The 261,608-nt window shown below is 42.5% G+C and overlaps 5 protein-coding genes, 5 long non-coding RNA genes and 1 pseudogene across 27 annotated transcripts; 5 read left to right on the top strand and 6 right to left on the bottom strand.

Annotated features, from left to right (window-relative positions):
- Positions 1–2,265: 2,265 nt before the first annotated feature.
- Positions 2,266–22,475, bottom strand: Skp1 (S-phase kinase associated protein 1). 2 transcript variants are annotated; one of them, XM_087194964.1, is made up of 6 exons: positions 22,060–22,475; positions 17,920–18,016; positions 11,020–11,093; positions 5,147–5,290; positions 3,722–3,862; positions 2,266–2,984 (listed from the first exon to the last, which is right to left on the bottom strand). In XM_087194964.1, exons 2-6 carry the CDS (start codon positions 18,014–18,016, stop codon positions 2,949–2,951), a joined length of 492 nt encoding a protein of 163 aa, XP_087051090.1. In that variant the 5' UTR covers positions 22,060–22,475; the 3' UTR covers positions 2,266–2,948. The 2 variants fall into 2 exon arrangements, with proteins under 2 accessions (XP_087051090.1, XP_087051091.1); XM_087194965.1 differs by having other exon boundaries at positions 22,413–22,456.
- A 7,914-nt stretch (positions 22,476–30,389) lies between these two features.
- LOC147823007 (uncharacterized) lies at positions 30,390–40,496 on the top strand. The gene is made up of 2 exons (XR_015444857.1): positions 30,390–33,363; positions 35,404–40,496. It is a non-coding gene; the product is annotated as an uncharacterized LOC147823007 (long non-coding RNA).
- On the bottom strand, positions 39,781–61,128 carry Ppp2ca (protein phosphatase 2 catalytic subunit alpha). Its single transcript, XM_004836578.4, has 7 exons — positions 60,196–61,128; positions 46,645–46,854; positions 43,738–43,911; positions 42,833–42,922; positions 42,146–42,307; positions 41,061–41,179; positions 39,781–40,496 (listed from the first exon to the last, which is right to left on the bottom strand). Exons 1-7 carry the CDS (start codon positions 60,295–60,297, stop codon positions 40,424–40,426), a joined length of 930 nt encoding a protein of 309 aa, XP_004836635.1. The 5' UTR covers positions 60,298–61,128; the 3' UTR covers positions 39,781–40,423.
- A 4,066-nt stretch (positions 61,129–65,194) lies between these two features.
- LOC110345087 (uncharacterized) lies at positions 65,195–95,931 on the bottom strand. Of its 4 annotated transcripts, none has more exons than XR_015444855.1 (4): positions 73,112–95,931; positions 71,982–72,098; positions 69,747–70,140; positions 65,195–67,641 (listed from the first exon to the last, which is right to left on the bottom strand). It is a non-coding gene; the product is annotated as an uncharacterized LOC110345087 (long non-coding RNA). The 4 variants fall into 4 exon arrangements; XR_015444854.1 differs by having other exon boundaries at positions 71,982–81,726; positions 82,165–95,931; XR_015444856.1 differs by having other exon boundaries at positions 71,982–84,374; positions 85,332–95,931.
- A 4,815-nt stretch (positions 95,932–100,746) lies between these two features.
- On the bottom strand, positions 100,747–162,466 carry Cdkl3 (cyclin dependent kinase like 3). 2 transcript variants are annotated; one of them, XM_087194963.1, is made up of 12 exons: positions 161,504–161,987; positions 156,341–156,535; positions 148,225–148,403; positions 133,724–133,836; positions 116,792–116,945; positions 116,354–116,682; positions 114,771–114,864; positions 110,615–110,859; positions 108,089–109,978; positions 107,670–107,758; positions 107,005–107,131; positions 100,747–105,514 (listed from the first exon to the last, which is right to left on the bottom strand). In XM_087194963.1, exons 1-5 carry the CDS (start codon positions 161,666–161,668, stop codon positions 116,929–116,931), a joined length of 669 nt encoding a protein of 222 aa, XP_087051089.1. In that variant the 5' UTR covers positions 161,669–161,987; the 3' UTR covers positions 100,747–105,514; positions 107,005–107,131; positions 107,670–107,758; positions 108,089–109,978; positions 110,615–110,859; positions 114,771–114,864; positions 116,354–116,682; positions 116,792–116,928. The 2 variants fall into 2 exon arrangements, with proteins under 2 accessions (XP_087051089.1, XP_021098582.2); XM_021242923.2 differs by lacking the exons at positions 100,747–105,514; positions 107,005–107,131; positions 107,670–107,758; ... (4 more) ...; positions 116,792–116,945; positions 133,724–133,836 and adding an exon at positions 162,306–162,466 and having other exon boundaries at positions 135,090–148,403; positions 161,504–161,689.
- LOC101706299 (intraflagellar transport protein 20 homolog pseudogene) lies at positions 150,529–151,126 on the top strand (annotated as a pseudogene).
- An 11-nt stretch (positions 162,467–162,477) lies between the features above and the next one.
- LOC147823006 (uncharacterized) lies at positions 162,478–165,493 on the top strand. Its single transcript, XR_015444853.1, has 2 exons — positions 162,478–162,590; positions 164,477–165,493. It is a non-coding gene; the product is annotated as an uncharacterized LOC147823006 (long non-coding RNA).
- Positions 165,494–165,619: 126 nt separating this feature from the next.
- On the top strand, positions 165,620–183,155 carry Ube2b (ubiquitin conjugating enzyme E2 B). 3 transcript variants are annotated; one of them, XM_087194966.1, is made up of 6 exons: positions 165,620–165,659; positions 169,987–170,067; positions 173,185–173,205; positions 177,366–177,455; positions 180,386–180,474; positions 181,854–183,155. In XM_087194966.1, the coding sequence occupies exons 1-6, from the start codon at positions 165,635–165,637 to the stop codon at positions 181,980–181,982; spliced, it is 435 nt and encodes a 144-aa protein (XP_087051092.1). In that variant the 5' UTR covers positions 165,620–165,634; the 3' UTR covers positions 181,983–183,155. The 3 variants fall into 3 exon arrangements, with proteins under 3 accessions (XP_087051092.1, XP_021096807.1, XP_004836632.1); XM_021241148.2 differs by having other exon boundaries at positions 165,639–165,659; positions 173,180–173,205; XM_004836575.4 differs by lacking the exon at positions 165,620–165,659 and adding an exon at positions 167,224–167,607 and having other exon boundaries at positions 173,180–173,205.
- A 7,027-nt stretch (positions 183,156–190,182) lies between these two features.
- Xtbd1 (XRN2 binding domain containing 1) lies at positions 190,183–199,687 on the bottom strand. 4 transcript variants are annotated; one of them, XR_002388151.2, is made up of 5 exons: positions 199,373–199,687; positions 197,523–197,622; positions 197,321–197,424; positions 194,164–194,218; positions 190,183–193,063 (listed from the first exon to the last, which is right to left on the bottom strand). XR_002388151.2 is itself a non-coding variant. In XM_004836572.3 (4 exons), exons 1-4 carry the CDS (start codon positions 199,609–199,611, stop codon positions 192,993–192,995), a joined length of 465 nt encoding a protein of 154 aa, XP_004836629.1. In that variant the 5' UTR covers positions 199,612–199,687; the 3' UTR covers positions 190,183–192,992. The 4 variants fall into 4 exon arrangements, 2 of the variants coding, with proteins under 2 accessions (XP_004836629.1, XP_004836631.1); XR_002388152.2 differs by lacking the exon at positions 194,164–194,218; XM_004836572.3 differs by lacking the exon at positions 197,321–197,424.
- Positions 199,688–199,694: 7 nt separating this feature from the next.
- Positions 199,695–229,277, top strand: LOC106010630 (uncharacterized). Of its 5 annotated transcripts, XR_015444852.1 has the most exons (6): positions 209,111–214,502; positions 218,510–218,539; positions 222,541–226,155; positions 226,998–227,295; positions 227,605–227,737; positions 228,560–229,277. It is a non-coding gene; the product is annotated as an uncharacterized LOC106010630 (long non-coding RNA). The 5 variants fall into 5 exon arrangements; XR_015444848.1 differs by adding an exon at positions 199,695–200,540 and having other exon boundaries at positions 213,178–226,155; XR_015444849.1 differs by adding an exon at positions 199,696–200,540 and having other exon boundaries at positions 214,370–226,155.
- On the bottom strand, positions 222,388–250,938 carry LOC101705210 (uncharacterized). 4 transcript variants are annotated; one of them, XR_015444847.1, is made up of 5 exons: positions 250,420–250,938; positions 244,204–244,286; positions 226,075–233,140; positions 225,537–225,645; positions 222,388–225,279 (listed from the first exon to the last, which is right to left on the bottom strand). It is a non-coding gene; the product is annotated as an uncharacterized LOC101705210 (long non-coding RNA). The 4 variants fall into 4 exon arrangements; XR_015444846.1 differs by having other exon boundaries at positions 225,537–233,140; XR_015444845.1 differs by having other exon boundaries at positions 222,388–225,645.
- Positions 250,939–261,608: the final 10,670 nt, after the last annotated feature.

Here is a 261,608-nt window from a genome sequence, read left to right as displayed (position 1 = left end):
GGACTTATTTGGCTAAACAATAGCCGTATGTTGGGAGCAATGCTACATAATTTTAGGGAAAAATCATTTGATTAGGCCTAGTTCTCCTGCCTACAGGCCAGCTATGGCAATGAGACATAATTCCATTTTGGCCTCCAGTCACAACTGAGACCTCAAGATCCCAAGATGCTGTGATGCTCCAGGGGCAAGACCACACCTGAGGGAGACATCCCGGAAGGAAACAAATCTTCATCTGCATAGTTCCTCATTGATCTAGGAATTCCACCACTCCAGTGTCGTCTGTTACATCTGCTTCCCCCAATGTACTGAATAAAGTTTTGGGAAGCTGGGGGCTCTCATCTTTGCTGCCCAGAGAGGCACTGATCAGTCCCAAAGCTCAGCTTCTCTAAGTCTCATTTTTCTACCTTTCCTGTATAGTAAGTTAATTCGCCTTGTGCTGCCAGGGCTCACAGGAGACTAGGACTTACTGCAGAGGTTCTGGTAACATCCCCCTTCCCTGTTGCCTACAGCCATAATTTGCCTATTTTCTATTGGATGAGCTGTCAGATCTCTATTAATATGGGTTTAAAGATTATCAGGATGTTTTGTTTAAAGACTAAGATCCAGGCCTCCAGCATCCACCTACTCAGGAGGCAGGAGGATCTCTTTACCCAGAGTTCCAAACCAGCCCAGCTCCACTATGGCCTCAGGAGGGCCAGTCTACAAAAATCAAGAAGGAAACAAAAATATAAACCACCCTATGATCTGTCCAATCTTTCTGAAAGATCTCAGTATCCTTTAAATATGAGAAGTGGTACACTCCTGCCACTCTAACAACTCCTGAGTGTTATACACCCCTAAGCATAATAACAGTAATACGCTCCTGTTTCTTAGAAGTGGAAACTTCCTTTACAAACTCAACATGACATATGGATACCAGCAAAGATCCGAGTTTGTCATGACAGCATTACAGGTACTTGAGATGGATGTGCTTTTTGCAGGAGTCGATAATTATTAGCAGGATTTGGCAGCTAAGACACCCAGGTATGACTGGACTCTGCTGCCTTCCCCACTTAAGCAGGACAAATGGAGAACTTATTTCCTGAGAGTCATCACAGGGGTCAGCAAACTTTCTGTAAAATGCTAGGCAGTAAATATTTTAGGCTTTTTGGTCAAATGCAGTCTGCGGGTTTTTTATTTTCTTTTTTGCATTTTAAATGCCAAAGTAGACAAAACAGAATGATGAATTTCTACTCACCTTCAATAATTATCAATCCATGGGCAATCTTGTCTCTATCTATAATCCTACCCACTTTCTGCCCTCTCGTATTTTGAAACAAAGCCAGACATCATGTCATCTGAGGTATAAATATTTCATTAGGGATCTGGAAAACATAAGGTCTTCTGTTTTTATTTGAAAGAGCATAATCACAATACTATTTACCATACTTAAAATTAACAGTGTTGTATATATTTTTAAACGATGCTTCTCAAAGTAAAAACCATTTAAACTCAGACTGCAAATAGCTAGATATGACCCACACACTGTTGCAATTTGCTACCTCTGGTACAGAAAACAAGTGGGAATTTATGTTGAGACTGTGGACTTTACTAGGTTAAGGTGAATTTGGGACAAATGAGAAGTAAAAGCACTCTGCTATTCAATGATGATCTTAGCCAGAATGGCTCACTGTAAACATGAAGAGAATACAATAAAATTACACGAGTCCGATCCCCGGTACCAAAAAAAAAAAAAAAAAAAAATCACACATGAATACAGATGATGATAACTATGAAAGAAGAAAACACGGAGCACAAGTAGGGGAGAAAAAAGTCAAAATATCAGAGTCATCTCAAGCCATCAAAACTCATTCTATGGTAGAAGGGAAGTTACAAACAGTGGCAGTGCAGTTTTGCCTTCAGAACTGAAGCTCTGGGGCCTGTTAACCACATAAATGACAATTAGGAGAGCGAGCCTACCACTACCTTCTGATTCTGTCAGCTGCCATAGTGAGCTAGGACATGAACCTCCTAAGAATCTTTTAAAACTAAATAAATGTAATCAAATTTAAGAAATTTAAGAGACATATTTAAATCCACAAAAGCAAATTATTTACTACCTACTATATAACAAACTTTTTATTGAAAGTATCTTGCACTCACGATGAATGTTTTCTGAGTTTTGCCACATATTTTAATATTAAAGGTTAAATTACTTTTTACATGCAAGTAATGTGAAGCTTTCCCCACATGAAAACAGTGATTAGAGAACGATGACACAACACATGAATTAAGTGTCGTCTTTAATTGAAAAGCTAACAAACTGTCTAGTTACATTTCTCTCCCAAACCACAAACTTGGTAGTTACTGAGTCTCTAGGCAACATACTCAAGGCTGAGATTAAAAATTTAAAAACAAATAAAATAAGACCTCAGGTCCAACTAAGGGAGCTCTGCTACATACAGGTCTATCTATACCAGTGATTCTGCTTGACTCTGGAGGCTGGAAGACATCCTAAATAACCCCACTTGGAACAGTTATCTCAAGCAGCCTTTTTCCAGTTTCCAACTTCGGAATAAAGATAATATTTTGTTAATTCTATTTCAGAAAACTTTTTGCAAGTTGTTTTATTTACAATGCCAACTTTTAAAAGCTCACTAACGTCAAATGGACAATAAACTAGGGAGAAATCACTTTACAAAAAAGAGGGAAAGCTCAAAATGTCAACTTTCTACACAGAACCCACAGTTCCATTTTATTCAGAATATTTGCTCAGACTAGAAGAAATTCAGCCATTGGTTTGGAATCTGTACTGAAACTACACATGCAATGAGAACAATATTATGCTAGTACAACTGATTTGCTGCTGCATTTGTCTACTGTTTGTCTAATATTAACAATTATAAACAGAACAGTGCAACTAGTATTTGGAACAATCCTTATAGTGTTACAGTGTCAGGCACAACGTTTCACTTCTCTTCACACCACTGGTTCTCCTTGCGTACCTGGAAGAGACAGACAGAAGCGAGTATCTTAACTTGAACAGTCTTTTAAGACTTGTATGCATTACCAACAAATTCAAGAGCCTGCAAGGTAAGTCATACAGATCGAGTAGGAACACTTCCTGACTTCCTTTCTTTACTTTCTCACGTTTACTCTGCTCTGCTGAAATTACTGAAAAAGTAAAGCAAATGGGCAATGAGTTTGTCATCAAGGCTGACAAAGGAAATTCAATTACTTCATTCACATAATTTCAGTTCACAGCTATATCAACCCAACATTCTGATGTATTCATTTCTTTCCCATTCACTTAGCTGCTCTGAAATATGCCAGCATACACTCTTACTCTGGGTTTGCTTATGTGAAGTCAAATATTTATGGCTTATACAAAAGCCCTCATGTGCCAAAGCAAGAAAGCACTAATGAATTCATATGAAGGAGCTCCTCTGGATCAAACCCCATTTTCTTTTGCTTAAAGAAGAACAGTATCATCTAAGCATTTATACTGAGATGCAGACCAGTAACGATGTGAGCAGGATGACACAAAAGTACATATTATCTCTCAGGCATCAAGACTCCCTGATACAAGCATCTCTTTCCGTCTAATTAAAAAGCACGTGATCAAAGATAAACTATGTTGGGCTAGAGATTTAGCTCTGTGGTTTCGTTGCCTGCTGCGCAAGCACAAGGACCCAAGTTCGATCCCTGGTACCAAAAAAAAAAGATAAACTATGTTACCCACCTGGGCTTCCTCCTCTTCAGTAAAGTCATTTTTGATATTGAAGGTCTTACGAATCTCCTCAGGAGTTTTCCCCTTGATCATATTGGCAACAGTCTTGCATGTAACATCAAGCAAACCTTTGATGTCTAGGTAGTTTGCTGCCTATAAAATAATATTATTTTCATTAAAATATACTAGATATGTTGATCTAAATCCGAAGTTCGTTATTGATAATCTGTATCTAATTCAGTTTAAAATGCTAATTTTAAGAAATCTGTAATCCTCTTGCCTCAGTCAACCAGTGTGCCGGGATCACAGGTGTGTGCTACCATACCCAGCTCACTAGATACTTCTTTTCTAATATTGGTACTAAATGCTATCAATTTTCCTGGAAATACTGCATTAGCTGCATTCCACAGATTTGAAGTGTTTTATTTCGGTTTAATTGAAAACACTTTAATTCTGAAGATTTTTCTTTGACCTATAAGTTACTTGGAAATGTGTTAGTTCTCAAATATTTGCAGACTTTTCTAGCTCTCTTTTGGTTATCAATTTTTGTTTCGTTGTTTTGACAGGGCTCCACTCTGTACGCCAGGCTGGGCTTGAAATTGCAATTGATCTGCCTCAGCATCCAAGTGTAGAGATTGCAGGTATGCATAACTTGAATAAGACTAGTTTTATGGCTCAGAACATGGTTTATCTTGACAAGAATACGTATTCTGATGTCCTTAGAGGTAATGTTCTATAGCTATCAACTAAAACAATTTGGTTAATAGTGTTATTAAAGTCTTCTGTATCTTTATTGATTTTCTGTCTACTTTTAATTATCAAGAAACAAGTATTGAAATTTCTAACTATGCTTGCAGATTTATGTATTTCTACTTTTAACTTTCTTATCCCCCCTATTTTTTTTTGAAGTTCTGCTTCTGGGGAGATAAATGTTTATGATTATATCCTCTTTAAATAACCAATTCCCTTCTCATTATGAAATACCTCTCTTTAATCCTGTTAATATTCTTTGCTCCAAAATCTTTAATATAGTCACTTGGCCTTGTTTTTTTTTGACTAGAGTTACTTACCAGGTTCCATATTTTTCCATCCTTTAATTGTGCCTTTATACATAAAGTGGATTTCTTATGGACAGCACAGCTGAGGCTGGCTCTTTAAAAATATGATCTGACATCTCTGCCTTTTAACTGTTTTGGATCATTTGTTTGTTTGGTTTTTTTTCGGTACCGGGGATTGAACTTGGGTCCTTGCGCTTGCACAGCAGGCGGCGAAACCACTGAGCTAAATCCCCGGCCCTGTTTTGGATCATTTAATGTGGCTGCCACTATGTGGATTTCAATAAAAGTTCAGACAGAATTCAATTTCAATACCAATAAATTTTTCACATTAACTCTGTAAGAAGTGGCAAAGGAACAGAATTATACATCAAAAACATACCAGAATAAGTTCAAAAAGGGTTCCTTGGTCAACTTTCAGGAATTCTTGGTCCCAAACAGGGATATCATCTGTTCGCTTTTCTTTGTTCTCGTCATCCTCAGGAGGAGGAGGGTCATCCTTGTGGTGGGTGCACCACTGAATCACCTGTAACAAGACAGTTCAATTTCTACGTGGCGTTTGTTATACGGCACAGAGACAACATTAATCCTACACCAGGACAGGAACTGGCTGCAAAGTAAATTACAGCAGTGCCATGGTTAATGAACTTGATTCTTTCCACAATTCTGGGTGCAATCCAATTGCAAGCATATACATACTATGCTTGCAATTCAGTATAGCATTAAGCAATTTGCATACATACTATGCTTCCAATTTGGTTGTAACCAGAATCATGGAAAGAACTAAGTTCATGAACCAAGGTACCACTGTAAGCTTAATGAATCTTTATAATCCTAGAAGGTAGAAGAGCTTGTCAGATAAAAGCCAACCATGCAGTGTAATATATTTGACCATATTAAAATACTTCTGTGAAAAAGAAAAACATCGGAATGGAAGATACCTTCAATATATAAAACCAACAAATGATTAAGACTATAGAATATAAAATCTTAAAAATTACTACAGAGAGGGCCAGGGATTTAGCTCAGTGGCACTGTGCCTGCCTCACGAGCTCAAGGTTCTGAGTTTGATCCCCAATACCAAAAAAATTTACAACAGAGAAATGACTTAAAGGTATGTATAGGCAATTAACAAAAAACCCGAATAGACAAAAATGCTCAGGTTCACTAGATCAAAAACACATACAGTCAGATACTACTCTAGAGTCACAAATAAATCAATACTTTGATATTAACTAATTGCACTTGATCTTAGCCAAGCGATTGATATTAACTAATTGTTGGCACCAGTGTGAAGGAAACTCAAATTCTTCTAATGGAAAATATTACATTGGTATCTTTAAAAATGAACCTAAGAGGGCCGGGTATTTAGCTCAGTGGTTTCGCTGCCTACTGTGCAAGCGCAAGGACCCGAGTTCGATCCCCAGCACCAAAAAAGAAAAAAATCACTTAAAAGTGAACCTAGGGAGGCCAGGGATTTAGCTCAGTGGTTCCACCGCCTGCCTCGCAAGCACAAGGTCCCAAGTTCGATCCCTGGTACAAAAAAAAAAAAAAAAAAAAAGAACCCAGGATTCCTAATAAATCTAAACCCACATATATACTTTACATTATAACCAAGTAATTCCAAATACCTCAGACATGTACTTAAGACTACCTGGTATAGGAACAAGGCAAGAAAAGCCCATCTGCTTTCTAAGTAAGGGAATGACTATATCTTGAAGTTTGAAGAAATTGACTAGATTATACACAGCAGCATAAAGACCAAAATCAATACTGAAAATGTGTTAAAACTGTACAATCTAGGTGGTAGGTACATGGCTGTTTGCTGTGCAATTCTTTCAACTTTTCTATATTTTTACTCAGGAAAAAAATGGCACAACTGAAAAAATATACTGCCAGGATGCCAAAAGAAGTATTTCAATTACTGCCAGGCATGGTGGACATACCTGTCATCTCAGCACTCTGAGCTGCTGAGGTAGGAGGATCACAAATTGGAGCCCAGCCTGGGCAATTTAGACAGTGAGATCTCAAAAATAAAACAATGGCTATATAGCTCAATGTGAAGGCCCCAGATTCAATCCAGACAGACAGACAGACATAGCTGGGATATAGCTCAGGTATAGTCCTTGCCTACAACATGTGCAAGCCCCTAAATTCAATCCCCAGTATGGCAAAAAAAACAAACCAAAACAAAAAACTAACCTACCCCCAAAAGACAATGCTCGGAATTCAGAAAGAATGAGATCTAACTAATGAAATAAGTTTCTATACCATAAATTATATAAGACATGGTAGAAACTTTAAAGATCTTATGGATGAACCTTGAAAAGATTAGGCTAAGTGAAATACGCCACTAAGGTACCCAGATTAGTCAAATTCAGAAACAACACAACAAGGGTTACCAGAGGATGGAGGAGGTGGGGAAACAGGAAGTTATTTCAAAGGAACAGTGTTTCAGTTTGGGATGATGAAAAAGTTCTGGAGATGACGTGTGATGCTGGTCACACAACATTGACAATGTACTTCATATCACTAAATGGTACTTTAAGAGGTTCACCTGGATGTGGCGACACATACCTGCAATCCTAGCTACTTGGGAAGATGAGGGAAAGGATCACAGTCTGGGAAACCCAAGAAGACTGCCTCAAAAAACAAAAAAGTAGCCCAGCACTCCCAAAAAGCTGGGTGTGGTGGCCTACACCTGTAATCTGAGCACTCTGAAAGGCTGAGGCAGGAGAATTTTAAGCTTCAACCCAAGGGAGGCAACTTAGCTAGCGAGACCCTATCTCACATATAATCCCAGATGCGATGACACACTCCTGTAATCCCAGCACTCGGGGGCTGTCAGGAGGATAAGGTAGGAGGATCTTCAGATCTTCAGTCCAGTCTCGGAAACTTAGTAACTTAGTGAGACCCTGCTTCAAATTTTTAAAAATTCTGGGGTTTTGTGGGGGTTTTTTTGGTTTTGTTTGTTGAGACAGGGTCTCACTATGTAGTTCAGACTGGCCTTTAACTCCTGTGTAGCCTAGGCTGGCCTGAACTCACAGCGATCTTCCTGTCTCAGCCTTGAGTGCTGTAAAAAATTTTTTAAAGGGCCAGAGATGTAGCTCACTGCAACGGCCCTGGGTTCAATCCCCAGTGCCACAAAAATCAGTAAATAAATTATAATTTGAAAAGGCTGTCCTCCTGCCTGCCTCACAAGCACAAGGTCCCAAGTTCGATCCCTGGAACCAAAAAAAAAAAAAAGGCTGTACTCAAAGGACTAACACCTAGAATATATAAAGAACTCAAAAAAAATCAGACCCCCTGCCCCAAATTTGGATTGATTGATTGATTGTAGTACCAGGGGATCAAACTCAGGACCTTGCACTTTTGAGGCAGGAACGGTGCCACTGAGCTAAATCCCCGGCCCAGACCACCCAACTTTAAAGAATTTGGCATCTGAAATGAATAGACACTTCTCAGATGAAAAAGAAGCAAATAAATACATGAAAAAATGCTCAACATCATTAGTCATTTGAGAAATGCACATTAAAACAACACTGAGACTCCATCTCATTCCAGAAAGAATGGCTGTTATCAAGAAATCAACCAATAACAAATGGTGGAGGGGCTGTGGGAGAAAAGGAACCATTCTCCACTGTGGAAATCAGTATGGAGATTCCTTGAAAAAGTAAAAGTAGAGGTTCCATTTAACCTAGCTACTCCCCTTCTACGTAGCTTCCCGAAACAGTTAAAAGCATCATACCACAGTGATATACGCATACCCGTGTTTACAGCAGCACAATTTGTAATAGCTCAATCTTGGAAATAGCCCATATGCCCACTGAAAGATGAATGGATATACAGTGGAGTACTACTTTGCCTTTAAAGGATAAGCTTGAATCATTTGTAGGAAAATGGTGCACTTTGAGACCATAATCTTAAGTGAAATAAATCAGACACACAAATTAAAATATCCCATTGTTTCTACTGTGTGAGAAACTCAAAGGGTTAATAAGGAACATAATGGACGATACTACTAGGAAGTAAGGAGAACGGGGCAGGGAGAGGGGCAGTAGAAGAAGAGAATGGAAGGAGAAAAAAATATATATATATTTTGGTACCAGAGATCAAACTCAGGACCTTATGCTTGCAAGGCAAGCGGTGGGTGGAACCTCTGAGCTAAATCCCCAGCCCTGGAGAAAAATAGAAACAAAGCTTTTGCAGTGGGGATGGGAAGAAGGGCTGAAGGGAGGGGAGAATGGGAAAAAAAGAACTAAGATATATTATGTGCGGCAATAAATTCCCCATGATGAATGTTTTTGTTTATTTGTTTTTGGTACCTGACTGAACTTGGGACCTTGCACTTACAAGGCAGGCAGAGGAATCACTGAGCTAAATCCCCGGCCCTCTCCATGATGAATGTGATGAATACGTATGACAAATATGTACTAATAAAAAATAAAGTTTAAAAAATAAAAATAAAAAGAGCTGGGGATGTAGCTCAATGCAAAGGCCTTCAGTTTACTCCCCAATATTGCCAAAAAAAAAAAAGTTAAAGTAAATCTTACATTATGTATATCTCATTTTTTTTAAAGTTTGTTAGAAATATTGGCAAATGAAAACAGACAATACAAAGTATAAATGGCCAATAACACATGTAAAAAATGTTCAGGCTTTGAGAATCACTTTTAGGGAGACTGGTAATAGGCAATACTGGTAAGAGTATGAAAAAACAAGGCAACTGCAACTCAGCAGGAGTAAAATTCACAAGACAAAGCGTGAACTGAAACTACACAGGTAGTACTGTACTACCTGTAGGGCGAGGCCCACTGGAGCGGAAAGTCCCCATCTCTAGATCTGACCCAATCTTCCTTTGGAACAAGCATCCAATGAAACAGCTTGCTGTGTTAAAAAGCTATGTGCCCTGAACCACTAAACTCCTATTCAATGTGGGAAAAACTGTTTACGCTTAGACACAAAGTATGGCAACTGCAACAAAAATGTCACTGAGGGTACTTTTTATTCTCAACCTCCCACTGGAGGTTCATCCAATGGAAAATAAAAATTTTTTTCTTTTTGCTAATCATTTACTGTTGTGTTTCAGTAATTTAAATGCTAATACAAAAGACAACAACTCAAATATTCAAAACACATAACATTCACAAATAAACTACAACAAATATTTCCAGTCATAATCTTGCTACATAAGGGTTAAAAAGAGAATGCTATGTATTAAACTGAAAGATCACTGTTTTGTTATGAGGAAAACAATCACAAGGTTATAGTTTGCTACATTATGAACAAAGAATAATATACTTATTAATATTTGCATTAAAAAATACTGAAAGAATAAATGAAGGAGGGTAATTAGAATGAACTGGTACAGAAAGGGAATGAAGCATTACATGTTTTTACTTCAGCCATTTCAAAAATATAAATCTAAGAAGGTAGTCATGATTTAATCATGATCTTCTAAGGAGTGGTATGTTAATTTAAAGCTATTTAGCCAGATCAATAAAAATATCATAGCAAAGGACTTGCCGATGGACCCACTATAGAGATCTTTTTATCAGTGGTACAGTATATGCTAGCATGCACAAAGCCCCGGGGTTCAATCTCCAGCACACACAGAAAAGACCTTTCTGATGTCCGATCAGTGATAATGATCAACTGTAACAAAACAGACAAGACTGTTTTCTGTGTATTACTGTATTAAGAACATTCAAGTAAGTGCCGAAGAACACTAAAATGTCAGGCCGGGGATTTAAGTTCAGTGGTTCCACCGTCTGCCTTGCAAGCACAAGGACCCACGTTCGATCCCCGGTAGCAAAAAAAAAAAAAAGAACGCTAAAATGTTAAAGTTGCAATATAGACTGTCACTTGTATTTATTAGTGTTTGAGAACAGACTTAAGTGTCATCTGAAATACTGACATATATAGCCCAGTAAAATCTATACCATAATAAATTCAAATGTAGTTTGAGTCTACTTTCAGAAATTTTTGGTCTAAAATAGGCAGTCTATATTTTATTTCAGGATTAGAAGAATCACATGCTAGTTTCAGAAGTGCTCATTTACATAAAGGAACAATGGAAGCATTTAAAAGCATAAAAGCTAAATCTGTTAAGGCTAAGCATCCCAACTCTAAAAATAAATCCTTTAAACACCTTACCAGGGCCTGGGGTTGTAGCTCAATGATGGTGCATGTGTTTAGCATGCTCAAGGCCCTGGGTTCCATTCCCCACACCAAAAACAAATAAAAAGCCCTTACCTTTTTTAATATTGCTGCATTAACATTTGGTAGAGGAACTGGGTCATCATCTCCTTCATCATCCATTCCCAAATCTAAGAAAATCCAGAGCGACCATTACTTTGTTACTCCATTAGAATACACCAACTAGTCTATATTTAAGTTATTTGAAAGACATGTTGTCTGAAAGACTAAGTTATCTTAAGAGCATTTAAAATCAGTGTTTCCCAACAATGAGTCCATGAACCATCAAAAACTATGTCAAGTTGTGTGAGTAGGTAAATTCAAGAATATTACATAAAGAAAGGTCTTATTAGAAGGAAAAGGGATTTAACAAATTGGGCTAAATAACTGGGCAGCCTCCTGGAAAAAAATGAAAGCTACACCCTATTCTTAAGTCTTTATATCAAATTCTCTAGATGAACTGCATTTAGAAAATGAAACTAAGAAAAAAATTATAATAAAGTATCAAGCTACTCAAATCAGAAGGCCAAAGATGTATACATTCACATACAACAGGTTTATGCAGACACTGACAAAACAAGGCCAATAATTCCACTCCTACTTTTATCCGTACATAAAACTTAAGCGTTTTCAAGTTAGATATAGAAAGATAAATGTCATTTGAATAAAAGTGAGAAAATGCTTATATATTTGTCTAAAATATCGCCAGAGGGCCAGGTATTTAGCTCAGTGGTTCTGGCGCCGAGTTCGATCTCTGGTACCAAAAAAATAAAAAATTGCCGCCTGCCTAGCAAGCTCAAGGACCCAAGTTCGATCCCCGGTACCAAATAAACAAATAAAAATAAATAAAATATCGCCAGAAGGATACTTAAGGAACTGTTGACGATCTATCCAGGAAAGTTAAAAAAGTGTGTTGAGAGACTTCTTTCCCACCTATACTTTTGCTTGTTATGACACACTTATGACCTCATAAGTTTCCCCTAATAAAAGCAAGTGAATTTTATTTGGGGGGGGGGCGGGGTACCGGGGATTGAACTCAGGTCCTTGTGCTTGCGCACCAGGCGATGAAACCACTGAGCTAAATCCCCGGCCCAAAAGCAAGTGAATTTTAAAGAAAAACTTCAAATTAAGATTCATGTTAAAGATTGTGAATAAAAATATTTTTCAAAACCAAATGGGTCTAGGGCTGGGGATTTAACTCAGTGGTTCCAGCACCTGCCTCGCAAGCACAAGGTCCCAAGTTTGATCCCTGGTACCAAAAAAAACCCCCAAAACACCAAATAGGTCTATTCTTAAGAACTGCTTACAGTTGCCTAATAAAGTTACTTTAACATTTAACAAATACCAGAATTAGAAGCCAAAAGTTATTACAGGGCTGTATTCGTTGTAGCAGAGTACTAGGGCCCATGGCCAACTGGGAGTCAAATATTTAGGTCCCTAATATATACCAGGCACTGACCTAGGCATTAGGGGACTCAGCAATTAACATAAGAGCATGGGGTAACTGTAGCAATTTTATAATTTCTTCCTAAAAGAGGCAAGAACACTTACACAGAGGAAATGGCAAATGCAAGGGCCTTCTCATAGAAGTGGCTGGCATGCAAAAGACACAATGCATGCCTGTTATCTCAGGTACTCAAGAGTCTGAGGCAGGAGGATCCCTTGAGGCCAGGAGATAAGGCCAACCAGGGCAACACGAAAGACATGGTCTAAAATAAATTAACCACCCAGGCCAGTCCAATTATTTGAATACAAGATGACCAAAAATCCTTTTTTGGTTAATTTTTATAACAGGAAATATAAAAATAACAATTTTATCAAATGTATTCAAGGAAAGATAGCCTATTTAATAAGTGGTGTTGGAAAAACTGGATTTCAACCTGTCAGAGATTAAAACTAGACCTATATCTATCACCATGCACTACACTAAGATCTAAGTGGATTGAAGATCTAAATATTAAGAAACACTAAACTTTCTGGAAGATAAGTTAGGTAGAACTCTTGAAGACACTGGCATAGGAAAGGACTTTATGAACAAAACCTCAGTAGCACGGGAAATAGCACAAAGAATCAACAACCGGGATTTCATCTTATTAAAAAGCTTCTGCACTGCAAGAGAAACCACCAACAGAGCTCAGAGACAACTTACAATGTGGGAAAAATTTTTAGCAGCTGTACCTCAGACAAAGGTCTACTATCGAGAATATATAACGAACTTAAAAAAAAATCAGACCCCGCCAAATTCAAAGACCCAATTCAAAAATGGGCATCTGAAATGAACAGACATTTCTCAGACAAAGAAGGCAGCAAATAAACATATGAAAAAATGTTCAACATCACTGGTCATTCGAGAGATGCAGATGAAAAGAACACTGAGATTCCACGTCAGCCCAGAAAGAATGGCTGCTATCAAGAAATAGCAGGCGGGGCTGTGGGGAGAAAGGAACCCTTCTCCATTGCTGGTGGGAGTGCAGACTGGTGCAACCACTGTGGAAATCAGTATGGAGATACCTCAAAGAACTAGGGCTGGAAGTCCCATTTGACCCAGCTATTCCCCTGCTGGGTATCTTCCCAAAAGAATTAAAAGAATCATACCACAGAGATATATGTGCACCCATATTTACAGCGGCACAGTTTGTAATAGCTAAAGCTTGGAAGCAGCCCAATTGCCCATCAACTGGAGACTGGATAAAGAAAATGTGGTTTTTTTATAAAATGGAGTACTACTCAGCCATAAAGAACGAGAAACTAGAGACATTTACAGCTAAATGGATGCATATTGAGGCCATACTCTTAAGTGAAATAAACAAGACACACATGTGTAAATACTGAAGTTTCTCTAGTGTGAGAAACTGAGAGTGTAAATAAAGATTAAAAAGATTAATAACTAATAATTGATACTTTGAAATAGGAAAAGGTCCAAAGGGGTATGGGTGGTGGGAAGAGATGGGGAAAGGAAAGAATGGAAAGGAAAAATTATGAGAAAAGGAAAAAAAAAAAAAATGGAAACAAAGTATGTATAAATAGGGAAGGGTGGAGGGGTGAAGGGCACACAGGTAATGAGGAAAAAATAAGAACCAAGATACATCATGTACACGTACAAGCACCCAATGATAAATATAAGCATATCATATACCTAAAATGTACCAATAAAAGAATTTAAGAAAAAAAAAAAAAGTATTCAATACAAGAATCAACTGGTTGAAATGACACCTGCCGGAGTGATGCTCACCATTAACTGTTCAGTGGTTAAAACACTAAGGAATGTAGTATTACTAGACCAGGGTTAGCAAGGAGGACACAGAAAAAGAACAGCAAATGACCGGGGGGGGGGGGGGCCAGTTCTAGGACACAGCGTTTTGAGCACACTGAGCAAGAAGACAGGGAAGCCAAGCCAACTATGGGTTTGACATTAATCCATGAACAAGGTGATGGCCTGACAAGCTTTGTAATTAGGGAGGAGTTAAGAAATTAACTAATTTTGTATGCATTTTGAAGGCAAAGTCAATAGTTTGCCAACAAAAGGGAAGTAGAGTGTAAAAGGAATCAGGGGAGACCAAGGTTTACAGCAGAAAAAAGTATAGAATTGTCCCTGGCAACTGATAAGGGGAAGACTGTCAGCCAAACTATTATTTTTAGGAAGAGGGGATCAAGGGCTCTACTTTCATAAATCTGAAGTATCTATTAGATATCCAAGTGTAGATATGAAGAGAAGAGATCGGTTCCAGTTTAGATCTGCAACGCCCCAACCCAAGGCTGGTGTTTGGAAGGTGACTGGATTATGGGGGTGTTATAGCGGCTTGCTGTTAGGAGGGAGGGTCTGGTCGGAAGGGGTGGGTCACTGTGGGGCATCCTGGAAGGATGCACCTCCCTTCCCCACTCCTACCTCCACACACTGCTTCCTGTCCACCTTGCCCCGAGCAACTCTCCTCCAACACACCCCTCTGGCATACTATCCTGCCTTGGAGCCAGCTGACTATAGACTAAAACAAGAGAAAATAAACCTCTCCTGCCTTAAGTTGTGGGTGCCAGGTACTGTGTCTCAGCAACAAAACCGTAGTAAGGGGCTGGGGATCTAGCTCAGTGGTTTCGCCACCTGCCTCGCAAGCGGAAGGACCTGAGTTCGATCCCCGGTACCCAAAAAAAAAAACAAAACACAAAAACAAACTGTAATAAGTTTGAGAACTGGTATAGAGACGGTTTTATAATGAATGAGTACAAACATAAGGAAAAGGTCAAAGGATTCAGCCCTGGGGGACTACAGGCTTTACAGATGGGAAACAAGGCTGTGCGTAAATAAAGTACTCTGAAAGTCGAGTGAGGAAGTGAACGATCCTGGTACCAAATGCTGTCAATAGGTCTTGGTAAGAACCAAAAACAATGCACATGACAACACAAAGGTCGCTGAGCTTAACAAGCAGTTCTAGGAAAATGGTAAAGAGTAAATTCAAAAGTAATTTAATTCAATTTATCCTGTATGAATGGATTCACTCATCTTCCTTCTTCCCACCAATGCTTACCCCCATCTCAACCCAGCTTAGAGTAAACCTTAGAGTAAATGGGTTATATAAAATGACAATGTCTCTCATTTGCATCAAGTCACTTATGTTTTTCCTGAACAAGTGTGAAATAGTTTTAATCAAAAGAGATAAAGAACACACATTATATAAAATACTCGTGTTGTTGAATTAAGATGTTGGGAAAACAACACAGAAGACTAGATTTCATTCAAAGGTTATTTGGGGGCCAGGGATTTAGCTCAGTGGTTCTGCCGCTTGCCCTGCAAGCACAAGAACCCAAGTTCGATCCCTGGTACCAAAACAAAAACAAAAACAAAAACAAAAACAAAGGTTATTTGGAAGAAGACTTAAAAGTCACATTAAAATGAAGGTTCTGGTGACTGTAAATGATTACTTCTCTAGCATTTAGACATGCAATGTTTTCTTGCTTTTAGACCAAACACACAAGGATCCAGGGTCATTCCTTTAAGCTATTTAGTTTCAAGGACTTCAGAAAGACTGTGACCCGATACTGCACCCTAGACCTGAACAAATAACCCAATCCATGTGTACACATGCCAAGATTTCCATTTCTGATTGTCCTGTGACCAGAAAGTTTTGTTTTCTAAGTCACATGCAACTCTAACCAGAAAACACTGTAGATGCAAAAAAGAAAAGCAGTAAGCCGCCAAACTCACAAAACTCCAGACTTCAAGTGGCTAGAACCCTATCTACGGCACTGGTACTTAAGATAAAGCCATTCATTCACCTCTGATTCCCAAAGGAATCATTTAACTGTTGCTGTCTATCAGTCCACTTGCTTCAGTGATCAAAGCCTGCATAGAAAACTTTCAAGGAGTCTTATGTTCTTAATACTGGCAAATGTTCTCTGAAGCAGCACAGGACAGGTTAGTGTGTCAGGTAAAATGAAATAACACATTCACTGCCAAAGCAAGTGCTCAGGCAACAATTTTACTATCAGTTTCTACATCTTTTAGATAAAGCCTTCCTTTAGAAGTGCCTTTAGACACTTGGATTGCTTTCATACTCTAATTAGTGACCATACCGTACTACTTCACTCAATGGGTACTTAATGAACAGTGACTGTGGGATGTACCAAGGGGTTTATAATCTTAATAGTCACGACCTAAATAAGTTAGTAGGATTTGGGACTGCAAGTGCCACGTGATATACCAATCACCAAAAAAGAATCAGCTTTTATCAGAAAACAGAAATTATTCATTTAGAAAATTGAAGACAAATCCCCTGCAATTCAGCTTCTGCCTCTACCACACCTAAGTATCTGTTAGAAGTCCTCTAACTTATCAAATACGAAATCCCTCCCAAGTGACAGGTATACAGTACATGAATCTGGCACTCTAGCTACCTAGAAATGTTCCCCCTTCCCTTGGCTTTCCTGAATCCTACTCCACTGATTCTCCATTTATGGAGAATTTCTCACCACCTCAGCCCTGCATAACCACACCTCTTCTTTCACAAAGCCATACTCTCATAACTTATCCTAGAAAGCAAGTCTATCTCCAGCAGTCTACAACTCAGGCGCCAATAGTCACATACTCAACTGTCAGGGAGATCTTTTGAAGACACTGCACAGTTTAAACTCAGTCATTTTCTTCTCTATTCTTCTCAAGTTCATTCACAGCTCTACCAACCAAAGTATCACAAACCCACCCCACCCCAATAAACCTCAGCTAAAAACCCCAATTTTACTTTTCCCTATTTTTTGTCTACTTTACCTCAGAATGATCTCCCCGAATATCCTAATTGTAATAATTTGAAGTATGTGAAGAATCTAGCACTACATACTATACACTGCAATCTTTCCAAAAGTCTAAGAATCCCAGTTAAGATGTTCCCATAGCACCACTTGGCATATAACTTCATTAACGTACTAATTACAGGGCCGCGGATTTAGCTCAGTGGTTCCGGCGCCTGTCTCACAAGCGCAAGGTCCCAAGTTTGATCCCCCGTACCAAAAAAAAAAAAAAAAGTACTAATTAGACAAAATGACAGTAAGATTTGTTTACTGTCTGGTTCCCCTCCTAGTTATACATTTTTCAAGGGCAAAGATCATGTCTCACCTTCTTATAGCTAGTGCTTGGCACATAACCATTCTCTTCATTTAAGTATTTATAAGCTTCAGATCTTCCCTATGTAAGAATTGGTGACATCTGAGGACTAAAGAACATTCTTATTCTTACCCCATCAATTTTAGGCAGCTCCCCAATTTTAGCCTCTCAAGTGCTAGGCATGCACCAGCACACCTGGCAGTTCTAACCATTTCATAAGGAAAAAGAAAAGAATACTCTTACTAATATAGACAATACAAGATGACCTCAGTCACAACAAAGTTTATACTTTAAAAAAACATATTCACAACTATCTCAAAATACAATTTCTTCTCCTTTCCTCCCACCCCGTTTTCTAATAAACGTACCTTCCAACATGGTCTTGATTGTCACAGACTGTTTGGCAATTTCAACATCAACTTCAAATATCTCTCCGTCAGAACTCTGCAACTTAATTGAAGGCATCTAAAAAAGGTACATCGAATGTGAAATTTAAGAGACTACTTCAACAAGACATTTCATCAGCTATAGTCTGTCAGAAAAGCCTCTGACTTATTAAATATAAAATCCTGAAGACCTATTATAGTATACGAAAACACTGTGTTTCCTTTACAGGCTAGCCTACAAGTATTTCCTAAAATTTTTTCAAAATAAATTTCTAGGAATAGAATTTTTATGTTTGCCCTACTGAGTCCACTGCAAGTATAAATTTAAGTTACATGCTATACTTTTGATGAAAAATATGTTTAAAATGAAAATGAGACTACCAAAATATACAATAAATGGTTTTTTCTTGGGGGGGGGGTACTGTGGATGGAACTCAGGACCTTGTGGTTACAAGGTAGGTGTGGTGCCACTGAGCTAAATTCCCAGCCCTATACAATGTTTAAATTAAAAACAATTTATTACAGTAAAAAACACATTGCCATTCATCCCCCTCTATTTGAACACACCCCACTGTTGCCATTTTCTGAAGCACTTTTGTAAATTCAATTTCAAGTCTTTTAAAATGTGTAACAATGGTCCAGGGATTTAGTTCAGTGGTTTTGCCACCTTCTGGGCAAGTGCAAGGACCCAAGTTCAATCCCCAGTACCAAAACAAAACAAAACAAAACAAAATGTATAATAAAAAATATGGTGACTGCTGCTGCCAAGTGCCATCCAACAGAAAGGCAGGCTTGTAAAAACACTGCAGTTTAGCCGGGCATGGGGGCGCATGTCTATAATCTCAGCACTAGGGAAGCTGAGACAAGAGAATGATTGAGTTCAAGGCTATCCTGGGCTACATACTGAGTCCAAGGCCAGCCCGGGACACCCCATCTTCAAAATAACTAAACAAAACAAAACACCGAAAACCAAAAAAAAGGACAAAAAAACCCAAAAACAAAACAAATCTGTGGCTTGTCCTCATCCACTGGATTTGGCACCATGTGACTTCTAGCTCTTCCCTGAAATGAAAATGACCATGAAAGGTAAACATTTTGAATCAATTCAGGACATGGAGGTAGCCTTGACAGGAAGGAGAGATAGATACTCGCAAAAGACAACTTCCAGAACTGCTTCAGAAAGTGGCAAGTACAGTGAGATTAAGTGTGTTCTAAGGAAGGGAGAGTATTTTGAGGCAGATTAATGGCAATGTGTCTTTTACTGTAGTTAACATTTTTTTTTTTTGGTATCAGGGATCGAACTTGGGACTTTGCACTTGTGAAGCAGGCGGCAGAACCCTGAGCTAAATCCCTGGCCCCTGTAGTAAACATTTTTTAAGTTGAGCGTTCACTACTTTTTTTATTATACTTTTTGCCTGCCTTTCTGTTCCCACCAAATTCTAACTACCCATTTGAATATTTAACTGCCACAATTAATCACCTGCAAACCTCAGTGAGGTTAGTCCAAAATAAACAAAGCTACCCAACAAAACAGTCATTACTCCACTGAGTGAAGATCCAGAATAAACCACGATATGCTCATTTATGTCTGAACCAATTCAAGTATTTAAGGAAAAAAAAATTAAAGTACTTAAGGAAAGGCAGAGGTCAATACAATTCCTTAAACCTCATAAGGAACTTAATTTCAGGTCTTTTTATCTTTCATTACTTACTCTCCAGGTGTCCAAATTTGAGATCTCCTGGCAAAATACCAGTAATGATAAATTATTACTTGCTTCCAATATGCATTTATTAACTCAAACAAATTAGGACTCATTAGAAAAAAATGTATCTTTTACATAAAGTTAAACAATTCAAAGGACTTCAGTTTTGGCAAAAAAAAAATTTAAAACCACTAAAATTAAAAGCTCTAGGGGCCCGGGGATTTAGCTCAGTGGTTCTGGTGCCTGCCTCGAAAACGCAAGGTCCCGAGTTCGAGCCCTAGTACCAAAAAAAAAAACAAAAAAAAGTTCTAACCCAATAGTGTTTTACCAGCCTCAGATTCTTCTCCCAAACCCCAAAAAGAGCAGCAATATGTGAGTGTAATAATTCAAGAAGGGGCCGGGGATTTAGCTCAGTGGTGCTGCCACCTGGCTCGAAAGAGCAACGTCCCAAGATCGATCCCCAGTACCAAATAATTAATTAATTAATTAATTAATTCAGGACTACTTTAAAACTCACCTAAAGCTCTTACATTGCCCGTACTTCGGTAATCCAATGATGTCAGTATTTACTTACAACACCTCTGACCCCTTACAGGTGGCTTGTATTTGACAATACTATCAATTTTCACAGAAGTGTAGAGCTAGGCATTGAAAACATTTATTGCACCCATTTTAGATTTCAGGGACTTAACACCCACTAAATCACTTAAAATATTCATTTAGCTTTTCTGAGACAATTGTTCCTCTCCCCCAAGCAAACAAGCTGCTAGAAGGAAGCAAAATGGTAAAGCATGTTTTATAAGAAGCCACTGAAGTGTCCAACTCTCACTCATCTATAGTTGGCAAGAATCAGATCTCTTTTCTGCTCACAAACATGTCTGCTTCTCCACGTTACCTAGTCCCTGCAATAATGCGGTTACCCTTCTCAATGGAGAAAGTCTCATAGCAGTGGACCCTCCCCGTGACAAGGCAATAACAAAGGCATCCTTAAAAGAAAAAAGGGACTCCGATTTGTATGTACAAAATACTTTATGTTCTTACATTCCACAGCAATGAAGTTTCTATAATTACAAGTCTATCAACGCAGTTCGATTACTTTAAATCAAGACAATCTTTTCACTTTTTCAAATAATTTACAATTAAGATGTGCTTAGTCATACCCAAACTCGGGCATTAGGTTATTCTTAAGGGAGCCGAGACCTTATTAAATAACAGAGAAGTAATCGGTTAATCTGTAATCCGATGCGCTTTGTAATCCTAGACTCAAAAGGCAATTTTACTGCTATATTGAAAGTGCAAAATTTTTAAGTTATAATGGATGAGATTTTGATCTGACATTTTTTCAAAACCATTTCTTCAATTCTTTAGTCCTGTTCTTGAAAATCACCCCTTCACGGCTGGCATAAATGACTCTATCACATCAGAGAAAAAAAAAATTAAAACCCATTTGAGTGACCCGAAGTTCTGACACTACTTCTTTTTTTTTTTTTTTTTTTTTTGCGGTACTGGGGATCAAACTCAGGGCCTTGTGCTTAGGAAGCAGGCGCGGGGCCACTGAGCTAAAGCCCCAGCCTCTGACACTACTTTTTAAACTACAGGAGATGGCGTGGTCCTGTGACACAGAAACACTGATGGAAGAAAAAAAAAAAAGCCCCCAACCTTAAATTTCTCCTGAAAAGTGAACGAAAAAAAATGAACGTTCGCTCACTTTAAAAAGCCAGACACCTCGAGCCTTAAACTTAGGGCTCCTAAAAGTCACACCACCACCACGACGATATTTGTTATTACAATGGGTATTTCAGCGGCTCCAGGCCAGTGCAAAATAATGCAGAAAATTCCTCAGAAAGAGCCGGCTGTTATTTGCAAAAACTCGCCGGCAGCACAGGTAGGACGTGAAGCTAGCGACTCCAGACAGCGGAGAGAAAGAAAAGCGCCGAGATCCAGCGGACCACTACCACCACCACTCTCCCTCCCGACAAAAAGCAGCAGACACGCCCACGCTTCCTTCCCACGCCGGGACCCCGACTCACGGCCCGGCCGCCGCCACCCCCGCCCCGGGGCCCGGAGCAGCCAGTCCGACGCCGCACAGGCCCGGGCCGCGGCCTGCGCCCTGGAACCGAGCTCCGCGCCGAGACACCCGCCCGCCGCAAAGCAGGCCCAGCCCTGGGCTCGGCCCACTCTCCCCGGGCGCCGCGAGGACGCACGGCCCAAGAGGCCCGGCCGAGGGGCGCGCAGAGATGGTGACCAGGGTCCAGTGGCGCTTCCTGGAGGACGGCAGCGGCCCCTGGCTGCCCCCGGGCCTGAAACCAGGGCAGGCCCAGTCGCCGCCCGCCTCGCGCAGGCCGAAGCCGGCCAGCGCCGCCGCCCAGCCCAAAATCCGGGGACCACGGCCCCTTCCAGCTCGTGGGTGGCTACTCACGGTGCTGGGTCTCTAGAGCACGGCGGGCCCGAGGGAGATGAGAGAAGGTAGCCGAGCCCACAGACCACACGAACGAGAACGAGGGCGGACGAAGCCACTACAGCGGCGCCGCGCGGCGTCGGCCTTTATAGGAGCGGGCGCAGGCGCCGAGGACCCCGGCGCCCGTGGCGTCACACAGCCGGAGGGGCTGGCTGCCGAGATCGCCTGATGGCAGTCCAGCACGGCGGGCTGGGATTAGGGCGCCGGCCGGGAGGCAGCGGGACCGGCGGGCCGGGGAAGGGGTTTCCCTTCACTCCCACCCTCGAAAGCACGGTGCTTCCTCCCAAACCGGAGCCTGGGACCGGCTGGGTTACCTCTGCGGCTCGGAAGGGCCTTTCAGGCAGGGACTGTCTTAAGCTCAGTGAAGGACCCTAGGAGGAGCCTGGAAACAACAAACAAAACAGGGCGGGGATTGGGGGTGGGGTGGGTGGGTGTCTCAAATGACACTTCCTGGCCTGCCCTCACTCCCCACAGTACCCCCTCCCAGGTGAAACGTTACCTTTCCCCCCCTTTCACCAACGATCGGACAGGCCCCAAACCGTTAAGTAGAGAGCAGGATTTGAACCTTGTTCCACAGTTTGGTATTAGTCACACTTTTTTCTCCCTACTTTTGACTGCTGTGAGGTTTCCAAGGCCAAAATAGAGCACGTTGTTGGGAAATCCCAAGCCTAGGGAAAAGATGCTACCCGGCAGCCATTCTTTCAGTGAACACTCGCTGAGCCCCTGAAGTGTTAGCCCCCATGCACACACCCAACCCGTGCTGGGCATCCGGCTGTGAACCACGCTGCCAGGCCCAGCCTGGACAGACCTCTGTTGTACGGCCTGCTCCCAGGAGGCTGTGATAAGGTCGACAGGATGAAGCAGCTTTAATGGAAAGGGAGAAGTCTGAAAGCCCCTACCGGGCTTCACCCCAGTCAGGGATTGTGCAACTCCTTGGCCTTGCCCTGCTCTGCCTGAGGAACAGCGCCATCCCCGCCCCAGGAGGCCAGGGCGCCTGGCTCGCTTAGCAAACAGGCACGTGATAGTATTCCTGACACCAGGAAGACAAAAGACGCTTCCACGAGGGGCCCCTAGAGAAACCAGAGACCTACAGCTCCTCTGGACGGGACTGTGCGAGCCGCTCCTTGGGTTACCCGGTCTTTGTCTGCAAGCTGTGGGATCCAGTGTCTGCCAGGTGCCACCGCCGATGACAGAGATGAAAAGCCCACGGCGCTCCACTTTCTCCCAGCACCCCACCCCACCCCACCCCACCAGTGTCAGGCCGCCCAGGCAGAGGCTCCCTGCCGCGCCTTACAAGCTTGTAGGCATCCTAACCAGGACCAGGCAGTGCCAGGTCGAACAACCACCTGAGGACCCACACAGAGCCTGGCACAAAGTAGATACCGTGTTTTTTCAAATGTCTGAGAATCTCTAAGAGATGCTCGTTTTAAAAAGGGAGGTTTGGGGCTGGGGGTGTAGCTCAGTGGTAGAGCACATGCTTAGATGCACAAGGACTTGGGTTCAATACTCAGCACCACTCCCCAAAATAGCGATTTCCTTTAACTTGTATGTGCCATTTAAGGTACAGATTACAAAAGAAATTGGTTGCCTTAGGGGAAGGAAACTAGGTGGCTGAGGGGCAGGGATTAGGGTGATTTTTCATTTTATACCCTTTTCTGCCTCTTAGATATTGATCTATAAGAATGTATTACATATTATTTTTAAATTTTTTCTGGGATAACATTTTTCTTTTACATATTAAACATTTTTACCTTTAAGAAATAAATTGGAGGGCCGGGGATTTAGCTCAGTGGTTTTGCCACCTGCTGTGCAGGTGCAAGGTCCCGAGTTCCATCCCTGGTACCAAAAACAAAACAAACAAGCAAAGAAATAAATTGGAGCCAGGCATGGTGGCTCACGCCTGTAATCCCAGCACTTGGGAGGCTGAGGCAGGAGCTTGGGTTGAAGGCCCTGTTTTGGAAAGGGAAAAAAGAAAGAAGGAAGAAGTTAGGACTTGGTAGAACAGTTCTCTTGCTGCAGCCTATTGAAAGTTAGTCTCGGGCCTGGGATTTAGCTCAGTGGTTCTGCCTCCTGCCTCGAAAGCGTGAGGACCCAAGTTCGATCCCCAGTACCAAAAAAAAAAAAGTCTCAACCAGGTGAAGTGGAACACACCTGTAATCCCAGCTACTCAGGAGCCTAAAGCAGTGGGATCACAAATTCGACACCACCTTGGAAAGACAGTTAGATACTGTCTCAAAAAAAAAGGCTAAGGGATGTACCTCAGTGGTAGAATGCCCCTCGGTTCAATCCTTAGTACCACAGCGGGGGAAAAACCCTTCTAAAGGTTTGTAAAAATAAAGAAAATACAAAGAAACAAACAATAAATGGACCTCAAGTCAAGGAAAAGGCAGATTCTTGAGTCCACACTCGATCTAATGACTCTAAATGGGGGGGAAGGTTGTATCTGTCTTTTAAAAAAAGCCAATCCCCGGTACCAAAAAAAAAAGCCAGTTCTCCAGGTGACTCTTACACCCAGAGTGAGGCGAGACACCCGTTAGTGGGAGCTCAGTGATTATGCCCTGGCCAGAGGAGCCAGCAGGGTTTATCAGAGGTGACTGGTTTGGCTCCACGCTCTCTGGAATCACTCTACACTTCCTTGAACCCTCCATTCAAGAGGACCAAGGTGCTGGCAGGATTCTGGGGGACCGAGAGGTGGAGGTGACTCATCCCCACTCATTTATTCACAATCACTAGCCCAGGTGAGACAGGACTGGCCCGAGTCCCCTTGGCAGACATGGATGTGTGAGGTATGAGAGCAGAATGCCCCGACTCCAAGCTGTTCCTGACTTCAACTGCCACGCACACCATATAATCAGAACCTCTTCTGCTACAGCTTTTGTACACAGGGAGAAGAGGGGAGGAATGGGATAAAATAAAATTTAGATTAAAAAAAAAACAAACTTCTTGTTCTAGAGAGGAAGGAAGCAAAACCCAGTAAAGAGCCCAGCTGCAGCTCTGGCCACAGCCACACTCCTGCCGTCACAGCCTAGACTTTGATTTGGGCCCCACTCCTCAAGTATCAGGAACGTTTTGTTTTACAGCTGTTCCCAGCATACTACCTCCATGGTAACTGAAGGCCCGGAATTCACACAGTCTGCCGGACAGAATCGGGCCCGGAGCGGATTTCCCTGTATAAATGCAGTCTTCACTGCTAGCAAGCATTCACAGGATTCCTAGGAGGAGCCGTGTGTCTAAAATGGCACCTTGCAGCCCCAAGTTCAGTTCACATTCCCTTTCTCAGACAGCTGCTCATTTGTGGGTCAGTCAGTGGACTCTGGGCATGGGTTCCAGCCCCTTCGACCGCATGTAAGAGGAAGCCAGTGGGGGCCGGGGATTTAGCTCGGTGGTTTCGCCGCCTGCTGTGCAAGCGCAAGGACCCAAGTTCAATCCCCGGTACCAAAAAAAAAAAAGAGGAAGCCAGTCTGCCTGGTCAGAGATGTCCCGGCTGCTGCCTGCTGCTGTCATCTGTCTCTTTCCCCTCATAGCCACGCTAGAGTCGCCCGCCTGCCCGGGTTATGTGATCTTCTGTGGAGAGCGAAAGGTTGAAATAACCTTGAGAGACCTCCGAGTCTCTTGAGAACATAATGAATCCTGGATATGCAGCTGGCACAAAAACAAGGATGGTTACTTGTAACGAGAGTGGTTAAATAGAAAGAGTTCCAATGTCTGTAATGCGAGGGAACGTTATTGCCGGAGTTGTAAAGATACATTTGACCTTTTCCCTGGAAAATAATTAGTCGCCCGAATTATGTGCTGAGGAGGGGTTGGGGGTTATGGAAAAGGTATATAAAGGGCAATAAAGTGGGAAGAGGGGTCTCTCCTCCGCCTCTGTCTCCTTTTTCTTTTCCTCAGAGGTTTTTTCTTTCATCCTTTCCCCTCCTCTCAGGTACTGTTCGACTAGTGATGGCTGGCACCGTCACAATCTTCGCTGAGTTGCTTCACCTCTGAGCCGTGCCTCTCTCTGTTGGGAATTAGTGTGATGATGTCAGAGCCACTTTTCCAAAAGGCTGGAGGAGGAAGAATATGGAAAGAACACTGGGAAGAACAGAGGGGAGCATCGCCGTCAGTCACTGTTTGAGAAGAGGTTCTCTCCCTTCGCTCCCCAATCCACTCAACACAGCCATGGGGGGATACAAGGCCCTGCACATAGTTTTATGACTCTGACAGTGGAGAAAACTGTCCACTGGTCTGTGGAAAAGTCTGAATCATCTTCCATGGTGAAAAAGTATGGTGTGGTCAAGGAGAAATGGCGGGTAAGAGGGCCTAGGCAGGGGCCTGGAGCGTCTCTGGCTCACGCTTCACGTATGAGGGTGTAGGGGCCAGCCTACAAGCTCGAACCTGACCAAGCGGTGATGAAAATGAAAAATGAGACACATGATTCCACTGCCTGCCTCGCAAGCACAAGGTCCCGAGTTCAATCCCCGGTACTAAAAAAAAGAGACACAGAAACAGGTTAAAATCAGGGGGCTCATGTCTCCCTTCCACATAGAGCCTCAAGTGCCTGGTGCATGTTGGCTTTATTCGCTCAGACTCGGGCAGGAGCCATTAGAGTTCCACAGGCCTCATCTGTCTGTCTCCGCCCTCCACGGTGCTTCTCCGGGTGAACACCTCAACCTCAGGTGTTCTTACTTCCCCTGCAGCGTGTGAGCACGCTCACATGCCCTCTCTCTCCTCAGGGATCTCCGAGCAGGCCAGTTAGGCCTCCTTCTTCCCATCTGGTCGCCACATGAGGCCCCCAGGGAGCCTCATGATCCTGTAAGTCCCGAGGACCTGCTCTGAGAGAGAGTGGAGATGGGCAGGAAGGGCCACTGAAGCAATGACACCCCCCCACCCCCGTCTGAGCCAGCGACCTGCCACAGATGCAGACCCCTGTGAACACAGCGGGAAGGATGGAAGGAAGGATGTTATGGTTTATTTTTAGATGCCACCCAGAGCCTCGTGTGCTCCGAGGTAGGGCTTTTGTAAGGTGGCTGGATTATGGCGGCGCCATAGCAGGGTTGCTGTCAGAAGGTGGGGATCTGGTCGGAAAAGACAGAGCACTGTGAGCATGACCTGGAAGGGCTTTTCACCCTCCCAGCTCCTTCCTTCACTGTCTTCTTCCGGCCCAGTGGAAGTGAGCAGCTTAGCTGAGAGCCCCTTCTGCCATACTGTTTCTGCCACGGACTGTTTCAGCTGACTATGGACTGAAACATCTAAAACACATGAACCAAAATAAATCTGTCCCCCTTTAACTAGTTGGTGTCAGGCACTGTGTCCCAGCAATGAGAAAGTGACTGAGGAGGTGATGAGTTCTACTGGCAGGGTGAGGGCTGTGTGAGTCCCTAACGGCCACAGACCCGACAGCCTTCATCCCCTGCCCTCCCACTCCATGCCATGACCACATAAGTACCGAAGAATCTTTGTGCCTGTGACATGGGGTAGATGTGGAGGGTCAACTTGACGGCATGGACCCCTCAAATGACCGATCCTGCACTGACTTAACTGAATTCACCAGGAAGTGACCTGGCTATGGTTCTGCTACCAATGGAAGTACATGCTGTGGAAAGCAGAAAAAAAGAGCTACTATCTTGGTACACCCAAGTCCAAGCATTCTGACTTTAAATTTCCTACAAGCTGTGCCTGGTGGCACATTCCCGTAACCCCAGCATTCTGGGAGGCTGAGGCAGAAGGATTGTCTGAGCCCAGTCTGGGCAATTTAAAAATAAAAAGGGGGCTGGGGATGCAGCTCAGTGCAAAGGCCCTTGGTTCAATCCCCAGTACCAGAAAAAATACCCCTAACCCTCCTTGATGCCAGCATCTCATGTTATCTGGAATAGGCGGCTTCTCCTTGCTGAGCCTCAGTCTTCTTGTAAGTTGGAGCTTTATAACAATGAGACATCACAGGAATTTTATGACAATTATTTTTAGTCACCATATGGCTAAATTTAAATGCATGACAATATCAAATGTTGGCAAGAATATGGAAAGGGAACATTCATACTTTTTTTTTGAGTACCAGGATCTAACTCGGGACCTTGCGCTTGCCAGGCAGGTGCAGCACCACTGAGCTACATCCCCAGCCCTCATACATTGTTTATGGGAGTATAACTTGGCACACTTCAGAAAATTGGCAGTATCTACTAAGCTAAACATACACAATGGTTCAACAAGTGCAATTCTGGATGTATACCCAGCAGAAACAACTGCTGAGCCAGGTGTAGTGGTGCATGCCTGTAATCCCAGCACTCCAGGAGGCTGAGGCAGGAGGATCTCAAGCTCAAACTCAGCCCTGGCAACTTAGTGAAACCCTATCTCAAAATAAAAAATAAAGGACTGGGGATCTAACTCAGTGCAAAGGCTCTGGGTTCAGTTCTCAGTAACTAACACACACACACACACACACACACACACACACACACGCGCGCGCACACGCAAGGAAGGAAGGAAGGAAGGAAGGAAGCCAAGGAGGGAAGGAAGAGAGAAGTGTTTATGTCCACCAAGAGATAATTTTAAGAATATTTGTGGCAGCTCTATTAGCCCATTTTTCTTGCTATAACAAAACGCCCATAGGCCTGGGGATTTAGCTCAGTGGTTTCACCGCCTGCTGTGCAAGCGCAAGGACCCGAGTTCGATCCCCGGTACCAACACAAACAAACAAAATGCCTGTGGTTGGGTACTTTATAATGTAAAGCCGTTTACTTGGGTCATGACTGTGATCCCTGGAGAACACAAAGAGCATGGTGCTATGGTCTCGGTAAGGGTCTCCTTTGCTGCATCACAGCATGGCAGAGAAATGGTAAGGGAACAGGCCAGGTGGAGAAGGGCCACACCTTTGAGGGGTCCTTGCTTTATAACAAGCTTCTCCTTCCCAGGAACTAACTCCCTCTCCTGTGGATGAGTTCCTCAATCCCATCCAAGGCCAGTGCCTCCCTGACCTAGTCACCTTGCACCTAGGCAACGTTAAGAGGTAAGGAGCCCCAGGAAGTATCTACCACCTGCCACCACCAAACTTCCAGGGCACGAACTCTTGGCGGGACACACTCGAGTCACATCCAAGCCCCACAGCAGCAGCTGGGTACGGAGACATGTGCCTGTGCTCCCAGTTACTTGGGAGGCAGAGGCAGGACGTTTGTGAGTTTGAGGTCAGCCTGGGCAGCAGAGAGATCCTATCTAAAAAAAAAAAAGTTTAACATCCTTACAGTGAAAATTAGAAATAACAAATCCATCAACAGTAAAAATAAAGACTCTGTTATGGTATACTACACAACAGTGAAAAAAGAAATTACTGATATAAACTCTAATGTGGGAGTCTCACAATGTTGAACGAAAGCAGCTGCATACAAGAGTACTTAAGTGAATCCACTTAAAGCTCCCCCGCAAACCCCAGGCAATGACTAATTCAGGGTGAGGGAAGACAATAATGGTTACCTTTAACAAGTGGCAATGACGCCTCAAGTCTCTGAGATGCTGGACACTATCTTGATAGCATATGCGCATATAAAATTCACTAAGCTACAATTATTTGCATCCTGCATGCAAATCACAACTCATGAACAGAGGACAAAGTGACGTGGTAATGCACATCACATGCTGATCTTAGCGTGGTCCCAGTGGCAATTCCTGAGGGAACTTGGGGCCCCTGCAGCCTGTCCTTCTTGTGGCTGCGACCACGCACAGCAGTGCTGGTGAAACGGTGGGAAGTGTTTCAAGGGAAGGCAGGAACTCCTGCAAGCTCCCTGCACCAGAGAGGACGCTTCTGCCCACAGTCCGAGTTGCCATCCTTGGGACTCTGACCCCAGACAAAGCTACAGAATCTTACCACCAGGGAGCCTGCCAGGGCAATGCCCGCGGGGCCTGATCCCATCCTCGGAAAGCTGCTGTGGCGGTTCAAGGTGGAAATAGTGTCCACACGCAAGTGGTGGAGGAGAAAGCTCCCTGACCCACATGTGCACCCCACTCCACCAGAGGCCAGGCTCCCCTGGGGCCCAGGCTGGATTGGAGGGGTCAAGCCCAGGGGGGAGATGGGATTTGAACCTAGGGCTGGCTAACTCACTGCAGATTAAGTCAGAGAACGGCCCTCATTCTTTTCCACCCCTCCCCCAAAGTGAAAGACTATGGGGAGGTGTGGGCACCCCCACGTGCTCGGAGCGGCCACGCCGGGTATAGGTAAAGACCGTGTTCTTGGATCGTCCCGGCCAAGCTCTAAGAGCTACTGGCACTGACTGGCTCTAGCCAGCAGGTGGTGCCAGAGGGCCAGGGTGCGGTTAGGAATGCGTCTCCCGAAGCCTGCCCTCTTCCGGGCTTGTGCTCCTGGCCTGGCCTGGCCTGGCCTCGCACCGACCGGACTCTGAGGTCGCCACAAGAGGTCGAATCCCCGTGCAGCTTGGCCTGAAGGCCGCGGTGTGGCCTGGGAACCGGCTCCAGCCCTCTAGAGGGCCGGCGGCTCTGAAAAGTGGCCCGAGTTTCTCCAGGAGAACCTCAAGTCCAGGCCCAGCGAGCTGCCGGCGCGGACTACACCAATCGTGGTGTCCACCTAGCACCTTCTCCCTGCCACTCTGTAGACTGTGGTAAACGAGAGAGGGGAAGAGCAGAGCAGAGCTGAACCTGAGACGTGAGGATGTTAGCGGGGAAAATACTAAGAAGAAAATCGGTGTGGAAGTTGAGAGGAGGGCAGTTCATTAAGCAGAGGCCGGGGAAGGGAGACACTGGCCTCGGAGACACGAAACGCGCAAGGCTGTGTCCGAAGCCTGGAAGAATGAGGCCGGCACATCGAGACTAGCCAGACCACCATCGCTGGTGCTCCAGGGGGAGAGGGAAGGGCTGGAGGCAGAGAAGCAGGTGCACAAATCGTGAAGAGCCTCGTGGCCTGTGGGGAAGGAGGTCAGCGGACCGGCAGTCGCCTACGGTGTACAGTCACGTGACCGCGTGAAGACTGGGCTGCGGGGAAAGGGACAGCGGAGATGCCAAGAAGCTGTACTGCGGTGCAGCTGCTGCACCGCATGCGAAGGATGGAGCTGCTGCCGAGGCAAAGTGGGCGAGCGGTGTAAGCTCCTGATCGGAAACACCAGGAGGTTCATGGGAGATCGGGAACCCGGACGGACACGCCAGACCCAGGTGCCACATTAGCAGCTCCATACGGAGCTCGAGCTCGGGGAGAAGCTGGCCTAGGGATATAAACTGGAGCTCTTCAGTGGATACAGGATGGGGCGAGATCACGGACGCAGAGGAGCTGCAGTCATGAAGATAGGTAGTACAGTGGCACTCAAGAAAAGAAACTATTCCCAGGAACTTGTTCTGGCGCTGCTCGTATCTTAGCCAAGGCCAAGAAGGGTTGGGCAGTCATTTCAAATGCTATCTCTAATTTCAAGCCAAAAAATTTACTTGGCAATGTGACAGTCACCTTGATACCAACGAAACAGAGTTGAGGAAAGAATGCAGTATGAGAAAATGGACAGAATACATATATTCTTTTGAGTTTGCTAAGAGGAGCAAAGAAAAAGCGGCACACACACTCAGGTGTTTCTAGAACTGAAGATACAGTGCAGTTAGTATGCTGATAGGACTAAACTCACAGCAGTCCTCCTGCCTCAGCCTCCCAAGTGCCGGGATTCCAGGTGTGCAGCACCATGCCTGACTCACTTTGAAGTACTAACAGGTGAGGTCTTCAGTGTCCAGTGTACAGAGGGGAGGTGTTGGGAATTTGAGAAAAGACTGTGACACAATCAGTCCTTCTGAAGCCCGAGAAGGAATTTTAGAAGTGTAGGGGACTGTCTGATAGAACCCATGGTCCCTCTGGCATTTGTGAGTCCAAATTCGTACAGTTGTGTCCATCTCCCTAGCCAGGTTCTACTGTTCAAGTGTAGGCAACAGGCTCTGGTCAAGGAATCTCTGCCTAGACCAGGACAAGCTCTTCCCCAACAGCTTCTGGCACTGCACAAGAACTCCCACCCCCGGCAGCTGGCGACAGGTATCTCTAGGGACATTAGGTCAGTCAGCACTGTCCTACAAAGCACACGTTTTCTCTCGACCTCCTTGCCTCCTATCCTGTTTTCCTTCATGGCCTATTAGTCCCTCTTTTGTGCTTATCTCCCATGCATGTAAGCTTCACAAGGACGCTGCCTTACGCACATGCTCGGAACTGAACGCCACCTGGTACCTAACAGGCACTGAGTAGCTGTTGCATGTTTGAATCCAGTTCCTTCTTTTTGCTGTTTTAAAGGCTGTTACTTTTTTTTTGTAAGACTCCTGGCTGACAGAGATGCAAATGAAGAAACCACAAAGCTGAAATGACTTGAGGTCAACGTGCCTGGGGCCAGGAGCAATACTCTTTCTTCATGGCAACATGTGCTCTTGCCAGACTCACTTGCTGTGGCCCCCCCGCCAGGTGGCAGCAGCTCCTTGTTAGGCCCTGGCCCAGAGAACTAAGTCCTCTTCCTAGAATCCCATATCCCTCACCCTGCAACACATACCCTTGCTTTTCTCCTTCCTGTATGTCACTTTATTCCTGCCTCTGACTCTCCTTTAGACCAACATTTTCTATCCTTTGCATTGATTTGAAAAGCCTTGAAATGCTCAGAAAAACAAGAGTGTACAAGACTTGGAATGTTAGGAATCAAGAGCTTCCAGTCATAGACTTTAGTGCTGACTCCCCTACCTGACCCCAACTCAGAGCCAAAGCAGAGCCTGCATTCTATCAGGTTAGTGAGGGTGGGAAAGACTTCCTGCACCTGTGAGGTACCAGGGTGATCAGCCATCCTGGTGTGAGAATTCAGAGTTCTGCTTCCTGGGAAACCCCAAAGTCCTTGCCAAACAAGCCAACTGGCCAGCCTATGTTGAAGCAGCACCTGTTCACGGCCTCACAGGGACAAACTGGTGAATTAACTTAGTTGGGCCTCACTTAACAAATGACTTAATAACCTCAGAGATCCAGTATATTTTTACCAATTCACTGCTATTACTTGTGAAAAGCTTAAGCACAAACTGGCTGACACAATAAGCTTAAGATGTTAAGCTAAAAGGAAAAAAAAAAAAAGCAAAAGCATGTGCAGAAGTGTCTGCAGCAACGTGAGCCATAGTCTACACACACGGTACTCACACGTCGGTACAGGAGCTGCTCCCAGGGGCAGTGTACACAGCGCTCCTGAGGGGACTCCATGGCCCAAGCCACCCAACAGCCACACTTGTTTGTGCTGCCCGAACTGTGAGGTATCCACAACCACTGAGATTCTCACAGGAGTGAGCCAGAAGGTAGGTAACCTTTTTTTAAAAATCTGAACCTCTATTGCTTGATTTTACTATAAGTATGTACTTTAAAAGTAGAAAAAGCTAAATTTCCCAAAGGCTGAGCACATGTACAGATCAGAGATGGGCATCTGTGGGGTCGTCTCTATCAGAATTAGGGAGTGGTTAACTTGGCACCAAAAACAAGTCAAGGCTTCCGACTCCTCCTGAAGATCCCAAAGTAGAGATCTTCAGAGGGAGGGTAATGAAGGGTAACCATGAGATTTTACTACTATCTTTGTCAGCATAAGCAGCTAACTAATTGCCAAGAATCTTGTAAAAAATCAAGTTTATCAGAAACTAAAAATTCAAGTCATTCTTCAGCTACAAGAGTACTGTATTCCCAAACTGGGTTTTCAGGAGGAAAAGGGACGATTTCACTTAGATATAAAGTTGGAGAAGGGGTACCCCATTCTATAAATACCTCTCCTAGAGATACCACAGGTTTTCCTTTCCAATGTCAACCTAGGTCCACTGTAAACATTCTATTATTATTACTATTTTTTTGTTTTGGTACCCCGATCAAACCTGGGACCTTGCGCTTTCGAGGCAGGCGGTGGAACCACTGAGCTAAATCCCCAGCCCAACATTCTATTATTTTTGGAAACAAAAGTTCGGCAATGGTAGCAAGGCTGAGTCATTTTCCTACTCAGACTCAGCAATTATTTTTACAATCTGACTGAAGTAACAAAGACACAGGTCACAGCATGAATTCTAAGAACAAGATACTTGACTTAGGCCAACACTTTAAAAGGCCCAGCATGCAAACCTCCACACCCCCCTTCCCAAAGGGCCAGCCACCCTTGGCTTCCTGAAGCAGCCATCACTAACACAGGTCACTTTCTCTAGACCCAAGAGGATCATAACATCAAGTTTACGTATTTCCAGAAGCCACAAATCACTTTACTTTTACTGTGTATTTGTGTTCGTGGGGATTGAGCCCTGGGCCTTGCACATCCTAGGCAAGTGAACTACTACTGACCTATTATCTCCATCCCTTTTTTCTTTTTTTGGTACCAGGGATTGCACTCAGGACCTTGAGCTTGGGAGACAGGCGGTGGCACCACTGAGCTAAATCCCCAGCCCCTCCACCCCTTTTAAAAACTCTTAACCCCAGAGGTGGCGAATCTATGGCACATGTATTTTAAGATAAAAGATGTTCATCTATGCATTATTTTTTCTAAACTAAGAATTCAGTGTTCAAGTTTAATTGCAGCATTGGCACTTTGCAGTAAGAAAGTGGGTTTGGGGTTGCAGTTTGGGCACTCATCTCCAAAAGGTTTGCCATCACTGCCCTAAGACAAAGTCTGGCTGAGTTGCCTAGGCTAGGCTCAAAGTTGCAGCAAAACCCCTGAGCTAAATCCCCGGCCCTCTGCACATTTTTAACATACCACATGTTGTAGGCTATCAGCCACTCAGGCTGACAGTGGAAATGCCAACTTGGAAATCCACAAATCAATTAAAAATTAGAAATAAGTACGTACCTCAACAGATAAAATCCACAAATCACCTGCTCATATTCCCAGCTCTACTTCCAATAAAAACTCCAGCTTCTGATTTCTAGACTACTTGGAAAGGCAGGCTGGACTCAACAGCATGTTCGATTCTTCATGTGGTATATTTCACCAGTTAATAACCCTAGGTTCTAGGGTGGAGTTAGAAAAACTAAGGCCTACAAAGCAGCAACTAAAATCTGTTCTAAAGAAACCCAAAGCCACTAAAATTAAGGGCCAAATACAGTGCTGTTAGTAGGCAAAGGGGCCCTATGAGGTCTCACAGCACCTTGACCTTTCTAGAGGTCATAGGAGCCACCAACAGTGCCATCCCCAAAATTCTGACCTGTATTTCAATTATCTACCTTTCTTCGGCCTTTATTCTACCATCAAATTCCAGTATAGCTTTCAGGAAGTAGACTAGGTATTAGATTTGCCTTTAGTCAGATCACAGAAAGGATGAAATTAAAATATTTATCCAAAGAATGCTGAGGACCAAATGTATTTATTACAGAGCTTCTCCTCCCCTCACCTCTGCCGGCTGCATCTAACATACAGATCCCACTGCTGCGGGAAAGACTACTGCCAGAAGGGCAGGCTGAACTCAAAGCATACCCTCCAGATTCCACAGGTGAATTCCACGATCCCTTAAAACCCAGCTTTTTCCTGAGAAACCTGGACGTACCTGATCTTAAGGCTCACATGTGACCAAGGCTACAAAGCCTGACTACCGGGCCTCATGTCTGATCCCCAGGTTCCACTGTGAACATTACAACAGTTCTGGAAGCTCTGAAAAGCCTGAAACCCAATCAGCCCAGTGTCCCTGAAGATCAGGTTATCAACGCTACAAGCAGAGGCACGTAAGGCTGTATTTCCAACTGCTTTAGATCTTTCACTTTGGTCTTCCTAGTGTGCTTCAGAGCAAGAAGCACTCCAATTCTCTATCACCTCTGACTTTCATCAACGGGAATTTCAGTTGCTGGAAGCTGTAGCTTATCATTTTAAGTCCAGCAGTAAAGAAAGATCTGCTAGGACTAGGTCATAACGGAGTGGTGGAGGGCTTACACAGCATGAGTGAGGCCCTAGGTCCAATCCCTAGCACAAGAAAAGACACAAAAAACATAAATCTGCTAGATCATCTCTTGAAAGAATGTATATGATAGAGACCACGTGTTTCTACTGGCAATACTCTGGATGGCTGGTTGAGGAGACTGTACACAATGGTGGATGCTATTTCAAGAAATTCTAAGAACAGTAAAAATAAGCGTCAAGCAGTGGTTGGTTGCATTCAGCACGGTAGGCAGAGAAGCGCCCAGCTGCTTTTCCCAAGCCTTGTGAGAACACGAACCATTCAAGATTCAGCTCCAGCCATGAGCTCCGGGTTTGTGTTTTTCATTAAAAACAAAAGTATGGCCACTTTTCAGCACTGGATCATTGACTATAATCACTTCCTCTTTTACCTCTTATCTTTTTATGTTCAACTTTTAAACTCAAACATAGCCCTCATTTTCCCCCTCAAGTTTACACACCAGATGATAAACATTTTAACCTATTTACCAGGGTAGCAATGCCTGCAAGCCAACTGTGCTGTTATAGTGACCACCATTTGTATAGATAGGAATATTTGTGGAATTAACATATGTGACAAAAAGCATAAGCAACACAGTCCTAAGACATGAAGCTTAAACTATAATTGAAACAAATATGGGACCATCAGGTATGCCCAAATACATCAAGTCTGACAAAGGTTATTCAGTAAAATAAAGGTGCAACTATGAAGAAAAAAAACAAAACTCAAGTTAAAAAAAATTATATACAGGCTGGAAATGGTCAATTATGTGAGAACAAATTAAGGCTTTAATGAAAAGCAGCTTTGGTTCATGGGACCAGAAACCACCTCAAAACAGTGCATTACTAAATTTCAACCCACTTCTAGAACACACTTGTAACACATTCCTGCTGGCTTGAACCACTGAACCACTAGTGATTCAAGACATCCGGCAGCGAAATGCACAAATTATGGCCCCATCCTGAAGGTGATAACCCTTCAATGCCTGTATTCCATTTCTGAAGTGCCCGTAACAACATTTTCTCTTCAAAAATTTTTTTTCTCTTCAAATTTTTGTCCCTTAAATTTTTCTAAGCAACATGTATGAATTTCATGCAAAAAATTAAAAACTGCCAGGCGTGGCGGTACACACCTATAATCCCAGCTTTTGGGGACAGGGGGATCGCTTCAAGTTCGAAGCCAGCCTGGGCTAGTGATTTTAAGGCCAGCCTGAAATACACAGTGAGACCCAACTAAAAAAAAAGAAAACCCAAAAAACAAAACTGCAATCTTCAGCATAAACGGGTTGAAGTCAGGCCTCACACAGGATAGTCAGTACTAAACAACAAAGTTAAGAGCCATATAATACATTTTCATTTACTGAAGCCTACAAACTACCACTCATTACCATGTAACTCAGTTCCCTTAAATCTACATGTGGGCAACAAGGAGTGCTTCTTAACCCGAGATATGAATTGGAATAATCTGCCTAGATGCCTACACCTGGGTCTTCCTCCAAATAATTTAGATTAGGATCTCTAAAAGGATGAAGACTAAGAACCAAAGAAATAACTGTCGTTTTTCTAAGCCAACTCACTGTGAAAAATACTGGCATGCTAAACTTCCACCTAAAGCACATCTTCTACAATCAACAAATGTTTTAATATTTAAATATTTAATATTTAAATCATTTGTGCTGGGGAGGCATGGGAAAAGGTTGGCCAACGGCTACTAAGTTATGGTTAGATAGAAGGAAGAAGTTCTGGTGCACTACTGCACAGTAAGGTAATTGTGGGCAACCATGTATTCTGTATTTCAAAAAAGCCAGAAGGAAGGATTTTGGAAGTTTTTGTCATAGAGAGGTGATAAATGCTTGAGGCAAGATTTGGGGGGGAAGGTAGCAGGGATCGAACTCAGGACCTTGTGCTTGCTAGGCACGTGAAGCGCCACTGAGCTACATCCCTGGCCCCAGGGAAGATATGCTTAACCTGATTTAAACATTACACAATGTATACATGTACTGAAACATTACAAGGCACCTCATGAATACATACAATTTTTATGTGTTAAAAAATAAACACAATGTAAAAAACCAGTTGCTTAAAATACTCAACACAAGAAATAAGCACATCACTCTAAAAATTCATTCAGTTACAAAGCAAACTTCTGCAAGCCCTTAGTCTAAAGTACTCAGAGTGCTGTGTGTGTGTGTGATGCTAGGCAAACATTCTAAGCTAAACCTCCAGCCCAGCGCACTTTGTGACTACCCTGTGTCCTTAGAGCAAGCAGCTTTTAAAGTGAAAATTCCATTTCTTTTTTTTACTAAATGAGAAATCAACATCACTTAACTTAGTGGTTTCAATCATAATTATACATTTTTACAGGAAATTACCACACTTATCATTTTCCTTACTCATTTTATATACAGATAAGGTACTAAACACAAAACCATGCGATTCCTGCCACAAGTCCCATTCTAGTACCCACAAGATACAAGGATTTACACCTGGATGACAGCATCTCATGTCAGTTACAAAGTATGAATTTCTTTAGAGTCAAATGTAGTATCACAAGAACTGAAAAACAGCTGTTTGGTGTCTAGACTACCTGGGCACTGGATTAAAACTACTGCACACAAATACGCTATTTGTTCACTCAGAAGAAAGTGCATAAAGTGGCAAGGCAAGGAGAGTGAATGTGTGTGTGTGTGTGTGTGCGCGCGCGCGTGCGCGCGTACTGGGGCTTGAATTTGGAACCTTGCGCTTGCAAGGCAGGTGGCAGAACCACTGAGCTAAATTCCCAGTCCGTGCATATATATTTCTTATAAAAGCAGAAAAGAATAAAATAGAGAAAGGGAGATACGGAGAAAAACAAAAGGTGTTTTGCTTTAGACAATTATCTCCATAAGCACAATGCTATCAATTAGACTGAAGAGAAAGTGGACCATTCAAGAAAATTTACTTCAACTATATACACACACACTTCAAAATTGTGTATATGTACATTTTCCTCATGCTTCTTAAAAAAAAGAAATGTAATTTCTCTATTGGCTCCAAATTCAACACAATATAAAGCAAGGAAATGTTTATTAACTATACTCACACAAGTAATGATTAGTGCTCTGAGTGTACCCTGACAGCTTAAAAAAATCAAGGATTAGTTCACACAGAACTTCTAATCCTATTTAAAGAGTAAGGGGAAAAATTCATTAAATGTCGAGCCCTGGCACTTCAAATGCCACTTACCTTTGGGTAAATGTACACAACACTAAATGATGATCCAACAACCGCTTTCTATTTGCTTTCACCGATTATCACTTAAAGAGTTAACACAGGCTAACACTTTAACAGCTTTCTAAGACATCAAGATCACATGACTCCACAGGCAATGTACAAATATTTGTTAAGAACTTATCAATGTGTCACCTATTTTTAAAAGTTCATGTAACTCTTAAATATACATAACAATATAGTATTTATAACCAGGAACTACACTAAGTAGACACATTTAAGCTCTACCTGAAAACATGCCACTTTAAACAAATCCTAAAACCTTAACTCTGATGTTACATAGTTTAACAATTAGATCTCGCCGAAGCAACAGATTTCCTTTCTTAGAGGCAAGTTCAAAGCACACCAGCAATGTGACAAACGGTACTACAGGTTATACAAATAAATCCTGAAGCTCATTTGGACAATGTCAAAAAGTTACCAGAGAGGTTGTGCAGTGGCCTTGAGTTTTATTTTTGTTTACTTACAATTCTACAAATTCTAAAGTTTATTAATTTATCTTTGAACAGCACCAGTCTTGCCCACTGATACAATTAAAATGTGACATTCTCAGTTCTTAGTTCGTAAGTTTATTATGAAAAACACTGCAGTGTTCCTGTGCAGTAACATCGTCTTACAGGAGGGGAACATTTCTGTTCAGAACTCACCAGGTTCCGACAATAACAAAGAACAACATGGGGCTGAGATTTGAGAAGGGAATAAACTGAGTGCAGACAAATCATACAATTAAATTAAACAGTATCCCTGAAAATAAACAAAACAATTTCAAAACTCACAAGTAGAGGGAAGGCTTGGTACCTATTTTTAAAAATGTTCATTAAGCGCCAATGATTGTTTGCTGCTATCCTTATCTACAGTCATGCTGAGTAAAGCTATCGCTAAATGGAAGTTAAATCGTATTCACGAGGTGTTAATGTTTACATCTTATTATCTGCAGTCTCTCAGAGAAAGCAAAAAGTAACTACAAATAGCGCTATGCCAGAAACTGGCTTCTTGACCAACAGTGTCGCTTCAGCATGCAATGGTGTTGGTGACAAGAGGCTTTGCATTTTTATATGGCACATCTTTTGGTCCGTGTGAAAACAAGTTTTTTGAATGTTAACTATTTTCTGACACTCTGGAGTTACTGTTGCTCTTCCCGTTTCCATTAGGTCAATAAATGGTTCATGGCAATACTGTACAAGTTTAAAATTTCATTACAGGAAGTAGTCTGGGGTACGACGAGTGACATGTGGCTCACCTCTACGAGGTGCTGGATCAAACTGCAAGCTGAAAAACAAGACGAGGTTCATTGTTTATACTCAAAGACATCCACGTACTGACACTCAGAAGTAAGAACTACAGTCTATCAAACTTTATAGAACTTTTTCCTATCCAATTTTAACTTGGATAGGAGAACAGAACTTTAACTGCAACTGAATCATACATTTAAGGTCTTTCAGCTGCATTCCCCTGATAAGAAGTAAGCCAACTTCAGGTAGAAAAGCTAGGGTTTTATTATACAATGGGGTTCCCTGTAAGATCATTTGAATGAAAGTCTCTACCAAATAAGTAAAATTTAAAGCATCTAAGTACTGTATCTGATTTCTCATCTTCAGAATATACTTAATTATTAAGTCCATAATAAAAACACAGGTTTAAAAACTGAACACCTAGTAATCAATAATAGGGTCTATACTGGGTTAGTTTCTGTTGATGTATTCCAATATATCATAGGTCTACTTCAAAGAAAACTTAAAAATCAACTTGGAATTAGCATGAATTCATGAACACTTATACTGCCCAGTAAGACTATTCAGTAATGCAACCAAATGGTCAGGTATAAATACTTACAAAGAATATTTTAGAGTATCATCAAGTTCCATGATTGCAGCCTGGTTACCACATCGATAACAATAGTTTGGAGCACTGAAAATTGTTACGACATTCCGGTCATGGCACCAGTTATAGCCCTACAAAGGGAAAAAAAGAAAAAGTTCTTTTCTCCAGAATTTACGTATTACTACTACAACCACCCCCCAAAAGGCTTAATTTCCTGTATTTTGCACAAACGACTTACTTTTCCAAAATTAACAAAACTAGTCTTTTATTATAGAAAGAAAAAAAGTTTGGCATGGGGTCACACCTGTAATCTCAGCTACTTGGGAGGCCAAGGCAGGGGGACCACAAATTCAAAGACATCCTGGGCAATTACCTAAACCTGGTCTCAAAAGTAACAACAAAAGGTTCGTGGGGTGGGGTGAGGGCTGTCACTCAGTAGTAGTAGAGTGCTGGCTTACCGTGCAGGAGACCTTGGGTCCAACACCCCCCACCACCTTAAAAAATACCTAACATCAATAAACTATATAAAGCTGGCCCTCTGTGGGTGCCTATGTCTCATCAGCCTCTTAATAAAGTCACGTAAACATGACTAAGAATGAAGCACTCCCATAATCCCAGCACTCAGGAGGCTGAGGCAGGAGGATCACAAGTTTCAAACCAGCCTGGGCTACATAGTGAGTTCAAGGCCAACCCGAACTTCAAAGGAGACCCTGTCTCAAAAAACAAAACAAAAGAACGAAGAGGATATGATTGAAGATATAAGACCATCTGGCCATCCCTGTAGAAGTAAATACATCCTGCTATAGTTTGAACGTTACGCGTCCCCCAAAGGCACATGTTGTGGTGAAGGCTTCATCCCCACAGCAGTGATTCTGGGAGGAGATGGGACCCAGGGGCAGGCCCTTGAGCCACTGGGATATGAAAAACTTGGTTTTAATTCTAGTGTGCAGCTACCAAAAGGCTCAAGCTACAGTGGCAAACTCAGAGAAGGAATATATGGAATGACTTGGTAAAAAAGCATTACAGTAAAACTCCCCAAAATCTTCTCTCCTTCGGTTTACTAAAAAGCAAGTCTTGTTTCAAAGAACAGAACATACCTCCATCACTAGCTGGTGAGCTCTAGACACCAACGTGAGGCCATTGGCATGATTAAATGTCTCAGAAATATCTTGGCCAAAGGTGTAACCAGCTCCCCGAGGAGATATTCCCCAGCCACCACGGTCATCTGGATCTGACCACAGCAAGTCACACATTGGACCCTAAAAGAGCAGGTTCAAGTTATACACCATCTGAGTAATTCATCAGAAGCAGCTTTCTATGTCGCTTTTTGCGTGATGTTTGCTCCAAAGAGTAACAGATCTTTCAGTTAAGATGTCTGTGAAATGACAGAGCCATTTTCCAGAAGTCTCCATGATGCACAACTGGCATTAACGGTGAGCGCCTCAATCTGCCTACAGCATGTAAACTTTACTACAAGGTAGTATGAACTGGTCATTTAAGACAGTGTCGGAAGGGCCAGGGATTTAGCTCAGTGGTTCCGCCGCCTGCCACGCAAGCGCAAGGTCCCAAGTTCGATCCCCGGCACCCATCCCTCAAAGACAGTGTTGGTTCTAATAAACCCAGTCACACATCCACCGTGATCTTGGCAGGTTTCTCACCTTATCAACAGCGGAGTTGCTAACAGTGTTCACATCTAAGGGACTGTTTAACACGTAAAATGAACTTGTAATTAAACTTCTCTGCAAAGTTTTCCAAGAAGAATTTACTACCAGGTAAAGCCATACCTCATGGGGAACTTCTTGCAGGCGATCAAGCGCTCTGATATGATCCAGAGTGTCTATGGATGGGGAGAGGCCGCCATGTAGACAGAAGATCTGCAAAGATTGGTTTAAAATGTTAGCTTCACTTACAAGAAACTGAAATACTCTAGACTAAGCTATAGGCAGTGGGCCCATCATCTGCCCCACTGCGTTTCTGTGCTTTTCCTGCCCGAGGTCTGACCGGAGGAGGGCCCACCTTCCCTCCAGCCCACACTCCACTACTGAGTACTCTTTCTTCCTGACACAACACTCATAACACACTCAGACGCCAGCTCCATCAGCTCCTGCAAGAAAATGTCACCCCTCCACTAAAACTAACTCTAGTACCTTCATACAGGCATTTCTTAAAAGTTCTGTGTACCACCTCTCTACCTGGAACAGTTAATAGCTCTTTATATCTCTCAGACTTGGGCTGCATTTTCTACTCCTGTGATCCCACCCCATACAGTTCAGTGCTTGCTACAAAGAAGCCACAGAAACAAAAAACCAGCAAATCCCAAAAAGGGTATGAGAATGGAAAACAAAGTCACTTGCATCTTAACATTAAGAAAGCAGATTTCCCCAGCACTCTAGGAGGCTGAGGGAGGAGTATTACAAATTCAAGACCTTGCCTCAAAATTTAAAAAGGGTTGGGGATCTTGCTCGGCACAAAGGCCTTGGGTTCAATCTCTGGTCACACAAAAGCAAGGAAAAAAAAAAAAGGAGAAAAGCAGATTCCTAAGGTGGTGACATGTCATAAACCTCAGCCCTTGGGAGGCTAAGGGTTTCAAGTTCTTGGGTGGCTTGGCCAGCCTGAGAATTGTAGGGGAGGGTAGTAGCATGAGCAGATCCCTAAAAATAATCAACCATGAGTTTTAAGATGCACAAACCTGCCCATCCACCAAGGCAGTGAGAGGAAGATAATCAAAAAGATCTGTAAAATATTTCCAAACATTTGCATTTCCGTATTTTCTTAAACACTCATCATAGAAACCATAAACTTGTGTGATCTGTCTGCTCTCGTGATTCCCTCGAAGAATAGTGATGCGTTCACGGTAACGAACCTAAAACAACAAAATAGATATAACATTAATAGCTAGTTCCTTCACAAATCAAATGACAATTCAGGAAGCTTTCCATTGGGAAACTCAAGAGCTCCAACTTTGTTTTAAAAAGTCATACATCTCCACATTACACTGAAATAAAGCCACAGATCTACAAACATAAATGCCCATGAGGTATTTTGTCAACCTCATCTCAATTAAATTCAAATGCCTTCTACCACCCATTTTCTACCAAGCAGTCATGGGTTATTAAACCTCATGCATGAAATTTTTTTCCAGTTCAATGACATTTAGTAAATTTAGTTACACAACAGTTATCACAACCCAGTTTTAGAACCTTCTCATTAGCCCAAGAAGATCTCTCTTGTCTGTCTGCAGTCACTCTCCACTCCCACTCTCAGCTCCTGGCAACCACTGATTTACTTTCTCTCTTGACAGTGTCTTTTCCAGAAGTTCCATAGAGATGGGGAACAAAATGTAGCCTTCTGTGCAAGGCATCAGTTGGAATGTCTTAAGGCTCATCGGTGTTGCAGCCCAGGTCAATGGTTTATCCTCTTTATAGTACCACCTTTTGTTTCTCCACCTACCAGGAGGGTGAACTGGTGACTGTTTCCAGTGTTCTGGCTACCACAAGTTGGTGCTAAGATCATTTGCACGGAAGGTTTCTGCATGAACACATGCTTTCATTTCTTTTGGATGGACTCTTAGGAATATTAACGATCAGGTCATACAGTAGGTATACGCTTAACTTTCTGAGAAACAGTCCAGTGGCTGAGCTATTTCACATTCCCACTAGCAATGCATGTGCATTCTTTTTTTTTTTGGTACTGGGGATCAAACTCAGGACCTTGCACTTGCGAGGCAGGCAGCAGAACCAGAGCTAAATCCCTCGCCCCTGCATGAGCATTCTTACCTTTGCACATCCACCAAAACTTGCTCTTAGGAGCCTCACTGATTAGTCTAACAAATGTGAAGTGCTAGCTCACCATTACTTCAACTTGCATTTCCCTAATGACTAAAGGTGTTAAGCATCTTTTCATGTGGTAACTGACCACATATCTCTTGGGTGAAATGGCTTTAAATATTTTTCCCATTTAAAAGTTACCTGTCTGGTTATTAAATTAAGAGGCTTTGGAAAAAAAATATTTGAAGAGCTGGGGACTGGTGGCACATGCCCATAATCCCAGTACTCTGGAGGCTGAGGCAGGAGGATTGCTGCAAGTTTGAGGCCAGCCTGGGCTGCATAGTGAGTTTAAGCCCAGCCTGAATGACATAGCTAGACCTTGTCTCAAAAGAAAAGAAAAAAAAAGAACATGTAGGTGTAACTCAGTGGCAGAGCATGTGCTTATTACCATGCAGGAGGCCCTGGGTTCAATCCCAGGTACCAAATAATTAAAAATTAAAATGCATAACAAGTATTTTAAGACTCAATACAAATACTTTTACTTTTGATGTCTTTTGAAGAACACAAAAATCTTAATTTTGACAAAATCAAGTTTTCTGTTTAACAGGTCATATTTCTGTAAACATATGTAAAAAGTCTGCTTAACAAAAGATCAGAAAGATTTTCTCTTACCTGGAAGTTTATAGGTTAGACCTTGCATTTAGGTCTGTAGATTTTTTGTTGTTGTTGCTACTAAGGATTCAGTCCAGGGCTTTGTGCATGGTTGGCAAGCACATCACCAACCCCATGATCTATATGTTCTTCCATCATTTACTGAAAAGCCCATCCTTTCTCCCAGTACTCATCTGCTGCTAGGGCTGCCATACCCAAGTACCACAGAGTACAGAAACGTATTTCCTCACATTTCTGGAGCCAGCAAAATCAAGGTTTCGGGGGGTTGGTTTCCTTTGAAGGCCTCTCTCCCTGACTTATAGATTGCTGTTTTCTCCATGTGTCCTCCTACCTTCTTCCCCATCTCTGCCCTAATATCTTTTTCTAAGGACACCACTCATTGGATTAAGGCCCTCCCATTTTACTTAAGTACCTCTGTAAAGGCCTCGGGTTAAGACTTCAATACATGAAATTTGAGAGGACATAATTCAATCCACTGCACCTCCTAGGTGAATTTTAAAGGCAGTACATTTGTTCCTCTTCTGTAAACTGGGATCGATCCTATGCTTTTAAGCAGAGGGGGCCGGACAGCTTCCTTCAAAATATTTGGAGCCACAGGAGATACTTTCCCTCATCTAATCCAACTCCTTCATTTTACAAATGCAGAATGATTTCCAAAAAAGTTCTGTAACTTTTCACACAATTAACACATCAATCACCTACAATTCAGCTCTTGGTGAAACCATGACTCACTACTTAATATTAGAAAAGTCTCTGACACCCATTTTATCGTTGTGAATATTCTATAACATGAGCCTGTTGTCTAAGAAAAGGTTGAAAACAGAAAAACAGAAAGAAAAAGGCTCCCCCAACGACAAGGTCAAACAAATTTTTATAAGTAAAAGGCAGAAAAATTTTACCCTAAAAGCTATATACTATTTTCTGTTTCACCTTCAGATCTTCATCTGTACATTTAACAAAGCTATAACTGCTGTACATAAAGTCTTACTTATTTGCATTCCTAAATAAGGAATTTTATTCTAAAATCTGACATACAGATGGAGAAAAATCACTAAGAAAAACAAACATTTAAGAGGAAGGTCTTAAAAAAAAAAAAGAAAAGAAAAGAGGAAGGTCTTACCCAATTCAAAAGGTCCAAACATAAAATTTTAAATTACCTTAAGAGCTACAAGCAGTGTAACTGTTTCAACTGAATAATATCCTCGGTCAACATAATCTCCCATAAACAAGTAATTTGTATCTGGTGATTTGCCACCAATTCTAAACAGTTCCATGAGATCATGAAATTGCCCATGTACATCTCCACAGACAGTAACTGGACATCGAACCTCTTGCACGTTGGATTCTTTTGTCAGGATTTCTTTAGCCTACAGACGGAGAAAAAAACAAAGCAATTAAACAACATTAACAAACCATTAAACATTAACAAAGATATGCTTACTCCCACTTAATGTACCTTATGGTAAAACAGAGCTGGTATATGGGGAAACTACAGGCATTTATGACCACATTAACACATACAGGATGTGGCTAGATTCATTCTATCCATTGGCTATACCACCCCTTCTAAAAAAAGTATATCCAGGAGCATAGCCTCATGCCTACCATTAATATCAATTTTTTGTTTGTGGGTTTTTTGGAGACAGAGTCTCACTCTGTAGTTCAGGCTGGTCTGGAACTCACACTGATCCTCCTCCTGCCTCAGCCTCCCAAGTGCTGGGATTACAGGCATGTGCCACCACACTCAGACAGTATCAGGAGTTTTTAAACCTGTCAAATTGCCATCTAACTAAAACACTGAGGAGATCATGATCACCTTCAGAAGATCATGAAAATGGAATAAGACACACAAGTTCCTGCTGCCCCAGTTTTAGAGTTCTAATTATAATGTTGTCATCCCACAATTTCAGGCTATCTTGGTATTGCTTCACTTTTTAATTTTTAATAGACATTAAAATTTTGCCTGTTATTTTAGTGTATGTCTTTTTTTTTTTTGTACCGGGGGATCAAACTCTGGTCCTTGCGTGCTTGTGAGGCACGCGGTAGCACCACAGACCTAAATCCCTGGCCCCAGTGTATGTCTTTTTATACCATAACACATAGTTCTTGGTTTATAATTGGTTTAGTAAATACACATGTATTGTACAAGCCTCTTTTTATTTGGCATAGTATACACTCTTCCATATAATCACAAATTCAAACATTTCTTTTAAAGGCAAGGTAATACTTCACTCAGTAGAACGCCTACTGTTCATTCATCCAATACACATTTACTCATCAGTATATGCTAGAAAATTTAAAGTACACGAGGAGACCATCATTTGCTCAATCATCCAAACGACTACTATGTACCTAGCCCTATCCTGGCCACTGGGAATACAGTCGTGTACAGGGAGGGTTATTCCCACTGCTGTGGAGAAGCATTACAAAACAATAACGAGGAAAAAAGGTACAGTGTCAGGAAAGAAAGGAAGAGCATTAACTAGAGAAGACCACTTTATTTATTTATTAATTTGGGTACTGGGGATCGGAACTCGAGACCTTGAGCTTGTGAGGCAGGTGGCGGAACCTCTGAGCTAAATTCCCAGCCCCGAATTCTGCATTTTTAAATGTTGACACTACATCAAATAGTCCTCCAAAATGGAAAGGACACTGTAACTTTAAAGGAAACAATTTTAACTCTTAAATCTGGAAAAACCAACCAAAACTCCTTCTGCTCTTAACAAATTTCAAAGAATAATCATAATGAAATAGTGAGAAAACAGTGGTGTCCATCAAACAATCACCAAACAAGCCAACTGTTAAGAATATTTTAACAAAAAATGCAAGCTTGCAGGGGGCTGTGGATTTAGCTAGGCTGCACAGTGTCTGCCTTGCAAGCACAAGTTCCTGAGTTCCACCCCCGTACCAAAAAAAAAAGCAAGCTTGCAAAGAAACAATTTTAAATATTGTGCTACTTTTTGTTTCAATTTAACAATTCTAAAATAATCATTATACCAAAATACACTATCTTGAATGCCAGAACAATATAGCCTACAGATGTTCACATCAAAGCTTATTTTTAAAAACTAATCACAGAAAAAGAGAAGACTAAGAGAGGCTGTGCTAATACAAAATCGGGCCCAAGGCCAAGCTGGTCACTGTACATTCTCAGCATTCAAGAGGCCAAGGATGTGAGTTCAAGGCCAGCCTGGGCTACAGCATCAGCGTTAAACCTCTCTATGGGTCATTTACTGGGACCTCTTAATGATTCACCTCTAGAGCCTCCCTCCATGGCTGTGTCAACCATCAGCCACACAACCTCAACTCTCTGGTTATTTAATACTCAAAGAAAATGGGAGAAGACTTTTAAGGTAATTTAAGTAATAATTTGAGTTTTGATTTTAGGTAATCATTTTTCTATTCTGCCATTTTGACTCCTATAATTCAAAGCATGGACCGGGGATTTAGCTCAGTGGTTCCGTCACTTGCCTTGCAAGCGCAAGGACCCAAGTTCGATCCCTGGTACCAAAAAAACCCACAAAAAAACAAAGCAGGTCACCTGAATTATGCACTGAAGCAAAAGCAAAGCAAAAGCAAACTAAACACCGAATTTTTTTGCTTCTCCTAAAACCGAACAAAAACAGCTGGATGCAACATGGGTGCCATAGGTTTGCCACCGCTGTCCTAAAACATTTTTCCAGGCCTTCAAAATTTCTCAGCTGATAAAATTAACATTTGGGGAAAAGAAAGCACAAAATTTTTTAAATAATACGATCAGTACCATATCGATTTGGATTTATTAGAACTCTTCTGAAACTATCAAGTGGTAAAGACTAGAATGAACAAATTCAAGCAAAAAAGATTTGGTAAAAACTTCCTGGAACAAAGTGAAAGTGAAATAATCTATCAGTAAGATCTTCTTCCTAAGAACTGCTGGGTGTGCTGGTGCAGCTTGTAATCCCCGCTCCTGGGAAGTGAGCAGGAGGAGCACTGTTCATTCAAGACCAGCAGGAACTGTACAGCAAGACCCTGCTTCAAGAAACATATAAAGAGCTGTGAAAAGTTAAAATGTTATGTCCAACAATTTGGAGGTTCACTTGAAAGATCATTGGGAATATTAGTTTATTATCAATGCCCTCTCAGCGATCTGGGTTTGGATTTCAATATCTCACTACTCTCATTTTCAACATACTACAAAAATAATCAGCTCAGCTATTCAGGAGGCTGAAATGGGAGGATTGCTGAACTGCGCGCGCACACATACACACTCAACTGTAAAGTAAATGAACTATAGATTGGACATTCATTCTTAGACATAGGCCATCCTAACATGAAAGCAAGCTAAATAGATCTCATAAATCATCCATGCCAAGATTTTTCAAGGAAGACAATCGAATGGGAAAGGAAATCCACACACCAACAAAAGATTCACCAACCTTATTCTTCATTTCATTAGAGGGACACAGTAACATTTAAAAACACAGCATCAAGGGCTGGGGATTTAGCTCAGTGGTTTCGCCGCCTGCTGCGCAAGCGCAAGGACCCGAGTTCGATCCCCGGTACCAAAAAAAAAACAACAACAAAAAAAACAGCATCAGGATGGGCATGGCAGCACACATTTATAATCCTAGCACTTGGAAGGCTGAGAAAATAGATTGCCAAGTTCCAGGTCACCCCGAGGTACATCGAGTTCAAGGGCAGCCAGGAAGCCCTGCAGAGACTGTCTCAAAACAAAACCACCACAAAATGACCACAACCCTGTCAGAATCCTTTGCATAAAAGAGACTGAGAAAAAAGATTAAAATGTTAATAGATATTATTTCAGTGGGAAAACAATAAGATATGGCTATCTGCCTTATTCTACCACCACCAACAAAAATATTTATTTATTTGTTCTTTTGAGACAAGGTCTCACTATGTAGTCCAGACTGGCCTCGAACTTGGGAGTGATTCTTCTGCCTCAGCCTCCGGAGTGCTGGGATTACAAGTGTGCACAACCATGCCCGGCTCAAAAAATCATAGTTTCTTATAAACACCCTTTAGTCTTTACCCACACAGAAAACTCACTTATAACTAGTCAATGTCTCATTTTGTGTCAAGCTTCATATTCACTAACTGCATTTCATACTCATTAGTGTTACAGTGCTCATGCAATGATAAAAATGTATCCATACTCAGCTACTCCATGTATGAAATATGTTATCCCACTGACTCTCTCTCTCTCTTTTTTTTGATACCAGGTATTGAACTCAGGACCCTGTGCTTGCAAGGCAGGCGTGGTGCCACTGAGCTAAATCCCTGGCCCTACCCCATCGGTTCTAATTGGCATTTTTCATTTCTGAGCTGAAAGGTTGCATTCCATGCTTTATTTCCTGTAAGTTATTTCTCCTCTTACACAAATTATTCACATATGTTCTTTGGACATTTAATCATCAAGAGCTAGATGGCGCTCACATATTTGTGTAAACTTTTAAAATTTAGTTTATTAGCACGTGTGTAGTACATGTTTACAATCTTTGTGAGAAGAATTGTAAATCCTTAATTCCTTTTTCACCCCCCCCACTCATCCCTTGGGGTAGATCCCACCCCCTTGGGGTACATGTACATAACACATCTCAATTCTTTTCATCCCTCACCCTTTCCCTCCATCTCTATTGCTTTCTCCTCTGAGAACAATCTCCCTATGTTTTGATGTTATTTTAATTAAATGTTGGCATTTGGTTTCTCAGTTTTAAATACATCATCCAAAATTTTCTGTCCATTTTTGCTTTGTAATTTTTCTCCTACAGCTGTTAAAAGAAAAAGCTATCACCCTGACATTTTCTCTCTCTCTTTTTTTTTTTTGGTACTGGGGATCGAACTTGGGTCCTTGAGCTTGCGCAGCAGGCGGCGAAACCACTGAGCTAAATCCCTGGCCCAACCTGACATTTTCTAATAGTTTTTCTTTTACATTTACACTTTAATCCTTTGGTTACATGACAACTACTCAAGCTTCCTTTTACATGAGTGCTTTGCACTGGAATATAAAACATCATTACCCTAGACCACCGAATAATCACTGAACTGGGATCTAGAATTTTACAAGTTCTTTTTTTACTGTCTAAAACCTGGTCACTAACATTCACTATATGGCAACCCCTAACCCAACCCCCACTCCCTTAACCATCAGGACCAGGGAACATTTCCTGAACCAGAGCATTCTCACAGGGCTCGGGTACTCCAACCAAGTCAGAGCAGGTAAGCACTCTTCTACCGGACCCCAGAGAAAGCCACCGGGTACACTTGGGGGGTACTGGGGGAGGGTATGAATAAGTAGTCCAGCTGGACTTGAACTAATATCCTCCCAAGTCAGCCTCCCAACTGCTGGGAATGTAGCCATGCACCATGTTACCAAGTGTTAAAGTGAAAAATTTTAAGTAACTTTGTAAGGATCTCTGGCAGTATTTTTCTTTTAATTTATTTCTGGGAACGAGGAATCGAACTCGGGACCTTGCACTTGCAAGGCAGGCGGTGGAACCACTGAGCTAAATCCCAGGCCCCCTGGCAGTATTTTTCTTAAGTCTCAAAAGCACAAACCTGGGCACAATGGTGCACACCTATAGTCCCAGCTATAGGCAGGAAGGTCAGTTTCCTTATCAAGGAAAGCCTGGGCAACACAGCAGGACTGCTTCAAAAACAATACTTAATCACATACCAGGAATGATTTTGGAACTCAGGTATACCAAGATATACCTTGTTTCAAATACTGATTTCCTTTTTTTAAGTTAATATTCAATTTTGGTGTGAGCTACTTGAAAAGGATCTTTATGTTAATTTTAAGCACTTTAAGTTTTATTTACCTTTTTTGGGGTTTTTTTGGTACCGGGGATCGAACTCGGGTCCTTGCACTTGCAAGGCAGGCAGCAGAACCACTGAGCTAAATCCCTGGCCCTATTTTTGGTTTTTTGAGACAAGGTCTTGTTATACAGTCCAGGCTGGCCTCAAACTCAGTGATCCTTCTGCCCCAGCCTCCCAAGCTGGGATTACAGGTGTCTTCCACTACACCCAGCTCTTAAAGATAGGAAAGCAATTCCTACACAGACCAAACACAGAAGAATCTCAAGGTCTGTAACTGAGGAAAAGATGCTCGGGCTCATCATATGATCAACGATCTATGCTTAACTAAAGAAATAATTTTTTTATATCACAATTTTTTTGTCATTGGTAGAAAAACGTCACTTTAAGTAGATACCAACCAGCAATTCTTTTAAGTAGAAAAGAAACCAAAGGTGGTCTTAATGTGTCTTCTCTGTGGGACCAAAGTGAAAGCCAGGTAAAACTGTCTCTTTAGGGCTGGGGATGCAGCTCAGAGGCACCGTGCCTACCTTGCAAGAGCAAGGTCTTGAGTTCAATCCCTGGTACCTCCCGCAAAACCTCCCTATAATTTTAGTATTACTAATATTACTTGAAAGGAATTTCCATTTTAAAAGTCATTTTACTATTCAATATCTGATTAATTCTAATGTTCAACAGAACTCTAGTTCAAATAAATTCAACATTTCATATTCTTACTACCATAGCTAAACACACCTACCAATGATTACAAAGAGAAGCAAAACAAAAAAGGCAATTTTTAATTTTACTTTTAAGCGGATTTGAAGTTATTTAAAAACTTTTAAAAAAGCATTAAATTCTAGGGCTGAGGCTGTAGCTCAGTGGCGGCATGCCTGCCTGGCAGTGCAAGGTCCCAAATGCAATTCCCAGTACAAAAAAAAGCATTAAATTCTCAGGCAAAATATTTTTTTGAATCCTAAGAGAATTTCACTTTGCTTCACATGGTCTTATGTAAGATGGAAGGCAGGTTTGAGGTTACATTACCGTAATTGCAATTAAGTCAAGGTCTGTTGACAAATTGGGGTGTAAGGCAGTATTTGGGAGGGGGCAGTGTACAAGACAGGGCTTATCACTAGCACTGGAAACAAATGAATCAAATTAACTTCAACTATCAAATCTCCCTTCATACTGCTTGCCTTTCATTACAGTAAACAGACACCTCTACTATTTTATGAAACATTTCAATCTTAAAGTATAACTACACAAACCTTAAAATAATATCACCCTCTATGTAATACTCCAGGGGCTAATACTTTCTACTTGGCTTGTGCCTTAGGGTCTAACTGAAAGAAAAAAAAAAATGTCAGGAGTAAGGGATAATTCTAAAATTGTATTTAAAAAAAGGAAATGGATGTCTTCCCATATCACCACCTTTGCTTCTGACCAAAAAGAATGACTATTTTCTTTAAAGCCATGTCTTTTACAAAAAGCTGACTTTATTCTTTACTAACCAACCTGCATGTGCATGAATAAAGTATTTCCAGTGATTCCTGGATAGGGAAAAATGTTAAATCTACTCAAAAAACAACAATGCTGCTATCTAGGTAATAATGAATCAGCCTAGATGGTCTTTATGGTTCCTTCCATCTTAAAAATTCTATTCTATCCTAAAGCACTTCTTTTGCCTGTAAGTCCAAGCCGCCCAATAGACATAGACAGTAGGTGTTTTCTGCAAACAGATAATGGGTGACAGAGAAAAGCTGCTTTATCATTATTAGCCCAAACATTTAAAAATTTCTGTCAAGAATTAACTAAGGCCGGGGATGTAGCTCAGTGGGACCGCGCTGGCCTGGCAAGAGCAAGATCCTGAGTTCGGTCTCCGTACCAGAAGGAAAAAAAAAAAAAAAAGAATTAACTACTGCCAGGTGTGGTGGCACACACCTATAATCCCAGCACTCAGGAGGCTGAGGCAGGAGGACTGCCGAAGAGTTGGAAGCCAGCCTGGGCTCTACAGTGAGTTCAAGACAAGCCTGGACTACATAGAGAGACCTTGCCTCAAAAAACCAAGAGTTAACCACAAAGCTGGGAATGTAGCTCAGTGGTAAAGAAAATTTGCATGCAAAAAAGCTCTAGGTTCAGTCTCAGCACTACAAAAACAACAACAAAAGAGTTAAATAACCAGGTTAACCTCCCAACTAATAAAAAGTTGCCACTGTTTAGAGCAAAAACTAAAAAACAAAACAAAACTGTGCACTAAAGAATGCTATGCAGACAAAGCTAAATAGTGAAACTAACCCTTATAATGAAGGCTTAATAAATATTGGTTGAACAAAGCCCAGAAATAAATGTATGCTGTCACATGGTTACAGCATCACTGGACCCTTCAGGATGGTTGTGAACTACTCTCTGCATGCCTTTAGCCAGGAATTTACTGTCTCCCAGAGGTCATCTAGAACAAAGGTTTTCAACCTTCTCTCTCGGCTCACACCACAAGGGTAGTTACTATGAAATAAACGATAAATTCAAAGAACTAAAAAAGTATGTGTATTTAAAAAAATCACCACCTATTGTAACTCCAATGACTGAGGCACCGATGGGTAGAGACAGAGTGCAGGAGAGATGACCAGGTGGTCACTCACAGTTTATACACACCTTTCACAGCTTCAGTTCACCCTTCCAAACCGCAATCCACAATACCAATATACAAATGAACAAAAATGTTGTACTGTGAAGAAATTAACAATCCCAGATTGTTTTGCACTACTCTTTCTGACATCCACCTCCCTGGCATTTATCATCAGTGTAGACTTCTTTCTCTAGCTTCTTCTACCTTAACCCATAAGAAAAGCTTATTTAACACAAAAGCAAACATCTTTCCTATTCCTAGTCCCAGTCCAATTCAGATTTAAGGAAAAAGTTTTAAACAAGAGAAACTGGTCAAAGAAAAAGGCCTGCTCCACAATTTGCCTATTTCTCCTCAGCACCCTCAAAACAGACTCATCACCATTTCAACCCAAACTCAAGTCTCCTAGCCTGTCCCCTCGAAACTAAACAAAGGAGACATCGCAGCGAAGACAAACTCAACTTGCAATCTCTGCTGTCATAAAACAGAGGAGCATCAGGCCAGGGATATGAATGTTATCCCATTTACTCTGTCAGAGCCTATCATTTCTTTCTACAGCATGAGTTTCATCTTACTGCCAACTTCTTCTTTTTTTTTTTGGTACTGGGGATCGAACTTGGGTCCCTGCACTTGCAAAGCAGGCGGTGGAACCACTGACCTAAATCCCCAGCCCATTACTGCCAACTTCTGAAGACACAAAATTCTTGAACCCAGATAAAGAAAACAGGGAGGGTTGGGTACTTGTGTATGTAAATAGAACTGTTCTGTTTTCTCATTAAGTTAACCCAAAACTGCATTACCTCTGCATGCCTTGGAGATTATCACACACATACATACATACATACACACACACACAAACACACACGCTTTGGAATTGTGAGGATGAAAAGGCATTTTATCAGCTGCAGTGACACTATGAAAGTTACATTTTATTAGAATATCTTACAGCTCAGTCTCTGGGTTATGATTTATACTATCTGGGAAGAGAGAAAATGACCCAGGTTTTTCATCTCACCAATCTTATTTGAAAGGTAAATGTATTTAGGTACTTCTAAAATAGAAGAACAATTACTGTTTCTAGGACAAAGTGGCACCACGGTATTTCTATCTGACGTGAATAGCTGTTAAGCAGTAGGAATAAAATATTGCTTCATTTTACAGAATTGTTGATTTCACAATTCAGTTTGGCCCCAATTCATTTACACCTTTCATTATTAATTCTACCTCAGAAAAGGAGATCCGCAAAGCAATGCAAAGAATACCAGAATTAGAATTCATAACCCCCAGTAACTTCAATTTTAGTTCCGGTTGTCAAGTCACTTTATCTTTCCAAGCATTTGGTTTATGCCTACAACTAAGAAAATAACTACGTGAAAATATTCTGTAACATGTTTCCCTTCCTGTTTGTTCTCAATATTCAAATTACTTTTAAGGCAATGAGCCAAACAGCTTTTTAATTTAAAACACACACAAAAGTATATTACTCACGTCTTATAAGATTTTAATTTTGGTCAAGTATTTTTTAGTTCAACTAATTAGAAGGAAGTTATCTGCTTTCCCCGTTCTTTTAACAAACGTTAAAACTAAATGAAGCCTTAATGACTGCATTTTACTTATAGTGCTTGTAGACCAATGTAAAACTGCATACACAGGTAAAGAACTCCCTTGAAAAAATAAACAACAGTCTCCACATTTGGGAAAACCCTGAAAGCACAAAGTCAAAAATCATACCTAAGTTAAATCATGCTGAACTCCTACAATAAAATACTATTTACCACAGTTAATGCCAAAGCAATTCGATATAATGTACTTCCTTCAATCTGTAGATAGAAACATACCTGGCCATTTATATAGCTAAGGCTATATAACTGTGCCTGAGATGAAACTACATTTACACACCAAAGTTTTAAGTAACAAATTATGATCTCCTAAAATGACAAGGTATACTGCACACACCACAAAAACTGGCTTTGACATAAACCTTAGTCACACCTTAAAAATCTTTTAACTGGTCAATAACAAAAAACCATGTTCACTCTAGTCATTTTTTTTCCCTTCTGAGACAGGTTATCACTATGCAGTTTAGGCTGGTCTTAAACTCAATGCCCAGGATAGCCAAGATTCTTCTGTCTCTGCCTCCAGAGTATTGGGACTACAGGCATGTGTCACCACACCCCATTCTCATCTACTAATACACACTTAGATTCTCTCCACTTTGAACACTTAACACATTAATTAATTGTTGGTAAGATACCAAAATAATGTCCTCAGGATGTTTTAATCACAACGACCTCTTATAGTGTATTTTTATCTTTACTATTTAAACATTTCATTTGTTCAGACATTGTCAGACAGGTAAAAGGCAGAATTTTATGTTATTATTTGTCCTTATAATTAAAAAATTATAAACTCCCACCAAGTAATTATTTCTAAAAAGTTTTTAAGTATTATTATACTAATGAAAAATTTTAACTCAGTAGTTTCAAAATTACTATTCAGAAGGCAATCATATCTAAGAGGTCGCACCAGATGATAAAACATTAACAGTAAAAAGAAAACTTTCGTTTTACCAGAGGACTTGCACAAAAGATATCAAGCCAGGCATTCCATACATCTAAAACAACCTTGTCAAATTAATTTCTTTTTGTAAGGTTTATATAGTTCCAAAAGTTGAAATACAACTTAAAAACATTATAGGGGCCGGGGATTTAGCTCAGTGGTTTCGCCGCCTGCTACGCAAGCACAAGGACCCAAGTTCAATCCCCAGTACCAAAAAAAAAACCCAAAACATTATAAAGGCTGCGTGATGGTATTCACCAAAAATGATCTACTTTATAAACAGAAAGTTGCATGTAATACCCAGCTTCAAGTATTATTTCCATTCTTTTTGGCTCTCAGAACTAAAATCTGGACACATTGTGTAAACAATGGAGATAAAAATGATGAGCCTCACTACACCCTAGTTTTAAAAAGATATGGGAAACAATGAATACTGGACCCATTAACTTTAGCATCCAATATTACCTTCTAATCTCCTAGGCAAACTCTCTAATTCCATGATTCATTACCTACTTATTTCTACACCATGCTTGTCTTTCCAGTTGAACTCAAAGCTCCTTGAGAATATATGTAATTTTCACTGCTTTTCATTCCCCTCAGGAAAATATGCAATCTGGGGTATTCAATTAAGTGTTCAATATTTAAACACAAAGTATAAATTTAAGATACAATCCTACTGTCTTTCTAGAAGGGACCTCAAAATATAATTACTATAGTTAGTTAACAGGAATATGAACCCCAAGTGAAGCAGTTGGCCGAAAGTCAATCACAGTAACTCACTTCAAAGCAGAAAGAGGACTAGTGTCCAGTGAGCAGTCTTCCAATTACATTACCTCTCTTTTCAATGTTTTCTTCACAAATGACTACTTACCTAGCTAACTACTGACTCAGACACCAAAAGTAAAATCATCATTTATAGTACCTAGAAATTAAGACGTGGCAAGATATATTTAAAAATTTTAAAGGCCTTTTAAAGGCCGTAACTTTTAATGTACCAACCTCATATGGTGTTGAGAATTACAGGTCAAGAAACAGGAGACTTGATACATAGCTACTATTAAAAATCCAACTCCAACAGGGGCTAGGGATTTAGCTCAGTGGAGCCTCCGCCTGCCTCAAAAGCACAAGGTCCTGAGTTTGATCCCCCGCACCAAAACAAAACAAAAAAATCAACTCCAACAGATAATTCACTCGATTCACTAGTAATAGTTTTGTTTAGGCTTGGGATAAGTAAATCTAAACCTAACTTACTTAATTCCAATTGTTCCCCTTTTTTTGGCTTTGTTTTTAAGAGACAAGGTCTTGCTACACCATTTGGGCTGGCCTTGAATTGCAGCAATCCTCCTGTTTCAGCCTCTCAAATGCTGGCATTACAGAGTGCACCACCAAAATTCCAACTGATCTTAACATAATCTCTGAAAAAGTGTGCTTTGGGAACATATGTATCCCACATGTTCATGAACCTAATTTTCACATCAAACCACAAGTAAGTGAGCACAATAGCTTCCAAAAACTCTAATACAAAATACTAATATCCCTTAATTCTGCACTAAAATGAAACAGTACAAAGTTAATTGTGAAATGGTAAGTTAAAAGTTCATCGTGGAGATGAATGTTTTGTATAGTTTAGAAAACTTAAGTTACAAGACTAAAAAAAAGTAAAAGTTGATTACAAGACTAAGAAAAATAAAACATTTGATAACTAAACAAGCTACCTGTTTCCCCAACCTCAAGGGAAAAAACCCAGGAAATTAAATGTAAAAAGTGGATACAATATTTTCAGTGTCTGTGAGACGTTATTCAAACATTAAGTACAATATCTGGAATACAGTAAGAGTTCAATATACAGTGATTATTACCATGGCTACGTGCAGTCACAAAAATAGTCAAGTAACTTTTCCACAAAGAGCGAGGATACAAGACATTCTAGTTCCTCATTCTAAAAATAAATGGCAAAATGCCAAGTATGTTAGCTTAGAGAAGGGTTTCATACTAGCCAATTTGAGTCAGCATATAAATCAAACCGACACTTGATTTCCAATCCAAAAGCTCCTTATGTAGTATGACTCACCATATTCTCCATTTCTTCCAACTACGAAAAATAAGTTATATTTCTTCTTTATAACTACCACCCATGACCTTCGCAGAAATTAGGTTAGAGGCTTACTTTGTAATTCTTAAAGACACCCTTTAAATAGGTCTCCGAAGACGACTGCTTGGTGAGTTTGTAAAACCACCCAAGGTGGCACTAAAGCTGCGTGACCTTAACGTAGGTCCTGGGATCGATCCTACAAGCTCGCCTTTGGGGGACTCTGGCAACGCTGGCCCCCAAATTGGGCCTGACCATTAATTTAAAAAATGGCTCTTACCACCTCACCGTACTGGCTCAGGGCTCACTTCTGGGCAGCAAAACCCAACCCTCCCCGGATCTCAAACGCGTCCCCGCCCTGGCCCGCAGGGTCCCGGCTCCCCCTGCCATCCCGCCCGGGCAGAGCTGGGGGCCTCCGGAGCTCCGGACTCTGGTGAACGGCGCCATTTTAGGCGGCGGCGGCGGCAGCGACAACCAATCTGGGCGCGGGAGGCAGGGGGCGCCGGGTCGCTCCGGAGCCGCGGGCGCCGGTCAGCGAGGATCGGGGTCCGGAGGGCGGCTCCGCCATGTTGCACCCTTCCCGGGGCCGCCTCCTCGGCGGGCCTGGCCAACGGAGGCTCCCGTGGCCCAAGAGCAGCTCACCTTCTCGCAGAGGCTCTTAACCTGGGATTCGGACAGCTGCTTGCACTCATTCAGCTGCTCGATCCACTGGTCCAGCTCCTTGGTGAACACCTTCTCGTCCATGATGCCACCCGCCCAAACCGGCTGCCGCTCCGCGCTGCTCCCGCGCCGCCGCCCGCACACGGGCCACACGCACACGCCGCCACTGGTTCTTGGGGGTACTTCTGTGGTCCCTGGCGGTTGCTGGGCGCTAACGCCGGCCCGCTGGCTCTCGGAGCAGTGCTCGGCCGCCGGCCGCTGCGCCTCCTCCTCCGCTCGCCCTAGCTCCGGAGCTCGGCCCTGTAATGGCGGCCGCCCAGCGTGGTGACGTCACGCGGGCGTCAGGGGGCGGCGGGGAACCGAGGAGGGGAAAGGGCAGGGACACGAACTGCGCAACCTCAGAGCAGGCCGCGGTCGGCCGCTCGGTCGAAGGAGGGACTCACACCGAAGACTAAGCACAGGCCCAGCGTAGCCGGCTGGTGACTGAGGTGCCCTCGCTTTTGGGGCGTGGTCCCTAGAAGGGCGGGGTCGCGAAAGAACGGAATCCGAGCAGGCGCAGTGCTCAAACCCCAATCCGGCGAATCCCCGAGCTGTACGCCCCGCGCAGGCGCAGTCGGGTGGGGCGCCTGGATGCCTGAACCCTCAGGAAGGCCGTCCGGTTAACTCGCTTCAGCTCGTCCCCTGGGCCCTAGCAGCCTGGTCACGGAAACGAGAATTGCGACCCCATAGCTTTTCCATGGTCCAACAGCGCTGGTACTGCGTGGGGTGCCCGCACCTTTCGGTGCGCCGAGTGGGAGTGACCGCCTCCACCGCTGGGCGCTGCCTGCACCGTGTAATTAGGTCACCCGTAGGCGGAGGAGCGTGAACCTGCCGGGGGAGTGACGCGCAGCGCATCTGACTGGCCGCGCGCACCTGTCCCCGGCCACGCCCTGTCCAGCGCGGGGCCGGGCCGAGGCTCCGCCTTTCTCGCGGCCCGTGACCACGCCTCCTCCCCGCTCTGCCCTCCCGCGCCTCGCGCCTGCACTTTCCCCGAGGCCGGGTCCCACTGACAGAGCGCCCCCCAACGTCTGCCGCCCCGGCCTGCTTTCTAGAGGAACATCGCGAAGGACGTGGACGCACCCAGGAAAGCTGAGATACCCTCGCGATGGGACCTTGGTCTAGTTAGGTCTCTTTAGGGTTTGCGAAACATTTTCACGTTGTATTGTTCCTCCATTTACAGAAATATTTGACTTTGTAGAGCACCACATATTTGCTAGATCCTGTGCCCTGAGCGATAGCGGGGTCAGTCAAATAGACACGAGATCTCCCGCCCTGATGGAGCTTGTGTTCCCCCAACAAAACCGGCTGGAAAATGTTTGGACTAGGCAGCGAGACACTACGATACCCCCAGCATTTGAAAGGCGTAGAAGCTTTCCAAAGGTTCCTTCACCATGAAGAACAAGGTTGGAGCGGTACCCAGATGCCTGTTTCTAAGTCCCTATCCTCAGTGGCGGTCAGCCTCGCCGAACCTAAGCGTTCCGAGATACCCTGAAGGCGAGTACTCATTCTGCAGCTTGGAGGGCATCACCGAGCCACAGGCTGAGAAGGGCCGGTGGCCTCAACCTCCAGTCGTGGGACAGAAAATTCTCCTTCATCCAAGACAACCTGCTTGGCAAGGGCTCGGCCTCCCTAGGCTGAAAATTATATCTGCTTTCCCTTTGTACCTCCCACTGGTGTGCCAAGATCTACTCCTCCAGAAAGCTTATCTTATACTTAATTTAACCAGCCTTGTGGAAAGTCTTTTTAGCTCCAGCTCTGACCCTATGTTGCAGTTAACATCCCCAAAGAATAGAATGAGAGTTATGACCCTGTGGAATGAAGGAGGGGAGATGCACATCACTTGGTGCCCGCCTGCCTGGTGTGCTACCTTATCTTATTCTTCACCATTTTCCTGTGCTTGTGTAAGAACTGACCCTATCTGATAAAGCAAGAAGCAGCCAGGCACCCCCCCCCCCCAAAAAAGGGACTTGCCTAGACAGTCAGGATTTAACACTTCAAACTCCCAAGGTCTCAGCCGCAGTCACACAGCTGTCTAAGGACTGAAATACGGAGCAGGGTCAATATACTTTCTCTTTGCCTGTGTCCTCTTATCTGCAGAGATGGAGGTCAATTAAAAAGTATTGAACACCCCTACCCACTACGTGCTGAAATTATAATGGCAGGGTTTTTTTCCAATGTACTGTGAGCTTTGTTGGCAGCATTAATGTAGGTGTTATTTTCTCGATGCAGATTACTTGGCTCACCACTATCGCAAAATGGAGGGAAGATATAATTATATGTACTTAAAACATCCTGCCAAACAATTAAATGCCATGACTTAACTTCTGAAGGAATGAATTCTAGGAAGAGGCTCTTACTAGCATTCAGGCAATGAGGTAAAGCATATATGACTATAAACAATACGTAACAGTGTTAATCAGAATCCAGAATATTTTCTTGCTTTGTAGAACTCAGAAATTATAATTAATGGATTGAAAGGTGAATTTGATTAATCTGGTCTTAACTAATTTGACTGTCTCCATTCTAGAGGTAAGGGAATACTGGAAACAAAAGTTTTAAAGCAACCCCCCCCAAAATAATTGTCCTTTAACTTACTGGCAAGAAACAAAAAGTAAATAAAGCAAATTTGCTTCGAGAAAGAATGTTTGCTCAGATGGCAAATTCAGTCTACAACACATCTGAGTGTTGCCCATGATGTTTAAACATGGCTATAAATAAAGATCATATGATGAGGGCGGGGTAGGAGGAGGGTAACCTTGAGCAAATAGCTTTATAATAGGCACCCTCAGCCAAGATATAAAAATTGACATTAAACATGGAAAAGGAATGAGATGTATCTTGTTTGTCAGCAGTTCTCTTGGTGTTACGTTAGGTTTATTTTTTGTTGTTGTTGTTCCTTACTAAGACAGAGATTAGAGCTATGTTAGGAAATGGCTCTGGAGCCTGGTAGATGTGGTTTGAATTCCCATTCTGCAGATGTCTACATGGATGAAGCCTGGAACGTTACCTAACTTCTGAGTCTCAGCTTTCTCATCTGAAAAGTGGAAATAACTGTAATAGCTGAATAATTCATATTTTTTGAGAATTAAATGAAGTTATAAATGTCTAACACCAAAATAGTATATAATAAATAGTAAGTGTTACATATTTTAATTATAGTTTCTAAGTAGGTTCTTGTTTTAAATACTCTCTAATGCCACTTAAGAGTCCCTCAGTGCTTGCCATGAAATACATACAGGTTTTTGGGTGAAAAATAGGATATAGGGATATCAGAAACATAGAGACAAAGCCACAGCAGGAAGTGGAGATGGGGAGGAAATCCAAAGAGTGCAGATGGAACCAAAAGAACATCCCCTCTCTTCCTTTGTCATCAGCAGACTTATTGGATTGTCACTTAGGAATAAACAAAAGGGTTGGTACAGTTGGTCAGTCATATGCTCCTGTCAGCTCAGAATCCTGTACCTCAAAAGGGACCCACACCTGAAAAAGATGAAGTGCTTTTACACACCTAGGCCTTCTATGCCCCAGAAGTCCCCAAATAAAGTCCCAAGCAGTCAACGTCTTAGTGGCTCTGCCTATGGAAAGCCTGCCACAACTAGACCTACGCACCCACCAGATTTCTACACTCAGTTTACCCAGTGCCCCCTGCCACTCACTGGTATCTACTTCTATTCCTTTCCTTTGTAGTTTTCAAACAAATTAACTTGACAAGGTATGTGGCCCTTTCACCTGGAATTAGACTTTTATGGATGTGGCTTAAGTTTTGTGGCCAGGAACTTTGCTACAGATACAATACAGACCTTTCTACTAGCTCCTGCAGTTTGGAGAAAGGATCATGACCTTGGGTGAGGCTCATGACGTCCAGATAGCATTCTTAGTTACAGAAGGAAATATTTTTCTGTTACAGGAAAAAAAAAAATCTCTTAAAGGCAGCGTTCAATAGTCTGGAGGCAGGGTGAGCCTTATGAAAACTAAAAATCTTATAGAAGTCTGTTTATTGACAGAATATTAGGATATTAATAATATGTTAAGTACAGAAAGTAAAAGTGTATATATTACCCTACCTTTATTAAACATATTATAAATTTGTTTGTAAGAGACTTTAGAAAGCTATGATGAAGCATTAATAATAGTTGCTTCTGATGAGTGGGATTATTTTTTATTTTCTTTCTGCTTGATTCTTTTATAATGAATACATACTGCTTTTAAAACTGAAAAGTAGCCAGATGTAGTGGCACATGCCTGTAATCCCAGCACTTGGGAGGCTGAGGCAGGAGGATCACCATGAGTTCAAGGGCAGCCTGGACTATATAAACTACATAGTGAGTTCAAGGCCAACCTGAACATATCTGAAAACTTATCTCTCTCTCTCTCTCTCTCTCTCTCTCTCTCTCTCTCTCTCTCTCTCTCTCTGTACTGGGAATTGAACTTAGGACCTTGTGATTGCCAGGTAGGCACAGCGCCAATGAACTAAATCCCCGGCCCTGAGATCGCCAAAGAAGCCCCCAAAACTAAATAAAACCATGAAAAGGAAATGTTCAGACTATCTAGGTAAACATGACAAGGCATCTCTCGGGAGAATCCCAGGCCCAAAGGACATGGAGCCGGGAGCTCTGCTACATACTCCACTGTGCCCGGGAATATCACTCAAGGGCCTCCCGTTCTTATGGAAAGGACTCTGTTCCCCTGTGGCCTCCCCACATGGCTCTCACAAGCTTCTGCCCTCAGCCCAGCCTGTCCCCTTGGTCCCACAGTTAATGGTGCGCTCATCCATTCTTTTGCTCACCTTGTTCCTGCCCTAGGATTGTGCCCTTGGATCTATGTGACCCCCTACCTGGCCAAGCACCCTGAGAACTCTTCTCTGATGACTCGGCCTCTTGACTGGCTGTGCCCACTAGATTAGGAGAGCACAGAGGCTGCACAATGGCACCGGGCCCCGGTACCTGTCGGAGCAGAGGCTTCTGCACAGGAGGACTTGTTGGTGAGCCCACGGGAGATGTTCCCTGAAGGCGTCCAAAAACACTGTGGAAGACAGGGACACTTGCAGGGAGCCACGTGGGAAATCTGTTTACATTTTGCCCTTTATTTTCTAGATACGCAGTTCACCAGTGCTCTAGCCTGATACCAGGAAAATTTTGAAATTCCATTCCCCAAAATAGATGAATTTGGAAGGACCGAACCAAGCTGTGAGATTCATTTGCAAGGACAAATTATAAAACCATACTTCTATCTGATGGACTCTCTCCTTCTAGGAGTGTTCATTGTGTAAGTCGACAGGGAACACCAAGTAGGAAGGCTCACCTTTAAATGCTTATCTTTTTCTTTCCATGATCCTGGGGATCAAACCCAGGGCCTCACACATACTAGGCAAGTGCTCTACCGCTTACCCACATCCCCAGCCCGTTTTTTAGTTTGACTTTTGAGACAGGCTCTTGCTAAGTTGCCCTGGCTGGACTCAAACTTGTCATCCTCCTCCCTCAGCCTCCCAAGTACCTAGGATTATAGAGCTGCACCACTTCACTTGGCTTTCATCTTTAAGTTCTGATTTTAGAGGATTGAATTGAGTCACCAAACAAAAGAAGTAACAGTGTATACAGAAAAAAAAAAGTGCCTACAAGTTGATGGTTGTTCTGAGAATGACGCTAAGGAGTTGTCTCATCTTTGGGAGAATGGGCAAAAGGAAGTGAAGCCCTGTTAAGTAGTAGCAATAATAAGGGCTGGGCCAGGAATTTAGCTCCGTGGTTTCACCACCTGCCTTGAAAGGGCAAGGTCCTGAGTTCAATCCCCAGTACAAAAAAACCCCCCAAAAACCCAAAATAATAAGGGCCTGCATTCATTAAGACTTGCCATGTGTCAGGTACTCTTCTAAGGGCTTTACCCATATTAATTCACTTATTCCTCACACTTAAAAGGTAGGTACTGTTATTACCCTCACTTAGACCCAATTCATCTAAACACACCCATCCTACTCCACTTTTGCTCCCCATACCATACCCTCTCGCTGTCTTTTTTCAATCTTTCTTCTTTCTTCCTCTCCTCTTTCCTCATATGTTCATCCAGTTGGGATAATCATAGGCACTATTTGTCTCCTGTTTTGGTACTCAGAATAAAAAAGGCTGCTGATCACTGAACTATGCCTTTCCAGGCCACCTTGCTTGTGAATGAGACCCAGGCCATAGGCTGAGTACATGCAGCCTGGGAAGCAATGAGAATCAAAAATTAAACAATTTTGGGGCCGGGGATTTAGCTCAGTGGTTTCGCCGCCTGCTGCGCAAGCGCAAGGACCCGAGTTTGATCCCCGGTACCAAAAAAAAAAAAAAAAAAAAAAAAAAAATTAAACAATTCTGAAAACAAATTGGTGTAGCTAGACTGGGTGCTATTTCCCCGCACTGGCGAGTATCAGTCCTGATGTACTGGTCTTGTCTTAACTTGATACCACAATGGGCAAAGCACTCTCTTTCCTCCAAGAATCAGTTGTTGTACGAGGAGAAAAGATGTGGACTCATCCCACCTCTGTCACCAGGAACCTGAGTGATCCTTTCTTGTCAGCAACATGGGGACTGGGCTGTACTGGGAGTTCTCAATTTCTTAGTGCAGAGGTGGGTTGGGGGGAAGTCTATCAGCTTGTAAAAGATCATGTGTGGGAATTTTCTGTTATTGGAATTTTTATTGAGACAGTTTTAGATTTACACGCAGTTGTAAGAATACATAGATTCATTTCCTAAGGTAACACTTTGTAATACTATAGTACCATACCACAACTCTGATACTGTTATTGATTCAATCGGCCCCTCACATTCAGATTTCCTAGGTTTTTTTGTCTTGTTTTTGTTTTTGGTACCAGGGATCAAACTGGGGGGGCAGGCGACGGAACCACTGAGCTAAATCCCCACCCCCTAGATTTCCTAGTTTTATAAGATCCACATTTGTGTATGTGCTAGTGTGTGTATAGTGCTATGCAACTGGGAATTTTCTTTTGCAGGTGCTTTTTTCTGGAGAAAGTTATCTTAGTTTTTTCAAGTGTCAGAGATCCACTGAGGGGTTTGATTCTAAGCTCTGGGATTTCTAGTAGGTCATACCCAAAATCCCTATAGCTCTGTGTTCCAAAATTAACATTTAATTAGCACTGACCACACGGCAGTCATAAGGGCAAGGCACATGGGCAAGAGATGATGGGGAGAGGGATAGGAAGAGGGGAAACCCAAAGGTGCACAGACCGCTGAGCTTAGCTCTGGCAGCCAGAGAGGCAGTGCAATAGGTACACAAATCATTTATTAATCAGGAACCGAAGAGGTGAAGCTGGGCTTGTTGCTTGGCAAAGTGGGGGAAGCATTTCCACAGAAGCTGATGTTTGAGCTATATCTTGACGGATAATCCAGAATTCTTCAGCTAAGAAGAGAACTCACTGTTAAAATCATTCCCTTTGAAATCATATCTATTCTTGATGTTTGGAGAAAACATAGGAAACCATGCCTACATTTGTTTATTCTACAATGTTAAGGTGTCAGATTCTTCAACTCTCATGCCCAAGTGCTGAGGCCAAGAGAGTTTTTCCTCTTGAGTATGTTTTCCACTATCTTGTCCAAATTGGATACCAGATCCTGCCTGCCTAGCTTGAGAAAGGCATTTTATCTCTGGCGCCTTGATCACATCAGAGCTTATATTTAAAGTATGAGTGATGAGAAGAGACTGCAGCTAACTCGCTGGCTCAGTCCCATCCCTACAGCGCCGTCCTCTCCACCCGATGCTCAGGAAGTCAATCCTGCAGTGGCTGCTGGGAGTTAGGGCCATGAGGAAAACCTCTCAGCTCTCCAGGCACTAGGATCTCCTTTACCACAAGGGATCATCAGAAACTCCCAGGGGATTGGGGGCCCTGGCTCCTCCTCTGGACCTCCCTGTGGCTCCCTACTAGGCTCAGACACCCCAGGGGAGCTCTTGCTAGGGCTACGCAGTCCTAACACTGTTCTCAGGGAGCTCATTCTTTCTGGTTTAGCCATCTCAAGATCCAAAAGACTAAGGCTACTACCAGGCCCACACTCTGAGGAACTCTTAGAAGCTGCATACAAGGGACCATTTCTTATGATCTCTTGTCCTCATGAAAGTTACTGAACCCCCAGGCCTCGGTATCTGCATCTATAATATGGGGGTCATAATAGTACCATCTTCATAGGGTTATTTTAAGATTTGAGCGGATTAAACCAAGTAAAACTCAGCACATAACAAGTACTCCATCTACTTTAGTTATTATTAACATGTTTTTATACTAAAGTTATTTATGATAATTTATGAACTACTGCAATTTCAAGGAAGAAACAGTCCTAACATCTAGATATAAGTGCTATCCTATCATCATTTTGATGTATAGGCTTCCTAGCTTTGTGTGCGTGTGTGCATGCGCGCGCGTGTGTGTGTGTGTGTGTATACACTTAGAAAAAATAAAAAACTAGATTCATATTATGTAATGTTTTATTCAACTGATATAGCATGGATATTTTCCCATATATTTAGATGCTATTGGAAAATAATATTTTTCAAATACTACCTACTTTTCTAGCATATTAATATAACCCAGTTTATACTGATCCATTAATTTGATACTTAGATTGTTTCCTATTTTTATATTTATACATACAGTTCTGTGATAAATGTCCTTGTTCATTAATTTGTGTGTGAATGTCTCTATTTATTTCCTTAAGATAAATGCCTGGGAATGGAATGACTGCACCCAAGGTGATACCTGTTTTTGTTTTGTTAACATTAGGTACACAGATTAAACACAATCCTTGCTTCATGACACATTCTCATAATTGGTATGTGATTGGCCCTGTTTTGCTAATTTAGGTAGTAAATTTATTAATTTAACAAGGTAATTGGTGCTTATAAATCCACAACCCAAAACAGAAATGAGGACCAGGATAATAACCAATATTTAACCACAGCCCCTCCTACCTCTCCCTGTGCTCCTCAACCAAAGGAACCATCCTGAATGCTATTCTCATTTCCTTGCTTTCCTTTCCGAAAGGGCAACTTTAAAAATTATGCTTAGTTGTATAAAAAGAGTATCACATTATATGTAATCTCTTAGCTTTTTCTCACTTAACATGACTTTGCTAAAATTCATCCATATCATTGCATTTCACTGTAGTTTGTTCACGTTGACTCATGTAAAATAATCCAAAGAATAAATATACTATGTATTTGCTTTTGTTTGCTTGGAATTTTTTCATTTGTTTCTTTTGTTATTTTAGACAAGGTCTCACTATGGAGTCCAAGCTGGCCTTGAACTCATTATGTAGCCCAAGATAGCCTTGAATTTGCAATCCTCCTGCCTCAGTTGTCTGAGTGCTAGGATTATAGGTGTGCATCCCCATGTCTGGCATATACTATAGTTTATCATCCACTTTTCCACCCATGGGCAAATTGCATTGTTTCTAGAATTTTGTTTTTGCACACAATGCTACCATGATATTATTACAGTTATTATAGTGTTATACCTGTTCGAGGCGAGTATTTCTCTAGGGACTCAATTTACACTTCCACCAGCCATAGATGAGAGGTCCTTTGGATCTACACCGTCTGGCATTCATGTCTCTTTGGCTGTCTCCATGTGGTCAGGCTGTTCTCCAGGTAGTTAGGTCCATTTACCAGCATACATGAGAATGCCCATTTCCCCCAAACTCTTTCCAACAGTGAGGATCATTCAAACATTTCTTTTGAAGATTTGCTAGGAGGAAGGCAGTATCTCCCTACTGTTCAATTTTGTGGCAGGGCGCTGACTCCTCCAAAAGCTGAGAAAATGGTCTTGGTTCAGAGACTTGTTCCCAGTCTGATAACTTTAGTGACATTCCTGGAACTAATTCCCCAGTGGCTCAGCTGCTTTCCCATGTCCTAAAAGAGGTGACACTGTTGAAAGGGGGGAGCTAGGGGAGCTTGGATGGGAAACAAGCCCAGCTCAGCACAGTGAAAGCTTGTCTCCTGGTCCCAGCCCCTGCCAGTGTCAGATCACCCCTTCTCCTGATGAAATAGGCATTATCTCTCTCTACTCCCTACCCAGCAAAGGCCAGCATAATCCGACCCTTTGTTACGTATTTGAATTGATAAATTTAAACCTCCTTCCCTGCTCTGCAGTAAAGGAACTTTCTATTTTGAGCTTGGTGACATAGTCAAAACGAAGCAGAAAGCAGCAGGCTGCAGCACGAGTTAATAGTTTTTCTTTAAGGAACAGAGAGAGGATCCACAAGCAAACAGAAAGACCTTCCAAAATGTGTTGATTGCCTAGCACCATGCAGCCCATTTGCCTACCTTTCTGCTGACGTATATTTCAAGGCTGAAAATCGAACACTGCCTAACAGTCAGAGTAAGGTGGCAAATTAATCCAAAACTATCAGATCTCTTAAATCAATTTGCCAAGAATGTATTAATACCCTCCTGTGTACCTAAGGACTGGACTAGGTATGTCTGGGAAAATAATTCTGTCACGAAGGTGATTTTTAGCCACCAAAAATTATACGCATTTGAGGAATGCCCTAAACATTTGCCTAAGTATATGATTTCCTCTCCTAGTCTGTGGGTGAGAATTTCCCCACATTGCAGCAGAAGCCTGGATCTCAAGAAATCTCAGACCTGCAAATGGGGCAAATGTATATCGACTTAAACAACTGGCATCACCTGGCACAAACCCCAGCCTGGAAGAATGGGATAGAAGAGAGTAAGCCTTCACACTCTCTAGTTTACCAAACCTTCTCATATGGGAAGTTTCAAAGATGTAATAATAAGTAGATATGAGAATGTAATAAGCCCAACTTATCTATATCTGGCTTCAACAGTTGTGAACACAGGCAGTCTTATTTTGTCAACACTCACCTCTCCCTGATCTCCATTTAAAAACAATTTACAGTTATTTTCAAGTTTAAGTATTCTATATTTATTTGTAATTAAGACTCTTGTCTTAACCATTATATCACATCTAAAAATTAATAATTCCTAATGTCATTCAGTACTCAGCCAAAAGTCAAATTAACCTGATTTCGATAAATATCTTTCTGCAATAGTGTAGTCGAAAGGCCAGGGATGTAGGTCAGTGGCACTGTGCCTGCCTGGCAAGCGTAAGGTCCTGAGTTCAATTCCCAGTACCGAAAAAAAAAAAAAAGTATAGTTCAATCAGGAGCAAAACAGCATCTTTTGCATTTGTTGATATACCTCATAGCTAAAATTCATGCACCATGAGTTAATAATAATTTTACTTTATCGTTTTAGTCACTTTTAGTTTATAATTATTTAATTTTAATTTTTAACAGTTCCTCTTTTTCTATTTTCTTTCACAGCATGGCAATCTCAGGATAGTCAGACTTTTCTTTTCTTTTCTGTAGTAGGTGCTGGGGATGGAACCCAGAGGCTCATATATGCTAGACATACATCACTGAGCCACAGCCACAGCCCTCAACATCTTACATGCACCTGAGAGCTGCAAATGCAAGAGCTCCAGTCAACAAGGCGGATGCTATGTCACTTTCTTTCTTTCTTTCTTTTTTTTTTTTTTTTGGTACTGGGAATTGAACTTGGGACCTTGCCCTTACGAGGCAGGTGGCGGAACCACTGAGCTAAATCCCTGGCCCCTATGGTATGTCACTTTCTTTCTATGATCTAACCTCGGAAATCAGAGTGTCACTTTTGCTGTTCTCCGTTGGGTATTAGTTATTCCAAACCCACCCAGCTCCAAGGGACTCTACCTTTAGAGTAGCCAGGTTCTAGAAGAGCAAGTGGGATGACCCACTTGGAGATTAGGACAGTCAATCAAGCCTGCCTTTCCTGGACCAACCAGGAAAGATGTTGCAAATGGCGGAAACCTGGCGGAAGAGAGAGAGGAAGGAGTTTGTTTGCAAGGCCATACCCCACATTGGACATTGTACTGTGGATAGCTGTATCTTAGAGTGGGGCTACATCTGCAGGATGAAAGAGCAACTATTCTAATACACCTAAGATAGCATATGGGCAAGAGGTACCTAGTGGGATGTAACAGGTCACTCATCTAACTTACACTTATTGGGCATCTACTGAGCACATGCTATTTTGGAGAGTGTTAGGCCTTGTTTTAGTTTAAGATGCACCCAAGTTAGCGAAGAAATATCTCAGAGTATCAAAAACATGGCACTAGCTTACTCAAATATTATGTTTAAACAGTGTAGGTAATGGTGCATTTTTTTTATTAGATTGATCTTGAATGTTCTAGACCTATCTTCAAAGAAGCTGAGATATGTTCCAAAGTTCAAGGGTCCACTCTAATCCATCTACTGCCAGCCTTGGCTGGATGCAAAATGTAGACACACAATTTCTAGGAAACCAGGCCAAAAAGATTTAAGTCTCTCTCTCTCTCTCTCTCTCTCTCTCTCTCTGTCACTTATCATTAACATAGCTTTTTCATATTTGGGTTAAATCCCCAGGAGAGTAAATGCTTATCTCTCTTTCTCTCTCTGAAAAATAATATAAATAAAGCATAGTAATTCCAAGTATATTAAAAAGCAGGATAGCCTCATAAATCCCTGAGTTTGATAAAGGCAGATTTACATTTCTATCAGTGAGATTATTAAAATGCTGTGATCAGGCTGCCAAAGCCATACTGGTGATCAACAGCAGGGTGAAGGAGAGTGTCAAATGGCATGTCCTAGGATTTTTAACTCACTAAGCCTAGGATATAAAGCATTAATCACACTTTTCAGTTCATGGCACATTATACTATAATCAGCCCACACAAGACCCCTCTTTTGTTCTGTATACACATGTTGTCTTAGTCACTTTCCTCATCACTGGGACATAATACCTGACACCGCAGCTTAAAGGAGGAGAGGTTTATTTGACTCACATTTGAGAAGCTGCAGTCCTAGTCCTAGCAGCATAGTAGGAGGTTCTGGTGGAGGGAGGCTGCTCATGTCATGACAGCCAGGAAGCAGAGAACAAAGGGAGGAGCCAGAGTGGAAGACATACCCTTCTACTGTAGGTCACTCCCCCAGCGACCTGCCTCCCCCACCCAGCCCCACCTCCTAACCGCTGGTTACCATAGCCCTCCCGTGTTCCAATCCTCTTCCAAAAGTCCCACCTATGAGCACATGAGGCTCTTGGGGGACATCTAGATATAAACCATTAACAAATGTGTGCATGTTTTTCCATTCCTCCCTCTTGTCCTTCCCCCATAGGTAACCACTCTAATATATTGAATTATATTTCTTGTGTTCATATGAAGTAGACTGCTTGGTTTACATGTATTTTAATTTACATCAATAGTATGGTGTTACATATCTCATTCTGGGCCTTCCTTTTTCACTCTTCATTCTGTTTTTATACCTAATCAATGTTGCTACGTGCACATCTAGTCCATCATTCTGACTGCGGCAGAGTATCCCTATTATGTACCCAGCACAACTGGCACCTGTTTTTCCAGTCATGGGCACCCTAAATGCCTCCAACTTCCCTTCCCTGAAGCAGGCTGACCTGGGCGGTCTTGTGAGTGACCCCAATTAGACCTAGGTAGGAATCTCCTTGGGTAAGGTCTCATCCATATGCTGGCCTTATGGAAGGCACCTCTTCCTCTGAGAGAGGATGCAACCCCACAGTAAAGACAAGGCCTGGCAAAGTGAAACTCAGGCTGGGGTTTCGCCCTCACTTCCTGTCTTGAGTGAAGCCATGTACAGGGCACAATGTATATAACTGCAAACAAACATTCCTTCACTCTCACTCACACCATTTCTCTTGTTTGCAACTTCTCACCTGGAAATGGAGGGTATGGACTGCATACAGAAATCTCATCATAGGATAAATGCTACTTCGAGCAAGCAGTGCCACACTGCTCGAGCATTTCAAACATGGGCTGACACAGTTTGAGGAGACACCCTGGCATAGTTATGAGCCCACAGGCACCGGGGAGTCAGGTGTGAGGAGAACACATGGATAGTAGAGCAGCTGTGCCGGCGTGACCCAGCTATTGTGCGTGCTCATTCCATCTTGGAAATGACAGAGAAACATCTTTTCCTTTAATGCCACTTTCCTGTCTTGTGTGGACACAGGCAAAATAGCTGGCTTCATTCACAGGGCAGTGGCTTCAAACATCTTTGCTGCAAGTGCTAGAGATCTAGCCATGAGCCACCCTGCCATTCCCCTTGATGAGCATCACAGATAAGGACAGTTCCCACTCAAGAACATCAGGACAGGCCTGGAGTCAACCATCCAGGATATCTTTTTAAAACTGGTCAGGTTTAAAATCCATCAGAGATCCTCAGTGACCATACAGTACACTTAGGCCCTCTTGAAATAACTACAAGTGAAACAGCTAAGCTATAAAGAAAGTATTATTCTCATGCTGATGTTTTCTGATTGGTCAAATGAAAACAATTATAATGAGAACTTCTACAAGGGGACAAGACTCAATTTATGACTTTTCTGGGAAAAAAAATCAATGAGGTTTTCAGCAGATTACCGAAAGATGATTCCAGAAGTCCAACTATTACTATATTACTAGCTTGTGTTTGTGAATTGAGAACCACACTCCAGTACTTATAATAAGCCTCGGTAACAGCCCAGTATAGACAGGAGTGAGCCACACTGCACACCCTAGTCATTAACATTATCATGTGGTCATCGAAAGGAAGCAGGAGTTGGGCTTTGGAAAACAACGCAAAGGAACAGAGGAGGAAAAGAACAACTCAGTGTGTTCATAAACAATCAAGATCCAGACACTGTTTAGTGCTCAGTGGGCTGTGACACAACCGTAACACACACTTCACACTTCATATTCAGAAAGAAGAGGATAGGTTAAAATCTGGAGATGGCCACACACACTGAGATTCACCAGTGATCTGGCTGGTCTATGAAAGACAAGGACATCCCCTGCCCGGTGAGGTCTGACTCACCCTTCTTGAAGGCCTGCAGCTCGTATTTATATCCTTCCACCCTTCCTCCTAGAAACGCATCTGGTCTATGAAAGACAAGGACATCCCCTGCCCGGTGAGGTCTGACTCACCCTTCTTGAAGCCCTGCAGCTCGTATTTATATCCTTCCACCCTTCCTCCTAGAAATGCATCACCCCAGGAAGGCCTGGAACCTGTCTGTTCCTGAAGGTCTGTTGGTTAGACCCCATCCCTGTATCCTGCAGGTCACCAGCTCACATCCCTGGCTTGTTCATGTTCCCTTTCAAAAGGACCATGTTGGCCTCTCCTGTGTGTAAATCTACAGTGGCATCTCTCCTTGCAGTGCGAGTCCAGGCTCCTGGAACAATGTATATCAGAACTGGCTCCTATAGCTCCCTTCAAGGTCTCAGATTTGGAATGGATACTCAAGCCATTCTTCCTGACTCCTCCTCTGCTTGATTCTAAGTCTAAAGAAAGTAAGCCAGGTCGTGGGATGTAGCTCAGTGGCGCCATGCCTGCTTCAAAAGCTCAAGGTCCTGAGTTCGATCTCCAGTACCGGGGAAAAAAAGAAAAGTAAGCCATGTTTGTTAATTTATGTATTTATTTGTTGGATTTAAAAGAATCTTCTGAGAGACTCAAAGCTCATTTAAAAATTCAAGGAGCATGTTATTATTACTTAACAATAATCAAGGAGTCATTGTGCCACCAGATGACTAATCAAGAAGAAATGGGGGCCGGGGAGTTAGCTCAGTGGTTCTGCAGCTTGCCTCCCAAGTGCAAAGTCCCAAGTTCGATCCCTGGTACCATAAAAAAAAAAAGAAGAAAAAAAGCCTTGTAAGAAGAAATGGGCCCAAAACAAGGCAAGGGAGATTTAAATTGGGTGCCAAGGAAGTACTTGACAAAGAGAAACACAGGCTGAACTTGGCAGTGGACACAGAGTGGGAATGTCAGGTCATTTCTGGAGTCTGTCAAGGAGCGGAATAGGGAACTTGCATACTGCAGACTGGAGGCTTGCCTGTCTGAAATCAGGGAAAACCCAGGGCTCCTTGTAAACCCAGTAACACTTCAGGGGGTGTCTAGATCTTGCACCTACAAGCTTTTTTTTCTTAACAATTGAAAAAGTGCCTATTCCTGAGGAGAATAAGGAGGCCGGAGAGCCTTCCAAGGATTCCGAGAGCTCAAAAAGCATGAGATGGTAGCCTCCTGAGACCTCCTGTTTACTATTAATTTTCTTAACCACTTTTAGTGGGCCCTGGGAGGCAGAATTTCAAATGTTAATGTCCACTTAGTAGATTAAACTTTCAATTAATCAAGTAAGTCTTACCTATTGTAGGCAAGCCAAAATGGCCAATTATCCATTCAGAATGACTGTAAAAGGTTATTACTACAGAAAACTGCCCAGAGGTGTTGAACAATGCCCAAAGGGGAAGACCTGACCTCACTGCAGTTCCCATGAGCTCCTCAGAGTACACAGGTGGACAGGTCCATCCCAAAGCCCAGCAGCTCCCCTGCACTGCTCCACTGGCACTAAGCCCTTGAATGAGAAAGTTTCACACTGTTGCCTCAGCCAACAGCCAGGAAATCTCATTTCTGCATACCAGGCTCCTTAAGAAATGAATCTGCTTTACTTCCGGCTTTATTTCCTTCCCACGAGCATAGTTCAGTTTCAGCATAGAGCCAGAGAGGACTGACTAAACATCACTCCTCAGTCAGTCACTTTAGCAGCTTCCTTATGAGATAAGCCATCTTCCCTAAACTTCCTTCGGAAAGCCAAAACTAGAGATTACAATTCTCCAATGGAGCACTCTGTTAACTTTTGATTCTCCTTGACCATAAATCCTTCCCAAAAGCCCCAAAGTATAGCTCTAGGACTCAAGAGGGAGGGAGGTGGCTGATAGTACAGAAATGCTGAGCAGATGTGGCTACTAGAGAGAGCCTTGCTGTATAACTATATGACCTTGAGAAGTCTCTGAACATTCAGGGATTTGGATCACCTTTAAAATAATGCCTTGACCTTTCTTAGCAATACAGTTTTCTACACCTTTATGCTAACGGAAGAAAGGAGGCTGCAGCTGCTGCAGAAGACTTCTGGCGGCACTAACCCACTCAGAAGAACTGGAGCTGTGTTGAAGCCAGCCCCAGAGAGGGGGGCAGTCTCCTGGGAATTGATCTACGGTCCTCACCACTTGGGACTGACTGTGTCAGTGGAGATGTGGCTGCCATTTTCATCCCTAGTTCCCTCTTCTCCCCTTTTCACTCTGACACTATATTATTTCTGTTTTACAGGAAGAAAAAATATGCATTTTCCCCTAGCGTCGGGAAGAAGGGCTGCCCATGTCTGAATGAGCTCAGATGTCTCTGACACCTAAACCAACCTTTATACAATCACTATCCCTTGCTAGGCTTTGAAAAAAAATGTGTACACTTATCTCTTATCTTGTCCTTAAAATTTTATTTTATAATCCCTGAGAGATCATAGTTCTCCAGAACATAGAGTGAGGGGCTGGTTAGGTGATGAGTTTAATAATCTAATGGAAAAGACACACCAGGAGTGAAAATACTCTAAGAAAACAGATAAAAGGCACAGGCAAATGCTTACACAACTAATCACATGTCTACAGAATTAGTGTAGGCTTAGAGCAGTTCATGTACTGAAAAATATACTACATGTTAACAAATTAATGGGCATGAACATTTTTAAAGGAACAATTCATTAGTTTTTTAACAGCTAATATTCAATTCAAAATCCAAACACTGAAAATTCTGTCCTCTCTCTAGAGTGCGATCATTTTTTCAATTACGTATATTTTCAAACACACATAATATGTATAGGTATACAGGTATAATTACACATGTACAACACATATAACTTCAAATATATACAAAAGTAGGCCTTTTGAAAAGCTAATAATTATTTACTCATTTATGTAGCGAATAGTGTAATGATCCCTCACATCCTCATTATCCAGCTGCACCAACCATCACCTCATGGCCATTATTATTTTATATGCATCTGCACCAACTTCCTTCTTTATCCTGTGCTTTTTTTTTTTTTTTTTTGGTACTGGGGATCAAACTCGGGACCTTGCACTTGCGAGGCAGGCACCGGAACCACTGAGCTAAATCCCCGGCCCCATATCCTGTGCTATTTTGAAGCAAATCCCAGGCATCACAATTAATTTTGCTCCCTCTTCCTTTTTCATTTCTTTTTGTTTTTTCCAGTACTGGGGATTGAACCCAGAGCCTCAGGCAAGTGGGCACTCTTCCACTGAGCTACATCCCCAACCTTCTTTATTTAATTTTGAGACAGAGTTGCCCAGGTTGGCTTGAATTTATGATCTGCCTGCTTTAGTCTCCATATAGCTGTGATTACAGGTGTGAGCCACAGTGCCCCGCTTCAGAGTTCCAATTATAAATATTTTTTTTTGGTTCTTTTTTTTTTTGGTGCTGGGGATTGAACTCAGGACCCTGAGCTTGCAAAGCAGGCGGTGGAACCACTGAGCTAAATCCCCAGCCCAAATTATAAATATTTAATATGTACCTCTAAAAAATAAAACTCATCTCAATATGATCCCTCCTACACTTAAAATGAATTGATTCCATAATATCCAGGTGATCATGTTTTAGGCAGCAAATGAAAAATGTCGGCCAGTGGAGAGATGTAAAATGTAGGTTAAGAATCCCTTATCTGAAATTCTAGGGACAAGAAGTATTTCAGATATTAGACTTTTTCAGATTTTGGATTTTTTGCATAGACTCTATAGTGTAAACATCCCTAATCTGAAAATTCAAAATCTGAAATTGAGCATTTTGGATTTTGGATTTTTGAATTGGGATGTTCAACCTGTACTGCAATTTCCATTTGCTCTGGGTTACATGAGACACGTTTCTAGTTTTGCTGTTAAGCTCCCAGGGGTGAGTGATAAGATCTCACAGCAAACCTAATTTTCATTACTTGTTTGTTCTAAATTTCAGGGTAGGAAATGACGGGGATAAAGCCCTCATAAAAGGAGAACTACAGAGCCTGCTTCCTCATGAGCAATTCCTTTGGACAAGGGTGAACTCCACATAATAAGCCAGTGTCATGGTACCAAACATTGCTTCTTAGTGACACACACGTCTCAGGAACGTGAGCACCACAGTGGGTAAGGGAACTACTTGTCAGTTCAGAGCATGGTCCAGAGGCAACAGGCTGTAAGGGTTTTCCATTGTCTGACTGTGCTGGTTTCTGTTTCTTTGGAACTGTTTTAGAAATTTATTTGATGTGTAATAATACAGTTAATGGCATTCATAAGGTGGAGAAGAAAAATGGAGTCATGTAAGAAAGAGGTTTTAGCTTTAAGGGATATATCCATATTCTCCATATTTCTTTGTACAATGATTGATTGGTGAATGCTTCTTTAAAGAATATTACATAAACATAGATCAATTTATAAAGTTCCTGAAATTCACAGGCAAAAAATTCTCTAAAACAAACCCTATTATAAAATAAGTGCACATTTTATACATGTAATAATTATTTCCTACTTTATGTTCTTTAGAGGATAGGTTTTTTTTTTTTTTCAATGAAACAATCCCAAGTAGGTTTATAGGAGGAAATCACATATTCTTGGAGACATGCATGCCTTTTCACTCATGCACCAGTACTGGAATAGCTGCCTAACTGGTTTTTATGCCTCTTATCCCACCCCTTCACACTGAGTTGTCCTCCTAAATAAAGCACATATCTGGTCCTGCCACTTTACCAATAGGCATTTAATGCTTCCATCACCTCACAAAAAGCTCTCATTTCTTACCAAAGTATTCAAAGTTCTCTGTGATCTGCCCTTAACTTACTGGAACAACCTTATTCCCCACTGCTCTCTACACTCCGCACACACTATTCTCCAGCCAATTGCTAGTGTGTGTTTTTAGAACATAGTCTGTGCTTTTCCAAACACTGAACTGCTGAATTCACGTCTAGAATGAAGAGCAGTATAGCCCAGTTTTTAAGAGGTGCCTTCATGTCTGACTGGACTGAATCCTGGCTCTGTGACTTACTGCTGCGTGACTGTGAGAAAAATCACTTAATCTGCCAGGAGTTCGCTCAGTTCTAAAATAGGATAATTGATAGTACACTTCTCATTGAACTACTGTGAGGATTCCGTTGGATTAGGCACGTAAAATGCCTAGCACAGTCTCTGGCAAATGGCAGACATCCAATCTGTGACACCTCTTAGACCTCGAATTTCAATCTGTTAAGAACTAGCTACCTAGCAAAGATACCACCCTATGAAGCATTTCTAGTTGCCCAGTCTGCCACAGTCTCAGCTCATTTATACCTCTCTCTCAGCCTAATACTTTTCGCCTTTCATTATAATTACTTATACACACATCTTCTTTGCACTACTGAACCCCTGACATGTACTACATACCTTGAAGAAAACTTCATTCTCTGACATACATAATGTGGTTAACAAACGTACATCAGCAACTCAAATACATTTCACCAATGTTTACTGAATAAAGCTGTGGCTCATTATTACCATTATTATATTTTGTTTCCCTGCGATTCTCTTCTACAGTACCATTTTCCCTATTATTAAGCAGAATTTTCCTCTTGAGAGAAAATGCAATAAAATATAATAGAACATACCTAAGTTTAGTATGCTATCAAGGGAAAAGTGATATTGGCACTATCAGAGTCAAAAAACACCATCGAACTATGATTTCATCCATTTACAAAGTTTTTCCAAAACCAATACATAAAGCATTAATATAGTAGGGGGCTAAAATCACCACTAGTTCCTTTCCTGATGATGCAGTTATGATTTGCATTTTTATATTTTTATTTTGGATTTTTTTTTTTGGTACTGGGAATTGAACTTGGGTCCTTGCACTTGTGAGGCAGGCGGCGGAACCACTGAGCTAAATCCCTGGCCCTATTTTGGATGTTTTGAGTCAGGGTTTTGCTATGTGGTTGAGGATGGCCTTGAACTCTCAGTGATTCTCCTGCCTCAGCCTTCCCAGTGCTGGGATTACAGGTATGCAACACCACACCCAGCTTATGATGCGCATTCTTGATGCACATATAATTCAAGGTAGAACAGATAGTGAAGGCTACACATCTTTGCTGCACCCTCTAATCCTATCCATAGGCAGTCGAGGCCATGAAGTGAAAGACTACCTTGGGACTTAGCTACAAAAATGTGGCAATACTAATTGCTGGAGGAGTCATCTCTCTTGTACTAAACGGTGCTTTAAATCACTGCCAGGTTCTCAGTGTTAGCAAGACTACAAGTGTGACTGTTCAGACTCCTGCCTCACCCAAATACCAAAAGATGACACCTACGATGCCTACCACAAGAGGCTATAATGCAGTTGGACAGCATACTTTGACCATGTGAAGCAGACACGTGCCATCAAGGCGGCTTCACATGAAACGATTGCTCTGGGCTGTCAGAGAAAGAGAAGTGGCTTGCTGTCAGGCAGGGCTGTCCATCTCCTTTGTCCCGCCCCCTGGTTGAGCACTGTGACCTTGTGGTGGGACTAGGCTGGTTTCCTCACTTGAGCTCCAGAGTTCTAGCTCTGTGGGTCACTGTAGGAGAGAAAGCTTTATTCAATTATAGCCAGTTTCATGTTTCTGAACATAATGTGTTTCTGAAACATATTTAAAAATTAAATGTATAAAAGTAAAAAAATAAGCTTAAATGTATTAAGGACAGTTCATTTCCAGAAAGCTAAATACTTCATAAATCCCTAGTTATAGCTCACATTTTATTTTATTTTATTTTATTTTATTTTATTTTATTTTTTTGGTACTGGGGATTAAACTTAGCACCTTGTGCTTGTGAGGCAGGGAGTAGAACCACTGAGCTACATCCCCGGCCCTATAGCTCACATTTTAATCACAGTATCAAACAATATATTTTTAGCATTTGCAGATGTGAATCATTTTTTAAAATTCTGAATAGATGTCGACTGACATGTGACTAATAGGAGTTTGGATGAGGGTAAAATGCATAGCTCTTGGTACCTCTGAGAAAGATCGTGCTTGACTTAATGACACCACAGTTGCGAGACTGATGCTTCTCTTCATTAGTGTCAGCAGCAGCCTTGCTGGGCATGGTGGCACATGCCTGTAACCCCAGCTACTTGTGAAGGAGGGCTGCAAGTGTGAGGTCAGCCTGGTCAACTTAGTGAGATTCTATTTCAAAAAAAAAATTTGTTTTTTAAATGGGCGTAAAGTTCTGGGTCCAATCCCCAGCACTGTAAAAATGTTTTTTTAAATTTTTTTTAATTAAAAAAGATAAACTCAGCAGCAGCCTCATTTTTCCACTTCTCATTATTATTACTACAAGAAAAGGATGAAAAGTATTCAAATTGTTACAAAAACCCCACTGTACCAACAGTGAGATCAACCCTAGCAAGACTGCACTGTGGGCATGGCAGAGGGTACCACATTGCAACAGCTCCGAACGATGGATAAGAGCCTAAATATACGAAAAGTAAACAAAGGAGAAATTGTGCATTCAGCTAGCACAAAATTAAAGTGGGTGAAAGACAAGGGCTGCTTGTACTATTAAGACCATCTCTGCATAATACTTTATGGGTTCCAGTTTACTTACACGGACATTACCTCACTTGCTCATTACCTCACTCTTTATCTCACCTCTCATCCTTCAGTTGCAAGAAAGAACAAGAATGGTAAGATTATAGAAATTAGCAATTTTTTAGCATGTAATATTAGTTAGCAAGTATTATTTATCTTACTTGATATGGTAAAAACCAAGTGACTGCATAAGCATCTAGTGAGATGTTAAGAAGAAAGATATGTTAAAGAATTTCTTTACACCAGGACAACAGAGTCAAAAACAATAACAACAACAATAACAACAACCCCCTCCAAAAAAACCACAACAGTATCACAGACCCAGTAGATATCAGTGAGATACAAGGCAGGCATCTGTGGAAATGGCTGTTGGCTTCCTAGATTCTTAACTCATCAGTTGGGGAGCAAGCTCTCCTTCAGAGTGAGATCTTCAGCACCAGATGTGTTCAATAGAACATAAGTGTACTGATGAATCTCAAAAACAGTGTTAAGGGCCGGGGATTTAGCTCATTGGTTTCTCTGCCTGCCTCACAAGCACAAGGTCCTGAGTTCGATCCTCAGTACAAAAACAAACAAACAAAAACAGTGATAAGTGTAATGCCAGCTCCTCAGTATGCCGAGGCAGGTGGATCTGAAGTTTGAAGATAGCCTATGCAACTAAGCAAGAACCTGTCTCAAAATAAAAATTGAAGAAAGGGCTAGGAATGTAGCTCAGTGGTAGAGCCCTTGCTTAGCATGTCTGATGCCCTGGGTTCAATCCCCGAACCATCAAAACAAACAAAAAAAACCAGTTGGGCCAGGGATTTAGCTCAGTGGCACCACGCCTGCCTCACGAGCCCAAGGTCCTCAGTTCAGTACCCCCCTGCTGAAATACCCATTGAGTAAAATAAGCCAATTACAAAAGAATAGCTGCTATAAGAGTTCATTTACAAATACACTATGTGTTTCCATCTACATAAAGTTCAACAAAAAATTTAAGCAAAAGAAGTCAAATACTGGTTGCCTCTGGTAGGAAACGCTGACTAAAAGAAAGATAAGGGGTGATGTAATTGTTCTATGTTTTGTTTTGGGTGGTGGTTATGTAAGAATATTTCATTGCCACAATCTATGAAGCTAAGTTAGTACCTGTGCATTTTATATATGTAAACCACATTTGAAAAAGAAAATACTGTTAAGAAAATGAATAGAGGGTTGGGGATTTAGCTCAGTGGTGCCACTGCCTGCCTCACAAGCACAAGGTCCTAAGTTCGATCTCTGGTACCGCAAAAAAGAAAACAACAAAAAAAACCCCAAATAAATAAATTGAAAGCAAATAATTTTTTTAAAAAAGAAAATGAATAGACTGATATACCACAGATTGGGGAGATGATATGTCCAAAGCACGACTGAGATATAAGAGAGATAATATGTACAATACATACGTGTGACAAAAGATTTGTGTCCTGAATATATCAAGAACCTTCAAAAATTCTCAGTAAAAAACCAACCATTTCAATTTAAAATGTGCAAAGCGTTTGATCAAATGCTTAAAAAAGACATAGAATGGCCACTAAGCACATGAAAAGGTACTAAATATCAATACTCACCAGGAAAATGCAAATAAAGCTTCAATATATGATGTCATTATACGTGCACTAGAATAAATAAAATGAAAAACACTGATAATATCAAATGTTTATAAGGTTGTCGAGCCACTGGAACTCTTGATCATTGCTGGCAGAAGTGTAAACAATTCTCTCACTTTAGAGGACCGTTAATTTCTAATAGTACACATATATTTTCTTTATGATCCAGAAATTCTAAGTATTCTCCTAAGAATAATGAAGGTATATATCCACAAAAAGATTTGAAAAAGTACATACAGCCTTAATCATAATAATTAAAATACTTCAAATTCGTATCACCTGGAGAATGGATAAAGAAATTTTTTATAGCGATAGCGACATGAAGTAACAAATAACTGTTAAATGTAAACCATGGCTGAATCTCCAAAAATTACACAAAAGTATACATATTATGATATATTTATATGATTCAAGTATCTGAAGTCCAAGAACAAGTAAAACTATGGTGTTAAATATCAGAAAGCAATTGCACTGAAGGTAAGTAGAAAACTTGAAACTAGTACTAGGAAAGTAGAATATTCTATCTCTTATTTTAGGTGATGCTGCATGAATAAATACAATGGGGAAAACTCATTTAACTGAATTTTTAATATCAATTTAAAAATCTTTAACTCCCTGATCTCAAAACTATAGCAACCAAAACAGCATGGTATTGGCATAAAAACCAACATATAAACCAATGGAACTCTTACACATAGTTGGTGGAAGTATAAATTAGTACAACCATGATTTTCTATAGATGTGGCCTAGAAAATTAAAAGTAGAGCTACCATGTGATCCAGCTTTCCCAATTTGGGGTACATTTCTAAAGGGAATAAAATGAGCCCATAAGGTGATACCTGCACTCCCACAGTTTTTTGCTTCTTTTTGTTTGGTGGTGGGGCACCATATTAGTCATTTTCTCATTATTGGAACAAGATATGTGATACCCACAATTTAAAGGAGGATAGATTGATTTTGACTCACAGTTTCAGTGGATTCAGTCTGTGGTCGGCAGCTCCAAGGCAGAAATGGCAAGGCAGAATGGCATGGTGGGCAGGAAGTAACAAAAGAAGGAAGGAGCCAGGGACAAGGAGATAGCCTTCCAAGTCATGCTCCCAGTGACCCGACTTTTCTGACCAGGGCCCACCTCTGAAAGTGAGATTTGGGGTGCATATTTTAGATCTAAATCATAAATAGCACTCCTGTGTTTCTTGCAGCACTACTCTTAATAGCCAAGATATGGAATCAGCCTATGTGCCCACCTCAGGATGAATGAATAAAGAAGTTTCCTATAAATACAAAAGAATATAGTTTAGGTATAAGAAAAATGAAATCCTGTCATTTATATCAAATGAATGGAGTTGAAGAATAGATAACACTGATTTTTGACAAAGACAACAAAAACATACACTGGAGGAAGGATAGTATCTTCAATAAAGAGTGTCAGAAAAATTGTATATCCATATGCAGAAGAAGTAAATTATATTTTTATCTCCTGCCATTACAATAACCAACTCAAAGACCTTGATGTAAACCCTAAAACTATGAAACTACTTGAAGAAAACATAGGCCGAACACTTCAGGACATCAGCATAAGCAATGATTTTTTTTTTTTTTTTTTTTTTTGGCTAAGAGCCCAAAGTAAAAATAGATAAATGAAATTCCATCTAATTAAAAAGCTTCTGGGGACAGGGATTTAGCGCAGTGGCACTGTTCCTGCCTTGCAAGAGCAAGGTCCTGTGTTCAATCTCTGGTACTGGAAAAAAAAAAATGTAAGTTCTTTGCCAGGGATTTAGCTCAGTGGTGCTGCCTCCTGCCTCACAAGCGCAAGGCCCCGAGTTTGATCCCTGGTACCAAAAAAATGAAAAATAAAAAGCTTCTGTACAGCAAAACAGTCACCAAAGTGAAGAGATAATCTGCAGCATAAGGGAAGGTATTTGCAAACTATTTGTCCATATTAACTCTCTAAAACAATAATGAATAGTAGGGTTAACATGTATAAAATTAAAATACATGACATCACTAGCACATAAGTAGGGAGAGAAGTAAATAGGGTTAAAATATTCTAAGATCCTTTTCAGCTAAGAAATAAAAATAGAAACATTCTAGTAAGTTAAAGAAGTATGTGATAAAATGCAGAGAATTATAAAAGTGTTTATAATTAACAAACTGATAAAAGATAAGTAGTTAAAAATAAAAAATGTTCAGTGAATCCAAAAGAAAGCAATAAAGGAGAATGAAAGGAAAACAAAATACATGGAACAAGCTGGGCATGGTGGCGCATGCCTGTAATCCCAACACTAAGAGAGGCTGAAGCTGGAGAATCACTAGTTCAAGCCCAGCCTGGGCAATTTAGAGAGACCTTGTCTCAAAATAAAAGGGTTGGGGCATGTAGCTCAATGTGAAGGGCCTGGATTCGACCCCCAGTTCTGTAAATAAATGAATATAAAATTTAAAACATGGAACAGATAGAAAGTTAGGGCAGGCATGGTGGTGCACACCTGTAATCACACACGTGGGAGGCTGAGGCAGAAGGATCACTGCGAGTTCAAGGCCAGCCTGGGCTACATAGTAAGTTCAAGGCCAGCTTGAATTAGAGGGAGACCCTGTCTCCAAAAACCTAAAAATGCCTGCCTCACCAGCACAAGGTCTCGAGTTCAATCCCTGGTAAGGACAACAACAAAAAAACCTGAAAAAAAAAGAAAGAAAATAGTAAGATGGTAAATTTCAAACCAAACATCAATAACTACATCAAATGTAAAGGACCGCCAAATAATACTCCAAATGGAAGACATAGATGGTCAGACTACATTGAAATATTTAAGCTCTAAGCACACCTTGATTATAAAAGAACTGTTCTATGACTATAAATATATGTACAGAGATATTGTAAGTAAAAACATGTACCATATAAACTCTAAACAAAAGAAAACCGGTATAACTATATTAATAACAGATGAAATAGATTTTGGGGCAAGAAGTATTAGTTAATAGGAGAAATATCTCATAATGAAGAGGTATGACTCACTGAGAAAATGCAAAAATTCTGAATTTTATGCTTCTAATAATATAGCCTCAAATGTATATAAGGAAATTGATAAAATTGAAGGGAGAAATAGAAATAGCCATGGGACGTTAACACACACCCCTCAAAGCTCTTATGTTTTCTTTTTCTTTTTTTTTTTTTTTGGTACCGGGGATCAAACTCAGGTCCTTGCACTTCCAAAGCAGGCAGTGAAACCACTGAGCTAAATCCCCGGCCCACCCCTCAAAGCTCTTAGAACAGGCACCCATCAAGAATCAGAAATTCGCCAGGCATGGTGATGCCCCAGGAGAGACAAGCCATCTAGGCACAAAACATCTTGATACATCTTGACAATCTGAAAGGACAGAAATACTAGGGAAATGATGAATGCGGAAGTTTTCTCGATTATCATTTCAGAAAACCTAGCATGGAGGGCCGGGGATTTAGCTCAGTGGTTCCGCTGCCTGCCTCACAAGCAGAAGGACGAGAGTTCGATCCCTGGTACCAAACAAACAAACAAACAAAAATCTAGCATGGAACCACACAGCACAGGACCACTAGCTGGTATCACATAGTGGCATGCTCAGCTCAGGCCAGCATACACCCACCTTCTAACTTAGCTTTGTGCTAACCACACGAGTTCAGCTGATCTTTCATCCATGTGACCACACTATTTTCTGTTCTCTCTTCTTCCTGACAGAACTCACAGTTCCCCCAGAAGCTCTAAAAATCATGCACGAATAAGCAGAGCCATGTCAACAGCAGTGCTATAGTCACAAAAGTGTCATCATTATGTTTGGATTCTAGTTTATCTGATAGGAGTTTGTGTGTTATTAACACAAGCTTTAGAGACGCAATAGAATGAACTTACAAAAAACCTACAAACATCTTTGTGTAACAGCCACAAGAAGAGAAGGAAAAAGAACCACGTACCTTACAGTCCAGAAACTAACTTGTGAGGATGTACGAATGCTTCATTATAAAACCAATCCATGAAAAGTGAAAGAAAAAGAAAGAGAGGAAAGAAAAAGAAGGAAAGGAAAGGAAAAGTAGAGGGAGAGGGAGAAAAGGGAAAGGGAACAGGAGGGGAAGAAGAGAGGATAAGACGGGACTCTCACAAAGAAAATTCCAGTTTCATTGATGGATCTTATCATATAAATAATAAATCCAATTGTACACAAAATCTTCAGGGAATAAAATAGTAAGGTAAAACTTTTGATATCAGTTAAACTTTGCTGTATTATTCTGTGGGAACAATCCCCAAATCTCAGTGACTCAAAATAATGGTGATTTCTTCATCACCTTTCACGCCAGTGTGAACTAGCAGTGGATCTTCTCTAGGCTGAGCCTATTCTAAGTTTTTTAGTTCTTCTTATGTAAGTTTTGATCATTTGTATCTTTCAAGGAACTTGTGCACATCATCTAAGATGTCATGTATATTATAAGAAAATTTGTTTTGTTTTTTTGGTACCGGGGATTGAACTCGGGACCTTGCCTTTCAAGGTAGGCCAGCGGAACCACTGAGCTAAATCTCTGGCCCAGAAAATTATTTTTATTCTCATTTCAATGTCTGCTGGTTAGCTAAGTCTCTCTTTTAGTCTTGATATTGGTAATCTGTATTTCTCTGTTTCCTGACCAGTCTAGTTTGTCTTGTGTACTCTTCAAATGATCCAATGTTCGGTTACATTTTTTTCTCTAGTGTTTTCTATTTCATTGAATTCTGACCTTTATTGTCTCCTTCTATTTTCCTGCTACTTCATTTGTTCTTTCTATCTTCTAGGGTCTTAGATTATTGAAATAATCCCTTCTTTTCTAATACAAGCATTCAACAATATAAATCTCCCTCTAAGCATTGCTTTGGCTGTATTCTAACAAACTTTTGATATGTTGTATTCCATTATTATTCAGTTCAAAATATTTTCTAACTTCCCTTGTTATTTTTTCTTTGATACATGGATTATTTAAATTGTTTTTTTAATTTCCAGGTATTTGAAGACTTTTTGTTTGTTTGTTTCTTGTGGTTCAGGCTGGCCTCAGACTTACTATGTAACCCTTGTACTCATGGCGATCCTCCTGCCTCAGCCTCTCCAGTGCTGGTATTACAGACATACGCCACTATGCATTACTTGAAGATTTTCTAAACATCTTACTGTCATTGAATTCTAATTTGATTTCACTGTGGTCAGAGAACATATTCTGCATGATTTCAATCCTTACAAATGTACTGAGATTGCCTTATGGCTCAGCATATGGTCTATTCTAGTGAGTGCCACATTTGCATTTCAAAAAATGTGTATTCTGCCATTGTTAGGTATAGTGTTTGATAAGTATCAATTAATTTATTTTAGTTGATAATGTTCAGAACACCTATGTCCTTAGGGAGTTTATTTGTCTTATCACTTTTGTAGAGAAGAGTCCTGAAATCTCCAACTATATTTGCAGCTTTGTCTATTAGTTAGGCACTTAATGAATTTTTAAAGCTCTGTTACTAAATTCATCAACATCTTAAATTATTACATTTTCTTGATGAATTGACCCTTTTGTCATTACAAAATCTCATTTTATCCCTAGTATTCCTTGTGCAAGAATCTATGTCTAATAAATATACACTCTAGTTCTCTAATGATACTGTTAACCTGCATCTTCACGTTTAAAATGTGTTTCTTGTAGCATATAGTTAGATATTGCTTTTTTCCTCAATTGGACAATCCGTGGTCTTGTAATTAGCATATCAGGACTATTTACATTTAAAGTAATTATCTACGTAGTAAGGATATCAGTTTTTTCTTCCTTTTTTCTACACGTGGTGCCTTTCTGTGTATAGAATACTATATTATCTCTACTGTTGGCCTATTAGCTAAACTTCTTTGCTTTTCTTATGGTTAAATGCTATTTTTAGAGTTTCCAATATGCATGTTTAAATTTATTACAGCCTATGTTCAGACAGTATTAAAACCACTTCATGTGTAATATAAAGGCCTTTCCCTCTCTGTTCCTTTTTGTCATTTCTGCTATAACTTCTGTCTATATTTATGTAACATAATCCGCCACACATTGTTACTTAACTTGTTAACTTAAATTTTTTAGTTTTGCAATGCTGGGAATCAAACCCAGGGGCTCACAAATGCTAGGTAAGCACTCTACCACTAAGCTACACTCCCAGCCCTAACACAATGTAAAATAATAAAAATACTTTCATATAACCCACATATTTACAAATTCTGCTACTCTTCTTTCCTTCGTGGAAACCCAAGTTTCCACCTAGTATAAGGTTCCTTCTGCCTGAAGAATCTCCTTTTCTGTTTTTCTGAGGTGCAAATGTACTGGTAATACATTCTTTCCACCTTTTATTTTGTTTTAAAATATATTTATTTCATTTTTACTTCTTTTTTTATGGTACTGGGAGTTGGGCTGGGCTTGAACTTGTGATCCTCCTATCTCGGAATCCCAGAGTGCTGGAGTTACAGATGTGTGTCACCATAACTAGTCCACTTTTACTTTTAAGAAAGATTTTCCCTAGATATAGAATTCTGTTTTAAAGTTGCCTCTCAAAAATTTATAGTACCATTGTGGGTTTTTTTGGCTAGAATTGTTTCTGACAAAAAGAGTGTTGAATTTATCTTTGTTCCTCTTTATAGAATGAGGGTTTTTGTTTTGCTTTTTGGGGGGTGGGTTTAGACAAGGTCTTACTATGCAGTTCAGGCTGGCCTCATACTCACTATGTAGGCTGGCCTCAAACTTAAGGGAATCCTTCTGCCTCAGCCTCACTAGTGGTGGGATCACAGGTGTGTGCCAGGACACCTGCTGATAGAATGAGTCTTTCTGATCCTGATTTTCTTCCCCAATGTAAATTCTTGCCATTTTAAAAAGAGCTTTTTAACTCAGATACCATATAAAGTGTAAAATTTGATAGTTTTCAGTATTTTCACATATATGTGCTATTATCACAGTCAATTTGGGAATGTTTACATCACTTCAAAAAGGAACACTCACTGGGTGTGGTGGTGCACACCTGTGATCCCAGCACTCAGGAGGCTGAGGCAGGAGGATCACTGTGAGTTTGAAGCCAGCCTGGGCTACATAGTGAGTTCAAGGCCAGCCTGAACTACATAGTGAGACCCTGTCTCAAGAAAAAAAAAAAAAGGAACACTCGACATCTGCCTATTCCCCTTCTCCCATCCCCCAACCTGGCACACACATCACACCCATAGATTAAGAAACCGCTGATTTATTTCCTGTCCATATAAATTTCTCTTACTTGGACGTTTCATGTGAAATGAATCATATAATATTTAGTCTTTGTAACTGGCTTCTTTCACTTAGAATACTATTTTCAAGGTTTGTCTATATTGTACCACATATTAGTACCTTGCTCCTTTTTATGGACAAATAATATTCCATTGCATAAATATGCACATTTTGTTTATCCATTCATTAACTGATGGATATTTGGCTTGTTTCTACTTTTTCACTTCAGGTTTTTTTTGTTTTTTTTTTGGTACTGGGGATTGAACTCAGAACCTTGCACTTGTGAGGCAGGCACTGGAACCACTGAGCTAAATCTCTGGCCCTTGTTTCCACTTTTTGATTATGATGAATAATATTGATATAAAAACATTTGTGTTCAACTTTGCGGTATGTGTTTTCATTTCTTGGAGATATATATATATATATGCATATATGAGTGGAATTGCTAAGTCAAACAGTAATTCTATATCTAATCATTTGAAGAACTGCCAGACTGTTTTCCAAAAACATTTGCATAATTTTACATTCCCACTAGCAGTACATGAATGTTTCTCCACTAATACTTATTATAACTGACTTAATTCTAGCCATCTTAGAAAATGTAAAATGGTTTCTCATCTAGGTTTGATGCGCATTCCCTGATGACTGATATATATATAGTGGTTATTGGTTATTTGTGTATCTTCCCTGGAGAAAAAAAGGACTATTCAAATCTTATCTTAATAAGCTTGGGCTTCCATGACCAAATGCACAGACTGGATGACTTAAACAACAGACATCTATTTCCTCACAGTTCTGGAGGCTGAGAATCCAAGATCAGGGTGTCAGCATGGTCAGGGTCTGGTGAGTGCTCTCCTGACTTCCAAATACCTGCTTTCCTTTTTTAAAAATTTTTATTTTATTGGTACATTGTAGGTCTACAATATAATGACATTCATCATTGGAAATTTGCACCTTTACATAATCTCTTGGTTCTTATTTTTTCCCCTTCCCCTGCCCTCCCTTCAACCCCGCCATCCCTCCCTATTTACAAAGACTTTGTTTCCATTTTTTCATTTTCTCATATTAATTCCATTCCCTTCTTTCCTTTCCCCACCCCTCCCACTTCCTCTTCCCCTTTGCCCCTTTTCTTCCTATTTCACATTATCTATTATACCTTTTAGTCCTTATTTACACTTTCAGTTTCTCACACTAGAGAAAGTATTTGGTAGCAAATACCTGCTTTCTCACTACACACTGGCTTTTCTTCAGTGCAGACATTGAAGTGTGTGTGTGTGTGTGTGTGTGTGTGTGTAAGAGATCTCTACCTGGTAGCTTTTTTGTTCTTGGTTTTTATTTTTATTGTTGGTGAGATTACAAGCATGTGCCACCATGCTCAGCCAGGTATGCTTTCTTGCCAGTACCATGCTATTTTTATCACAATAGCCTTGTAGTATAAATTCAAGTCAGGGACTGTGACGCCCCCTGCCTCACCTTTGTTACCCAAAATTGCTTTTGCTATTTTTGGTCTCTTCTAATTCCAAATGACTTTTAGGATTGTTGTCTCTAATTCTGTGAGATATGCTATTTGTATTTTGATTGAGATTGCATTAAATCTGTATAACAATTTTGGAAGTATGGCCATTTTCACTATATTGGTTCTTCCTACCCAAGAACAAGGGATATCTTTCCATTTTCTGATATCCTCTTCGATCTCCCTTTTCAGAGTACTATAATTTTCAATGTAAAGTTCTTTTACTTTCTTCGTTCCTTTGCTAGATTGATTCTTAGGTATTTCATTTTTTGGGTGCTATTGCGAAAGGTGTTGTTTCCCTAATTTCTTTCTCAGTGAGTTTGTTATTTGTGTGTAGGAATGTTATTGATTTTTTTTTTTTGTACCAGGGATCAAACTCAGGACCTTGTGCTTGCTAGGCAGGTGGCAGAACCACTGAGCTAAATCCACAGCCCAGAATGCTATTGATTTTTGAGTGTTGGCTTTATATCCAGCTACACTACTGAATTTGGTTATTAAATCTAGAAGTCTTTTGGTGGAAGTTTTGAGGTCTTCTATGTAGAGTATCATGCCATCTGGAAATGATAGTTTAACTTCTTCCTTTCCTATCTTTATTCCTTTTATTTCTTTCTCTTGTCTAATTGCTCTGGCTAGTGTTTCCAGAACTATATTGAACAAGAGTGGTGTCAGTGGACATCCTTGTCTCATTGCTGATTTTAGAGTAAAAGCTTTTGGGCTGGGGATTTAGCTCAGTGGTTCCTCTGCCAGCCTCGCAAGCTCAAGGCCTGAGTTCAATCCCTGCTACCAAAAAAAAAAAATAATAATAATTAGAGTGAAAGCTTTCAGTTTTTGTCCATTTAATATGATGTTGGCTGTTGGTTTGTTATAGATGGCTTTTGTCACATTGAGATAAGACCATCTATTCCAATTTTCGGTAGGGTTTTCATCATAAATGGATGTTGGATTTTGTCAAGTGCTTTTTCTGCATCTACTAAGATGGTTTTTGTCTTTGGCTCTGCTAATGTGCTGTATTATATTTATTGATTTGCATGTGCTGAACCATCCTTGCATCCCTGGGATGAATCCTACTTGGTTGTGGTGTGTGATCTTCCTGAAGATTTGCTGTATTCTATTTGCCAGTATCTTATTTTTGCTTTTATGTTCATTAGGGACAGAGTGCTGGGATTACAGGCATGCACCAGCATGCCCAGCTTGTCCTGAAGTTTTTAAGAACTACAGCATGGCAGCTGTATCATCTCAAGCTTTCTCTGGCAAGCCTGCTCAGTGATATCTATGCCTCAGATTCTTATTGATCATTTTTAACATCATTCATTAATTCATCAAGTAAGTCTCTAAACTACCAAGATCCTTTGATTTTAATTGTTTTGTACATATTAAGATACATAATTGTATAAAGACATTGGGAGTGGGGTGGTAAAGGTATAAAGATATTAACAACTCTAATCTTCCTAGAGCTAGACAGTTTAGTTGAGGACACACATAAATTAAGAGGTAACTAGTACCACAAAGCTGGATGTAAGACATAGTATAAAAAATATTGGAATCTACAGGAAAAAGAGATCACTTTGCATGGCAAGAGTCCAGCTCGTGCAAGAGAGGCTATATAAGCTTAAATATGAAAAATTCATACAACTTAGGAAAATCAAAATGTTCTATAAAGAATAAATCAAGTAGGCCTGATGCCTAAAAGGCAACCAATACACGGAGGCTAAAACATCAATTTGATGCTAAGTTTGAAGTCACGGGAAACCATGGTATCATTTTTAAAAAGCAGAAAAGTTAAAAACGAAGTCTGGAGAGAAATTAATCCAGTTTAGATATGGTAAGTTTGGAGAACAGCAAAAAGATAAAATGGATGTGTTTAGCAAACATGTAGACACTGGGGTTTCAAATAAATGTCAGTGTTAGAACTGCAAAATTCTGGGATCTGTCTTAGTTCCTTTCTTGTTTCTGAGATACAGCACCTGACACCAACATATTGAAGGACAAGAGGTTTATTTTGGCTCACAGTCTGTAGAGGTTTCAGTCCATATACCACTGGCTCCAAGGCAGAGCAGTATGGCAGGGGGCCTGGCAGAGGAGAGACAGACAGCTCATGGCAGCACCAGGAAGCAGAGAGAGACCAAGGGAGGAGGGAAGGAGATAGATCACTGATGGTGAACCTTTTAGAGACCAACTTCCCAAACTGCAGCCCAACACCCATTTCTTTAATGCAAAGTGCCACCACGGCAGTTAAATCTGAATGCTCAGCTGCTGTGTGCCCACTGCAGCATGCGTGCCATCACCGAGATAGACCCTTACAGTCCACTCGCCCAGGGACCCACCTCCTCCAACCAGGCTTTACCTCCCAAATCACATTTAGCTATAAATTCATCAGTGGACAAAGTCACTAATAAGTATCACATCCCCAGCTGTGAGTAAAAAAAAGTCCCACGTATGAGTACATGAGGCTGTGGAGAGACATCAAGACATAAACCAAAACAGGATGCTACCCTCAAATTCCCTTAGAGGTGATAGTCAAATTATACTTCTATCAAAGAAAGAGGGAAAAGCAGAGATTTTGGTATGATAACAGGGAAACAGGTGGGTAGATAAATGATCAGTAGAGCAGAGAAGCATTTGGAGGTGAGAAGAAAATGACATGCGACAAAAAAAGATGAGAGTGAAAGAAAAGATGATTCATAATGTCAAACTGACATTAAGGTCAGAAAAATAAGGATTTGAGGACAGCCAATGAATCTGACAATTAGGAGATAATTGGAGCTCATCAAAAACAGGTTTTGTTACTGTAGTGAACACAAGCCAGACTCAGTTATTTAATGGATCAAATTTTAATTTTATTTTTCTAGCTACTAAATGCAGCAGGGTGATCCTTATCCTGTAACTATATTCTATATTTCTTTTTCCAAATGAAAATAAATGAGTGCCACACAGAATGACCCACTGAACTCCCAGGTATATTCCCTTCTGTATATAACAACTCCATGTGGTGAAAGGACTAGAGCCAGAACTACTACATCATCCCACAGATGCATACCCAAAAGATTTCAAACACTGACCACTTAGTCACCACTTCAATTGCCACTGTCACTGCCATAATTCATTCCTGTGAATGACTTGTGGTGGCCATGGAGACACAAGTAGAGTAAACCTAACAGCACAGACATATTTCCAAGAAAGCAATGTAGCCCCTCCCTTGCTTCTAGGCTGTGGAAGCAGCCCTAGCAATTTTGCATTTGAAGTGTAATATTCTTTTTCTCAAAAGGAGCCCTCATTATGAAAGCTTCAGCCAGGCACGGTCGCTCATACCTGCAATCCCAGTACTCTGGGTGGCTGAGGCAGGAGGATTATAAGTTTGAGCCTATTCTGAGCAACTTTGTGAGACCCTGTCTCAAAATAAAAAGGGTTTGGGATATAGCTTAATGTGAAGGTCCTGGGTTGAATTTCCAGTACTGCGAACAACAACAACAATAACAACAACAACATCAAAAACAACAAAACAAAACCACAACAACAGCAACAAAACTTCAGCCTACGTAAAATTTGGATCTGCCTAAATTTACCAGTAACTCATCCTCTCAACATCTACTGTATCACTTTATATAACATCACCAATGCAAAAAGATTCTGAAAAACTCCAAGGTAACCTCAAAATATACAAATTGGGAACTGCTGGTCTAGATTCAATTTTTCCAGGATGGAAAAATAACCTCAGCACCAGTATCTCTCCTTCCACGTGGGGTGTAACTCTAAAAACTGCTACTGGTTCTCCAGTGATTAATTTTCTTCTCAACCACAATAAGGGATACATTTTATAATTCCCATTTGAAACTCTAAATGTCATGTTTCTTTTTTGTATTTACTGAAATAGTTTATACATCCAGAGCAGATAATGAATGTATTCATCATCCATACCAACTTCATGTCTAAGTAAATGGAAACCAATGCACAGGTACACCCAGAAACTCACAGGGCATACAGAAAGAATAAAGGGCACCTCTAGACTTAATTTATTCCCACAGGAATAAAGTCAGAATAAACTGAGACAAGAAACAAAATAACTAAAGTGAAGATGCAATTCTGCTTTCTTGAAGGAGAGTCTAGTGGCCCTACCAACAGCTAAATTTCACCAGTACAATCCCACTATGCCCTATGTGTGTTAAGTCTTGCTCAGTGAGTCCTCACAATTTTTCTATGAGATAAACAATGCTCGTATCCTTTTTCCAGCTGGGAAAACTGAAGCAACAAAGCAACACACACACACACACACACACACACACACACACACACACCCCAGTAAAGAAGTAGTACAGGCACTAACCACTCAGGAATTTACCTATTATCTCAGGCAATCTGATACTAATCTGGACTCTGTTATACTCTATGGTTTTTAACAAAAATGAAATGTTCATTCAGTAAACTTTGTCTAAAATGAAAGGATCAGGGGTTTATAGGTATAGTTTCAACAAATATTCTGATTCCACCATTTGGTTGTCTTAGAGAAAGAGAAAAATTAGGGCCTGGGATTTAGCTCAGTGGCATGCCTACTTCGCAAGTGCAAGGTCCTGAGTTCAATACCCTACATCAAAAAACAAAACAAAACAAAAAAAACAACCAGAGAGAGAGATTAAAAGAAATGACTTTCCAAACAGAACCACAATCCAAGGAAGACTACTGATAGCAGAATTATTCCATAAGGTTGTTTTCATGAGGCATCCGATGCTATTAACATTATAGTAACACTGTTCAGTGTAATAATAGCCAAGGAAATTACTGAAGGGAAACACCCAAGAGGAAATGCTGCTGAGATGTGAATAACTATTCTAGGGCTCCATTTGAAATGTCCCACAGCTTTGGAGTCACTCAGCCAAGGAAGCCCAGTTTCTAGCTTGCATTTTTATTGCAGCTCTCATGGAGGGAGGTTAGAGCGAACAGTGGTGCTATATTAGTGCCCCATCTTCATAAACTAATTCAGTCCAACAGAGGATCTTCTGCTAGTCAGGACAGGGCTGGCTCTGAGTCCTGACAAGGCTGGGCTTCGGGCTCCCTCTGGAGGACACCAGGACTAACTGGCAAGAGAACTAGAAGCATCCTTACACTTCGGAGACAGAGGCATACAGAATATGCAACAGCTACTAGATATATACAGTCTATACACTGTGACTCAGAAAATAAATTAATACAGCATGCTACAGAATGGCGCAGTAGCAAGCACCTGTGGTCTCAGGTATTTGAGAGAGTGAGGCAGGACGATCACTTGAGCCCAGGAATTTGGGGTGACTCTGGGGAGCATTAGGTAAGACCCCACTTCAAAAATAAATCAAAACCAAAATGAAAAAACAAAAATGATGCATGCTACAGGAAACATATTCTACACCACGAGTAAAAAATATCTCATACTTCAATCTTCTTTTATTTTCCTCAAATGACTTGTTATGTGGGATGCTAAAATTCATTCATTTATTCACAAAAGTTACTGTCAATGTACACTAAGGATTCTTCTAAGCATAGGGAGTACAGCAGTGAACAAAACACTAAATCCCTGGCCTCATGGAGTCATATTTTAGTGGAAGGAGACAATAAACAAGATAAACAATATATATACAGCTTATCACATAGGAACATGCTATATGAAAAAATAAAACAAGAAAAGGGAATAGAAATGGAAAGCTATAATTTTAAGTAGGGTGATATGGGAGGCCTTTATGTAAGGAGAGACCAGTAACCAGGCTGTGTTGAACAACTAGAAAGAGGCGAGGATTCATACAGACACCTAGGGAAAGAGGTTTCTCGGCAGGGGAAATGGCAAAAGCAAAAGTCCTGAGGCGGGAGCATACTTTTTGTGCTCTAAGAACTGTAAGGGAGAAGTCGGCCTGGAAAAGAATGAATGAGAGACAGAAGAGTAGCACATGGAGTCAAAGAAGAAGTAGAAGCAGAAGCATACTGCTGAGGGCCCTGCAAGTTATGGTATTTTCTGTGGCTTTTACTCTGAATGAAGTGAGAAGCCCTGGGAGTTTTGAGCCAAGCGGAAGCAGCATTTGGTTTCTTTTTTTTCTTTTTCTTTTTTTTTTTTGGTACCGGGGATTGAACTCGGGACCTTGTGCTTGCAAGGAGCATTTGGTTTCTTATTATGAAATCCCAGACTGTACACTAAAAGCAAGGAGACCAGTTAGGAACTTTTACAAGATCCAGACAAGACACGTTGTAAGTAGAAGGAGGGTTAAAAAGTGATCAGGGGTAAAGGTACAAGTCCCCAATGATGAATGTAAATGTACTGTATGCCTAAAAAGTAACAATGAAAGAATTTAAGAGAAAAAAAAAGTGGTCAGGGGCTGGGGTTGCAGCTCAGTGATAGAGTGCATGTTTAGCAAGTGCAAGCTCCTGGGTTTGATCTGCAGTACACGTGTGTGCTCATGCTCACACACACATGACACACCATGGAAATACTTCAAAGATAGAGTGAAAGGCTGTGGGAGAAGAAGAGGAGTCGAGAATTACGCCAAGATTTTTCTCCTGAGCAAGTGAAAGGAGTTGCCCTTAGCTAAGATGCAAAAACAAAGACAAAAAACCACTGAAGGGAGGAGGTAAAAGTGGGGAAGAGATCAGGGACCTCAATTTTGGAGGAGTCAAATTTGAGATAACTCTTCTATATTTTAATGGAGCTGTTGAGTAAGAAGTTAGAGATCTGAGTCTGAACTTTGGGGTCAAACCCGGGTTAGAGTCACCAACATATATACGGCACCCCATTTATATAATATACCAGATCACCAAGCACATGTGGGCAAAGAAAGAAGAACTGAGTCCAAATTCTTGTTGATTATTTGAATTACAAAAATATACCTCTTGCTTTCCTATTGTTTGCAGAGTTCACTAAATTATTTTCAAAAGAAACTAACCAAATAACAGAACACTGACTATCAGATGTCTACTATTACCACTCCTGTTCAATATAGTTCTGGAAACATTAGCCACACCAATTAGACAAGAGAAAGAAATAAAAGGAATAAAGATAGGAAAGGAAGAAGTTAAACTGTCATATTTGCTGACGATATGATACTTTACATAGGACACCCAAAAAAACTCTGCCAAAAGACTTCTAGACTTAATTGACAGATTCAGTAGAGTAGCTGAATACAAAGTCAACATTCAAAAATCAATAGCCTTCTCGTACACAAATAACAGACTCACTGAGAGAGAAATTAGGGAAACAATTCCTTTCACAACAGCATCCTCTCAAAATGAAATATTTAGGAATCAATCTAACAAAGGAAGCAAACAACGTCTACACTGAAAACCACAGCACTCTGAAAAAAGAGATTGAAGAGGATATAAGAAAATGGAAAGACATCCCTGTTCCTGGGTAGGAAGAACCAATATAGTGAAAATGGCCATACTTCCAAAACAGCTATACAGATTCAGTGCAATCCGGATTGAAATCCCAAAAGCATATTTCACAGAACTAGAGAAAACAATCCAAAAGTTCATCTGGAACCAGAAAAGATCTAGAATAGCAAAAGCAATTCTAGGCAACAGAGTCATGGCAGGGGGTATCACAATTCCCAACCTGAAACTGTACTAGAAAGCCACTGTGATAAAAGCATGGTACTGGCAAAGAAACAGACCCAAGGATCAGTGGAATAGATTAGAAGATGCAGAAACAACTCCAGGCATACTCAGCCTCCTCATCCTTGACAAAGGAGCCAACCATCCTCACTGGAGGAAAGATAGGCTCTTTAATAAATGGTTTTGGAAAAACTGGATTTCAACGTGCCAGAGATTAAAACTAGAACCCTATCTTTCACCATGCACTAAACTAAAATCGTGGATTAAAGATCTAAATATTAAAACAGAAACACTAAACTTGCTGGAAGACAAGTTAGGTAGAGCTCTCGAAGACATTGGCATAGGAAAGGACTTTATGAACAAATTCTCAATAGCATGGGAACTAGCACAAAGAATCAACAAGTGGGATCTCATCTTATTAAAAAGCTTCTGCGCTGCAAGAGAAACCACCAACAGAGCTAAGAGACAACCTACAATGTGGGAAAAAATTTTACCAGCTGTTCCTCAGACAAAGGTCTACTATCTAGAATATATAAAGAACTGAAAAAAATCAGACCCCCCCCCAAATATAAAGACCCAATTCAAAAATGGGCATATGAGGGCTGGGGATTTAACTCAGTGGTTTTGCCGCCTGCTGTGCAAGCGCAAGGACCTGAGTTCAATCCCCAGTACCCGCCCCCAAAAAACATGGGCATATGAAGTGAACATACATTTCTCAGACAAAGAAGTAGAAGCAGGAAATAAACATATGAAAAAATGTTCAACATCACTGGTCATTTGAGAGATGCAGATGAAAACAACGCTGAGGTTCCATCTCACTCCAGAAAGAATGGCTGCTATCATGAAATCAGTAACAAGTGCAGGCGGGGTTGTGGGGAGAAATGAACCCTTCTCCATTGCTGGTGGGAGCGCAGACTGGTGCAACCACTGTGGAAATCAACATGGAGATACCTCAAACAACTAGGATTGGAAGTCCCATTTGACCCAGGTATTCCTCTACTGGGGATCTTCCCCCAAAGAATTAAAAGAATCATACCACGGTGATATGTGCATACCCATGTTTATAATGGCACATTTTGTAATAGCTAAAACTTGGAAACAGCCCAATTGCCCATCAACTGCAGACTGGATAAGGAAGATGTGGTTTTTAAAAAATAAAATAGAGTACCACTCAGTCATAAAGAATGAGAAACCAGAGACATTTATAGCTAAGTGGATGCACATTGAGGCCATGCTCTTAAGTGAAATAAATAGGACACACATGTGTAAATACCGAATAGTTTCTCTGGTGTGAAAAACCAGAAGTGTAAATAAGAATCAAAATGTGTAATTGATATTGTTAAATAGGAAGAAAATGTTTAAAGGAATAGGGGAAATGGGAGGGGTAGGGGAAAGGAAAGAAGGGAAAGTAAAAAATATGGGAAAAGGAAAAAATAGAAACAGTCTCTGTAAATAGAGAAGGGAGGGCAGGGGAATGGGGAAAAAATAAGAGCCAAGATACTTATGTGAAGGTGAAAATTTCCAATGATGAATGGAACTGTATTGTACACCTAAAATGTACCAATAAACTAAATGGAAAAAAAAAACCCACTATCATCTACTGTTCTTCAAGATGATTATAAGTCAATAATCTGGCTTTGTAGGTCTCAAGACTTGAAAACTAAAGTGAACACATTTGTTCCATTTTTGTCCAAGAAGGGTGCTTAGTTTACCAGCTCTCTGAGAGGATTCCCAAATAAGAATTCAAAATGAGTCAATAACAATTATTTCTTAGCAATCCTTAGATGAATGACAATATAGTGGACAAGTCTAAATAGGACACAGCTTGAAAAACTCCTTAACTAGCACTGTCCTCTTTTTTCTAGTTTGGCTCTAATCTTACTCATCATAAGTGCATAACACTTGCTGTCTGAAAACAGAATTACTTTTTCAGAAAAGAAGTAAAATTGCTATAAAACTACCTTTACACTATCAAGATTACCACTTTCTACTTCTGCAGGAGGAGAAGTTAAGCAGTTAGAAAGTTGGGGACAGGGCTGGGGATTTAGCTCTGATGCTACCACCTGCCTCGCAAGCACAAGGTCCTGAGTTTGATCCCCAATACCAAAAAAAAAAAAAAGAAAGAAAGTTAGGGGACAGTAGGATATTTTATTTTGCCTTTTATTAAATCAAACAATGCTTTCTTTTTTTCTTTTTTTTGGTACCGGGGATTGAACTCAGGACCCTGCACTTGCGAGGCAGGCAACAGAACTACTGGGCTAAATCCCCGGCCCAAAACAATGCTTTCTTGAAACATCACATGGTCACTGATATGTACAATTTTTGTGTTTTATGTATCAGTTTTTTAAACTAATTTAATTTTTTAAATTATAAATTTTTTGTTATCTTTATTCATCTTGTAACAAATGGTTCCCACATCACTTAAGATTCTTGATTGCTTCCCTATGCAATTCTGCTAATTGTTTTAGTAACCTGTCCCAATTTCCATATAGAGCCTCTTAATTTACACTCTAGGCAGTGGTATGTTGGAATTTAGCCAGCTGCCATTACTCCTGGCATTCCTACATACTGGTATAGTTTGTTTCTATGTATAGAGAACTATGGGTGTTAAAATGTATAACATTTGGGCCAGGGATTTAGCTCAGTGGTTCCGGCGCTTGCCTTGCAAGAGCAAGGTCCTGAGTTCGATCCTCGGTACAAAAAAAAAAGTATAACTTTCTTAATCTTGGATTTCAAGCAAATATTGAGTCTGTAGCAATCTACCACAATAATGGCCTTAGTAGGCACTAAAACTACCCTTTACACTATTGTTACTTATACTCTGGAAACCCAATACAAAAATCACATACGTAAAATGAAAACAGATCAGAAAATAACTCAAACACTCATACCTGATTAATACCTTTTGACACAAATTCCTGGTCAATAAAATATCTATCCTATCAACTATATTCATTGATGAAGTTTCATTATACTATTGGCAAAAAATTCACATGAAATCAGTGATCGTGTAATATATGATTTTTTTATTCATTAAGTTTATTGGTACATTTTAAGTATATAGTATGATGACATTCATTATAGGAAATTTGTACCTTTACATGATACATCTGTTTTTTTTTTTTCCGGAACCAGGGGTCAAACTTGGACCTTGCACTTGCAAGGCAGCCACAGAGTGTAATATATATCTTTACAACACTGGAATAATGACCAAAAAAAAAAAAAAAAATGGACAGGCCACTACTTACATAATAAGGGAGGAAAGGAGGTATAACTCACTGGTAGAGTACTTGTCTACCATATCCAAGGCCCTGGGTTCAATCCCTAGCATGGCTAAATAAATAAAGTGTAATAAGGCGACAAGCTCCTGTCCTCATAGTCACATCCTTGACTATGAACAACTCTGTTATGGTTTGTGTCTAGATGCCCCTCCAAAGCCTCATATGGTCATAGGTGGGGCTTTTCAGAGGTGGCTAGAGCTAGAGTGTGTGATGTTGGGATCAAGGATGTGTGATTACTAAATTAGTCCACTGATTGGTTTGGCATAGCTCTGGGAATGTATAACGTGAAGGGCCTCACACTTCCCTGGGTGTGAATGCTACCTACCCTAAGGGCGGGTAGCCTGGATAAAATACAAGGGACAGAAAGAGGGCTGCTGTGGTCACTTGTTGCTTGCCACTTGCTTGCTTCCTTGCTACTTTGCTGCTTTGCTGCCTTCCTGTCTTCTGCCTGTCATGAGCTGTTTCTCTTCTTCGATGCTCCCTGCCATGCCACCCTCCCTTGGAGCCAGCTAACTATGAACTGAAACCTCTACAAACTGTGAGCCACATAAACCTTTTCTCCTTTAACTTTGGGTGTCGGGTACTTTCTCTCAGCAACAAGAAAAGTAACTATGACATAAACTAAAACATCAAATAATAATCCAGGAGCAATTTATAGAAAATAGGGCTATAATTTTGGTGATTACTCTAAAAGTTCTTCCAAAATTCCTAGGCTAAATGTCAGTGTGTTATTCTCCATGTCTCCACTATTCACAACAGTGACTAACTCTTTTCAAAAGCTCTTTAGCTGAATTTCTAGCTTCAACCATGATGGGGTAAAGGATATTTGCCCTAGCCTCAAACAGTAATAAAACTGGACAAAATATTTTAAAAAGTGTTGGACAATAGATAGCAGATAAAGGTCAATTTCATCAGAAATATAATAATCCCAAATATATGTATACATAATAACAGCATCAGAACACATAAAGCAACTACAGATCAAACTGAAAGGAGAAACAGATAAATTTACAATTATAGCTGAAGATTCAATATTGACGAAACAAATAGACTAAAGCTCAGTAAAGATATGAGACCTAAATTGTCTATCAACCAACTTAATCTAATTGCCATTTACAGAGCACTACACCCAATTTTAGCAAATACACATTCTTTTCAAGTGCAAATATTTACTAAGGTACAGTGTGTGCTGGGATACAAGACAAGTCTCAATGAATTTAGAGTTTGATAAAATATTGAATATATTTTCAGACCACATTGGAATTAAATTAATAACCAGTATCAGAAAGTTATTTGGAACAGTCCCAAATAGATAGTTGGTAATTAAACAAGAGACTTCTAAATAAATGGGTCAAAGAGGAAATCGAAAGGAGAATTAATGATTGACGTGATAATTATATTTAAATTTGTGGGATGGATCAGAGGGAAACTTAAAGCTTTAAATGCTCATATTAGGAAAAAGCCTCCAGCCGGGGACTTAGCTCAGTGGCACCGCACCGGCCTCGCACCCGCAAGGTCCTGAGTTAGAGCCCTGGTACTGCAAAAAAAAAACACCCTCAAATCAATGATCTCAGCATCCACCTTTAGAAGTTAAACCCACAATAAATAAAAGGAAGAAATAGAAAACAATTTAAATAATCAGGATATACAAATATATAAATGAAAACAGGCAATGTGCAGAATTATCCCTGTTGACCCTAACATTTGGAACAACTCTCAATTTCTATGGAAGTGATTGGTTGCTAACTAATCTACAAAGTTATATTATATATAATTGTGGGGAGCAATGCTACATAATTTTAGGGAAAAATCATTTGGTTAGCCTGGTTCTCCTGCCTACAGCCCAGCTATGGAATTCGGAGACCTAACTCCATTTTGGCCTCTGGTCACAACTGAGACCTCAATGATCCAGTGATGCTGTCTGTGATTCTCCAGGACAAGAAATATCCTGGGAGCTGAAAACATACTGGGAGGAACAAACATCTACTCAGTTCCTCATTGTTCTTGGACTGTTACATCTTATTTACGCAGGATGTACCGAACTCTCTGCGAGTCATTTGTTACATCTGCTTCTCCCGATGTACTGAGTACTGAATAAAAGGGGCGGTAAACTGGGGGCTTTTGTCTTTGCCGCCCAGAGCAGCACTGATCAGACCCAAAGCTCAGCTTCTTCTCAGTCTCATTTTTCTACCTTTCTTGTAATTCGCCGTGTGCTGCCGTGGCTCACAGGAGACTAGGACTTACTGCAGAGGTTCTGGTAACGTCCCTTTTCCCTGTTCCCTACATACAATAACTTTAGTTACTCTAATCAAAATTTTTGGAAATGAAGATATCACAAATTATAAGAAATTTTATTTTCCTTTATTTTTTGTGTTCTGTATATTTAGTAAACACAAAACCAGGTAGAGTCCTGATAAAATGCCAACTAAGACAACTTTATTAATTTTTGAAGAATAGAAGAATCCAGCATTTTCGTGTGTTCTGGCTTAAAAATAGCCCTCAAAAGTTCATGTGTTGGGCCGGGGATTTAGCTCGGTGGTTTCGCCACCTGCTGCGCAAGCGCAAGGACCCGAGTTCGATCCCCGGCACCAAAAAATAAATAAATAACAGTTCATGTGTTGAAAAATTCAGCCCCTAACTCATCTGTTACCATTACTGGGAGGGCAGAGCCTGTGGAAGGTAACTGGGGTTAGACCAGGCCATAAGGTGAGGCCACAACAGCTTCTTAAGAAGAGGCTGGAGTTAGCGTGTGTGTTCTGTCTCACCAGGTAACGCCTAATTTATTCTGTGAAACAGGAAATATCTGTACCTCATAAAAGGCACTATCAGACGGAACTAAAAAACCAGAAGAGTGCAGACAATTGTTTAAAGGGATAAAGGAATGTAATATTTGAATACCATAATTTTAGATATTTCATAAGTATTATAAACGCTTTTTATTGGTGACCAACAAAGCATGTTTTTCATCATGTAATGGTAATAAGCAGATTTTAAAACAACTGATCAGATATTTCATGAAGAACTCACTTTAGGAAGCCTGGGCACTCTAGAAGAGAATTGACTTCTGAAGTTCTATGACTCTCAGAGGGCAGAAAGCACTTGAAGTACAGGGTCTGGCATGGGACAGGGTGTGTTGTTACCCACTCAGTCATCTCTGCAAGTAAAGAAGCAGGCGTAGAAGAGATGATTTCATAATTCTCAGGGAAGGGATCACAACAAGATGTCAGAAGATAGAAGAAGAGTGAAAGTTTTTCTAAGAGAACAAAAACATGGGAGCTACTAATGCAGACAGGATGGCTGGCTGTCGACAGTGGCTCACACCACATTTTATTGTATATAAAACAAAGAGATGTCTTTTTGTATCTTTAAGATTAACTAAAGGGAAACACTACCTGAAAAATAAATGTTTCTCTTCAAATTCTTCCCCTTACAATGGCCATCTCCACCCTAATATTAGAAACCAAGCTAGTACGAACCAGGAAGAAGAATGTAAATACATACACTGGCAAAACCTTGACTGTGCTAATCAGTGTTAACTTACATGCAAACTACTATACGGCAAGCCTGCTTCTCAAGCCAAAGACTTGTTTCAACACTGTATTCGCTTTCCACCCTTTTAAACAATCTCACAGCCAGGTTCAATGCTGTTCCAGAATATTCAGTGTGGAACCAAACCCATGTTTCATGCTTACCAAGAACCTTGTTGCTCAGAAATATTTAGTTCTCCCAGACTTTGGGATCTCACTTTGTTAGAAACTTTTCCTTCCGTAATTTTAGAGCTCTGAACCAAAGATAAGAATTACCACTAATCAAACATGCCCTGAAATAATAGATGATCAAATAAAATTATATGACAATGTAAGCTGCAGTTTTAAAGAGTATACCAGCCCACAGTTTTTCTAAATTAATGTTCAAACTAAGAATTGAATAATTTAGATTATAAACTTTAAAACAAATGTAGCCAAATATAGTATACACATAACTAGACAGGATCTATGATATATCTGTATAATTTTTCTAGTCAGGACTTTTGGGTATTAATAACATTTTCATTAATTAGTTAATAATTAATTAATAACATTAATAAAAAGGACTTTTAAAAAAACCATACCGTGATTCTGGGATTCCTTGAATTTTTAGCTGCTATATTTTCTACTCTACATCTGAGAGGTTCTTCCCTTCATTATAGAGACATAATAGAAACAGGACCTTAATTGAGGATATGGTGAATCTTTGGCTAAGGAAATAAAGGCAGAGGTGAAATACCTGTACTTTTTATAGAGAGACTAATTAACAAAGTGTTTCTCATTAGCATCATTAAACAGAAGGTGGCCTTTGTAAGAATTCTTTTTTCTCTTTTACTCATTCACAATAATTTAGGTTTTCTCTCTGGTCACAGAGCCTCTTCAATGTATGCATAAACTACTTCAATATACTTTTTTGGGCGAGGGGGACAGGGCCTCCCTATTGAATTCAGGCTGGTCTTGAACTCAGTGTGTAGCCCAGGCTGACCTCAAACTCAAGAGATCCTCCTGCCTCAGCCTCCCAGGTGCTAGGATTATAGACACGCACCACCATGCCCAGCTCACTGAACATTTAAGATGCCTGACAGAATTTAATGTACAGCTAGGAAGTGTGTTGATATAATTAGGTAATTCAAAAAACAAATCAGTGTTAGAGCCAAAAATAGGACAAGAAAGTTGCTATTTCATATCTTAAATTTTTGTTTCGGAATGCTGGGAAATCTAACCTATCTTATGTTTTCAAAAATACGTCCTATTCTTTTGTACTCTAAAATAAACTATATAGACTCAAAACTTAGGAAAGATTCTTATTCTGACATTAACTTATTAAAAGCGTTTTGACCAGCCTTCTATGCTATTCAGTCACTTGTCAGAACTGCTTTTGAATGGGCAGTACAAATAAACTACAACCAACACTAATGACTTCCCCTTGAAGTAATTGGGTTTGAACCCAGGACCTTGTATATGCTAGGCAAGTGCTCTACCACTCAACTACACCCCCAGGTCAATTCCTAGATATTTCTTACAACTTGTTACACGATCACTCCTTTTAAAAAGCCATCTTTTCAGGAGTTGCACATCATATGACCAAGAAAGAGTTTCCCCTTCCTATTTACTTACTTATCCTAAGAATGATAAAACTGCCATAAGAATTCTTTTTCGTCTGCATTGGAAGGTAGTTTTAGCTCCTGGGGCCTCTCATGAAACAGCAGGATAAACACCTGTGGTGCATGATTAGTCAGCCCAAGCTCAGGAGCTCTACCCACCCCCACCATTCAAAAGTACACTGCTGTTAGGGTACACAGCATACTGCTACACAGCATGGGCGTTTAGTGGTACCTTGTTACTTTTAAATGAACTAAAAGATTGATGGCTTTCATGTTCTGTAATACTTCTTTTCTGCAAAGTGGATTGTGGGGTTCTTAACAAGTTCTAGGCCAAGACTAAAGCGCAGGTTTAAATGTCACAGTGAACATAGCAGCACATCCAATTGTCTTTGATAACTCTCATAACCAAGTGTTGTAGAGACTCGGTAGCCTGTATTTTCTGTTCAAAGGCCTTCTTACATAGTTTTAGATACATTTTTCTATATTTTTAATTTACTTAAACTTCCTTAATAGGTATGTACAATTTTATAATAAATAAAAATGTAGTCAACTTCAGTTTTTTAAATGGAGATAATGAAGTTGATAAATCTCATGCACACACATACACACAACACACAGATGGCCTCTTAAAGAGGCCACGTATATGATTTAATTTAGTGGGTGCTCAGCACAGCCTCCCTCCATAAAAGAGTACCTTTAGTGAATATTCATTTGTCCGTTGAAGGCTTCAAGATTTCAAAATAAAATTCAAGAATCCCTCTGGGTATGTAGAAGTTAGGGGTATTTCAACAAGATTACCTGATAGCTAACGGAGAGCAAATATTTCTAAAAATGGGACAGCAGGTGGATGCAGTGATAGATGGCAATAAACTGGAGATAAAACAAAAGGGAAGAAGCTAAAGATAACACACGTTCTTGTCAGCATCACCAGACGTTTCTACCATTATTCATCTCCACTGTATGAACTGCTTGCCTGATGTTTGATAATGAACATAATATAGTTATTATTTTCCCTGCAGACTGTGTATTTGTGGCATATTTACTACCCAAAAAAATAACTTTTAGACACTTTCAGTAATTGAGCAGAGCACTGTGGCACATGCCTATAATCCCAATATTCTGGGAGGCTGAGGCAGGAGGATCACCATGAGTTCAAGACCAGCTTAGACAATTTAGCAACTTAGTGAGACCCCCATCTCAAAATGAAAAAAAGGGCTGAGGATATAGCTCAGTGTGAAGGCTCTGGGTTCAATTCCCAGAACCACAAGAAATTAAAAAGTGAGAGGAAAAAAGGAGAGAAGAGAGAAGAGGGGAGGGGAGAGGAGAGGAGGGAAGGGAAGACCTTTAGCGACTGATTATTCTAGGAAAATATAGATATACTTCTAGAGTTCAAAGATTTCAGAATTTTGAATTTTTATACAGCTTTCCAATAATAACTTAATTTGTACACTGCATCAAGGACTCAAAACAACATTCCTTAGTAAAAGTTACAAACAAAAGTTTTACCTCTTGTTTTTCCTGATTTTCATCCATATTAAGTAAAGTTGGTATTTTAGATGAATCTGTTTTCTTTGATTCCCTCTTCAGCACTTTCATCAGTTTAACTTTTGCAAAAAATTTTTATAAAACAATGAAAATCTGTTATTCTTGTGTTGAAATTTTACTTTCCTTTTCAAGAATTTCAAATGGAAATTCTAACATCCACTAGTCAGTTTCTTAGCTTCTTACAAAGGAAATGAATAAATTATGAGCTGTAATAGTAAAATATGGCAAGTTATTTATTATTTTACAAATAGTCTACCGAATATTCAAATAGGCATTTATTTTTATTGTGAATATAACTGTAAAATTTCTCTTGAACTATACAAGTACTATATTCTTGTGATTTTATCACATTAGCACAAGATGTCACACTATTCTTCAAAGAAAATCTTTGTCTTTGGGCAAAAAAAAGTTATTTTAAGGTAAATCTTAAAGTTAAGATTCAGATAAACCTTAAATGAATAAATTTAATCTACCAAATCCTTGGATGCTCAAAGCACATATAACATCCCCGGAACTATCTGGAGATAATCATGGAGAAACGAACATGATTTACTCCATGTCAGTTTCTGAGCCAAAATCTCTTTTCTCAAAAAATGACCTAATGGGGCAACTCACTTTCCAGTCCCCTTCTGTCTCTCTTAGTCAGAAGCTGTCTTTCTCTCCACAAATTCTTTCCCACTCTTAACCTCAGTTGTTCCTGGAATTCATTCTTCTATTTTAAAGAGCATAAACTCGAGTCTTAGATATCTAGCAGGCTGAGAGTTACAATGTTTCCCTTACAGCATTTGAATTACTTACTTGGTGCCTTTATCATCTGGAAGTCTTTCACTGAGATAACTGGATGGACAGGCTGCCAACGTCCAAGCGATCATACAGATGGAACCAACAACCAATATGCTAGACCCCTTTAACTGAGCTCCACCTGGTCAACCTTGTGAAGAAAGTTTGTAACTGCTAATCTACAACATGACTTCTATCTGAGGCCCAGTAGATTAGCTCTCTGGAGAGGGCCCCTGACTGCAGTCTGCCCCACATTGACCCTTCTCATCTTGAAGCAATTGGATGGAAACTATGCCCTTTCTCCCCTAATTGCAGTTAGGGGTACTTCTTTAGAGGGGGGAATACTGCAGACAGTTAAGGTTGTTAGGAAACATTTATTATAAGACAGTTGGACAGCACTGGGCCCTCAGTTTAAAAAACAATTGAGGCACATTCACCGAAAGTCAACATTAAAAAGAAACTACTGTACCCACATACTTCCTCCAGGGATGAAGAGCAGTGATTGATATTTTAGACATCAGTCACCTCAATTGGGGACCAAAACATCCCTAGCTAGCCCATTCCTTCTGGGAAATCCATTGGATTTCCATAGGACTAGCTTCCTCGTTTGATCTCCATTTAATCAATATTACCTGGGTGACTGTACTTGTAATCTTATTGATTGATCATGGATTGATCATCCCCACCTTATGATTTTCCATTGGATCTTACAGTTTTGTCCCACTTTGTACCTGCCTCACCTCATGGCTCTGTCCCATAAAACACCTTTGAAAAGTGGAGTTGGCGAACAACCCACTTTCCGGTCCCTCTTCTGTGTCTTAAACAGAAGCTGTCTTTCTCTCAATAAATTCTTCCCTACTCTTTGTCATGCCCTGGCCTAAGTGAACAAACAGAACAAAGCAAACAGGTGGCTTTCAGCAAACAACAGCAACTTCTCAGTAAACAGGACAAATGGGCACAAGATGAAATAAACAATCCCTCTGGCACTGAAAAGTCCAGTGATTGCCTACACACTTGCGCAGACTGTCCTTGGGCATCCAAGTCATAAATATTCCTTAGGATTACAGGCCCTTCCCCAAAATCTATATAAGCATAGTTTTCTTTTCCTGCTAGCTGCTAAAATCTATCCCCAATTTTAGCCCCTGATTTTAGTCTCTGTTCCCTGGAATAAACTTCTTTTCTTCATTAAAAAAAAAAATGACCTAACATTTCAACAGCATCGAGGTAATGAAAAAACATTTTAAGCTGTCTTTCCCTCTCTTTAACTCCATTAAATCTCACCTTTTATTTGACTATAGGAGAGAAAAATCTTATCAGCTGAAATTGTTTTTCTCAGCAACTTACTATTATCTTCCTAAATCATCCTATGTACCAAAAAGTCCTGTAAATGATATCATGTGGAGATTTATAAGCTATGCAACAAGTGTGTACCTTCCATTCCTTTTATGTCCTTTGACTGTACTGTGAAAGGCAATTCAGGGAAATGGAATTCTTTCCTGTCAAATCTGGAAAAGTTCAGCTTCCTTTTGTACCCACTTGCCCTTTGGTCACTTTTTCCTGTGCACTCATTAAAGATACCCTTCTCCATCTGGCTCTAAACAAACAAATAAGAGTTACTTTGAAGAAATATGTCTAACTATTTGTAGAATTATAGTGTAGAATTGACACCCGTTTGGACGATGTAAAATAAGTGTAATGATTTAATAATTGCACAGGATACCATTAAACATATAAACAGGCCAAACTCCAACAAAAGTTTCATAAAGCAAAGGTTTTAGCATGTCTAATATTCTGAGAGTAATAGTCTTGATCATGAGAATCACAATTTTAACTTTTTAAAAAAAATCTTACTTTTATTAGTACATGTCTGCAGCACATAAGTTTACAGTCCTTGGGTGAAGGTGAGTGCACACAGCACACCTTAATCCTTTTTCACCCCACCCCCTATCCTCTACCTTCCTCGCTCCATCGCTTGATCTTTTTCCCACTTGAGGAAGATCGATCTCTCTACTTCCTATTATCTCCTTTTATTTTGCTCTTTATAATTTGGGTTTCATTGCCTTTAATATTACCCATTCTGATCCTGGAAAAATTGCTTCAGTTCATTTTTAATAACTTATTTTTCTATTTATAAAATGATACATTTTGCCAGGGATTTAGCTCAGTGGCACCACACCTCCTTGGCAAGCACAAGGTCCTGAGTTCGATCCCCGGTACCAAAAAAGAAAAAAAAAAAGATATGTTTTATGGGCACAAGAAAATCTAATGAAAAAACCTTGTGTATTTGGCATCTGAGAACATTTTGTATTTACCTATTTTGAGTCATTTGACAATAGATCATAAAAACTTTTCTAAAAGCGCAAGGACCCGAGTTCGATTCCTAGTACAAAAAAAAAAACTTTTCTAAGTTAATGAATACTTTCACAATGTAATGTGTAGCATTCCACTGCGTAAATGTACCTTAATAACTCACCTGCTCCTTAGGTAGGCTTGTATTTTCAAGCTTTTATTATTATAAATAATCCTATGCTTCAATTTTTAATAAACCACATTCCTATGTAAAAAAAATGGAGGGCCTACACTGATTTTTTTTCTAGGAAAAACAAGTTGTGTCTGTTTGGGAATTTCATAAAAACTTTTCTAAGGCAATTGTTTTAAATTAATAAAGTAAGTTTTAAAAAACTGTTTTGGGAAGTGAAAAACCAAAATTCTTATGACTTTCAAAGGTGGAAATCTTAACTTATTCTGCCCAACTTGTATATTAAATATACAAAGTAACATATAGAAAAGGCAGAGCACATGTTTAACATGTATAAGTCCCTGGATTTAATCCCCAGGGCCACAGAAGAAAAAGAAAGAAGAGAAAAAAGAAATTGTTAACATCTAGATGGCCTCCAAAAGCCTTATATGCTCATAGATGAGGCTTTGGGAGGAAGATTAGACTATGGGTTTCGACAGCTGACTTGTATTTAGGAGGTGCACCCTGGTCAGGGCAGGCAGGTCTCTGGGGGCCTGACCTGGAGGGGGGTTGCTCCCTTCCCGGCCCCTCCCTTTCTCTCTGCTTCACGGCCACCATAATGTGAGCACCTTTCCCTCCACCAGACCCCTTCCCCATGCTGTTTCTCTCTCCAGGCTACAGACTGTGAACTGCAACTGTAAGCCAAAATAAACCTCTCCTTTAAGTTGCAAGGGTCGGGTATCTTGTCCCAGGGACAAGGAAAGTGACTTAGACAAAACTAAAAACATACTTTTTATATGTTGGACCCCTAAAAAAAAGGAAAGGAAAAGGGGGGTAATTTTAACAGGCTATATTTTAATGACTAGCTTTTTTCCTTACTTGCGTAGGACCTATGTCTTCTTGCCTGCTTTTAGACAAAGCTTGTCTGATAGATTGTGAAGCAGTGCGTCTCTTTTTCGCTCTTTCAGTTAATCTATTATTTAAAAATAAATGACAAGTTATTAGAACTCCCCAGAAGTGTCTTTGTCTTAGTTTTAAAAATAACAACTTATACCCTGAATATTTACTGTTAGAATACCGAGGACCAAAAAGCAATTACTAGTACAGTATTTAAGTACCAAAAGCCCTAATGAGAGAAATGGTAATAGGGTAGAGAACAGCTAATGGATGACTAACATCAGTGGTGACAAACATGTTGTGGAGTTATCCCTGTTGGTCTGCTATCCATTCTACACCCTTCTGTCTTTTCTGAACTTAGATCTCTTAACCACTGGGTTTCTCAATTTATGAGCTTGCCCTGCAAGATTAGCTAACAACCTGGTTATTAACACTGTAGTTTGGAACAACTAGGCCAGTGGTGGAGAACCTATGGCATGTGTGCTATAGTGGGCATGCAGAGCCCTCTGTTGGCACACGAGTAACATCACCCCAGCAGCCAACCATCAGATAACAGTGCACGTAGGGGCAGTGTTGGCACTTTTTCATTAATAAGTGGGTTTGGGGTTGCAGTTTGGGCACTCAGTCTTTAAAAGGTTCAACATTACTGAGCTAAGCTATTGCAGTCTCTAGTCTACTGCACCTGTGAACTAACAGACATATCTGCTAAAACCTAAAACTGGCCCAATATGCTGTTTTCCTCTCCAAATTTTGGCCTTGAAAGGCTATTTGATTATGAAAGATCATTTATGACTATCCTTTCTCCATTTGGAGAATTTGCTATGATATAGATATAATGTTTAGCTTGTTACACCAAGTGCTATGGTTTAGATATGGTTTGTCCCCCAAAGGTCCACATGCTAGAAGTCTGGTCTCAGTTGGTGGCAGTGAGAAGTGTGGAACTTTTCTTTCTTCCTTCTTTCTTTCTTTCTTTCTTTCTTTCTTTCTTTCTTTCTTTCTTTCTTCCTTCCTTCCTCCCTCCCTCCCTCCCTTCTTCCTCCCTCCCTCCCTTTCTTTCTTTCCCCTCCCTCCCTCCCTCCTTCCTTCCTTCCTTCCTTTCTTTCTTTCTTTCTTTCTTTTCTTTTTTCTTTCTTTCTCTTTCTTTTTTCCAGTACAGGGAATGAACTCAGGACCTTGTGTTTGCCGGGCAGGCGCAACACCACTGAGCTAAATCCCCAGCCCGAGGAGGTGGAACTTTTAAGAGATCAGTCCAAATGTGAGGTGATTAGGTCTTTAGGAGAGATTAATGCTTTGCCATGGGAGGGTCTTCCCACTCTGGAGGAAAGGTCCACAAGAGAGGGTTTTTATAAGCAAGACTGGCACCTCCCCTGAGTCTCTCCCACTTCCTTGGTCACACACGTGCCCCTTCTGCATGTGGCTGGTTCCCTGCCCACTTCTCTGCCTCCCATGTTGTGATATCCCAGGGGGCCTTTGCCAGGATGGTGGCACCATGCTGTTGGAATCTCCAACCAGTATTACTCAGTAAATGACACATTTTGATATTGCTCTTCTGTGTTACAGCTCACCTTGGATTGGGGTGGAAGAGATTTGAATTGGGATTTGCAGCCATCAAATTAGTGTTAGTAAGACTGATGGGTGGCATTATCATATAACCTTCAGCATGGGGCTCTTCCTTTACATCATTAGAGTTAGTGATGGGATTGGCAGGGTTTGGTGGATCAGAGACTGTAGGTTTTGTATCTTGAGACAAAGCATGAACATTTTCAAAGGCATCCTGATGACAGTGTCTACCTTCATACTCCGTCTTTTTCAGTTCTGAGGTATCTCTTTTTCCTCCTCCGACTTTAATAACTGTGACTTTGATCTCCTTAGGTTTTTACTCTTTTTCTGTTTCCTAAAATAGATACATCCAAAATCTGAGTCATGACAACAATTATTTTTGTCATGAGAGTACTAACTATAATACAGTTATACTGGCTGAAATTAAAAAACAAAGTTCTTACCTTTCCCAAAACTGAAGTACTTAGCAGTGTATTGGTAAAAATTGTTTTTCTTTCATCTTTTATTAGTTCATTTTCCTTATAATTCTCTTTTGACTTTATGAAGGAATTGACTTTTGCTTCTTGCAGTAATTTAGCTTTTAATTCTGGTAAGAATCTGACAAAACAAGCAATATCATATATAAAATTTTATATATCATATATTTATATTTACATATATTTATATATTTTATATATAATTTATATATATAATTTTTTCATGGTGCTATGGCTTCAACCCATAGGTTTACACATGTTAGGCAAGCACTCTACTGCTAAGCTACTTCTCCAGCCCAATAATCTTTTCATTTGTGTAGATATTTTAAAAGAACCACTTAATCAATTAACATATATTTCAGCTATAGCATAAATAATGCTATATAATTATAATTCATGCCAAGAAATAACAATATTTATTTACCTAATAAAAATTGCTTCCTGAGGCTCAGGCAAGAGAATCACTGCAAGTTCAAGGACAGCCTGGGCCACATAGTAAGTTCAAGCTGGCCTTGAACTCGCTATGTAGTGAAACCCTGTCTCACAAAACAAAACAAAACAGGGCTGGGGATTTACCTCAGTGGTTCTGCCACCTGCTTGGCAAGCACAAGGACCCAAGTTCGATCCCTGGTACCAAAAAAAATGCTTCCTAGCAAAGATACATTCTTCAGAAGATTTGCCATGGGAATCTACTATATAAAGCTTTTGCAAAAAATACATATGAATTAGATTCCTTCTGAGATACAAATGTTTGTTACTCAATAAAATATTGCTTTCAATTTTGATAAATATGCTTTTCAGTGAAACAAAAGCCACTTTCTGGTTCTTTTAAAGTAACATGACTTAAAAGATGAACTAATCAGTTTCTGAAGTCTTAAAGAAATATTTTCAGTACAAAATGTAATGGGATACATAATGAAGGGAGATTGTTTCGGTTTTAGTTGTCTTTCTTGCTTTTTAAGTTATTTTTTAATAGAAAATATGTTCATGTAGTTCAAAATTCCAAAGTCTACACTGAAAAGTCTTCACATCGTTTTCTGAATCACATGGTTTTCCTTCATGGAAACAGCCACTGCTATGAGTTTGGGGAAGTTTTAAAATACCACTCCATCAATGAATTCTTCCCTAGTCCATCTACTCTTTTTTTTTTTTTTCTTGGTACCGAGGATCAAACTCGGGACGTTGTGCTTCTGAGGCAGGCGGTGGCACCACTGAGCTAAATCCCCAGCCCCTAGTCCATCTACTCTTGCCAGTGATGAGCAGAGTACATGACTAATAACAGGTAATGTATAGAGATGAAGAAAATGGAGAACAAAATGTGATTAGTTTGGCTAATTGAGAACATGTCATACTTCTGTTAAAACCTTTGCGTTGCAGCCCATGCCCTACCGAGGTCCTGAGTCGCACAGAACACGCCAAATCAGCCCGCTGCACACAGGAAGGTCTGTGCACGCCCTACCGAGGTCCTGAGTCGGGCGGAAGACACCGAATCACCCCGCTGCAGACAGGCAGCCACCTGGTTCCACACTACAAAGACCCAGAGGACACCAGACCACCAAACCAAGGTACTGAGTCCCGCTGTTCCCGGCCCAGAGGGAGGGACTTCTGAGCCATCGTCCCACTGCTCCTGGTCCAGAGGAAGGGGCTTCTCGGTCACCATCCCTCCCGCTGCTCCCAGCCCAGAGGAAAGGGTCTTTGGGCCACCTTCTGTCCCACTGCTCCTGGCCCAGAGGAAGGGGCTTCCCGGCCACCATCCCTCCCGCTGCTCCCAGCCCACAGGAAAGGGCTTTTGGGTCACCATCCCTACCGCTGCTCCCAGCCTCTGTCACACCTCACCCAGCTCAGAGGAGGTAATCTGTGCAGGCGCTAACAGCCCCCCGGCCCAGTCGAAATGAGAAAACACGTAAATAAGTCTCAAAACCAGACTTCCAGATCACCTACAGCAACCCCAAAGGGAAATGAGATGGAACACTCTGATACTCAACCACCTGGACCCACTGAACTGGCAACAAAAGGGGATCTGGAAAAAATGAAATCAGAAATAATTTCTCAGATAACAGGAAAAATTGGGCCCCTAGTGCAAGACATGATTAATAAATCTAGAGAGGAGCTCAGGAACATGATGGAATCCCAACATAAAAAACAAATGGAATCCATAAAACAGATGCAAATAAATTTCCAGGACATGAAAAACTCCAGTGAAAGTCTACACAGCAGAATGAGCCAATGTGAGGACAGAATTTCAGATATAGAAGATAAGATTGCAATTAGTGACCAGGAAAAGAAAAATTGCTTCACAATTATAAGGGAACATGAGAAATCAATCCAGCAGCTGCTAGATGATGCAAAGAAGAATAACATAAGACTGATTGGAGTCAATGAAGAAACAGGAGAGAGTGCAGATGACATAAAAAAATCTCTTCACAGAAATAATGGCAGAAAACTTCCCAAGCAAGGGGAAAGAGCTTGACCTACAGATAAGTGAGGCATATAGGACTCCAAATAGCCTTGATCAAAAAAATCTACACATAGGCATATAATTGTTAAGATTCCAGAAACACAACAGAAGAACAAAGTTCTCCAAGCAGTCAGAGAAAAGAAACAAATGATATACAAAGGAAAGTCCATCAGAATCACAGCACACTTCTCAACACAAACCATCAAGGCAAGAAGAGCTTGGAGTGACATATTCCAAGCCCTAAAAGAAAACAGCCTCCAACCCAGACTGATGTACCCTGCAAAACTGTCTTTCAAAATGGATGGAGAAATAAGATACTTTCATGACAAAGAGCACCTTAGGAACTTTGTGGATACCAAACCAGCACTCCAAAGAATTTTACACAATATCCTAGGAACAGACATTGAGGATCACAACCCCAGGAAGCAAAGCAGCATGAACCCATCTGGCATGACAAGAAATTAAATGGAAAGGGGGAGAACCCAAGAAAAAGAAAAAGTCATGGCAATGACAAGTCAATACGTTTCAGTTATAACCATCAACGTTAACGGTCTCAATTCACCAATCAAAAGAAATAGACTGGCAGAATGGGTCAAGAAGCAAAATCCAGCAATATGCTGCATACAAGAAACACACTTAATTCAAAGGGAAACTCACAGACTGAAAGTTAAAGGGTGGAAAACAATACTCCATGCGACAGGAACCCGAAAAAAAGCAGGAGTAGCTATCCTCTTGGCAGATCAAGTAGGTTTCAAACCAACACTGATTAAGAGAGATGAAGAAGGACACTATATCCTTGTAAAGGGAAGAATCCAAGTGGAAGAGATGACAATCATAAATATCTATGCACCAAACACTAGTGCCCCCAACTATATAAAACAAATACTAACGGACATGAAAAGTCATATATGCACAATACAGTTGTAGTGGGGGACCTCAACACCCCGCTGTCACAAACAGATAGATCAACTAGACTAAAAATAAGTAATGAAACACTAGAACTCAATGGAACTCTTGAACAAATGAACTTAACAGATGTTTACAGAGTCTTCCACCCCACAAAATCAGAACACACATTCTTCTCAGCTGCACATGGGTCATTCTCCAAAATAGACCACATACTCACACATAGAACATAGTTAAGTACTGGCCCGATTTTCGATTTTCTAGATTTTAGATCAAATATAGTGTAGTGATTAAAAAAGGAAGAGATTCTGGAGGTGTGCTACTTACTACTCTGTCCTGTAACTGGGCGAATTACTTCATGTACACCTCAATTTACTGGGCTATCAAATGAAGATAACAGTATGTACCTTCTGCAGCTGAGGATTAAATGAAATAGTTGGAAATGTGTTTAGCACAGACCCCAGAATAAACTGTCAACAAATGTTAATGTTAATTGTTGCTGGTGTTATGAGAATGTGTAACACCTAAAGTGTTACATAGTTGAGGGCTGGGAAATAGCTGGATGGTAGACCATTTGCCTTGAATGTGTGTGGTCCTGGATTTGATTTCTAGTTCTGCAAAAACAGAAGAACATTACTGAAAGAAAAATTATTTAATTGATGCCTGGAGAAACCTGGAGTTTATTAAAGATCAGAATTGTTCATTTTCAGTTTAATTTCTCTTCTTGTATGAGTTTGAAATATAGAAGAAATGCGTAAGTCGGGTCTGGTGGTGCAGATCTGTAATCCCAGAGACTGAGGCAGGAGGATCACAAGTTTGAGCCCAACCTGGGCAACTCAGTGACTTAGCAAGACCTTTTATCAAAATATAAAATAAAAAATAGGCTGGGGATGTAGTTCAGTGCACAGGCCCCGAGTTCAGTTGTCATTCACACACACAAACACACACACACACACAAAGCAAAAAAGGAAATACATAGTAATTATAGAAAAATAGAATATATGCAATAAACAAAAGAAGTTTTTCCCAACTTCTGCAAGGCAGAGGAAAATTACCATTAGCATTTTGATTTATATATTTTTTGAGTTTTCCCAACCCAACACATGCATAGAAATTAATGCTGTCATTGTTATAAACTGCATGTGAGAGGCCACTCAGACACAGGCTTTGTGAGAGAAAAAGCTTTATTCCTGTTCAGGTGTGAACAGGGACAGAAATCTGGAGCAGATTTCAGCAGCTAGCTGGGAAGAGCCAAATTTATTTCATCAGTGTATAGATGGGATGACATAGCTGGGAGAGAAATTAAGTTTCTTGTTTTGAAACAATGTCCCATTAAGTTGGCAAGGCTGGCTTCTATCTTGTGATCCTCCTGCATAAGTCTCACGCATAGCTAGAATTATAAACATGCTTCATCATGTCTGACTTGCGTCATAATTTTCAAAGGCTGAATAGCATCTCATTGTATGACTACCACTGGTTTACTTAACTGACCTTGCTATTTTTGACATTTAAGTTCTTTTTAGTTTTCCCCTCACTTAATGTTACAATGAACAAATATAAGACTGAACTGGTTTTGTTACTTCCTTAGGATAAATTTCTAGAAGTGAGATTAGTGGATTGAAGAACTTGTAATTTCTAGAATATTTGCTATTTTTTCCCCCAGAAAACCTTCACTGATTTATATTCCCAATCTCAATCTAGCATTGAATATTATAATTTAAAATTTTTTGCCAACTTAATAAGCTAGAAATAGTATCTTTTAAAAAAGATTGCATCTAAAAAATTCCTGAGTAGAGGAAGAGGTTGAACATTTTGCTGATATTTATAGCTAATTATATTTCTTTGAAAAAGACTCTGTAACCTATTTGTCAATTAGAGTACTTAGCATTTTCATATTGATTTATAAAATAACAAGTATATTCTTTTGTCAGAAGTTGCAAATTTTTTATAACTGATAGCTAGAATAAGCCAGTGACTTGGAATGCCACATTTATCATACACAAAATGCTTTTACATGCTTGTGTCTGCTTCTGTTTCATTGATTTCTTTATTTAGATTTAGTTCTATAAACTGTGAAGTACATTTTAATATTTGATGTAGGGCATATTTTTTTTCTGATGTATGTATAAATTTTCTAAATAATTTTACTGAGGTATAGCTTACAGCAAACTATACATACTTAAAGTGCATAATTTGTTGAGGTTTTTTGTTTGTTTGTTTGTTTGGTTTGGTTTGGGTTTTTTTTGGTACCAGGGATCAAACTTGGGCCCTTGCACTTGCAAGACAGGCAGCGGCACCACTGAGCTAGATCCCCGGCCCAATTTGTTTAGGGTTTTTTTCGGTTTGTTTGTTTGTTTTTGGTACTGGGAATCCAACTCTCAGTTTGTTTAGTTTTGATAGGTGTACAGATACATAAAAGCACCACAGTCTAATATTTCCACTACCCTCCAAATTTTTTGTGTCCTTTTGCAGTCCTTCTTTCCCTCCATTTCTGTCCTCATTTACTGATGTGCTGTTACTGTAGATTAGCTTGCGTTTTCTAGAATATCGTATAAGTGGAATCATAGACTAAGTACTGTTTATGTCTGATTTCTTTAATTCAGTGTAATGGTTTAGAGCTTTATTCATGGGTGGCGCACAAATGTAATCCCAGCCACTCAGGAGGCTGGGCCGAAAGATCCTGAGTTTGAGGTCAGCCTGAGCAAGGTAGCAGAACTTGTCTCAAACAAAAACACATTCATTCATGTTTTTGCATATATCAGTAATTTGTTCCTTTTTAAACTGAGAAATTTTCCGTTGCATACATATCCCACACTTTTTTAATCCATTCCTCTATTTTTGAGTTTTCCCCATTTCTATATTATAAATTGCCGTGAACATTCATGTGCAGATTTTTATGTGGACATATATTTTCATTCCTCTCGGGTAAATATCTAAGAGTAGAACAGCTGTGTCCTAAGGTAGGTTTATGTTTAATTTTAAAAGAAATTGCCAATGTATTTCCCAAAGTGTCATATTTTACATTTTCCAAAGGACATATATTTAATTTTTTGAACTGTATTATTCATACACAGACTGCATCTAATTGCCTGTAATAGGCTATGATTTAGGCAGTCCTTTTAGCATTTTCTTTTTTAAAAAATTTTTTTTGGGGGTACCAGGGATCAAAATCATGACCTTGCACTTGTGAGGCAGGCGCAGTGCCACTAAGTTGAATCCCCAGCCCAGCATTTTCTTATTTTTATTGATTGATTACCATTATCTTTTGGAGTAAGCACATATTTTTTATTACTTAAATTCTTTTATTGATACATTTTAGGTATACAACACATTTACATTTCTCATTGGGAACTTGTACCTTTACATGATGCATCTTGGTTCTTATTTTTTCCCCATTCCTAGCCCTCCCTTCACCCCCTCCACCCTTCCCTATTTACGAAGACTTTGTTTCCATTTCTCATCATTTTTTCTTTCCCTTCTTTCCTTTCCCCTGCCCCTCCCACTACCCCTACCCCTAATTACATTCATCACTGGAAATTTGCACCTTTACATAATCTCTCTTGGTTCTTATTTTTCACCCTTGCCCAGCGCTCCCTTCAACCCCTCCATTCCTCCCTATTTACAAAGATTTTGTTCCTATTTTTCCATTTTCTCCTATTAATCCCATTCCCTTCTTTCCTTTCCCCTCCCCCTCCCACTTTCCCTTCCCCTTTGCCCCTTTTCTTCCTACTTCACGTTATCTATTATACCTTTTAATCCTTATTTACACTTTCAGTTTCTCACACTAGAGAAACTATTCGGTATTTATACATGTGTGTCCTATTTATTTCGCTTAAGAGTATCGCCTCAATGTGCATCCATTTAGCTATAAATGTGTCTAATTTCTCATTGTTAATGGCTGAGTAGTACTCCATTTTATTAAAAAAAACCCCACATTTTCTTTATCCAGTCTCCAGTTGATGTGCAATTGGGCTGTTTCCAAGTTTTAGCTATTAAAAATTGAAAGCACGTATTTTTAACTAGTTGCAATTTTAAGGTTCTAGATATCTTCACATCATAAAGTATGTAAAAGACTCAAATAATTTCACCTTGTGAATCAGTTATTTTATTGTTGTAAAATACCACATAATATGAAATCTACCCTCTTACCAAACTTTAAAGTGTACAGCACAGTGATTTTAACTATAAGTACAATGTTGTACAACAGATTCTATGGAACTTTTTTTTTTTTTTGGTACTAGGGATTGAACTCCGGTCCTTGCGCTTGTGGGGCAGGCGGCGGGACCACTGAACTAAATCCCCAGCCCCTATGGAACTTTTTTTGTAAATCAATGTAAATTATACATTTTGAAATCAACAGAAGCATAATATTATATACATTTTCCTTGTTTTTTTCTGAATTTTAATTCTGGCTCTTCTACCATGAGATCTTAGACAAATTATTTTACCTCTCTTTGGTCTTTTTATCTACACATTGCAGAGAATAATACATACTTTGCGGGGGGATGTAGCTCAGTGGCACCATCCCTGCCTGGCAGGTGCAAGGTCCTGAATTCAATTCCCAGTACCCCCCCTCCAAAAAAACTTTGTAGGGTTGTTGTTGGGATGAAATGATAGGAAAACGCTAGAGCATTGTCTGGTGTTTAGTATAAGCATGAATCCAGGTTACTTATTATATTTTGCTTTCTTTCAAGAGAAGAACAAAAATTGAAAAGCAGCTGCCTTTCCTTCAGATTCTATCTTCAGTATTTTAAAGAAATGTGTTCTATTTACAAGTATGGTGTAGTTACTTAATTACATATAGATTCAGTATATGCAGCTTAATATTCAGAGCTTTCCATTGGTTGTGTTTTGTCTGTTTGATTGATGTTTGGTTGTTTCTCTACAATTGAAGTACTCCCAAGGCAGCAAACAGTAAAGTTCTTTTCTAATGATGGATCACTGAAAGATTTAGGAGCCTGAATACTTGCAAAATTGTGCTATGCCATAGAAGGAACACTGGGTGTGTTAAAATTCCACTTTAGCCATCCCTATGCTTCCAGATCTATAAAATGGAAATGATTACCCGTAAAGTTTACACCCCTCAGGACTCACAAAGTATCAAAATGAGCTAAGTACTTTCTGTTAATTATAGAGAAACAGAGTGACTTCTTTTGGCTAGAATCACAGCACAAGTAACCCATAAAAATGCTTTGCAAGTGCAAAGCTCTTAGGGAAATAAATGGTTAGAACTTCCTGGAATCTAATTCCATCTTTTCAAGAACTCTTTCAGCTGTAGGTAATTAATTACTCCTTCATTTATCAAATGAAATTTATCCTGTTAAAAACTCATTATTAAAATTGTTTTTCTTTTCTAGGCTTGTTTACAAATTGATCCTGGTGAGAGGATATCATGTACTGATCTTTTGCATCATGAGTATTTCACTAGAGATGGATTTATTGAAAAGTAAGTATTTAAGTGGATGTGGTCTCTTTACTGTTTTGTACTGGGAAATTTTATTACCGGGAGAATTGCTACATAGATTAACGCTACATGATAGAAATATTAAATTTAATAAAATTTTGCTGAGCTATTGTATCAGATGTTGACGAGGTAAGTAGTAAACTAACAGGTGTCATGGATCAAAATTCTAACAAAAATAATGCAGCTAACATTCATTACAGTTACAATGTCTTAGGCAGTATGCTAAGTTTTCTGTTCTACAATTTCACTTGTATTATAGACCAGAAATAACATTAAATAAATAATCAATACTTTGTTGACTTTTGGGCCTGTGAGTCATAATATAATGTGTTTTCTTCCTCTTCTGATAGCATTCCTACCTATATACAATGCTGTAATTAGCCCTTCCCAGGTTATTTTTTCTTTCCTTATTCTCTGTTATGGTGCTTATTATATTATCCTACCCACTAAATTGGAAGGTCTCTGAAGTTGGAGGCCACACTTCCGGCCTTGCATGTCCACATTGTCTGACATGTTCAGCACATAGGTTACATTGACAATTTACATTCATTAATCAACCATATTTCTAGAAAGCATTATTTTGTTTTGAAGAAAGTAGGAAAAGTTTCTCATTAATTGCAAAGTCATTTAGTTGGTGGGAGGTTATTAAGTCAGAAAGATCATCTCAGTTTACAGGTGATAGACTAAAGGTCAGGTATGGAAAAGTCTGGAGAGTGCTATTGGAGATAGACTTTAGTAGAAAAAAGAAAAGAGAATTCTTGGTACCGGGGACCAGGGATCGGGGATCAGGACCTTGTGCTTGCGAGACAGGCGGCAGAACCACTGAGCTAAATCCCTGGCAAGAAAAGAGAATTCTTGAGAGTAACTACAACTTCAAGCATTTCAGCAATATTACTGTAAAACAAGAAATGAGGAGTTACATTGATGAAACTGCCACTGATGAAAAGTACCAATAACTGAATAAGTTATTTCATACCAATTCTATGCAGACTAAGTTGATTTCTTTACAGTGTTTAAATACAGTATTACCATTTTTCTGTTATGGGGTGAATTGAGTTCAAATTATGGAACGCTCAGAAAATATCTGAGTGAGACCTCTTTCTTTTGTGGACCACCTGCACTGCAAAGTTGTTTTTGTTTTTTTTTGTATTAAATTCTTTTATTGGTACATTGTAGGTATGCAACACAATTACATTTCTCATTGGGAACTGTACCTTTACATAATGCATCTTGGTTCTTATTTTTTCCCCATTCCTAGCCCTCCCTTCACTCCCTCCACCCTTCCCTATTTACAAAGACTTTATTTCCATTTTTTCCATTTCTCATCATTTTTCCTTTCCCTTCTTTCCTTTCCCCTGTGCCTCCCATTACCCCTACCCCTTTGGACCTTTTCTTCCTATTTTACATTATCGATTATTTATTCTAATCATTGGTACATTTTAGGTATACAATTTAATGACATTCATCTTTGGAAATTTACACCTTTACATAGTCTCTCTTGGTTCTTATTTTTCAAACTTGCCCAGCCCTCCCTTCAACCCCTCCATTCCTCCCTATTTACAAAGATTTTGTTCCTATTTTTCCATTTTCTTATATCTTATATTAATCCCATTCCCTTCTATCCTTTCCCCTAGCCCTCCCACTTCCTTCCCCTTTGCCCCTTTTCTTCCTATTTCACATTACCTATCATACATTTAGTCCTTATTTACACTTTCAGTTTCTCACACCAGAGAAACTATTTGGTATTTACACATGTGTGTCCCATTTATTTCACTTAAGAGTATTGCCTCAATGTGCATCCACTGAGCTATAAATGACTCTAATTTCTCATTTTTTATGGCTCAGTAGTACTCCATTTTATAAAAAAACCACATTTTCTTTATCCAGTCTCCAGTTGATGGGCATTTGGGCTGTTTCCAAGTTTTAGCTATGACAAACTGCTCTGCTATGAACATGGGTGCACATATATCACTGTGGTATGATTCTTTTAATTCTTTGGGGAAGATCCCCAGCAGTGGAATAGTGGGGTCAAATGGGACTTCCAGTCCTAGTTCTTTGAGGTATCTCCATACTGATTTCCACAGTGGTTGCACCAGTCTACACTCCCACCAGCAGTGGAGCCAGGGTTCCTCTTTCCCCACAGCCCCGCCAGCATTTGTTATTGGTGGATTTCATGATAGCAGCCATTCTTTCTGGAGTGAAGTGGAATCTCAGCATTGTTTTCATTTGCATCTCTCGAATGACCAGTGATGTTGAACATTTTTTCATGTATTTATTTGCTATTTCTACTTCTTTATCTGAGAAATGTCTGTTCATTTCAGCTGCCTATTTTTTGACTGGGTCTTTAAATTTGGGAGGTCTGATCTTTTTAAGTTCTTTATAGATTCGAGATAGTAGACCTTTGTCTGAGGAAGAGCAGGTGAAGATTTTTTCCCACATTGTGGGTTGTCTCTTCACACTGCTGGTGATTTGTCTTGCTGTGCAGAAGCCTTTTAATAAGAAGAGATCCTACTTGTTGATTGTGCTAGTTCACAGGCAACTGAGGTTTTGTTCATAAAATCTTTTCCTACACCGATGTCTTCAAGGGTTCTACCTAACCTCTGTTCCAACTGGTTCAGAGTTTCTATTTTAATATTTAGATCTTTAATCCATTTTGATTTTAGTTTAGTGCATGGTGAGAGATACAGGTCTAGTTTTAATCTTTGGCAAGTTGAAGCCCAATTTTTCCAGCACCATTTATTAAAGAGGCTATCTTTCCTCCAGTGAGGGTGTTTGGCTCCTTTGTCGAAGATGAGATGGCTGAGTGTGTCTGGCGTTGTTTCTGTATCTTCTAATCTGTTCCACTGGTCCTCAAGTCTGTTTCTTTGCCAGTACCATGCTGTTTTTATCACAGTAGCTTTGTAGTAGAGTTTCAGGTTGGTGATTGTGATACCCCCTGCCATGTCTCTGTTACCTAGAATTGCTTTTGCTATTCTGGGTCTCTTCCTGTTCCAAATGAATTTTTGGATTGTTTTTTCGAGGTCTATGAAGTATGCTGCTGGGATCTCAATTGGAATTCCATTAAATCTATATAGCAGTTTTGGAAGTATGGCCATTTTCACTATATTAATCCTTCCTACCCAGGAGCAGGGGATGTCTGTCCATTTTCTGATATCATCTTCCATCTCTCTTTTCAGAGTGCCATAGTTTTCAGAGAAGAGGTCTCTGATTTCTTTCGTTAGGATGATTCCTAGGTATTTCAGTTTTTTGGATGCTATTGTGAAAGGAATTATTTGCCCTATTTCTCTCTCAGTGAGTCTGTCACTGGTGTAGAGGAAAGCTATTGATTTTTGTGTGTTGACCTTGTAACCAGCTACTTGACTGAATTTGGTGATTAAGTCTAGAAGACTTTTGGTGGAGTTCTTGGGGTCTTCTATATAGAGTATCATGTCATCTGCAAATAATGACAATTTGACTTCTTCATTTCCTATCTTTATTCCTTTTATTTCTTTCTCTTGTCTAATTGCCGTGGCTAATGTTTCCAGAACTATATTGAACAAGAGTGGTGATAGTGGACATCCTTGTCTTGTTCCTGATTTTAGTGTGAAGGGTTTCAGTTTTTGACCATTTAGTATGATATTGGCTGTTGGTTTTTCATAGATGGCTTTTATCAGTTTGAGGTAGAGACCATCTATTCCAATTTTTTGTAGGGTTTTTATCATAAATGTATGTTGGATTTTGTCAAATGCTTTTTCTGTGTCTATGGAGATAATCATATGGTTTTTGTCCTTGGCTCTATTGATATAGTGTATTACATTGATTGATTCGCATATATTGAACCATCCCTGCATCCCTGGGATGAATCCCACTTGATCAGGGTGTATGATCTTCTTGATGATCTTCTGCATTCTGTTTGCCATTATCTTATTAAGGATTTTTGCATCTATGTTCATTAGTGAGATTGGCCTATAGTTCTCTTTTTCGATTGGGTCTTTCTCTGCTTTGGGGATCAAGGTGATGCTTGCTTCCAGGAATGAATTTGGGAGTATTGCCTCCCTTTCAATTTCACTGAAGAGTTTAAACAGTAGTGGCAGCAGTTCCTCTCTAAATGTCTTGTAGAATTCAGCAGTGAAGCCATCAGGCCCCGGGCTTTTCTTCGTTGATAAATTTTTAATTACCTTTTCAATTTCATTGGATGATATTGGGTTGTTCAGAATTTTTAGGTCTTCTTCGCTCAACTTTGGTAATTCATATGTATCTCGGAATCTGTCCATTTCTTCTGTGTTTTCCATCTTATTGGCATATAGGTTCTGGAAGTAGGTATTGATGATCCTCTGGATTTCTGCTGGGTCTGTTGTGATTTCACCCTTTTCCTTCCTAATTGCATGGATTTGGGCCTTTTCTTTCCTTTTTCTGACAAGGTTGGCTAAGGGTTTGTCAATTTTGTTGATTCTTTCAAAGAACCAACTCTTGGCTTCATTGATTTTTTGTATCATTCTCTTAGTCTCCATTGCATTGATTTCTCCTCTGATCTTTATAATTTCCTCCCTTGTATGAGCTTTGGGGTTGTCTTGCTCTTCTTTTTCTAGAAGCTTGAGGTTCAGCAACAGGTTGTATAATTGGGCTTGTTCTGTTTTCCTAATATGCGTATTCACTGCTATGAATTTCCCTCGTAAGGCTGCTTTCATTGTGTCCCATAGATTGCGATATGTTGTACTGTCATTGTCATTTAATTGAAGGAACTGTCGAATTTCTTCTTTAATTTCCTCTGTGACCCATTGGTTATTCAGAAGTCTGTTGTTCAATTTCCACGTGTTTATGAAATTTTTTGAGTTTCTTTTGCTATGGATCTCCAATTTCATCTCACTATGGTCTGATAATATACAGGGGATAACTTCAATTCCTTTACACTTACTTAAACATGTTCTTTACACTTACTTAAACATGTGTGAGTATGTGGTCTATTTTGGAGAATGACCCATGTGCAGCTGAGAAGAATGTGTATTCTGATTTTTTGGCTGGAAGACTCTGTAAACATCTGTTAAGTTCATTTGTTCAAGAGTTTGATTGAGTTCTAGTATTTCATTACTTATTTTTAGTCTAGTTGATCTATCTGTTTGTGACAGCGGGGTGTTGAGGTCCCCCACTACAACTGTATTGTGCATATATGACTTTTCATGTCCGTTAGTATTTGTTTTATATAGTTGGGGGCACTAGTGTTTGGTGCATAGATATTTATGATTGTCATCTCTTCCACTTGGATTCTTCCCTTTACAAGGATATAGTGTCCTTCTTCATCTCTCTTAATCAGTGTTGGTTTGAAATCTACTTGATCTGCCAAGAGGATAGCTACTCCTGCTTTTTTTCGGGTTCCTGTCGCATGGAGTATTGTTTTCCACCCTTTAACTTTCAGTCTGTGAGTTTCCTTTTGAATTAAGTGTTTCTTGTATGCAGCATATTGTTGGATTTTGCTTCTTGACCCATTCTGCCAGTCTATTTCTTTTGATTGGTGAATTGAGACCGTTAACGTTGATGGTTATAACTGAAACGTATTGACTTGTCATTGCCATGACTTTTTCTTTTTCTTGGGTTCTCCCCCTTTCCATTTAATTTCTTGTCATGCCAGATGGGTTCATGCTGCTTTGCTTCCTGGGGTTGTGATCCTCAATGTCTGTTCCTAGGATATTGTGTAAAATTCTTTGGAGTGCTGGTTTGGTATCCACAAAGTTCCTAAGGTGCTCTTTGTCATGAAAGTATCTTATTTCTCCATCCATTTTGAAAGACAGTTTTGCAGGGTACATCAGTCTGGGTTGGAGGCTGTTTTCTTTTAGGGCTTGGAATATGTCACTCCAAGCTCTTCTTGCCTTGATGGTTTGTGTTGAGAAGTGTGCTGTGATTCTGATGGACTTTCCTTTGTATATCATTTGTTTCTTTTCTCTGACTGCTTGGAGAACTTTGTTCTTCTGTTGTGTTTCTGGAATCTTAACAATTATATGCCTATGTGTAGATTTTTTTGATCAAGGCTATTTGGAGTCCTATATGCCTCACTTATCTGTAGGTCAAGCTCTTTCCCCTTGCTTGGGAAGTTTTCTGCCATTATTTCTGTGAAGAGATTTTTTTATGTCATCTGCACTCTCTCCTGTTTCTTCATTGACTCCAATCAGTCTTATGTTATTCTTCTTTGCATCATCTAGCAGCTGCTGGATTGATTTCTCATGTTCCCTTATAATTGTGAAGCAATTTTTCTTTTCCTGGTCACTAATTGCAATCTTATCTTCTATATCTGAAATTCTGTCCTCACATTGGCTCATTCTGCTGTGTAGACTTTCACTGGAGTTTTTCATGTCCTGGAAATTTATTTGCATCTGTTTTATGGATTCCATTTGTTTTTTATGTTGGGATTCCATCATGTTCCTGAGCTCCTCTCTAGATTTATTAATCATGTCTTGCACTAGGGGCCCAATTTTTCCTGTTATCTGAGAAATTATTTCTGATTTCATTTTTTCCAGATCCCCTTTTGTTGCCAGTTCAGTGGGTCCAGGTGGTTGAGTATCAGAGTGTTCCATCTCATTTCCCTTTGGGGTTGCTGTAGGTGATCTGGAAGTCTGGTTTTGAGACTTATTTACGTGTTTTCTCATTTCGACTGGGCCGGGGGGCTGTTAGCGCCTGCACAGATTACCTCCTCTGAGCTGGAAGAGGTGGGACAAGGGCCGGGAGTAGCGGTAGGGATGGTGACCCAAAAGCCCTTTCCTGTGGGCTGGGAGCAGCGGGAGGGATGGTGGCCGGGAAGGCCCTTCCTCTGGACCAGGAGCAGTGGGACGGCGGCTCAGAAGCCCCTACCTCTGGGCCAGGAGCGGTGGGAGGGATGGTGGCCCGGAAGCCCCTTCCTCTGGGCCAGGAGCAGCGAGACAGAAGGTGGCCCAAAAGCCCTTTCCTCTGGGCTGGGAGCAGCGGAAGGGATGGTGACTGGGAAGCCCCTTCCTCTGGACCAGGAGCAGTGGGACGGTGGCTCAGAAGCCCCTACCTCTGGGCCGGGAGCAGCGGGACTCAGTACCATGGTCTGGTGGTCCTCTGTCCTCTGCATCTTTGTAGCGTGGAACCAGGTGGCTGTAGAGAGGAGTTGGGGGGGGGGGGGATCCAGTGGATTGTTGCCGGGGCGCGGGCTGATTCGGCATGTTCTGCGGTACTCGGGACCTCGGTAGGGCGTGCACAGACCTGCCTGTCTGCAGCGGGCTGATTCGGCATGTTCCACACGACTCGGGACCTCGGTAGGGCGTGGGCAGACCTGCCTGTCTGCAGCAGGGTGATTTGGTATCTTCTGCGCAACTCGGAACCTCGGTAGGGCGTGCCTGCTGTGGGTTTTTGTTGTTCTTGTTGTTAAAGAGAGCTAGGTGTGCTGGCACAGGCCTGTAATCCCAGCATTTTGGGAGGCTGAAGCAGGAGAATCACAAGTTTGAGCCCAGCCTGGGCAACTTAGTGATTTAGTGAGAGTTCTCAAAAAAAAGAAAAAAAAGAAAAAAATGCTGGACACATAGCTCAGTGCAAAGGCCCTTGGTTCAATCCTCAATACCTACCCAAGCCCACAAAAAGGATATTTTCTGACTATTTTATTTTTCTATCTCCAAACACTTAAAAGGATCTGACTCAACCTTACTGTTTAAAAGTCCTTGTTTGGAAGCACAAATACTTGAAGAAGCCAAAATTTCAAAATAAATTTTAGGCAAACTGAAGTATATTCCTATTGGACTATTTTTCTTAGCATCAGTCATCAACATACAGCTTAGCTAGTTGTATCCTGGCAAAGAAAATATTATTTGTAAAAACAGAATTTTGTGCCTTCTTTATCAGCCCCAGGTACCCATCTGGCACCATCTATTAATACAATATGCTTCCTTGTTCTCATGCAGAAAAACTGAGTTTAAGAATCAAGCAGAACTGATTTGGCAATATTTGTTTTACATATGTAATAGGACCAGAGATGTACCTCAGCAGTGCAGCACATGCCTGGCAAGCACAATGCCCTGAGTTCGATTTCTGGTACCAAAAAAAAGAAAAAAATAGATATGTAACAAAATATTTCAGTAATACCTACCTACTTTTAAAACAATTTTATGGAGTAAGTCCAAATCAGAACTACTAGGAAGATGGGGACTCCCAGTGGCCATCTCAATGATCATACAGCCCAAAGCCCAGATATCCACAGGTCTGAAACAAATCAGAGTAAATTTTTTTTCATGCAGAAATATGTAAGATATCTATTCTAACCTTAAAAAAAATTTAAAACCAGTTCTGGGAATTGGATCCAGGGCTTCACACAGCAGAGTTTACGTGGCAACATTTATGTTTTCACTGTAGCAATATATGCTAACTTTAGGATGGACATTACATATTATCAGTTTAATAACATCACATAACTTGTATTTAAGTTGTATGAGAAGCCAGGAAGTATTCCAGCTTAAAAGTAGCTAATTTTAAAATTACTTCAGATACTTACAAAAGGATATTATTACTAGCGGCTTATGAATTAAAATTAAATACTAAATTCTCATATTTAAAAATAAAAATTAAAAATCTCAAATATTTTACCACTTACATTTTATTTATTATAATCCACCATGAATCAGTAATAATCCAAATTTTTTCCAGAGGATGCTTTTTATAGTTGTTTTTATCAACAAGACTTGTGATGAACATCAGGACTTGTGAACAGATAAAAAGCTCAACCTCACTTTTAGATGTAATATAAATAAGTACTATAAGATCTATTCTTCAATGACTCAAACAATAAGATTATAAGAATTGATACCTGCTATCTTAGTAAGGCAGTGGAAAATGAATATTCTCATGTCCTATCCTTGGAGTTTAATATAGTATATGTGCTGCCGAAGCGAGCACATATCCTTGGAGTTTAAATCTATACAACTTCTTTAGAAAGAAATTTGGCAAAAACATTTAAATTGTATATACTTTTGACTGTACACCTTTATGCTGAGAAATTTATTCTAAGATATATGCATGAAGATAAATTACATGAGAATTTCACTACAGCACTCTCTGTGGTGGAGAAAGATTGGAAACAGTTTAACCATCCATCAGTAGGGGAATGGCTGAGTAAATTTTGTACAAATACACAAGGAAATATTATTCACTTGTTAAAAACAATGAGGGAGGTCTATCTATGTGTGTGAAATGGAATGATTGCCAAATTAAACTGGCAAAGTGCAAAAAAGCAAAGTTCATGAAAGAAATTTTTTAAAAGATCAAATAAATGGATACTCCATGTTTGTCGATGGGAAGACAATATCACCAACATGTCAATTCTTTAAAGCTTCCTATAAAAACTCAATGCAATCCTAATCAAAATCTCAGTAAATTTAAAATATTATAATTAGGTAATGTATATATCAAATAGCTAGATTTAGTCATTCTAAAATGTATATATACTTCAAAAAATCATGATATACATAATATATATAATTTTATCTGTCAATTAAAATTATTTTAGATATTAATAAATTGATTATAAAGTTTATATGGAGAGGCAACATACCCAGAATAGTTAACACAATGTTAAAAAAAAAAGTACTAACATTACCTGACTTCAAGATGCACAATATAATATTATAATTGGTGAAAGAATAGACAGATCAAAGCAATAGAAAGCCCACAAATATGGACAAGTGGTCTTGTTTGTTTGTTGTTGCTGTAGTGCTAGGGATTGAACTCAGGGCAGTGCCCTTGCACATGCTAAGCATACACTCTACCATGGAGCTACACCTCCAACTCTTCAACTGGTCTTTGAGAAGAGTGAAGGCAATTTAATAGAGAAAGACTAGTTTTTCAACAACTAGTGCTAGAACAAATGAACATCTACATGCAAAAAAAAAAAGAATTTAGACATAAATCTTACACTTTTCACAAAAATTAACTCAAAATAGATGATACATCTATATGTAAAAGGCAAATAAAACTTCTAATCAATCACATAGGAAAAAAAACCAACAAGATGACCTTGGGTTTGCTGATGAGTTTTTAGATACAAGACCAAAAGCCTAATCCACAAGAGAAAAAAAAAAAAATTGGTAAGTTGAACTTCATTAAAATTAAAAACTTCTGCTCTTGAAAGACACTGTGAAGACAATGAAAAGACCAGTCATATTCTGGAAGAAAATATTTGAAAGACTTGTATTCAAAATATACCAAAAAACTGTTAAAACTCAATAATAATAAAATAACCCAATCTACAGGTGGGTAAAAGATATAAACACACACTTCACCACAGAAGACATATAAATGGCAAATAAACATTATACAAATATGCTCAACATCATACACCACACAATTGAAAATAAAAAGAAGATACCACTACATACCTATTAGAATGGCTAAAATCTAAATCAGTAACACCAAAAAACTGGTGATGAAGCAGAGCAACACAGATGTGTATTCATTGCTAATAGGAATACAAAACTCTACGGCCACTTTGGAGGGAGTTTTGCAGCTTCTGATAGAGCTAAACAAGACATAAAATCTAGAAATTTTAAGTCCACATAACAACCTAGACAGAAGTGTTTATATCAACTTGCCTTATAATTTTTCAACCAAGATATTCTTTAATAGGTGAATAGATAAACCATGGTACATACATATAATGGAAAATTATTTAGTAGGAAAAATAAACGAGCTTTCAACAAATACACACACACACACACACACACACACACACACACACACACACACACACAGACCTTAATACATATTGCTAAGTCAAAGAAGCCAGTCTGGAGTAAGGCACAAACTGTATGGTTCCAACCATGATATTGTGGAAAGGCCTAGAGCATAATGACAGAAAAAAATCAATGTCACCAATTAAAGCAGTTGGAGAGAAGAAAAGTAAGGTAGAAGTCAAAAGACTTTTAGGGCCATAAGACCACTCTGTAGGATACTGAAGGGAAAGATACATGACATTATACATTTATCAAAACCCAAGAGGGCCGGGGATTTAGCTCAGTGGTGCTGCCGCCTGCCTCGCAAGGACAAGGTCCTGAGTTCAATGCTCAGTACCAAAAAAATCCCCCAAAACCCAAGAAAGATAACACAAAAACTGAGCCCTAACATAAACTACAGAATTTAGTTAACAATAAATGTATTAATATTGGTCATCCATCAATTATATCAAATACTTCATACTAATAAGATGTTGATAATAAATGTAAGAACAGAATGCAAACAGTATATAGGAGCTCTGCAATTTCTGTTCAACTTTTCTATAAATCAAATCCTGCTCTAAAAATTAAAGTTTATTAATTTAAGAAAGACAGACAGATAGGGAAACAGCATGCCCCTTTGGCATTGGAATGGTCACAAGGGAACCCAAGAGGCTCTCTCAATAACCGAGTCCCTCAACTTCATAAATCTTACTTATTAAGGGGCTCAGCTTCAAAAAGCTAGATCCAGTTTTGAGGGAGATATTAACAAGGGCTTCAGTTCCATGTTAAATGTTTGCTTTGTAGAAAAAGCTGTTAGAGCTGATCAACTATAGGCTCCAACTAGTTATGAAAACTGGAAAGTACATGCTGGGGTACAAATGGATTCTGAAGATGATCAGATAAGTCAAAGTGAAACTGACCATTGAGCTGAAGTAAATAATTTAAAAGGAGTAGAAATTTATTTTGGCTCACAGTTTCAGAAGTTTCAGTCCACGGTCACTTGGCCCAGGTGATTTGGGCCTGTGGTGGTACAGTGCATCAGGCAGCAGAAATGCAAGGCAGAGCAGGTCTGTTCGCTTCATGGCGGCCACGAAACAGAGAAAGGGGGCCAGTAACCTAATATGGCTTCAAGGACATACTCACCATGACCTAATTTCTTTCTATGAGGCTCTACTTCCTAAAGGTTCAATGACCTCCCATAGCACCACAGACTGGTGACCAAGATTGGTACACAGGATTTGGGGAAACATTCCAAATCCAAATAGCAGTCACCCTTGCCAACTACTGCCCAGGTTTGAAGATATACAAAATAGTGCTATATCATGTTGGTCAAAACTACAATGGTCTGCCACTTGCCTTGCAAGTGCAAAGTCCTAAGTTTGATCCCCGATACCTAAAAAAAACCCCAAACACCTACAATGGCTATAATATGGAAGTGGGAACAGTGTGCAAAAAATACTAGAGTTTGCACATTGGTTATCAGTGATCCAAGTGATTCTAACATGGAAGCACGACAGAACAGAATGGTAAAAGTAAACTATGCAAAAATTATCTTTAATAAAATTTTCCAGAGCTGTTTGTTTTGTTTTGTTTTTTAAGAGGAAAAAAAAGACAAAGAGAAGAGGGACTAGGAATACAGCTCAGAGATACAGTATGTGGATACGGCATATTTAGCATGCACAAAGGCCTGAGTTTGATTCCCACCACTACAAAAGAAGGAGAAAGGAAAGAAAGGGAAGAAGAAAAAGAAAAATGGACAAAAGAAAGAGAAAAAGAAAGACATAAAAAGGAATAAAGCAAATTTTTGTACAATATATATTATGCTCCTTTTCATGTTTAAAAGGAATGAGGCAGAAGGGTGTGTGTGTGTGTGTGTGTGTGTGTGTGTGTGTGTATGTGTGTCTAGATAATGATTTTTAAGAAATAAAGGAGTTGATGGTACTGTACACAATTTTTCAGGTCTCTATTAACCACAATTGGATGATATAATAGGAACTTAGAAGTCTGGTTATTTCACAAATTTTAAGAACTTAATGGAAATCAGTAAGTTTTAGTGACAACCAGCAAAATTAAGGCCAAGTTTTAGCCCTCAAAGTCTTAAGTAAATTATATTTAAGTGTTCTCCCACAGAATGCAATTCCCACTCCAACCTTCACAGAGACACAAAACACATTCCTAGACAAACCAGTTTTCTTTGATCTGAATTTTCACAGTACAATTTTGGAAGGTAAGCCAATCTCTGTGAAAATTTACAGCATTATCAAGGCAGGCCTTTCAAAAGTAATGGAAGGCAGATGTGGTGCCACCTGCATGGAATCTCAGTACTCTGGAAGCTAAGGCAAGAGTGTGAGTTCAAGGCTAGCCATGGACTATGTGACCAGACCCTGTCTCAAAAACCAAAGCACAGGACCAGGGATTTAGCTCAGTGATTCTGTGGCTTGCCTCGAAAGCACAAGGACCTGAGTTCGATCCCCAGTACCAAAAAACCACAAAAAAACCAAAGCACACGGAAACAAAACAAAGAGCAATGTAAAAGGAAATATCTAGTTTATTATCATTGCAGCAATAGTCTTAAAGGGCTCCCCCATTTTTTTTTTTTGGTACCAGGGATCGAACTCAGGACCTTGTGCTTGTGTGGCAGGCAGCGGAACCACTGAGCTAAATCCCTGGCCCAAGACTCCCCCATTAACTGAAATCCTAGCTCAGTTGTGGAGACAACCTCTTTTCCTCAGGTCTATCATAGTATTTTGCAGAAAAATGACTGGTCCATTGGAACAAACGAAACCAAAACATATCTACTACCTACTATGGAAAGTGACAATATTAGACTCAAGAAAAGCAAATCCAACCAGTCCTACCTGTAACATGCAGGAGTAAAGGGTGGGATTTTTTTTTTTTAATACAGAGGGATGTACTTAGAGAACCTGTCAGCTGATCTACTCCTCCACAAAACTAGTGGGTATCTTTTTAAAAGTGCAATTATGACAGGAGGTATAGCTCAATGACAGAGCATTTGCTGAGCATTCATGAAGCCCTGGGTGTGATCTCCAGCCCTGGGAAATAAGAAACAACTGAACTCAGGTAAGAAAGATGAGTCTGTGGTATGAGGACCATGACAACTTCCTCCTTTGCAAATCTCAGCTCAATGAGGCAACCTAGTCTATGCTAGGTTTCCCTCCTCCTCCACCTCCCAGTTGAAGAACTTTCTTCCCTGGAGGAACAGAACTTCAGAATTGCTCATTTCCCCCCGCCACCTGTTGCTGAGGCCAACTCCTGGGTGAGTAAGGTCAAAAGTTGGAATCCCTTCTTCCAAAACGCCCCTACACATGGACCAATGGCTCCACCTTGGGTTTAGCACAGAGACAATACTAGGACCACTTAATCTAGTTCATGAGGTGGCAGTTTCATTCCAGGAGAAGGAAGCTGAGGAGACGTCAGGTTACTGGTCTCTCCGACTGAGCACTGAGCTCTTAGATCAAATACACTGCCTAGAGAGAAGACTCACAATAACTTTAAGTAGCTCTAGAACCCCAGCTCAAAGATTCTGCCTAGGAGGAGGAGCATTCCAGAGCTGCTCCCAGTGCTGAGGAGGTGAGCCTTCCAGGAGCCAGCAGCACAGACCCCTCCCTCCTCCTTGAAATGAGAAGACACATAAACAAGCCTCAAAACCAGACTTCCAGATCACCTAAAGCAACCCCAAACAGAAACGAGATATAACATTCTGATGCTCAACCACCTGGACTGCCTGAACTGGCAACAAAAGAGGATCTGGAAAAAATGAAATCGGAAATAATTTCTCAGACGACAACGGAGATTGTGCCCAAAGTGCAAGACATGATTAACAAATCTAGAGAGGACACAGATTAAAAAAAAGAGGATCTGAGGAACATGATGGAATCCCAACATAGGAAATAAATGGAATCCATAAAACAGAGGCAAACAGATTTCCAGCAGATTAAAAACTCCACTGAAAGTTTACACAGCAGAATGAGCCAATGTGAAGACAGAATTTCAGATATAGAAGATAAGATTGCAATTAGTGACCAGGAAAAGATTTTACCTAGGAGAAGAAGTAGGCCATAAAATAGCTGGCGCCTAATCTCCAAAGGAATCAACTGTATTTGCAACAGACTGTAGAAAAGTTCAAGCTTAAAATTCTTCTCAATTGGCGGATGTGGTAAAAGGTGATTGCATAGAGTTTCATGTATTTAATGATGACACAAACTATAGGACCAGCTACTTTGCAGAAAAGAGCGATGGAGTAACATAGTTGGGAGAAGTCTTGATATCAGAAAAAATAGTGGCCACCATATATAATACTCTTTCAAAGGAGCCACAAAATGACTGGAATTGTTTGTAGAGCAATGTAAATCCCACAACAGTGTTGAAAACAATAGAGGAACCACCCTTTTACTAGTAGAATTTAACAGCTAGGAGCAATAAAGGAAAGAGAGAATACCACTATCATCCCAGGTGGGCTTCCCCAAAGCTTTGCCTCCCTAATAGTAACTATAACTACAGAGTTTTAATACTTCATGGGGGGGGGTTGAATAGGTTTCATTAAAATAATTCAGCCAATTACTATAATACAAACACAAAACAATAACAAGGCCCAGAGTGGGGGGTCCTGTACTCAAAGTAGTTACAATATGTTATCTAAAATGTCCAAGTTCTAACAAGAAATTGCAAGTCATACAAAGAATTCTATCCGAAGTAATTTGGGGTAGGGAGCTCAAACTACCTTTAAGAGTAACCAGATATTGGGTTTGGCATAAAGGACTTCAAAGCAACCATTATAAATATGTTCATGGAATTACAGAAAAGAATGATTAAAGAGGCAAAGGAAGATACATGATAGTATTACATCAAACAAAATATCAATCAGGAGAGAGAGATTATTAAGAACAAATTGGAAATTTTGAATTGAAAAGTATAACTAAATAAAAAATTCACTAGAGGAGCTAACAGACTTCCATAAACTTGAAGATGAATCAATAGGGATTCTGCAAGCTGAAGAATATGAAGAAGGAAACAGAACCTCAAGAAAATGTGGGACATTGTATTAGCCAGCTTTCTGTCACTGTGATGAAATACCTGACATAAATAAATCAGCTTAAAGGAGAAAAGGTGTATTATGGCCCACGGCTTCAGAGGTTTCGGGCCATGGTCAGCTAGCTTCATTGCTTTTAGATCTGTGGTGAGGCAGAATCATCATGGAGAAAGCCATGGTGGAACAGAGCTGCTCACCTCGTGGTAGCTGGGAAGCAGAGAGAGCACCTGTGCTATAGGCTTCTTCCTTTTTCCTGCTTTTGTTCTATCCAGGACCCTGGCCTAATGGATGGTGCTACTCATAATCAGGGTGGGTCTCCTTTCTTGCTTTGCCTACCACATCCCAACTGTCTATGGAAATACTCTCATAGACACTCCCGGAAGTCCGTCTTATTAATTTCCTAGGTGTTTCTCAATCCAATCAGGTTGATAATCAAGATTAACCATTACAGGGCCGAGGATTTAGCTCAATGGTTTCACCGCCTGCCTGGCAAGTGCAAGGTCCTGAGTTTGATCCCTGGTACCAAAAAGAGGAAAGGTTTATTTAGCTCACAGTTTGTAGAGGTTTCAGTCCATTATCGGCTGGCTCCAAGGCAGGGTGGCACATGGGAGAGGGGCAACAGTTCATGGTGGCTGACAAGAGAGAGCAACACAACAAGGGAAAAGACAAGCCTCTTTCTGTCCCTTATATTTTATCCAGGCTGCCAGGATTAGGGCGGTGCCAAACATTGGTGTGCTGATTTAGTAACCACCCATCCTTAATCCCTGCTTCACACACTCTAGATTCACCCAACTATTACTGCGTGAGGCTTTGGGGGGACATCTAGACCCTAACCATAACAACTGGGAATTCTAGAATGGAAGAAGAGAGAAAAAGAAAAAAATACTTACTGAAATAATTAACAAAAAGTCCTCAAACTTACTGCAAAACCATAACCTACAAAGCCCAACAAACTTCAACTTGGACAAATACAAAAAGATCCATTAAGAAATACATTATAGTAAGAGTGCCAAAATTCAAAATCAAGAATTAAACCTGAAAAGCAGAAAGAGAAAAATGGGGTCCAGGTATTTAGCTCAGTGGTGCTGCCACCTGTCTCGAAAGTACAAGGTCCAGAGTTCAATCCCTAGTACCAAAAAAGAAAAAAAAGAAAGAAAGAAAGAAATAGAAAAATGAATCATCATTTACAAGAGAATGTCAATAAGACACACAGCATACTTCTCGGTGGAAACAGTGGAAGCAGGACACAGTGCCACAATAATTCAAATTATTCAGAAGAAGGAAAAGCCAGGTGTGGTGTGGTGGCACACACCTGTAATCTCAGCACTCTGGCAGGCTGAAGCAGACGGATCACAAATTTAAACCCAGCCTGAGCAACTCAGTGAGACCCTGACCCAAAATAAAAAATAAAAAAGGGCTGGGGATGTAGCTCAGTGCAAAGGCCCTGGGTCCAATCCTTAGTGTCTTAAAAGTGGATGGGGAAAAAAGGGGGTTGGGGTTTGCTAAGGATGCAGCTCAGTGCGAGTCCCTGAGTTCAATCCCTAATACTGGGGGGAAAAAAAAAATCCCAACAAAAAACCTCATACCTTTCAGAAATGAAGATTAGAGCCAGAGATTTAGCTCAGTGGTGCTGCTGCCTGCCTCGAAAGGTCCCAAGTTTGATCCCTGGTACCAAAAAAAAAAAATCTTTATTTCATCTTCATTTCTTTTCTTTTTTCTTTTTTGGTACCAGGGATCAAACTCTGGACCTCATGCTTGCCAGGCAGGAGCTTTGTGGCTGAGCTACATCCCTGGCCCAAAATAAAGAATTTTTAAAGAATGTGTTGCTAGCCAACCCACCTAACAAAAAATACTAAGTTTTTTTTTTTTTTTTAGACAGGGTCTCGCTGTGTAGTTCAGGGTGACCTTGAACTGACTATGTAGCCCAGGCTGGCCTTGAACTCACAGCAATCCTCCTGCCTCAGCCTCCCAAATGCTGAGATTACAGGCATGCACTACCATCCCCAGCTAAGGGAAGTTCTTAAGACTAAAGGCAAGTATTCCTGCACAGCAATTCAAATTCATACAAAAAAAAAAGGAGCACTGACAAAGGTAATTATGTAATTAAAAAGGCAATACAAATGCATAATTTGTTCTAATTGTTTTAACAAGCAATTTGTATATGTGACACTTTTTTTTTTTTGGTTATGGGGATCGAACTCGGGTCCTTGTGCTTGCAAGCCAGGTGGCAGAACCACTGAGCTAAATCCCTGGCTCAAGCAATTTGTATAAAATAATACGTAAATAATTGCTTGTTGGACCTGGAACACTGGAAATGTATATTGTAATATCCCAAAGTATAGCACCCGGACATGCTGAGGATTTTGAACTGAAAGAGACTGGAAGGGCCTCAGAAATAAGGTCTCTAACCTTTTCCAGCCCTCCTCTCTCTTCCCCAAACCCCAACTTGTGGCATAGAAACTAGAACTACTCTCCTAAAAAGCAAATCATAAAACCCACAAAGGACACTCTCTGACCTTTTCCCCCAATTCCCTGGTTTCCTACTTTTCCTCACTCCAGAGGGGTCTTGTCCCTCCCAGAGGAGGGGAGAGGGAGATGTCACACAGAAAAGTAGAGAAGGATCTCAACCAACGGGCCTTGATGAGTTTTCCCCTCTCAGTCGATTACTATTAAAACATAACCCTTTCCAATCATGTTTGTCACAACTATCCTCAGCTTTCATCAGACTTAGCATGAAAACACATACATTTGTTTTTTGGATCTTCATTTCTGAAGGCTTCCATGTCACATAAAGCTTTTAAAAATAAATTTGTTATGATTTTCTCTTGCTAAACTGTTTTTTATTTCAGAAATGTGGACACGACCTTTGTGATGAGTGGGGAATAGGGTCTGCTCTGTTGTCCCTACAACTACAGCTCAATGAAACCCATTCAATATGTGTAAGTCCATGACAATCCGTGACAGTACTGAAGACTGAGCCCAGGGCTTTGTGCCTGTGAGGCAAGCACTCTACTACTAAGCTACACTTCCAGCCTACTTTTTAAAAACTTAATTGGTGTCTTTTGGAGGTCATCTTTTGGAGCTAAGTAAGTCACTGACTTACAAACACTGGAGTTGCCAACTTTCACAGATACAAATGGACCTCGTACTACAAATATTAACAGATGCCAAACATTTAGACAGCTGTGCTGCTGGGTGCTCACTGCTCAGTGTGATGGTGCACAGCAGTGTGGTGCTTAATCAGAGCCCAGGCTGTCTGGAAGCAAAAGGAAAAGCAGTATATGTGGAGGGGACTGCTGGGAAGCGCAAAGAAATACACATTGTATATCTGTGTTGAAGGTGTATAAGACTCACTTTGTTCGACTTACAAATGAATCTGACTTACAAATGTACCCCAGAACGGAACTCCTTCATAAGTCAGGGATTTACTGTGGTTCATCTTAAAATTGGTAAATAAATTAATCCTTTACCCTGGGTTTTTTTCTACGTGAACTACATTAGTGCGTAACCAGAGGAGGAAAAATGTTCCTCTATAAAAGTATTCCTTTTTGCTATTTATTTATTTAAATTGAAATTTTGAGGGGCCGGGGATTTAGCTCAGTGGTTTCGCCGCCTAGTGGGCAAGTGCAAGGACCCGAGTTCGATCCCCAGTACCAAAAAAAAAAAAATTTAAATTTTGATTTTTTGAGACAGAGTCTCACTACATAGTCCAAGCAGCCTTGAACTTGCTATGTAGCCCAGGCTTACCTCGAATTCATGATCTTCCTGCCTCAGCCTCCTGAGTACTGAGTTTGCAGATGGGTGTCACCACATGTGGCTCATAAAAAAAAAATTCTAGGGCTAGGGATTTAGCTCAGTGGTTCTGCTGCCTGCCTTGCAGGTATAAGGACCTGAGTTCGATCCCCAGTATTAAAAAAAATTTAAAAAAGCATTCTAAGTAATAATTTAAAAAGAGAAGATAAAGTTAAAATGCCACCACTTTGCAAATGAATGATGGATCTAGCCATTAAACAATAATGGCTACTAAAATTACAAAAAGATATTCACAACATATGGGCCTCCTGATCAAAGAAGAGAATAATCCCTATAGTCTTGCCAAAGGGACTGAGCCTCATACTAATCCAGCCTCTGGATCTAGCTGCCAATTTGCAGGAAATATAAAAGACAGAGAAACACATTGAATTCCCCTATGGGTATCCAATAACCAAAATTCAGACTAAAAAATTCAGCTAAGCAAATGGTCTTGATTCAACAGATAAGCTTACAGACATACAAGGATATAGAGAAAATGTAGTCTCCCATTTGGCTGGTGGGAATGCAACATTGATGGAAGTACTTTGGAAAACAGTCTGGCGGTTCTTTAAAAGATTCAATATATGGGCTGGGGGTTTAGCCCAGTAGTTTTGCCGCCAGTACCAAAAAAAAAAAAAAAAAAGAAAGATTAGACATATAATGATCAAATGAACCACAATTCCAATTCCTACATACGGTATATACCCAAAAGACACAAAAATATAAATCAAGAAAATCTGTACAAATGTTTACTGTAGCATTATTCTTAATCATAAAGAAGTAGAAACAAGCCAAATGTTTGTCAACTGATGAATCATAAAAAACATGGTATAGTCACACAATGGAATATTACTCATCCACAAAAAGAAATGAAGTATGATATAGACTACGACACAGACAAATCTCAAAAACAATACGCTAAGTGAAAGAAGACAGCCCCAAAGGACCAGGTATTGTATAATTTCACTTACAGGGAGCATCCAGACTAGGCACCTTCACACAGAATAAAAGTAGCTAACTGGCTACCGAGGCCTGGAAGGATTGGGAAGAAATGGAGAGTAAATGCTAGGGGGTGCAAGTTTCTTTTGGGGTTGATAAATATACTCTAAAACTATGGTGGTTATGGTCACACAACTCTGTGAATACACTAAGAACTACCAAATTGTACATTTCAAATGGGTGATTGTATGGTATGTGAATCATATCTCAAAAAAGTTATCACAAAATAAAGGTAGATTAGTGCAAAGCACTAACTCTGGCCATGTAGAATACAAGAGATTACACCTGTCTTCAAGGAACTTATTTTTTTGGGGGGGAGGGCAAGGACGAGGATGAAAGGGGGTTGAAACAGAGAGAGCAAGAGAGAATATTTGAGCTGGAGGAAGAACTAGGCCATGTCAAAAATTAGGCTAGGTGTAATCCCAGCACTCTGGGAGGCTGAGGCAGGAGGCTCAAAAGTTGAAAACCCATGGGCCAGGGATTTAGCTCAGTGGTTCCGGCGCCTGCCTCGAAAGCACAAGGCCCCGAGTTCAATCCCCAGTACAAAAAACAAACAAAACAAACAAACAAACAAAAGTTGAAAACCCAGCCTGAGCTACTTAGGTACACCCTATCTCAAAATAAAAAATAAAAAGGGACAGGGATGTAGCTCACTGTGAAGGCCCTGGATTCAATCCCCAGTACCACACACACACACACACACACACACACACACACACACACACACACACAAAAACAAACTGGCACAAAATTTACAAATAATAAACTAGTAGATCTAGATGGTCTAGAAGAGGATAAAGGCTTTAAACTACATTATGAAACAAAGGCAATTGGGACATAGATTTTTATGAAGGCTATAGTATCCCCAGAGGCAAAAAGAATGTAGGGAAAAAGTTTGCAGAGCTCCAAATCATAGAAAACATTTATTCAGCATTTACTGTATTTTAATCTTCTTAGCATATCAAATCATTTAAGCCTCACAACAAACCTATGACAGGGCCCTGCTGTTATTTCCACTGTACGTAGGAGGCACAGAGATGGTTTTGTACAGCTGAGAAGCACCCTGGGCATGGACTGTAAGCCCAGACCACCTGAGTTAGAAGCCTGGTTCTGCCATTAACATCACCTGTGTAACTTCAAGTAATCATTTTTAGCTCTGTGCCTCAATGTCCTCTTCTTTAAAAGGGGAAAGTGTAGGGGCTGGAGATTTAGCTCAGTGGTACCATGCCTGCCTCGAAAGCGCAAGGCCCTGAGTTCAATCCTCAGTACCGCAAAAAACAAAACAAAACAAAAAAAGGGGAAAGTGCTGAAGGTGTCGCTCGATGATAAAGCACTTTGCATGGCAAGGCTCTGAGTTTAATCCAAAGCACAGCTAAATAAACAGAGAATAATACCAGTACCTTCATCACAGGGTTGTTGTGAAGATTAAATGACTTAATGCATGTAAAACATTTAGAATGGTTTCCAGCAGAATGTACTCATTAATAGTAGATATTACGATAATGACAGAAAAAATCTTTCAGGAAAAGCATGCAAGAACTGTCCTCCCACTTCTATGAATGTGTACATCTTTGTCCCTTTATGTTCTCCAGGACTGACTATTTGTATTTTAGATTGCCATTTTACATAGGACTGAGACTGTGCTCCCTTTTGAGGCATCTGGTACAGAACAATTTAAAAATTATTGTTTGCCAGTCTTTCCAAAGAGGGTGCCATTTTTCCAGGAAGCAGGAAACTTGGCAGATCCTATTACAATACTGGCAGAAGGAGTTAAATGACTTTAAAATTTGCAAAAGGTAGAGCTTAAACAGAGGAGGCAACTCTGCTAACGGTGTGGCCCGAGAAGCCTGAACACATCCTGAGGAAGCCTGCATAGGTCTCAGGGCTGCAGTGGGATCGCCCGAGGGAAAGCATCTAGTGCTACAGGTATGAGATCTTTCTGTTCCTTTAGAGGAGTCGCTCTTCTTGGCCACAGTCCAGACAAAGAGGGCCGACAGTGTCAGCAGTAAGGAAAGGCCAGGCAGGGTCCCCAAATACACATACTTTCCATAAGAAGTATCTTTTAATACTAGTTCTGCACCTCTATACCAGCGTGTGGCCACATAATCTGTATAAATGTCGCCGGGAGCTGCTAGCGTTCGTGCAAAACCAAAATCACAGAGCTTGGCAATTCCTGACTGGGACACTAAAATATTCTCAGGTTTTATATCTCGATGAATAATCTAAAAAAACACAGAAAATGAAATATATTAAAATGAGGTTTCTTTATCTGGGGAATCGCTCCAAAATTACAGAGAAAAACTAGCTAAGACAGTGAACCTATGTAAAAATAGTTACATATTTTTAATTTCTTCTCCATCCATTACTTCAAAATGAAATGAAAACAAGACAAACAATACTGAAAAGGTAAATCACATTCAAAAGATGGAAGGGAGCCAGGTGTGGTGGAACACACCTGTAATCCCAGCACTCAGGAGGCTGAGGCAAGAGGATTGCCATGAATTTGAGGCCAGGCTGGGCTACATATTGAGTTCAAGGGCAACTCGAACTACAGAGCAAGACCTTGTCTCAAAAAAACACTGAAAATAATCGAATGTCTGTCAGCTGGTATATGATAAATAAAATATACTATTATCCATACAATAGAATATTACTCAGCAAGTAAACAACACATGCTACAACAAAGATAAACTTCAAAAACATTATGCTAAGTAAAAGAAGCCATATATAAAAGGCCACATATTGTATGATTCCATTTATACAGAAGCTTCAGGAGAGGTGTACCTGTGGACAGAAAACAAATCACTGGTTGCCTGAATCAGGGGAAAGATACTGGGACTGAGGAAAAACAAGCAAGAGGAATCTCTTTGGACTGATGAAAATGTTCTATAACAAGATTTGATGATAGTTGCAGAACTCTGTAAATTAACTTAAATCTGTTTACTCATTTATTAGCAGACCACTAACCCAACTGATGTGAAAAAACACAGTCTTCACAAAATTAGTTCAGGATAGTAACAGCAACAGTTCCTGAAAGAAATGGAAAATTCACCTCCACAGTTGCCAAATTATTTAAAATGTCCTGTTTTCAACAAAAATTTATGAGGCATGCAAAGAAATAAATATGACCCATAAACAGGAAATAAAGCACTCAACAGAAACTTTCCCTGACAAAGTTGATATTGGACTTACTTTTTTTTTGGTTCCAGGGATCGATCTCAGGACCTTGTGCTTTTGAGGCAGGCGGTGGAACCACTGAGCTAAATCCCCGGTCCACTAACCACTTTTAAAATCAGCTAACTTAAATATGTTCAGAGGAAAGTCTAAAGAACTAAAGAAAAGTATGAACACAATCTTCAAATAATGATATCAATAAAGAGAAATTATTATAAGAGAACTAAATAGAAAAGGACACTATTAAGAAAGCAAAATGATAATTCACAGAATGGGAGAAAATATTTACAAAATCATGTACATGATAAACAACTAGTATCTAAATTACATAAAATACAACTCAACAATACAAAACCAAAAAACCACAAATTTTTAAATGGGCAATAGAGTTGAGAAATTTCTACAAAGATGTAAAATATACATTTGTTTATTCTAGATATTTCATTAAATAGAATAATATGTGGTCTTTTATGTTTGACTTCTTTCATTTAACATGTCTTCAAGGTTCATTCATGTTCTACCCTGTGTCAGTATTTTGTTCTTTTTTATGGCCTGATAATACTCCATTAAATGGATGTACCTTATTTTTTTTTTTTTTTGGTACCGGCGATCGAACTCAGGTCCTTGTGCTTTTGAGGCAGGTGGCGGAACCACTGAGCTAAATCTCTGGCGCTGCATGTCATTTTTTTATCCATTCATCCGCTGATATATATTTGAGTTGTTTCCATTTTTTGCCTATTACCAATAATGCTTCTAGAAATGATGTGTGAACATGTTTTCAGTTCTTTTGAATCTATATGTAGGAGTGGAATCATTGGGTTATATGGTAAGTCTACATTTCACTTTTTTATTTTATTGGTACATTTTAGGTATACAATATAATGACATCATTGGAATATTTCACTTTTTTTTTACATTTCACTTTTTGAGGAAATTCGAAAGTGTTTTCCATAGCAGTTATACCATTTTATGTTATCACCAGCATTGTATAAGTATTCCAGTTATTTCCAAATTATTGAAATACTTTGTGCATTTGTAAATTGGTTTATCTTTTTATTGCTGAGTTGTTAAGAGTTCTCTGTATATTCTAGATTCTAAATGTCTATCAGATATATAATTTGCAAATATTTTCTCCCATTCTATGGATTCTTTTCATTTTCCAATGGTGCCTTTTGATGCACAAAAATTTTTCATTTTGGTGGGAGCAGCCCAGGCGGGCAGACTCTTCTGACCACTGCGTACTGGGGAGAGGGGCTGTCTGCAGTAGCAGCCAGGACCGAAGCGTGTCAGCAGCTATGGCCAAAGACATCCTGGGTGAAGCCAGGATGCACTTTGATGAGCTGAATAAGCTGCGGGTGTTGGATCCAGAGGTTACTCAGCCGACCACAGAGCTCAAGGAAGAGTGACAGGACTTTGTGGACAAAATTGGCCAGTTTCAGAAAATAGTCGGTGGTCCAACTGAGCTTGTTGACCAACTTGCAAAAGAAGCAGAAAATGAGGAGACAAAGACCACTGGTGCTCGGAACTTGCTCAAATCTATAGCAAAGCAGAGAGAAGCCCAACAACAGCAACTTCAAGCACTAATAGCAGAAAAGAAAATGCAGCTAGAAAGGCATCAAGTTGAATATGAAGCTTTGCATAAAGTAGAAGCAGAACAAAAGGAATTTCTTGACCAATTTATTTTTCAGAAATGAACTGAAAATTTCATTTTCATAGCAGGAAGGCAAAAAAAAAAAAAAGCCACCCAAAACCAAAAAACCAAAAAATCCCTGTGACTTGACCGATGTCCTGAGTAGTCATGAAACAGTGTGTAAGGAGTGAGCCCCCGACGGCAGTAATGCAAGTCTGGGGAGCTGGTATTAAACATCAGCGCACAGCCAGTGGCCACACAGGGCAGGTCCTCATCTCTTAGTACGAACTAAGTAGTGTGTAAACTTTGCTCTTTTTTCCAGGCAGGTGCAGTGCCACTGAGCTAAATCCCCGGCCCAGCTTTGCTCCTTTTTGTAAATTCACAATACTTTGGAAGGAAAAGCAACAAATTACTGTTTTCAAAAAAATTTTTTCATTTTGATTAAGCCCAGTTTTCCTATTCTTTCTTTGATTACCTTTGCTCTTGGGTGTCATATCTAAAGAAACACTGCCTAGTGTGTGGTCATGGAGTCTTTTACCTATGTTTTCTTCTAAGAGTTTTATAGGTTTAGCGCTTACATCTAGGTCTTTCAGCCATTTTGAGTTAATATTTGTAGATAGTGTGAACTATAAAATTTGAATTCAAATAATACTATCAAATTTTGAATTCAAACAAAGAGTTTGATTTTTCTTTACTTTGTAGCTGAACACTCTCCAGGACAACATAAAACTCCATATTTCAATCTGATTTAAAATCCCTCTGTTCTGTATAGCCCTATATGCTTGAATTTAAATACTCTGAAAGAATAGAGTTCAAGAAGCCTAATAATCCTTTCTTTAGTCACGTAATAAATTTTGTGCGTTCCTTCTCCTGTTTAAAAAAAAATTAAAAAAAAAAAAAAAAAAAGGAGCAGGCCTATAATCCTAGCATTCTGGGAAACTGGGGCAGGAGGATCACAAATTTAAGCTCAACCAGGGCAATTTAATGACTTAGTTAGACCCTGCCTCAAAAAATAAAAAGAGCTGAGAATATGTCAGTGTTAATGCCCTGGGTTCAATCTCCAATACAAAAACAAAACACAAAAACAAGAAAACAAAACCAAACACCAAAAAGGAAGAGAGTTCAAACCTCTGCAACTTCCAACAGTCTCAGAGTCTGAATTCTAAACCAAATAAAGCTTCAATTTAACCAATTTTCCTACTTGGTGTTATATAATAAGTGCTCATGTTAATTTGAAAAAATAAGCCAGTAGCTTGCAAAAAATAGACTGAGTAATAATGTGGAAGGTAGGCTGCAAAACTGTGAATGTCCCATTTGCCCTAAAAACTAATGGGCAAAAATTCCAGTTCTTAACCAGATATGGAATGTAAGAAACAGCTGTTGCCTGAGATTTAGCTCAGTGGTTCCACCGCCTTCCTTGCAAGTGCGAGTTCCGAGTTTGATCCCCGGCAGCAAAAAAAGAGAAAGAAATAGTTGTTAAAGACATTTTTAAACTAATTAGTTAAAACTTAATATAAATTAGGATGCAATGTTTATTCTGAGCTTATATAGGAAATTATCCTTTTCAAAAGAGATAAATCGGGAAGTATTCTACAGTAAAATTCAGGTTGCCTCTAATGTACTCTAAATTACTTCAGGAAACAAAATAGATGAAACATATATAGCAAAATATTAATAGCTGTTAAATATTTCAAAAATAATCCTTTGTTTAAAAGAATAGGAATTCAAAATCCAAAAGGAGAATTCAGAAAACATGTAAAAGTGGCCTAAATTTACAAAAATAGGGCTTTGTGGAGTAGGGTGTTAGGGTGAGGTTGGGAAAGCTCAGCAATCCTTAGGTATTAGACAGAATTACTCATAATTCATAAAATTTACTGAAAGTTGGATAAAATTTAACAAGCTCTATAAGAGTAGAAATGAAGACTTTTGCTGAAGGGTGCAACACCAGAACCCAGGGAAATCAGTGTTTATAATTGGTAAATGCCCAAAGCATACTTGTTAAATAAACAAATGAGGTAGTAAATATTTTTCCTCCATAAATGACCAGATGTTTGCATTTACACTGATTGCTTCCAAAATTCTGTTATTGCTTTGGTGCTAGCAATTTAACCCAGGGCTTCACATATGCTAAGCTCTACCACTGAGCTCCCTACCTGCCCTCCCTCAAAATGATTATGAAGAGGCTTACAACAGTCAGCTCAAAATCATATCAAAACCACTTGAATGAGTCAGCTGTATTACTTATATTCCTATAATGAGCTAATTACTGCAACTAAATATTAAATTTTATTTGAGGCAATATGTGGCCGGGCATGGTGGCACACACCTGCAATCCCAGTACTCCAGAAGGCTAAGGAAGCAGGATCAAAAGTTCGAGTCCTACCTAGAGTGACTTGGCAAGACCCTATCTCAAAATAAAAAATAACGAGGACCGGGGATTTAGCTCAGTGGTTTCACTCCCTGCTGCGCAAGTGCAAGGACCTGAGTTTGATCCCCAGTACCAAAAAATAAATAAATAAATAAATAAATAAATAAATAATAACGAAAAAGCCAGGGATAGTTCAGTGGGAAGGTCCTGGTTTTAACAACAAAAAAAGTTTTCATTATTAAATAAAAAGGTAAACAAATACTTCTGGAGATAAAAAGCTTTTTCCGATTCTAAACTATTTGAATTCATGAATTATTATTAAAAGGTGTAATGTGATATCATGGTATACAATATCTCAGATATTTTAATTATATAAAATATCAATCATTTGAAATTTCAAATTTTTTTTTTTGGTACCAGGGATTGAACTCAGGTCCTTGTGCTTGCAGGGCAGGTGGCAGCACCACTGAGCTAAATCCCTGGCTCAGGCAATTTGTATAAAATAATATGTAAATAATTGCTTGTTGGACCTGGAACACTGGAAATGTGAAACCACTGAGCTAAATCCCTGGCCCCAAAATTTCAATTTTTGTCAACATGATGATAACCTTAAATCAAGGCCTAAACTCAGACATCCAGATAACAGGTATAATAATAACTATTTTCATGAGTCATTCCTTCACGGCTGACTTAACTGTCAAATGTAATTAGTTTTCAATGTTCTGTGAGGTGAAGGACATGGATAAATTTACTCTAAGTAAAATTAATAGAAAAAGAGAGTATGGATGTTTGTGTGGGCCTCCTTCTCTGCTATCCCCACCTCAGATACTCTGCCACACTTGGTGGTGAGAACTACTTTTGTTTTTCCTTTTGTTTCTGAGATTCAGCCAACCATCTTGCTTCGATCATAGCATCTAAGACAGATTCCCAAATATGTGTATCAGTTCTGATAACTTTCTAAAGCCATGAGGTAATTGGTAAACCACAATTTTTTCTTAGAAACTCTCACTGTCCCTTAAAATATATCAATACATCTACAAGCACGTTCCCTTTCTGAAATCAGCTACTACCAATGGCACCATTATTCTGCTCTCAAAAGTTTTGTAATCTTTATCTTTTGTTTTCATCCCTTCTTATAACAAATTAGTTCCCAATTCCTATTGTTTCCTTTGAAATTTTCCCATCCACTCCTCATCATCCTTCCTCTCCCTCCCATTAGAGTAGTCTAAGCCTTCACCCTTCACATCTGAATGTCACAACAGCACATCATTTGATCTTTCTGCCTCTACCCATTCTTATCTTCTACTCTTGCCAGAGTAAGCTTAGATTTTGCTTTTATCCTGTCACAAAAATGCTCAGAAACCTCCAAGGGTTTCCCAGTGTCCTCAGGAAAAAGTCCACACCTTTGGTGGGTGGTCAAGGATTGATTTCAAGACTCTGTAAAACTTCTCCCTCCCCAGAGTACCTGTGCAATGTTAGTAGCTCCCTCCCTGTTCCTGGTGTCCTGGTAACCAGTCTTATCGCCACCCTCTGAAGCCCCATCTCAGGTTCACTTCTACTCTCACAGTGGTACACCACCTGAATGTATTTCCTCTTCTATTCTAATAAAATCCTACCTATAATTCAAATCCTACCTACTTTAGTTTTACCTCATTTCCAAAGGCTGACTCTGTTTGGTCCATACTGATGTCTCTCTTCATCCAAGAAACATTTTTGGACTGTGGTATAGACAAGATACTATAGAGATACAATGATAACACAACTATTCCTGATTCCCTGCCAGCACAGGGAATGTGTTGAGAGCACTTACAATGTGCCTGAACAAGTACTAAACTCATTATACCTACTACTTAATTTGATCTTTTAAAAAATCTGTGCGAGCCGAGGATTTAGCTCAGTGGTTCTGGCGCCGGCCTTGCAAGCGAAAGGTCCCGAGTTTGATCCCCGGTACCAAAAAAAAAAAAATTGTTATAAAAAATCTGTGAGATATGACTGTCGTTTTGCAGATGAGGTTAGATAACTTTCCCAAGGCTACAGAGTCATGGGGCCATGATCTCTGCTTACACAAGTTGTTTGAGTTTTCATAGATTACTTAGTGGTAAAAACACAAGATAGTCTGATTCCAGAGACTGATAAATGCTCTTCAGTATCACATTATATCACCTTTCCCTTCCCTAGGAAGAAAATTACAACCTGAATTCCAGCTATCACAACCAATTTTCATTTCAACCATTTCCAAAGCCACAAAATGAGATACACTATTGGCAAGTCAGAAAATTAGAAACTAAGATATCTGATCTGAAATATGCTCGAATACATGGTTGTTGTACTTGAATCACTTAAACTATTTTTGAAGTATTTACTCTTCTTTCTTGAATATATACTTTACTGTTATTTCCTGAACATATATGTAATTTCCAGAAAGTACAGCCATGTACAGAACAAATAAAGCTCCACAGAAAAAACTGCTGAGTTAAACTAGACAATGTTAAAATCAACACCAAAAATCAGAAGAGTAGATCTTTTCTTTTTTTTCCACAGTTTAAATGGCAAGGCCCTACATCTCTTGGTCACTTTGTGTTCACTCTCTTCCCTAAAGCCATCTATACTGACTTGCTATTTGCCTGGGTTCATCTCTAGTTCCTTCAAACCCTCCATTAACCTATGATCCTTGACATTCAATATTATCATATACTTTCGCAATTAAAGGTGCCTCAGGTGACTGTTGATCCTTCTAAACCAAACCATGGATACTACCTTTTGCACCCCAATCTGTCCCACAGTTACAATTATTATGTACTCAGTAAATATTTTTTATTTCTCCAACAAAATTGTCAGGTAGTGATACACCCTATACCTATTTTCAAGACATCCCTTAGCGCTGTAGGGAAAAATTATTATAATACCTTCATAAAAATAAGATAATGTTTAAATGACACTCATGATTCATATTCATCCTGCAGTGTGGCTTACTATAAAGCACTTACGTTATTACTGTGAAGATATTCAATTGCTTGAAGGATCTGGAAGAGGTATTTTCTAAGTCGTTTACTCTCTACTCCATGACAATAGTGTTGTAACTCATCTAATACTGTGTGGTCAATAAATTCAAATACCAAATGAATTTTCTTTTTCTGTTTAAAAACTTCAATGAGAGTGACCAGGTTTTCATGATGAAATTGCTATTAAGAGAAGAAATAGATTTCAATAAATTATTTCAAACATAATTTGTACCTAACATCTATATAATTTTGAACAGAAATATTCTGCGTTTCTTTTCCTCCACATATTTCAACAAAACTCAACTGATTTACTTCCTATTTTAAGAATATTTTTAGCCATCTCATGATCAATACTTACAGAAGAAACAGATGTATTGCTTTACCTCAAATTGACATTTGATTGTTTATCTAAATTAAGAGGCGATAAACTATACTATAACTTGGTATACTGAGAAATACCTTGAACTATTTTAACTTAGTTTGTGGTTAAATTTAACATCTGAAATTTAAGCGGTCCTAATGTTTTCTGGTTAGGTTGGTTTTTTGTTTTCATGCTGGGGATTGAATCCAGGGCCTTGCACATGCTAAGCATACTTTATCACTGAGCTATGCTTCCAGCCCAAGAGGTGAGGAGGTTTTCAAATGAGCGTGGCCTTCAACACCATTAAGTACATGACCTGAATTTACATAAATTAATTATTCTTTAATTTTGGCCATAAATTCTAGGGAGTAAACCTTAAGTTCTAGAGGATTTTATAAACTTGTTCAGACTATACCAAAAGAATATTTAAAAATCTAAAAAATCCTCAGGTATACGAAATGACAATCTATAAAACAGGAATTTTACGTAAATATGCAATTATTTGTGATTTTTGTTCATTGTCTTACTATTCTATCAAAACACTTTTATACTGTTGCCATTGTTAAAATAATTTTAAAATGTCAAAAATGGCCATGTATCTTGTTAGAAACCAAAAGAGGCTTAGTGTTCTATGTTGTTTATTCTATTTTTTTAACACATTTTTAACACATTCAATTCTGAAATATTTAACAATTTGTTTTCAAATAATCGATAACATTTATTTGGCTAAGAATTAAGGGGTATATTTTCAGTATTGGATTGATTAAAAATACATACTTTTATAAAATTCATCTTTATTCCAATGGCATAATGTCAATTTTTCTTCCCCTGTAACTAGAAACTAAAATCCCTGAATCATGACTCACAGGAAAACATGCCAAAATATAATGCCAGATTCCTTTCCTATTTTTGCTTCCAATTTCCCTGGTTGACAAGATGCCAGAATGCTGCAGCAGCAAAATATAGGCAGCAGTGAAAAGAACTGAGTGCTTTTGGAGACTACACTATTAATCCCTCAACTAAGGAAAATTCCTGGCTTCCTGTCTAGTTTTTATTTTAAAGGGAGGCTAAAGCTGTGAAAGGTTAATGTGAGCTAATAAGCATCATGGAAGACTCACCCAGGGTTAAGGAATAAAGTTGTTTGGTTTGGTTTGGTTTGGTTTTTCAGATAAACCATGAAAACCCTAGATATGCTCTGTTGCTCCTTTTTCATCTTTCTGCATTACTAGACAACTTTTCTACAGTCTCTTGTGATTTATTTAATGAAATTATCTGCAATTAATTTAATGAAATTCTAACAGATAAAGACTTAGTTCAAACTAAGTAATTTTGGCAATATTTTTGTTTTGTTTTGTTTTGTTTTTGGTACCGGGGATTGAACTCTGGTCCTTGAGCTTGCGGGGCAGGCGGAAGAACCACTGAGCTAAATCCCTGGCCCTGGCAATAGTTTTGGACTGAAAATTTAACCCAAGAAATCTCTTAGTGGAATTACATTGAATTAAAAGTCCTATAAAAAGCCAATAAGAGTAGTTAAGGTGTCTCAGAACAATTTGCATAATAGCTTTAACAGTTAAGACACATCTTCAAGTTCATCTCTCTCTGTTCTTGCCACATACATATTGGTTATTATACAAAATGATTAAGGAGACAAATAATCAGCTTAAGTGCAACAAGTTAATGAAAGAGTAAGAGATATAGCATGGGAAAGGGTCTCCTAATCAGATTACACAGTACACAACTGCCTTAAAGTTATTATGCTTTAGGTCATCAGAAGTGGGACTGGTACCTCTCGAAAAATCATAATACATCTCTACTGACTTCAACTTCCCTTCATTATTTAGAAATAGAGCAGATCAAACTAGCCACAGATGCCTAATACTAGTACACTAATTTTTTATTTAGAAAACAAAATGATCTATCATATACATTTACAAAGAATGACTTTTGTGTAACATTAAGATAAGCAAGAAGTGCACCTGCTTTCATCACATATAAAACACTTAAGACTACACTGTCAAGATCATAAACCTTAAAGCATCTAGATTCCAATAAATAGAATACATATTTATTTCATTCACTAGTTTTGTATCACCAAAAAACATTAATGCTGTCCTCCACATTCCTCAGTTCTTTTCCCTAAACTGACCTGTCATACCTACAATGATTTCATCTTCTGCCTTCATTTCTTCTCTTGTTCCCTATTTACAAAAGCTTAGTGGCATCTTTACTTAAATGTACTCTTGTAACCTCAAATCAGCATTTCCAAAATAGTTCCCAATTGATGTCTTTTCTGAGTCTTTCAAATTTTCATCAGTTGGAGAAACCACTAAATTTCAAAAATATGACTCTTGCCTTTCTACACTCTTTGAATGTCTTCTTTCACAATAAATTTGTTCTTTTTTTTTTTTTTTTGGTACCGGGGATCAAACTTGGGTCCTTGCACTTGCACAGCAGGTGGTGAAACCACTGAGCTAAATCCCCCGGCCCAATTTGTTCTACTTTTGCTTCCATTCACATTGCTACATTCTAGAAAGGGCTCTCGTGACATTTACTAGTGTTCCAGGATTAAACTCCTGACAGACTTTTCTATTTTTACTCTCTCGACTCTCTATTGAACATAATGCTAGATGTTTTATAGTTTTACACTGAATTCAAAACCTTCACTTTCACCTCTCACAAAATCAAATTTTGACTCAGCCTAGAAGACAAGACTTTAAAACCTACTTCCAATTTACTGCACTAATCTCACCTCTTTCCAATTTTGCATTGGAAACTCTACAGGCAAAAGTCTCTTCTCTTTTTCTGTTCTGCTTTTGATCTTTGTCCTTCTGTCCTGTGTTAGACATTCTGAGCTCATGTTCTCTTAAACTGCCACTTGGTAGTTCCTCTAACTTCCCTAAATTCCTTACAGCTGAAGTCGTGTCCTGTATCGTCAGGAAACCTTCCCTGTCCAACAGGACTGTCAATCACTTGGCATTTATTACGCCCCGTAACAGTACACCTCATCATTCTCCTACTGGAAGCACCTCAGTTTCCCCTGTATGTAAAATGGACACATTAGCCCCCAGGATTTATAAGATGATGCAAGTACATAACAAGGTAGAAGACCTCCCAAATTTAAAGACCCAATCTGAAAATGGGCATCTGAAATGAACAGACACTTCTCAGATAAAGAAGTAGAAATAGCAAATAAATACATGAAAAAATGTTCAACATCACTGGTCATTCGAGAGATCCAAATGAAAACAACACTGAGATTTCACCTCACTCCAGAAAGAATGGCTGCTATCATGAAATCCAACAATAACAAATGCTGGCAGGGCTGTGGGGAAAGAGGAACCCTGCTCCACTGCTGGTGGGAGTGTAGACTGGTGCAACCACTGTGGAAATCAGTATGGAGATACCTCACAGAACAAGGACTGGAAGTCCCATTTGACCCCGCTATTCCACTGCTGGGGATCGTCCCCAAAGAATTAAAAGAATCATACCACAGTGATATATGTGCACCCATGTTCATAGCAGAGCAGTTTGTAATAGCTAAAACTTGGAAACAGCCCAAATGCCCATCAACTGGAGACTGGATAAAGAAAATGTGGTTTTTTAATAAAATGGAGTACTACTGAGCCATAAAAAATGAGAAATTAGAGTCATTTATAGCTCAGTGGATGCACATTGAGGCGATACTCTTAAGTGAAATAAATAGGACACACATGTATAAATACCGAATAGTTTCTCTGGTGTGAGAAACTGAAAGTGTAAATAAGGACTAAATGTATGATAGGTAATGGGAAATAGGAAGAAAAGGGACAAAGGGGAAGGAAGTGGGAGGGCTAGGGGAAAGGATAGAAGGGAATGGGATTAATATGAGAAAATGGAAAAATAGGAACAAAATCTTTGTAAATAGGGAGGAATGGAGAGGTTGAAGGGAGGGCTGGGCAAGGGTGAAAAATAAGAACAGAGAGACTATGGAAAGGTGCAAATTTCCAATGATGAATGTCATTATATTGTATACCTAACATGTAACAATGATTAGAATGAATAATCGATAATGCAAAATAGGAAGAAAAGGTCCAAAGGGGTAGGGGTAGTGGGAGGGGCAGGGGAAAGGAAAGAAGGGAAAGGAAAACTGATGAGAAATGGAAAAAATGGAAATAAAGTCTTTGTAAATAGGGAAGGGTGGAGGAGGTGAAGGGAGGGCTAGGAATGGGGAAAAACAAGAACTAAGATGCATTATGTAAAGGTACAATTCCCAATGAGAAATGTAATTGTGTTGTATACCTAAAATGTACCAATAAAAGAATTTAACAACAACAAAAAAAAACAAGGTAGAAATATCCTGGAATGTTCAGCTAAGAGTAGCTATATTTGTATTGTCATCTACTATACAGGGTTGCAGAATATCAGTCACTCAAGAACCCTTCAAGCTGGGCATAATGACATATACCCTCCTGTTTCTGTGACTAAATTATAAAAATCTTAAAAAAACATAAATAAATTATAAAAATCTTTAAAGACCCATTTTTATCCTCCTTGTGGTCTCAGCACAATGCTTTGCACAAAGCATACATTTTTATTAAGCATTATACTTGGATATTTAGGACTAAACAATAGTAGCATGATTTTGTTACATATTTTGTATCAGTGTAAAATTACAAAATATAGACAATAAGGATTTTTCTATTATATGTCTTAAGATAGGTGTTGAATGACATATTCTTTAATGCACTTTTTATTCCATACTAATTTTTCTTTTAATTGACAGAGCAAGTAAGGCAAAAGAAGCCAACCTTTAGAAACATTATTTCTCTCGTTGCAATTTTGTTGACAGATTTTTCCGGCTTCTCATAGAATATCTTAATGGCCACTATCTGCCCCATATCCTTACGTTTACATTTCATGACTGTACCATAACTTCCCTCTCCCACTTTTCCAAGAGTTTCATACATCTCCATTTCCAAGCCTGGCTTCTACTTCTTCATAGAAACAGAGAAAGAAAATGGAAAAAGTTAAACATTTACACTTATTTTTTCAAGCTGTATATAACGCAAAGACCCAACCAATCCCTACTTTCAAATTCTGAGAGAGACAGAGAGAGAGACAGACAGACAGAGAGACAGACAGAGAGACGGAGAGAGGGAAAAACAGAGAGACAGAGAGACAGAGAGAAAGACAGAGAGACAGAGACAGAGAGACAGAGAGACAGAGAGACAGAGAGACAGAGAGACAGAGAGAGACAGAGAGACAGAGAGAGACAGAGAGACGGGGGGGGAAGGGGAGAGAGAGGATCTTTTCCACAGAGCCACGTCTTTGGGAACTGCCATGGGGGGTGTAAGTCGTCTGGAGGCGGAGGCTCCAACCTCGCCAGTGTAGGAAACCTCCTGCCATGTCGGTCACTCCCATCAACACTGAGATGCCCTCACTATATATATGTCACTATCACGCGTGGGGCCCCCACACTTCCTTCCCATCACGCTCGGGTCAAATCAACAAGTCCCCACACGACTTATCACACCACCTAGCAGGCCCCGGGAGCTAGGAAACCCTCAGTCCCACCCTCTCCTCAACGGGCAAAGTCTGAGAATTCCGGACCGGCGTTGCGCCCCTCGCCTCGCCTCGCCTCGCCTCGCCTCGCCGCCTCAGCCCATTCTGTGTTCCCGCTGGCCTGGAGCCGCGCGGTCGCAGCGAGACCACGCAACACCACCCTCACTGCTCCGTCAGCCACCGGCTACCATAGCAACGGTGGAGCGGCGGGGCTGCGGGGCTGCGCTCGGGACCTAGTACGCAAGACCGGATATCAAGACCAGGTGCCAAGACCGGATATCAGCGGGGTCCCGACCCGGAAGGGAAAGTGAGAAGAACTGGAAGTTACTGCAGGTGGGCGCTGAATGGGGTCGAGCTTGGGAGTGGGGGAGGAATACGGATGGCTGTCACAATTGAGGAACCTCAAAGGTTGATTTTGAGCCAGAAAGGGATTGGGTCCCCACCTTTTGACTGCACTGTGACGGCAAATCTTCTAAAGAAGGGAAACTGGGGCAGAGGTGCCCCACTTGTGTCATGGATTTGTCCTGAACGGAGGATATCAGCTGCGTATGCTGAGCTCTAGAAGGATGGCTGTTGTCACTAACCAGACAACTCGTAAAACGAGACTTCTAAGGAAATCTTGTGTGATTAGTTTTTCAAGTTGCTAAGTTACCTTCATATCCCATAGACCTCAGTTTGAACTTAACAGTCGACATGCATCCTTAAAACTGGGATAAGATGGTTCTTTAATCAAAAATCTTTCTTGGAGTGTAGCTCAGCGGTAGATTGTGTAGTTAGGCTGCGCCGAGACGCGGGGTTCATCTCCAGCACCACGAACAAAAAAAATCAAACCTTTTAAAAATATCTGCTCTATGCTGTCTTAAAAATTTTCAACTCCTAGTAACCCTTTTAAAAAGTTCTCTCAATACATGCCAAAATGCTTAGACCTCTCTTCTTAGGAAAGCAGATGACTCAGAGGGTTGTGCCACATACATGGTGATGCATAAGGGCACAGAGGAGAAGGAAGGACTACTACCTAAACTTTTAAAACGTAGAGGGATCGGCTGGAATTACAGCCTCCAGTGTAAAACAAGGTTATTGCTAGCGCAAGTGCCCAGGTAGTGCAATCTTTACTGGGACTTTACTTCTTTTCTGTGAAGTGTTAAATGTAAAAAGCCACCCATAGCTATGCTAGTCCTAAATAAGGAGGGGTATTATTCAATAACTTCTAGTTCAGTGGGCCCCACCCCAGCTCATAAATGAAAATCACACCTGGAGAACTCACTTTTAAGTCCCACTTCCAGAAGTCTTGATTTAATTGGTATAGTGAAGCAATTGGATTTTGTTTGTGGTACTGGGATTGAACCCCAGGACCTTGTACCACAAGTGTGTTATTACAAATAAGTATTTTTATAAAACTTCCCAAGTATTTCTACCGTCCTGCTAGAATGAGAGGAGCATGACCGGAAGGAGGGTTAGTCACGGCTTCTATTATCCAAAATATTCAAAATTGTTCTTCCCTTTGAAAAATTACTCAACTGAACAGGGAACATATTTCTCTGCAGAACTTACTGGTGGAAAAGTTTTCCCCTGTTCCCTCAACGTGTCCGGGCTTCCTGGACACTTCCTCTCAAGCATTTCAGGAATTTTCTTTGTTCTCAGTTTTATTACTTCTAACTCCCCGCTAAATGTAAATGAGATGTGACTCTGTGCGCTGAGCTTGCTGTCTGTAATGTCTGATAACCGGGGAATTTGCTGGGCCCAGATGACTTGTGCTCTGTGTAACCAATGCAAAGTGCTCAACTCTTGCCAGCTCGCCCCCTCCCAAGAGTATAACCTGCCCTGCTCAGCCCCAAAGCTGGTCAGTCTCTGTGGAGAAGTCCCAGACTGGCCTGCTGGTGTTAAAAATAAAACTGTACACTTTGCCTCCAAAACTGGGTGCGTCTTCCATTCTCCTGGACTACCTGTATGTATGTTCCAGCTGGCACTTTGCCGTTACACAACCATATCGTAAAATAACTTCTATCTACAAAAAGAATGTCATAGTAATAGTTATAGTGGACTAGGACATGTTGTTATGCATATTTATTATTTGTTGTGGGTTAAACATTTGCAACAAACCAAGCATGAACCAGGGTGAGTCCCTGCCTTCACTGAGCGCACAATGTAGAGATACAAAATTGCTACAGTATACAATTATAGCTTTTAAGACTATTCTTTTCTTTTCTTTTTTGTACCAGGGATCAAACTCGGGACCTTGCGCTTTCGAGGCAGGCGGCAGAACCTCTGAGCTAAATCCCCGGCCCAAGACTATTCTTTTCATAAATAGGTTCTGGCAGGCCTGGTGACCAGGACAGCATGTGATTCTTTTTTTTTTTGGTATGGGGGATCGAACTTGGGACCTTGTGCTTGCGAGGCAGGTGCCGGAACCACTGAGCTAAATCCCAGCCCCAGCCTGTGATTCTTTTTTTTTTGGTACCAGGGATGGAACTTGGGTCCTTGCGCTTGCGAGGCAGGCGATGAAACCACTGGGCTAAATCCCCGGCCCCCAGCATGTGAGTCTTAATACACTGCTCCCAGGCTTTATGAAACACATTCGCAGAATTTGTCAAAAATATTATTTCAGGCCTGGGGATTTAGCTCAGTGATTTTGCCGCCTGCTGCACAAGCGCAAGGACCTGAGTTCAATCCCCAGTTCTAAAAAAAAAAATATATATATATATATATATATATATATGATTTAATTCTGGGACGTCACAAGCGTATCAGTTTACATAACAGCTATAAATTGCTAGATAAACAACATGACAGGTTTTTAAGAAATAGTTTATCCAGCCAGGTATGATGACATAATTCCAGCAGTTTGGGAGGCTGAGCCAGGAGGATCATTAAGTTCAAACCCAGCTTGGGCATTATAATGAGACCATGTCTCAAAACTTTTTTAAAAAGGGGCACTGGGGCTAGGGGTGTAGCTCTGTGTGAAGGCAAATAGCTGCGGATGCACCTTAGTGCAAAGGTCCTGAGTTCGATCTTTAATACTGCTAATAAATAAATAAAAAAGAATGGAAGGAAAACAATAGGAGCGAAATTTTGTAAAGAGGGGAAGAAGGACTGAAAGGAAGGGAGGGGAAGGGAATGGGGGAAAAGAAGATATATACAGTACAAATTTCCTATGATGAATGTGATCATTATGTATGTCAAAAGTGTACCAATACAAGCACCCAATGATAAATGTAAATGTAGTGTTTACCTAAAATGTACCAATAAAAGAATTTAAGGAAAATTTTTTTTAAAGTGTACCATTAAAATTTTTTAAAAAGAAAAGAAAGTTTCCTTTAGCTTTTCACTACATGTAACCCTTGTGTCTTTCTCTTTAGCTATGGGAGAGTAGCACTGCTATGGCAGGAAGCCAAAAAAGTAAAGGTAAGAACATTCTGCTTTTAGAGAATTACAGTGTGAATGCAGAGCAAGACCTAAGAGCTGGCTAACTCAGCCACCAAAATTACCGCAAGCAAGAGAGATACTCAGAGTCTGAAGATCAGGAAAGTAGAAAAATTTAATCCTTTGGAGTCCATGCTACTATGGGCAACCCTGGGGCAATATTGAGGTCCTCATTCCACCCTTCCTTTCCCTGGTGAACTGAAGAATTCCCTAAATGCATAGGAAAGAAAGTGCCCAGAGTCCTCCTGACCAACAAAGACCTGAAGATGGGAGGCTGCAGAGGGAGAGAACTGAGTAAATAGAGGAAGAGTATGGGAGGGATCAGCATTTCTGAGGAGAAAGCAGCAGGGAGGGCACCTCGGGTTCTCTGCACTTTTTACTGCTAAGTAGAAAACCTCAAATAACTTATCTCAGGCTAGATGTTTAAGGTCTGCCCAGTCTGCAGGATCTCTTCCCCCAGATCTGAATGATTTTGGTAGGTTTCTGTGACAACCAGCCACCCAATGATACCCACTGAAGATCGCGCCCTCACATTTCTTGACAAATAGGAGGATGCCCTATGCTAGGCAAAGCCACAGACTGACACAGATTTTCAAATGAGAGCAGACCCATAAAATAAGACTAAGTTCCATTATTCTGTGAAGTCTTCACACAATACTTACACAATCTATATATCATTGTTTTATCTTTGTAGTGTGGAAACCTCACTACAGTGTACCAAAAGATTTGGGGGCAATAAGGAAACATTTCAGGGGGTTTTACTTTGTGTAGGCCTCAGCATTCAATGCTGTAATTATTACAAGGTGTGATCCTTTCAGTTGCTCTCCCTGCCCCACATACCAGAATTGATATACCATTCAACCAACTAGAGACTTTTTGGTTCCTTTTTTTCTGTACCGGGGATCAAACTCGGGTCCTTGAGCTTGCGAGCCAGGTGGCAGAACCCCTGAGCTAAATCCCTGGCCCTGGTTCCGTTTCTTATTTTCTTGAGGCCTGGTATTGAACCTAGGACCCTCACAAGGCTGGCCTCAAACTCACAGAGATCCTCCTGCCTCAGTCTCCCAAGTGTGGGGATTACAGGTGTGAGCCACCATGCCCAGCCCTATTTAAATTTTCTCATACACTGCTGAGGCAGGAGGATCATTAAATTGCCCAGGCTAGCTTTGAATTTGTGATCTTCCTGGTTCAGACTTGCAGAGCACTAGGATTACAGGTACATGACATCACGCTGGCGTTTTGGTCCCATTTTAAGGACCAACAAAACTGTTGCTTCCACAACGACTCCTTGCATAATGTCCCTGTCCCTGGGACAAACGGTGAATAATCTCACAGGATCAAGCCACATCTTACACCTGGTCAAAACTCAGACCCAGGCGGTGCTCCCACGTGACCCCTTCCAGCAGCGTCATAGGGACACGTGGGCGTAGAGAATTCGTCCCCTCCCCCTGTGGATTGTTGACAACGCCGCCGGGGTCACGTGACCTTACATCATCCCACCCCCCCACCCCCATTTTAAAACTCCGGTCCTGTTGCGTCCGGTCGCTGCCTCTCGGGGAACCTAAAGCGGTGACTGGGGTGGGGAGAGATAGGATAGGGTGTAGGTTCAACGTCCCTGAGTCCAGAGTCCTTCGTGAGAGCCCGGAGCGCCCAGCCGGTCGGGCCGTGCGGACCCGAAGGCTGCCCGCGGGGGGACGCTAGCACCCCCTCCCACCCCGCGCCTGCGCCGTACGGGCGGAGGGCGGAGGGATCCGGAGCGGAGACGTCACTGCGGGTTGTTTGTGCAGTTTCGGAGGCGGCGGCAGCCTGCAGTGATTCGTCCGCGCCGGGGGGTGGGGGGCTACGCGGGATTCTTTTCTTTCACACTGACCGCGGGGCAGCTGGGGAGCATGTCCACCCCGGCGCGGAGGAGACTCATGCGGGATTTCAAGCGGTAAGGACCTTCGCTGAGACGACGGCTTCTCCCGGAGCTGCCGGGCGGGGGTCCCAGACGCCTGCCCGTTGTGACCCTAGGGGCTCGGCAGGAGCCCAGACCCAGGCTCGGCGCCCACTCCTCATCCGTGTTTGTCACTGAAGCGTAGGAATCTCGACGCTACTTCCTCTTATCTTTGCCCAGAAAAGTGAAGAGCTGCCGATCCGCTGGCCTGGGCGTCCCTGCTGCCCCCTTAGGCCGGGTGCCCGACGTCCCCAAACGCCCAGACCTCACCCTCCCGCTCCTGCACCTTATGGGCGCCCCTTCGCGGACCCCTAAGGGTGCGCTCCTGGGCCTCACCTGCTGCACCGGGCAGCTTTGTTCCGAGCCCCCCCCCCCCGCGATCACCTCCTCTCGGGAGCGGGGTTGGGGTGCTCTCCCGCTCCCCGCACCCGAGCCCCGTCCTCCTGCGCTGAGGGTGGGGTCCGCTCGAGGCCGGAGGTGGTTTAGCCACCCCGAAACCCGACCCTGCCCCGCCCGCCCGCCCAGAAGGACCTTGAGACTGGGCCCGAGACCCGAGCGTGGCCGGCCGTCCTGGCTGCCAGGGCTTCTGGAACTGCTCTCTGGCCGGTGAATAAAGCCCTATCTATAGCCTCCGAGATCTGGAGAAAGGCCTTTCTCAGGCGGGCGCTAATCTGATACTCCCCGGGACTCCTTTTCTAAAACGGTTTTGTTAGGAGGTGTGGGGGTTGTAAGGAGGAAACGACTTCTCTTTCAGCTTACCTTTTATCCAATACTTTCAGGTACAGAAGCAAAACTATTGAGAAATTTAGCTTTACGGTGTTTTTTTATGTTTTTCTTAAGTTTTTTGTTGTTGTTGTTGTTCCTGGGGAGACCTACCCTGATTGAGACAAATATGTAATACAAAAACTTAGATTTGCCGCTCAGGAAGTAACCTCTCACCTTCGCCATCAGAAGGCCGTGAGGCATTTGGAGGCCATCTTTTGGGCCTTGGCCAGCCTACCGTTTAATTCATTTGTAGCTTCTTTTTAGCCACTTCAAGGTAGCTATCAAGCAGTGGCTCCTCCAAGGCTTCTGTTCATAGCACCTAATCTGCATGAGTTTGGCCAAAAAGTAACAGTTTTATATAGGCTAAAATGAGTGTATCCGTGTGTATGTATAATGTCGAATTTTTTTTTATCGAGGTGACAGTCTTTAAAAGATGTTCTATTTGGTGTAAAAGTCTTTCTTCTAAGTCTTGAAGACACGATTTGATTCGTTCCTACGACTGAAATTCAGATGTTTTCCAGTTTATGTCCATTATTTCTCTTTGTTCATTATTGCAATTCTCTGCTTAATTCTGAGTGAAACACATGGCGCCTTTGGTAGTTTTCCAAGGGTTTTTTAGGTTACAAGAATTTCACTGTGATGACTGTCAGAAGCTTTGTATTGACTCTCCTCCAGGTCCAAGAGGTAGATTTGGAATTAGTGCACAGCCTATAAAATAGAAACTGCTGGAAAATCCAACTGAAGCTTCTGATTACTTTAAAAAGCCACTGGTAGCTGGGCGTGGTGGCGCATGCCTGTAATCCCAGCACTTGGGAGGCTGAGGCAGGAGGATTGCCTCAAGCTCCAGGTCAGCCTGAACTACACAGCAAGACCCTGTCCCCCCCCCCCCCAAAGCCATTGGTGTCTGAAGCAAGAAAGCTAAAGTAAAACTTCTGCCAAAAACTATTTCCTGATTGAGTTTTTAGTTATTTGGTGTGTACTGTGGGGTTTGCTGTCTCTGTCTCTCTTTGCAACATACTGCACAAGTAGCGGTGGTTAATACAAACAGTCTTTGATTTTGGGGGGGGGGGGCGGTACCAGGGATCGAACTCAGGACCTTGCGCTTTCGAGGCAGGCAGCAGCACCACTGAGCTAAATCCCTGGCCCAGTACTCACAGTCTTTGCATGTTTAGAGCAGGAAAATTGATGGTGCTTTAAAAATATCTTTTTGCGGGCTGGGGATTTAGCTCAGTGGTTCTGGTGCCTGCCTCACAAGCACAAGGTCCCGAGTTTGATCCCCGGTACCAAAAAAAAATCTTTTTGCTGTTGGTGTTTTAAACTTTGTTTTGGTTCAAGAAGGCAGTCTGCATATATCAGTTCTGGAACAGATTATATCTTAGTCTTGAATCTTGAAGAGGGAGGATCTCCAAGCCCTTTGGACTTACAGGTATTTAATAAGTATATGTGCCTGGTGGATATATTCAAATCATGTGGTTCCTGCCCCCTCATACAATAACAAGGAAATGGATTTAGTGTCTCCAAGTAGATGGTATAGAGTTCATAGGTGTTGTGTTTGTCCTACCTAGAAACCTTAGTGTTCCAACTTTGGAAATTACCTCTCTGGATTTCTAGATTGCAGGAGGACCCACCGGTGGGTGTCAGCGGTGCACCATCTGAAAACAACATCATGCAGTGGAATGCAGTTATATTTGGGTGAGTTGATTTACTACATAAGAGGCGTGTGGTAATTCTTTAAGAAAAGTGAATATACTTAGGCATAGTGGTAATGCCTGGCAGGCTGAGGCAGGAGGATCACAAGTCCAGACCCAGCCTGAACAAGACCCTGCCTCAAAATTTAAAAAGGCCTGGGGATTTAGCTCAGTGGAAAGGCCTTGGCTTCAATGCCCAGTACCGCCAAAAGGAAGGAGATACGGAAGGTAAATATGTTACAGCTAGGTAGGAGGAGACTGAAGTGGAGTTCTAGATCTTGAGGACTAAAACTCAGTATAAATTAGAAAAAAACTTTTTTTCTTTGGAGGTGCTGGGGATCAAACCCAGGGGGGCCTCATACATCGAGGGCAATTGCTTTACTGCTGAGCTACATCCCTAGCCCAAAATACACATTTTAGTAAGAATCTGGGGGCTGAGTATGGTGGTGCATGCGTATAATCCCAGCACTCCAGAGGCTGAGGTAGGAGAATCGTCACAAGTTAGAGGCCAGCCTGAACTACATAGCAAGACTCTGTCTCAAAAACCAAAAAAAAAAAGAAGAATTTGGGCAGTTATATACCCTTTTATTTGCTCTGTGGAGTTACTACGTATGATTTTGTTTTGTTCTGAGATGGAGTCTTGCTATGTCACCTAGGCTGGTCTTGAACTCGTTGCTCAAGTGATCCTCACACTGTAGCCTCCCACTTCATAGCTGGGACTGCAGGTGCATGCTACCACACTCAGCTGTTTTGTTGAGATTAGGGTCTCTGTGTTGCCCAGGTTGGCCTTGAACCCTGGGGCTCAAGTGGGCCTCCTGCCTCAGCCTCCTGAACAGAAGGGATTACATTCACACATCACTGCACCCAGCATATGTGGTTTTATAATAACTTTGGATGACTGATAAAGATACTACTTGAAACTAAATGGATGGAATAATAAAGGAGAAAATAAAATTATCTTACAGAAAATGTACCACATAAGTGTTTATTCTGTAAGAGCTGTAAAAAGGCTGGGAACAAGAAATACAACTTTCACTGGGGCAAGACTGAAGGAAAATGTTTCATGGCCCAGTGTAAAATAACTGAGAAGCAGCCTTTCATTTTTGTAGTTTTTTTGTATCATTTTGCGTAGCTGTGGGAGGTGAACCCAGAGCCTGCTCAGGCTAAGCAGGCACTCTGCTGTTGAACTATAGCTCTAGCCCACATACGTGCTTTTCTTTTTTTTTTTTTTTTTGTACCAGGGATTGAACTCGGGTCCTTGCCCTTGCGAGGCAGGCGGCGGAACCACTGAGCTAAATCCCAGGCCCCACATACGTGCTTTTCGATTTAAATTTTTTGTCTTTTTTTTTTCTGCTTGGATTTCGTTGTTTTTCTTTTACATTGGAATAAGTGTTTTGCACTAAAATGTAAAAAGAAATACTATCATAAAGTTCTTTAGTTTGCCATGTGCCTGTAATCCCAGCACTGGGGCCAAGAAACTGCAAAGCAAGACTTTGTCTCAGAAACCAAAAACCAAATCAAAACCTACTCGAAAATGAGTGAAGTTCAGCCTCCTAGAGTAAAAGGGTTCTATTACATTCCATTCAGGCTGTTACAATGTTTCTTTGAGATCTTGAATGTACCTTACAAGTAATAAATTCATGCTGCAGCTTAAGAAAGATTAAGTTGGGATATGGAGGCAAGAAAAAGATCTGAGCATAAGAATTTGGCTTTCTTGGTGACACAAGCTAGATGTAGCCAAACAAGAGCTATTGCTCAAAGCAGCACACTTTGTTTCTTTGTTTGGTTGTCTTTGTTTTTGTTCTTTTGAGACCGGTCTTTCTGTGTAGGTGAGGCTGGCTTAAGCTCACTGTATACCCAGGCTGGCCGTGAACTTCTGCCTCAGGCTCCCGCCTGCTGGGTTACAGGTGTACACCAGCACTCCCAGCCACCAAGCAGGACATTTGGTTTGGTGTCATAATTCTCACGAAGGGTATTGATTTCCATCGTACTGTTATAAAACAAAGATTACTTTTTTCTCATAAGAGTACGCATAACTACTGGGTGTGGTGACAAACTTGTAACCCCAGCACTCGGAGGCTGAGGTAGGACAGTTACAAGTTGGAGGCTAGGCTAGATAACCTAGTGACTTTCTGAGCCCCTGTCTCAAAGAAAAGAAGAAAGGAAGGACTGGGGATGTTCCTCAGTGCAAAGGCCCTGGGTTTATTCCCTAGTGCCCCCCCCAAAACCCCAATAAATGTTACTTATATTTAGATCTGGGTGTCATGGTGCACACACACCTATAAGTCCAGCTACGTGGTAGGCTGAGGCAGGAAGATTGAAAGTTCAAGGCCAACCTGGGTAATTTAATGAGACTATCTCAAAATTTAAAAATTTTTTTAAAGGGCTGGGAATGTAGCTCAGTAGTAGAGCACTTAACCTAGCATGTGTAAGGCCCTGGGTTTGATCCCCATTACCTCAAAAGAAGGGCACATATTTACACGATGGTCAGTATTTATGAATTGAAGTGGTTCTTTTCTTTAGTTTTTGAGCCAGGGTGTCTCTGTCGTTCAGCCTGGCCTTTAACTCTCTAGGCGGCACAGGCTGACCGTGAACGGGCAGACCCTCTCAGCCTCTCAGGGCAGGGATTATAGGCATGTGCCCTCACACCCAGAGTACTGCATTCCTTCTGTACTAAAATCAGGGACAAATTGTTTGGTTTTTATAAAATTTCTGTAAAAAGAAAACACAGAAATGAAAGTTACTCTTTATGTTTCCATCTGGGAAAATCCAAGGCTAAGATGGTATTAAACATCTTTAAAATTCTACAAATCATCAGAGTGGGTATCTTCCTCCTTTTGCTCTGTTGGAGTCTATCATTGCTATTCCTTTGTTTTGGTGCCAGGGATTGAACTCAGGACCTTGCGCTTGTGAGGCAGGCACCGTACTCTGAGCTAAACCCCCAGCCCTATCATTGCCTTTTTTTTTTTTTTTGGTACTGGGGATCGAACTTGGGTCCTTTCGCTTGCGAGGCAGGCACCGGAATCACTGAGCTAAATCCCCGGCCCTGCCATTCTTGAAGAGCAAGAAAAGCAGAATAAAAAACTTATTTTAATCAGAAATCTTCTTGTTTTCAGACCAGAAGGGACACCATTTGAAGATGGTAAGTCATTCTTAACTCTGTTTTCTGTAGAATTAAAAGAGTGCTTTTAAGTGGGACTTTATAAAACCAACATACCTACTTGAGGTCATTTCTATTGTTAATAAGCCAAGTTAAAATTAAAGCTACTGAGAACTGACAGTTTATAAGACTTCACACATTAACTTGATCACTTCTATTAGTCCCTCTTTTTCGTGTACTTTGACATTTGCCTATAGAACTAAGCTTAGGTGTCAGAGTCTGTGTTGAGAACGGTTTATGTATATGTGACCTTTATTTAGCATGATAAAGATGTCCCTGAGGTAAATAGCAAGAGAATAAATAATACTTTTGTGTTGAGCTGAAATTTTTCCTAAACATAAATAGCTGGGCCAGATGTGGTGGTGGACAGCTGTGATCCTAGCGCTTAGGAGGCTGAGCCAAGAGAATCGCTGTGAGTTCAAGGCCAGTCTGGGCTACATAGTCAGTTCAAGGCAGGCTGAACTACAACAACAACAAAAAATAAGTGGCTGCCAGTAGCTTTACATACTATCATTTTGCATAACCTTTTATATCTCAGTTTGTGTATTTTCACCAGGAGCCAGTAAAAAGTAGTTCTGATATACATTTATAATTGAGTTTGTCACATTAATTTCAACCAAGTGCTTTCCCCTAATTATACCATGGATTGAAAAAATTAAAAACAGCTTTGCTGTAATTATCAACATGACTTCAGAATTAGTCCATCAAGGATACTTGAACAGAGTCCTGACAGCAGAACTATTTGTAAGGAGATGACTGAATGCCTGCTGGGGAAACGGTTAGGATGTGATGATGTATCTGGACTCTGGAATATTATATACCCATCAAAAATAAGCCAAAGCTGGACAGAGGCCTGAGTAGACCAAAAAAGTTGCACAGTGATGAATGTTGTAGCATCCCATTTTTACTAAACATACATCTGTGCATGTGTGTTAAAGGGTTATGTACCACACTGTTATCAGTGGTTATTTCTAGGTGGTGTCAGGAATTGATGGAGACACTTAGGGCTTTAGCTTTTTTCACTACCAGCATATCATGGGTTCTCAGATGTGGTCCATAAACCCCTTAGCTCTGAGTCCCTGTCTGTGGATCCCATGTGATCTAAATTATCTTTATAGCAAGGCTTGTGTTGACATTTGCCTTGAAGGTACAGTAGCAGTAGTAGCTAACAGTGTGCCAAGCAGTTTAGCATCTTCGAACAAATCACTACAGTGGCACCAAACTGTACTAATAGTCATTGCACTCTTTGCATTTTAAAAGATGCCAGTTTTACTTTTAAATGCTTTGTTGAAATTGTTATTAAATTCTGACCTTTCGATACACTGCATATCTTTCTTTCGGTACTGGGGATCAAACTCTGGTCCTTGCGCTTGTGAGGCAGGCGGCGGAACCACTGAGCTAAATCCCCGGCCTCGCTGTGTATCTTTCTAATTATTGTATGTGATAAGGTGGGAATTACTAGTTGAGACACTTTCTTTGTATACCAAACTGTGACCCTTGTCTGGCAGAAAAGTGCTCCTATGGCTGAGCTGTAACTTGAGCTGCTGAGCTTTTCATGGAACGCTTTTTAATGAGTGACAGAATGTGGCTCAGTGCTAGTGCATTGGCTTGCCATTCGCCATGTGGGAGGCCCCTGGTGTGATCCCCTTTGCCTCCCAAGAGTGACTTACAGACAGAACTGTGGTTATCAGGTTTCAGTATGTGGCAGATGAAAAAATAAGAACCGAGAGAGTATGTAAAGGTGCAAATTTCCAATGATGAATGTCATTATATTGTATACCTAAAATGTACCAATAAAATTAATTTTGTAAAATGTGTGGCAGATGTATTGTTAGCATAGGAAAGGAAATGAAGGTATTTGTCACTGATGGTAAAATTTTCTGATGATATTCTAGGTGTTATTATCTGTTGTAATTTTTTTGGTAGTGCATAATTTGGAAGACGTGTAATTTGAATGAACTAGTATTTCTCAAATGACTAATACGTATATTACAGAAACACAATTTACGTGAATGGGCCTCAGTGGTAGTATAGTGTATGCAACATTCTCAAGGACATGTCTTTAATCTCCAGCACCACAAAACAAAAAATAGGAAGTTTTATGCAAAGTAAAACATTTTACTTGTTACTGGGTACAAAAACTTTGTTAATAAGGCTTCACATTCTACATTGCAACAAACCTTTAAAAATTGTGTAATAGCACAAAACAGTATCTACACTTACCTGAAACAGCTACTAGATACTCCCTTTTTTTCAATTACGTATTTGTACCAGGGCACATTTACTGTACTTCAGCTGAACATACTGTAACAGATTGAGTGCAGAAACAGATCAGGGAATCCAGCCGTCTTCTGTTCAACCAGTCATTAAAGAGAATTGTAAAAATGTAAAATGATGCTGCATTTGTCACTCATTTTTCATTAAATGTTATTGAGTTAATATTTTAAGATTTTCTGAGTTACACTCTAATTCAACAAGTATTAATAAGTATAATCAGCAGTTCGCTGGAGGCAGCCTGTACTCACTCAAGAGCTAGCTGTTTAAATTTCAGAAATTTTTGCAAGCCCGATATTGAAGAGCCATTACTTTATTTATTTATTTATTTTTTTGGTACCAGGGATCAAACTCAGGACCTTGTGCTTGCGCGGCAGGCAGCGGAAGCACTGAGGAAAATCCCTGGCCCTATTTTTATTTTTTTATATGGAGAATCATTACTTTAAAGTTAAATGATATCCAAAAAAAGGTTTTTGGGAATCAGAAAGTGATACTACTAAAACCTCATCACATTCTAATTATTTTAGTGTAGTGTACTGTGCTATACTGTGTTTGTAATACTCAAATCCTTTTCTCAGTCTAAATTCTAAGTGTCTGACTTTAACCTACTCAGAGGATCAATTTGGTAAAATATTTTACACTATATCTTCACTGGTCAGGTATTTGGAATACAGCTTCTACTTCTTTACTTTTTTTAGTTTGGAAATTTTCAATTAGGGAGTCCAAAGATACCAGCAAACCAAACGTAATCCCTATTTCATATTTACATATACATCATTAAGCATGCATGAGGACGGGTGATCCCCAGCATAACAAATAAGAAACATTAGGTACACACACACAAAAAAAGATTAGACATAAGGTTTACTTCCTTAATTGTCTAGAGTACCTCTATTTATTGATGGATATGCAAATACTTAGACTGAGAAAAGGATTTGTCTTGAGGTACTGAGGAGTGAACCCAGAGTCTACATGTACTAGCCATATGTTCTACCACGGAGCTACATCTCCAGCCGAGGTGTTTTGGTGAAATAAGGAAAGAACCTTGTAGAAGCATCTGAAATGGTTTAAAGTTTTGTTTACTTCATTAGAAGTCACATCTTACAATTTATGTCTCTGAGGGGTTGTAGTTGGGGGAACGTCTCAAACCTTCAATAAGCACAAAACTCTAGAAAGACAAACAGCCATTTATTAGTAGTTATTTATTGGAAATAGAATCAGAAGTAGAATTGAAGGTCCTTTCTATATACTGAACAGATATATACAGGCTTTGTTACACAATTCTTGAAATGCCTATGTCTCTTTTGACCATTCAATACTGATTTAGCCTGACCAAAATACATACCATATTGGCCTATAACCAATAATAGGCAATTACACTAAAGATTACTAACTCTTTGCATATTGGAATGAAGAGGTTGGTAGGGGAACCGCACTGACCTGCATTAGCATTCGTGCCTAACCTGAGTTTTTGCCACATGGTAGTCAACCTCTCTAAAGCCTGTGGCATCCCCATTTTAAGCTATGATAAACTATTTGTAGTTCTTCGTGTATCTTTTAAATCTTTGTTTGTTTTGTTTTTTGGTTTTTTTGTTTGTTTTAAATCTTGGTAGCTAGGGCCTGGTTGCTTTCCAAAAATAGGACAGGCAACACGCTCGCCCCTGGCATGTGAACGTACTTGCCAGTGCTGCCCGTTGGCATCGCAGGTAAACAGAAGTATATCAGTACATGTTTGTATGCTAAACTAGAGTTTGTAATCAGATTTTTGTGTGGTGGTTTAGAGACCAGTATGGGATTAAAAACTGACAACGAAATTAAAAAGGTGTGTTTGTTTTGGGGATAATTATTTTGGTTTGTTTTCTATTTAGGTACATTCAAACTAGTAATAGAATTTTCTGAAGAATATCCAAATAAACCACCAACAGTTAGGTTTTTATCCAAAATGTTTCATCCAAATGGTAAGTACCAATTTATTAGACATTGCAAGCTGTTGGGGGTTGGTTCCCTCCTGTTAGGAAGGGTGTGTGTGTGTGTGTGTGTGTGTGTGTGTGTGTGTGTGTGTGTGTGTGTGTGTGTGTGTGTGTGTGTGTGTGTGTGTGTGTGTGTTTTGCTAGGGACTGACCCCAGGACCTTGTGCAGGCTAGGCAAGTGTTCTGCCACTAGGGATGAGTCATGTCCCCAGCCCATTTCTCTCCTTTTAGGTCTACTCTCTCCTCAGTTAGGGTCCCCCTGTAGGTGTTGCTTCCATGTCCATGTTAGCCACTTTTTTGTTGTTGTTGTTACCGGGGATTGAACTTGGGACCTAGTGCTTGTGAGGCAGGTGGTGGCACCACTGAGCTAAATGGCTGGCCCCAAGCCACATTTTATTTATTTATTTTTTGTACCGGGGGTCCAACTTGGGTCCTTGCACTTACAGGGCAGGCGGTGGAACCACTGAGCTAAATCCCCAGCCCCTCGAGCCACATTTTTGTATCTGGAATCCTATCAAGGTTTCACATTTGAGGTTCAGTTCTGTTTTAGTAACTTCTGAACTGAAAGTAATGTGTAACTGGTTATAGTAGTGCATGCCATAATCCCAGCCACTTGGGAGGATCGCAGGTTTCAGCCTAGCCTGGGTAACTTAGCAAGACCCTGTCTTCAAAAGCTCTGGTTTCAATCCCCAGTCCTGCCAAAACACAGACAAAAGATTTTGTTTATGAAAAAAATATTTTCTTTATATAAAATAAGGATCATATTTATGTCAACTGTTGTACTGTTACTGTTTTAATATCCCGTGTTTTAATATCCCGTGAACATGTTCTTCTGGGGTTTTGTTTGTTTTTGTACTGGTGACTGAACTCAGGGTTGAGCCACACGCCCTGCCCTGCATCATTTTTAATGCCCCTCATCATTTTAGTTCTTTTACATAGATTTGCCGTAATCCATTTACCCTGTGTCCAGCTGTTGGTGGCTTTCAGTTGTTTCCTTTTTCTTCTCCCTGCACCCCAGGACTGGGCATTGAACCCAGAGCCTTCAGTGAGCTACATACTCCATCTTTTTTATTTTTTTTAATTTTTTTTGGTACCGGGGATCAAACTCCAGACCTTGTACTTAGAGGCAGGTGCTGGAACCACTGAGCTAAATCCCTGGCCCATCTTTTATAAATTTTGAGATAGGGTCTCCCTAAGTGCCAGGTTGGGCTCAAGACTTGGAATTACAGGGATGTGCTATCAGGGCTGGCCATTCTTTACAATTTTAAACAGCACTTTGAATTTTTTTCTTAATTAAAAGAAAAAAATTTGTTTTTTTCAGTGCTCTACTTCTAAGCTTTATCTCCAAGCTCCCAGACATTCTTGAAAATCAGTCTTCTCACATATCATTGATTACTTCCTCAGAAATGTTTTAAAAGTGAGATGACTAGAGCTGGGCCTGCTGGTACGCACCTGTAATTCCAGTACTCTGGGAGGCTGAGGCAAGAGGATTTCAAGTGTGAGGCCAGCCTGAAAAAATTAGTAAGACCTTATATCGAAAAAATAAAAATGGGCTAGGGATGTATGTGTGTGAAGGCTGAGTTTAATCCCCAGTACTACAGAAACAAAACAGAACGGAATGCGGTCGTTGAAAAAAACAAATCAGAGTACAAAGAAGGATAAAAAAATAAGATCATTCATAATCCTGTTAAACATCTACTTACATTTTGATGTTTAATCTTAAAATGTTTTGTGATTTACATACACTTCTAGTGAAAATATATATCTTTTGCCAAAATATAGAATTATTGGATATAGCTTAAAACTTGTTTTTAAAAGGTAAGATACTGTATCTATGTTACTAAACAAAGGGTACATATAATTTTCCGTGACTATGCCAGTGATGGTTATATGAATGTTTGTGTATAAGCAGAGTCTTGCGTAGCTTGTGCTGGCCTCAAACTCACAATCAACCTGCCTCAGCCTCAAATGCTTACTTCTGTGAGTTGGGGCTGGGACCTGCGGCTTTGTGCTGTCAGGAGGCATCCTTAGCCCTGAGCTCCACCCCCAGCCCCAGATGTACCATCATTTATGTACCCAGCCCCATCATTTTGTGGACTACCAGGGAGTTTCCCATTTCACTATTGTTGTAAACATCCTGTAAATAAGTCTTTGTACAAGTTCATGGTTATTCCCTTAGTTTCTAGGAGTGAACGCGATATGTCAGTAAATAAGTTTTTCAAGAGCTTTATTTAGAAATACAGATGTGTATGTGTGCTGGGTGTTGAACCTAGGGCCGTGGTCTGTTGGGCAGGTGTTCTACCACAGCTCTGCACTTCCAGCCTTGAAATACAGAATTTCAGTAGATTGCTTTATGGTATATGTTGGAAAAAGACTAACCCATTCCTGATGATAAGATGCAAAATCAGAGACTCGTTTCAGTTTTGAAGACAGGTTTTCCTATACGACTAAAAGGTTTAATGCCAGGTATGGTGGTCTACACCTAAAATCTCAACACTGTGAACTGAGGCAGGAAGATCTCAAATTTGAGCCCACTGTAAACAATTTAGCAGTTTAGTGAGATCCTGTCTAAAAATTTTAAAAAGGGGCTGGGAATGTAGCTCATTGTGAAAGCCTTGGGTTCATTCACCAATACTACGAAAAAGCAAAGAGTTTAGTTATTTCCTAATAGCTAAAACTTCTTATTGGAGCCAGGCATGGTGGTGCATGTCTATAATCCCAGAGTTTAGGAAGCTGAGGCAGGGGGATTGCGAGTTTGAGACCCCCCCTGGGCAATTTAGCAAGACCCTGTTCCAAAAACAAACAAAGTCCCAACAACTTCTGACTGGGCCAGGCATTCAGTTTATTTTAAAGACTTTTCTTAACTGTTAGGTATGACAAAGTTAACACATGTAACAAATTTAGTGTTGTCTTTGCAGTGTATGCTGATGGTAGCATATGTTTAGATATCCTTCAAAATCGATGGAGTCCAACATATGATGTATCTTCTATCTTAACATCAATTCAGGTAAGTGTGTTAGGATGTATCATAGTTTTTCAGGATTCTGTGGGATACTTTCAACTCCTTTAGGACCAAGTGAACAAGCGAAGCTCATTTTCCCAGCACCCAAGGGGCCAGTGGGAAAGCTCAAACAGGACTGTGATTTTCAGCTGGCTGGTTTGCTTTTATGTCAGTTGTCCATGTGAGATCAGTCCTCAGTCTGTTTCCCGATCCTGTGTGAATTACATATTCTTGCAGGTCAAGCTTATGCCCATGTAGCGTACGTAGCCAGGGGTTGTAGAGAAGAAATTCTTCAGGAGAGGTAAAGGTGAGTGCTTGGAAAACCAAAGGGACCTCAAGAAACTGCTAAGTACAGAGCAGCATTGAATATGCTTTCCCACCTAAGCTTTTCTATTTTTAAATAAATACAGTGTAACTGTTTGTCAGGGCAATCTGACAGAGTATTTCTGAGTTGACCTTAAGTAACAGTTTCGGAGGATGCATTTGGTTTCTGACCTAGGGTTTTAGAAGATTTTTCGGGGCTGGGGATTTAGCTCAGTGGTTCTGGCGCCTGCCGTGCAAGTGCAAGGTCCTGAGTTCAATCTCCAGTACCACCCCCAAAAAAGATTTTTCTATCAGACTTCATTCTGGTTGTCTTATAACCTTTCTTTCCCTCCCTGCTAAATGTATGTTTTGTTTATCAAGGGCAGCAAGATTCACCCCCAATTTACCATCAGATATTTGCAAAGTAACCCCCAGACTAGAGTTTAAGACTGGGAGAAGGCTCAGCTGTGGGAGCACTTGTCTGGCATTTAGGAGGCTCTAGGACCAATTCCCAGCACCACAAAAATATGAATAAATTTTAAAACAGAGTTCATTTGGAAAATGTTGCTTATTAAGGTGTTTATGGGTATTATATCTTAACCAAAGTAAGTTACTTCCTAGTTAGTGAGAGTCTTGGTATGTTAAAGAGAATACTGTTTTGTTATTGTTTGTTTTGGGAAGGTTCTAGGATTAAAACCAGGGTCTTCACACTGAGCTTTATCCCAGACCTCTTTTCTTTTCTTCTGTTCCCTTCTCTTCTCTTTTCTTTCCTTCTTTTTTTCTTCTCTTTCTTTTTTGAGACAGGGTCTCACTAAATTGCCTACGGTGGGCTCGAACTTGCCATCCTCCTCCTCCCTCAGCCTCCCAGTACTATTCTCTTCCGATACTGAGAATTGTTTTAGGAGCCTAATTTCTTTGCAGCAGGAAACCTCTTAGCCATTTCTGAAAGTGTTTAGACCTAAAAATAGATGACATACAAACCTGTAAAATAACTTGTTGTGTATAATGTTTTCTATACTCCATAACTGAGCCCTGCTAGTATAAAGAATAACTGTAAATCTGTTTTTCCTTCTTTCTTTTAGTCTCTGCTGGATGAACCGAATCCAAACAGTCCAGCCAATAGCCAGGCAGCACAGCTTTATCAGGAAAACAAGCGAGAATATGAGAAGAGAGTTTCGGCCATTGTGGAGCAAAGCTGGAATGATTCATAATAGACAACTGGTCTGTTCATCTCTCTCTTCATCGCTGTGTATAATTTACCTCCCAGTAGAAAGGCTAACATTTTAAGTGCCACAAGTTGTAAGGATTCTGCAAAAGAAAAAAGAAAAAAAAGGTCCTTCATTTAGAACCTACAAAAGCTTGTGTATCTTGATTAATGTACTTTTTATTGCATGGTGTGAACTAAGTTATTGCTGCATAAATTTGTAATATATCCTGTTTGTATTTTTTTCCAAGTGTATAATGTTGGTGTGGAGTTTTCATGACAGAATATACACATTTTGTAAATCTGTACTTTTTTCAAATATTGAATGCCTTATTTTTGAATTCTTTAGATTTTTAAATTGGAGAAAAGCACTTAAAATTTTTTATATATGAATATTACATGTAAAGCTGTTAAAATACATAACTTCAGTGCAAGAGACTTTGTCACTTATTTCCTTATCTGTTAGAAGGGTTAATAAGTCTCTAGCTCTCCATCAGTTGATAGTTTCAGTTCCAATTGCAAAAGAACATGTTTCTATTTTATCAAGAAAGTCTTCAAATTTGATTCTGGATACTAATTATAATCTCCAACTTTATTTTGAATGCACCTATATTAGTTTCAATTGAGTAGTTATAGACGTAACTGGCTTGACCCCGCTCGGCTCTGTGCTGAGGCCACTTGCTGACAGTTTCTCTGTGTGTTACTGTTTAACTGTACCTTTGTAGTTTCACATTGGGACCTCTACCACGAGCAGAGAACTGACGCAACTTATTCTGCTGCTTGGTAGCTCTTGAAAGGCTTGTGATGAATGAAGAAGGTAAAAACCATGAACGTTTACCAAAAATTGATGCCCCAGTATTAGCAAAGAATTGGTTGCATTTTTTGAGTAAGGCAGATATTTGGAAGGAATCTTGGTGTAATTTAAATATTTGAAAACTACCTTTTAATGCAATTACGTATCTGTTTATTCTGAGAAAATGTTTTAACACCAGGGCCTGCTGAGTTGCTTTCTCTCGTGGAGATTTTCTTTTTAATCTCCTTAAGTTGTATAAGTTGTACTGCATCTTAGTTTACTGGATAAATTTAAAACACAGTATTGTGGAAAGCTAATACAAGCTATCTTATGCTTTCAAATAGTATAGAAAATGGAAAATACACAAGTAAATTCTGTTGAACCACCTGTGCAGTCTCTCTAGTGGTTAAAGCAGCTGTTTCAGTACCCAAGAGTTTCTTGTCGCATCCAGACCAGTCTCGTAGAAAGAAGCTAACGGCATCTTGTGTATTGGAAGATTGGGTTACAGGATGGCACTATCTGCAGCCTGTATTCACTCAGCGGAGTTTACACTGCAGTGACTCAGTCCCCACGCTGCCCCCTTAAGTCACTGCCTGACAGGTGTGGGGGTGAGTGAGCTTGGAGACAATGGTACCAATGGGAATTCATGCGCTGGGGCCATGGTCCAGACAAGATGCCTGGCTCAGCAGTACTGCAGGGTCACGTTACAGGGCTCATGCTTCTGTACTCCGGTGACTCCCAGATCAAATGAGTGGTTACTGTGGAGGTCCACCCTTGCTTCATTAAGTGCCATCTGGGTAGAGCTTCAACACCCATTTTTATCTGCGTCTCGTCTCTGCCTGTGCAGTATAAAGCTGGACCATTGGACATACTGACAGAATTATGAGAGTTACACCTTGACAGGGAGTTCAGTGCACTTACTCCTTAGGTCTGCGCCTACGAGAATCTCATACTTTGCCAGGTGCAGTGGCAGATGCCTGTCATCCTAGCACTCTGGAGGCTGAAGCGAGAGGATCACTGTGAGTTCAAGGCCACCCTAAAACACACAGCAAGACCCTGTTTCAACCCACTCCCCTGAAAAAGAATCTCATACATGTCCACATGTACACCTTTTGGAGAAATTCTTAGGAAGGATCCATCTCTTGGTAATTCTTGTTTCTTCCTTCAGCCTTGGAACAGATTCCTGTTTCTTTGGTTCAGTACCAGATGTGAAGCTTCAATTTATAAGGTTATGTCATACAGAAAAGTGTTTATTTTTACACTTAATTTTTTCTTTTGGTACCGGAGATCGAACTCGGGACCTTGTGCTTGTGAGGCAGGTGGCAGAACCACTGAGCTAAATTCCTGGCCCCTTTACACTCTAATTTTTAAAGGTATGGTATGGGAAGAAGCTAGAACTAAGATTTATTCAGGTACAGCATTATATGGTTGGATTTGTTAAAAGTTTAAATGTATCTGTGACACCGTTTCATAGTAACAGTGCTTCTAGACTAGAACAGTACACTGGGCACTGTTTTAGCACTTTAACATAAATTATTCCTTCAGCTCGTGGTCTACGAGGACAGGACCGTTATATTACAGGTGAGAAAAGAGCCTCAGGGATGGCGACTTGCACAAGGTCAACCAGTCTGATCTTACACCTAGTAACTGCCCTCTCCCTTAGGAAATATTAAAGGGACTGAATTTACTCTGATAGTCTACTAAACTTAAATATTCATCCCAATTTCTGGGAATGTTTCAGTCGCTGTAGAGTTGAACACACTGTATCTACCCAATGGAAAAGGGTTTCCTTATGCCCTACCCTCCCCCCCCAATATGAACAAATCAGGTCTGGATATGGGAATACTTTTCCATCTCTGATATAAAGAACTGTTACTGATCACTAAAGCACATTTCCCCCTTCTCTGAAATGTGCTCGAGTCTGTAGGAGTAGCCTACACTCCTCAAACCGACCACCCCCAGCAAATCGGATCCATTAATATGAGTAACTTTTGGAACTGGTACAAACTTACATAGGTGGAAGGTAGTTGAGGAGAAGGGTATTCTATTTGCCGGCCATGGTCCCGTGCTCGGTAAACAAAGGCACTTGGCCTACATACGTAGTTCATTCAGTACTCCGTGATGTGCTGCTGTAGGTGGGACCCTAGGTACATATGTGCTGAGCAGGAGTTCTACAATGAGCTACACCTCCAGCTTTGTTAGTACTCTTTAAACATCAGCTTGGCACTCAGCAGAACTCAGTTATATTTAAGTTGGGATTTTTTTGTGTTGGTCTTTGTTTTTGCAGTGCTGACAGTCAAACCACATTAGGCAGGCGCTATACCACTAAAATATATTCCCATCCTAAAATGTGTTTTTTGTTTTGCATTTCAGGGATTAAACCCCAGGCCCTCGCACATTCTAGGCATCACTGTACCACTGAGCTACAGCCTCAGCCTCCCCAAGATGTTTTGATACCCAAGTTTTGAGAGGTAGGGATCAAATTTTGGGAGTGATTGTGTTTGGTACAATGCCTCTCTATTGTATCCAGCAATACAAAGTCCCAGTGGAATCTGGTTATATGGGGATTATGTACATAAACACAAGGTCAGTGGTTGGAAAGCTGTTAAAGGAAAATGAAATAGCTGGGCGTAGTGGCACATATTTGTATTCCCAGAACTTGGGAAGCTAAGACAGGAGGATGGCCGGGAGTGGGAGACCAGCCTGAACTACACACCAAGACCCTGGCTCAAAAAAAAGGTAAATGAAATTGTCGATAGGAACAGAGGCCTATATCACAATGTTCCATCTAGTTAGGGAAAAAATTAGCGGTTACTCGATAGAGGAACAACATTATCTTCCATTATTGTAGTGTATGACAGCAAAGATACTAGAAACTAAATCTTACAGAAAGGATTTTTTTTTTGGTACCGGGGATCGAACTCGGGTCCTTGCGCTTGTGCAGCAGGTGGCGAAACCACTGAGCTAAATTCCCGGCCAGGAAAGGATTTTTTTTCCATTCTTTGAGCAAAAAAGTTATGTGTGCCATTCTTCAATAAATTCTCTCCACCATTGCTATAGCTTTATAAAATAATTTTGACATGAAGGTTTATTTTGTTCTGAGACAGGGTCTCACTGTCATGTAGTTCAGGCTGGCCTTGAACTCAACTGTGGAGCTCAGACTGGCCTCAAACTCCTAGTGATCCTCCTGCTCAGCCTCCCAAGTACAGGGATTACAGACATGCGCTACCACGCCCAGCCTGTTGTGAAATTTTAATGTTTTCTCTGTTCATAGGATGGGTTAGTGATTTTCTTAGCTGGGCGAAAAAGAAGAATCATTTGTGTGCCTTTATAAAGCTTCCTAGGATGTGATTGTGCCACACACGGTTCAACATTTGCTCCATGATAATTGAAATCAAGAGCCCTGGAAGAGCCACCCATGTGGTACACACCTGTGATGCCAGTACTCTGTAAGGCTGAGGCAGGAGGACAGCAGTTCTAACCTGGCCTGGGCTACATAACGAGAGTCTTTAAAAAAAAAAAAAAGGAACCCTGGAGGGACTTTGGCTGTAAGCCCCTCTTTACCATGTGAAGGTTCAGGCTTGGATGAGAAACTTGCACATGGAATGACTTTAAGGAACTCTGTCACTGAGTGGTAAAGCTTGGCCACTTGGTGCTTTCTATCATCGATTTCTGCATTGACCCGTAAAAGCACATACCAAGTACTGCTGAGAGAAAGCAAGTAACTGGCTGATTAGAGAAAGGTCTAACACAGTAACAGTCCTGGTTACATGTCTGATGGTTGTGGGTGTGTGTAGCTGTCATCAGGTGCCCACTTCCGCAGGCACAGGGCCCTGGGTGTGGTCCCCAGCAGTGCACAGGTACACAATACCGAGATGCTGCTGTAGTCCTTGAGGGAGCTGGCCTGTCTTGAGTCTTACCTGGAAGACTGCGGTCCTTACGGTGCCTCGGGTTGGGAACTTGTGTTAAGGGGATCAGAGCCTCTGAAACTAAACCCCTTAGTCAGTCACCCTTCCTGGACACAGAACCCTCTCTATGAGGTCTCAAAAGCTACCAAAAGGAAAACACTAGCACATTTAAGGCGCACCTCTTAAAAGCAAGGGCCCAGGTGATGGCATACGCCTGTTATCCCAGCACTTGGAAGGCTGAGGCAGGAGGATCACTGTGAGTTTGAGGCTAGCCTGAATTACAGACGGAGACCCTGTCTCAAAATTAAAGAAAATAAACCACCAAAAGGCTTCTCTTAAGCTCTGAAGATGGAGTTACCTTCTTCCCTTCCTCCTTTTCAAACAAGATCTTTTGCCAAGAATACCACAGTCCACCGGCTCAGGTGGATGGCAGCACTCCTGAAGAAGAAAATATCGTAAAGGTGTGCAGTTCTGGGTGGCCTGTGGGAAATCACTGTAGAACATAGTTGGCGATGTTATGGTTCTGGGTTGGTGCTGTAAGTACAAAGAACAAGAACAAGGATCTAGAAGCTGTTTACCTAAAAGACCCTCAAGTTACAGCCAGCCTGACATCCAAACAACTTGGGTTACGACCAGAATTTTCGTTTTAACTTACGAACAAAGTCTTGACTTACGACCCAAATGCTGGCCACTTGTGCTCCCAGATGGTCTCAGATACAGATTTAACCCTTAAAAGAGTTCTGGAGGGAACATTACAGCATCCTTTCCTGTGTGGGGTTCACTGAGCAATCCTGGGCCAGTGTCTCTCTGTGGACACTGAGATCTGCCTGTACTCAGGAGAGACTTTGAAGGCTGTGTAGAGGAGCTTAAGCCGTCACTGACCAACTTGAGTTACAACCAGGCCATGAGAATGAATTGAGTTCATAAGTCAAGGGCCCACTGTACCTCATCCCAAATCTGAGGGCTAATTTCCTCTTCCTATAGAAAAAGATACTTTGGCTTGGCTTGATAACTGTACTGGGCAGAGACTGTAGGGAGGACTCCGGAGACTGCAGCCCACATCACCAGCTTTAGGTGCACGCTGGTAGAATACCTCCAAGGAAGAGCTCCATTAGTAACCTTGCTGGGATTTGGGTACAGGGGCATTCCCACACGGGCATATAATGCTGAGGTTTCTGGTGGAGGCCTACGGTGACATCGGAGGAAGGTTGCCGTTAGAGTGAGAACAGTCCCAGGAGTAGGCACAAGGGTGTTGTGCAAGCCAGCAGGATGAGCGAGGGCAGCCGCTCTTGAGGCCAGACAGTCGTAGATCTGACATGTGCATCTGTGACAGTTCTCTCTCCCTGGCTTTTGTGAGCGTATGCCACGGTGTGGGCTGTTTGTTTTTGGCAGGGACTGAGTCTTCTTTGGGACACAGCAGCTTGAGAACAGGCCACAGTCGGCATTAGGGACCACATTATAAGAACAAATAATGCCAGAGATAGTAAAAGTCCTTTTCCATAGCCTCAGCCACAAGTGGCCTGGCCTGAGCAGGAGGTCTAGGAGACAGCAGAGGACCTTCGGGGTCCAGGCTGAGTTCTCTGGGGACACTAAATAGCTGTTCTAGGGGTTGGTTGGTAATAAAAGTGGAAAAGTCATAAAAAATAATTTGGTAAAGTACAGGACCAGGGATTTAGCTCAGTGGTTCCACTGCCTCCCTCGCAAGTGCAAGGTCTGGAGTTCGATCCCCGGTACCAAAAATAATAATAATAATAATTTGGTAAAGTACAAAAAAGTAGAAGGAAGCACAAGTCCATTTTTCCACCTGAGACGTTGAAGAGAGGTAGTCGAAGGAAAGTTGTGGCTATTTGGCCAGGGTCCAAAATGCCCAGGCAGAGCAATGAGGAATCTAGCTGGTTTTACAGGACAATATGGGACAAGCCTCCCACTTAGCACTGGAGCAAGGCCATACTCAGTAGGAACTCCAGATCCAAAGACAGGGGTTCTAAGGAACCCACGTCAGCTAGTGGGGGCCAAGTTGCACATTAGACCCTACTTCCCAGCTTGGAAAGATCTACCCTCTTGCAGCCCTGGGATCCAGCTTGGTTGGCCACTTGATAGATTCAGAGTGATTGAGTGAGAGTGTGTGTGTGTGCGTGCGTGCGTGCGTGCGTGTGTGTGTGTGTATCTCAGCTGCAAAGTTTTCCTGTCTTCCCAGCTTGGCCTCAAAGGAAACCGGTGGGAATGAAGCAGTGAGAGCCTACTTGAGTGCCGGTTCTTTCACAGACCATAGGTCTTCCATAGAATCCTTCAGTAAAAACTAGACTGCCACTCTGCAGAGGCCTACCTGAGGTAAAGTGGTGCCTCGGTCCTCACTGTCATTGTATTTGGTCCCAGGAGGTGCAACGAGCACCAAAAATGACAAATATCAAACTGTTTTGGCTGGGAAGAGTAGTGAATTGCAGGACAATCAAAACCAACAAAGTCTAGCTTGCCTGTCAGTACCACGTGGTGAGCACTGGGACAAAACTTTCACATCAAAATGTGTTGCGTACCAACTTGATGAGTTTCAGAGTACCGAGATATGGTTCACTCAACAGGAAGGGAAGTGTACCAGCTCACACAATGGCCAGTTCGTGTTCCCAGTCCTTCCCCTAACAGTGATATTCTCTCAGGCCAATGAAGCTGAGTCAACTGTAAAGCAGAAGAGACTTGGGCTGGGGTCAGCTGGGTTGTATTCTAATGAGGCCTCTCTGTCTCATTTCAAGGACAAAATCTCTGGCTCACATGCCCAGGTCTAGGTGAAAATCAGCTTAAATCTCATAGGAGCTTAATAGTCTCATTTTTGTTTTCTGTTCTTTGAGAGCCTGTTCAGTTGATGACCTTTGTACTCTACCAGCTCAGCTGGACCTAAGTGTGTAGGTATCTCAGCGAGTCTTCCAGCCACCTCTGTCACTCACAGAGCAAATGCAAGGGACCCTAACCTACTGCTGGCATTGGGACATCATCCAACCTGAGGGCAGCCAGCACTGCCACCCCCTAGACAAGGAGTCCTGACCCACAGGAAGAGCAGTGAGCTCTGAGGAGAGTATGGCCTAGCTGGCTTTTCCTCACACACACAAAGGGCAGAGATCTTTCCTTGGCACGTACTCAGAATTTGCTGAATGCAGCAATTTCCATATAACTAAAAGTTGGTTCAGGTTCTCCAACTCTTGCCTCTGAAGATCTGTGCTTACTCATACTCCTATAGAGGTGTCACTAAACTATTCAGAGATGAGAGCCATGTGACCTGGTGCATGGCACACAGGCCTCAGACACCAGAAGGTGACATATCCTTCCAGACGTATGGGTTCAGAGCAGACTCTGGGGCTGAAGAAGTGGTAACACAAGTTACCTGCCATTTGGGGGGGACAAAGATCTCTTCTTAGATGGGACAATACACACTTTACTATAGACTGCAAATACCAGAGGATGGGCAGTAATCCCTGCCAGGTCCCACACAAGGGTAAGCAACCAGTCCAGATGAATCCTGGAAAGGTTCAGAGGAATTCTTTACTCTGATAATTTTACTCTGATGAGGTAAAGGTGGGCCACAGACACTAAGGGATATTTCAGAAAGCAATTTTCTGCATGTTGGATAACAAGAAAACATCACTGTTAACTGAGTGTAACTGAGCACATACTTGCTTTTCACAAATCCTGAGATATCTTTAACTAGAAAGATCCCCTCCTCATCAGTACGTAAAGGTTTGCTGCTAACTGGCCCTTCATTAAACTGGAATGGCCCAAGACTAGTCTCAGGCAAATGAGGTTGGAAGGCCAGATTTGAGTATCCTTTTTTCGGCTGATTTGCCTATAAGCAGAGAAAGAAGAGACTTCTGTGATCTCACTGTTTTCTTCCCAAATCTTGGGAAGAACTGTATATATAAGGCCAGAATCTCGCAGTTGAATGTGGTACGAGGTCTTGTGTTAAGCCTTGTTAAAGGGCTCTTTTGCCAGGTATAGTGGCACGCACCTGTAATCTCAGTGCACTCAGGGAGCTGGGGCAAAAGGAAGGCTGTGAGTTCAAGGCCAGGCTAGCCTCCACAGTGAGTTCAAAGCCAGCTTGAGCTACACAGTAAAATTGTCTCAAAAAAATTTTTTAAAGAAGGCTATTTTACCTACATCACAAGGAATGCTGCAACAGAAAATTTAGATTTCTTTGCTACTTTTCCAGAAATACGTGAAGAATGAAATTCTATAATGCTAACTGATTTTATAGGTGGGATAGTAAGAGTTGTAAAAGAAAGATGAGGAAAAGCTAGGCAGTTTAAACTGAGGAAACAATGGAGAAAGAACCTGTTAGAAAATGTAATCAGAGAACTTAGAGAATCTGTCTTCAAAAATAAATTGAAGGATGGGGCTGGGATGTAGCTCAGTGGTACAGCACTTGCCTAGCACACACAGGGCCCTGGGGTCAATCCCTAACACTGCAAAAATAGTCAGACTTGGGCCAGGGATTTAGCTCAGTGGTTCTGCCTCCTGCCTCGAAAGCACAAGGACCCAAGATCCCTGGTACCAAAAAAAAAAAAAAAAAAAAAAAGGCAAACTGAAGGAGATCGGGGAGGGATCATTCTACAATTCAGACTTTCTTTACGCAACAGAAAAGCTATGATTTTTTTGGAACTTAAACAGAGAATAAAATCCACGAGAAACCTATGGAAAATGTACTTTCAAGGTGATGAATCACACTGATGGTCTACATTCTGTAATTAGATTTTAAGGCCTCACAAATTTGCACAAATAATCTGACTGGAAAAAAAGCTAGGCTGATTTTGAGGAAAAGAGGCTAAGTGTCACTGAGCACTCCCGGGCCCTCTAACATTTGCTGTCTTAATCTCTGCCATGCTTTTCTGGGGCAGGAACTTCTACACCTCCATTTTCCCAGGCCAGAGGGAAGTAGCTTGTCCATGGAATCAGAGATCCTGACCATTCAGCCCACGCTAGGTCACCAGGGAGACCATAACTAAAGAGAGGTGGCCATGCAGGGAGGGCAGTCTGGCCTTCATCTCAAGCCATGAGTTGTCCCACTTCTACGGCCCCAGCCAGCTCTGCTTCATGTTTCCGGGATGTAGGGTTACATTTGCCACTACTGCCGGAACAGAGCATGCTCCCTGCCACCTGAGTGAATCCTGCTGGAACCGACCGGTAAACTCAAGCCCCCTCCTGCTATTTTAGCCCAAAGGTGTGTACTCAATGGTGAGGACAACATGAAAAGAACAGGAAGGAGGTAGAGAAACTAAAAAAAATGTTAATACCAAACTCTCAGAGCAAAACAGGATTGTGCTGCAAATTATTTCTTGAGAGGCCAAGCGCAAGGCATTTCCTAGAAGACCCCAGATGGCCTCCAAAAAGAGAGGGTATGGGTTCTACTCAGCAGCCTGTGACAAGTGGAGAATCTACAAATCAACTGACAAAGAACTTCCTATCAGTGGGTTTTACTTGTTTCTTTGGCTTTCGTCTGTGATGCTGGGAATGGAACTCAAGACCTAAGCATGCTATGAAAATTTGCTACCACTGAGTTACATCCCAGCCCTCACTGAACACAGCCAGATTGCTTCGCAAGCTACTTCTCTTCCCATGAGCTAGCTCATGATTACCTCAAGCCTATGATGAGATTCTTATTTTCTACAAAATGATAAATACATATGGTGTGAGATAAAGGAATAAATTTCAATGGGGCCAGGGATTTAGCTCAGTGGTTCCGCCACCTGCCTCACAAGCGCAAGGTCCTGAGTTCAATCCCTGGTACCAAAAAAAAAAAAAAATTTCAAGTAGAATTAAGGAAATAAAGGATTTGGTTTGCTTCAGTGGGGGGGGAAAGGCCAAGAAACAGAATCACACTTAAAGATATGTTGTTGAAAAGTGCAAACTATAAAATTTGTTACCTGCCGTTATTATATCAACATTTTTTAAAAGGAGTATTTTATTTTTGGTTTTGGTTTTTGGTTTTTTTGAGGCAGGGTCTTGCTATGTAATTCAGGCTGGCCTTGAACTCACTAAGTAGCACAGGCTGGCCTCAAACTCACAGCAATCCTCTTGTCTCTGCCTCCCGAATGCTGGGATTACAGGTGTGTGCCACCACACCTGGCTGAAAAAAGCATTTTAAACAAAGTTTGGCTTGCACAATGTTGATAAAATCGTCTCAGAAATGCATGATTATAAATACAAAAACATCCATGCATACTTTCACAGTGACAGCTACTCGAAGAATGAAGACTTTTAAAAAGCCAATCCAGACAGATTCCCACCGCATCCTTGTGTTGGTGATACCAGGGTTCTTAAGGAGCTGGTGTGGTCAGTTCATCCCAGCCTCCTTTCTAAACCTGCAGCCGATGATGAAAATGTGCGAAATCCTTAGCTTTGATGCTGGGGAGAAAGGAAAGAAAAAGTTAGGTAGCCATGAAGTCCAGTGAATCAAATTCATCTTCATAAAATTAAAATACAGCAGTGATGTTTTATGTTCAGTACTACCCAGATGGTAAGTCTACTCAGAAATTATTAATATTTCACTGTGTCCAGAAAATTCAGCAAAATACTGACCACACCATCCATTTGGAAGCCACAACCTAATGTTCTCGTCACTTACCTGATCTATAAATGCTCACAATTTAAAGCAAGAATGGGAATACTTAAAATGCAGCTTTTCCTGGTGTGCTCCGTAATAAAAGGCTCTAAAAGCAGAGCGCACAAACACTTATTGTTCTAAATTAACAGCAGTCTGATTCAGGTAGTAATTCACAACATTTCACATTGAGTCAGGGTATTTAGGAGATGTGAAGGTTCTGTATTTCTGGAGTTCACACTATTAAAAGCTGTAAAAGCATGTCTTCAAATAGTGGTGAACTGAAGCAGACAGATTCTTTCTGGGTACTCTCTAGCACCTTTGATAAATTTAACTTGGCTTTGGACCACCTTTTAAGCAGGGTGCGAAGAACCACTTTGGCTGTCACCTTGTATTCGAGTGGATTTCCTTAACATTTAGCAGTACGAATGAATCAACCTGAGAGTCTTTTTAGCAATCAGAGATTTCAAGGTATGACCTACTTCCTAGCAAACCAAGTCAGTCATTTTAAGAGAGGAAAAAACAAGCACAGCATGGTGGCACAGGCTGAGGCGTGAGGGTTGCAAGTTTGAGCCCAGCCTGGGCAACTTAGCAACCGAGACCCTGTTTCAAAATAAAAAAGGGCTGGGGATACAGCTCAGCCTGAAGGACCTAGGCTCAATCCCCAGTACTGCAAAAGAAAAAGAGACAGATGAAAATTCAAGTCTTCAGCAAAAGCAAAATATAAGCAGCCTTTCTCCTTCTGGGGGAATCCGGTTCACTTAAAGAACCATCTTCACTCCCAAGAGGAAAAGCCGTCTCTCACATGGCTCCCAGGCACTGGCCCACAGCAGCACAGCAGCTCTGACTGGTCCTGGCTGCAAGCACAGTCTTCCTCACAAGGCGCCGGCAGCGGTTTACCCACCTTGGGTACGGGACAAGAGTAGCCTGTGGAGTCGGAGATGGCTCGACTTCTGTTTCTAGAATATTAAAGCAAAAACACAAGCAGCTCCGTGGAGAATGTATTTATCTTGGGATGTAAGACCTCCTCTGATTGAAAGGGTCTGAAAGGCTGGTTTTTTCTACCTTAGAACACGGCTGCTTTCACCAAAGCGTCACCTCAGGGTGTGCCAAGACTGGGCACAAAAGAGAGCCTCTTGAGACGTGGGCATGCTTGTTTTCACTTTTCTTCACATTTCATCTACCATTTTTCCTCTCGGGATAAACATGTTCTCAGAAAAAAGGGACCCATTAGGCTGACAACTTTTTCACTGAGCCAATAATGACAGCTGCCCAGTCAATCACTCATCCCTCCTTGCTGGAGACCTTACCTTGGACATACTAACTCTGACCTCCCTAGCGATGACACCCCCGAGTCACCTGCTGCTCTTTATCGTTCATGACCAGGGTGCCAGGCAGCCCCATGGGCTGGGAGCAGAAGCCTCAGGTGGATGCTTAGAAATCAAAATTGTTTGCTCAATATATTCGTGCTTGAATCTCCCCCTTTCAAAAGAAAAAAATCATACCCTACAACTGTTTGACAGATCCCACCTGTCTAGCCAACCACGGTGGCAAATACCTGCAATCCCAGAACTCAGAGGCTGAGGCAGGAGGCCTGCAAGTTCAGCCCCAGCCTGGGCAACTTAGCAGAATCCTGTGTCGAGATAAAAAATAGAAGGGCTGGGAATGCAGCTCAGTGTGAAGGCACTGGGTTCAAGCCCCAGTACCACCAAAAGTAAGAAACAAAAAAATCCCACCTAACGAGGACCAGTGCTTTGGACAGGCCAGAGAGGTGCTCATCTCAAAGCTGCAGAACAGCCAGAAGTATTTTTAAAATCTTACTGAGAGGCCTTAGGTCTCCAGTCATCATCACTGTCTGGGCTCAGGATACCAGCAATGCCAGGGGATTCATTTCGCTTGCCAGTGAGCTTGAAAACCCAACTATACCCTAATTTTAGAGCTAAGGGATCAATTCTGGGCAGCATAACAACAGACATTTTCAAGCGCACAACGTGACATCAGGGGTTTGGATTTTGTTTTGTCTCTGTGCTGAAATTCCTGCCTAATGTTTGCCAGCTTCCTCTATTACACGCAGAAGCTGCTGTGAAGACCCCAAGGCCCCCTTTCCAGAGATTCTCAGAGTGGCCTTCGGTGGCGGGACAGCCATCGATGCCACGGAAGTCAGGACCTCACACAGGTGACCTGGCTCACGGAGAAGTTTCGGTCCTATTGGCAGTGCTGGGCTTGGAGAGCGCTAGGCGAGCACTGCACAACCGAACTCCACCCCAGGCCCAGAAGGCTGGCCAAACTCAATGCACCCTCTCAAGTATCTCACTTTTGAGGAGCAGCAGAATTTCGTTCACTGTCATCAAGTCTAAAATTAATCTTGGTTACTACAAAAATATTAGTTTTATTTGAAGGCAGTTGCGACACACATAACTCAAAAAAGCTGCAGAGTTCTGACCTCCACACTGGGCCCCTCCCGCTGCTGATCACTTACGCTTAGTGAGATGGCAGCGCTGCTCCCAGGGACATGAAGTTTGGGCTCGAGGACACTTTAGAAAAACTTCCCAGGGCAGGGGCCCTGTACATTTCTAAGGTGCAGGAACTCTACGATGTTGAACAGTTCCGACAGAGCCCTCCCAACATACACAGACTTCCTACTTGACAGTGCTCTGGACATGCCAAACCTCTTTGCTTTCCTCCCAAGATCTGAGGCCCAAATCTCATTAAGTGTTCTGGTCTCTGAACACTCTCATTAAGTGTTCAGATTAAAAACCCAAAGAATTTTTTTCATTGTTTTCTCTTTAAGAAAAACAAATCATCTGAAAGCAAATGGGGTGAAATTAAGATCGAGACTCAAATACTTTCTGGGCAGGTAAGGATTTGATTAGTTCCTTGAGTTAAGGGAACCTCTTGCCAGGTACAGTGGTGCACATCTGTAATCCAGCAATTGGGAGGCTGAGGCAGGAGGATCACCATGAGTTCAGGGCCAGCCTGAACTACATAGCAAGACTCTGTCTCAAAAAAACCAATCGATAAATGAACAAATAAAGGGACCTCTTTATGTGCCCTGCCTCCCAAAATAACTATAATGGGTTTAACAAGGGCTTACCTATGTTTCTGAAGATAGAACTAAAAAGGGGCCAGCAGCTCTTTATTGGTTTGGTCAACTTTTTTTGTTTTTTTGAGAAGGGTATCCCTATGTAGTTTTAGGCTGGTCTTGAACTATGTAGCCCAGGCTGGCCTAGAACTTGAGGCAATCCTCCTGCCTCAGTCTTCTGAGTACTGGGATGGTACTCACTTCAGCTCATATACTAAAACTGAGTGCTGGGGTGACAGGCATGCGCCACCGAGCCTGGCTGCTTTGGTCTGTTGTGTAAGAATTTTCTGAGTGTCTTCTCAAAGATATTCCTACACTGGGTTTTACAGAACTAGAATAAACTAAAACTAGAACTAAGGACTAAACGTCAGGCACCCTCAAGGTAACAGCATGCTTTGAAAGAGGACTGGGTAAGCACCAACGGGAGTTTAGGAAAAGAGAAAGCAATTCTCCCACCTAAGGAACTGGGACAAAAGTAACAGGGATGCCCCACCTCATCTGAGGTTCCTCCTGCTACATGGTAGAGCCCCAGCTCTGGGTCCAACACAAGAGGCTCAGCAAGTGCTCAAGTCCAGAGCCTCAGACTGGACCGATCTCTGCAGACAAGGGAACAGCGATGGGATCTGGACTCACTCCAGCCCCATTCCTGTCCACGAAGAGGGCCAAACAGGTGACACAGCCCTCACCTGCTGGGGTGGAGATGATGTACTTTGCCACCAGTAAGATTTTTTTAACAAGTGGGAAACTTTAGCACTTTAGCCAACATTTTCTTTAAAATAAACAAAAAACTTAAAATGGAGTATTCCTTGACAAAGTGAAGAGGTTGAGCTTAGGGATTTTTCATACTGAACTGTTACCTAGTTATCAAAAGGTATATACTAATCATGGGGAAATAAAAATAAAAGGGCTTAAACCTGTGGGGTAGTAAATAAAAGCATTTAAAAAACAATATACTCTAGCTGGGCATGGTGATGCACACCTGTGATCCCAGGACTTGGAAGGCTGAGGCAGGAGGATTGCCCTGAGTTCAAGGCCAGCTGAGGATACATAGTTCAAGGCCATCGTGAACTACACAGGGAGATTCTGTGCAAAAAAACGAAAACAATTGAATATAGGGTCATCAAACCAGGGACCATTAACTACACATTGGTTCATCAAATGCACTTGGAAATCCTGGTTACCTTTTTCATTAATTCACTTCTGGTGGTAAACTGTGGCAAGTCTTCCACTTCGATTCCATCCGCCATTTCCATTACCTTGTCCAGAAGGCCTTTATTGTAACTGCACAATGAAAAGTACTAAGGTAAAAACCAGAGCATTTACAGTCACTTTGAGTTAATAAGAAATTGCCAGTTTCTTGCCTGTAAACTCAACTCTAGAACTGAACTTTTTTTTTTTTTTAAGAGATGGAGTTTCACCATGGTTCCCAGGCTGGCAGGGAATTCAAATAATTCTCCTGCCTCAGCTTACCCAGCAGCTGGGGCTACCAATGTGTGCCACTGTACCAGGGTTTCCAGAGAGCTAATTAGATACTCCAGGGGAAAAAGATACATGCACGGATACAGCAGAAGGCTGGGAAATAGTTCTTCCCACTTGTGGGTACAGAAGTGGGAAAGAATGTCAACAGAGCAGATGTTTCAAGATGTACAAAAGGAAATCCTCTTCCATATATCTGGAAGTACTTATTCAGATATGGGACGAGGGCCAAAAATATTTTTCATTACTTTTTTAAGCATGTAGAATGTCAGTCTTATGAAAATAACGTTTGTTCATTTGCTCAATTTTGTTTTCTTTTGTTTTGAGCCACAACCCCAGGCTTTTTTCCATTTTCTGAGACAGAGTCTTTCTCCTTGCCCAGGCTGGACTTGAACTTGCAGTCCTTCTGCCTCAGCCTCCCAGAGTGCTGGGACTACAGGCATGGCCAGCTGCTCTGCTTAATTCTCTGACATGTGCCTAACCTTGAATCTCATTAACCAGGATTTCCCCAGGGTCACCTAGAAGCCAGAAAGAGGGGATGGCTATGTCTGGCACGACTTCCCTATATCCTGTCCCAATAAATGCCAGCACCTGAAGAAAAAAAACAAACAAGAGGCTTTGGGGCTTAGATCGTAGCTCTGTGGTAGAGTTCATGCTTAGCATGCACGAAGTCCTGGGTTCAGTTTCCAGCACTGAAGGAAAACAACAAAACATGGCTTGGAGGGGCCAGATACTAGTCAGGGTAGAGAAGTTAGGACCAAACCAGGCCGTCCTATTCCCATAACACAGCTTCAAGGAGCTCTAAAATAAAAGGATCTAAGGAAGCCATGAGATCCTGAAGGCAGGTCCTTGCCCTGCTGATGTAGTAGCCAGGATGCTGTGGACATCGGGACGGCGACAAAAGGCATCTGTTATTCTCATTAGAGGGAAAGCAGAGAAACAAAGCTGACTGCTGTCAGGACCCAGAAGGCTGGGGCGGGGGCGCAAGGGACACAGATTATGTCCCGCGATAGTGGTAAAAAAGTTCCACTCCAGGGGCCAGGGATTTAGCTCAGTAGCACCGAACCTGCCTCACAAGCACAAGGTCCTGAGTTCGATCCTTGGTACCAGGAGGAAAAAAAATCCCACTCCTGCTAGAGGTTGCATGTTATTTCCTCTCCTTCGGGGGTGTTCTTAGTTTCTGTCTCTGTTTCTGCCATACGGTTTAAAGGAGTTCATGGACTTAAAACGTACTCTGCAAAAGTGGTAGTTTGAGCTAGTAATAGTGATATAAATAGCATTAGCCATATAGCAGCTCGGGAGCCCAACCATGTATTGAGCTCTTCATGGTTTAATTACTGTAGTCATCACAACCAAAGCAGGACACTGAGGCTCAGCAGTTAAGCATCTTTCCAAGAGGCTGCAAGGCGGGAAAGAGCGGAGGTCACCCACGCGGCGGGAACTGGGCGGTGGGCGCAGGCTCGGTCTGGGACAGGGGTCTCGTCCGGGTGAGCCCTGGGAGGGCGGAGGGTCGGCAGGTAGGGGACAGGGTCAGCCGACCGGCAGGGGTCCGCACCTGCAGCCCAAGAAGAGGTGATTGGCCCAGACCATGGAGAGGGACAGCAGCTGGTCCAGGCGGCCGCCTCCGTCTGGCGGGTCGCGGTAGTCGGGCAGGTGGCGCAGGATGAATTCCATGCGAGCCTTCCATTGCTTCTCGCTTTCGGAGTAGGACCGGAACTGCTCGGCGAAGTCGGCCGCCTGTCGCACCCCGGAAATCAGCTCCTCCACCGCGGCAGCGGCCTCGCCACCCACCATGGCTCCCAGAGCCACCACCGCCCAGAACCGACCCCGCACGCCGTCCTCCCGACAAGCACCGCGCCAGCCCCTCGCGGCTAGAGAGGCCGCGGGGACGCGCGACTGCCCGGGAGGACCGGCCTAGAGCGCCCTCTCTGGGTGTGGCGGCTTGCTGGGCCTCTTCCTTCCAAGCTCTGCAACCAGCCGTGCGTGGCGCTTGGCGTTGGTCTCCGGAGGGCTGAAAGTGCGATTCAGGATCCACGCCGCAGGGAACCGGTGGAGAAACCGAGGCCCACAAGCACAGAGTTGGAGCGCTTCCCTCCCAGGGGGCAGCTGAATGCCAGCTGGAACTATGCTGTGTCCTTTTACCCTGAGGGTTTCCCAGGCGCCGCCCTACCCCGAGAGATTTAGGGAGCCTGGGCCTCGGAGGGACTGACACGGGTCTCCACACACCCCCCGCCCAGTTTGACCTGCTTTCCTGGAGTGAATGCTTGCCAGGCACTTTCCTAGGGACTGAGGATGCAATGAAAGCAAACCCAGAGCCCTGCTCTAATGAACTTTATCATCTTGTGGGGGAGGCAGCCATAAGTGACGTTATCAAAGAGAAACCCGAGTGCCACAAGCTGAATAAGCAAAGAGACCTTCCCCAGTCCTGGGGTCAAGGAGGGGATGCTAGAGAACCAGAGAATGAGCAGAGGTTCTCTTAGTAAAGAGGAGTAGACCATGGCAACAGAGTCACCTGGTGAGAGAAGTGCAAGACAGAATGGGAAAGGGAGCAACGAAGGGAATGGAGGAGATGAAGCTCCCGCCGTCAGCAAGGCCATCAGGCCCAGGCAGGGTTCCTGGTGCAGACCGGAAGAGTGGAACCACTGAAGGATTTTAACCACAGCAGCGACCTCTAAGTTTCCAGACTGCTTCCCAGAATGGATGTGTCCAGAGGAGATAAGCAGGTAGCTCTGAGGGTGTTTATTTAGCAGGTTTGACTCAGCCATCTGTTATAGGGTCATGTAAAGACCCACTGAGTGGCCAGAGATTTAGCTCAGTGGTTCTGCCGCCTGCCCCGCAAGCGCAAAGACCCGAGTTTGATCCCTGGTACCAGAAAAGAAAAAAAAAAAAACCCCACTGAGAAACAGAAACTCCCCTCAAAGTGGTGAATTCCCAATCTGTAGAAGCATTCCACTTCAGCAACTAGAAAATTCCCTGAGCCCCACCAGACTTGACAGATTATTGACTTAAAGGGCTTCTCCATCGTTCCCTATCAAATGTGAGACTGAGGTACTGAAGTGGGCCTCAGAGGGCTCCAGTGCAGGTCCTACATGGTCAGCAGGACTCTGGTGCAAGACCTGACCGTGTGCTGTCTGCTGTTTCTGCAGCTTCTGTTGGGGTGTCAGGACCCCAGCAGCCAGAAGGCCAATCCTGTATAGAAATACAGGGTCGTCTGAGGACCAGCCCTGGGCTCAGTGACAGCCGCTATGTTGACAGGAAGGCACACTCATCAGGCAGGGGAGTGTGGCAGGCTCTCTGACACCAAAGACAGACACAGCTTCTCCCAAAACTCTAGGTGCCCAAAGTGCAGGCCCATGTCCTGACGGGTGTTCTGATTTATATCTCCATGTCCCTCCAAAGCCTCGCGTGCTCATAGGTGGGGGTGTAGGGAGGTGATGGGGTCATGGACATGATAGTCATCAGTGGATTAGCCGGCTGATGAGTTTACAGCTAAATATGATGGGAAGTGAATCCTGGTTGGAGGAAGTGGTACTGGTGGTGTAGCCTGGAAGTGTCTGTCTCTTTCCCTCCTTCCTTAATGATTCTCTGGTTCCTGTCTGCCATGCCACAGACTGCTTCTCCTCTGCCATGCCCCTCTGCCATGCCACCCTGCCTTAGAGCCAGCTGACTACGGACTGAAACCTCTACAAACTGTGAACCAAAATAAACCTTTCCTCCTTAGAGTTGTAGGTGTCGGGTATTGTGTCTCAGCAATGAGAACTGAGACAACAGGCTTGTTAAAATGGCAGATTGTCCCAGCACTCAGGAGACCGAGGCAGGTGGATCATTCTGTGTTCGAAGCCAGCCTGGGCTACATAGGGAGTTCAAGTCCACCCTAAACTACATAGCAAGACTCTGTCTCAAAACAAACAAACAAAAAAGCAGATTCCCAGGCCCACTACTGGATGTTCAGTCAGGCTTCCAGTTCTACTTTCAGTTAACCAAACTTTTCAAAGCATTCAGTGTGCCAAGCACAATGGTGAGCACCTACCTGTATTCCCAGCTACTAGGCATACTGAGGTAGAAGGATCACTTGAGTCCAGGAATTTAAGCTATCCTGGGCATAGTAAGATTCCATCCCTTAAAAAAGGGAAAAAAGAGAGAGAGAGTTGGGGGGTGTAGCTCAGTGGTAAACCACTTGCCTACAATGCACTAGGCCCTGGATTCAATCACAGGCACCTCACAAAGAAAGAGAGAGAGAGGGCTGGGGATTTAACTCAGTGGTTCCGCCACCTGCCTTGCAAGTGCAAGGTCCCCAGTTTGATCCCGTTACCAAAAAAAAAAGAAAGAAAGAAAGAAAGAGAGAGAGAGAAAGAGAGAAAAGCACTTAACATTCTTGAGGATCCTCTTAGTCAATTTCTTGGTCACTTAATTGTACCAGCAGAGGTTGGCCCAGAAATAAGAACTCAGGGTTTGTAAACAGCAGCTACAACTATAGATGTAACCTTGCCTGTAGGACTTGAAAAAGCTAAGGGCCATGCAGATACCACTCTGACAGTGATGGGGCATCTGCATATAAGGTATGTACACACAAGCATCTTCTGGCTCACATTCAGCTATAAGAACACAAAAGTGCACAGATAGGTCTTTCCTATTTCTTTCTTTCTTTTTTTTTTTGGTACCAGGGATCAAACTCGGGACCTTACACTTGCGAGGCAGGCGGCGGAACCACTGAGCTAAATGCCCGGCCCTCTTTTTTTTTTTTTTTTGTACGGGGATTGAAACCAGACTCTTTGTACTGAGCTATTTCCCTAGTCCTTTTTTATTTTTATTTTTTATTTGAGACAGAGTCTCAATAAATTGCCCAGGGTGGGCTCAAATATTTGATCCTTCTGCCTCAACCTCCCAGAATGTTAGGATTATAGGTGTGTGCCACCACACCCAGATTATTTTTACAATGTGGAATTTTTAACATTATACAAGTGACAGAATTATACAGAACATTATTTATATTAATATTATACAAAATGTGATGCAGTTTTTAAACTCTTTATTAACACTTCACAGAACTCTGTGGCAAGTCCAATTACTGACCAGTTTATTGTTTCTAACTTGTTTTTATGATTCAGACTTTCTTAGAGTATACTTACTCCTAGAGACAAAATCAGTTTTCCCACTTCATCTTTTTCCTGTTTTCAACCATTTAAAAGTCCGAAAAGGGGCTGGGGATTTAGCACAGGGGTTTCACCACCTGCTGTGCAAGCACAAGGACCCGAGTTCGATCTCCAGTACCAAATAAATAAATAGTCCAAAAAGTATTTTTAGCTTGTAAGCTGGCACAGGCTACATGCCATTAGCCTGTGGATCATAGTTTGCCAAACTTGTGATAGCTTTGTGGTGAATATTAAAATCAAATGACATGAGCCCCTCAGATGTGTTCTTTCATAAAATTGTTCTGTTTTAGTCTATTGCTGTATAAAGTTTGACGTTTGTCAATTTCTAGAAAAACAAGCTGCTGTCATTTCAATTGCAATTACATCGAATTTGTACAGCACTCAAGGCAAAATGACTCTTCCCGTCCATTAACATGGTATGGTGTATCTCTCCATTTACTTACACCTTTGTATTGTTGTGCTATTTCTTTAAATCCAGAGAAGCATTAGGCTTATGTTCATATTTACAACTTTAATTTTTCTTCATTCCTTATCTATCTCTTACCTTTTATCTAGTTTCATTTTCCTTATACTTGAAGATTATAGAGTATATTCAGATTTCTTTTATTAGATGTCTTCAGGTGCCCAACTCTTTTCCCTTTGTCTGCTGGGAAATGTCTTTATTTTACCTTCGGTTTTAGTTGTATGGCTGCATAACAAATCACTCCACAATTCCGTGGTTTAAAGCAATCCACGTGGGGCCGGGGATTTAGCTCAGTGGTTTTGCAGCCTGCTGCGTAAGCGCAAGGACCCAAGTTCGATCCCTGGTACCAAAAAACAAAAGAAAACAAACAAACAAAAAAGCAATCCATGTGTACTGTCTCCCAGTTCCTGTGGATCGGTGTTAGGGAGTGGCTCACCTGCTTGTATGAGAGGCTTCGAGCTCTCTGTTGTCCAGCACTGTGGGCAGGTGTAGGTTGCCCAGGCCGGGGGCACCTCCAGGGTGGCCCACGGCCACGGCTGTGGGCAGCTGGTCATAGCTCCTCACTTCAGGCCTGCTCCACTGCCGAGTGTCCTCAGGGGCAGGGACTTCCTTCAGACAAAATGAATCACAAAGGAGCAAGGCAGTGCCACAATATCTTTTATGTCTTGGGTTACATGCCATCATTTTTGATTTACCCTGTTCATTACAAGCGAGTCACTAAATCTAGTATACATTTCAGAAAAGGGAAATTAGGCTCTATCTTTTTTTTTTTTTTTTTTTTTTTTTTTTTGTGGTACCAGGGATTGAACTTGGGTCCTTGAGCTTGCAGGGCAGGCAGCAGAACCACTGAGCTAAATCCCCTGCCCTGGGCTCTATCTTTTAAACAAACTATTAGAGTTGTGAATGTTCTTTTAACCATCACATCTTCCTCTCCTCCTCCTCTTTCTCCTTGTCCAAGATTATCTTCTAGAATACCCTCACAGTTCTTTTTATTGGAAACCTTAACCTAATTCTAGAAGAGAGTCTAGAATATTTCCACTACTTCTTCTCCTCTTGCTTCTCCTTCTCCTCTTTTTTTTCAGTATTAGGGTTTGAACCCAGGGCTTTCACGCTGAGGTATATCCCCAGTCCCATCTGTTTATTTTTTTATTTTTTGGTACCGGGGATCGAACTCAGGACCTTGAGCTTATAAGGCAGGCGGGGGCACCACTGAGCTAAATCCCCAGTCTCCCAGTCCCCTTTATTTTTAGTGACTCCTTAAATCACTAAATTGCCCAGGCTGGGCTCAAATTTTGGTTACTTTTGCCTCAGCCTCCCATGATACTGGGATTATAAACGGTGCTGGGATTACAAGCATACACCATCATGCCCAGCCAATTTAAATTTTTTTTTAACCTTTTAATGTATTTACTGGGGGCTTTGGGGGGGGAATTGTTTTTGTTTTTGTTTTTTGAGACAGGGTCTCACTATGTAGCCCAGGCTGGCCTCAAACTCACAGCAATCCTGCCTTAGCCCACTAAATGCTGGAATTATAGTCAGCCAATTCTTTTATTGTTGTTTAGTTCCAGTGTCTGTATTGAATTGATTAATACATCTAACATGTCCTAAATATTTATGTCTATAATATTTTCCCATTAATTTTGGGGTTTTGGCTAAAATACATTTTTTTCCATGTTGGAGAAGTATCTGTTGATTTATTGAATGATTTTGTTTTGTTCTGTGGTAATAAAGATCAAACATAGGTGTGACCTTTAATTGGTGTTTCAGCTGGAAGGTGGAACATGATTAAAAAAAGGAAACTAGTAAGTGAAGCAGCGACGAGAAAGGCTAGGAATCTCCCGGGTTACTATCTGCACAGCTTGAGGAGCGCGAAGCGGTCCTCTCAGTCACAACTGCAGGTACCCCACGCTATCTTTCTGCTCTAGGACCAAAAAGTCTTTTGTTTGGGGGTGGACCGTGCCTTTTGCTCATGCACAGACTGTGGGCCTGATGACTGCAAGAGAGAAGTTAATCTTGTGTTTGGAAACTGTGTCTTGGAAATAGTGTGTCAGGTGGCCCTTTCTTTAGGTCCAAAAGCTGTTGTCCCCTTTCTTTGCACATGTCTGGGCAAGGTTAGCACTTTTTTTTGTTTTTAACGGTAGCAGTTTTATTAAAGGTGGCAAAAGAAACAGGCTCTGCAGACCGAGTTTGTGCCAAGCAAAAGTAGGAAAAGAAGTACACCCTACAGGGTGGGGCACCATGCAAGGGAACACAGTGGCAAGATCAACTGTGAGAAGAAAGAGTATCCATTAGAAATTCTAGGAGAGAAAAACTGAAGTGGTGATATTGGTGATATTGTGAGCACTGGCTGATGAAGTGAACTGTGACTCTGAAATCTAACAGTCCACAAGGAACTGAATCCTGATGAAAATCATGTTTCCCGGCCTCCCAATACCACTACCTTGTGGTCCAAGCCTTTAATTGCAATGAAGCAGAAAAGGTGAGCCGGTCCCAGCACCTGGAAGGAAGCTCCTGAGCCGCCATCCCACACTCCTAGGGCAGAGAAGGTGAGCCCCGTGGGCCCCAGAAGCAAACCCCCCCGCCCCCGCCCCTGGAAATGAGAAGACATGTAAACAAGCCTCAAAAACAGACTTCTGGATCACCTACAGCAACCCCAAAGGGAAATGAGATGGAACAATCTGATACTCAAACACCTGGACTCTCTGAACTGGCAACAAAAGAGTATCTGGGAAAAAGGAAATCAGAAATAATTACTCAGATAACAGCAAAGATTTTGCTCATGGTGCAAGACATGATTAATAAATCTAGAGAGGACACAGATTTAAAAAATAGAGGATCTGAGGAACACAATGGAATCCCAATTTAGGAAACAAATGGAATCCATAAAACAGCCAAACAGATTTCCAGGAGATTAAAAACTCCATCAAAAGTCTACGCAGCAGAATGAACCAATGTGAGGATAGAATTTCAGATATAGAAGATAAGATTGCAATTAGTGAGGAGGAAAAGAAAAATTGCTTTAAAATTGTAAGGGAACATGAGAAATCAATCCAGCAGCTGCTAGACGATGCAAAGAAGAATAACATAAGACTGATTGGAGTCAATGAAGAAACAGGAGAGAGTGCAGGTGACATAAAAAACTGTTCACAGAAGTGATGGCAGAAAACTTCCCAAGGAGGGTAAAAGAACTTGACATACACATAAGTGAGGCATATAGGACTCCAGCTAGCCTTGATCAAAAAAAGTCTACACATAGGCATATAATAGTGAGGATTCCAGAAATCCAACAGAAGAACAAAATTCTACAAGCAGTGAGAGAAAAGAAACAAATCACATACAAAGGAAATCCCATCAGAATCACAGCAGACTTCTCAATGCAAACCCTCAAGGTAAGAAGAGCTTGGAGTGACATATTTCAAGCCCTAAAGGAAAACAGCCTCCAACCCAGATTGATGTACCCTGCAAAACTATCTTTCAAAATTGATGGAGAAATAAGATACTTTCATGATAAAGAGCACCTCAGGAACTTCATGAATACCAAACCGCCACCCCCCAAAATTTTAGACCATACCCTAGGAAAAGACAATGAGGATCACAACCCCAGGAAACCTAGCAGAGTGAATCCATTGGGCCTGACAAATTAAACACAAAAGGGGAGAATCCAACAAAAAGAAAAGGTCATGACAAGGCTTTTAAAACTTTTAACTTCATCTCCCTAATGAGTGTATAATTCAATCTTGTTATTGTACTGATTAGTATTTTTCTGATTCTAGAGTGGCACACCTTTCCTTGTGCTATACTGGCTATTTATCATCTTCTTATGTCTACTTTTTAATTGGGTTGTCTATTAATGAGCTGTAAGAGTTCTTTATATTCTGGTCATAGGTTATATGCATTGGAAATATGGTCTGTTAAAGGACTACTTTTCATTTTAATGATGTCTAATGATGTCATTTAAAGTTCTAAATTTTGATGGAATCTCATTTATCAATTTTTTTCGTTTATACATCATGTCTTTTGTATCCTAGGTAGTTCTTGCCTACCCTGAATTCATAAATATTTTCCCTTATAATTTCTTCTTAAAGTTTTATACTTTTAGGCTTTCATATTTAGGTTCATAGATCCTTTCAAGTTATTTTCATGTATGGAAATAAAGGGTTGAGGTTAATTTTTTTATATACGGATACCAGGTGTTCTAGTGTCGTTTGCTGAAAACACTATCTCTTCCTCGGCTCTTGAATTGAGTTTATAGTCTATAAAATGCTAATGTTAAATAACCTTTCAAAACTCAGTGGACCATCTATGTGTGGTTCTATTTCTAGATTCTCTGTTTTATTCAAATGATCTGTATGTCTTTCCTTACACCAGCACTGCCTTGATTACTGTAGCTTTAGAGGAAGTCTTAAAATTAGGTACTAAACGTCTTCCAACACTGTTTTTTTTTTTAACTTTTCTAGGTCCTTTGTATTCCTACATAAGTTTTAAATTTCAATATCCAAATCTTCATTTATAGCAACTATACATAGACCTGAATTTTTATATATACCTTGTATTTTGTAATCCTGCTAAATTCAAGTACAAGTTCTAGGACCTCCTAGAGATTTCTTAGTATTTTCTCTGTAGATGATCATTTCATCTACATATAAAGATTTCGCTTCTACCTTGCCAATCCTATCCTAATTGTGTCATTTTATTGCCAGACTATTTTGGTGGGGCCTAGGTTTCAAAGTTTAATGAACAGATAAAGAGTAAGGATATCTGCCCTTGTTCCCCACCTTAAGGAGAAAGCATTGTATCCTCTCCATTCATATAAGGTGTTCTCACTGGAAGTATGGAGTACATGTCTTTAATCTGTTGAGAAGGTTCTGTTCTACTTCTAGTCTCCTGATAGCTTTTACCATGAACAGCTGTAGAATTTGGTCCAATACTTTCTCTCCAACTAGTGACAGGATCATATGGCTCTTTCCTTTCCTCTGTTAAAATGATGACTTTTGGGGGTGGATCTTCCAATGCTGAACCAACACTGCCATTGCTATAACAAAACCACTTTCTGCATACTGCCAGATCTGACTTCCAATTGTTTGTTTTGTTAAACAAATTTCTATCTATGTTCATACTTTTTTCTTCTATTATCTTTATCCAGTTTTAGGATTAGCACAATGTTGAGTTCCTAAAATGAGCGGAGAAGTGTTCCTTCTTTTTTCTGCTTTAATTGTTTGATATAATTTATCAGTTAAAATGTATATGAGCCTGCTGTTGTCATATAGGTAGGTTTTCAAGCTAGGAATATACTTTCTTTAACAAGTGCTATTCAAATTTTGTATTTCCTCCAGAGTCAGTTTCATTAATTTGTCTTCCAAGGTACTTCTTAGAAGTTGTCAAATTTATTTCAAAAAATATTTTTATAATATGCTTTCTATATCCTTTTAAATTCCGTAAAATCTATGGTAATGTCTCCTAGATCTTGATATTGTAATTTTAAAAATGTATAATTGATATTGTGTAACAGGAAGAAAAGGTCTAAAGGAGCAGGGGAAGTGGGAGGGGTAGGGGAAAGGAGCAAAGGAAAAAGAAAAAATATGAGAAAAGGAAAAAAATGGAAACAAAGTCTTTGCAAATAGGGAAGGGTAGAGGGGGTGAAGGGAGGGCTAGGGAATGGGGAAAAAAAATAAGAACCAAGATATTCATGTAATGGTACAAGATCCCAATGATGTATGTAAATGTATTTTATACCTAAAATGTACCAATAAACTTAATGGGGGGGGGAAGATCAAACATAAGGTTGCTGTACCACTGAGCTACATCCTCAACCCTTTATTTTTTTATTTTGAGAAAGGGTCTCACTAAGGTGCCCAGGCTGGCCTTGAACTTGTGATCCTCCTGCCTCAGCCGTCCAAGTAGGTAAGATTATAGGTGTGCATCAACGTGGGTGTTCTGTTTTTAACCACAAGTGTTTATGCACTAGAGGAAAGATAGCCTCTTTTAAAAAATGGTGCTGGAAAAACAGGCTATTCGCATGTAAAAGATTCAATCTAGGGCCGGGGATTTCGCTGTGGTTCCGCCACTTGCCTCACAAACACGTGGTCCCAAGTTCGATCCCGGTACCAAAAAAAAAAAAGATTGAATCTAGACCCATATCTCTTACCATTTGCTAAACTAAAATCAAAATGGATCAAACATTTAAATGTTAAGGGCCGGGGATTTAGCTCAGTGGTTTCACTGCCTGCTGTGCAAGCGCAAGGACCGGAGTTCGATCCCCAAAACATGTAAATGTTAAAACAGAAACACTTAATCTGGTGGAATATAGAATAGGTAAAACTCTTGAAGATGTAGGCATAGGCAAGGACTTTTTGAACAGAACCCCAGTTGTACAAGAAATAATGTCAAGAATCAACAAATGGCATCATATCAAATTAAAAAGCTTCTGCATATTAAAGGAAACCACCAACAGAGTGAAGTGACAACCTACAGAATGGGAAAAAATTTTGCCAGCTTCTCCTTGGACAGAGGATTAACATCTAGAATATATAAAGAACTTTTAAAAAATCAGACCACCCAACATAAAAGACCCAGTCAAAAAATGGGCAGCTGAAATGATAGACAATTCTCAGATGAAGTACAAATGACCAATAAATGCATGAAAAAATGTTCAACATCTCTGGCCATTAGAGAAATGCAAATGAAAACAACACTGAGATTCCATCTCACTCCAGAAAGAATAGCTATCATTAAGAAATCAACCAGTAACGTGCTGCCGAGGCTGGGAAGGGAGGAACCCTTCTGCACTGTTGGCGAGAATGTAAACTCGTACAACCATTATGAAAATCAGTATGGAGATTCCTCAGAAAACTGGCCGAGGATGTAGCTCAGTGGCACCATGCCTGCCTGGCAAGTGCAAGGTCCTGGGTTCCATCCCTGGTACCAGAAAAAAAAGAAAACTAAATCTAGAAATTTCTTTCAAGCCAACTATTCCCCTTCTAGGTATCTTCCTGAAAGTTAAAGATACCCTACTACAGTGATACATACCCATCTTTCTCTAGCACAATTCACAATGGCTAAATCTTGGAAACACCCTATATGTCCATCAACAGATGAATGGATAAAGAAAACATGGTATTTATACCCAATGGAGTACTACTCTGTCATAAAGAAGGATAAATTTGAGTTATCTGTAGGAAAATGCGTGTGCCTTGAGACCATAATGTTAAGTGAAATAAATCAGACACACATGCTTAAATATCACATGGTTTCTCTTATATGAGAAGCCCAAAATATTTTTGAAAAAACAACAAAAAAGATATGTAATAGGAAAAAGGGTGATAGATCTTTTGCAAATGAGAAGGGGACCAAGAGTTGGAGGGAGGGAAAAAAGGAGGGGAGAGGGATTAAAAAAGAATAGAGGGGCCGGGCATTTAGCTCAGTGGTTTCACCGCCTGCTGCACAAGTGCAAGGACCTGAGTTGGATCCCCGGTACCAAAAAAACCAAAACAAAACAAAACAAAAAAGAACTGAGACGTGTTATGTACCTGTGCCAACTGCAAATGAGCACTAATAAAAAAAAATTTTAAAGTAAGTGTTTAGCAGCTGTGTGTGTGGCTCAGTAGTAGAACACTCGCCTAAATGTGTGGGCCCTGGGTTCAATCCTGGCACTGCCAAAAACCATGTTTAATTTTATCAAATTCCATTTTGCTCTTTATAAAGATATGATTTTCTATTTTGAGCTATCACTATGACAAGCTATTAGTAGATTTTTACATATTGAGCCTTATTTCCACTTCCAGATCAAATCCCATTTAGACCTAATATATTATTCTTTTTGGGTGCTTTTGGATTTTGTTTGGTTTTTCTTTTCTTTTTTAATTGTGATACCAAAAAATGAACCTGAGACCTCACACTTGCTTGGGAAATCCTCTACCATAGAGCTACAGTCCTTTTTCAGAATTTCATTGTGAGACATCTTGCTAAGTTACCTGGGTGGGCCTCGAACTTGGCATTCTCCTGCTTCAGCCTCCCCAGGAGATGGGTTTACAGAGTATTCCTCTATACCAGTCTTGTTTTCTAAAGTTTAAGATTTTTGCATTGACATCTACAGATTAAATTGGCCTGGACTTTTCTTAGCAATTTTTTTGTTGTTGTTTGTTTTTGTTTTTGGTACTGGGGATCGAACTCCGTTGCTTGTGCTTGCGAGGCAGGAGACATAAACCACTGAGCTAAATCCTTGGCCTGGACTTTTCTGTCTGTTTTCTTTATTCTTGTAATGTTTATTGTATGTTGGTATTGATGAGTTCAAAATATGCTACCCACCAAGGATTTAGCTCAGTGGTTCCGACACCTGCCTCAAAAGTGCAAGGTCTCGAGTTCGATCCCTGGCACAAAAGAAAAAAAAATGCTACCCAAAATATGGCACCTTGGGGGATAGGGGTGAGCTCAGCAGTAGGCTGCCTGCCTAGCATGCATGAAGCCCTGGGTTCCCTCTCAGGTTTTGCAGATTAAACAATAAATAATAAGAATAAATAAAGAGGCATTTGGGGTTTGAGAAAGCAGAAGCAGGAAAGTCATTCTTACTGTCCCTCCTGCCTTTCTCATCTGAAACAAATCATAGGCCCCTCATTTGAAAAATACCCACTGTGTACCTAGAGGAAAGGAATGTTCTTCTGAAAACACCAGGACACAGAGAAGAATTCGAACACACAGCCTCGATAAGTCCCCCCTAGTTTACTACCATTAAATCACATACTTTTGCCCTCCAGTCATATTTTTCCACAACTGTCCACTCTTCGTCAAATCCAAGAATAAAAATAGACAACTTTTGGGCCAGGGGTGTAGCTTGGTAGTAGAGTGCTTACCTAACATTTGTGAGCCTCTGGCTTTGGTTCCCAGCACTGCAGAAAAAAAATGCCTAAGTTTTATGTATTTCTTAGGATCTTCACTTCTGAAATGCCTGTGAAATGTAAAACTTCGGTTAAATAACTTTGTGTGCTCTTTCTTCTCTTGTTAATCTGTCTTGTGCTTTAGGAATCTCAGCACAAATCTTAGAAAGGGTAAGGAGAAGAAATCTTTCCTCCCCTACAGTTTCAGTGTATTTATATGAGATATTTGTTCTGTGAAAAGAATTCGTAAGTTTTACTTCTTTTCCTAGACTGGAGCATTTCAAAAAAAAAACTTGGAATTATCTCTCTTTAAAAGTTAGTAGAGGGGGTGCCGGGGTTTTAGCTCAGTGGCTTCACCGCCTGCTGCTTGGAAGTGCAAAAGGTCTTCCTGTGCTTCTTAGTTGGTCCACCTCTCCTCAGGTGCTTCCAACAGGTAAGATAAGCTTTCATTAGGAAAGAGAAGTTCTAATTTAAACCAGGCCAGGCCTGAGGCAGAAGGTATCCACAGAACATTTCCCTTGGTGCTGTCACTGGCTGTAGGCAATGGCAGCTGGGAGCCCAGCAAAAGTGCCGCGTTCTGGAACTGGCATCAGATCTGTGCACAGTGCATCACCTGCAAGTGTCCCTGTGCTCTGTGGGACCGCTGACTCTGAGGCCTGAGAAGCTACACAGACGTGTTACACGCTGATGGCTGTTTCCTCCTGGAACCTGCAGTGCTCACTATTCAAGACGCCCCTTCCCATTTGTCCCTCGGGCCCACTGACCTGCCTCATACTACATTTTTGTTAGCTGATGAACTTGTGAATTTATTCGTTTTTCCTTTGGTTTATTTTAATTTTAATTAATTAATTGATTGTTACTATTATTTTTTTAGAGTGGGGACTCAAACCCAGAACATGTCAAATGTTCCGCAAGTGCTCTACCTTGGAACCATGCCACCAGCCCCTGCTGTATTTTTAAATTGTTTTTCTAGCCTTTTAATTTTTAAAACTTTCTTTTTCTAATTTTTTGAGCCACCTGTTGCATTCACTATTTTTCTTTCATTTATATTGATACAGTTACTTAAGGTTATGGGGTTTTTTATGGTTTTGGGGGTTTTTTTGGTTTTTTGAGGCAAGGACTCCCTTTGTAGTTCAGGCTGGCCTCGAACTCGTTGTGATCCTCCTGCCTCTGTCTCCTGAGTGCTGGGATTATAGGCACGCGCCGCCGAGGCCAGCTTTTTTTTATGTTTTTTGAAATGAGTTCTCGCCATATAATCCAGGCTGCCTCAAGCTTGGATGTGATTCTCCTGTCTCAGCTTCCCAAGTCCTGGCAGTACAGATGTGTGCTACTACACCTGGTAAGACTATACATTTTCCTATTGAGTAGTGCTTTAGCTATTCTCTCAGACGCTTTTACGTGGTGTGTTTATTATTGTTTCCTAGGAATTCTGCTGATTCAGTTTGTGTCTTCCTTTTGATCATGAAGTTATTTAATATAGGCCTTCCTCACACACCCAGGTAGAAGGGCACTTTTTGTTTGCATTGGGAATGTTATAAATGACAGTGTTTATTGTGTTATTATTATAGAACACCACCTATGTTATTTTTACTTTGGAAATTTAATGAAGTTTTGTTTGTGAACTCATATATAATCTTTTATGGGTAGACCAGTATTCTAGAGCATTTGAAAAGAAAGAATATTTTCTATTTCAAAGACACAGTCTGATGCATATCAACATTTACCTTTTTGATTATGTTGTTTGGACTTCTAGATCATCATTTAATTTTTTTAATAATTATCAGCACATAGTAATGAGCCATTTCTTTGTGATATTTTCACACACTCATACCCACACGGTGATTGTGTTGACCCTTCCTGGGGCCCTCTTTTCCTCCCACTCCCCCTGGTCTCTTTCCTCTTCCTTAATTATACCCCTTCTACTTTCATTTGGGGGGGTTGGTTTGTTTGGGGTTTTTTTGGTACTGGGGATCGAACTCGGGACCTTGCGCTTGCGAGGCAGGCGGCAGAACCACTGACCTAAATCCCCAGCCCAGGGTTTGGTTTGTTTTCTTTTGTTTCCCTAGGTTTCACATGTGAGAGAAAACACTCAGTAGCTGAGTTTCTGAGTCTAGCTTACTTCGCTCAACATAATGGTCCCCGGTACCATTTCCTGCTAATGATGGAACTTCCTTCTTCTTCATAGCTCAGTACTACTCCGTACGTATATGCACTGCATGGCTTTTGCCCATTCTTCTGTGAGGGGCATTGGGGTGATTTTCTAGTCTGGCAACTGTGAACAATGCCTTATTAAACACAGGAGTGCCGGTATCTCTGTCCTATGCTAACTTTGATTGCTTCTGGTGCATACCCAGGAGTGGTGGTAGAACTTATTTAGTGTTTTTGTTTGTGTTTTTGCAATACTAGGAGAGAATCCAGGACCCTCGCACTGAGCTCCATCCCCTGCCCTTTGGGATTTTTTATTTTGAGATAGGCTATTGCTAAATTGCTAAATTCCCAGCTGGGCTCTAACTTGTAATCCTCCTGCCTCAGCATTCCAGAATGCCAGGATTACAAGTATGCACCATCATGCCTTTTTCTTCACATCCTCACCAGCTTTATTTTATTCATTCATTCATTCGGTGCTGGAGATTGAACCCAGGGGTGGTCCAACACTAAGCTACATTCCCAGGCCTTCCTATATTTTGTTTGAGACAGGGTCTTGCTAAATTGCCCAGGCTGGGTTTAAACGTAACAGTTCTCCTGCCTCAGACTCCAGAGTGCTGAGATTACAGGTGTGAGCAGCATTTGCTAGTTTTTGATTTCTTGATAATAACCAGTCTGCCTGGGATGAAACAGAATCTCAGTGTGGCTGATTTGCATTTCCCTGGTGGCTAATGATGTTGAGGATTTTTTCATAATTATTGTCCATTTGCACTTCTTTTGAGAAGTGTTTATTCATTTCATTTGCATTTACTGATTCGGTTATGTGTTCTTTTGGTGTTGAATTTTGTGAGTTCTTTATGTAATCAGTATATTAATCCTCTGTCTCGCCACATAGTTTGCAAGTTTGTTGTCACTGTTGAATGTAAGACTCCAGAACTAAACTACTGGCCTATTCCTTCTAAAATGGAGCATTTTCCAAGTTTAAAAAATTGTAATAGGAATATTTAATCAGTGCTGCTAGAACTTATACTTTCGAACAAACTACAACTACGGATAACTTCTTTTCCTTCTGCTGAATCTGGAGAAGTCGAATTCTTGATTCATACACTTGATTCATGTACACTTTCAAAACTTTTTTATGTTTTGCCAAATTACCCCCTAGTAAGTGTTCGCCTGTCTCTTCTGATTTCCACCCGTGCCCAGAGGGCCCAGTTTGACCTGTGCAAATGCCCCAGGAAATGGCTCATGGAGGCTTCCTAGTGGATGGTGGAAACATGAACCATGTCCTGGGTTTCCTGTTGATTTGTACCAGAGACAAGGAATTTAAATTCATATCAGTGGCACACGCCTGTAATTCCACCCATCTGGGAGGCTGAGGCAGGAGGATCACAAGTTCGAGGGCCGGGGATTTAGCTCAGTGGTTTCGCTGCCTGCTGTGCAAGTGCAAGGACCCAAGTTCGATCCCTGGTACAAAAAAAAAAAAAAAAAAAGACAAGTTCGAGCCCAGGGTGGGCAACTTAGCAATTTAACAAGACCCCATCTCAAAATTTAAAAAGGGCTGTGGATCTGCTTAGTGCAAAGGCCCTGGGTTCAATTCCCAGCACCAAACAAACAAAATAAAACAAAACAAAAAATCACCACCACAACAAAACCAACTATAGTGGGTCCTGGATGTGTCAAGGAGAAAAAACATTATTTTCCTCCACACCTGATGAAATGTTTGAAAGTGACCCAATGACTTGGAGACATGGCTTTATTCTTCCCCATTCTGTCTTGAAAAAGCTGAAGGTTAAGTGTATTAAATATACTAAGTGGGGCTGGGCTTGGTGGCCCATGCCTGTAATCGCAGCACTCAGGAGACGGAGGCAGGAGGATCACCATGAGTTCAAGACCAGCCTGAACTACAAAATGAGACCCTGTCTCAAAAAAATAAATAAGGGCCGGGGATTTAGCTCTGTGGTGCCACCCCTGCCTCCCAAGCACAAGGTCCTGAGTTCAATCCCCGATACCAAAAATAAATAAATAAAAATACTCAGTGGAATGAACCCTGGGAGCTAGGGTCCCAGCTTCTGTGGAGGAAGGTAAGCTCTCCAGTTGATCCACTTCTATGGAAGAAGTATCAAATTCTGAACACAGTTGTCCCCTCCTTGGGTCTCTCCGGAAATCAGACTCTCCAACACTGCAGGGCTTTCCGAGGACAAATACTATGCACAACTTTTTTAGCCCACTTATGATAATTGCCTCGAATTGGCGTTGCAAGGCAGTGGAAGGTACAGTCCCCATGGTTTCCCACGGCAGCGGGAAGTTACACCAGTACCCATAGAGCAGGTTGGAAGGACTGAAGTGGTGTCTGTCCCGCACAAGTTTGTCTGTTCAAGCATTATTTGTATTCACAGCAGACGGCATTTTCTATATCAGAATGTCCGAGCCTGTTGTAAACGCGAGTGTGCCTTTTCCTACTGACTTAGACAAGCGTTCTCTGCCAGAAACCTTAAGATCGGTGTGCTTGAAAAAGCAGTCTAGTGGCTGCTCTTTGCTGAAAGAACGCTCAGCGCCCAGATCAGAGCCAGTTAAACTCCTTTGCCATTTTGAGCCCCTGGGGCCATACTCGGAGACTCCAATCTGAGCGCCTTGCTTTAAGCGCAGCTTAGGGGAACCAAAGTGTTCATTAGAAGGAGAGGGAGAAGGAAGCGGGAGGTGGACCAGGTAACAGGTGGGGCTAAGGTAGAGTCAGAGAGGCTCCGAAACATCTCCGCAGGTTTGAAGGACGATTTTGGAGAAGGCGACTCGTTCTTCCGCAAAGGGCCAAAGTGCGAAAGCTCTGTAAAGCTAGATTCGCCTCTTCCCTTCCGCGTTTTGAGGAGTAAAGGGAAATCAAAACTTTGTCTTTGCACATACTAAGCACATGCCCGATCACGGAGCTACGCCCGCAGCCCTCAGATTCCGTCTTTAAATGGAAGAACTCTAAACAATCACAGCTGGAAAATGCAAAATACTTCCTTGCGTTGAACTGCAGTTATCGGGAGGATTTAAGTAAAGGGCCATCTTATACTTCTATAATAAATTCATGTTGGGCCAGGGATTTAGCTCAGTGGTTTCACCTCCTGCTGCGCAAGCCCAAGGACCCGAGTTCGATCCCCGATACCAAATAAATAAATAAATAAATAAATTCATGTTTTAACTTGATGTAGCCATTTTACAGTTTAAAAAATACTATCTGGTAGCGGTGGCACACGGCTGGTATCACAGCCACGCAGAAGGCTGAGCCAGAAGGATCACAAGTTCAAGAACAGCCTGGACAACTTAGCCAGACCCTGTTTCAAAGTAAAATAAAAAGGGATGTTGGGCCAGGGATTTAGCTCAGTGTTTCTGGCGCCTGCTTCCCAAGCGCAAGGTCACGAGTTCGATCCCCGGTACCAACAAAAAATAAAAAGGGATGTAGCTAAGTTATAGAATACTTGGTCGCATTGGAGAGGTCCTCAGTTCAGTTCTCAGAGGAAGGAAGGAAGGAAGGAAGGCCACAGTCACTTGTTCTTAGAAAACCTTGAAAATGCTTCAGCAAATTCGTTTCTATTCCATCCAATGGTTTTGTAAAATAGGACCATGTGGTGTTTTTTGTTTGTTTGTTTTGGGGGGTTTGTTGGTACTAGGGATTGAACCCAGAGCTACACCCACAGCCATTTTTTATTTTACTGACAGACTATCACTAAATTGCCCTGGCTGAGCTCCTATTTGGCAGTCTTCCTGCCTCAGCCTCCTAGAATGCCAGAATTACAGAGATGCACCACCCACCCCACTCAGCTAGTGGCGAATCATCTCAATCCCATCTGGACTTCTAACACTTCTTGCCCTGTTGACTGCTGTTGCCATCTACTCACAAAGGGAATAGTGAATGTCAAAACAATAAAAATGCTTTATATTTATGCTCTGCATTTTAAAATGTTCAGATTTTAATTTCTTCATTTTACCATGATATATTTATGTATCTCAGAGATTATTTTAGCTTCCAGAGGGCTTCTCTACCTCTAAAATCTGTTGTATGCTTTCCTCTGTGGTTCCAGGGCTGTCACCCAGCGCCTCAGTCGTGCCAGGTAAGTGCTGACCCGCTGAGCCACACCCCAGCCGTGTCTGGCTGAACTGGCAGCAGTTGCTGTGGTGATTGGGTGGTTCCCTTCTGCCCTGCAGTGCCCAATCACTGCTCAGCAGTGGAGGAGGAGGATCAGTCGTTTCTGCACAAATCTTCCATGCTGTATTAACTGGGAGGGAAAATTTCTGGTTCCATTTTCTCTTGCCCACAGCCCTATTTTGTGGGTTTAGTAAAAGGAGAACCTAGATTTCTGGCCCTGGATTTAGCTAACACAAGATCAGGGCTGCAGGTGTAGTTCTGTGGTAGATATTTTGCCTACCAGGTGCAAGGTCCTGGTTTTTGTTTTGTTTTGTTTTGTTACTGGTATATATTAAGAGATACATAATGATAACATTCATCATGGGAATTTGTACCTGTACATGACAAATCTTGCTTCTTCTTTTTTTCCCATTCCCCTCTCCTCCCTTCAACTCCTCTTCCCCTCCTTATTTACAAAAACTTTGTTTTCATTTTTTCCTTCTATTCTTTTTCTTCTTGTTGCTTCTTTCCTTTCCCCCTCTCTTCCCTCATTCCCCTTCTCGTTTGAACATTTTCTTTCCATTTTCCTATATCTATTACACATTTTAGTCCTTATTTACTCTTTTGGGTTCTCACACCAGAGAAACAATGTGGTATCTAAATATGTGTGTCCAATTTATCTCACTTAAGAGTATGGTGTCAAGGTGCATCCATTTAGCTAGAAATGTCTCAAGCTTATCTTTTTTATGGCAGAGTAATACTCCATTGTATTAAAAAAACTACATCTATTTTATCCATTCATAAATTGGTGGGCATTTGGACTGTTTCCAAGATTTAGCTATTACAAACTGTGCTGCTATAAACATGGATGTCCATACATCACTGTGGTATGATGCTTTTAATACTTTTGGGAAGATACCAAGAAGGGGAGTAGCTGGGTCAAATGGAACCTCTACTTTTAGTTTTTTGAGGAATCTCCACACTGATATCCACAGTGGTTGCACTGGTCTACACTCCCATCAACAGTGGAGAAGGGTTCCTTTTTCCCTATAGACCTGCCAGCATTTGTTATTGGTTGATTTTTTTTTTCTTTCTTTCTTTTTTTGCAGTACCAGGGATTGAACTCAGGCCCTTGCGCTTGCAAGGCAGGCAGCAGCGCCACTGAGCTAAATCCCCGGCCCCTGGTTGATTTCTTGATAGCAGCCATTCTTTCTGGAGTGAGATGGAGTCTTAGTGTTGTGAATGCATCTCTTCAATGACCAGTGAAGTTGAACATTTTATAATATATTTATTTGCCATTTCTACTTCATCTGAGAAGTGTCTGTTCTCTTCAGATGCCCATTTTTGGATCCAGTCTTTATATTTGGGGGATCTGATTTTTTTGAGTTCTTTATGCATTCTAGGTAGTAGTCCTTTGAGGAACAGCTGGCAAACATTTTTTCCCACACTCTGTGGGTTGTCTCTTCACTCTGTTGGTGGTTTCTTTTGCTGTGCAAAAGCTTTTTAATAAGATGAGATCTCAGTTGTTGATTCTTGTGATAGTTCCTGTGTGATCAGGATTTTATTCATAGTCTTTGCCTACACCAATGTCTTCAAGTGTTCTACCTATTCTATCTTGCAGCAGATTTAGTGTTTCTGTTTTTTGGTTTTTAGGGGTTTTCTGTTTTTTTTGGTACTGGGAATCAAACTCAGGACCTTGCGCTTTCAAGGCAGGCACAGTGCCACTGAGCTAAATCCCTGGCCCAGAGTTTCTGTTTTAATATTTAGATCTTTGATCTACTTTGATTTTAGTTTAGTGCGTGGTGAAAGCTATGGATCTAGTTTTAATCTTTGGCATGAAGAAAGCCAGTTTTTCCATCACCGTTTATTAAAGAGAATATCATTCTTTTAGTGAAGGTATTTGGCTCCTTTGTCAAAGATAAGGTGGCTGAGTATGTCTGGAGTTGTTTCTCCATCTTCTAATCTGTTTCATTGATCCTCAGGCCTGTTTTTTTGCCAGTACCATGCTGTTTGTTTTGTTTTTTTTTAATCATAGTAGCTTTGTAGTATAATTTCGAGTCAGGAATTGTGATCCCCCGTCTTGCCTTTGTTGCCCAGAATTGCTTTTGCTATTCTAGGTCTCTTCTGGTTCCACATGAATTTTAGAATTGTTGTCTCTCATTCTGTGAGATATGCTGTTGGTATTTTGATCAAGATTGCATTAAATCTGTAGAACAGTTTTGGAAGTATGGCCATTTTCACTGTATTGGTTCTTCCCACCCAAAGACAAGGGATGTCTTTCCATTTTCTGATATCCTCTTTGATGTCCTTTTTTTCAGGGTAGTGTAGTTTTCCATGTAAAGGTCTTTTAATTCCTTTGCTAGATTGATTCCTAGGTATTTCATTTTTTTGGATGCTATTGTGTTTCCCTAATTTCTCTCTCAGTGCGAAATGCCCTTGATTTTTTGAGTGTTGCCTTTGCATCCAGCTACTTTACTGAATTTGATTATTAAGTCTAGAAGTATTTTGGTGGAGTTTTTGGGGTCTTCTATGTAGCGTATCATGTCCTCCACAAATAATGATCATTTAGCTTCTTCCTTTCCTATCCTTATTCCTTTATTTCTTTTTCTTGTCTAATTGGTCTGGCTAGTGTTTCCAGAACTATATTGAACAGGAGTGGTAACAGTGGACATCTTTGTCTTGTTCCTGATTTTAGAGTGAAAGCTTTCAGTTTTTGTCCATTTAGGATGATGTTGGCTGTTGGTTTGTCATAGATGGCTTTTATCAGATTGAGATAAAGACCTTCTGTACCAATTTTCTGTAGGTTTTTATCATGAATAGGTGTTGGACCTTGTCACCTGCTTTTTCTGTGTCTATTGAGAGGATCATATGCTTTTTGTCTTTGGCTCTGTTAATATAGTGTATTACACTGGGCCAGGGATTTAGTTGAGTGGTTCTGTAAGTGCAAGTGCAAGGTCCTGAGTTCTATCCCCGGTACAAAAAAAATATAGATAGATAGATAAATAGATAGATAAATAGATAGATAGATAGATATCTGGGATGAATCCTACTTGGTCATGGTATAACTTTCTTGATTTGCTGCATTCCGTTTGCCAGTATCTTATTGAGAATTTTTGTGTCTAAGTTCATTAGAGAGACTGAAGGCCCTGGATTTGATCCCTACCACCATTTCAGATAAATAACAAATAACTTTTCAAATGTAAGTATAATCCCATGAATATTTTAGGACCGAGGATTTAGCTCAGTGGTGCCACGCCTGCTTTGCAAGTGCAAGGTCCTGAGTTCGATGCCCGGTGCCAAAGAAAAAAAATTTTTTATCTGGCAACCCTACTATCACAGGAAGGGGTCTGAGGAGGTCCCCCAAGGAGGAGATGGGGACCCCAACTCAGCCTTCAGAGTAGATACTTGACTCATCTTCACAGAAAAGCATTTCTGGACATGCAAGTGTGAGACAGGCAGATGTACAAGGAAGAGCTTGAAAGAGAAAATACAGAAGGGACTTCAGCTTGGGCAGCTGAAGGGGGCAGAGCTCTGATGGAGGGGATCAGACTGGTCCCTCAATAGAAGGAAGAAAGGGTTGAAGGAGTCGGGGTGGGCTCGGGTCCACCTATGGCGATCTCATTTCCGGTTTTGAGCCCCCAGATCATGGCCTCGTTTCCGGTTTTGAGCCCCAGGCCCGATAGGCTACCCCTGAGGTGCTGTGGTGCTGAGCTGCACCCCCAGTGTCCTGGGTGTGTCTTTCTCATTCTTTGAAGATTCTCCTGCAGATGGAGGGCTTCCTGACAAAGGGAGCATTCGAAGCCAGTGACTTGGGGTCTTCCTTGTCAGAAAGTATCTTTTTATTTTCTCATTTCTCTCTTTTTGTTTGTTTTTTCTTTTTCTTTTTTCTGGTACTGGGGATCAAACTCGGGACCTGGAGCTTACAAGGCAGGCACCAGAACCACTGAACTAAATCCCCAGCCCTGTTTGTTTTCTTTTTTGAGACAGGGTCTTACCATGTAGTCCAAGCTGGCTTTGAAGTTGTGATCCTCCTGCCTCAGCCTCCCAAGTGCTGGGATTATGCTGGATTACAGGTGTGTGCCACTATGCCTGGGTGTCCCTGGTTTCTCTTGATAAATGGATTGGGTTTACTGTAGATAATTCTCACTCCATTATGTTTCCACTTCCAGGGTTGTGGCTAGGAAGTCCAGTCAGCTCTGATTCCTGCAAGTGTGTGTGTGTGTGTGTGTGTGTGTGTGTGTGTGTGTGGTGTGGTACTGGGGTTGAACCCAAGGGCTCATACATGCTAGGGAAGTGCTCTACCACTGAGCTACATCCCCAGCGCTTTTTATTTTATTTGAGATAGGGTCTTGCCAAGGTGCCTAGACTGTCCTCAGATTTCTGATCCTCCTGCCTCAGCCTCCTGAGTAGCTGGGATTACAGATGTCTGAATTCTTTTAGGGTCTTTTCTTTATCCCTGGTATGGTGACATTTCATGATAATGAGGAACATTATAAATCTTCTTGTCTCTCTCGAAAGCACACACGGGTCCCCCTAAATGCCTGGAGACCCGGATGCTGGTCCTGTAAAATGACGATGCGTGGTCAGTGTGCTTGGCGGAGCACATCTAAGGGGGACTCCCCGAGCAGGGTGGCAGGTCCTAAGTGGGCTTTTTCCGTGGGTCCCCGAAGGTCTAGGGCTGCAGGCCTTTCCCTGGCTCCAGCACAGTTTCTACAGAAAAGGGTCCACCGTCTCCAGCCTGGGCCGGGCTGGGAGCTTACTTCTTAAGCAGATTTCCACATATCCCCCATCTTTTCAGTCCTGCACCTCATTCCCATCCTGCACGATGCCTGGTGTGCAGATCCAAGCTCCTGGGGAGTAAATTCCGGGCGTCCCACAGGAGCCCGCCCGCCTCGGCTTCCTCCACGCTGCCTCGTGACTCACGCCCCTGCCCACCTTCCACCTCCAAACTCCCGACCTCCTTCGTCTGCTGCTGCCTCTCCCCTACTCGGATACCTTGTCGCTTCTCCCTCTTCTTACTCCTTTAGACTCATTTTTGGTGGGGTGGAAGCTGGCAGACTCCTAAGACCCTTTTGCAGTACTTCAAGCTTTTAACGTCAGTTTTCACTCAGAAGCACTTGCAGTAAGTTTCCAGGGTGACTGTAAGGTAACTTGCTTTCTTGCTTGCGGTCAACGCAGGCCCTCTTTTCTTTCAGATCAATGTTTATTTATTATTAGTTTTCCTTTTTGCAGTACTGAGGATTGAAGCCAGGTCCTTGAGCATGCTAGGCAAGCACTCTTCCACCGAGCTACCTCTGCAGCCCTTTTTACTTCTCTTGTTTTGAGACAGATCTCGTTCGGTTGCCCAGGCTGGCCTTGAACGTGCAATCCTCCTGCCTCAGGCTCCCAAGTCTCTGGGATTACAGCCCCGAGCCACCACACTCAGGGGGTGGAGGTTCCTTGCTGGATAATGGGGCAAAGTTCAAATGCACACATTGTTTAAGGAATGAGTAACATGCTTGTGACCAATGAGACCACAGCAACAAGGTCCAGCTGCGGCTCTCTGCTCCCGCCTGCGCCCGGCCTGCGGAGGGGACGGAAACACACGGGAGGCCCTGTGCAGTGGGGCCCTTGCCCCAGTGCTCCTTGCCAGGCAGCCCTGTCTGTTGTGGTGACAAGAAGGCCCACGAGTCCTAGCCCTGGACTCCAGCGGTGCCTCCTCTCCTGCTTTCGTGGTTTTCTGCTTCCTGCTCTCGGGTTGTGTCTTTCCAGGGGAACTGCTTCCATCTGCGGGCCACGCAGACCCCTCCGTGCAGAGCTGCACCCGTGTCTCCAGGATTATGAAGACATTTTAGCAGTGACCCTCCCCGCTCTTGCAGGAGGGCGTGGAGTCCTGGAGACACCTGTGGTCATTTCAGCTCCTTTCAGCGAGCCCCCCTGTGCCCAGCTGCCACCTGGACCTTAACGAGCGGAGCCAAGGAGGGAAACGGCCCGGAGCTGGGCCCCGGGAAAGGTGGCTGTAGTGTGAGGAGGGTGGCAAGAGTTTATCGGGACAGCGAGTAGGCTGGACAGGTAAGGCCTCGAACACCAAGCTGAGGGCCCTGGACTTCCTGCTACGGCAGGAACTACCCAAGACTTGGAGCAGGAGAGTGACGGAAGGTGAACTATGCTTTAAGAAAACTAAGAGGCCGGGCGTGGTGGCGCCGCACACCTGTGATCCCCGCACCCTGGGTGGCTGAGGCAGGAGGATCACAAGTTGGAGGCCAGTCTAGGCGACCCAGCAACTTCATGAGACCCTATCTCAAAATCAGAGATAAAAAAGGGCTGGGGATGTAACGCTGTGAGAAGGATGTGGGTTCAATTCCAAGTACTAGAGGGAAAGAAAGGAAGAAAGTTTTAGTTTTGATCCTCGTAAGTCAGAAGGTTCAGAGCGGGAGAGGTCAGATCTAGCGGGCTGGAGAGTTCTGAAGCTTGGCTAGACGGATGACCAAGGAAGCGTTTAAGGAATCCAGCCCCGGACTCCCCTTTGAGGGTCTCTCAGGCAGAAGGTGGAGGGAGGCGGGAATCTGTGTCCTTGGACTCGGCCGTCTCAGTCGTGGGGCTGTGACCATGAAGAGGAGGGCAGGCCTGGCATAGGGGCCCGGTGAGTCCCGCTCCCCTCTGCCTACTGTAGGGTCCCAGAGGAAGGAAGTACGAGGAAAACCATCAAGCCGGGCCAGAAGAGCTGCTTTGAAACTGGTGTTCTCCCTGCAGAACACAGAAGAAAATTCAGTATGGGAGAAGATGATGACAGGAATGTTCAGGTACCCCGGGGTCTGGGAGGCTGAGGAGCTGGGAGCATCCGCGCATGGAGTGCATGGAGCTTCAGAGGGGAGGGTGGGGCTCAGATCCCTCGGGCCCCGCACTCCAGGGGGGCACATGGTGGGCTCCAGGGATGCACACAGCCCTCTTCCGAGGGAGGCTCTCTGGGCATCCCGAGAGCGGGCTTCGAAGTCTGGCTGTACCGATGGACCGTCTGTGTGGCTGAGCAGATCGCCTGTGCCTGTGAGCAGCAGCCTGTTCTGTAGAAAGTGCAGGCTTCGAGCAGCTGGCTTGTGTGGCCTTCATGGTGACCTGATGAGGGGACACATGTGAGGCTGGGCACTGTGCCCAACACCCTGGAGGGCAGCGCTAGGAGCAGTTCTGAAAAATGCCACTCCCTGAGAAGCCAGGAAGCCGTGTTTCACTCAGTGTTAAGAGATGAGGCCATAGGAAGGTGCAAATCCTCCTGTTTGCTGCTACCTGTTCCATGTGGCTCTGGGTGTATGCTTGGTGGCTCCTCTGCCTCTGATTTCTAGGACTTGAAGAGAAATGACGGTCCCTGGCTGCTGCATTTAATTGGACAGGAGCACAGAGACTGAGACTGTAATTATGACGTCTTAAATGTCAAACTCTTCAAAAGTCTGCTGTGCCCTCGCTGTCACCCTGAACAGCTCTGGGAACCAAAGCCTCGTACCCCCTCCCCTGCCCCTGAGCTCGCCCTGGGTCTCAGCCAGGCTTCACCTGGGAAATCTGAGTGACAGCGACGCGCAGGCGGCTGGAAGACGCACAGTGAGCCAGGAGCCTGTGATGAGCTCAGAAGAGGTGAGTTGATGATCGGCTATTTATAGCCCCACTAAGAGGCTCTGGCCGCCAGCTCCGCGGGAGACTGGGTGGAAATGATGCCTTCCCAGAGCTGAAAGCACGAAATGAAATTGGTGATTCATGGGCAGCCACCATTTGAAATACAAACACTCCTGTGTCCCCAGCCCCACCGGCCTTTCACGCCCATCTGGAAGGCTTTGAGCAAAGTTCTCAGGCTGCTGCGTCTATCTGTCCGTCTGTCCCTGCTGCAGCCTGCTTGTGTTTGGGCCGAATATGAGGACAGGCAGGTTGTACCCAACCAGGGGCCAGCGGAAGGCAGCAGCTCTCTTGGGAGTGTCTGACAACCTCAGCCCACGGCTCCCCCAAACCTGGGCTAGAACCTAGGCCAAGGGAGGGGGGAGAGAGAAAGGACAGGTCCTGGCACTGCTGTCTGTCTCCACGGGCAACAACAGCCACAGAGCGGCTTCCCGATGACACTTGTTCTTGCTGAACATGCAAAAACGTGCAGGGGGGAAATCCTTGCCGCCGTTCAGTTGTATTTGTTGCTCAGTTCCACAGCCCAGCACCTGTCACCTGAAACAGCTATTGTTTATTTTCCGTGTTAAGATCCTGGCTTGCAGGCCAAAGTCTTTCTGGAGGCCTCACTCAGCTCCCCCTAGGTGGGGCTGTACCAGAGTCTCCACTTTCTGCAGCCAGGACTGCATCTAAGGACAAGGAGCCGCACAGCCACCTGTGCTCAGAAGCCAGCTTGTCCAGTCTGTGTCGCCTACACTTGCTTGGCAGCCATATGGCTTCAGACAAATTCCTCCCTGAAACTCGGTTTTCCTTTTGTTTTTCGACAGGGTCTCACTATATGGTTCAGGCTGACCTTGAACTCACTGTGTAGCCCAGGTTGGCCTCAAACTCGTAACAATCCTCCTGCCTTAGCCTCCCAAGTGCTGGGATTACAGGCATCCGCCACCACGGCAGGCTGGGATCCGGTTTTCTTACCAGTAAAATGGGGATAATAACAGAAGCTGCCTCACCAGGTCCGGGTGAAGAGTAATAGATGTAACATGCAAGGTAGAAATGTCTGGCACGTGGAGAGCTCGACAACAGGTCTCAGTAGAGGCCCCCTGGATGTCACGCCCGGGCACACAGGTGAACACAGCACAGCCTTCACTCCTGGGCACTTTGCCCAACCTGCCCCTGCCTTTGCAGTGCCCGGCCCTCAGGGTGGAGGCCTTGCCTGGGTCCTGGGGGAGCCTCCCCTGTGCAGCAGAGACTTCACCTGAGGCTCCCAGGTCCCCACCTGGGGGCCCGATGCTGGCAGGAGGGGCCCACCTTGCCCACCAGCTGGGCATGCAGCGTGAACTGCTGATTCGTGGGCACAGGGAGGCCTGGGCTGTTTGTGCATTCTCTCGTCACCAGCTGTCAGCCAAAGGATAACTGTAGTCGTCACTTTGGCAGTGAGGTGCCGTGATGTGTCCTGATACAACTGCCTCTGCTCCACCACGGTGATCGCGCTGGGAGGCGGGAGAGATCTGCAGCTACTGGGGTGGGGAGAACGATTTGGAACGTGGTCTTCGTGATGCTCCCCCAGGTGCGCTCCCCGGGGTGCTGTGAGCACCAGGGTCAGGCCCCGCGTTAGAGCTGGCATCTACAGGAAAGCGGTCCCGATAGTGTCCACTAATAAGAGTGCCTGCCTTAGACTGTGCAAAAGATGGGGTGTGGGATGGATGGAGGCAGCGGGCGATTAGACCATGGTGGAGGGAGACAGCACCAGCGATATAGCTGCGACAAGCTGAAAAGCAAGGGGGCTGAAAGGCCGGGCAATGAAGCTCAGACACAGGGAAGTCACAGGGAGCCCTCGGAGGCCGTCGGGCAGTGATGTGCTCAGCTGACAGGGTGGAGGTCTAGGCTCCTGGGCACAGAATCTTCGAATGAACCAGCATATACAAATATGCAAAAATCTGGGCATGGTGGCACACGCCTGTGATCCCAGCACTCGGAGGCCAAGGCAGGAGGATTACCACAAGTTCGAGGCCCGCCTGGACTACACAGTGAGTTCAGGGCCAGGCTGAACTATCAAGCAATACCCTGTCTCAAAAAACAAACAGGGCCAGGGATTTAGCTCAGTGGTTCCGCGGCCTGCCTTGAAAGCACAAGGACCCGAGTTTGATCCCCGGTACCAGACAAACAAACAAACAAAAACAAATGTGCAAAAGTGGGAGACCACACACACAGTCAGGTCAAAGACGGGGGAGGCTCTTGGGGTGAGAAATGGTCCCACTTCGAGCAGGAGTGGTCTCCCTCTCCCCTGCTCCCCACCAGGAACACAGCAGGGAAACAGCGGCACGTGCTTGCTGGAGGAATTCCGGGAGAAGGTTCCCCCTGGGCAAACTGAATCAATACCATTTCATAGGTTGACTGACGAAGAGGAGGATGAAGCGTTGGGAGCCATCCCGTCGGCAGAGTGCATCTGGCCGGTCACATAAGTCAGGAAGACTCGATTCAGCCGACAAATATTCTGTGCACCTCCCTGGAAGTGCACTGTTGTGCAAGAAGTGGTTTGGCAGGGATTCTCTCCTTTCAGCTGCAGGCCATGGAGGGCAGGAGGCCTCTGCTTGCCAAGGAGGAGAGGCCATAGGACGAAGGCTCCGTCTGGCCTGAGCTTCTGCAGAGTGTGCCCGAATCCGGCTGCAGGGGCAGTTGGGGGGGGGGCGCGAGCACGAACCTCTTCCCTCAGGGCAGGCAAGGTGCTGAGCTCCTGTCACAGTCCTGCCACAGCCACCTCTGGTGCTCATGGCTGGTTTGGAGCAATGTGCCAAGATGTCGTTTTGTCTATTTGGTTTGCTTTTTCCTTTAAAATTTATAAAATGTGATGGTAACATGTAGCCAAGCTTGGTGGCGCATGACTGTAATACAAATGCCCCCCTGCTCTCTCCCTCATGCCAGGGATTGCACCCAGGGCCTTGTGCATGCTGAGCATGTACTCTGCCCCTGAGCTACATCCCCATGTCATGTTTTGTTTGTTTGTTTGAGACAAGGACTCACTATGTAGTTCAGGCTGGCCTCGAACTCAGAGTGATCCTCCTGCCTCAGCCTCCCGAGTACTCGGATTACAAACTTGTGCCACCACGCCTAGCTCCCATGTCAAATGTTTACAACTGAAGTTCTATCTTTAGAAAATTGAGAAGTGGTCTAGTCTAAGGCAATGAAAGGCAGAGGTAACCCGGACTGGTAAACTATTCAGGACACCCACTACATTTCGCCATCTCCCATGAGTTCTCTAACTTGGACTTGGCTCCCTGCCTCCATGCCTCCCAAGCTCCCCCCAGGCCCCATCCCTGCAGCCCTGCTTGGACCCGCTGACCCCATCCCTTCTTCCAGGCCCTGGTGATGGCCCCAGGCTGAAACCTAGGCCAGCAGAGCCAGCTCATCCCCAAGGTGAAGCCAAGCAAGTGCTTGAGGCTTTGGCTGCCTGCTTCCTGAGGGAGCTCAGGGTTGTGAGTCAGGCTGACTCAGGCTGATGGTCATGAGAGGCCTTGTGAGCTGGTCACGGGCCTTGTGAGAAGGGGAACCAATGAGAAAACCCTGTGGTCCAGAGAGAAAGACAGCTGTCCAGTGAGCCCCTAGGGGACCTCCTGCACCTGGAGTCCCACTCTTGTCCCAGCCGGCATGGGTGGCTGTCTACCGAGAACAGCCACAGCCCAGTGACCTGGGGGCTGGGGGGTGCGGCTGCCCCGTCCCCAGGCACAGGAGTTTCCCACATCCCGGGAGGCAGGCAGGGAGCAAGGTGGTCTGTTCCAGAGCAGAGAGCAAATGCCTGACTTGCGCCACTCCCTGGGACAGTGGTTACCCTTGAACAGCTTTTCTCGGTAGAGTACTTGCCTAGCACCGGCAAGGCCCTAGGCTTGACCTCCAGCACTACAAAAAGAAAAAAAGAAAAAATATATCTAGGGGTAGGGCAAGGAGGGAAAAGAAGATAGAAAAGAAGGAAATGTTTCTTCCTGGCTCACCTCCCAAGGCCCTGAGGGACGGCCCGTGAGAGCCCGAGTCAGTCGTGAGGTAGCCCGAAGCCCTGGCAGAGCAGGAGAGCCTGGCGCTCCATGCAGAAGCGCTCTGAGAGAAGCGGCTTTGTGCAAATAGCCAGTCACGATTAATGGATGGGCAGGCTCTCGGGCAGAGGATCGGATTTCACAGATACACACACATATACAATTTGGCTCTGCTGAGCAGGAGCAGGAAATGTTCATTCAGCACGAGGCAGGATGGCATAAGGCAAGCAGATCCAAATAAAGGTTTTCCATCTCTCAAACGGGTACCTTCTCCCCCTCTTCACCTATTCAGGGAGCATGCATTGAGCACCTACTGGATGCTAAGCCATGTACCAGGCGCTGAGCTCCACCGTGAGCTCTTCCTGCCCCCTGGTGCTGGAGGCAGGCATGCAAAGGCTTTGTCGAGGGTGGTGGTCAGCACAGCCAGGAGAGCAGAGGGTGGTCTGGGGAGAAGGACCTTGGGAGGCCCAGCTGCGTTCCCCTCGTGGGGCCCAGGTCCGGTGGACACATCCAGAAGAGAGCTGGGTGTTTCTGGAACGTTGAGTGAGGGGCTGGCTGAAGGGGAAGTGGGGTCGGTTAGTGGTGCCTTGGGAACCTCAAAGGGGAGCCCATGCTTTGCCTATAGATTACAGGGTCTGAGATCAGATCCTTACTCCAGAACAGTCACGGTGGCTGCTGCTGGAGAAGCCACGGACTGGAGGCTTAAAGAACTTGAGGCGGCCGCTGCTGCCATGACTGCAAGCGCTGAGGTGGGAACCCAGGAAAGGAGCAGAGGAAACCGACTTCAGAAATGTCTTGGAAGGGCCAGGGATTCAGCTCAGTGGCACCAAGCCTGCCTCACAAGCGCAAGGTCCTGAGTTCCATCCCCAACACCAAAAAAAAAAAAAAAAAAAAGAATTAAAAAGAAATGTCCTGGAGCTGGGTATGGTGCTCCACATACGTAATCCCAGCATGCTGGGAGGCTGAGACAGGAGGATGGCAAGTTCGTACCCAGCCTGGGCAACTTAGTGACTTAAGAGGACTCTGTCTCAAAGTAAAAAATAAAAAGGGCTGGGGATGTAGCTCAGTGTGAAGGACCCGAATGTAGCCCCCAGTACCACCAAAAAGAAAACCAAAAAAGTTCGGCCAGAGTTTAATCTGAGAAACAAGACAAGGATGCCCCTCAAGTTTCCAGTTGGGATGAGGGTGTCACCATCACAGGAAAAAACACCACGGGAGAGGTGGGCTGGGTGCTGACACCCGTCCCCTATGGAAGAGCTGGGGGATCCAGGTGGAAGTGTCCTGGAGGCAGCAGGAGACGCGGGTCTGAAGCCTGGGGAGAGGCCAGGGTGCAAGGCTGGACATGCTCCGGGGGCGGGGGGGGCACTGGGGCATCTTAGCATTCTGGCCCCTAAGTTCTCCTGTGCTGAGTGAGGCTGGGGCAGGGGCTGGGCCAGCAGGGTTATTAAGAAACTTGTGGGAAATGAGAATCGGAGCCCACAGGCCGGGGATGTAGCTCAGTGGTGCCGCCACCTGCCTCGAAAGCACAAAGTCCCGAGTTCGATCCCTGGTACCAGCAATGCAGAGCCTCGCTGGCTTCAGGGTCCTAAATCTTCATCTGCACCGATATGTCCACCTCCAGCTTTCTCCAGGACAAAGGATTCCATCAGGGAGGTTGACTGACTTGTAGTATGGGCTGGGCCTTGGTGGGAGGGTGTGGTGGAGGGAAGGGAAGGGAATGGAGCAGAGAGAACTGACTTCACCCGAAAGTACCACCCCACCTGTCCACACACTGCAGCTGAGGCTGGCCAGCAAGGGCTTCCCAGAACACCACACTCCCCACACACCTGTGACTTTCAGAGGAGTCAGGACGCCCCGGATGTCTTGCTGATGGCACGGTGACCAGGAATGAGATGTCACTCCCAGCCAGGGCAGTGAACCAGCAGCTGTGTCTTCTGCACCCTGCCCTTCCCCTCCGTCCAGTCTGATGCGCCTTTATGGACTGAACTTTTGTGTCCTCCCCAAGCCCCCACTGTAAAAGTATTTGGAGGGGGAGTATTAGGAGGTAATTGGGACCCAAGGGCAGAGCCTTTGGGTTGAGATTGTACCTGTAGAATGAAGCCAGCGAGCTGCTTGTCTCTTCCTAAGTGAGACACAAGGAGGAGTTTGCAGTCTGAAGCTCAGAGGAGGGGCCCCCCGGGGCCTGAGCATGTTGGTATCTTGATCTCAGACTTTTGGCCCCCTGAACCAAGGGAAATAAATTTCTGCTGCTGCTAAGCCACCGGCCTGACAGCCCTGGAAAGCACACGTTGGAGATGGCGGAGCCCGGCTCCTGGATCATCACCTGGAGGACGGGCATCCCTGCTCAGAAGCGTTCTGCAATCCGGAAATGAACTAGGTTGAGCTGATACACAGTTTGGGATGTGTTTGTTTTAGCAAATAGCATGACTTTAACTAACATAGGGCTGGAGAAAGTGGTTGGTTGTCCAGATGATCCAAATGAGTCGGGACAGAAGGTTGTTGATGACAGACGTGGTGGTGCATGCCTGTAATCCGAACACTGGGGAGGCTGAAGCAGGAGGATCAGAGCAAGTTCCAGCCTAGCCTGGAACTAGCAATTTAGCAGGGCCCTGTCTCAGAATAAAACATGGGCTGGGCTGTAACTCAATCCCCAGTCCGATACACAAAAAAAGTCATTGTTAAGGTTCAAGAGCAGGAGTGGAGGGAGGCCCAGAACCTAGAAAGGGGACACTGAGGCCTTTAATGTGACGTAGGAGGCTAAGATGTCAGAGGCTCTCTGACCTTGCAGCGAGTCAGGCAGGAGAAGCTGGGGAACACTGAACAGGTTTGGAAATTGTGATGCTGGAGGTCAGGAATGATCTCGGCAGATTAGTCCACGTGGATGTTGGCATCTGGATGAAACAGGAAGTGGGGTGGGAGGAAGCCTCAGAGGGTCTGGCCCTGTCCTGCAGGTGGGGCACAGGGAAAGGGTGTCAAAAGAGAAAGCACAGACCACAGGACTGCCACCCCGGTCCTGCCAGCTGCCCTTCCGCATCATCCCTGCTGGGCCTTGCTCAGTTGGCCACAGGAGACCCATGTGACAGGGCCACTGCAAAGGCTGAGGCAGGCTCGCTTCATCCCCAAGACAGCGCGGTGCTGGCTTCAGCTGAGAAAGCGGCCTGGCACTCCCCAAAGCACTTCATCCGGCCTTCACCCATCAGGACACCTGAGTGATCAGTGAGACCCCGAAGGAGCAGGTGGTCCAGGCCAGCTCCTGATCCTTGGCCTGTGGTCCTCATTATAAAATTTCTCTTCTTTTTTTCATTTTTGTTTTGTTTTTTTGAGACAGGGTCTTGCTAGGCAGTTCAGGCTGCCTTGAACTTACTGTGTGGCCCAGGCTGCCCTCAAACTCGTGATCCTCCTGCCTCAGCCTCCTGAGGGCTGGGATCACAGGCATGAACCCCTGTGCCCGGCTCCTTTTCCATTTTTTGGCATACACTGCCCATCATCTTAGGAAGGTTTGGGCCTCAGCCTGTCGTGGGCAGAAGGGTCGGCTGACAGTCTCCAAAAGGGCCTCCCTCCTAGCGACTCTTAGAGGAGTTTGAGTGAATAGCTCCAAAGCAAGAATAGGGTGACAGTCGCTTCGAGTCTGAGGGCCGCCTGGGCTACATAGTGAGACCATCTCAAAACACAGGACAAACAGAAAAGCAGCAGCAGCCTGCAGGCAGAGTAGAGAGTGCTGGCCCGTCCGTCCTGTCCGAAAGCCAGGGCACCTTCTGTTCCGCTGTTCCCCTGCCCTGGTAACAGCTACTTCCCCACTCAGGGCCCAGGCTGGGGCTGAGCGAAGGGGTACTGACCCAGTGCCCCAGGCGGGAGGTAAACCTCATGGTGTACAGTAAGGACAAAGCTGCTGGCCCCATGCTCCCGGGCAGGGTGTGAGTGTGACTGACTGCCTTTCAGGCTGAGCTTTGAGGTGCACTTGTCCCCAGGCTATGGTGTGGGGCTGTGGTCATCTGCAGGCTGGGTGGCAGCAGGGCCTGCAAGCCAGCTCTGGGTGTTGGTCTAAGGCGTGGCCACTGCTTCTGCCCCCCAGAGCGAATGCTCTGAGAGAGGGTGAGGGACAGCTGTGACACCTCTTAGGATTCATGCGTCATCATTTCAGACGTCACACGCTCACTTCTGCAACAGCCTCTCGAGTATACCGGCCAGCCCTACTGAATGGAGGATAGAACTGAACAGGTCATGAACACCGGAAGGTGAGAGGCACTGTTTGTTTGTAGAAGCTGGCATCCACATCTGCCATCCTCAACACAAGCTTCATCCTTGTGTTCCAAGACAGCTGCAGTAACACCAGCTCTCACATCACAGTTAATGGATTCTAGCTAGTGGGGAGGAAGAAAGGAAGCGGGGTATGCTATTAGCCCTGAAAGATGTTTTACAGAAGTTAGCTGGACCATTCTGCTTCTACCTCATTGGTCAGAACTTAGTTTAGGATTTAGGATTCGGGGTGACTATGTGCTCATCTAGAGCAGGTACTGGGGGACAACTGGCAGTCTCGGCCATCTCAGCAATGGTCCCGTGTGTACTGGGAGGTTGGGGGTAGAGGAGCAGCACAGAGGACAGTCACTGCCTTGGGTTACTGCCCTCGCTAAGGACTCAAGACCCATTTTGTCTGGGAAGTGTGTGTGAGTGTGCAAGAGGGGTGCAGATTAGTGCCTTACCCTGTAATTAGTGAATCTCAGGGTAAAGAGAAAACGGTCCCTAGAGGAGACAAACGAGCACACAAAACAGCTCCAGTCCCGGCAGCCCAGTGAGGGATGGCCCAGAAGCGAGGCCGATCCAGGACCCGGAAGACCCTCACCAGAGGCGCAGTGAGGGCAGCCTCCTCTGTACACAGAGCTGCAGGCAGCCTGATTTATGGATCCAAATGTGGAAGCACAGATGGGCAATCCTACCAGCTGTGTTTTTAAAAGCTCATAAGATTCCTGATCAATGAACCGAAGAGACCAAACGCAGACGTCTTCAGGCCTGAGGAGCAGACCTGCCTGGGGACCTCAGGGACCAGAGCCAGGGCTGGAGCAGCCAGGCGGGCCCTGACTCAAGCTACGGTGGTGAGGGGAGGGTGGCATCGGCTGCCGAGGCCTGGCTGGGCAGAAGAGGAGCCATGCCTGGCCAGAGAACGCTAAGGCGCGAGGAGCCCACCAGAAGAGAAGCTGCCTGGGGGAAGGAAGACCAGGCTGTGGCTCGGCCAAGTGGCCGGGGACAGGCAGGGCAGAGACCCCAGAGAAGCACGGTCTCCAGCCAGACACCTGGGGCTGGGGCACCCACGAGGACAGCAGGTCCCGCCCAGGCCCTCGGGGCAGCAGCCCACTTCCACCTCTGACCGCTGCCGCCCTGGCAGGGAACCCTCCTTCGATCTGAGAGCAGGGTTGGCGGGACACCTTGGGCAGGCAGGCACGGGCCACAGCCCTCGCTCCTCCCTGCCAGAGAACTGCCGATCCTCGCCACACCGCCACTGCACACGGGTAGTTTCTAGGACCCCATGGGCCTCTCCTCCCCTCCCAGCCTTCCGCTCTGCTGGGGTGGAGTCCCAAGTTCGTACACAAGGCCTTGAGGGGCTCTGCAGGCTTCTGGTTTGAGGGGCCTCTCAAAAGAGACACCTGCAGCTGTGGCTGAGGCCGGGCTCCCACCTCGGGCAGATGGGGACATCTGTGGGGGCCGAGGGCACACAGGGAGGGGTAGTGAGGAGGGGGAAAAGGCCCAGAATGGGCTCAGGCCACCTGGGACTGTGCTTGCTTGTTTTGTTTTATTTTGGTACTGGGGATTGAGCCCACGGCTTTCTCACTGAGCTACATCCCCAGCTCCCCCTTTTTTATATTTCTTGAGACAGAGCCTCACTAAGTCACTAATTTGCCCAGGCTGGGCTCTAACGTGTGATCCTCCTGCCTCAGCCTCCTAGACTGCTGGGGATACAGGCAGCCACCACCTCTGTATCTCTGTTGCACCAGTGTTGTGACCGCCTACTCAGCGGCGAAGGCACTAACTACACCCTGGGGACACAGGGCAGAGGAAGGCTCTAGGACATCACTTCGGATGCATAAACAGAGTGATGCCGCAGAGTGCAACGTGCAGTGACGGGTGAAATCCAAGGTCCAGAAACGATGGGAGGCGTACATGCTGGAACAGTGATGTGGCGAGGCGCATAGAGCAGGTGACACTGGGCAGAAGGAGCCAGAGTCCTCTGCCACCAGCGGGGCCAGGAGGCAGGGCCTTCCAGGCTGCAGGAAAGGCAGAGCCCCCAGGACCGAGCTGGCAGCTTCCCGGGTAAGAGGACTTCCGTGCCTGGTGTGTTACTGTGCTCTGAAATCCCTGGGCTCCCTCGGGGTACACTGTACCCCTGATCCCCTTACACGGGGCAACTGGGCAGAGTAAGAAGAGGGGGGAGAAGATGCACCCCACGGGCAGCATTCAAGGGCTTCTTCTCCTCTTCAGGTCTTTGGTACTTAACCATGATGGGAGAGGCAGTGTATGTTAGGGAAGGGGTGAGAGTTTTTCGGCCTTGGAGAAGCTACACGAGCTCCATTCCTTCTCCATATGGGTCCCCAAGTGACTCCAGGTTGACGCTCAGACCTAACTGTCCCCAGCCCCTGCCCTCTGGTGGGCGGGAGGCAGGGCTGGGAATGCAATGGGGCACTCTGGCTTTCCACTCTGCTGTCAGACCCAGTCCCCTGAGCCCTTGGGCCTCTTCAGAATCAGTGGGACCCCCCCAAACACCCATCTTGTCTGAGGCACTTTCCAATACCCAAAACTTAAAGGAGAGGCTTGGCTCATGGTTTCAGTGGGTTCAGTCTATGGTCAGCCAGCCCCAAGGCAGAAAATACATCAGAGAACTGAATGTCAGAGGAAAACTGTTCGCCACAAGGTGGCCAGGAAGCAGAAATGGAGGAGCTGGGGATGAGAATACACCCTTCCAAGTCACACTCCCATCCCTTCCAACCATGACCCACCTTCAAAGGGAGACTTTGGGGGGATATTTTAGATCTAAACAATCACATGCCTCTTGTAGCCTGTCCTACAATATGAAAACATGAGATCCAGCTCATGCTGGCAGATTCCAGTCTCTTCTTGGAGTAGGTAAGCTTGCTTTTCCTGCAGGATGCAAGAAAATGTGAGATGTAAATAAATCACCAGGCAAACCAGAACTGAAGAGCTGCCCAGGAATCAAACACTTGTTCTCTGACAGCCAAAGGAATCTTGGTTCACTGAGGTCCAGCAGACATCACCTCCTCACTGGGTCAATGCAGGCAGGAGATGGAGCCAGAGCTACACTGGGTTGCCACCCAGTCTCCAGCTACAGGTGGATGAGGACCTTAGGCCCAGAGCTGCCAGGGAACAGGGAAGCCAGGAGGATGGTCCTGCCCTGGCCAAAGCAGTGCATGTGTCCAGGAAGCCTCTCCTCCTGCTTGCTGCTCTTCTCACTGAGATGTGCAAACAGCCTCCTGGTGGCCCTGGGTCCCCTCTCCCCTCCGCCAGCTCCAACCCCAAGGCCTAGCTCAGGTCACATCCTTCCGGCTCAGGAAACCTTTAATGACAAACACCTTGTGGGATTGAAGGCCTTACCCAACCTGCCTCTCCCCGCTCCCTCACGTGTGTGCTCCCATCCTTTTTTCAGCAGCAGGGCTTCGTGCATGCTAAGCAGGTGCTTATCGCTGAACTACACACCCCAGCGCGTTTTCCTGCTAAGTTTCCTGCACGGGGCTCAAACTGAGATCCTCCTGCCTCAACTTCCTGAGTTGCTCGGATTAGAAGCATGCAGCACCACGCTCAGCCTGCCCATATTTCTCACACTCTACCCACAAAGATGCCCCGTCTTTATTCAGGGGATCTCACCCCTACCTGGCCCGCATGCCCTCTTGTCGCTGCCGTAGACCCCTGGCCCACCTCCCCAGGCCCAGCTTCAGTGCTTCTCACCTCTCAAGTCTTCTCTGTCACCCTGTGCCCTCTGAACCCATGGCCTAAGGGATGGGGCTTTTTATTAGATGTGCACCTTTAATTATAGGAGTGATACATGCCTGTAAAAACATTCCCACATTACAGAGGCATACACAATAAAACGAGCGTGTGTCATCCCAACTCGGCTTTCCCTGGAACTCACCCGGTTTACAGTTAGCCTGTGTACGGACACCCATTTTACCCAGCGCTCTTGGGACCTTCCCTAAATAGCTAACAACTCGATGTGGCAGTGGCAGAGTAGGGATGAGCACGAGCAGAGTTGGTGGAAGTTTCTGGAGAGTGGTGACTTGCAATGACTTTCAAAAAAAATCCCCAAGGTCAGTCTGTGGGACCCCTTGATTTCTTTTACAAGTCAGTTCAAAGAACAAAGCCCCAGGGAGGCATTCCTAGGTCGTGTGGGAATATTCATTCTGTTCTCTCAAGCCAGACTCAAGTTCAAAGGGCAACCAGGTCTCCGGGAATCCCTTTGGCCTAGCACAAGCAGCCGCTACAAGCCCAGGCCGAGCTGAACGGGGCCCAGCGCAGCCACATGGGCCCCTGCTCTGGCTGCTCCACCTGGTGCCCCTCTACTACAAGGCCAGAGACCCCTGTGTACCTTCCTGGCAAGCTGGAGAGTCTCCTTACAGTATGGCCCAAGATAAGGGCAACCCCAGGGATAAACAGGCCCCATGCTCCTTAGGATAGGATCTGGTAAAGAGCCAAAGCCATACTGACATTCCCTCCTCTAGGACTGTCGGCATGTTCCTAGGCGCCTGAACAACAGAGAAAGCATCTTCTCTCCATTCCCTGAGGGGCCACAGCTCTCCTCCACCCCCAGTTCAAATAAATATTTAGGGAGAAGGGACTGGAGGACCCCTGTGTGGGATGGCAGGGCAGCCTCTCCCAAGGTGCCAGCATCAAAACTGATACTAGAAAGATGAACAGGAAGTGGCCAGGTAAAGGTAAGAGCAGCATCCCCTGTGGAGGGAACACGATGGGCAGAGGTCCACGTGATGTGGGAGGAAATGAAAACTCATTGTGGCTGAGCCTAATATGTGAGGGGAAGCACAGGAGAGGGTGGCGGGGCCAGCGACTCTCTCTGCCATGCTAAAAAGCCAGGAGGGCTTTGTCCCAGTGGTCAAGGAGGAGTTTCAAGCAGAGGAGTGACATTTTAGACAGGTGACTGTGGTTGTCACATAGACCATGAGCCAGAGGAAGTGAATGCCTTCGGGCGAGTGGTAACCAGAGCAGACACCAGTGAAGAGGTAGAGAGCTGGGGATTTAGCTCAGTGGTTCCGCCGCCTGCCTCCCAAGCGCAAGGTCCCGAGTTCGATCCCCGGTACCAAAACCAAAACAAAACAGAGAAGAGCTAGAATGCAACACAGCATGGAGGGAGGCGGGAGGGAGGAAGTGGATCCCACCTTGGCTGTTGAGGATGCAGATGTGAGGTCCACAGCTGCATTACCTGGCTGGACTCAGAGTGTGGGGAGCTGAGGGGACCCCGTACCTTCCCACAGGTGAAGAACTGAAGGCTAGTGGTGAGCCATGGCTATCAGACTGCTGATATCAGTGAACACCTAATCGGATTCCCTACTTGGGCATACAGCGTTTGGGATGCTATTGGACCCCATTATCCTGCAGCAGATGCTCCAGTACTCAGCCTATACCTCCAGCCAACACAGTGCTCACCCGACCTACAAGCCCAGTGTCCCCACTGGCCAGCAATGCTCAGAAACCCTGCTTTCTGGCCTACAGAAGTAGTTCATGATCAGCCCCATCTCCCACTCACATGTGCACCCCACTCCTCCCGACCTCTGAGTCTCCACTCCGCGCTGAAACAGTTTCCCTTCTTGACAGTAAAACTTCTCTCGATATCTGGTCTTCAGTCTTAACACAAGCTAGAGGCTCCTGCCAGCCACGAGAGCCTGAAGGGACTTCAACCAACTTGGACACACCCTCTGTGTTCTTTGCACAATTCTGATGTTCTGCGGGTGCAGTGGGGCCAGTAGGGGTTGCAGGTGCTGGGCTACGGATGGTGGGAGAGTACACGTAGGAATGTGAAGCCCCAGCTCTGGTTTCCGGTTCCCAAGGTAACCTTTGACACGCTTGTCCTTCCTAGCCCTCCAGACCCCAGGTTTTTGCACACGCTGTTCCCTCTGCCTGGAATACTCCGCCCCTTTCTCTTTGCCTGTGTGGGTCGTGGTCTTCCCTTACCTCTGTGCTTTACCAGGGGAGACCCCAAGTTAAATGCTCCCTAGGACAATGTTCTGTTACTTCCTCCCCTGCCTTAAGGTTTTTGGTGTGCAGTATTTGTTTGCTAACATTTGCCTCCCCCAGAACTGTGCCTTCCAGGAGGGAGGGTTCTGCCTGTCTCACCCACTGCTACAACCCCCAGGGCCCCGCCCCCAGGGGGCTGTCCCAGGCCTAGGTGCTGAATGAATGAGTGAACAGATGGACAGAGGGCATGTGGTAAAACAGAAGGCTCAATTGGATAGGATCCTTCCCAGAAATGGCATCGTTTTCTAGGCTTCTATTGCTTCATCTGAAATAAGACAATGTCACTGCTGCTTTAATTCTGTATCTGATGACTCAGGTCATCCTGATAAAGTTTGGGGTGCTTTGAAAGCTGCTTGGATAAATGTTCCCATTGGCTTGTGGCCCTTGTTTTCTAACTCCAGTTACTTTCAGTGGACCTCAGGATGGAAACTCAGACTGTGCCAGAAGCCCCAGGCCCCAGTGTCAGAGCTGGCGGTGGATGACACTTTCCAGGGCAGGATGAGTCTCCACAAGCCCCTTCCACGCCCCGCAGAGAGGGGGATAAACCCCTTCCATCTCCCTGTGGTCAGGCAGGAGGGCGAGTGAGTGTCACAGCTCAGAACCAGGAATTGTGTCCCGATGGCCCTAAGAGCTCCATGCCTTTGTCCATCTGTCTGTCATCAGTGATGAGGGAAGGAGCTTTTCTAAGGCAGAGCCAGAGGTCTGGCCTAGGCCCCAGGGCGTCACTGCAGGCTTGGCAGGAAGGCTGCCTGGCCACCTTTGCTTTTACTGCTGCAGGTGCAGTGTGTCTGCTGGGGTCTGGTCTGCTTGTAGACACCACAGGATCATCTGTTATCTTCACCAAGGTCTCTTCCTGGCCATCCTGTGTGACCCAGAACTGCCCTTTTCTCTCCCCTTCCAGTTTTGTTTGGCGGTGCTGGGAATCAGGCCCAGGACCTCATGCCTGCTAGGCATGCACTCCACCACTGAGCTACATTTCCACCCCCTCACCTAGACTGACAGCCTAGGGGTGGGGTGAGGGAAAGATAAAGCCAGTGTTCCTAAGAGACAGGACAGGGCTGGGGATTTAGCTCAGTGGTTTCGCCACCTGCTGCGCAAGCGCAAGGACCGGAGTTCAATCCCCAGTACCAAAAAAAAGAGAAGATTATATTGTACCTAAGAGACAGGACAGGGAGCTCTTGTTTTAACAAACGACAAGGGCCACGAAAGAACTGAGAACTGAGGGAAGGGAAGGAAGAGGCTTTTCAGAGGCTTACGGTACAATGGCTGGCACACACAAGGGAGAGCCTCAGCAGGTGGGGAGCTCTCCTTCCCACACAAGGCAGCCCCTTGTCCCCAGCCCGCGATGTGCCCAGTCCCTGTCTTCGGCTTTGCTCAGGGCATCACTCATCCTCATTTCACTGGTGCTTTCTGGTCACCTTGGAATTCCTTAGCTGGCCAAAGACCTCCTTAAAATCACACGGGTCAGACAGCCGGGGATTTAGCTCAGTGGTGCCACCGCCTGCCTCGAAAGCACAAGGTCCCGAGTTCAATCCCCAGGACCCAAAACAAAACAAATCACATAGGTCAATACTATCAAATAGCTATCAAAATCCCAACAGCATTATTTTCAGAAACAGAAAAATCCACCCTAAAATTCATATACAATCTCAAAGGACTCCAAGAAGCCAAAACAGTTTTGAAAAAGAACAAAGTTTGAGATCTCTTGACTTCCTGACTTCAGAACTTACCATAAAACCACAGTAATCAAAACAAACAGTGTTGGCATAAAGACAGACATATAGCCTCGTAGAATGGACCAGAGTTCAGAAGCGAACCTCATAGGTGCCCAACTGATTTTTTTTTTTTGGTACCAGGGATCGAACTCGGGACCTTGTGCTTGCGAGGCAGGTAGTGGCACCACTGAGCTAAATCCCCAGCCCAGGCCAAGTGATTTTTTTTTTTTTCGTTTTTTGTTTTTTGGTACTGGTGATCCAACTCGGGACCTTGCGCTTCTGAGGCAGGCGCTGGAACCACTGAACTAAATCCCTGGCCCTTGGCTAACTGATTTTTGACAAGTGTGCCAAGGTCATTTAGTGAAGAAAGGACAGGGTGTTGTTTTTTTTTTTAAACAAATGGTGTTGAAAAAACTGGATATCCATAGGCAAATAAAATGAAATTGGACCTTTATCTTATACCATCTACAAATATTAACACAGAATGGATCAAAGACCTAAACATAGAGCTAATATTATAAAACTCTAAGAAGAAAACAAGGGAAAAGCTTCATAGCATTGGATTTAACAGTGATGACTTAGATATGATACCGAAAGCACAAACAACAAAAGAAAAAAATAGGGTCGGGAATTTAGCTCAGTGGTGCTGCCGCCTGCCTTGCAAGTGGAAGGTCCCAAGTTCGATCCCCGGTACAAAAAACAATAGATAAATTTGGATTAATCAAAATTTAAAACTTTGCCCCAGTGTGGTGGCACAAACCTGTAATCCCCACTTGGGAGGCTGAGGCAGGAGGATTGCCATGAGTTTGAGACCAGCTGGGCTACACAGTGAGTTCAAGGCCAGCCTGAACTACACAGTAAGACATTGTCTCAAAAAATAAAAAACAAAACAACAAAAAAATCAAAAACACTTTTGTGCATCAAAGAATACTATCAACAGATTTAAAAAGCAACCGAGAGAACAAGAGAAAATACTGTAAATTAGACAAAAGATTCATACCCAAAATATATTTTTAAAAATTCCCACAACCAATCACAACAATTAAAAATACCTTGGACTTAAAAATAGGCAAAGGACTTGAATAGACATTTCTCCAAAGAAGATACACAGATGGCTGATAAACCACACAAAAAGGTGTCCAATATCACTAATCATTACAGAAAATGCAAATCTCAAACCACAATGAGATACCAACTCATATCCACTATAATGGCTATTATAGGAAAAAGAGAGAGAAAAGAAATATTGACAAAGATGGATAGAAATTGGAACCCCTGTGCATTGCTGATAGGATGGTAAAATGGCACAGCCCCTATGGAAAACAATACGGGCGTTGTTTAAAATATTAAAGATAGAATAACCATATGATCTAGCAATTCTACTTCTGGGTAGATATCTAAAAAAGATTGAAAGCAAGACCTCAAACAGATATTTGTACACTCATACTCATAGTAGCATTATTGATAACTAAAATGTGGAAACAACCCAAACGGCCACTGTCAGATGAATGGATATATAAAATGTGCTACATTTATATAATGGACTATTATTCAGCATTAAAAAAGAATGAAATTCTAATCCAGGCATGGTGGTATACACTTGTAATCCCAGCACTCAGGAGGCTGAAGCAGGAGGATCGCAGTGAGTTTGAAGCCAGTCTGGGCTACATGGTGAGTTCAAGGCCAGCCTGAACTACACAGGGAGGCCTTGTCTTAAAAAACAAAATTCTGACACACGCACAAGCTTTTGGACATTATGCTAAGTAAAACAAGTCACTCACAATAGGACAAATACTGTGTGATTCCACTTACATGAGGTACGGAGAGCATTCAAATTCAGGTAGACAGGAAGTAGAATGGCAGTTACCATGGACTGAACCGAGGGAAGGGAGGATGAGGAGTTATTACAGGGATTCAGGTTGGGATGATGAAAAAGTTGTGGGGATAAACAGTGGTGATGGCTGCCCGACAGGATGAGTGCACTTCATTCCACTAAACTGCACACTTAAAAGTGGCCAAAACGGTAAATGTTATGTTAGGCATACCTTACCACACGCACACACACAGTCAGGGAGCGTGCGGCGCTCAGATCCTCATGTGTCCCGTCACAGGGAGCTGACTCGGGGCCCTGGAAGGGAAGGAGAAGGCGCCTGCTGCATGCTGGGATTGTCCACCTGCCCAGCGTTGCTTCTTCTTTCTATCTCTAACCTCTGTCCATCCTCAGTGCCCAGCTCTGGGCCTCTCCCACTTCCCCCAGAATGCACCTCCAGCCCTCACTGCTCCCCTAGAGCACATTTGGGGTGTCTGCTCCCTCCTGCCCCGGTGAGCCTGCTCCTTCATCCAAGCTCTTTCCTCAGAAGGCCAAAGCCCTTCTGGCACCAAGACAGCTGCTCCTCCTCTCGGGCTGAGGAGGCTTCCAGGGCACCCTTGGTCTCCTGGTCTCCACAGCGAGGCTCCTGGCACCCAGCTCTCATGGCCGCTGTGAGCAACCCTGGACACGGAACAGAACTCCCCAGCACGGAGAGGGACACACAGTAAGTCCTCGATATGTTCTGATTGCTGCCGTCACGAAGATTCTTCCGGTTGGCCTGGAAGAGCCCCCGCCCTCCTCTAGCCTCACTTCTGGAGCCCCAGCTCCACTCCTACCCCGCACAAGGCACCCTTGGCCACTTCGGGGCCCACTGAACCCTATGGAAGGAACACCTTCAAAGGTAAGGAAAATCTGACTTCATAGGGTTATTGTGAAGACTGATGACCGAAACCACGAACACTTTAGGAGGAGGCCGGGCCCAGGAAGTGCACTCAGGAAGAGTGCACAATGCTGTGAATACATCGAAGGTGACGATGAGCAACTGAGGACGGCAGCAGTCACTGTCCACGTCTGTCCGTGTGCACTGCCCCCTCCTCCCTGCTGTCTACTTTGCCTTTGGGCTTGCTGCAGAACTGGGCCTCACTCACACTGCAAGTGCTTTGGCCCTGAGCCAGGGCTGGAGGCAGATCGAGAGGGACCTTTACCCAAGGGGGACCGGAGCCGCCACCCTGGAGGGTTTTCAGCAGGGCCAAGACCATCTGATCTGCACCGAGACATGTTCCCTGTGGCTGCTGGGTGACGAATAAACAGTGGGGGCCTGGTAGGAGGAGGCTGAGAGGGGCATCCAGAGGAGAGGTGGCGGTGGAGGTGCAGGGCTCTGAGCAGATTGTGAGTATAAGAGAGAGGCCCAGAGCTGCCACTGGATTGGCCTGGGGCTCAGAGACTTGGTCTGCAGGGGACTTGGGGCACTTGCTGGATGGCCAAACCCTCCCAAGGCCCGGGTGGAAAGCACAAGTGGGCACCTGGTTCCTGAGAGCTGAGCGATCTTCCCCCATCTTTTCCAGGTAGAGACAGAAAGTTCTTTCAGTATTTGCAGCTGTAAATTGAGCCCAGGCCATTCCACTGCCCTAGTTGAGTGTGCCCAGCGCTGAGAGGCCATGGGAATGAGAGGTGGGCGGGGAGCGAGGCCTGGGTGGCAGGCATGCCTCTTGCATGACCGGTATGGAGTGAGCCGGGCGCTGGTGCCTGTCAGACCCAGGGAGCTTGTGCCAGGCTGTGTGGGCTGGAGGACCCGGTCCCTCCTCCTGCCCTAAGCACTTCAGGTCCACACATGCCCTCCCATCCTGCCTCCGGAGCCCGCTCTCAGATCAGAAGTATCCCAGGGCCCCCAAAAGAGGCTCTTCCTTGGGATTCTCTCAAAGGTGGGGGGTGGAGAGCAAAACCTCTGATCCTGATGCCAGACACCAACCCTAAGAAATTGCCCTCCTCAGCTTTTGGAATTTCAGGCAAGGGACAGAGGCCCTGCGGGCTGTCAGAATGGCTGGTCCAGGGCTGGGTTAGCCTAGGCCTCACCTTACCAAGCTGCAGGTAGGGACCGAGGGGTTGACCTTGGGCTGAGTTTCCCCACGCCAGAAGTAGCCCTCTACCCGACCATCAGGGGATTCTCAAAGACCCCAGACCTACCCAAGATTGGCTTGCCATGTAGTTGGGGTCCCATCAGGGACTTTCTAATCCCTGAACCCCACCTTGCCCTTCTGGAAAGTGCCAGCTGGTCCTGTCTTGGCCCCTGTCCTAGAAACCTGTTCCCCAACACCCCCAGGAAAGCATATTGTCCTTGGCTTCTCATGAATTCCCTGTCCCCAGGAGCTAGGATCTGATGTCCAGCCTCCTCAAGTTCCCTTCTCCATTTACTTCAAAAAGACATATACCCCTGACCCCCGACTGCACTCAGCTTTCCCAGGCCTGGCTTCTAGCCATGTGTGGTAGTTACATGCCCGCCAGGGAGCGAAAGTAGAGCCCCGCAAAGGCATTCAGGTGACCTGGGTTCCAGCTGCTGGGATGGATTGAGGCCAGGGCGGTGCCCCAGTAGAGGTGGTAATCTGGGGACTCAGGAAATCTGGAGCGGGGGGTTCAGGAGAGGTGTTGCTGCCCTTGTGAGAGGAGGGCAGAGAGGAACACTCTCTGACAGCCGCTCTCTCCCTGTGCACTCTGTCCCGCCTCTACTGCCTGAGCGGGCACCGTCCTTCAGAGAGCAGTCTCCAGGATCCTCTGCCCCAGGCCAGACTCTGCCTTATCTGTCACTCAGAAACACTTGTGCCCAGCTCCCAACCCCATCCATAGCCCTGAGATCACCCCAAACGGCTCCCTCCTTGAAGGGTCCCCGCTTGTGCTCCAAGGGCTGGATGGAATGGGAGGGGCCTCGCAGAGTAACCATAGAAATGGTGGCTGCTGAGGCAGGGTATGGGGTGAGGTTTCCTGGGGACCAGCAAGGTGCCGGGAGAGAGGCTGACCTTGACCCACTTAGGCCCTCTGGAGAGGACTGGACCACCATGTACTCCCCACGAGATACCTTGTGTCCCAGACAAGGAAGTTCAAGTTGGCTCCAAGGGGCTCCCCAAATCACAGTCCCCTTCATCCCCTTCCCAGCCACTGCCAGGAGCAGCAGACCCCAAGGGGAGCCAGTGAAGTAGACACTGTCCCTGCCCTTCTCTCTTCCATCCTTCTCCCTGTGTCCTGGGCACAGAAAGGAGACAGAAGTACCCATCCCCACTTGCCATCCCACTCTGTGTGGCAAACGAAGCAAGCCCCCTCCTGTCCATGGAGTCGTGTCCCGTGGCTCTCCTGGGGGTACTGCTCCTCCAAGCTCCATGTGCAGAGTGGGGCCTCTGGCCAAGACCGGCCCTCTGTACCCAGAGAGCCACTAGGGGCTTCCTGGGGATCTGGCCATGTGCTTTTTTGCCCCTGGTACTACCCTGTGACAGGAAACCCAAGTTCTCTAGGACTGGGGGTCAGGCACTCAGGGAGGGGTGGGAAAGGGCATACGCAGAGGCAAGACACTGATGGAGGGAGGCAGCCCCTTTTCTCCCGGCCCCAGTTCACCACTGCTGTCGGCCAGGTGATTCTGCCACCTGGCACCATGGCAGGGATCTCTGCAAAGCAGAGGTTCTGGATATTCAGACTGATATGGTCAGGATTTCTAGAAGAAACCCTCAGAGAACAACTGTGACCTTCAAGGAGCTCCCAGGGGCCAGTCAGCTGCTATAAAACCGAAGGACAGGCAGTGTCCCCCCAAGAAACCTGATCACTCAGGGCCCTGCAAGGGTCACACTAAGCGCCCCACGCACTGTCAAAGACCCACCAGGGACTTAAACACCTAGGATGCACCATCACTTTGGCCTCTTATCAAAGCTTCTACTCCTCTCTGATCCCATCTGTAAAGTGGGCGCCATCACTCCAGTGGCTCAAAGGGAGTCTTTCTCCACCAGTCTCTCCCTTCTGCCTCCCATGCATTCCAAAAGCTCACTCTCTGCTTTGCAAGCGCAGCTGCCCTAGGCCGATCCATTGACCAAAGCCCAGGCAAAGAGGTCAACATAAATATTCCTTTGCTAATGGGAGGCTGAGCTTTTGCTGGCCCAAGCACAAGTCTGACACCCAGCCATGCCACCCCTCTATTTCAGCTGGCACTGGTCTGCTCAGCACCTACTGTGTGCCAGGCACGTTGACAGGCAGGGAGGCAGGCAGTGGGCAGAGAGCAGGGTAAGCCGTGCTATTGGCCCTAGGGTCACTCCCGGCCAGTGGCATCTGCACAGGCATGGCCTTGAAGGTCCACTCAGCAAAATCCTAAAGGAGAAGAACTGCCCCTAGGAGCCTGGCAAGGAGCAAGAGACCGTTCAGCCAGGTCTGCCGGCCTTGGTGAAATGGCAGTGCCACCACCCATCTGGTCAGACAGCAAAGTCCCCTCACATTTAAGGGAAGACAGGAGCTGAATTTCCTACCAGGCTCAAACGCAATGAGCCAGCAATAAATCAAGAGCTGAAAAGCAATGTTAGTGCTTCAAACTAAATTTTCAAGCCCAAGAAACAACTGCACATTAAAATCCATCGGAGGGGGAAAAAATCTTATTAAGAAGCTTCAGGAGAAATGCTTTGCTATAAATTAGGCTTTTCTGCCAACCAAGATAATTCAATAATTTCCCCGACATCCTTTCGATTGCTCTGGGTGGGAGGGGGAGTGTTGATGCCTTGAAGTCGGGAGCGATTTGTCGCCAAGGGAAGATGAAGAGTCAACAACCAAGAGCAGAGGTGAGAGAACCAGGGCGAGGTGCTCCTAGCACCCGATGGGTCGCCCCCAGGCTCAGTACCACCACCGAACAACAGTTCTAGGGCGGCCTGGAGAACTGCAGCGCAGGGCAGTGACCAGGAGACACCTAAAGGCACATCCTGACTGTGTTGGGAAAGACTTTGGGGTCTTCTAGTATCCAGTCTCAGAGCTTCCCCTAACTCTGTGGAATCAGATCTGTTCTCCCAGTGCAGAAGTTCACTTTTTAGCTTTGGGGTGGAGGCTACTGGCCCTCCCAGTCTGCCTGTGTTGTCCAAAGCCCCTCCTCCGAGTGATATCTATCTCCCACACAGCAGTCACAGCTGATCTCCTGCATAAGGTGCAACAGAGCCATGATGCCAGACTGCTTTGGGTTGGCCAAAGTTACTCAGGCAGCTGGAAGAGGGAGAAGGGAGGGTTCCAGGCAGGGCAGGGATCGTGCAGGACTGGGTACAGGCGGCCTGGCCAACGGGCATTAGCCCTCAAAACAACTGTGGCGGAGGGGACAGGACGAAGGCAAGGGACCTGAACCAGGATCTGGACAGGACAGGCCTCCAGAACCACCCTGCCTGGCTGTAAATCCTGGCTCGGTCACTAGCAGGTCATTTAGCCTCTCCAAACCTGGCTTGGACTTCTGTAAAATGAGGGTAACGAGAGAACCTGCCTTCCAGGCTGAACTCAGTGGGAAGATGTGTGGGAGATACCCCGTGCTATGCCTCCTAAAAAGCGGCAGCATTTAGCAGAGTCTGCAGGGCAGGGATCTCCTGACCCCCGACTCCACACCCTGGTCACCTGCAAACTGAGGCAGGAAGACACGAAACAGCCCCTTTTCCCAATATTCTCCGAGTCTCCAGGGGGACGATCACAGGACAGCAGAAAGAGGTCAGAGGGGAAGGTAGTGGGAGAGTCTGGGAAAATTTCCACTTTAAGCAGCTGTCCCTGCACCCTGCCGGCCTCAGGGCAGAAAGGTCTTCTCGCCCCACCCTATGGAACAGTCTTCCCTGGCCGGGCAGCCCTAGGTGTAGCTGCTCTGTGCTCCTTGACCCCTTGGGGTTCAGGCTGCCTTTCTGAGGCACAGTCCTGGCCTTGACCTCACATGGGCAGTGCTGTGGCACAGGCTGCCTCTCACCCGTCCAGGCCCCAGGCCTCAGGGGTGATCTGTGAGTGAGTCGGGGGCTTTCTGGAGCCCCCATCTTTGCAGGAGCAGGGGAGGGTGCTGGGCTGCAGTATTCCCAGGGGACCCAGCCCTGCACGAGGTTTCGGGGGACCTAAGAGTGGAGGTCAAGGGCAAAGTGAGGCCTGGGGAACTGCCATCACCTGAAACCAGGCTGGGAATTCTGCAGGGGCCTAGTCAATACCACTGGATTTGCTTGGAAATGACAAATATTTGCCCCCGGGACGGGGAATGAACAGGTTCACTGGTTTTGCCTAGGAAAGCACCACCGGGAGACCCCCTGGCACCTGGCAGGGTGGGAACAGGGCTGGAGGGATCTGGGGGCTTGGAAGCTTCAGCTCCTCCCACTCAGTAGCTACACGACCTTGGGCAAATCGCTCGGCCTCTCTGAGCCTCAGTTTCCCCGTCGCAAAGCAGAGGCATCTACTGAGGCTTGCTGAAGGATAACCAATACAGTACCTGGGACGCTCCGAAAGGGCCGGGCTCGTTACGACACCACCAGGAAAACCCGTGGGAAATCTGGGCGCCTCTGGGAAGCTGGGGGTGGTGTGGGGCGCCTTCCGGGAGCCGGAGCAGGGGGCGGAGCGTCGCAGGCCCCGCCCCCCCGGGCCAGCCGAGCTTCCTCGGGGCCAAGGGGAGCTGAGTCACCGCGGGCCCGCCGTTGACCTTATCTCGACAGTCGCTGCTCCCAAAGGTCCTGGCCTGTGCGCAGGGCAATTCCAGCTTGGGCCACGTCCCTGCAGCGGTTCTGCGAGTGTGCCCGGGGCCCAGGGGCTTGGGGTCCCCGACACGCGCCTATGTGTGCACCATGGGCTCTCCTCCCCGGGGCTCGCGTGGTTTCTGCAGATGCCTCTCCAGGCTGCCACCCCACGCTGGGAGGGGAAACCTGGAGCCGGCGCTGCGGCCAGACGCCGGGAGAGAGCAGGGAGGCGGCCCGGGCGCCCAGGGCCCCGCCCGTCCGCCCCAGCCCCGGGGCCCGAGGGGAAGTGGGGGAGGGGAGCCGAGCTGACAGACTGTAAACAGAGCCGGTCTGGGTCTCGGCCAAGGACGGGGTGTCCTGGCCCAGCCTGGGTGTGAGGCCCATCCGCGGCTCTCCAGGACATCCCGCCCTGCCGGGCTGCCCCAGGACTGTCGGAGTTTTGGGAAGTGGCCAGTGTCTCCCCCCCACCCCCCGGGGATGCGTTTGGGTCGGGGTCTGAGGTGGGGTAGGTGTCTTGCGTTGGAGGTTGTGCTTGTGTTGTGTTTCTGTCTCTAAGAACAGGCGAGGATAAGTCCTCAGCCAGGTGTCAAGCTCAGGGAGAAGAGCTTGGGCCCGGTTGTCCCCCACACTCCAGTCCTGCCTCTTGATCTTCCAGCTGCCGGAGGCAGAGTCCTCGGTGACGCGGGGAAGCTCAGAGAGGGCTCACCAGCTCTGAGGGCCTTTCGAGGGCTGGCCTTGCACCCCTAGCCTGCTGCTGCTGCCGAGTGTGGGATGACCCTGACCTCACAGTGATGAGGACGGGGTGGGGGTCCGAGGACCGGCGTCCTAGGCTACCCAAGGAAGAGACAGCTGTGAGCAGGAGGTGGGGAGAGGGTGGAGGGGGAGCTCCCCCTTGCAAGATGCGGAGAGGTGTCCCTATGGCCAAGGGCTGAAGTAACCGACGCGGCACTTGCTTGTAGGGGCTGGCATTTCCCAAGATGTGCCCCTGCATGATTGTGGATGGGGTTGGCAAACCTGCGGGGGAAATGTCTTTCCACGAAGGGAAACGCCGCTTCAGCCTTCCTGGGGCCTTTATTCCTCCCTCCCCCTTCTCATCCTCCTTTCTCCTTTCTCCTTTCTGGTACTAGGGATTGAACTCAAGGCCTTTGCACTGAGCTACATCTCCCAGCTCTTTTTTAATGTTTTATTTTGAGACAAGGTCTCATTTCCCCAGCCTGGTCTCGAACTCATGATCTTCTCTGCCTCAGCCTCCCCGAGTGCTGGGACCGTAAGAATTGGCCCTCTAAAAAAAGAATTCACCATCCATCCTGACTCATAGCCTTCTGTTTCAATTGCCAGGCAGTGGTGGCGCTTGCCTGGAATCAGCATTCTAGGATGCAGAGGCGGGAGGATTCCAGGTTTGAGCTCGGGCTATGCAATTTGGTGAGACTCTGTCTCAAAAAGAGTTGGCAATATAGTCCACTCAGAAGGCCCTCGGTTCAATTCTGAAAGAAGGTAATGGAATCAGTACTAATGAATCAGCATCTTCTCCGAGAGGAAGAATGTATGTGGGCAGATCTCCCCGCTTAACCCCCAACTTATGGGACTTGTACTGTTCTGAAAACTGGACCCCAAGGAGTTATAAGTGTTTCTTCCTGGCTCTGGCCCACATAGAATGATTGGGCATATGCAGGCATAAAGGAAAATACGGCTTTCCTAGAGAGGCAGTCAATGACCACCTCCTCACAGGGAACGCAGCCTGCACAAGCCTGGGCAAGGGGTGGTGGCTGGAAGAGAAGTTAAATGAGTGAGTTTAGCAAACTTCAAAAGGTTCTTGGCCCTAGGTGGGAGGCAGTCACCTACTCCTCAAACCAGGTCCCCCGTTAAGCATCAGAAAATCTAGGGTTCCATGTCGGTTAGGGGATCCCATGGCCTGTGCAGAGCACATACTAATTGGGGCTTGTAGATCTCAGCAGCTTTGCAGCTGGAGGAGGAGCTCAGGGGGCTCCTCTCCTATGATATTTTCTGAGCTGAGCCCCATACTGCTGTATAATTGACTCCACGAACAGAGTCAGCCTCAGGAAATGGGCTTTCTCATCACCGGTTAGGTAAGGAAGGAGGACCCAAGTTGAGCTGCTGAGGGATGGATCCCTGTGACAAAATGTGACCAACACCAGTAGAACCCACACCTTCCCTGGGAGACAGAATGACCAGGAGGGTTGCAGGGGAAAGAAAATGTAGACATGATGCCTTCTTGGACTTGTTCTAGAGCTCCCCTGGGGCTGCCAGAAATCCCTGGAGCCCCAAGCAAGGGGTTGCAGAATCCCAGCTGGAGCAGGTGGGAGTAAGAGAAGAGCATAGGTGGGAACCGGGGCTGGGTCCTCTCATCCTCACAGGCTGGGGAAGGGGTGTGTATGTGCCTGGACCCTTGCCATGCTTGCACGCTACACGTGGAATTGGGAAACTCCAGTATGGTGATGCCGTTTGTGTACAGTGAAACGGGATGCAGGCAGGGTGTGGCAAGCCTTTCCAGGTGGCTACATTTTAGTGGTGGGACGGGACTGGCCTGGCCGGTCTGGCCAGCATCAGAAGAAGAGGTTGGAGAGGTCCGGAGTTAGCTTTGCCAGCTTCTCAGAGGTGCTGGATTTCAGGCTAAGGAATGTAATGATGTCTCCCAGGCCTGCAGAATACACACTGCCTCCTCTTGAGCCTCACTTGGTCTTCATGGCCAGCTGGATCGAACTCGGGACCTTACACTTGCGAGACAGGCAGCGGAACCACTGAGCTAAATCCCCGGCCCTAACATTCCTATTTTGATGTGTACTGGAATCCTCACTGTGTTAAAATGGAGTAAACTGCTACAATATAATTTTCCTTTCGGCCAATAATGCTGCCCCCAGTCCCTACGAGCTGTGCCATTGGCTGGGTTTCATTTAATTGTTTTTTTTTAATAATAGCTTGATTGAAATATAATTCACACACCATATGATTCACCTATTTAAAATGTACAATGCAATTTTTTGTGTGTATTCACAAAATTGTGTAACCATCACAACAATTAATTTTACATTTCATCACCCTCCTCAAGCAACCCTGGCCATGAGCAATTACTCCCCCTGGCCTCTCATGCCCCACCCCTGCCCCACATAATCCCTGACCCACTTCTGTCTTTTTGTTTTTCGGGTTTTTTTTTTTTTGGTAGCGGCAGTCGAACTCGGGACCTTGCGCTTTCGAGGCAGACGGAACCACTGAGCTAAATCCCTGGCCCCACTTCTGTCTTTTTGGAGTGGCTCAGTGATAGACCACTTGTACTACCTCGGTTAAATCTATTCCTATGTATTTTATCCTTTTGAATTGATTTCTTTATTCAGTTTTATGTTATTTTGCTAGTGTACAGAGATAAAATTTTTTTGTATATTGAGCTTATATCTTGTAACCTTGCTGAGCTTATTAGGCCTAGTAGTTTCATGGATTCCTTAGGATTTTCTGTGTACTGTACAAAGTCATGCTATCTGTGAGAGATGTTTTACTTCCTTTCGAGTCAAGAAGCCTTTTATTGTTTTTTCTTGCCTAATTGCTCTGACTAGAACTACTACACTATAATGGTAAATAAAAGTGTTAAGAGCAGACCTTCTTGCCTCGTTCCTGATCCTAGGAGGAAAGCATTTGCTCTCTCAACATTAATCAAGATGTTTTTAAAGAGGCTGTTTATATCATGTTGAGAAAGTTCCTTTCTAGTCTTACCTTGCTGAGTATTTTTGTCATGAAGGGGTGTTGAATTTGGTCAGATACTATTTAGGTGATTGAGCTTTGTCCTTCTACTGATGTGGTATATTACATTAATTGATAGATGTTGTTGTAGTCAGCAGGATTTGCCAAGGAAATACATTAAATATAGGACATATAACATAAGATTATTTATGATAATTACCCAAAAAGTCAAATACAAAGGAGTACAAGAGATTAACTGCATGCTAGAAGCCCAAAGGATTCAGCTGAGGGCCTGGATCCCAGCAATGTCCCACACAAGTCCAGCTAAAGGCTTAGAGTCCAAGGCAATGTGCTCCTCAACTCCAGCCAGTGGCCTGGAATGCATGGCAATGTCTCATGCTTGTCCGTCTCGAGGATCTGCACCTGGAAGGCCTAAAGGCCAGTGGTGGAAGCCAGAAAACCTGCGCCGGTGGGGTGAAGGATTTGTGCCACCAGGCTGAGGGATTGGAGCCAGGAAGTGATGCTCACGGTGAAGATCAGAGCTCCCCTGATGAGAACAGCAGCCATTCCCAGTGACAGCGAGGCCCGGAGCTCCTCCTCTGACGAGAATAGCAACGTTTGCATTAGGAAAACCATCCACAGCAAGCTTCTCCTAAAAAATCAACAGGCAGGGCTGGAGGTTTAGCTCAGTGGCACCAGTGCTTGCCTGGCAAGCACAAGGTCCTGACTTCAATCCCTGGTTCCACATAAAAAAGAAAAAATCAACAGGCCAAGATCTTCCCCTCCAGTTCTTTTTATGGCTATTGATAACAGTGTTCAGATGGATCCTCCACACCAAGACCACACTGATTCAGCTCAGCTGGGCATTACAAGTTGACCATTAGTCAATTCACCACAGATGGCTAAATCAACTTCGTATTCCTGGGACAAATTTCACTTGGTTATGGTATGAAACTTTTCCTGTGTTGCTGGATTTGTTTTTCTAGCATTATGTTGAGGATTTTAATGTCTGATTCATAAGAGATACTAGTCTGTAGTTTTCTTTTGATATCCTTGTCTGGCTTTGATTCCAAGGAAATACTGACCTCATAGAATGAGTTGGTAAATATTCTCCTTGTTTATCTTTTTAAAGGACTTATTTTTCATGGGCCAGGGATTTAGCTCACTGATGCCACCACCTGCCTCGTAAGCACAAGGTCCAGAGTTCGATTCCTGTTACCAAAAAAATGACTCATTTTTCATATTGTAAAAATAGGAAAATACAGTATAACTAAAATTAAAATTACTCAGTCTAGGTGTGGTGGTGCACACCTGTAATCTCAGCACTCAGGAGGCTGAGGCAGGAGGATCGCCATGAGTTGGAGGCCAGCCTGGGCTACACAGTGAGCTCAAGCCCAGCCTGAACTGCATAGTGAGACCTTGTCTCAAATGCTACTACTACTACTAATAATAATTTAAATTACTAATAGCACTACATAAAGGTAAGCACCATTATTATTTGGCTATATTTTTCCTGTTTTTTTCTATGTTTATATACATGTTAAAATACTAAATTGGCATTACATGAAGTTCACTATGCTGTTTGGTTTTTTCTAATGTTAAAATTGCATTTGTGATCTACAGGGAAATATCATTCATCCATTAATAAAAAAGAAATGAAGTTCTAGTAATTCTACAACGTGGATGAATCTCAACAACATCCTACTAAGTCAAAAACCCACATGCAAAAGGTTGAATGTCGTATGATCACACCTACATGAAATACCTGTAGCAGGTAAACCTGCAGAGGGAGGATGCAGATTTGTAGTCGCCTGGGGGCCACAGGCATGTGCTGCAGGGAGAGGGTGGGGTAGAGAGGTTTCCCTTTGCAGTGATAATATTTTTTAATCTTCTAGTATTTTAGAATCAGAAGGGGTGGTGAATGCACCACTTTGTGAACATACTCAATGCTCGTGGATTGCTCATTCTGAAGTTTCTCTTTAAAGGTTAGTGTTTCCCTGGTATCAAAACCAGACAAGGCTATCACAAGAACACTACAGACCAATATCTCTTACCAAGATAGAAAAATCCTCAGCAAAATATTAGAAAACCAAAAATCTTTTACGTTATATGAAATTCAACTCAATAAAAAATTACATTTGTGGGGTTGAGGATTTAGCTCAGTAGTAGAGCACTTGCCTCAAAAGCTCAAGGCCCTAAGTTTGATCCTGAGCGCACACACACACACACACACACACACACACAGTCACACTTGTGAGCATTAATCTATGTGATTTATGGCTCTTTATAAGTCTGATGCAAAAAACATTTTACTAGATTTTTAAAAATTACAATATATACATATCTGTTCATGATGAAGTAAGATAATAGTTAAGGCTATATGCAAATCTCAGAATCCCATAATTTTTTATTTTTTTGGTACCGAGGATCAAACTCAGGACCTTGCACTTGTGAGGCAGGCAGAGCTAAATCTGACTGAGCTAAATCCCCGGCCCATAATTTTTTAATAACTACAAAACGTTTCACTGGACATTGCCTTATTTTATTGTATTGCTACCTAATCTAAAGTTTTTACGATACATAATATCCTTTAATGAATGCCCTTATGGTTGTTTTTTAGAAGTGAACTATCATTTCCTGAGAAGAGTTCCTTATGATTGATTCCTAGCAGTGAGCGGTTAGGTTTAGGGTCAGGGGTCAGCATTTGTGACGTTATTCAAGTACACTACCAACTTTCCCACAGTGTCATTCAACATTATGAGTTCCTATATTGCCAACAAATATTTTCCGGAAAAGACACAAACATAAAGGTTTTAGAAGATTCTCTGGAGGGCTGTGTGCACAGTTCAGTGGTAGAGCATTTGCCAAGCATGTATCGGGCCTGGATTCGATCCCCAGCACAGAAGAGGCAGAGGAAGAAAAGGAGAAGGAACAACTGAAAGAGTATCTTTGTGACTTCAGGATAGAGGAGGAATTTAAACTACACACATGCAGAACAGCAGTAATAATGACTCACAGGGCCTGGCGGATAGCTCAGTGGTAGGACTCTTACCTAGCATGCACAAAGCCCTGAGTTTGATCCCCAACCCCACAAAGCAAAATATAAGATTAAAAAATAATGCACTAAAAACAAAACAAAACAAAACAAAAAATGCACTAATTAAACTACACTATAATTAAAAATTTCTGTTCATCAAAATATCATTGTAAGAATGACACAGGCTGGGGATTGATCCCCAGTACCAAAAAACAAAAAAACCAGAAAAAAACCCAGTAATTAGTAAATAGCTTGTATCCAGAATATAATGAAATCCTATGGATTCATAAAGAAAAGAATAAATTAACAGTAAAAATTTTACATTTAAAAATTTGTGAATATAGCTTGGATACAATTTTAGAAGAAAATCTATAACATTAAATACATATTTTGAAAAGAACTGTTGAAAAATAATGAGCCAAGGATGCACTTAGAAAGTTTTACTTCAAGAATGAAAAAATAAATATAGCAGTAAAAATTAATGAAATAAAAACCAACCATATGACAGAGAATTTTTTAAGAACTAAATTTTGTTCTTCAATAAGAGTATTTTTGTTTTGGTTTCTTTGGTTTGATTGGATGCTGGAAGGTTCACAGGATACTAAGTGTAAATTCTGCCACTGAGCCACACCCCTGTCCCCAGTAAAACTATTTAAATTGGTAAAACTCTGGTGAGGCTAAAAAAGAAAATAGAATGAATTATGATTAGGAATGAAGTTGGGAACATTGCAAGAGCTCTCATAAATATCTAAAACATAATAAGAGGATATTATGGACAGCATAATACCAATAAATGTAAAAAGTTTAGATGAAATGGAAAAATCCCTAAAACTAATGAATTTTTTTTTTCCCAGTACCTGGGATCAAACTCAGGACCTTGTCTTGCGAGGCAGGTGGCGTGCCACTGAGCTAAATCCTGGGCCCTTAAAAATAATGAATTACCAGGTGACTCATGAAGAAATGGAAAACTTGAATTTTCCCATAACTGTTAAAGAGATTTAAACAGTAATTTAAAATCTGCCTACAAAGAGAACTCCAAACCCAGATAGCTTATCTATGAGTTGTGCTGAATATTTGAGAAAAAAGTAATTCCATTCATATACAAACTCTTCTGGAAGTTTAGGAGTTTCTACCCTCAAGAATTGAAGTTATTCTCCTCAACTCTATGGAGTTAACATAACCCTGATTCCAGAGCTGACAAGATCAATAAAGGAAAGTTACAGGTCAATCTCATTTATAAGCATGGCTATACAAACCCTAAACAAAGGTTATTAAGCAAACTTGACCACATATAAAAGGAATAGTACATATGCCCACCAAATTATATTTGGTTTTAAGAATGCAAGGTTAGGGGTTTTGTTTTGTTTTGAGACAGAGTCTCACTATGTAGTTCAGGCTGGCCTTGAAATCATTATGTAGCCCAGGCTGGCATCAAACTCAGGCCAATCCTCCTGCCTCAGCCTCCTGAGTGTTGAGATTACAGGCATGTGCCACCATGCCCAGTTTAGGTTAACATTTTAAAAAACAGTTTACTGTTTTTACTATAACATTTAATTTATTACAACATATTTAAAGAGAAAGTTTATATGGTTATGTCAATAAATGCAGAAAAAGAATTGGATAAAAATTCAACATTGATTAGATTAAATGGATAAATAATTTTTTAAAAGTTTTTCCCCAACCAAAAATGGAAGGAAACTTCTTTAATCATATAAAGGCTATCTTTTTTTTTTTTTTTTTTGGTACCGGGGATCGAACTTGGGACCTTGTGCTTGAGAGGCAGATGGCAGAATAACTGAGCTAAATCCCAGGCCCAAGGCTGTCTTTTAAAAATAACTACAACAGGGCTGGGGATTTAGCTCAGTGGTTTCGCCGCCTGCTGCACAAACTCAAAGACCTGAGTTCCATCTCTGGTACCAAAAAAATAAATAAAAATAAAAATAACTACAACAAATATCATACTTAGTGGTGAAACATTGAACGTTTTCCCTTTGAAAACTGGAACAAAACAAAGTATCCATTACTACCACTTTTCTTGGACATGGTAATAGAGGTTCTGGCCAGTGCAGTGAGGAAAGAAAAAGAAAGAAAAAGTTTGGAAAAAGAACAAACTACAGGGCTGGGGATTTAGCTCAGTAGTTTCACTACCTGCTGTGCAAGTGCAAGGACCTGAGTTCGATCCCTGATACCAAAAAGAAAAAAAAAAATTCCCCTGTAAAGAAAGATAAAATCTATAAATAATGGGGGTGTACAGTTTGTTCTTTTTTTTTTTGGTACTGGGGATCAAACTCGGGACCTTGTGCTTGCAAGGCAGGCACCAGAACCACTGAGCTAAATCCTCGCCCAATAGAGTGTTTTTGACAGAAATTAAAGATGATCTCGGGGCCGGGGATTTAGCTCAGTGGTTTCGCCGCCTGCTGCACAAGCTCAAGGACCCGAGTTCAATCCCCGGTACCTAAAAAAAAAACAAAAAAAAGATGATCTTACAACATGGGGATATATTTGGTGTCCATTAATTGGAAAACTTAATATTACAAGCCTATCGGTTCTCAAAGTCATCTACAGCGTCTCACAGGTAGTTCAGGGTGGTCTTGAACTCACGAAGCCTTGGCTGGCTTTGGCTTTGAATTTGCAGAGATCGACTGTCCTGCCTCAGACTCCCGAGTGTTGGGATTACAGATATGTAACACCACACACAGCAGTATAGTGGAATTTCTAAAAAAAACTCATCTGGGGTTTTTTTTGTGGGACTTAATGAAATGATTATTAAATTTATACGGACGTATGAAAAGCTAAGATTGGCCACATCACTATAAGAAAGTGAGGAGAGATAAAGGAATTGTCCTTTCAGATTACTGGAAAACAATAGTAATTAGGCCCATTGGGGCTGGGTTTGTAGCTTGATAGATCACATCCAGGTGGGTGAGGTACGGGTTTCATCCACACCAACAAGGGGAGAGAGAGACAAAGAGAATGAGAATGAATGAGTATGCTGTAGCATTGATTCCCAGGCTTTCACAGTTGTTTTTAAATCTGATGAAACCGTTTATTGCCATGTGTGGTGGCTCTTAGCTGTGATCCCAGCACCAGAAAGGCTGAACCAGGAGGACTGAGAGTTCGAGGCCAGCCTTTGCTACACAGTGAGGCCCTGTCCAAAGGAGGAGAAGGAGAAAGACAAGAGGAAGCCAGGCATGGTCCACACGCCTATAATCCCAGCACTTGGGAGGCTGAAGCAGGAGGATCACTGTGAGTTCCAGGACAGCCTGGACTACGTAGCAAAACCCTATCTCAAAAAAACAAGGAAATTGATGTATTTCCCTCATTTGTCCTTTGTATCTTATTTAACTTCTCTGCCAAACCCAAGGTCACTAATATTTTTTTTTCTTCTCGAAGTTTGATTATTCCTCTCTATAGCTCGACAATCCCTATTTAGTTAATGTTTTGATACGGAGGAGAAGAGTCCAGGTTCATTATGTTGTGTATGAGGTCCAGTGTTCCAGCACCATTTGTTGGAAAGACTGTCCATTCCCCACTGAACTGCTCTGGCAGCTTTGGTTGGAAATCAATTGACCATATACGTGTGGGATTCTTTCTGTCTTTACCCCACTGCACATCTTCTGCCCAAGCTTTTTAATCCACCTCAACTCATTCTACACCTGAAGCACACTCCTAAGATGAGATCTGGACTCCCAGTGTCCCAATTAGTTCTCCAGCTGTCCCAGCCACTCCCCTGAGCAGAGAGGACTCACACTTCTCATCTGTGTTATTTTGAGGCCCAGACTTATTATATTCAGGTTTTTCGTGCTCACTGTGTCCATTTGTAGGCAGTTCCCTTTCACAGGGTGGCTTGGTCCTGTATCTGTTCTGTGAGGAGAGTTGGGTGAATATTCTACCTGGGAGCTGGGGTGTGGCTCGGGGCAAGGTGTGGACTTGGCACCCCAAGGCTGAGGGTTCACCCTACCTGGGAATAAAGATGAAGCTACCTGCTCTGCAAGGACTGCCCTGCCTCCGACCCCCACCCCCCATGCTGCTGCCAGCAGCAGGAGCAAATTCTTTCTTCTCCACTCCCAGTGAATCCAGCCCAGCCACACCCTTTCCCCCAGACTATGCTCCTCAAGCACTTTGTCCCTGTATGATCTGTCCCCTCCCCGGAAGAGGCCCAGAAATCCCACGCTTTTTTTTTTAAGGCAGTGTCTCGCTCTGTAGTTCAGGCTGGCCTTG

Source organism: Heterocephalus glaber, unplaced genomic scaffold (assembly GCF_053883595.1).
Source record: "Heterocephalus glaber isolate CG9 unplaced genomic scaffold, H.glaber_assembly_v1.0 deba00001606, whole genome shotgun sequence".
Lineage (NCBI taxonomy): Eukaryota > Metazoa > Chordata > Mammalia > Rodentia > Bathyergidae > Heterocephalus > Heterocephalus glaber.
This window is presented reverse-complemented; position numbering and strand designations above follow the sequence as displayed.

Excerpts from the sequence above, each read along its gene's own strand:
- Cdkl3 (XM_021242923.2), bottom strand. The coding sequence starts at position 161,668 with ATGGAGATGTATGAAACTCTTGGAAAAGTGGGAGAGGGAAGTTATGGT. Across the intron at positions 156,536-161,503 it reads GAGAAATAATGTTTCTAAAG|CAATTTCATCATGAAAACCT; the intron begins GTTGGCTTCTTT and ends TTCTCTTAATAG. Across the intron at positions 148,404-156,340 it reads AATATCTTCACAGTAATAAC|ATTATTCATCGAGATATAAA; the intron begins GTAAGTGCTTTA and ends GTGTTTTTTTAG.
- Ppp2ca (XM_004836578.4), bottom strand. The coding sequence starts at position 60,297 with ATGGACGAGAAGGTGTTCACCAAGGAGCTGGACCAGTGGATCGAGCAG. Across the intron at positions 42,308-42,832 it reads TGCAAGAAGTTCCCCATGAG|GGTCCAATGTGTGACTTGCT; the intron begins GTATGGCTTTAC and ends CTGCTCTTTTAG. Across the intron at positions 41,180-42,145 it reads CTCACCAGCTAGTGATGGAG|GGCTATAACTGGTGCCATGA; the intron begins GTATGTTCTGTT and ends TTCCCTTTGTAG.
- Skp1 (XM_087194964.1), bottom strand. The coding sequence starts at position 18,016 with ATGCCTTCAATTAAGTTGCAGAGTTCTGACGGAGAGATATTTGAAGTT. Across the intron at positions 11,094-17,919 it reads AATCAAGACCATGTTGGAAG|ATTTGGGAATGGATGATGAA; the intron begins GTACGTTTATTA and ends GGATTTTCTTAG. Across the intron at positions 5,291-11,019 it reads ATGCAGCAATATTAAAAAAG|GTGATTCAGTGGTGCACCCA; the intron begins GTAAGGGCTTTT and ends GTCTTGTTACAG.
- Xtbd1 (XM_004836572.3), bottom strand. The coding sequence starts at position 199,611 with ATGGTGGGTGGCGAGGCCGCTGCCGCGGTGGAGGAGCTGATTTCCGGG. Across the intron at positions 197,623-199,372 it reads CACCTCTTCTTGGGCTGCAG|TTACAATAAAGGCCTTCTGG; the intron begins GTGCGGACCCCT and ends TTCATTGTGCAG. Across the intron at positions 193,064-194,163 it reads ACTCTTGTCCCGTACCCAAG|CATCAAAGCTAAGGATTTCG; the intron begins GTGGGTAAACCG and ends CTTTCTCCCCAG.
- Ube2b (XM_004836575.4), top strand. The coding sequence starts at position 167,564 with ATGTCCACCCCGGCGCGGAGGAGACTCATGCGGGATTTCAAGCG. Across the intron at positions 167,608-169,986 it reads CTCATGCGGGATTTCAAGCG|ATTGCAGGAGGACCCACCGG; the intron begins GTAAGGACCTTC and ends CTGGATTTCTAG. Across the intron at positions 170,068-173,179 it reads TGGAATGCAGTTATATTTGG|ACCAGAAGGGACACCATTTG; the intron begins GTGAGTTGATTT and ends TCTTGTTTTCAG.